The sequence below is a fragment of the Bacillus rossius genome, chromosome 6, assembly GCF_032445375.1.
Source record: "Bacillus rossius redtenbacheri isolate Brsri chromosome 6, Brsri_v3, whole genome shotgun sequence".
NCBI classification, from domain to species: Eukaryota; Metazoa; Arthropoda; class Insecta; order Phasmatodea; family Bacillidae; genus Bacillus; species Bacillus rossius.
The window spans coordinates 9,827,716-10,080,029 of record NC_086334.1 but is presented as its reverse complement, the minus strand read 5'-3'; the positions used below and the strand labels follow the sequence as shown (position 1 = coordinate 10,080,029).

Sequence of the window (252,314 nt, the reverse complement as noted above, 5' to 3'; positions counted from 1 at the left end):
TACAACTAAATAAATAAATAAATGTTTCGTGATTATACATTTATGCTAAGAAATTACGATACCAAAATAAATTTAAAACTTCAGTTCACAAACTGCTGATCAGATGTCACGAAATAGTCTTTTTGTAGTTAATATAGTTATTTACTAACACTGCCAACAAATGTCGGGTCAACCACGAAAGTTCAATGGATAAAAATCAACAACAAAATTCCAATCGTGAACCGATTTCACACGCGTGTGCACTGGCTGACGGCTTGGTTTTGCAACGCTTGGCGACACTGCGAGGCGGGCGGCTCACGAGACGGGAGTGGATGGTCTCTGAGGCGGATGTGGCCCATTCGAAGGGGGAACGCACTCTGTTTATCCTTTATATATTAAAAGGTTTATCTTTGACAACTGACTACGCGCTGGAAGCAGAGCTTAGAAACGGATACAGATCCGTATGCTCCTCTAGTTTCGTCCCTGGCTCAAGACAACTCTTGGATGTATCCTCCCCCACTGTTATGTCTCATGAAGATAGGTTGTATCACAATACATATCTATTATGTGTCTCGCGTTTATATCGCTCTTTGTGCAGAGCAGATGGCGCCCACTGTTGCCAGATTGAAATTACCCGGCTTGTTATACCATCGTTAATTAACTATAACAAGTTATTTTGGATTAACTTTTTTTTAAAACTATAAAATAGTCTCTACTGACAGAATTATTACAGCTGTTAACATTACAAAAAAACACAATTTAATCTAAAAATTAATATAGCAAAGACGAAACTAATCGTCTCAGTCGGTCACTTTTGATAACAAGGCAATCCATTAAATTATGTGTGTTGCTCAAAGAGAGCAAATATATTTTTAAATAATATAATGAATGAAAAAATTATCGACAAAAAAGTTTGAAACAAAAATTGCGCCTTTCGGATACGTTTACTTAGAAGTAAAAAATTGAGTATGATCAGACAGTTTTCTTGATTAAATAAAATATTTTTTTTTTTAAATTATATCATTCATTTTTTTTTCAAGATAAATTTTAAAGAATTTTTTTTTCCAGATAAATTTCAATAACTTTCTGTCAATAAAGACACGTGTCTAAAACTTTTGTGGTCTGTGAGGTTATTTCAGCAAGAGAGCACATCGAAATAAGAACAGCACTACGCACACTGCAGACTAATAATGGGACTCGCTGTAGAAGTATGGCTGTCGAAGAGAGTTACAACGCTAACAAACAGCAGCGTGAGTGCTGAGCTTCTGTGTATACTAGGTAGAGGGGAAGAGAAGGAAGGGCGTGGCGCCCTGGGCTATAGATAGCGCTGGTGCGCCGCACGCCGCGCGCATGTGACGTCACCGCGCGTCAAGGTCGCGCCGCTCCGTCAAGACCGACGCCCAGCGGACGTCGGCGGTAGTCGGGCAGCGAGCGGCGACGCGAGGGGCATTCTGGGACGCCTGTGTCACGTGAGTGTACAGCTGCAGAGCGAACCTCCTCCACACGAGCTGTCCCGGCGTTCACACGTCGTTTGGCAGGTCTAGCCAGGGCCTGATTAACCCTTAGGCTAATTGATTGCAGCCTAGGGCGCGAGGATCTGGGAGGGCGCGCTGAAATCGTGTCTTCGCATGCACTATTAATCTAGCATCATTGCATCTACCCAGTAGCTGATCCAGAGGGGGGGGGGGGGTAAGGGGCTCAAGCCCCCTCAAAAAGCAATTGTTTTAGTGTTTGCCTTGATAAATCCTAGCCTCAGCTGGGTCAAGCCCCTCCCAAACCAAAATTCCTGGATCCGCCACTGCGATCTACCCTACATATTTCAACTAGACCGAGACAAAACACTAAAACTAAATGCGCTGTGAACTGAAAAAAAGGCTTGGGACTCCCTGATTTTAACAATAAATTTTAAAATTTCTTAAAAGCGCGCGTAAAACAAAACACTGACTTGTCACTCGAATCGGTCGGTGGTCGAGCGGGTTTGTGAGCTCTGGCAACAGCGCAGCTCGCCGCGCGCGATGAAACCTAACTCCTTGGTGGTTTAATAGTTAGTATTTTCACACTAGTAAACAAAGTCAAAGCTAATATACTACTTTTTAGGCCGGTAGTAACACTCACACCTGGCGGGGGCCCGTCCTCATAATTAGCCCAGGGCGGTCAAAACTCTTGATCAGTCGCTGGGTCTAGCAGCTGTTTAGTACGTACCACTGCGCAGCTTGCACGCCGCGGAGTGTACGTTCAGTCAGCAGTTGCCACTGGGCAGAATTCCCTGGAAGCAGCGAGTTATAGAGTCCGCCTCGTGTTCCACTGTTGCCAGATGTATACTGTCTGACATTAATATTAAAATTAATAATTCGTTTACTATCAATAATGTTTGATCTGTATACTATAATTATAGTTGTAAAAAGTCTGAAAAAAATATATATATCTATAATATCCAAAACACCATATTTTTACACTGGAGAAACTATTTGTAGCAGTGTGCCACTATTAATAGAAATGCATTCCATTTATGTAATATGGTCAAACAGAGTCAACAATTTTAATATTAAAGGATAAATGAATTTATGACAAAAAATATTGAAACCAATATGGTGTCTTTTATGATGACTTAAGTTTTAACAGAAATGGTTATATTTTATATTTTTCGTTAAGACTTAAGGGAAGCGACCAATCACATCAAACCGGAACCTGTCAACCGGAAGTTTATGTCTTATTATTGGACCGAGCGAGGCAGTATTTCGGGTTAGAATTCGTATATTTGTAATTTGTAATCATCATCCATTTCGAAAAATAGATATCCCATTTGTCAATAACCTATTTCAAACCTGCTTCTCCATTTCGAACAGTGGCCGACCATGTGTTTTGTGCTGTGATTGGTTAGAATTAACGACTTCTATGTCAATCATAAACTGGAAAATGTAGTTTTGACTTAATCGTGTGCTCGATGTTAAGTTATAATTCTTAAGGAAATCTATCGTAAACCCAGCTTTAGAGAATGCTCGGGGCAAAATACAACAAGAAAGAGTATTTTCAAAATTTTAATTTATTATTTTCCTTATTAAAATAAGTTTTTTAATAATTAGATAAAAAAGGTTTTCATTAAATTATGAAGTTGTGTCTTAACTTTTATGCTATTGGATGAATCTGGCAACAGAGCGTATTGAAATAAGCTAATAGCAGTTTTCGTGCATTGGAAAGAGAAAGAAAATGGTCATTAAATTGCACACTGCAATCTAAGGTCGAGACAAGCTATAGAGTTAATCTACGCAAGCTGTCGGTACGATTTAAGGTGGGTTTACGATTGAAAAACTTAACTATTTTACAATTAACATGTACGCTAACGAGCTCACGTTTAAGTAACAACACGAATATCGAGTTATGATTGGTTTTAGTAGTCGTCAAGATCATCCAATGAAAACGTGCGAGAATGCAGCCATGTTATTTAAGCTCAGTTGGTGTAGTTGTTGTTATCGTCTGTATTTTGAAGTCCATTTCGGTTGGGAATCGTTGCCTTTTGAGAATTTGTTCAACGAAACAATTTTATCCATAGTGACATTGATTATGTGCTACTTGAAACGCCATACACGTGACTGCCATTGAACCTAAAAATTACATAATCTCAGCTCGTAACCTAGAATTCTTACACAAATCATAATCACAAATATAACTTTGATACATACATATTATTTCTTGTAATGTTAATATAATCTTTTCCAAGCCACAGTAAAGATGGCTGTACAGTTAAAAAAAAATATGTATTTTTTAATTGCAAATGTAAATACATTTTTATAGACTCGTGTAAAAACAAAAAAAAAAATAACAAAAAAACATTAGAATATTCAAATTCCAAAATTATAATACCAAATAAATTATCCGACCTGAGCTTTATTTTTAAAATATTTTAATTCTTTCCTAGTATCTTATCGTTTCTTGATATCATGCTAATGATTTCGTATTTCCTACTCCTTTCGCGCTACATCATAAACTGAAACATTCTTTCCCGCCAAAAACACATTCTATTGTGCTTTGTTTGGCGTTTACAATAATTCTGAAGGAAAAATGTAAAATATAACCATTTTTATTGATTCTTTAGTCAACAAATTATTCGCACAGGACTATACAGCACAATCATATACCATTTCACTAGTACACACAGTGATATCTTAAATACAAAACTAGATGTTAATTTTAATTTTCAATCGTAAACCCATCTTTAATACTATGTACTATCCTTGGTCATTAACTAAGCTGTTTTAGCTTCTCATTATTGATAGCTATTGTGTTACACTAAATGTATCGTTTTGCAAAATAAACAGACAACAGCATAGCAGTAGGTAGCCATAATTTTTAATTGGGTAACATCGACTATTCATACTGCAAAAATGTACTATGTTAAATTGGCGAGTTATTTAAAAAAAAGTAAAGCTCATTTGAGCATGGCATCAAAGTGGTACTTACAACATTGACGCCGTTTATAAAAAAATATTTTTCCATAGTAATAAAATTTTAAGAAAATTTTCCGTACTGTGATAAATAATACGAGTAGCCTACTATCCGTGGATTGAGGCTGATGCCAAACAGTTAACAATTTATCACTGTAAGTTTCACTCCCACATCGAATAGTCTCACTATCTGTACCACTTTTTAAACATTAGATAAGTTTTATCAGAGTTTCAGGATTGAATTTTTTTACGCTTAAGATGTTCAAAGAATTTTTTTTTTAAAAAAAGTGTAGAATGTTTAGCTTTGTAAGGGTTAATTAGGATTTCGCAATAAAAATTATAACAGCAGAGTATTGAGAAAATTTAGTGCCACGGTATCTAGTAATTTGGTTCGAATTTGAAGATTTTAAAAGCTTTGAAAAATAAATTCCTGTCACTTGTAAACAACAATTTTTTTTTGTTAGTTTTAGAACCGTCATAAATTGACCTATCAACTGTGCTGATGTTCAGCTGTTACTCTGCCCGAGTTAGACGGGGAGAGGAATATGCAAGGGTGCGCATGCACCACAACACAAATGATTTGGTAAGCAGCAACTACCACAAGGCACCAAAATACAATTGCAAAACAAATGACTATTCGGGCCTCACGGAACTCTGACTGCTGACAGCACAATGTTGAGTTCGTTTAGTGATAAAACTTAAAAAAAAAAAAACCCCGAGGAATTCAAGAAACAGGCCTTAATTAATTGCAAACTACTTAATTCATCGCAAAAAAAACCAAGGTAAATATGTAAATTAGTAATCCATTCCGTAGTCCATTATGAATAATTGGAGAAAAAAATATAAGTATACATTAATTTATAGATCGTGAGAAGCTACAAATAACCCAAATCTCCATTTCATCGTCAGTCCACATCATGCAATAGTTAATAGTGTACCTACTTAAAGTTATCACATTTAAAGCAATGTACAGTGCGGTATAAAATTGATGAGTGGGTACTCGTATTTAGAATGCTAAATCGGGGCAGTGGGCACTCGGTGCTTGAAACGCAATAGACTTTGTGTGGTGTATGACTCGAGAAATAATCGTGTGACCTCTGACCAGCTCTGGAGTACAGCGGTCTGGTCGCCAGACATCTGGACGACAGGGCCTGCGTGTGCACACAGCCGCGGCAGTCCCCCACATGACTCCGTGTCTGCCGAGCTGAGAGCGCTGATGTCAGCTCGTCGCCGGTCGCGGAAGCCTTCATTTCACAGACGAGAGAGCCACACCCGAAGTTCCCCGAAGTTCATGCTCGCTTTCTTGACGTGACAACGTCTAATAAATCGATGAACGCCGGCTGCACGCACGAAAAAGTGTCCCGTTACGCACATTGTCCCGTTACGCTGTGTCCCGTTATGCTCATTGTACGTTTGCGCCGCATCGATCTCTCTTCCACTCGATTGGCCTATGCGTCCGAGGAGAAGAAAGACAGCGGCAGCACACAACTTACATCTACACGTGAACTGTTTCGTCAACTGTTAATAAAGTGAAATGAAAAGTTAATGTGGTTTTCATTGCTTATTACAACAAAAATTTCGGCAATAAAGGCTAATTATTCTTGCATTTTAAAAATCTGATTAATAGTATAATTTCAAGTATTTATTCTTTTATTATTAAAATAAAAATGATTCAATTTTATTCATAAAAGTATGCAATCATTTCATCAATGTTTTGTTATGACGTTGTCACGTTAAACTATCGTCCGTAAACCGAATTTACAGACAACCAATATTTTTTCCCGTTCTATCTCATTGTATAAACCGGCGTGGCATTAAATTTTGCGGTCGATTAGGATAGGTTAGCTACATTATAAATACTTTAAAACATTGTGGATGGTTGGTTATATTAGGTAGGCCTAAGTATAGCTACATTAAAAATACTGTAAAATAATTTTATGGTTGCTTAGCAAATAACTTTTTAATATGTAGCTATCCAGGGCTAGGAAACAGTTTACATGATTTCACAGTACCTTTAATGTAGTTATCCTAACCAAATCAACCGTCCACAATGTTTTAAAGTATTTATAATGTAGCTAACCTAACCTACAAAATAAAAAAAACCCGAAGATGAACGTTCGGGCGTTTGGCTCTCTCGTCTGTGAGAAGAAGGCTTCCCGTAAACATCCCGGCGGAGAGATGCTAAGTGACTGGGCGAGACCCCAGCATCGACTCAGACCATGACTCGGCTCTATTCTCCTGCAGCGTCACACTTCCCTCCCCCAAACACGAGCTCCTCAACTGGCGTTGTCGCTCTGAGAGGAAAGCGGCCCTGATTGGCCAAGCATTGCCGAGGGAGGGGTGAGGAAGCGGATCTCACCTGCGGGCAAAGATCAAGGTCGAGCGAGTTGTGTTGCGCAAGCGATTGCAGGCGGATGTCGCAGGGTAGCAAGATTAGTACTTCTAGTGGTAAGCAGAACCACGTAAGAGCAAAACCAACAAACTTCAGAAATGTGTTTTCAGATTATGCAGACTGTAATGATGTTTACTACACACACTCAAGCCAGTGTTCTCTTATCGCTAATTTTTTTTGGAGAGAAATCACACATGTCATAAGTACCTGTTTCAAATATGGTCTGCAATGGCGAATATTTTAACCTCCTCATGGAGTCACCTGCACCATTGCAACATGGGCCGGGAAAGTTCTAGCTGTTTATCTCAATAAGACTAATTTTTCAATCTATCGAGTAGTTTATAATTTTTTTTATGGAATCTTTGTACAAGCTTTGGGGCCAGGGCAGGTATTAACTTGATGCTTTTAACTTGTAGATTATGTTAAAATAAAACACTTGAATTTCGAGTGTTGTCACAGCTATAAATAATGTTCGTTGGGTAAACATACATATTTTTCACTTAACATACCTTTATGTCACATCCATAAACCTGCAAACTATTTTCTTTTCTAAGTATTCAAATCATAATTTATTGTTTTTTCATGTCGAAGCTTTAACTCTTAAGTCGATATATATTTTTTTTTAGTTCAACCCATATACGCAAGCTTTCCTACACGTCACAAATATGAATATATCTGCTGCCCTTGTCTCCCGAGATACCAAGCTGACGTGCGCAGAAGCAGGCGCGTTTGAGAGACTGACGAATTCACCTGTTGTACTGCCATCATGGACATGTCTCTCCCTCACCGGACCATAGAATAGCCTCTACTTTGTCTACCCAGTACTCTTTTTTCAATTACAAAACTGAACTATCCCAAATGCCGAAACAGAGTTAAAGAATTATACTGACATTGTTTTAGCATCCTCCTTTCCTTTTTTTCTTTCAGATTTCCTGACATGGAGTCGGCGGAACCGCCCAGTGGCACCAAGAGACTGCCATGGTTGACAGAAGAGTTTTTAACAGACGTACTTCGCAAAGGCGAGGATGACCCTGGGATAACAGTAGAAAAATTCTTAGAATTTACTTTGCCAAAAGGCGAAAACTATTCCAGCTTCATCCTAAAACTCACCGTCACATATCGTGACGGCAAAGGTCGCCAGTTAGAGAAGCCATTAATCATCAAGTCCATCCCCGATAATCCAATGATGCAAATGTTCTTGAAAGAAGCACACTTGTTCGACAAAGAGATCTACGCCTACCGCGAGCTGATCCCTGCTATGAAGAGTATAGCCGAGGTGCCGCTGGTTTCAGCCAAGTTCTACCCCACGGACCGCAGTGATCTGGTTATCTTGGAGGACATATCGCACCTGGGTTTCAAAATAGCCGATCGCAAGACGAGGCTGGATCTTCCGCACGCCTCCATGGCCATCAAGGCCCTGGCCAGATTCCACGGTCTGGCGTACGCAGCGGTGGACAGAGACCCTTCCCTGGTAGATCACTTTCCCGAGTCGCTGTTCTCGGACAGGTAAGCGCACACACACTATCATTCATTCTTTAGTTCAGTTCCACTTGAATCAGATGTCTCCGAAGCATTTATTGATGTGTAACATCTTAGCTCTCGGTGTACGAGTGCGACCGAAATCGCATGGAACGGAAATGTGTAACCTCACTGCTGCCATCTGTGGCGGATGGTACGAACCACAGTTCACGCAAGCAAAGGGAAACGTTATAGTATTAGCTGTTTCAAGAATTTTCAACAAGATGGGTAGTATTGTAATAAAATTCCTTGTCGAAAATCAAGTCCGAAGCTGGTGTTTACACAGTAATTTTTGAAGTCTATTTTTTAGCTTTTATCGGAGCCGTTTCATCACATGGTTTAAAATTTCGCTCTCCAAATCGAAAGATTCGATATTCCACGTAGCTGCTGCGGCAGCGAATTCTAGCGGTGGGTTCAAAAACTACGGGTGTTTCGCGTCAGTAAATGTATTTAAAAACTCAATTTACATATATTTATCACGCGCGGCGTTATTTTAAAGAATTATAAGTTTAATATTGTGTCAGAGTCTCTTGTTTTAAGTGTATTTGAAAATAAGAAAACATGATTTGCTCGTTACAGAAGTTACATGTTACACATCTCTAGCGAGTACTGAAAGTCTCGCACACATTTTTTTTAATATATCTATTTATTCTAACCACCAAGATATGGTAAGCTAAGGGTATTAGCTTCCTGTTCAAAGCCTTATTTTCTGGGTCTTATTTATATGCATTTTAAATATTATAAAATTTGTGCTACACCCTGACTTTCTTCCTTGATTTAATTATCAACATCATTACACAATTTCCTTCTAGAATAAACTATCTTCCTAGAAATATATAAGTCATTTTTATAATCGTAATGATAAAAATAAATAAAAAAATTAACGTTTCTGCTGCGAGTACATATACCTTCCCTTTATATAATATATAATTGTAATCAAAAATTGGTATTTTTATAGCCTTTATTTCACCTCACATTCTATTTTAACATCTTATTGTTTTTTTGTTATTCTTTCTCCCGTAGCATAAACTAAACTCTTTATTATATTTGAAAGATTTGTGCAATGGGAGTGCATGAACTGATGTAAGCTTTTGGACATACGCCATTGCTTAGCAATGGCGTATGTCCAAAAGCTTACATCAGTTCACTAAACTCTTTGTTTAGTCCATTCTTCATCATCATAATATCATCTTCAGATCCTATTCTTTGTGATCCATCTTCAAGGCAGGCGGTTGACGCGAGCCAACCAGGTGTTGTCGCCGACAGTGTTTGAACTCCGTCCGCAGGGCGAAGGACATGAGCTCGCTCATCTTCACGCCGATGTTCAACGCCGTGGCGGCCGCCGTGGACACGTGGCCAGGCTACGAGAGGTTCTCGGGGAAGATCCGCTCCCGCCTGGACGGCTTCATGGACAGGTTAGTGGAGCTGGTGTCCCCGGCAGAGGACGGCTTCAACGTGCTGAACCACGGCGACTTCTGGGTGAACAACATGCTGTTCCGGCGCGACGGGTCGACGGGGGAACCGGCGGAGGTGTGCGTCGTGGACCTGCAGCAGGTGCGCTACGGCTCGCCGGCGCTGGACCTGCAGTACTTCCTGGCCACGAGCCTCGCGAGGGGAGTCAGGGAGGACCACGAGGACGAGCTGCTGGCGAGCTACCACGAGGCGCTGAGGGCGACCCTGCGCGCGGCGGGGCTCGGGTCCGTGCGCTACGACCTGGAGGACCTGCGGCGCGACTACGAGGCCAAGGCGGAGTTCGGGCTCAACACCGGGGTCGCCATGGTCGGCATGACGGTGGCCGAGTCGGGCGACGTCAGCGGCATGGAGGACATGACCGAGGAGGCCCTCAGGGACGGCGCCATGGTTAACCCGATGGAGAAGATCTTCCGGGGGAAGAGGTTCCAGGAAACATTACAGGGTCTTCTGCTCTACTACGAAGGGAAAAAAGTTATCTAAAAAATACAAAATCGCATGGTTTGCTTTGTCAAGGCGCGGTTTATCATTTATTTTATTATTATTATTGTTGACAGGGGCGCAACAACTAAATTTCCAACTAAATTTCCAATATACCTTTTTATAGAGAATCATCGATCCCCCCTATTGAAGCGGGGTGTCCGGGGGTCCTCCCCCGGAAAAAATTTGTATTTCAAGGTGGAAAATGGTGCTATTTAAGCAGTTTTAATATCTAAAAAATTGATTACACAGCACTTTCTTTGCCCCCGTTTGCCCCCACTTCAAGGTTTCAGAGAAAGGGGGGGGGGCCCAAATACCCTTGCCCCCCTGTTGTTGCGCCCCTGATTGTTGTACAATTTTGGAAGTTCCACTAAAGTATACTTTACACTTGTATAAATAAGATAATTACTCGACTGGTAAAATATATAGGAGTATTTATTTAACAAATTATTTAATTGTTTTTTTTATGTTTGTTTTTTTGAAGCATTTCTTTAGCCTCTGAAAATAAAAAGTTTTGCAGTTTTTAAACAACTATTAAGTTATACCTTCAGTATTCTGTTCATGCTTACCCAATGTTTTTTTTTAGAACTGACCAACTGTTAGTTTTTTTTATTGCTTCTAGTTTAAGCCAAATATAATTTATCCTAAATATGTATTTTAGCTCTTTTTTATAGATATTATATTATGTATGTATGGAATAATACTTAAAAATAATATTCAATATTGATTGTAGAATTGTACTACTAAACAGTGTAATAAAGCGATAAACAAATATTCAATATTGATTGTAGAATTGTACTACTAAACAGTGTAATAAAGCGATAAACAATTTATAAACATCTATCATTACCATTGAAAAATACGCAGGCGAATGTCCGCCACGCATATCAGAAGTGAAAATTCACAAGATAGAAGTATGAATATATATGATCATGTGAACAAGGAGGCTATGCGAATGAAAAATTATGCTAAAATGCAAGTGCAAAAATATACACATTTGCAAGTATGAATTTTCAAATGCAAAAATATGTGCGTGTGCAATAACGATCGAGTTTCCCACACCTTCGTTACTCTCTGACGATGCCATCATCTCGACTTACCGCACCGGCTATTAATAAATTCACTTATAAAACTACCAATGTCTAATTTGGGCTTGAATATTAGAAGACAGAAAATTGGGAATTTTTTCTAAATGTTGCTTAAACTAACATAACTTAGCCACACCTCTCGTTTACATAATTTTACAAAATTTATATTGAAAATTGACCTAACCAACCTTTCAAAAGTTTTAAGTGGGCCCATAACCTGATAACTTTTGTCGGGGGTAGGAGAGTAATTTTAAAATAAGTATTTACCGTACAAAACATTTACACAGCTAGAATGAACGTCAACACAGCCATACTTTATTATTCTTCCTGTCGTTGTATGTTGCTAACGGGAATCCTTTTCACAGACGAGAGAGCCAAACGCCCAATCGTGCATTTTAAGATTTTTTTTGTTCATTGCAAATAAATATGGTGTTGATAAAAGGATACTAATGGTAAATTAGGTTAGGTTGGCTACATTTTAAATACTTTAAAACATTGTGGACGGTTGATTTGGTTAGGATATCTGCATAAATGATACGGAAAAAAAGCATGAACTTCGGGGAACTCAGGGTTTTGGCTCTCTCGGCTGTGAAAAGAAGGCTTCCCGTTGCTAACAGCAACCTCCATAGAGTACATACAACTGCATGGCACACACTAAAATTAACACTACTGCCATATGCAATGATAATGTCCAAAAAAACTGCATTAAATAAAAAAATTACTTACGTTTGTATTTTATGTTCATGGTTTGAATATTGCATACATTCTACAGCATGAACAAAGAAAATGACATCAATGAACTATATACTACTGCTAGTACTAATATACCGGCCACATTGCACACAAGTCGCATAACACGAATTACTTCCCTTCAGTAAAACTACCAACCTTGTCTTGAAAAGAGTTCGAGTGAAAAGTTGGAAGTTGTTATTCTTATGAAGAGTGGCATTTCACACGAAGTCGAGAAACGCACCGCGATCCTAGGGACAGCAATCAGTCCAGTTGCTATCCAGACTCCATTTCTGAAAAAAAAAAAAAGTTACACATTTCGATAATACTGTCTCTCGTCGTGACAAACGTGTTGTTTGTTATCGTCGTGGTGGCTGAGAGGTCAGGTCACCGTCAGTCAGGGCTGGGATTCCAGCTTCGTCACAAACGCAGTTTTCGTGAATGAACACGTCACAGATGCTCCACACTTCCCCTCCACATCATTCCGCCACTGCTTCGTCTCTCCGGCTGCTCCGGTAGCGAATTCTAGCGGCGGGTGGCGGAAGTAGGTACGTGAGCGTTTAGTGATTGATATTGAATACTGGTTCACATAATTTAAAAAAAATTATTTATTGTGTTGAGAGTGCAATAAAAAAGTGCTCGTAAGTGTATTTTCAAGTTTATTTGTATAATTGAGGTTATATTCCCGCATATATTATAATTTATTTTGGGTTATAAATTATTACATTATTAATACAAATTAATAATTTACTTTCATTATATCTATTGATTTTATTATTGATTAAAAATTATCTCAATTATTTAAAAAAAAGTGTCTTAAATCAAAAATAAGTATAACAACTAATGTGTGTAAATAGGTACACAATTCTTATTTTCTTAAGTAGCCTCTTTTCACCCGGTCAATTTTTGTTGCGTGGTTCACGCGCACCACTCGCATCATAGTTTCATAACACGCCTAAAGAAGTATAACTTAAAACAAAAGTAGGTGAGCTGGCGGAGAATGTTACTCTGCTGCTTGAAGCCTACCGGGAGCTGGAGGCTGTGGCCCTCGTAGTCGAAGACGGGCAGCGATCTCCGCTGCACCAGGTGGTCCAGGGCAAGAGGCACCGCCACAGGCAGCAGTCCGGAGAGCCACATCACCACCAGCACGAACCACATGGCGCCCAGCAGACCGACCTGCCACATGCGGGTCCTGTGCCACACTATCCTCACACAGAACACAGGACCTCCGAGAATGTAGTAAGTTCCGTATCACTGGTACACCGACTTCGTGTTCATTTTTTTGAGTAATGAGGTGCTATTGGATGGATGACATGATCCTAGCCGCATGGGAGCGAGGATTTAGTGACCACGGCCGCCAAGGACCTGAGAACCGTGGACTCAGTCTTTATGTTTTACCACTCATTTATATACCTCCCTGTGCAGGGATTTTAGCCATTAATTAAATATATTTTTAAAAAAATAGTAAAACTCTTGAGTAATAACTCTTTTCTCATAAATTTGTACTTTTCAAGGGTCTGGGTTAAACCGCTACCTTCACCTCAAGAGCGATCTGCCATCAGCTATCAGGGAAAACCAAGTCGATACTGTAGTGGTTTTATTCATTAGAAGTTTAACTGTGCAGAGTTAAAATAAGTTAGTCTGTTGAGTTTATTTCCAGTTTTTAATGTTACACAATACTTAATATTGAAACTGCTATATTTGTTTGTGAGGATGAGGAATACCTGTGGCCAGGAGAAGTGGTCGACGGGAACAGAGATGTTGTCTCCCTCGATGTCGCTGAAGGTGGCCACCACCAGCTCCGTCAGCACGGCGGCGAGGGCCACCGCGGGGAACACCCGCATCTGCAACGTGAGCGGCGCGGTCATTGTTATGTCTATACTATGCAGGGACGTCGGAACGTTTTCATGAGTTTTTTTTTTGGGGGGGGGGCCGAAAAGATGTATCACAATTACCTCAGTCCTAGAGCGGGGGGTCCGGGGGCCCTCCCCCCGAAAAAATTTGGAATTATAGATGCAAAATTGTGCTATTTAAAGAGTTTCCGAACCAAAATATTAAATATACCATTCCAAGAATTCGATGACGTAGTATGGTATTAAATACTACTCTGACAGTAGATGTAGTACAATTTAAATAAAATACCATCTAGGAATTTGCAATCATTTTACAGTATATTGACAATCATAAATTTGATTTTCTTTCTAATCAATGTGATCACCAATGCAACGTTTGTAACTACTGGTTGAGAAAAATACTACTAGGACCAAACATTTACTGTGGGAAAAGGAGGGGGGCGAAATGCTACTCTCGCCCCCCCCCCCCCCATGCACAACAGCACGGGGGCGACTCGCTCCTGCTGCCCCCCCCCCCCCTGTTCCGACGTCCCTGATACTATGACGGAACATTCTGCCCTGTGGGATCCGCGGTTAGAGCTTGCGGCTGATATTCAGGGATCCTGGGTTCCTTCATTGGTTTAGAACTGGGTTTCATACTGTTTCTTCACCTCTAAACTGCAGAAGACATCTTGCTTAGAACGCCCCCCAGTTACGCCATGTTGAAACTTCGGTGGCGATAGCTGGGGATCCAAAACAGTCTTTAGGTTAATCGGCACATTATCATCTTTATCACAATCATCATCTCATCAAGATAGAACAAATTACTGTTCCAAGTATAAACGTATAGGTAGGTATGATATAATTTACTGTGCGAATACCAAAAGATGCCATCTTGGTTTTAACAGGCTTTATTAAAAAAACTTAGACACTATTCACAGAAGAATGTACCTTAAAATAACTGGAGGTCCTTGTAGTTCCACATAGATGTTTTTTTAGCAAGATCTAAGTCAAATTTAATATTTCTGTTTCTGTGCTCCACTGTAAACAGTGTAATTATGCACATAAAAGGAAGAAGAAATTAGAAGGTGTTTTTACCGTAGACTTAATAAATGTACAATATTTAGTTAACACACATACGATGATACATTGTGGGTCCATATTCAAATCGATTGAACTAAGCACCTGTACTGTTTTGGGGTTACCTGAAATTTTACTGTCACTAGATAATTTGCATTTTCCATAAAGTTAAGGTTACAATATTTAACAGTTTATGGTAATTATCAAGTAAGCTTTTGTAAGGCCAATTAAACTCAGCTTAGTTAAACTTCGGTAACTAAGACTCGCTTAATTTTACACCTTTAATTTTAAGCTTAGTTTAAGGGTTTTCATTTCGCCAGACATTTCGCGCGTTCCACTAATCTCATGAAGTAACACACAGTGAAATGCAATTCGTTATTTAACTTTATTTAAGTGTTCTTAAGCACAGCTAAAAATCTTAATCGTTCGTGTTGCAATTGGTCCTTAAGTTCACAAAGACAAAAGCCTAAGGTTAAAATAAAGAAACCAACTTTAACAGATTTTGTGACAAATATTTATCGTTGAATAATGGAAATTTGATTTCGTTTTAGGCTGATATCACTTAAATTGTACCACAGTTTCTATTTTTAAATGCAATTATTCCCAAAATTGAATTCATTACTAAAGGCCAAAGTCTTCACAGAGAAAACTATTTATATGTAGCAGCCAGTCGCTACTAACAACATTCATTAGGTACTTTAAACTATTAACTATGCTTCAACAAAGCTACGTTTCGAAACCAAGAAGGCGTGTATTGTTTACTGCCTCTCTCCCTTAATTTACAAAGGTGAAACACATCAAAACTATGTTTCTACCATAATTCCAATCCGTATTATCCCAGATGGATTGCTGAGTGCTGGAGTACCTAAATGACCTACTTACATCAATCATAGGCTTACCACCTGGCACATCAACCGATACGCAAAACAAAAGAAGATAAAACTCACCTAACCTGCATATAGATTGTTATCTGTCTTACCAATTGAAAGAACCACATTCTTTATCAAAAACTACAACCAATGTTATCTCTCAAAAGGCTTTTACAGTCTCCAGACCAACTGTGTGTGTGTGTTGGTGAGTGTGCATATGTGCATGTAAATGCACGTTTATATATTTATGTTTAAGTGAATTCATAATCATGTTATTTTATAATATATGAATAAGGATTAAAGTTTATGTTACAGCACTTTATAAAGATCAAAAGCAGACCATTTTATAGCCATTTTAACTTCACACCAAGTAAATTCCTTCCAAAGCACGGTCTTTCAGTCGATGCCAGGATTTTGTAACAGTCCTGTGTCCAGGATAAAGTGCTAAAGGAAATGTTAAAGACGTGAACTGGAGACGACTTTCAGAAAATACATAATCGTTGGATATGATACATTTTCGCCACGATCCTCCACTGAAAGACTTCTGCAGAGTGGTTTCAGTGTTCTTTGCGCACCTGTAACTGAATTCTCATAGAACCTACAACAATCTGGACAGTGTAAAATTTTCTAGAAATCAGAAATATTTTTTTGTATTATTTTTCTTCTCTTCATAACACACTTATTTCCCAAACTATTTGTCATATTATTTGTTTTTGAAGAGAAGAATAAGAAATTAATTTCTGTAAACGTGCCTCCTATTAATATTCTTTATTTTCAAATACCATCATAAAAACTAATTCCAGATAAGTAATCTTACTTCACAAGTTTCAAAACACATATTGATGTTTTTAAACAATAATATTTTCAAGATTTTTGCTTTTTTCCCCCCTTATCAAAGGAAATGTAAAACTGAATGAATGATTTGTAACAAAACTACTTAAGTATGTAGTGCGTTTATAAACTATATTTAGAAACACTAAATAGTACACACACATATTGAAATGTTAAACATTTAATCTAAATGTTTCCCTATCAAATTAATTTTTTGAAAGCAGAGGTCTTGAAATTTTCAAAATCGGTTATAGATTTTAAGTAAGAGCTTGTTAAAACTCAAATTGTGTGTTTTATGTTCAACAAATGTATAACCTTTATGAATAAATTACCTTCACCTATATCTCCAACAAATGACTATTATCGGCTCCACTAGTAGCTGGCGACGCAGGGACTGTGGTCGCAGCTTCTCAGCCTGGCAGGCGGGTCACACTCTACGGACACCGCTCCACTATGCTCGCTCTCCGCTGGTAGCTGGCGACGCAGGGACTGTGGTCGCAGCTTCTCAGCCTGGCAGGCGGGTCACACTCTACGGACACCGCTCCACTATGCTCGCTCTCCGCTGGTAGCTGGCGACGCAGGGACTGTGGTGGCAGCTTCTCAGCCTGGCAGGCGGGTCACACTCTACGGACACCGCTCCACTATGCTCGCTCTCCGCTGGTAGCTGGCGACGCAGGGACTGTGGTCGCAGCTTCTCAGCCTGGCAGGCGGGTCCCACTCTACGGACACCGCTCCACTATGCTCGCTCTCCGCTGGTAGCTGGCGACGCAGGGACTGTGGTGGCAGCTTCTCAGCCTGGCAGGCGGGTCACACTCTACGGACACCGCTCCACTATGCTCGCTCTCCGCTGGTAGCTGGCGACGCAGGGACTGTGGTGGCAGCTTCTCAGCCTGGCAGGCGGGTCACACTCTACGGACACCGCTCCACTATGCTCGCTCTCCGCTGGTAGCTGGCGACGCAGGGACTGGGGTCGCAGCTTCTCAGCCTGGCAGGCGGGTCACACTCTACGGACACCGCTCCACTATGCTCGCTCTCCGCTGGTAGCTGGCGACGCAGGGACTGTGGTCGTAGCTTCTCAGCCTGGCAGGCGGGTCACACTCTACGGACACCGCTCCACTATGCTCGCTCTCCGCTGGTAGCTGGCGACGCAGGGACTGTGGTGGCAGATTCTCAGCCTGGCAGGCGGGTCACACTCTACGGACACCGCTCCACTATGCTCGCTCTCCGCTGGTAGCTGGCGACGCAGGGACTGGGGTCGCAGCTTCTCAGCCTGGCAGGCGGGTCACACTCTACGGACACCGCTCCACTATGCTCGCTCTCCGCTGGTAGCTGGCGACGCAGGGACTGTGGTCGTAGCTTCTCAGCTTGGCAGGCGGGTCACACTCTACGGACACCGCTCCACTATGCTCGCTCTCCGCTGGTAGCTGGCGACGCAGGGACTGTGGTCGCAGCTTCTCAGCCTGGCAGGCGGGTCACACTCTACGGACACCGCTCCACTATGCTCGCTCTCCGCTGGTAGCTGGCGACGCAGGGACTGTGGTCGTAGCTTCTCAGCTTGGCAGGCGGGTCACACTCTACGGACACCGCTCCACTATGCTCGCTCTCCGCTGGTAGCTGGCGACACAGGGACTGTGGTCGTAGCTTCTCAGCCTGGCAGGCGGGTCCCACTCTACTGATACCGCTCCACTATGCTCGCTCTCCGCTGGTAGCTGGCGACGCAGGGACTGTGGTCGTAGCTTCTCAGCCTGGCAGGCGGGTCACACTCTACGGACACCGCTCCACTATGCTCGCTCTCCGCTGGTAGCTGGCGACGCAGGGACTGGGGTCGCAGCTTCTCAGCCTGGCAGGCGGGTCACACTCTACGGACACCGCTCCACTATGCTCGCTCTCCGCTGGTAGCTGGCGACGCAGGGACTGTGGTCGCAGCTTCTCAGCCTGGCAGGCGGGTCACACTCTACGGACACCGCTCCACTATGCTCGCTCTCCGCTGGTAGCTGGCGACGCAGGGACTGGGGTCGCAGCTTCTCAGCCTGGCAGGCGGGTCACACTCTACGGACACCGCTCCACTATGCTCGCTCTCCGCTGGTAGCTGGCGACGCAGGGACTGTGGTCGTAGCTTCTCAGCCTGGCAGGCGGGTCACACTCTACGGACACCGCTCCACTATGCTCGCTCTCCGCTGGTAGCTGGCGACGCAGGGACTGTGGTGGCAGATTCTCAGCCTGGCAGGCGGGTCACACTCTACGGACACCGCTCCACTATGCTCGCTCTCCGCTGGTAGCTGGCGACGCAGGGACTGGGGTCGCAGCTTCTCAGCCTGGCAGGCGGGTCACACTCTACGGACACCGCTCCACTATGCTCGCTCTCCGCTGGTAGCTGGCGACGCAGGGACTGTGGTCGTAGCTTCTCAGCCTGGCAGGCGGGTCACACTCTACGGACACCGCTCCACTATGCTCGCTCTCCGCTGGTAGCTGGCGACGCAGGGACTGTGGTGGCAGCTTCTCAGCCTGGCAGGCGGGTCACACTCTACGGACACCGCTCCACTATGCTCGCTCTCCGCTGGTAGCTGGCGACGCAGGGACTGTGGTCGTAGCTTCTCAGCTTGGCAGGCGGGTCACACTCTACGGACACCGCTCCACTATGCTCGCTCTCCGCTGGTAGCTGGCGACGCAGGGACTGTGGTCGCAGCTTCTCAGCCTGGCAGGCGGGTCACACTCTACGGACACCGCTCCACTATGCTCGCTCTCCGCTGGTAGCTGGCGACGCAGGGACTGTGGTCGTAGCTTCTCAGCTTGGCAGGCGGGTCACACTCTACGGACACCGCTCCACTATGCTCGCTCTCCGCTGGTAGCTGGCGACACAGGGACTGTGGTCGTAGCTTCTCAGCCTGGCAGGCGGGTCCCACTCTACTGATACCGCTCCACTATGCTCGCTCTCCGCTGGTAGCTGGCGACGCAGGGACTGTGGTCGTAGCTTCTCAGCCTGGCAGGCGGGTCACACTCTACGGACACCGCTCCACTATGCTCGCTCTCCGCTGGTAGCTGGCGACGCAGGGACTTGGGTCGCAGCTTCTCAGCCTGGCAGGCGGGTCACACTCTACGGACACCGCTCCACTATGCTCGCTCTCCGCTGGTAGCTGGCGACGCAGGGACTGTGGTGGCAGCTTCTCAGCCTGGCAGGCGGGTCACACTCTACGGACACCGCTCCACTATGCTCGCTCTCCGCTGGTAGCTGGCGACGCAGGGACTGTGGTCGTAGCTTCTCAGCTTGGCAGGCGGGTCACACTCTACGGACACCGCTCCACTATGCTCGCTCACCGCTGGTAGCTGGCGACGCAGGGACTGTGGTCGTAGCTTCTCAGCCTGGCAGGCGGGTCCCACTCTACTGATACCGCTCCACTATGCTCGCTCTCCGCTGGTAGCTGGCGACGCAGGGACTGTGGTCGTAGCTTCTCAGCCTGGCAGGCGGGTCCCACTCTACTGATACCGCTCCACTATGCTCGCTCTCTGCTAGTAGCTGGCGACGCAGGGACTGTGGTCGCAGCTTCTCAGCCTGGCAGGCGGGTCACACTCTACGGACACCGCTCCACTATGCTCGCTCTCCGCTGGTAGCTGGCGACGCAGGGACTGTGGTCGTAGCTTCTCAGCTTGGCAGGCGGGTCACACTCTACGGACACCGCTCCACTATGCTCGCTCTCCGCTGGTAGCTGGCGACGCAGGGACTGTGGTCGTAGCTTCTCAGCCTGGCAGGCGGGTCCCACTCTACTGATACCGCTCCACTATGCTCGCTCTCCGCTGGTAGCTGGCGACGCAGGGACTGTGGTCGTAGCTTCTCAGCCTGGCAGGCGGGTCCCACTCTACTGATACCTTTCCACTATGCTCGCTCTCCGCTGGTAGCTGGCGACGCAGGGACTGTGGTCGCAGCTTCTCAGCCTGGCAGGCGGGTCACACTCTACGGACACCGCTCCACTATGCTCGCTCTCCGCTGGTAGCTGGCGACGCAGGGACTGTGGTCGTAGCTTCTCAGCTTGGCAGGCGGGTCACACTCTACGGACACCGCTCCACTATGCTCGCTCTCCGCTGGTAGCTGGCGACGTAGGGACTGTGGTCGTAGCTTCTCAGCCTGTCAGGCGGGTCACACTCTACTGACACCGCTCCACTATGCTCGCTCTCCGCTGGTAGCTGGCGACGCAGGGACTGTGGTCGTAGCTTCTCAGCTTAGCAGGCGGGTCACACTCTACTGACACCGCTCCACTATGCTCGCTCTCCGCTGGTAGCTGGCGACGCAGGGACTGTGGTCGTAGCTTCTCAGCCTGGCAGGCGGGTCACACTCTACTGATACCGCTCCACTATGCTCGCTCTCCGCTGGTAGCTGGCGACGCAGGGACTGTGGTCGCAGCTTCTCAGCTTGGCAGGCGGGTCACACTCTACGGACACCGCTCCACTATGCTCGCTCTCCGCTGGTAGCTGGCGACGCAGGGACTGTGGTGGCAGCTTCTCAGCCTGGCAGGCGGGTCACACTCTACTGATACCGCTCCACTATGCTCGCTCTCCGCTGGTAGCTGGCGACGCAGGGACTGTGGTGGCAGCTTCTCAGCCTGGCAGGCGGGTCACACTCTACTGATACCGCTCCACTATGCTCGCTCTCCGCTGGTAGCTGGCGACGCAGGGACTGTGGTGGCAGCTTCTCAGCCTGGCAGGCGGGTCACACTCTACGGACACCGCTCCACTATGCTCGCTCTCCGCTGGTAGCTGGCGACGCAGGGACTGTGGTGGCAGCTTCTCAGCCTGGCAGGCGGGTCACACTCTACTGATACCGCTCCACTATGCTCGCTCTCCGCTGGTAGCTGGCGACGCAGGGACTGTGGTCGTAGCTTCTCAATTGGCAGGCGGGTCACACTCTACGGACACCGCTCCACTATGCTCGCTCTCCGCTGGTAGCTGGCGACGCAGGGACTGTGGTGGCAGCTTCTCAGCCTGGCAGGCGGGTCACACTCTACTGATACCGCTCCACTATGCTCGCTCTCCGCTGGTAGCTGGCGACGCAGGGACTGTGGTGGCAGCTTCTCAGCCTGGCAGGCGGGTCACACTCTACGGACACCGCTCCACTATGCTCGCTCTCCGCTGGTAGCTGGCGACGCAGGGACTGTGGTGGCAGCTTCTCAGCCTGGCAGGCGGGTCACACTCTACGGACACCGCTCCACTATGCTCGCTCTCCGCTGGTAGCTGGCGACGCAGGGACTGTGGTGGCAGCTTCTCAGCTTGGCAGGCGGGTCACACTCTACGGACACCGCTCCACTATGCTCGCTCTCCGCTGGTAGCTGGCGACGCAGGGACTGTGGTGGCAGCTTCTCAGCCTGGCAGGCGGGTCACACTCTACGGACACCGCTCCACTATGCTCGCTCTCCGCTGGTAGCTGGCGACGCAGGGACTGTGGTGGCAGCTTCTCAGCCTGGCAGGCGGGTCACACTCTACTGATACCGCTCCACTATGCTCGCTCTCCGCTGGTAGCTGGCGACGCAGGGACTGTGGTGGCAGCTTCTCAGCCTGGCAGGCGGGTCACACTCTACTGATACCGCTCCACTATGCTCGCTCTCCGCTGGTAGCTGGCGACGCAGGGACTGTGGTGGCAGCTTCTCAGCCTGGCAGGCGGGTCACACTCTACGGACACCGCTCCACTATGCTCGCTCTCCGCTGGTAGCTGGCGACGCAGGGACTGTGGTGGCAGCTTCTCAGCTTGGCAGGCGGGTCACACTCTACGGACACCGCTCCACTATGCTCGCTCTCCGCTGGTAGCTGGCGACGCAGGGACTGTGGTGGCAGCTTCTCAGCCTGGCAGGCGGGTCACACTCTACGGACACCGCTCCACTATGCTCGCTCTCCGCTGGTAGCTGGCGACGCAGGGACTGTGGTGGCAGCTTCTCAGCCTGGCAGGCGGGTCACACTCTACGGACACCGCTCCACTATGCTCGCTCTCCGCTGGTAGCTGGCGACGCAGGGACTGTGGTGGCAGCTTCTCAGCCTGGCAGGCGGGTCACACTCTACTGATACCGCTCCACTATGCTCGCTCTCCGCTGGTAGCTGGCGACGCAGGGACTGTGGTCGCAGCTTCTCAGCTTGGCAGGCGGGTCACACTCTACTGATACCGCTCCACTATGCTCGCTCTCCGCTGGTAGCTGGCGACGCAGGGACTGTGGTGGCAGCTTCTCAGCTTGGCAGGCGGGTCACACTCTACGGACACCGCTCCACTATGCTCGCTCTCCGCTGGTAGCTGGCGACGCAGGGACTGTGGTGGCAGCTTCTCAGCCTGGCAGGCGGGTCACACTCTACGGACACCGCTCCACTATGCTCGCTCTCCGCTGATAGCTGGCGACGCAGGGACTGTGGTGGCAGCTTCTCAGCCTGGCAGGCGGGTCACACTCTACGGACACCGCTCCACTATGCTCGCTCTCCGCTGGTAGCTGGCGACGCAGGGACTGTGGTGGCAGCTTCTCAGCCTGGCAGGCGGGTCACACTCTACGGACACCGCTCCACTATGCTCGCTCTCCGCTGGTAGCTGGCGACGCAGGGACTGTGGTGGCAGCTTCTCAGCCTGGCAGGCGGGTCACACTCTACTGATACCGCTCCACTATGCTCGCTCTCCGCTGGTAGCTGGCGACGCAGGGACTGTGGTCGCAGTTTTTCAGCTTGGCAGGCGGGTCACACTCTACTGATACCGCTCCACTATGCTCGCTCTCCGCTGGTAGCTGGCGACGCAGGGACTGTGGTGGCAGCTTCTCAGCCTGGCAGGCGGGTCACACTCTACTGATACCGCTCCACTATGCTCGCTCTCCGCTGGTAGCTGGCGACGCAGGGACTGTGGTGGCAGCTTCTCAGCTTGGCAGGCGGGTCACACTCTACTGATACCGCTCCACTATGCTCGCTCTCCGCTGGTAGCTGGCGACGCAGGGACTGTGGTGGCAGCTTCTCAGCCTGGCAGGCGGGTCACACTCTACTGATACCGCTCCACTATGCTCGCTCTCCGCTGGTAGCTGGCGACGCAGGGACTGTGGTCGTAGCTTCTCAGCTTGGCAGGCGGGTCACACTCTACGGACACAGCTCCACTATGCTCGCTCTCCGCTGGTAGCTGGCGACGCAGGGACTGTGGTCGCAGCTTCTCAGCTTGGCAGGCGGGTCACACTCTACGGACACAGCTCCACTATGCTCGCTCTCCGCGGGTAGCTGGCGACGCAGGGACTGTGGTCGTAGCTTCTCAGCCTGGCAGGCGGGTCACACTCTACGGACACCGCTCCACTATGCTCGCTCTTCGCGGGTAGCTGGCGACGCAGGGACTGTGGTCGTAGCTTCTCAGCTTGGCAGGCGGGTCACACTCTACAGTCACCGTTTCGCAATTTGACACGCACCCTCGCTCGCGACCGCGACTAATCATCGTGCGTGAGGCCGCAGTCGTCCGCGCCGCTCCCTGTTCCCAGTCTTCCCGTCGACATGAAGCTGTACCGACACGTCAGGAGGGTCGTACCAGCACCCTCATGCTAGTTTCGGTGTATTTTGGCACCTCATACACCTGGGAAGTCCTGCTCGTCTTTGGCTTGTATGATTCGCCTTTCTTACAAAGGCTGCATTGAGCAATTAATTTACTTGGCAGTAGCTAAAGCTGATGCAAGCATACATTTACTGAAATATGTATCTTATTAAATGCCCCGTCATTATTTCTACTTAACTTTTGTGTATATATACATATATATATAGAGAGGTATATTATTTGATTATAATAATTTTGTGATGACTTATATGATTTGAATTTATTAAAAAAAATATATTTCGACGATAAGAAGTGATACATGGGCCAACATAACAATCTCAAAAATATTTATCTATCTCTACTGTTTACTGGTTAATGACCGATGTTCGCAAACAAATATTCTAATGGCCCAGGCATCCAGCGATATGGGCAGATAATCTTCAGCCACCTCCCTACCTTTTCTAGTTCCCCCAAACATCATACAATTGTATAAATCCAAGCTTATTTATTTTCAGTTTGAAAACAGCACATTATGCTACTAAATGCTAAGGGTTTTTGAAGACAGGCTGTTTGTATTTTTTTTTCTTATTTAAATTTAATACATAGTTGTTGAAGTTTTATACGGCTGCTATAACTATCGTAATAAAACAGATTGTTTACTGTGAAACGAGTTTTAAAAATCTGTTTAAAATATTTAGTTAAAGGTATATATAAATGCCCGGAAGGCCCGTTTGTAAATCGGGTACAGACTGCCACCTATAAAGCCTTGAAGAGGGGGGGGGGGGGAGAGTTGAAGTTTGGCTAAGGAACATAGGTACTTTTACACGAAACCTACCATCTACTTCTCACTTTTTTCTATAATTTTACATGTATTGGGATATTTGGACAGTAGGCCTGCCTATATGTGTTTTTTACACCAAATTTTAATATATACATAACGCCATACGAGATGTAATTCATTAGATTTCTTAGCGTAGAACTCGAAATATAAACTACCAATGTCGGGCAGCTTGTTGAATAAATATAAGTACATAAACAAGATCAATAAGTAAGAAGCGCTTTAGTTTTGGCATCCAGTATCACAACTAATTAAAGATAAGAAAATCCAATTTGTAATTTCACTCTAAAAAGTTTTGTTATAAATAAATACATAATTACAATTTCTCGAAACGTTAGTTAGAAAAATTATCCTTATTTCGGTCTTTAACTGCATAAAACATTATTGCAGTTTTTTTTTATGTATTTCGTAACAAAAATTTTACTCTTATGATAATTTCCGGGAAAATCAAAAATGTTGATGAGTTGATTTTGTTTAGTTAGCATAAGTTAACTTCGTTAGTATATGATCTTTTTAAAACTGCAAATACAAGTTCTTGAATATTTGCTCTTGCTGTTTGTAACATTAATAATATTAATAAAGTTATTAATATAATTGAAATTAAATTAAATCTTTATTTATTTTGAAGGCTAATCATAAAGATAAAGCAGCAATAATTTTTTTATTAAATGTCTTAAACTAGTAAAAATATATATGGAAATAGTCTCTCTAGTTTAAGTAGAAGTTGTTTGAAAAGAATTTGCATGATTTTGAAATATACAGACAAACGTACAAACGTGCGAAGTCAAATAAAGGCTCGTAAAAACAGCGAGAGTAAAGCATGTAAAATGTCCGAGTGAGCGAGTTAGTCCGCGGTGTGCGATCTGTTCTCTGAGCTGGCGACGAGCGAGTGTTCCCGCCCAGAAGCAGCTGAGACCTGCCGGTGTGATTGGGGCTTTACTTCCCGAGCGACCCCCTCCGGCCCAGAGCAGGGGGCGCAACTGTGCAGGCGGAATATGGCCACTAAAAAAACAGTTGAGAAATACCAACATTAAAAAAAAAGGGGGGGGGGGTGTCTGTAAAGTCGGTTTACGGACGATAATTTTACGTGATAAAGTCATAAGAAAACAATGATGAAAAATTGACATGTTTTTTTAATTTTCAAATATTATTTACAGTTTTTGCAAATTTAATTTAAATAATTTGTTTAAATATAATCACGAACAATTAGTTAAAAAGGCCCGCCTTAACCTGTTTGATATTATAGACGATTTTCTCGTACGTTGGTTGGCCCGTTCTTGCACGCTCGGCTCAGGCGGAACGTGACAATTTTTCGTGCGTGCAGCCGGCGTTCATCGATTTATAAGACGTTATCATGTCAAAAATTAAATTTCTTATATGAGAAAAACAAAGATATTTCTTGAACATAATAACATAAACTAAATATATATACGAACATTCTTAGTTCAGAATTTATGGAATGGTGTATTTACGAAGTGATTGATAGTAGTGGTAAAATATTATGGTTTTGAAAAATGTTTGTCAATGTTAAATTATTTTGGGAGCACTGAAATAAGCATGGCTGCAAAACAATATATTTTATGAGCTTTGCTTTGTTCGTGTTTTTTTGACGTGAATACGTCTTATAAATCGATGAACGCCGGCTGCACGCACGAAAAATTGTCACGTTCCACCTGAGCTGAGCGTACAAGAACCGGCCAACCACCGTGCAAGAAAATCAAACAGGCTAAGGCGGCCTTTTTAACTAGTTGTTCGTGATTATATTTAAACAAATGATTTAAATTAAATTTACAAAAACTGTAAATAATATTTGAAAATTAAAAAGAATGCAAATTTTCATCAATGTTTTCTTATGACGTTATCACGCAAAATTGTCGTCCGTAAACCGACTTTACAGACAAACTCCCCCCCCCCCCCTTTTTTTTTGCTATAGAAACTGAGGTTATGATTTTCATCACAAAAAACTTTGCAGCTATGCAGTTTCGAATTTTTGAAACAAATTTTAAAAGCATTTTAGACACAGTGTTTTGGTTGTTCTGTATTGAAAAAAAAATCTTAAACATAATACTGTTAATATCCCCATTAACGAAAAACTATCAAAAAAAGTTTGCCAAAAATTAATTTCTAAAAGTTAACGGATTTCAGTTGTTAGGGTGGCTCTAAATACAGCAAATTTCGGGAAGCCTTCATTTCACAGACGAGAGCGCCAACGCCCGATCGTGCATCACGTTTTTTTGTTCATTGTAACTCATGATAACTAATGGTCAATTAGGTTAGGTTAAATATATTATAAATACTTTAAAACATTGTGGACGGTTGATTTGGTTAGGATAGCTACATTAAAGATACTGTGAAATCATGAAAACGGTTTCCTAGCCCTGGATAGCTACATATTAAAAAGTTATTTGATAAGCAACCATAAATTGATTTTACAGTATTTTTAATGTAGCTATACTTACCTAATATAACCAACCATCCACAATGTTTTAAAGTATTTATAATGTAGCTAACCTATCCTAATCGACCGCAAAATTTAATGCCACACCGGTTTATACAATGAGATAGAACGGGGAAAAAAAAGCGACCATGAACTTCGGGGAACTTCGGGTGTGGCTCTCTCGTCTGTGAAATGAAGTCTTCCCGCAAATTTCCTGGGTTTCCAAAGACAGCAAGAGCGTTAGTTATATTATTGTGTGGCCCAGTGTAACCGAGGCACGACTCGTCCACTAGCTGTCCAGCCGGTGGGGCAAGGGAGGGAGGGCGGGCATGCGAGTGTCTGGTTGATGGGGGAAGTGGGGTAGGGGAATTAGCAACGACCGCGACCCCAGTATTTGTCCAGGGTAATTCTTCTATAAGTAGTCGCGTATCGCTCGCGATAGCAGGAGTACGCACGACCCAGTCGAACGACGAGCGTGAAGGCGTGTGTCACGAGACGTCTCCGGAGACAGCTATGGTAGGTTGCCTGCCTATGTCCGTCGGGGTGGGCCAACTACAGACCTTGGTCACAAAACCACGAACCGAGAGCATTTTATTACCGTTTGTGTCAACTTCGTAAATGTACTTTAAAACCGGCTCCACATCTATAAACATTCGCGCAGAATACGATGCACGGCGTAAAAAAAATTTAATTTGGAAATAATATATTCAACTTGCGGCTAAAATATCTGTGCCAAACTCGTTGGGCGAAAATTATCGTAGGTGTTCTAGGCTTCAGAGCTGGTACGTTTGGGATGCCTAATTGCCAAGACCTAGTTTTTGAAGTAGTATTGGGCCCCAACGCTAGAAAGTAGCTGTCATAATATATTACTTACATAGCTACTCTGATTGTGAGAATTAATGCATTAACTATTATCAGGCAAACAAACGGGTGAAAACTAATTATTTTTTTTTGGTAGCCACATGTTTATGTGGCGTGGCATACAAGAAATACTGCATCTCTTAACTCATTTATATAGAACATGACTTTTCGTTACAAAATATATAACAAGAAAAAAGAAAGACATTTTATAATAATTTCAAATCTCTTCTAAAAAAGCAATCAGTCGTCAAGTAGAGCTAACTCTTTCATTTAAACCTCCCGTCCAAGTTTTTTTTTATTGCTAGTAGAATTAAGAGCTTACCCAACAGATAGCGTTGCGTGTCACGCATAACATGTTTCCACTATAAGGCCATTTATACAATGACATAATAAACGGAGACGGATTTCCGGAAACATTTCACTATCGCGTCTCTCTGTGTTGCTTCCACAATGCACAGAAACGTAAAAATGGCAACCAATGAGATTGCATGTCAAGGTTACGTGTATGTATATTACATACATATATATATTATATATATAATGTATATATATGTATATTACATATATATATAAAGATCATAGCTCGGGAAAAATTTACACAAAATAAAAATAAACGACAAAAAAAAACCTAGATATTCTTGTACTTGAAACAAATTTTAACGTATTCAATACATAAAAAACATGGCTAATACCGCAGCCAAGTACTCGGCTCCTATTGGTCGCTCGGAGCTACGTAAACGTAAGAACTCAACATTTCCGAGCTGATTCGTACGGGTCCGTGCCGCTGTAGGAACACTGTTCCGTGAGATCCGTCTCCGCACGTGATACGTCTGCGTTTCATTGCAGAACGGGCCTAAGAATAGCGCATCTGTGTCTCCATCCTGGTTCCATGCATGGAGGCTTAGCAGTCGTACCTGCGAACAATGAACAGCTTGCTTTAACTTGGATTCCTTCTGCGACTCGAATAAAGTCACTGTCCCCAGTGCAAATTTGTTTAGCATGCATCTCTTGGATATCTTGTCAAAGTTCAGCTATAGGTACTGGGTGACTCAAAATTCGAGTTCATTACGAAACAAATAAGTTGAACATAGCCCTAAAGTGTTTCCTAAGGCTGGTATATGTCTTTGAACTTGGAGCTGAACAATTTTTTTTTGTAAATAGTAGAAGAAAAAAAAAAGAGATGGATCACTAAACGCCTGGATAATGTATAATTAATCAAATTTCTACAGCAACCATAAGTTGATGGCTGTTGTAAAATGATTTAGTTGAAATATAAGTTTACATGCATATTTCTGACGTGTTATCACCAATTATTTCAAATAATAAATTTTACAACAGATAATTTTTGCGGTAGTTATAGAAGTTTTTTCACTTAAATATGTTTCCCCAAATAACTATCTATGTATATACTAGCTGACCCGGCGAACTTTGTTCCGCCTTAGAGGCAATAAATGAGCAGATTTTGGATTTTATTAAATTGATGCTGAAGGTTATATTTTACTTTCAAGAGAATTTTGTAATTTAGTGAAAATTATATGGAACTAATTACTCAACTTTATTGAACTTTTCAAATTGTTAGGATTAAAAATGATTTTTTTTGTAATAGTGAAACATATTTCAATAAAGCATGTTTTCAGTTTTTTTAAGCTAAATCGGATGTTAGAATTTTTAAATACTGATGATTCCAGTCACGCAATGAAAAAAAAAAACAATTACCATATTTTATTTTCTTTGAAATTATCTTTGATACTTAAGAACATAACGCGAGCGAAGCCGCGGGTGAAAGCTAGTAATACATAAGAATAAGTATAGTATATTATTATTCTACTGTATTGTATGTAAGAAAAAAAAAATACTTTGAATGTCAGATTAAATCCGCGTTCTTCGATAATGTCTGCCCCAAATGAGGTCATTTGGAAACAACTATTGTATTTTTGAGTGTTTGCTAGAAAATGTCACGATTCGGGTGTTTCGCCACGAAGCAATGAATGCAATGGCTCAGGTGGCGGAGTCAATAATGGTAATATCACTTTCCCACTAAGGCAGCACAATCCTGGCGTTTCTCCGGAAAACTTCAATGCACCACAAAACTCGCAAACTACGTCCATTGGCCCAATGCGAATGCTAGTATGCAAGCAGTAATCAGTGCTGCAATCGTATCGAAACGCTGCTCGATTCAAATCAGTACTTGATAAATTTCTTCTTGTGCGTCGAAAATTAACTATGTAGTTGTTGATCTCTGAGGTTTGCTCGACGATTTCGCATTGCCAACCGAGCCGTTTCACTGGCTGCCTCACTTTGCTCTTGTGATTGAGAAGCACGAAGTTGCCATACTAACGCGGCGCTCTCCACGTGCAATTTCTTGTTCTTCCTCAGTCCTTTCATTCGCAATGTTTCGAATCCTAGTTGCATTACGGCCTTGTCTGGAAAGATTTGATCGTCTTGGTCACGGCATTGTATCGTTAATGATAATATCGGCACGATAAACCAATAGAAAGTCAATAAAAAACACATCAACCGGTCAACTTTAAAATTTTACATTGTCAAATTTTCAACCATACTTAACCATAGGCAACATTACGTTTAGCTGTCAGTTGTGTTTTGTTATTCCATGTCAGTTGCATTTTGCTTTACCATTTTTAACAAATGAACGGCTAGACTGCTGTTTTGACTGATAAATTTTTCGTTTTGCTTTCAGTTGCGTTTTGTTATACCACTTTATTTACACGCTTTATATTAGCTTCACCTGTATGTTTGTTTGTATGTTTGTAACCGACTCCTTTGGGTACGATTTTGACCCACTTTAAACGGCCAGATTTCATTCAAATTTTGTAGATTTATCGAGGACCGATGACAATACACTAATTTGATAAGATTATTCCATTATTAAGTTTGCAAAATAAGATTGTCGTCAATTTATATAATTTCACAATATTTAGTAGGCTTTGTTTATATCGCGCCAAAGACAAACTGAAAGAAAAGAGTTCGCACATTGTAAAGAAAACCATTTCGCTCATGTGCGAACTCTTTTCTTTCGTTTGTCTTCGGCGCGATATAAACAAAGTCTATTAAATATTGTGACATTTAATTAAATTAAAAGTGACATTTAATTAAATGAACAGTGAGAGTGGGTTATGATTATTGAGCACAATATACTTTCTTGATTTTCTATTTTTTAATTTGGTTTTCTATATAAAGCGTGTTTTTTTAGTTTTTTTAAACTATTATTTTTTCCCCCCAGAAACAGGATAAAAAGTATCCTATGTCCGTCTCCTGGTTCTAAGCTACCTCCCTACCAATTTTCAGCCAAATCGGTTCAGCCGTTCTTGAGTTATAAATAGTGTAACTAACACGACTTTCTTTTATATATATATATATATATATATATATATAGATAGATATTTAAATAATAAAATTAATGTTTTTCTCAGACTTCATAGCCGCGGGAATCTTTTTTTGATTATAAGTCGAAAATATGTTCAAATTATGTTTTCGTGATTTACCTACAGCCGAAGTTTAATTCCGATTTACACTGTATTGCGGCGAGAATGAAAAAAAGTGTCTCAAAAGCCTCGATTACATTACACAGGTCATGAAACTCGCTTTGCCAGCGTACAAGAGTATTCTGTTCTTAAATCACGTTCTTTGGAAGTGAAGAAACGCGTTTATTTTACTAGTGATTAAATTTATTTTTAATTTGATGTCGAATGTTTTTCTCTTGGCGAATTTGTATTTTAGCTGTTCCATCGACCTGAACTTTATTCGCACGTAAAATGCGAGCCTTGTGATAAGTCGGCGTGATTACATCAGGCTAGTCCGAGCGCCACAATAGATTCGCGGGCGAGCAGCTAGAAAACTTGCGCAGTGTAATCGAGGCGGTAGTGAACAGGCCTACGGCGAAAAACAAAGAAAAATGGACTAAGAGAACCGCACCTGTGTTTTCGTACCATGTGCGTCTCTGCCTGAGGACGGGAGCAGATAGCAGTTCCCGAAACGTCGCTTGTTTCTGTTTTGGAAAAACTATTGTGTTTGTTTCGTCTTTTCGTTTTGTCGTGTTTTTGTCTCGTTCCAACTGTTGTGCTGAATTTTTTTTTTTTTTGGGTTCAATATTTTTGTGCTGTCATCATTTGTCGGGTTTTTTCGTTCTCTTAGTCCATTTTTCCTTGTTTTTCTTTGTTTGTTGACCATATTCCTGTTTTGGATTATTATGTGGTGTTTATATCCTGTTGACAACAGCCATTTTTTTGCTTAATTTTTGTTTATTGTCTTTTGGGTATTTTTTAGTTTTCTTCTACAGAAAAAATGCTTAGCAATGGCGTGTGTCCAAAAGCTTACATCAAGTCATGCACTCCCATCGCACAAATCTTTCAAAGATAATGACTATTTGATTTCCGTTACGGACGCATGACGCTACAGCAATTGAGAGCAGAATAGGATACGTTGGTGGGCGTGGGAACTGTTTATGGTTATATATCCTAGAGTGGCAATAAGTAGTCCAGTTATTAAATTTTGATGTATTTTTGCTTTAAAAAATAAATCATTGTGATTATTTGTGTTCCATAAATATTTATTGGTAAAGATTTTGCTTAACCTTGCATAACTTCATAAAATTGAGTCTAAAAATAGTGTTTAAAAGCTGCTAGTAAGTTTTAACGGAAGAATAAAACCTAAATTCTATTTACTAACGCTACCAACATATGTTAGATTCTTCGCGAAATTTTATTGGCTTAAGTTAACGTATAAGTATTGAATTGGGAACCAATATCACAGGCGATGTGTAGTAATGTGCACAGCCTTTTGTGTAATCGCTTATTTTTAATTGTGCGCCCATTTGAACCATACAAACACTGCCAGGAATAAATATTATTGCAGATACTCCCATGCAATTTATATATAAAAATATTTTTAAATTAAAGTGAACTGTGTAAACGGGTACTTAGAATCGAATTAGTTACCCTTAGTTTAATACCCACAAATCACTTAGTTTATGTTTCTCAGTATATTTACATGGTAGCTTTCCGAATACATTCTTTCTTGCTTCAAGGCTGTCATTAGAAACTTATACAATTGCAGAGCCTAAATATTCATTGAAGTTAATAGTTGCAAGTAAAATACCCAATAGGCCTACACTTTCAAAGTAAATTATTTAGACTAGATTAAATTTTTATTCAGTTATAAAAATGGTTATTTAAAACGCTATATTCGTAACTACATACATTAATAATTTTTAATGAAATTAGAAATGAAGTAGGTAAAACAGTATTATTAAGGTCAATTCGTTAAATATTGGTAACTGAGCAGGCAGATAAGTCTCTGTGTCAGTATAAGTTACTCAAAATAGTTTTTCCCAAAACCATAGGAACCCGAGTTTTTCAGTATGTTGGGAAAACTTAATGATTATTGATTTAATATATAATATACTCAGAATAAAGAGCTTTGAGACGAAGGGTACATACGAAGGGTAAATCCAAAACTGTATTACCACATGATTTAAGCTTTCAGTATATGCTAGGACTGACATAAACATTTTCCCTTAAGTTCGAAAAAAACATTAAGTACTTTTTTAGTATGAAAAATTCTGGGTTTATAATGAATTTATTCAAAATCCTGTGCAGAAACCTAAAATAGGGGAAATAATAATTACATTATATTTAAAATACTTTTATTAAAACAATTAATGTTCAGTATGTCAATTTAATCGGGGTTTCAATAAAATATAATATACCTATTATTTACCAAATATCCATAAAATAAATAAATGGTTGCGCATTTGAAGTTATAATTCAGGGGTGCCCACAAGGCGGGGTAACGACGCAGACTGCGTCATTAAAATTTCAGGGAGGGGGGGGGGGGGTGGTTAAAAGACGAGAAAAATGTATATATTATTTACATAATTATAGCTTCTAATGTGAAAATACGATTCTGGTGCTTTGATAATTGAAAGGGATCTTGTAAATCAAATTGGCAACCCCGCACTTTCCTTAACAAAAGCAGTTTGGCATCTGTCGGTTCAGGATGGAAATATTACCTGATATGACCAAAATTATTATTAGAAAATCAGTTTTAATTAATGCAAAATGTGATAAAATATAATACTAAAAAAGTATTATATTATAAAATAATTTAGTAAATAATTTAGAAAATCGCATAAAAAAATTCGGGGAGGGGGGGAGGCGTATCATTAGTTTAGGGGGGGGGTGAGTCATAGTGTTTGGGGGGGGGGGGGCACCTCTGTAATTACTTGGCTTAGCAAAAAAAAATCTATAATTTTGCAAGCAAATAATAAAATAATAGAAGGACTGGAGTGATATTATAAATACGGTTGGTAAAGAATAAATATTAAAACAAATCACAAAAAAATTCAATGAATACTCAGAATTTCAATATTGTGTAAAAAATTAATTTTTTAAAAGTAATCGAGATAAATTTTAATGACGAAATTCAGAAAATATAATGGATAATTATTCTAATTTTTTTAAAAAAATATTTATAATATAACGTAATTTATGATGCAAATAAATTATACATTGGAAACATAGACTCACTTATTTAAATACACTTTAAAAAGTAAATAAACGCAATTTCTATTACTAATATTCACAATAAATAAATGTTTTTAAAGATATTGGCCAATATTCAAAATCACTAAAGTATATGATTTAAAGGACATATATATTTTTTATTTGTATGTAACATTTTTGTTTTTAGATTTCTATTCATTCTGTGAAAATTTTGTTGCATGGTGCGCACGTATCGTAAAAATTCACTCTCTTAATTTTTTCATAACGCGTCCAAAGAAGTATAAATTCTAAAAATTTCAAAGAAGGTTCCAAATTTGTTCCTATTAAATATTCCCAATTATTTATTTATGTTAAAAAAAAATCAAAATGTCACATTTAAGTGGAATTTTAGTTCTTACAATTTCCACTTAAGGTGGAAAGATTCCTCGAGTCTTGTATATTGTTGCATCTTTCGTAAACATTTATGTTATAGATACAATGATACATCAAACTCATAGCTCGTTATGGGACACGCGTGTCTTCCAAAGGTGTGTGTTACCGTTAAAGATTGACAGTCTGCAGCGGGGCATTTCGGATGGGTACCATGTTTGGCCTCTACAAACTGTATTAGCCAGCCAAACCAGCTGCTTGCATTTACTGTTTTGAATTGAATAATTTTCATACCAAAATGTTTACCTGAATCCAGTAATTTTGTATACTAATTTAATTACAAAATGAATTTGCGGGAACCTAATTTAAGATTCTACCTTTGTTGTGCGAAATACGCTCAACATAAGGGGCAAACATAATTTGGAGATGGGGGAGGGGAATTTCGGCCGTTCCCTCTTCCCCACATAACACATTTTGACTATTTTAAATTTAAAAACTTTTACAATCTAAATATGCGTACTGAAACAAAAATAGCATAAAATCTCATTTAAGAAAATTTTAAAATATACCCATACTTTTATGCCAGAGAAAGTAAGGGTTGATAATTAAAATGTTATGTTAGATTATAATTAAATGAAATTAAACGTTAATAGAAATGTTGGAAATATTGATTCGCTTTGTAAAGAACAGTTTCATGGTCCATTAACCCCAAATCCATCGTAGGCTCAAAAGTTTATATATAATCACAATGCTGTGGTCACGATAACAGTCGCAATGTTTCACAAAACGCTTCCAAACTGATACATAAAATCTAGTAGTGAAAAATCTCGGTCGAGTTCATTAAAGGGCAATATCCGACAAAAAAGGTAGGAACGGGAAAGGTTTTTGAAAAACTGAAAAATCGCGGTAACTCCCGTAATATAATGAATATTACATCCTTTTAAACGTATTTATTATAACTCGTAGGCGTTACACTAAAAGCGTTTGTCTAAAAATTGTTTTGATACAACCAACTATAACTGCAAGGGATGGAAAAAAAACAAGGGTTGGAGGACAAAAAAAATTATAAATCAGTTTGTAGACACACCATTGAATTCGTTCAGTGTGTTTGTAAATCTTATAATTATCTAAAACTTTTGTCTGAAACAATTTTTGATAGATTCACCATTGCTCTAGGGGTAGAAATTTAAACAGTCATAAAATCCGTTCCTTGTACACTATGAAATCCATTCCTTTTTATTGTACAACCTAAAAATATTGTTGAAATTCGTCCGAAATTAATTTTTATATGACAAATCATTACTGCAAGGGGTGGAAATATGGTTTAAAAGTAAATAAATAAATAAATATATTAAAAAAGATATACTATCAAATCAGTTATAAATAATTGTATAAATCTAAAACTATGGCTGAAAATTTTTATGATGGAACTAATTATTACTGTAAAAACGGGTTGAAATAAAAAAAATAAATAAAAACTTTCTTTGTATGAAATTTGTTCGAATTTATTTTAAACCACCTTATTATCTTATACCTTGATGCAGGAAAATTTTTTATACAACCATTTTATTTTTGGAAGGGATGAAAAAGTGTTTGAAGGACAAAAAATATATATATCTTTGTTGGCATATAATATGAAATTCGTTCTGTGCTATTACATGCTGGATTCATAGAGTTAAAAATATGCGAAATATTTTCGCTTCATGAAAAATGAGCAAATATTAAAACGATCATTTTGTAATATTGGAGAACATAAAATAATCTATGTGCATTTTCTTAAAATGATCCAGAAGTTGATAAAATTTTCCAAAATGTTTGCAGCTTAAATACCTTCGAATTCTACTTACGCCTGTAGGCTGTGTCGGAACGGATTTTTAAAAATTAAATTTAGGTATAGGTACTTCGTAACCTCGTACTATTGCAATCTCATTGGTTGCCATAGTTACGTTTCCGGTCATTGTGGAAGCAGCAGAACGCGATTGTGAAATATTCCAGGAAATCCGTCTCCGTTTACCGTTATCCGTCTGTGTGGGATGAGGCCCCTTCTACAACGGCACGTAAACGGTTCTACCGGAAAATTTTACTCTTGCGTAAACTGCTTCCAAAAAGCACGCATACGTAACAAATGGCAATCAATGAGATTGAATTTAAATGTTACGAAATAATACTTTAATTAAAAAAATATATATGGTTTGAGATTACAGCACGGGCAGTATATAAGAAAATAGTCCTGCAAAGATAATCCGCGACGCCGCGCGCCGGCACTAGTGCTGCTATCGGGCGGCTGTAACGCGCATCTCGAGCGCCTCTAGCGCTGCGTGGCGGCAAAGCGCCACACCATGGCTTCGAACTCTCTGTTTTGCGGCGCTGTAGCTTGGCTGTGTATACATTTAATACCTATAATTATTTTAATAGCCTCTCATTAATGACTAAATAAGTTTCGTGTCGGTGTTGTTTGTCTCTCCCTCAGTCCTAGCTTTCAAATGGACGAAACCGATGAGAGCATTTTAATAATTTTTTTTTTTTTTTTAATAGCTGAGAGTTTGGCTAAACGAAAGTTATTTGTGGAATAGTAAAAAAAAAAAAACGCGTTAGGCATTGTAATTTTTCTCCTAGTGACTTAAAAAAGCTTCAAACTGCTCTTCATGTGGAGTACGTTCAAAATGTAGGTAATTTCTTGTATGCCTGAGAGCGTTAGGGCCTTTCGCCGTGCAAGAGAGGGTAATACCCGTTTTTAGGAAGCCAACCTTTGTCAGAAAACCTCACGGAAAAGAATGATTACTTAAAAAAAGTGCTAATATCTTATTCCCATCCTTTATAATTTATTTGTGGTGGACTTTGTGTAAATATCCTATAAAGAAAATAATACTTAACATAAATCTAAAAAAAAGAATTTACTAGAATTATGGGGGGGGGGGGGGGGGGGGATCATATCTCAGGCCTAGTTTATAATCTCATTGCATATAAAATCGATTATTTGGTGGTGTTTTTTAATTCTACTTTTCCCCATGTACTTTATGTCTGTTTATAGTGTGTTTTATCATGTATAATTTTGTCCTTTCATGCTTATCGATTATCACCTCTGCAAGAAGAGACTATTTCGTCTGAAATTGCTGTTCGTTTGCTTCGTAGGGTTTGAGTGTGTTGTTATTACTATTGTATATATATATTTAGCCTTCAGGCCTCTCTAATCACTACACTCATTGAATAAAAAGCATTTATGAAAAACAAACCTAGTTTTACCCAGGACATAGTGGTAGATTTACAGTAGTAACTGTCCCCAATGCATGCTTAAAACATCTGGTGTGAGTGTGTGTATATGACTTCTCCACCACACGCAGGAACGACAGCGTTGCTCTCGTGACATCGCGGGCCAGGTCGAGATGTCCCTCGCCACCGCGACCACGCCGTGGCTGACGACAGACTTCCTGGCGGGGCTGCTGCGGAGAGCCGAGGACGACCCCGCGCTGACGGTGGACGGCGTGGAGGTGAGGCCGGCCTCGGCGCAGGGCGACAACTATGCCAGCGACCTGCGCAAGGTGGAGGTGGACTACCGCGACGGCGGCGGCGGCCGGCGCAGGAGGTCGCTGGTCGTCAAGACGCCACCCGAGCTGCCCGTGATGCGGCGCTTCGTGGCAGAGCTGCGCCTCTTCCAGAAGGAGGTGTTCGCGTACAGCCGCCTGCTGCCCGCCCTGAGGACCCTCACCAGCTGCCCGCCGGTGACCCCCGCCTACCTCCCCGCGGACACGCCGGACATCGTGGTGCTGGAGGACGTCTCCTCCAGAGGCTTCAAGATGGCGGACCGCAAGACGGGACTGGACCTCGCGCACTGTCGCCTGGCGCTGAGGGCGCTCGCCGCCTTCCACGGGCTGTCGGCGGAGCTGGTGCGCCGCGACCCGGCCGTCATCGAGCACTTGCCGGAGCTGGTCCACAACACGGGGTAACAAGAATTACATTTATTTCTTTTTTCCTTATTCCCCGTCTCTTTTTTTGCTATCTTATTTTTCGCTTTCTCTTTTCCCCCACTTTATTTCCCCCCACTCTATTTCCCCCCACTCTGATTCCCCCCACTCTGATTCCCCCCACTCTGATTCCCCCCTCTCTGTTTCCCACCCTCTCTGTTTTCCACCCTCTCTGTTTCCCACCCTCTCTGTTTCCCACCCTCTCTGTTTCCCACCCTCTCTGTTTCCCACCCTCTCTGTTTCCCACCCTCTCTGTTTCCCACCCTCTCTGTTTCCCACCCTCTCTGTTTCCCACCCTCTCTGTTTCCCACCCTCTCTGTTTCCCACCCTCTCTGTTTCCCACCCTCTCTGTTTCCCACCCTCTCTGTTTCCCACCCTCTCTGTTTCCCACCCTCTCTGTTTCCCACCCTCTCTGTTTCCCACCCTCTCTGTTTCCCACCCTCTCTGTTTCCCACCCTCTCTGTTTCCCACCCTCTCTGTTTCCCACCCTCTCTGTTTCCCACCCTCTCTGTTTCCCACCCTCTCTGTTTCCCACCCTCTCTGTTTCCCACCCTCTCTGTTTCCCACCCTCTCTGTATCCCACCCTCTCTGTTTCCCACCCTCTCTGTTTCCCACCCTCTCTGTTTCCCACCCTCTCTGTTTCCCACCCTCTCTGTTTCCCACCCTCTCTGTTTCCCACCCTCTCTGTTTCCCACCCTCTCTGTTTCCCACCCTCTCTGTTTCCCACCCTCTCTGTTTCCCACCCTCTCTGTTTCCCACCCTCTCTGTTTCCCACCCTCTCTGTTTCCCACCCTCTCTGTTTCCCACCCTCTCTGTTTCCCACCCTCTCTGTTTCCCACCCTCTCTGTTTCCCACCCTCTCTGTTTCCCACCCTCTCTGTTTCCCACCCTCTCTGTTTCCCACCCTCTCTGTTTCCCACCCTCTCTGTTTAACACCCTCTCTGTTTCCCACCCTCTCTGTTTCCCACCCTCTCTGTTTCCCACCCTCTCTGTTTCCCACCCTCTCTGTTTCCCACCCTCTCTGTATCCCACCCTCTCTGTTTCCCACCCTCTCTGTATCCCAACCTCTCTGTTTCCCACCCTCTCTGTTTCCCACCCTCTCTGTTTCCCACCCTCTCTGTTTCCCACCCTCTATATTTCCCACCCTCTATATTTCCCACCCTCTCTGTTTCCCACCCTCTCTGTTTCCCACCCTCTCGTATCCCACCCTCTCGTATCCCACCCTCTCTGTTTCCCACCCTCTCTGTATCCCACCCTCTCTGTATCCCACCCTCTCTGTTTCCCACCCTCTCTGTTTCCCACCCTCTCTGTTTCCCACCCTCTCTGTTTCCCACCCTCTCTGTATCCCAACCTCTCTGTTTCCCACCCTCTCTGTTTCCCACCCTCTATATTTCCCACCCTCTATATTTCCCACCCTCTCTGTTTCCCACCCTCTCTGTTTCCCACCCTCTCGTATCCCACCCTCTCTGTTTCCCACCCTCTCTGTATCCCACCCTCTCTGTATCCCACCCTCTCTGTATCCCACCCTCTCTGTTTCCCACCCTCTCTGTATCCCACCCTCTCTGTATCCCACCCTCTATATTTCCCACCCTCTCTGTTTCCCACCCTCTCTGTATCCCACCCTCTCTGTTTCCCACCCTCTCTGTTTCCCACCCTCTATATTTCCCACCCTCTCTGTTTCCCACCCTCTCTGTTTCCCACCCTCTCTGTTTCCCACCCTCTATATTTCCCACCCTCTATATTTCCCACCCTCTCTATTTCCCACCCTCTCTGTTTCCCACCCTCTCTGTATCCCACCCTCTCTGTTTCCCACCCTCTCTGTTTCCCACCCTCTCTGTATCCCACCCTCTTTTTCCCACCCTCTCTGTATCACACCCTCTCTGTTTCCCACCCTCTCTGTATCCCACCCTCTCTGTTTCCCACCCTCTCTGTTTCCCACCCTCTCTGTATCCCACCCTCTCTGTTTCCCACCCTCTCTGTATCCCACCCTCTCTGTTTCCCACCCTCTCTGTTTCCCACCCTCTCTGTTTCCCACCCTCTCTGTTTCCCACCCTCTCTGTTTCCCACCCTCTCTGTTTCCCACCCTCTCTGTTTCCCACCCTCTCTGTTTAACACCCTCTCTGTTTCCCACCCTCTCTGTTTCCCACCCTCTCTGTTTCCCACCCTCTCTGTTTCCCACCCTCTCTGTTTCCCACCCTCTCTGTATCCCACCCTCTCTGTTTCCCACCCTCTCTGTATCCCAACCTCTCTGTTTCCCACCCTCTCTGTTTCCCACCCTCTCTGTTTCCCACCCTCTCTGTTTCCCACCCTCTATATTTCCCACCCTCTATATTTCCCACCCTCTCTGTTTCCCACCCTCTCTGTTTCCCACCCTCTCGTATCCCACCCTCTCGTATCCCACCCTCTCTGTTTCCCACCCTCTCTGTATCCCACCCTCTCTGTATCCCACCCTCTCTGTTTCCCACCCTCTCTGTTTCCCACCCTCTCTGTTTCCCACCCTCTCTGTTTCCCACCCTCTCTGTTTCCCACCCTCTCTGTATCCCAACCTCTCTGTTTCCCACCCTCTCTGTTTCCCACCCTCTATATTTCCCACCCTCTATATTTCCCACCCTCTCTGTTTCCCACCCTCTCTGTTTCCCACCCTCTCGTATCCCACCCTCTCGTATCCCACCCTCTCTGTTTCCCACCCTCTCTGTATCCCACCCTCTCTGTATCCCACCCTCTCTGTATCCCACCCTCTCTGTTTCCCACCCTCTCTGTATCCCACCCTCTCTGTATCCCACCCTCTATATTTCCCACCCTCTCTGTTTCCCACCCTCTCTGTATCCCACCCTCTCTGTTTCCCACCCTCTCTGTTTCCCACCCTCTATATTTCCCACCCTCTCTGTTTCCCACCCTCTCTGTTTCCCACCCTCTCTGTTTCCCACCCTCTATATTTCCCACCCTCTATATTTCCCACCCTCTCTATTTCCCACCCTCTCTGTTTCCCACCCTCTCTGTATCCCACCCTCTCTGTTTCCCACCCTCTCTGTTTCCCACCCTCTCTGTATCCCACCCTCTTTTTCCCACCCTCTCTGTATCACACCCTCTCTGTTTCCCACCCTCTCTGTATCCCACCCTCTCTGTTTCCCACCCTCTCTGTTTCCCACCCTCTCTGTATCCCACCCTCTCTGTTTCCCACCCTCTCTGTATCCCACCCTCTCTGTTTCCCACCCTCTCTGTTTCCCACCCTCTCTGTTTCCCACCCTCTCTGTTTCCCACCCTCTCTGTTTCCCACCCTCTCTGTTTCCCACCCTCTCTGTTTCCCACCCTCTCTGTTTCCCACCCTCTCTGTATCCCACCCTCTCTGTATCCCACCCTCTCTGTATCCCACCCTCTCTGTTTCCCACTCTCTCTGTTTCCCACCCTCTCTGTTTCCCACCCTCTCTGTTTCCCACCCTCTCTGTTTCCCACCCTCTCTGTTTCCCACCCTCTCTGTTTCCCACCCTCTCTGTTTCCCACCCTCTCTGTTTCCCACCCTCTCTGTTTCCCACCCTCTCTGTTTCCCACCCTCTCTGTTTCCCACCCTCTCTGTTTCCCACCCTCTCTGTTTCCCACCCTCTCTGTTTCCCACCCTCTCTGTTTCCCACCCTCTCTGTTTCCCACCCTCTCTGTTTCCCACCCTCTCTGTTTCCCACCCTCTCTGTTTCCCACCCTCTCTGTTTCCCACCCTCTCTGTTTCCCACCCTCTCTGTTTCCCACCCTCTATATTTCCCACCCTCTCTCTCTCTCTATGCCCCCCTTGTCTATTTGTTTCCCTCTCTCTTGTAGAGGCTAGGCTTGTGAGTTATAACTAATTTAAGGTTATTCTCCCCGAAGTTCTGGTCGATACTGCAGTCGTCATATTATATTGAGTGTCATTCCTCTGTCTTTATGCATCATTGTATGGGTAGGTTAGGCTTTTTTGCTCTTTGCCAGTCACACCCACTTCCCTCGACCACCGAGAGTTGAGTGTGGATCATAACGGCGAGGAATCTACACGGAACCTTGTCAGGCAACTGCCTTCCTTATATCGGCGACTGCGATGTCGACCAAAGAATCAGAGATCGGTTCTTCGATCTTGAGTGGCTACATGCAAGCAATAAGCCTAACAATTGATTAAACCTGCAATGTTGGCGTGCTTTTGCCCTGCGTTCCAGGAGAAGGGAGACTCAAATGAGGTTCATTCCCAACACCTACGACAGCTTGGCGGACATAGTGGAGACGTGGCCCGGGTACGAGCGGTTTGCCGGAGAGATCCGTCGGCGCAGGGACACCGTGGTGGAGGACCTGGAGCGACTCGTGGTGCCCTCGGAGGACGGCTTCAACGTGGTGAACCACGGCGACTTCTGGGTCAACAACATGCTGTTCCGCTACTCGGAGGACGCGGGCCGCCCGGAGGAGGTGTGTCTGATCGACTTCCAGATCCTGCGCTACGGCTCGCCGGCGCTGGACCTGCAGTACTTCCTGGCCACGAGCCTCGCGAGGGGAGTCAGGGAGGACCACGAGGACGAGCTGCTGGCGAGCTACCACGAGGCGCTGAGGGCGAGCACGAGCACCCTGGGCGCGGCGCGCGGCGTCTGCGGCCTGGACCGCCTGCGCAAGGACTTCCAGGACAAGACGCTGTACGGCTTCCACGCGGCCTGCACCATCCTGTGCGCCGTCGTGGCCGAGCCCGGAGACGCCATGGACCTCGGCTCGCTCTCCGAGGAGTCCTCCGAGTCGGACCACGTGGACTACCTGACTAAAGCTCTGCGGGGAGAACGGTTCAGAGAAGCTTTCCAGAGAATGTTGCTCTTCTACGGGAAGAAAGGTTTCTTCAAGAGCAAATAATTCAGTGCAATCCATGCAAATCCATCTGTGATTTTTACTGATTATTTTATTTACTGCCAAGTTCATGTATTCATATTATAGGTGTAGCGTTATTTTTTATGTACTAAATTTTAGGAACATTTAATGAATAATTATTTTAATTGAAAAATATTGAAAATTATTCAGTGAAACAAACAATTACTTTTTTCTGACAAATTATGATATTTACGTATGCGAATTACACTATTTTTAACTGGTAATTTAACATTCCAATTCTGTGATTTTCGGAGATAATGCAATTTCAAATACAAGACAAGTATTTATGACTTGATTTAAGCTTTTGGACATACGCCATTGCTAAGCACATGTATGTCTGTAGAAGAAAACTACAAAAAAAACAAAAGACAAAAACTTGCTTAATTTGTGTGTTTGTCTGTGTTTTTTGTAGTTTTCTTCTACAGACATACATGTGCTTAGCAATGGCGTATGTCCAAAAGCTTAAATCAAGTCATGCACTCCCATTGCACAAATCTTTCAAACACGTCTTTATGATGTGAATAAAATTTAAATAATCCTACATATAGATAATATTTCGAAGATTTGAAACTGGTGGTAGCAATAGGCTACCTGTGATTAATTAATTATATATCTAATGTTTATTTGGATGCGTGCTGACGTGAAGAATACTGCTACCATTTTATAATTTTCCAGAGATGACTACAACCTTGGAAATATCTTTCTGAAGCTACTGAGGTCACGAATCCATTAATGAATTAGGTTGCTATATATGAAGCAGGTTTTAAAATAAATAACAAGGTAACTTCGAAATTATTTCTTTTACTGGCTACAAAATTTTAATATGACAATTGCAAACTTTGACGAAATTAATAAATTGTTTTGAATAAATTATGTTTTTAAATATTATATAGTTATTTAAGAAAAACAATTAAGAATACTTTATTACTGTTCAAAAAATCTCATTAAGATATGAAATTAATATCGTGCAGGGTACTCAATCATGAACCAGAAGAATAAAAAAAGGGTAAAGGAAATTTACACAATCAAATCATGACACCCCTGGGTATTATGTTACAGCAAAGATAAACAAATAAAAGAAAAAAAGTGCGTGTACTTACGTATGCGCTTTAGAAGTTACATTTACGTGGCGTAACCAATAAAAAACTTAGTTTTGCATGCAAATAATTAATAGAAATAAATTAAAATGACCGTAGTGATATTATAATCATGGTTGTTAACATAAAAATGTGTATAGATATATTTTATTAAAATAATCAAGATAATTTTGAATCAATAAATATGTGGAATGTTTATTCTTATTTAAATAATTTTTATTTAAATTACAACTTAAAATTGCAAATAAATAATACATACGGGAACATAACCTCACAAACACTTGCATGAACACTGCCAGGAGACTGCTAAACCTTTCATAGACTCTCTCTGATAGCGTCAATGGAAGCTTACTACCTAACCTGACATCGTTATTCCTACTGGAAAGTGTAATACGACTTTCAAGTCGTATTAAACTTTCAACAAATTTAATTGAAAACAATTTATGCGTATATTTATCACGCTCGGCATTACTTTAAAATAATTATACGTTAAATTTCTTTCCTTTTTTGGTCTCGGAACATTCAAAGAAATGTTTTCAACGAACTGATCAGGAAGACTTACCTCATCAGATATGGACAAATTATCATTGTCATCCTTTCTGTCGTATAACGACGCACTAGATCCACTTTCCGAAGAAGACTTGTTGCCAATGCTTCATAGGTGTTCAACTCCAGACATGTTTAGTATTTTTTTCCACATTTCAGATCAAATGCTCTGTGCGAGTCATAGGAGTGGTACTATACAAGTAGTAAATGAATGGGACTCCTGTGTAAGGTTCCACGCTGAGGTGTGAGGTGGGGTCAATGACTGACCGACCAACCTCTGACGTCACGGCGGCCATCTTAAAACTCAACATTCCTCAAAAATGTTTTCCCGTTTTTATTTCTCAAAAATTTTATGCCTCAACATATTTTTGCATTTGAAAGAACCAAATGTCTTAAAAACGGCTTAAAATTCCTAAAAGCAAGTCGCAGAGGTCACGACTTTGACCGCAAACTTGATATTCTTTAATTTTTGATAAAATTTCCAATAAAATATACAAAATGTTTAGTTACTTAATTCGTGTAATGTAATAATAAAACAAGTTGAAAATGCGTACTTAATTTTTTAAAAAATAAATATTGCTTACATCACACCCGCCATTTTGGATTTTAGAAACTCCAGCAATTTTTAACAGTAAAAATTAATTTGGAAAAAAATTAAAATTCATAAAAATATTTATTTAATAAAATATTGATAAAAAAACGCACAAGATGGAAACCTCGGTTCAAACCCGGTGAACTCATTCGATTAAAAATGGCGACGAATATTGCGTCAGTCCGTACGATGTAATGGCAGCCATCTTGTGTATGCCATATTAGCTTTTTACCCGCTAGAGTACAGTAGTAGTCTTGGTTGCCATCGTGAAAATCCGTAGTTATATACATAGAAATTAGGGGAAAAATTCCATAAATAATCAAAATATCTTTTATTAAAATAATGACTTGATTCGATCGCATTCTCGCTGCAATCTGAAGATGAGATATGATGTAGACGATTATGCTACAATGGTTTTTCTTCGTCTTCAGCTCCAGGGTTGAGATCAGAGATGTGGACATGGGCACCCTTGTCTGAGTGTACTTCCCCAAGCTACGTCCTGGGCTGTGACTGGGCTGTGACTGGGCTGTGACACTCGGTTGGTTGCACGCAGCGTGCGTTTGTCTGAGCTGTCCGCCAGCCGACAAGCCTGATATCTCGGAAACTGTCCACAACTATGCCTTTCGCGGACGGAAGTCAAGTTAATATAACTGTTTATAAGGCCATTAAATTACAGAAATGATTTTTTGAAATGACTGTTGGCGCTCGCAGAAATATGGATTTTTTCTGATCGTGATGGCATGGTTGGGAAACGCGCAGCCAAGAAAACAATTTCTTACCCTCGTGAACTGTCGCGAGTGTTCGTAGCACCGCGTCCCGAACATCGCGTGCGTGCAGACAGAGCAATGCGGTCGTAAGGCCTTTCAAATGGCCTCGCTTCGCGCTGGAGACCACCCATGGCGGATGGAACGTGTACCTACATGTGCATGGATCCATAGACGAGAGTGAGTGACAGCGCGCGAGTGAGGGGTGTCGCTGTATCTTGGAGTATGACGCAGACCAAATTCCAGTCTCGCTATTGCCTTCCTAATCCTTGTTATAATGGTCTGACTAGGGGCAGTTCCTACCATCCGTCTCGATGACATTACGGTCAGACCTTGCCGCTTGGTACAGTTTATGTGGGATTCAGCGGGTCAATTAGAGTAAGCAACAGCATGACCAATATTTTAATGTGTCTAGTTTTCTGAATTCTTTTCTTTTAACGGCTATGCAAATAAATATGCTGCCCACATATTTTATATTTTGAAGCATACATGTTACATTAGAAATACTAGCTTATCTATGTGTAAAGGCCTAGTTTGCAATGCTCTCGAGCGAAAGAAGGCAGCGGACCGAACACCCGCCTCGTCCCACACTTCCAGTGAGATGGATAGGGATGTTCGCAGTGTGGTAAATGTGGCGGACGCTGCCATTTTTCGTTGATAGCCACCTTCAAAGGGCGGCATCAGGAGTCGGTATAACACCGGTATTATTGTTATCTTTAAAAGATTTGTGCAATGGGAGTGCATGACTTGATGTAAGTTTTTGGACATACGCCATTGCTAAGAACTTTTTCTGTTGAAGAAAAACTAATAAATAAAATAAATAAATAAAAATAAAAATAAAAAATACTCAAAAAAAGATACAAAAAACACACAAAATTAAGCAAACAATTGCTGTTGTCAACAAGGATATGAACACCACAAAATATTCCGAAAGTCGCACCTGTGTTTCCGTACCATGTGCGTCTCTGCCTGAGGACGGGAGCAGATAGCAGTTCCCGAAACGTCGCTTGTTTCTGTTTAGGTAAAACTATTGTATTTGTTTGTTTTTTTCGTTTTGTCATGTTTTTTGTCTCGCTTCAACTGTTGTGCTGAATTATTTTGGGTTTCAATATTTTTGTGTTGTCATCATTTGTGGGGATTTTTTCGTTCTCTTAGTACATTTTTCTTTGTTTTTTCTTTGTTTGCTGACCATATTCCTGTTTCGGAATATTTTGTGGTGTTCATATCCTTGTTGACAACAGCAATTGTTTGCTTAATTTTGTGTGTTTTTTGTATCTTTTTTTGAGTATTTTTATTTTTATTTTTATTTTTATTTATTTTATTTATTAGTTTTTCTTCAACAGAAAAAGTTCTTAGCAATGGCGTATGTCCAAAAACTTACATCAAGACCGGTATTATTATCGTTAGTAGACATTATTTAGTCAACTTTGGGCCCCACACAGTTTAATTTAAATGTTACATGCTTAGTTACCATTAGCTCGACCCGCGGAATTCCCAAGGCCGCTCAGCGATGGATAATACCCCAAGGCATGGCGATATGCGGGTGAGGAGGGAGAGGTAGGTAGCGACGACCCTTGTAATCCGGCCAGGCGCGCGTGGCATGCCTTACGTCAGCGGGCCGCACGTGGCAGTGCAGGGCCGCCAGCCAGCTGCGAACCTGGCATCGCGGTCTGGTCTCTCGCGTTCGTAATAATACTTCATCAAAACCACTCGTGCAGCTATTTGGTATAGGTTTATTTTCATATGAAGAGTTTGGAAAAAAAATTGTTTGTCTGTAAAGTCGGTTTACGGACGATAGTTTAACGTGAAAACGTCATAACAAAACAGTGATGAAATGATTGCATACTTTTATGAATAAAATTGAATCATTTTTATTGATTTATCACTATTTTGTATGGATACAAAGGAGGAGTGAAATGAAATCTACAATTTAATTGATAAATTTACTTTTATTTGCACTCATTAATTCAAATATGTTTATTACTTTAACGAAGAGATTATTCTAACTATAACTTTTATGCATGTTTGCTACTTAACTTCATCCAATCTGTGTTATTATGTTAAGGATAGAACGATGATAGGAAAAGTAGGAAATGAATGGTATTGTTTCAAGTTTAATGTGTCTCGAAAAATTCAAATCGATGGTTGTTCCAATCGAGTGGAAGAGAGATAGATGCGGCGCAAGCATACAATGAGCGTAACGGGACACATTTTCGTGCGTGCTGCCGGCATTCATCTATTTATTAGAAGTTGTCACGTCAAAAAAAATGATGCTCGCGGAGATAAATAAGGTGTAGGATTTCCCGAACTGCTGTGCGCGCACTTTAACCCCGTGTGTGACATTAGTTTACGATGATGTTGAGTAAGCTACGAGTCGCGCATTCTCCGTCATGACTACGTAATGCGTATATTTCTGCAAGAAAGTAACTCTTTATCTTACGTGTGAGCTTATCTTCGCCTAGGGTAATCGTGACTTTGTGGTTTGTCCGCGAGGCTCGTGTGATAAGGTGTCTGCGCGCACGCACTTCTTATCACCCCCACGAGAACTATCTCCTGATCGCCGCTGACAGTATCTGTCTGCGTCAAACTCTCTCTGGGGGAGGTTGCCGCGGTGGGTGTATTGTGTCGGGAGGTGACACTGACCGAAGTCATCACCGCAACCCTTAAAGAAGGCATCAACGCAACCCTTAAAGAAGGCATCACCGCGTCAGGAAGAGACATCAAGGATAAATATTGTGGTGAGACTCACTATACAGCCGACCTGAACTAACAAGCATCATGTACGGTCACATATCCTGTATAAAGAAATCATTCTACTAAGCGACTTAGGAGACCGTTACATAGTATCTATAAACGGCATTATCACACTTGTACTCATTCCCCCCTCCCCTAAAAAAAACCGGTTAAATACTATACTTCACAAGGAAAACCTTAGTAGCAGACAGTCACTGTTAACACAAGAAATTCCAATTAATGGTAAACTTTGCTTCACTGAAGCCAATGTATGAAAAGAAAAAAATTATTATGGCTTAAAAAGGTTGAAACTAAGATGGATTATTTCTATTTAAATCGTTGTATAGTACAGATTTTAATTTTATTTTTTCATCAACAAAATGAACATATTCTATAGAATTTTGTTTGTTATTTACTTGAAAATTGTCAAAATATAACTTTTAATTAGTGTCATCTCGCTAAATAATATAGTAGCAGGAGCAAAATTCTGTAATCTAAGCGAAAAAAACCTTTGGTTAACTATCTCTGCTTCGAGGTTCAGCCGAATTGCGTCTACCTCAAAGCCAAGATAATTTATCAAACAATGGACGATAAACCCTCAATCTCTTTTACCATAGTCGTTGTATTTTACAAATATATGACTCATTTTTGGCGATAAAACAAACTTAATTTCATCAATCAGCAGAGTTAATGACATAACATATAAGTTTACAAATTTAATATCAGTACTAAACTTAACACTTGTACATATTTACACATGTTATAGTCCTAAAGAGTTGTAAATAAACCACCACCCCACATGTGCTGATTTAAACACTACATGCTGTTTATGTTAATTGTTGTTTTATATTTTTAACTAGCTGATGTACTGTGCTTCGCTACAGAAGTCTACAGGCATAACTCTCTCGCACTGCTCATTGTATATGAAGGGTGCAATATCTTTTGTTAGTACTGCTCTACTGCCTACGATGAAAATATTTTCATTATTTAACTCTTTTGTGTGTAAATATACACGCCGACCTCCGTAGCGTAGTCGGATACACACTGGCTTACGGTGCGAAGGGTTCTGGGTTCTTGTCCCGGGTAAGGCATGGGTGTTGATCTACGTACGGCAATTTTATCCATGATATGATAAAAGGTTTCAAATAAAAAAATTAATGAACCTAAGGCCGTGGGTGCACAGCTGTAGGCCATATTATCATATAAAATTTTTTTGTAAATAAACACGTATTAGTGCGTGAGAAAATGGGTTTTAGACTTCATTGTTTAATTTATTTAATGTAACCTGATGCCATACTAATGATTGATCGAAAGCAAACCGAAAGTACTCACACTGCGTTGACATAACTCAGTTATTGATTTAAAAATTGGTAGAAAAATGTTCAAGATTTGCTATGATAGTTTAAGGATCTATAGGGCAAGAGGTGTTTAAAAAAAAGAAACATCACCAGAATTCGGAAAGTTAAATAAGAAAAATGGAGCAGACTAAATAAGATTCATACCATCAATATGTGTATAGTAACAATATAGTCGCAATTTAGTAATGATTAGAATCAAATATAGCTGAGAAAAAGTGGTCTGAAATAACTCAAAAAATTTATTAAAAAACTTCAATCAATTTTTGAAAAAGTCTCTTAAAAATTCAAGCGGAAGGGGTCCCCAATATTTTAGAAAAGAACAAAGCATAATAACTAAGCGAAATTAACATTAAAATTAATTTCATAATGAAATATAACGAAGTCTTGTTAATAAAGAGTCCTGGAGCGCAGACATGCTCACAAATTGCAGTTTAAATTCTACACATTAAGCTGGCCAGCAAATGAAAATTAAAAACAGTTTCTCGAAAAAAAATCGCAAGATTCTTAAAAGTCCTGCACTATGCTGACAGTTCTACGATTCACGTTGAGGAGGTTCAGGCAGGGAAGCCTAAGATGTACATCAAGCTCTGTCCCTGCCCGAACACGCCCGAATATTCACCTTCAGCCAACCTCGGGTTTCATTTTATATATTTATATTTCTCTGTTTATTTTAATGTAGCTATACTAACCTAACTAACCATCCATAGTCCTTTAAAGTTTTTTAATGTAGCTAACCTAACTGACCACTTTTAATATTTGAATTCATTTTTCCTGCGCAAAAATAAAACAAATCGCGAGGTTGGCCGAAGGTGAATATTCGGGCGTGTTCGGGCAGGGACAGAACTTGATGTACATATTAGGCTTCTCGTTCAGGCACAGGTAACGTCACTGGCGGAGCATTCAAAAATTCGAAAGGGCAAAAAAAGCGGCGACGCAAGGTTTTTAAACGGCGATCCACTTACTTGTAGTCCAGGGTTGCCAGCGTGGTGTGGAACGTACTTACCAACCGCAGCATGATCCGTCTTCTTCTTACGCCCTCACACTTCACGATCCTTGATCAGCATGCCCGCGAGCAGAGTCATGGCGAAGTCAACTTGGCCCTCTCTCTATTGCATCGCCAGTACACAGGCGGAAAATGCGCGCGCCACCCCGCGAATGGCCGATGCGCTGGCACCATAAACTCTCGTGCACTCGTACAAGTCCTGAACCATCGCGGAGCTCCAAAATCCATGCGGACTAAACAAGAGGCACGCTCAGTAAAATGTTTCTAATGGCGCCGCGCGAAGTTCCGTGTGTGGAGACCGATGTGTACAGCCCGGCCAGCGCGACACGACTCTCAGTTCCAGTCTCTCTCTCTCTCTCTCTCTCTCGCCACTGCTGCGCACGGGCGATAGTGTCGCACATCCACACGATGAAGACTCGAATCAAAGGCCTCACACGTAAAATAAATAATCAAACAGTGATCTGCGCCCCACACAGATATTTATAAAAAATAAAAACATTACCAAAACCTGTTTTAAAAATATTACCAAAACTTGTTTAAAAAGTTACAAACTTACACACTAGTTAAAATTACAAAATACAAATCTTTTAGCGCCTGCCGATGCTGTAGCGAACCTTAGGTAAACAAAAGTGCAAGGAAAGCGGTAAAATAAAATACTAAAGTTAAAATATATTAAATTAAAATCGCTAACCTAAGATTTTTTTTAAAAAACAAGGGAAATTAAAATATGTTAAAATTAACACGAAATAATTAATACAACAAAGAAAAAAAGCCACAGTGTGGTTGGATGATGAAGAGGGTGTGTGTGCTTTACATGTGATTAAAACAGTACCATTCATCGCTGTAAAATTGACATTACATCACAGGATACTGCTTTTACTTAACGAATTTCATGCTGCTGTCTCTACCACTTCGATATTTCTGTCTAATTGAAAATATTTCTTGGAAAATAAATTTTTCAACAGAGCTTCAAATAATTCATATATTAATAATTGCATTTGCATTTCAATTGTGTGAAATTTGTTTGTGTAACTGTAGCAGAAATAAATCCCCATGACGTACGAAAGCATTATTAAATTATAATATTTAACGGTTTTATTTATTTCCTTTGGTGACTTTAAAAATACAGGTGATTCTGATAAAAATGTTATAAATTTACTCTCGGAAAAGTTTTAAATTGTCGTATATGTCATTTTAAATGCTCATTGTATAAAACTTTAGTTAATCACATTTTCCGAGTTCAATCTGCAAAATGTTTTTTTAGAGAATGGTGTTTAGAAAAAAATAGGATTAGCTAACATTAGGTCTAGGCTTTTAAGTTGTATTGATTGCTTATTGTTAATGATTAACACATGGGTTTAAAACAAAGGAAGAATGAATACTCAGCTAAATTAAGTGTACAAGAAATTTGTGTTACTCAATATATCTATTAAAAAAATTGTAATAAGTAAATTCTTTGTATTAATCAACCGGTAACACTTTCACATAAATAAAATTATTTTGCAAAAAAAATATTTTACCAAATAAAACATTTTCAAATAAGAGCTATTCTAAAGCACTAATGAGTTTTGTATATAGTGACATATCCATTGTCCTAAACAAAAAAGAGCTATATGGGTATTCAAACCAAATATTTGTGGTTTTATCTCCTACATATAATCTTCATAGGCCATACAATGTTTGAGGAAAACATTTAATTAATTCATCTTCTTGATTGCACTAGTAATAACATCCCATTTACTGTGTATTTTTTCAATTAGAGAATTTTTTTTAACAACAATGTTTCTTTAATTAAATACATCTACGCAATCATACTGGTTAATATACTCACGTTGAGAGCACATAAGTTAAAAATAGGAAAATATACAAATGAGAAAGGTGAGAATGCTTTAGGAATCGTTCTGTTCATAAATAATCCATAATATATTTATAAGTATATTATAAATATTATTGTTAAAGACTAAAACTGGTTAACGTTTTATTTCAGGATACAAAAGAGTGAGCAATGACGTCAGAAACCAAACAACCAGCCTCTGGAGACGTGGATGACATCCATTTGTATGAAACCTTGCTTCAAAATGTTATTCGCAAGAACTACAGCAATAATAACTTAAAAGTAAAAGTGGTAAAGGTTCAAGATGTTGTTCCGGTAGGAGATAATTATCTCAGCTGCCTTCTCAGACTGTTTATAGAGGTTTCCAGTGACGACATGCCGCTTCAGAAGAATTCATTCATTCTCAAAATATTTCCAAAAGGAGAGATGATGAAAAAGTTTATAGAGGAAGACGGAATTTTCCGGAAGGAAATAACTATGTATAAAGAAATTTTGCCAAAGATTAACAGAATAGCTGCATCAATTCTTAATGGTGAGACATTCGTCGCTGAATTTTTTGATACAGGCGAAGACCATCTGCTAGTCATGGAAGATCTCAAAATAGGCGGGTACAAGATGGCGAACAGACAAGTCGGTCTTGACACTGATCACTGCAAAATAGCGATCAAGGCTCTTGCTCGGTTCCATTGTATATCCATGGCGATGACTGAAGATGATCCGTCACTTTTCGACATGTTGCCAGAAGCGAAGGAACTTAAAGAGAGGGTTAGGGATATGAACAAAATGTGTTTTGACCTATACGAGGAACTGTCGCAAGTCGTAGAATCTTGGCCTGGATTCGAGAGGTTTGGAAGCAAGTTGCGTGAGGTCAGATTGACGGTAGCAGAGAATGTAGAACGATGTAAAGACCGCAACAACACCGCGATTGCAGTACTAAACCACGGTGATTTTTGGCCGAACAACATGCTGTTCAAGTACTCGGAAGACACTGGAAGGGTGGAGAGTATAAAGTTTGTCGACTTTCAGATGTCACACTTCGGTTCGCCAGCGGCAGATCTCCATTACTTCTTGGTCAGCAGCCCCAGCGCACAAATCAGGGCTGACGGTACCGACGCACTTGTCGAAGAATACCACTCGGAGTTTTGTCGCGTTTCTGACCTTCTGGGTTGCAAGACAAGGTTGAGTCTTGAATGGCTGAAAGAAGAAATGAAGAACAAGTTGTTCTATGCGTTGCATGTTAGCTGCTTCCTGCTGCACTTATTCGTGGCGGAGCGTGAAGATGCTCCTGACTTTTCACAACTTACTGAAGAAGATTTAACAAAAGGACAAAAATCTGTATTCATGAAATCCTTTAATGGTGCTAAGTTCAAGGCGATATTACAGAAACTATTGCTGAAGTTCGAAAAAGAGGGGTTGCTCTAAAAGTAACGAGTGTGAAGACGAACATTAATTTTTTGTAATTTACACACTACTTCAAAATAACAAGAATAATTCAATCAAACTAAAAGAGTGCAGTTGCAGAAACCACAGGAAAATTTTAAAAATGTATGGTTCATCACAACCTATGCCCAAATGTCAAAAGCAGCACGAACCCTCGGCATGAGTGAAGCATCTTCTTGGGTTCCAGCCTGGTGCATTGCAGGGAGGCTTGGGGCAGAAGGAAAACCAGGAAGTGTCTAACAACCCCGCCGATTTCCGTTAATTGGCATGTTTTCGTTTCAAAGCAATAATTTGAAGTGATTTTTTGTGTGTTCATATTATTTATTACACGTATCTCTTAGATGCCACAGACATTACGTTTTCATGCCAATTGAATGTTCTACAGCAAATAATAAATCTGTTCTGAGGATTATCTATTGTTTATAGTTTGAATTTATGAAATGGAGTACCAGGATCACATAAGCGCTTATTATTTTAAGATAAAAATTGCGTGAATACTAGCAGGGAAAAAAACTTGTTTCACGTGACCAACGATTTATTATTTATGTCAATTTACTCTTTTATTTCAGAAATTAACTCGGTTACACCTGTTATCAAAAAACAAATGGTCTAAAACTTCTCAACTACTAAAACTATGCAAAAAATTAGGTTTTCAGAACAACAACGGCAAAAATATCATCACTATTTCTCATTTGTAAACTATTCCGTACAACCTTACTTGTCAGTAAAACCTTCATGAAGCGCTATAGACATAAAACGTCCCTGGTGAATGATTCATATGGTGACCCTCCACGATTTACTAGGCAACATCATCATGGTTAAGTGTTGACATTCCTCGTTCTTTCTGATGAATTAAAGACGTAGTAAGGAACCTAAACAAGCTTCGGGAATACTGTAGAGTTGCGAGACTCAGTTACAAAAACCCGGATATGTTCCTACTGAGAGATACTGCGCCTTACTTAAGTTCGAGGAATGATGACTTACATGTAAAGAAATAAAAATATCTCAATTGTTCCCCGGAAAGAGCACACAGATGTAAGTGCTGTACGCTCATTGTGTCACCTTATCATCACTGCCTCTCCCCTCCTCTCCTGCTGATGGTCGGGCCGTATGTATCATCACGTGTTCAGCCGGCCGAGTTTACCAGCGCGCACGCACCAGGTGAGAGCCGGCAACGTCGCATTAGGTCGGGCGCAGCTCGGTAAGGTGCATTCTACAGCCGGGGGAGTTCAATAAACGTATTTCTTCGCGTTTCACTAACAGTAACGTTTTGTCTTTTTCTTGTCTATCTACAGTATTCTCTTGATCAAGTCATGTTTAGGACTTTTAGGAGGTCTTATCGGCTTCAAAGATGGACCATTTGTTTATTTTACTTCGTTTACAAAATTATCATAGATCTAATTTTTTATTAGATAAAATTACGAATCAGCAAATTCTAGTTTGGTTTTATTACCCACACAATGAAATAACAATAATCGCCAAATAATTTTGCAACAACGTAAACACAAACATATTTACGTCCACATATATTATATAGTCATGATATAATAAAATTTGGAGTTTTTGACATATAAAACTATAATTTAGTAACTAACAACGTAAATTAATTTTTCCTTACATTAATTACAATTTGGAAATAATTGAATTATTTATTATAATAATTTTAATTCATTCTAGGAATTCATTAGGACTCCATTACTAATAACATTATTTAATTTCAATAAGGATCGCATCATTGTAATCAAAATAGTGACTTTGTTTAGCTGGAACTAAGTACTAAGCGAACACAACAATGGTGACAGACTGCCAATGTGAAGTTGGTTGATTGGCGCCTGGTCCTATGTTTGTCATAGTTGAGCGATGTTGGTAGTGGTGCCTCTAAGCATTAGTATCATTGTCATTTGCGTAATGCAAATATATTTACTTCGGTTGAATAAATATCCAACCACACTACCCACACAGCTACCATTTACACACTTAAATTTTTTTTTGCTGAAAAAAAATTACTATTAAGTAGTTGTGTATTGTATTAACATTTTCATAGAAGAGTGCCGTAACCTCAAACGCCTGTGCAATTTGCCGATTGCCACTCGGTGACAGAACGCCACAACAGAAGGTAAGATGTCAGAGCCAGAGTGCTGCAGAAGCAAAAAACCAACACCTTCAAAGAAGGGACTCTGGAGTGTTCCAGGAGTAATCATAGAATCCAGAAGGGACAGAAGGAGACTGCATGAAGCGGGCGGCGGGAGTGGGCCTGACCCTGCGGGGAAGGTGAGGTGTCGGAGCTGTTGCCGGCTCTAGTATCCGAGACATGATCCAACAGGTTCACGAAATGGGTGCATGGAATGCGAATATATAGCCTCTCCGCACCAAGTGGCAATCCTCTGCCTACACGTGGGCACTGCTGTTGGGGGCGAATCGTGGTGACTATGTTGGGATGGGTAGCCTCAAACTCTGGTCATAGCATCGCCTTAACTGAAGAGGACAATGCCGGGCGTAACCCTGCATCCTCAATTGCATGTATGGGACCAGGAATGGTGGATTGGCTGAATCTGCGGGCAACAGCAGATGCGATTGAAACCTTTCTGGGGGGTTCGACTGCCGAGCCCCGGCGTCTCGGCCCCAAAGGCCCCCATAGTGAATGGATCAGGCCTATGGTAATGGAAGGACCTTGAGAGACACCCCTGTGTTCGGATGCACCCGGACTTAAAAAAGAGCTCTGTAAACCGCTCGACTAGGTGTGATACGTTTCCCTAGTCCAGTGGACGGGGGAGGTACCGAGGCAACCCCGAGGCCCTCCTGCGCACGCACCGAAGTTGTCATTCCAGTCGAGGGCTTCCTGCGATCGCCGCCGGATGAGTTCAGGCACTTCCGGGCCTTAATCGGCTGTGAATCTGCCTGGCCGAGGTATGGCAGGTCAGAGGGTAATCCGAGGAGACGAGGACATCCTGTGATGTAACTCTGAGGAGTGGCAGTCGGTTAGCAGCTGGCGAACAGTCTGCCGAATCAACGCCAAGTTGGTAGTATTACGGGCAGAATCCATGAAAGATTGAACGGTGTCCCGCTGAGGTTTCCTACAATGCCCTGGATTCTGATTGGGTAGGACTCGTACTTGGTAGTGGTGCTCCGATCGCTTGGAGCAGGCTCCAAGTGTTCCCTAGCCTGATGTGGAGTCGACGTTGTGAGTGACGACACAGCTCCGGTACTAGCCTGGATAGCTAACAGAGGTTGGATAGGCCTCCACCGGACCACGGGTTAACTGGGTGTTTTGAGGGGTCCCAGTGTGATGTGGGAGATTGCGGAAGGCGCCAGAAGTGCTGATAAAGTTTTAGGGCACAGGACACAGCCAACTGCCTGGTTATCTGAGTGTGGTAGAGGGGCTGAGGAGGCGACTATGCTGGGTAGGTGGCCCCGGCCTCTGGTCATCTCCGAAGCTCCAATACCCGCCCAATCAACAAATAGGGAGCGATACCTTGCATTTCTACATATTTAATAAAGCTCTGGAATGTTTTAAAACAGAACAGGAAGATACTCCCACACTACCCTTCAAGGGTGCATATTGGGAGGGGAACGTTGAGAATATGCCGGCCGCAAGGTCGGAATATTTCTGTATGAAGCGGGCCAGATCCCAGCTACTCTAGAGTGAACTCTGGAACCGAAGAGAAAAGAAGGAGACTGTATGAACCGGGACTGATCCCAGCTACTCTGGTGTGATCTCTGGAACCGAGGAGAAAAGTAGGAGACTGTATGAACCGGGACTGGTCCCAGCTACTCTGGTGTGATCTCTGGAACCGAGGAGAAAAGTAGGAGACTGTATGAACCGGGACTGATCCCAGCTACTCTGGTGTGATCTCTGGAACTGAGGAGAAAAGTAGGAGACTGTATGAACCGGGACTGGTCCCAGCTACTCTGGTGTGATCTCTAAAACCGAGGAGAAAAGAATGAGACTGTATGGACCGGGACTGATCCCAGCTACTCTGGTGTGATCTCTGGAACCGAGGAGAAAAGTAGGAGACTGTATGAACCGGGACTGGTCCCAGCTACTCTGGTGTGATCTCTGGAACCGAGGAGAAAAGTAGGAGACTGTATGAACCGGGACTGATCCCAGCTACTCTGGTGTGATCTCTGGAACTGAGGAGAAAAGTAGGAGACTGTATGAACCGGGACTGGTCCCAGCTACTCTGGTGTGATCTCTAAAACCGAGGAGAAAAGAATGAGACTGTATGGACCGGGACTGATCCCAGCTGCTCTGGAGTTATCTCTGGAACCCAGGAGTTCGGAAGGAGTCTGTGTGGAGCAGGACTGATTCCGTCCGCTCTGGAAGGTGAGCAAGACGTCTCGCCGTGGCGCTGACTCGCTCTGTGACAGTGAAATGTGACATATGACAAGTGACGAGAGTCTACAAGTTCTCCAGTTCCTAATGTTTCCATGTGGTGCAATCAGTAACGATGCCGCGTCTACGGAATGATTTATTTCATGTAACACAAGAAAAATGATATCAGAAAAGGGTACCCAAAATAAATACTTATTTGAATACAGTTAGTTTTAAATGATTTTATTAAGAACTATATAATTTTATTCAAATTACATGTCATAACTATCTAACAAAATTTGCAAAGCAAAATCGAAACAATTTTGTAAATTAAAATAAAAATTTCATTCAGTAAAAATTTTTAACAACTCTTACTAGGTACAAAATTATAAATATTGGAAATGTTAAAATGTTAGATTTTATTTGGTTTGCTTAAACGTATAAAAAACCAGACAGGAAACAATTTAAACAATTCTGTTTTTGTTGAATAAATTTAATGAATTTATAATAAGATTATATGCTCACAATTTTCTTTCATTATTATGTTGCACTGCGTGTATGAATTATCATAGAAGCACATTAAAAGGTTCTTTGATAAAATGTTTAAAAGTGGAAACTGTAAAAAATACTTTATTTGATTTAGGAAGACTTATTTACAACTAACATACTTGCTAGCGTAAGTAACGTGTGCGTTTAAAATTTCCATTGCAGTATTTTTACTACATTTCACCATACTATTTCTTCTACATATGCTGCATTCCCAGCCCTAAAGAAGTTTGTGTGAACAGTTTTTATATACTATTTTGTTACAAACTCTTAACAATTACACTCAGTTACAATCATATAGTTTTTTATAGGTGGTCAGTAACAAATTTTAGTAATGAAATCACAATTATGACATTAATAAGTTGTAACTAATTTGTACTGTTTAAATAATTTTTACCTTTTTTTTTTACAAAATATTTGGTATACAATTAATTTCCTAAATTCAAATGCAGTAAATTCCCATCAACTTTTCTAAAAACGTAAACGCTTATGTATTTCCAGTTAGCAAAAATTTTATCAACATTAAAAAGCAAATAATATTTGTAACCATGTATAAGTAAACATTAAAACTGACATTTGAAACCATTGTACATAATACATTTTTGAAACGATAGTGTTCGGTACAGTTTTTAAAAGATTATTTGTATTATGAGCTTGCGAATTTAGTTGTAGTACTGACCATCGACAACACAAAGGCAGTGACATAATGTTGGCTGCTTAGCAGGTGATGCAAATATATACTATTGGACCGAAAAAGTCAACACTTGTTCTAATTGTTAGTTCTTAAGACTAGTATATTGGTCCACTTTGAGCACTGCATGATAGTTATTTAATACGTAAGCTTATGCATTACAAACACACATATAAACTCTTTACTTTAAAAAAAAATAAAGCTTGTCAACTGTCACATGCATTTAGCGTTCCAGAGTGCAATTGGCACATATTATTTGGTAACTTATGACTAGCATTTGTAGTTATACTTGTGTTCCATCTAAATAAATACAAACTTTATATAGTTTTAAATTACAATAGGAGTAATATCAATGAAAACTAAATTTGAAGTTCGTATTACAAATGTAGAAAAACACCTTTATGTTACCTTAATACCTTAATTATTAAAAATAATGTTTGTCAATGTAAATGTCAACACAGCAAAAAAGGGCAAGAATTGGAAGAAAAACATTGCTATCTTAGATAACATTAAAAAAAAAATACGATAAACGAAAAGTTCCAAGTTCCTTAGTTGCATTAAAAACTTTCGGTATGTGTTAAACATGTAGCTTGTTGCATCACAGGGTCACACTACAGCTCATAATATTATTGCTGCTAATTTTTGACCGTAATTAATCAGATTGAACTTAGCATGACACTCGACAACTGTACTTAGAAAATTGTCCGTTTGGGGAAATATGTCATAATACAAAATGTTCCTTTTGAAAGCAGTATTTTATGTTTAGCCATATATATATAAATTTGCATTCTAAACACTTGCAACTTTTATGTTTCAATAGCTCACCAACATAGTATGGAACTGTGCAATATAAAACAGAAAACTATTGAACGGTACACACATTAATTTTTCACGTTTATATAAACTACATTTGATGTCTACTACTATGAAATTATATATAATTAAAGCCCGTTAAAAAAACTTAAATTGACATATTAACTGATTTAAGAAACCACCCAGTGGTTGTGCATAATCCTATTTTACAATTTAAAAAAATAAAATGACTAGGTCAGTGGGGTTTGTCTCACAGGTGTACACAGCGCGAGTAGAAGGTAGCACGTCAGCTTACTGTCATGTGCTTAAGGGTGACACGGTGCGCGATGCGCAGGGCGGTGTGACCCCTAGTGCTTTATGGTGTCCGAGGTACTAACTGTAGGTAGGCGGACCCCTTAAGTTAGCTCCTCATTTAGAATAATTCTATACACATTTGCGAATAATTGGGCTTTATAGATTTCAGAATAAACAATCAATTCGGAATTATTTTATAAATCTGGGTAGTAAAATACAAATTTATAAGCATAAAGAAATAAATTATACATAGATTTGAATTATTAACACCACTTGGATAGTGGAATGACAATATTTCCAGGGATTATTTACACAAACAAATTACGAAGAACATATAGTAAAATATTTTCTGTAAGGCAATCCACGAAAATAAAATAAAATAAAATAATTTATATACAAAAATAATAAAGACATAAACATTAAATATTATTGCTGTGTTTAAGAAAATAATTTATGCAGAATAAATTAATTAATGACTATTAATACATAAATTAAATTAGCTTTTGAAACATTTTATAACAAAGTTATTACAATTGAAGTGTTACAGAAACGCATGGAATTTAAGAGCATACATTAAAAGAATAAACATTTTGTAAACATAATATGCTACTAACTTCTTCCCTTAGCTGGTGATATATTTTTACAATGTTAAGTTGTAACAAATTGTGTGGTAATGTAAATTAATTTTTGGCGACAATTTTTTTTCTATATATCTGATAAACTCCTGAAAAACCATTTTATTCTGACAGATTTAAAGTATTTCTAATGATTACTAACAAACATTATGGAATGTCTACTTACATATTATAAAAAAAAATATTCTTAAACATGGCATAACATCTCTAATAATATACTCATAAGATATTTTTAACAATTAAAACAAATACGTACTTAAAATGCTGTCCGAGGTGTACCATTCTTTAGAATAAAATCATTCCTGAAGTTTGGTACAAGTACCAAAATCCATAGCTCACACAAATTTTGTTCAAAATTCAAGTAGGTTTTAGCTTGAACTAACTTCAAATAAGAATCGAATTCTAGCTTCATTTAAGGACTGTTATAATATCTACATAATTTATATGTACAAAAAGTATTCAAACCATATCTTCGTAGGAAATGTTTGATTATTAATATTGACTGCACTGCAGCCTAGTTTTAAAACATTTTATGAATGTCTTTAAAAGTTCATCAAAGGTAAATTTTTAAAACCATTTCTACAAAAAAAAAACATTATTTTTGTAAGGATATTTACGACAAAAATTATTTGGTGAGTATGCACTTTTCAAGAGATAAAAAGGCTTTACACCTGTAAATACATCTAGATGAAGCACGACTTTGTCAGTACTTGACTTTAAAATTTATACATACTTTACATGTATATTAGGTAAAAACTTACAAGATTTCTAAAAAAAAAAACAAAAAAACAATGGATTTTATTATATGACTAAGTGTGATCGAGTGATGAAGTTTTTGTGTTATTTTTATCACAACACTGTCGCTGATTGCATATGATCACTGATATATAGGGCTGTAGCTGCAAGCAGCAGTGTGCTATTACCAGAGGATTGCCCCTAGTGTAAGCACAGAATCACAGTTTGGGGAGGCAGAGCATGGTCTACATAGCAGTGTGTGGTCACTAGTAAAATCGTGTTCATCAACACTGTTAGCAGGGGATGGTTTGAGATAATAAAGTATGGTCTCTGATGGCAGAATGTGGTCACTGTAACCAGAGAAATGCCACTTTTAGCAGAGTGTTGTTACAGGCAGCAGAGAATGGTCACTGGTAGTAGAGCGTGGTCACTGGTAGCAGAGCGTGGACAGTGGTAGCAGAGCATGGTCACTGGCAGCAGAGCATGGTCACCGGTAGCAGAGCGTGGTCACAGGTAGCAGATAATGGGCCACTGGTAACAGAGCAATGTTGGTAATTGCACATCGAGAGTGGTTGCTCACGCCGGTCTCACAAGTTGCTCTCCGACATGGAGGCGGCGGGCGAGCAGGATGCACAGTCGCCCAGGCGGATGGTTATGTTCTTGACGTGGCCACTGCTGCTGTCCTCGTCGCTGGCACTCTCCTCCAGGATGTGCGGGGTGGTGTCGCCGCGGTCAGCCGGGCAGACGTCCTCCAGGAGGGTGCGTGGGTCCAGCTCCAGCCAGCCGGTGGACCGCCTCGCCTGGGACTGCAGGAGCAGCAGCAGTAGGTCATGGCCTGTCTGACAGGACAGCGTCCTGCTCTCCACAGTCCTCGGCCTGGGCGCCGAGTCTGCAGAACAATAATACGAGCTTGCTTCACACACCACATCACACCAAATGTATTAGCATATATAACAAGCATAGACAAATATGTGCTAACCTCTTCAGTTATTAATCTTTATTTTAGTAGATAAATTAAAATTTTTGATGACACCCGTGGTAATCCTTTTACTCTAGTGGGCCTTTATGCCTTATCTCAGCAGGGTGTGTGCAATTTGCGGGTGACAGAATACACCTGGCACAGTGAAGCACATAGAGTGTATCGATTATCAACCTATTTTATAATCGACCATAGCATATTTGATATTTTTAATTAATCTATGCAATTTTTGGAAGAAACAAACTGTTAGTTGGATAATGTAATTGTAGTAGATACTAGGGTAGTGACAGTTCGTGTATCACGATATTGAATACATTTAATTGTAGAATTGCTATTAGTTTTGCAAACTTTAAATAAAAACCTAACATATATTAATAGTAAATAATTATAGATATTAATCCACGAAACTGTTTTAGTGTTTGGTTGTAGTGAGTTATTTCTTTGGCTGTGTAAGGTGTGAGGTGTATTGCATGTGTTTTAAATGAGAAATTAGGAAAAAAAATGTTTTTCTTTGGTTTTATGAATCATTAACTTTGGTAGGCAATATAAAATCACGTTTTCCTACAGTAATTTCGACTTGACTATTTGAGGTAATAACAACAAAGAAAAAGGTCAGATACATATATATTTTTTAAAATTTGTTTACATTGCGATATGGTAGCGACATTGACAAAGTTGTCTAACAGCTAAAAAAATTACATCTTTAAATGTTTTTATGGTAAAAGCGCGGGAATAGGGTGTTTAGGACAGGGAAGATTTACTTACTGAGTTTTTGCAATCTTATGTTTCTTGAGGAACTTACATTATGGTAAGGAAAGTAAACTATTTTCGGTATCATAATCTATACTTTAAGGTAGGGCTGCAATATAATTTCAAATTGTAGTTGAAAATAAATAACAAATAAAAGTATATAAAGTTTAAATGCAAAATATTTTAAACCAGGCAGAGTTGTATAGAATAAATACTGTAAGTAAACTATCTATGGTATTTTCTATACAAAAATAGGTAGATCTGCAGCATAAAATATGATACCCAAACTTTTATGTAAAAAAAAAAAAAAACATTTTTTGGGCACTGCAGTGGAAAAAAAATTGTTATTGATATATAAGTTATATTACAACGCATGCATTGAATAATTGTTCATGTGTACCAAGTAGACTAGAACATGTCAGAAAGCAGTAGTTATGTTGAGTAATAAAGTTAAATATAATGACTCTATTTCAGCCCTACTGACATCTTGAATGAATACCTGTGACTGAATGCCTCCACTAAAAAATTTCGCCAGTGTAAATTTAGATATGACAACTAAACTGTCTACAAGAACAAGTGATTTTCATATTTTTTGGTAATTAATTAGACCACAGTTGCATCTACATTCCTACTATTCGAGTTTAACCCCAAAACTTAACATTGTATTAAATTTTCATGGACTTAATTATTTGCTTTAGAAGAAACCCTAAAAACATTAAGCACATTATTTCATTTTCACATGCTGATATAAATTTCTCAATGATCATGTTGAAAAACTTAAAATTTTAGTTTTTGTATTGCGATGTACCCAAATGCATACAAGAATAAGCAAACATTGAGAAATCAAATAAGATGAAATAAAAAAAACTTTTATCTTTACGATATGCAAGCTGGTGATAATGTTAATGTATGAATTAGTAGCTAAATTCAAATATACTTAAACCTAATGAAAGCATACTTGGTTGGAGTAGGTACATTTCATGAAAATAGTTATCTATTTAAACCTTGTGAGTTCATTGAGATTCATTCTTTTGCTCGGTTGGAAAGGCCTTTTTTTATGTTTTTCGTTTACATCCTTTGGCTGATCCTGAGTTGGTTTTAAAAAAAATGTCTGGAATATGCTGTATTTATATCTCCATTTTGAATTAAAATTACTTTCGAGCAGATGAAGTTTGTGACTTCTTCAATCAACAGTTGTACTACAGTAACATTACACTAGAGTGTTACAAAACAACATATTTTTATTGTGTTATTTTACACTATAGTTCAGTAGTTGTCAACATCGTAAAGACAAATACATGCTAAAACTTGAAAAGCTGATAAACTGGAAATGTGCGTTAACAGGTCGTTTGTAACTTTTTACGCACTATTTGACAAATTAAAAATTAAAAACAAGTACATAGTTCGGCTTTCACTTTGAGTAATTATCTTTAACAATAAAAAGGCTTGCACACTGAGATGGTGCACATGTTTGCAGAAACACAAACATGGCGGACTAGAGGACCTGTCACCGGTCCCACTCAATTGTCTCGAAAGTTACATCGATTATACTTATGGGTATGGCCACGATTATTTGAAAATTCATTAGGTAGCAAAGAAGTTTAACGCACATCTACGAAGAAACGGAAGTCGCAAACTTATACAACATGTAACACTATTACGGGTTCTGCTTAGATTCCAACAGACTTTGTGCCTAGGCCCGATATTATAAAAACTAAATAATTTTTTACCTTAGATATTATTATCGTAATTTGTTGTGAAAAAAAATATTACATTTTCTCGTGCAGAAAATATTTTTAATAGAAATAAATTAGCAGTTTTGTGGAAAATTTTATAGTAGGCCATATCGAAACAGAGACTAAGTACTTACTGCTGAATACTGAGTAAGCCCACACGACTTCAGCTTCAACCTTGCCTTCACAAAACTGACATTCTTTAATGTGCTCCTCAATTCAACACTAAAATTATAAAAGTTTATTGAAGGGAAAATAACTCGGTGAAACTTGCCCAAATAACTGCAGAATCTTCCTTCAAGACGCGCATACTCAAAATAATATATCAAAGTGATCGACACGTGTGGGATCAATGTTTGACAGAGATTAATCCAAGAATATCTCTAACCTCCACGGAGGAAGCTTGTATGAATTGTAGAATGGTGACACGTTACATTTCCCCCCCCCCCCCGTCTTAAGCCCGATTAATTATCAGTTGTCTTTATCGTAAGGTGATTTTGTAAGACTGCTGATGACATTAAGTCATTGCCGTTATCTCGGCTAATCGCGTCACCTGCGTCAAAAGCATAGCCTGTCATCCTCGAATGTGAGTCACCTGCCGCTGCCTAAAGTCTCAGCTGCACCTCAAAGAGTTATTCAGTCTGTCCACTGAGTTAGTAGTCGCTGGAGACCTGCTGAGGTAAGCACTGTGTCTTACTTCAGTATGCTCTTACAATACATAGGACATATAATTTATGTATAATTCCCCCCCCCCCCCCCACCTTTTGTTTGCTTTTAAATATACACTAGAACACGGTTGATACCACTTTTATTTTTGACGTGACAACGTCTAATAAATCAATGAACGCCAGCTGCACGCACGAAAAAGTGTCCCGTTACGCTCATTGTACGCTTGCGCCGCATCTATCTCTCTTCCACTCGATTGGCCTATGCGTCCGAGGAGAAGAAAGACAGCGGCAGCACACAATTTACATCTAGACGTAAACTGTTTCGTCGACTGGTTATAAAGTGAAGTGAAAAGTTAATGTGGTTTTCATTGCTTATTATAACAACAATTTCGGCAATAAAGGTTAATTATTCTTGCATTTTTAAAATCTGATTTCTTGTATAATTTCAAGTATTTATTCTTTTATTGTAAAAATAAAAATGATTCAATTTTATTCATATTTCATGAATGTTTTGTTATGACGTTGTCACGTTAAACTATCGTCCGTAAACCGACTTTACAGACAACCCATTTTTTTTTTTTAGCTCATCGTAAACTGAATGAATGAGATGTGGGTCCGCTCTCAGACTTCCCGTGAGTCCATTGTGCTTTTGGTCAGGAACGAATGGCTAGATCTGATACTACAAATGGAAGTTAGGATTTCCTCCGGGCTGTATTTTCAGAAGTCTTTAGGATCTAACGAGCCGAATTTTGGGCTAATCTGTGTTAAGATTTAAGTGGAATCATTTTCAAGCTCGTACGTGATCTTTACAGTTTCCCCTAACTATTCATTATCGGATTCATTGCGCACGATACGAAGGAGTTCTCGCCGAGATATCGGCTGGCAAAAATGTTTTCGTTCAGGCTTCACAAGCCACCATTGTTGGAACACGTGAACGTTTTTATAATGTAAAGTGACTCATGGCAGGCGAAGAAAACCACTTGTCCAGATGTTAATATCCCACTTAGTGTACTTGTTTGTTATTAACAATTATAACTGACAGAGTAAACCAATTTTTGAAGTAGTACACCGAAAAATCTTTTTGAAAAACGTTCCTAACACGTAATGAAAGTTATTTAACTTTAAAACTGTAAGGAACAATTACCATGAATCTATGGTGTACCTCCTTAATTTGTTGAGGAAAATGTCAATTGGAAATGTATAACAGTTACTATATGGAAAATATCCCGTACAATTGTATAAGTTAATGACTTCCATAGCATGTTTAGGAACCTTACCACTGATGTCTTACAGTAAGTGTACCAACTTTCCTGCAGTGCCGCGCAAATGCTTGTACGGAATTTTTATTATAATTAAGACCGATTTTTATGTAAAAAGTGTGAGTGTACTTATTTATACTGTGTGTATATAGGCGAGTTTATGTAAATTTGTTTCAATGCTTTTTTATATAATGAAAATCTGCACTTTTATTCCCAGATTGATGAAATATTACACACTTTAAAGTAATGTCACTGTTAACATATCAATATTCTTTTCCGAAACCTTGTTGTGTTCATACGGTTTATTTTTATTTAAGTAAAAAAAAATGTTTTGTGCCTACCTAGAGTAAAATAAACAAACCAATGGACTCTGTGTTTTAGATTTCATCATGTTATAAACTTCAGTTCATGGTAGGTACGCGCGTATTTCATCGTATTTTACCCTCAAGATACCTTAAGAAGTACAACTTCAAAGTAAGGCAGGAAACTGCTAAATTTATCCCTAGAGGCGTTTCTATGCAGTCTCCAAGAGAGAAAGTACTAATAGAAAGTGAAAAGTTGTCATTAATACGAGGGTTATTTTTTTTCAACCTCCGGCTGTAATAAAAAAACGGGAATGAATTGGGAAATTATTTTAATGTCAAAAGAAACGTACATCTTTACTCTATTTCTCCACATAATCACCGTGCAGATTGAGGTATTTGTCGTACTGATGCACCAGCTTTCCAATACCCTCTGCATAAAATAATGCCTCCTGCCTATTCAGCCACGTTTTAACAGTGCTCTGCAGTTCATCATTGGTGTTGAAGCGTCGTCCTCCAAGCCACTTTTTCAACGTGGGGAAAAGGTGATAGTCACTCTGTGCCAAATCCAGACTGTAAGGAGGGTGATCAAACACTTCCCATCGAAATCTTGCAAGGAGTTGTTGTGTTACGGCGGCACTATGCGGTCGGGCGTTGTCATGAAGCAAGACAACACCAGATGTCAGCATTCCTCTCCGCGTGTTACGTATCGACTGTCTTAGCCGTCGTAGTGTTGCGCAGTATGCAGCAGCATTGATTGTTGTCCCTGGCTCCATGAAATCAACCAGTAGCACACCTTGGTGATCCCAGAACACTGTAGCCATCTGTTTCTTGGTGCTGAATGTCCGTTTGAACTTTTTCGGCTTGTTTGGAGAATAGGTGTGCATCCACTGTTGTGAATGAAGTTTTGTTTCTTCAGTATCGAAATGAATCCATGTTTCATCACCTGTCACAATTTGAGTCAAAAAGTGTTCACCATCGTCTGCGTAACGCAGCAATAACGACAAGGCTGATGCCATTCGCCGCTTCTTGTTGATGTCAGTCAACATCTTGGGTACCCATCGGGCAAAGATTTTCCTGTATCCGAGATTGTCTGTAACAATGGCGTATAGGGCTGACCTTGAAATGAGCGGAAATTGTTCAGACAGTTCTGAAATCGTGAATTGACGTCTCTCACGAACAACTGCATCAACTCTCTGAACTGTTTCATCTGTTGCTACCGACTTCCTTCCTTGGCCACCTTCATCATGAAAATCAATACGGCCTTTGCGGAATTTCCGACACCACTCTCGCACAACGCCATCGCTCAAAAAGTTTTCACCGTACACAACACTCATTCGGCGATGGATTTCTGCTGCAGTGTGCCCTTCTGCCTGTAATAAACGGATGACTCCACGCAGCTCGCATTTCGCCGTACAGTTTATCGTTGCAGCCATATTGACATTCCCATAACCAAGCTTCAACTGAGGTGTGAGTTGGCCGCTCCACATGGTTGGTGGAAGGGGGTAAACACTACGAGACGTGTCGATTCGTGTACGAGCGATTAGGGTATCGATTAATGGGCATGCCATAGAGAAATGAAACTGTAATCACACTGTAGGGCACTGTTAAAACGTGGCTGAATAGGCAGGAGGCATTATTTTATGCAGAGGGTATTGGAAAGCTGGTGCATCAGTACGACAAATGCCTCAATCTGCACGGTGATAATGTGGAGAAATAGAGTAAAGATGTACGTTTCTTCTGACATTAAAATAATTTCCCAATTCATTCCCGTTTTTTTATTACAGCCGGAGGTTGAAAAAAAAAACCGTATATATATATATATATATATATATATATATATATAAGAGATTTCCACCTATGTACAGAAAAATCACGATATCTCTGGAACCATAAGGCCTAGAGACTTTAAATTTGGTAGGAATATTCCTTTCGCCGAGTACAGGTCAGCTAAGAATGGATTTTACGAAAATCCATCCGCAAGGGGGGTTGCGGCGTTTATTAAAAAAATTCACATTTTCAAACTATAGCTCTTGTACGTATATAAAATTTTGCCAGAATATTTTTTTTGGCATATTAAAATTTAACAAGAACGAATTTTGAAATTCCGCTCACAAAGGGCCGTGCGGGGGCGTTAAAAAACAAAATTTAATTTTAATCTATAGCTCCCACAGGTTTGAAATTAGGCGAAATTATATTTTTTGTCATCTTGAGTTCAACTGAGAACGAATTTTACGAAATTCCACCCACAAAGGGGATTGCGGGGGCATTATAATAAAAGTAAAAAAATTATTAACTGCAGTTCGGGCTATAATTAATAATAAAAATAATATGTAGGATTCTATATGAGTTAAATTTAGATTGCTGATGTTGACAGGAATATTATTTTGTTAAAGAAATTGAATAAGCATTATACAAAAAAATTGGTTGTCTGTAAAGTCGGTTTACGGACGATAGTTTAACGTGACAACGTCATAACAAAACATTGATGAAATGATTGATCCAGAAAAAAATGAAATATATTCGGCCTGAGACTGAGCCGTAATAGGTTTTGCAACCAAACCATTTAGGCATTAAAAATATTATATTCTTAGAGGAAGAATATTTTTTAAAATTTTCATATCTTTTGTATGATAAAATCTACCTGTGCATACTTTTATGAATAAAATTGAATCATTTTTATTAAATTATCACTATTTTGTATGGATACAAAGAAGGATTGAAATGAAATCTACAATTTATTTATTAATGTACTTTTATTTGCATTCATTAATTCAAATATATTTATTACTTTTGTAGTGTTGTGCGCGCCGATTTATTTTTACAAGTACAAAAAAAGTTTAGCAGTGGCCGAGATTCGATTCGTCAATCTTTGAATCGGTAGTCAGTGATGCTAACCGCACGGCCACGAGGCCATAGTAGATGTAATTGTTTGAGATGTTATACATAGAATTATAAAAATTTTGTTTTGTGTTGTGGAAATTTTAAAAACGTATGTAGTCCTCCATGTTTATTTCTTATAGTGTTAGGCGGGAAATTAATAACCGTACCGATTGTGCTGAAAATCGGTGGACGATCGTTAAATTACATAATATTAATAATTTAAACGACGAAAATATGATTGAAAAGTCAAATCGATGGTTGTTCCAACCGAGTGGAAGAGAGATGCCACGCATGCGTACAATGAGCATAACAGGACACATACGTAGTGGGACATCCGTAGTGGGACATCCGTAGTGGGACAATGTGCGTTACGGGACACTTTTTCGTGCGTGCAGCCGGCGTTCATCGATTTATTAGACGTTGTCACGTCAAAACCAAAATTATTCGTCAATAAACTCGTCAACTTTTGATTTCAATCAGCATATTAAGTATTTGAAATAAATGAAGAAGATTTTAACTAACCAAGTATTAATTTTTATAATTATCACTACATTATAATGAAAAGTTATATCTTATCTAATATTTTTACCTTATTCATAGGTTTTCATTGCTGAGAATACAACAATTGAACTTGGATTTCAGCTTTCGGACGTAGATGACGATGACATTTATTTTCAATTCTCGATTTTCGATTTATTTCGTTTTATGGCTATTATTTAACCTCTGAATTTGCAAAGCTCCAGTTCGAAAGATTACAATCAGAAGAAGAATAATTAATACCAATTCATTATAATTAATTTAATAATTTTTAATAAGTTAGTTTATATTTGGTTATTTTATTTAACTTCAAATTTTATTTTATTTAAATTAGTTAATTTTGTAATTTATAATTGTATTAATTTTTATTTCAGTTATAAAATTGAAATAGGTTATTTATTTGTAATAAATTTAAGTAAAATTTTATTGTAATTTGTAAGTATTACAGTTGTTATTATATAACTTGATTATGTTTATAGAATTGAAGTTATCTTAAAAACAAATGACATTCATTTTGATACTTGTTCAATGTGTCAAAATAAAAATATAACCAGACCGCTGTCAGGATATATATTTTTAAAAAACTGATCAAATTGATTTAATTTAATTAAGTAGACCGGATTTAAGTGAGCTTAATTAAGTGAGATTAATTATGTTTTTATGTAATCTTTTTTTATTTTGTAACTTACCGCTATATGGCGCTGAATCACATTAACATTTAAACCGTTTAACATATTACAATGGATAAACAGAAAATCACAGGCCATAGACATACAAACCGAAATTGTGTGTCATTCATCTATGTCCACCACACTGTCGTATAGCGCTATCCATTTTGCTTTAAGTCGCGGACTATATATCACCCTGTGTTTAGCCCGGGCAACGCCGGGTACCGCAGCTAGTAATAGAATACTCCTACAGACAGATAACAAACAGTTATCATGAAAGATTTAGTAACAGAGCGATAAGATAAAAAAAATATTTCTTTACCTTGACTTACTTTTAAATTCACAATTGATTCTAGTTTATTCGTAGGAGTTAAATAAGAAAAAAGAATTACGCTAACTTGATAAATATAATATTTCTCTGTTATTTTTTCTTTCATCCAATTTACTAAACAGTGTAAACAATTTCATTGCATTGTTATGCAATGAAAAAACCTCTTACTTGACAATTAAAAAGTGCATATAACTGTAATGACAAGGTATTCTTAGTCAGATAAGTTTGCGAATCGTGGTAGCATTTGGTATTTACGTTTATTCTACGTTGTAGCCAAGTGCATACATACGTTATAATTTATTTTGTTTAATAATTTCACGTAGTAGGGGAAGCATAGGCATTCTGCCCCACACAAAGGATATGATATGTAGGTAGTTAATCACTGTCATCTCCCCTTCTCTAGCCCCTGTCATTCATCAATCATTTTTTTTTTACATCGTTCTCCCATCCCCCACCCGAGACCATGCCACTTTCACTGCCCCCTGGGGTTTAGGCCATTAGTCATTATTTATTGAATATTTCTGTTATGATTGTTTGTTATTGTATATGACAGGTGTACTACACCCTCCTTCCCACCTCCTTTTTAACCCTTCCTTCCACCTACATGTTCTCCACCTTCTCTCTGGGCTTAGTTGATAGTTTGGAAGGTAGGTGACGCTGTTTACGGCCACCTGGGATGTCATCCATCTTGTCAACCTGAGTTGAGAATTTGGAAGGTAGGTAGCACCACAGTCGATGTGTGTTATTTTTAATTTTTATAAAAAAGAAACTGAGCAAAGCGATGGTTAGGATTCGATCTATGATCACACATGTGATTTCGAGATTGGGAGGCAAGAAATTTATTCACACGATCACGGAGTCAATTGAAGAGTATTAAAGTAAATCAGGTATATAAAAATAGGAATGGAAGGGGAGTTAAAATTATAAATTGGGGAAAATAATGTGTGGGTATTCAAATTATTCTTGAGGAGAAAGGACAGATGGAAGAATAGGAGAGGGCAGACGAGAGAGGAAGCTGGGATAAATTCTGGTGGGAAGAGAGGGGGAAGATATTTAGTATTAGAAATGGCTACCAGGATCGCTAGTGTACCCTTGCTTTAGTTGCGTTACTTGCTACTAGGTCATAGTGTCAGAAATGGTGGACCGAGTTCATTAGTGTTTACTTGATTTAGTTGTGTTACTCGCCACTAGGGTGCAATTATGTGAATGGCGAGAAGAGCGCGCCACTTGTATTACCTTAAAGGGTGGTCGGAGCACACCTTAATTACATTTAAATATATATATATATATTTGTCAGCAGATAATACCACATTCGCACACCGAATTAGCCCATTTCGTGCATATGATGCGCGCATAACAACTCATAAATTTTACCTGCTCTCTTTCCCTCTCTCTTGATGTCTCTTTCTTTTCCTCTCATACACACATACCCACACTCACTCTGCTACTCTCTCTTCTCTTCCATCATCTCTCTCTTCCTTGTTTCTCTTTCACCATTTATCACCCTTCTCTCTTCCTCCCCTACCCTTTCAACCTTCTCTTTCAAAACGATATTTAACTTACTTAAAAAAAAACCTTGTACATCTTGCAATGTCTATTTATATTTCATAAATTATTATATATTTTCAGGTTCAACCATTAGCCGAGTTCTAAAAATGTCAGAAGAAAAGAAGCCAGCAAAAGGGGAGGAAGGCTCATTTACTATAAGCAACGAGTCCCTGCAAGATGTTGTTCGCAGACACACTGGGAGCGACCACATCTCGGTGACGGTGAGCGCCACCGAAGAGGTTGTGCCAGCTGGGGAGAACTATCTCAGCGATCTACGGAGGGTTCGACTGACTGTTTCCGAAAGCGGACAAAAGTCAAAAGAAACGACGCTCATCGTCAAAAGTTTTCCTCAAGGCGAAATCGCTCAGGGATTCATACAAGAACAAATGCTGTTCGAGAAGGAGAGACAGGTTTACAAGGAAGTACTGCCCGACGTGAACAGGCTGGCGGTGGAAGCGCTGGGCAGTTCGCCCTTCTCGCCAGAATTCTACGACACAATCGAGAAGGATGTGTTGATCCTGGAGGACCTGAAGGCCACAGGGTTCGAGATGGCCGATAGGCAGGCAGGCCTGGACCTCGCCCACTGCCGCCTGGTGGTGGAGGCACTGGCGAGATTCCACGCCATCTCCCTGGCCATGCTGGACAGACAAGAGCTGCAGACCGGCGCCCTGCGAGAGGTCATGTTCAAGGAGAGCAACAAGAAGCTCGAAAGCTTCTTGCGCCCCACCTACAGCGAGGTGGCGGACGCCGTCGGGACGTGGCCCGGCTACGAGAGGTTCGCGGACCGGCTGCGGCTCGCCGGGGAGACCGTGTTCCGCAAGCTGCTGGGGCTCTTCGGCGCCGGCGGTGAGCTGGTGGTTCTGTGCCACGGAGACCTCTGGTGCAACAACATGCTCTTCAAGTACTCCGCGGCGGGCGAGCCGCTGGAGGTGCGCTTCGTGGACTTCCAGGTGACACGGCTGGCTTCGGCGGCCACTGACCTGCACTACTTCCTCCTGGGAGGGCCCAGCGACGACGTGAGAAAGCAGGGCTCCGGACCGCTGCTCCGGGTGTACCACGACCAGCTGTGCCGCGCGCTCCGGCTGCTGGACTGCGACCACCTGGTCGTCAGCTTCTCCCGGGTCGAGCAGGAGATGAAGGACCACATGCTTTATGCCTTGAACGTGGCGTGTACCTTCATGCAGGCCTTCCTGGCCGAGCCGGGTCCTCCCGAGACTGACTCGACCAGAGGAATGAAGTGCAGGCTGACCAGCCAGAGGTACCAGCGGGCTCTGAAGCAGGTGCTGCTAAGTGCCGAGGAGCAAGGTGTTCTATGAGCAGTAATCATGTGCACCGGCTCTGTTTTGTGGACTTTATGCTCACCCGCATTAGAGCGCCAATTAGATATTCTTGGTTGTTTCATTTCTAAAAGTTGTTACTTTGATATTGTTGTACCTGACCATTGGATGTTTCAACAGTCAGCTATTACAGGCTTTTTCAGTCTCGTCAAATGGTAGACCAGTTTAAAACATGAGAGGTCCTTTATAGGTTTGATGTTGTTACACCTCTATCTGACAAAGAACACTTGGCACACGAGTCATAATTTATACATCCACATATTTCGTACACGTTACTTTCGCAACCACTTTGCTATACACGTGCTCTGTCATGTCATGCCTCTCCGGTCAGACCGGGCTGTGCCTCCCTCTCTCCTTCCCTGTTCCCGACCATCGTGCTTCATTCTCCTTCATCCTCTCCTCCCATCACTTGCTCTTTGGTCACATAGGTTCTTAGTTAATTCTGCCGCATGTCATTCGAGCAGCTTGGCGGTGCACACGTCAAAAACATGCTCAGCCCGCTATAGTTATTTACAGATACACAATCGCCTCGCCTACAGTGGTAGCGCTCCTGCAGCTCCGAGGCTTAGCCGACTGCGATAGGTACTTCAACTTTTTTTTAACCATATGCTATTTTCTTAAAACAAATAAAATAAAACTACATTATTGCATAAAGGTATGCCCTGTTGTTACATAGGTGAAACACTCTGACATATCTACTTTTTCATACAGTATTAAAGCTGTTCCCATTACACAGTATTTTTGTAATCTGTTTTGTACTGATTTATAGTACAGTTTATATTACCCAATAAATTAGAATTGACAATGTGTTCAAAAATAATATTTTCCATTTATAAAAAATGTATTAAAAATTTAATGATGATTGAAAGTATGTACATTAACTGTAAATTAAAATAGTAATTTTTTAGAAGTAACATGACAGGTTTTCTGGCTTTATTATGGTCGGTTTGATGAGAGTGTTTTCATTGAAGCCCCCTAATTAGTTTAAACTAACCAGATTGGTAGTGGTTTCCTAAATTTCTGTTCGTGCTGTAAGATTTAAAATAAAAGTAAGATTTAAATGTAAATATAAGTAAAATAAAAGATTTCAATAAAATGTTGTGTCTCTGTCTTTGGATATAATAGCGAGGCGCGAAGTGTGCCTTCCACTGATCCATCCCGGGGGCGCGGAAGACTACCATACTGGAAAACTACCATAATGGTAGTATTCCGCCTGGTCTCTCCGAAAAAGGCGGAAAAGTACTATAACGGAAATCTGCCATATTTTCGTATACACTCTATAGAAAGAGTACAGCGGCATTGCCCTCGAAGTAGTGTCTAGAATAATTGGTAGGTAGCGCTGTCAACCCTCTAGCTGTTTCTCAGGTTAACTTTAAAGCTTACAGATAGCGCTTCTGACGGTGATCGTTGCTATTACAAATAACTTCCAGATCGCAGACGAGAAGAAAGAAATGTTTCCAAAAATAGTTTATACAGAGCAGCACTGTATTCTTATCACGACGGTTTAAAAAAAAAATACATATGGTAGTTTTCCAAAATTTCTTATACATTCTACGGAATGAGGAAATCGACCTTACTCGTAAAATTCATAGAATTTACATTTCTACACACTGGAATACTTGAAGTAATTGTAGATCATTATTTAATGAGTGCAAATCCAACGCAAATATTCGAGGGTTTTCTTATGTAATGTTTTCATTTTTAGGGTGCCAGAACACAAAAAAACTCAGATATTAAGATTTTTAATGTTCATATTAAATTATTTAAAGATGCTGAAATGCGAGGGAAATACTTTTGTGTAGTGTAGTTTGTTGGCACAGGGCAAGCAGCACAGGCGTTCATAATAGATGCAGTAGAACAATTTTAGACAAATAAGTATACATTAAATAAAACGGAAGATATACTACACTAAGGTACAATAGTAGCATACATGAATAAGCGTAATACACACGCTATATGTCGTACGTAAAGGACGTACTGACGTAGTGTGTGTACAACACAAGGAACGTATGAACGAAACGTAAATAATTAGTGGATGTTAATTACTAATAAGCAAACGCTACACTTATCATTAGAGAATAAACATTATGCGAAATTACGTTTGCAAGGTACAAACAATATGAGAGCAAGAGATTAACTCTACACACCCTAATGTTAGGGTTCTACAAAGCAAGGCTAGTGAGTCATTTAAGTTTACGTAAGTAATATGCGATGCGTGTCATCCGGATGCCGATCATGGGTAATATATCCAGATAAACCAAAACAAAGAGACCCGTGTATCCAAACCTCAATTTAGAACGTGGCAACGAAGCAAAATTTAAACAGTATACAAGAACTAACACGAGTCAATATGCCACTGAGCCACATTACTCACGAATTTGAACTAAGACACTTACCCATGATCGACCCCTGGAGCGGTCGTGACAACAAGCTCGTCCAAGGAACTTAAGTGCAGTAATGCGAGAGGCATGTGAGCAATAGCTTATATAAATTAAGCGGGATATAAATCCGCAAGCAAAAAAAAAAAGTTCCTCAGAAGGGGAAAGAGGGAGGGGCACCTAAAACTGGATTGGGCAGGAGGGGTAAGCGGGGTGTGGAGAGGGGAACACGACACTAAGGGAACCCTTCTTTTCACAGACAAGAGAGCCAAAACCCGAAGTTCATGTTTTTTTCCGTATCTTTAATGTAGCTCTCCTAACCAAATCAACCGTCCACAATGTTTTAAAGAATTTATAATGTAGCTAACCTAACCTAATTGACCATTAGTATCCTTTTATCAACACCGCCATATTTATTTACAATGACCCCCCCCCCCCCCGCGAAAATGCACGATCGGGCGTTTGGCTCTCTCGTCTGTGAAAAGAAGGCTTCCCTGACACTAACGCCGACGAAGGCTGAAGACAGCCGAAGGCTCACGAGTTCGGCGCAATATAAATTCCGATTACAGTTGGAATATCATTTATTAAAAATTGAAGAGTAGTTGAGATAAACTACTACTTTGCGGAACACTTAATGTCATGAAATTGCTTGCATTTGCAAATTTGACTGCAAAGCGTCTATTTGTAAGATAATTAAATATATAGACACACATAATACCTACTGTGTGCGTTAAAGACGATCTTCCTGATTGAAAAATATATGGTTTTTCAGAAAAAAATCTTTTAGGAATAAAATCCATGTGCCTATAAACGTCTAAAACTACATAACAGAGGTATTGGTCAATATTTTGTGACTAAAATTTAAATGTCAATAATACTTCAAGAAAATATATACCGATAAATGGTAGAACACACAACATCGGTATACTACAACTCACTGACTGATTCACACTTAATTCAAATATTGTATGTAGAAAAGCAATTTTTTTAATGTTGGAATGATAATGCTAAAGTTACTAAAAACTAAAACGCTTAAAGCTAAAAAATTTTTTTTGCAAAACTCCGTTCCCCCGGAGAAACCCCCGGAATGACCACCGCATGGGGAGCCCAAGAAAAGAAACGGGCTCCCCATTTGGAAGCCACCTGGAAGGTTTTTTTCTGTTCCACCCACCGTTTCTTTGGTAGCCTGACTTGTTACAAGGGATTGTATTCCTACCAGAGAAAATGCCACCATTTTGTCTGGGCAATCCGCCTTGGAGGAGCCGGGGCGCGAACCCGGGTCCTTCAAGTCACAAGGCAGGCGCTCTACCCCCAGAACCAGAGTGGTAGAGCGGATACTTGCTGTCTTCTTAACACTGACATGATGTTATTCCACGACTTTACTGTAGTTTCGTGTGTCAATAACACGTGCAGTACGTGCAGTAATATCTAACCTCGGTCTTACGTTCTTCGTTCAACATGAATTGTGTAATTTCATAACAGTGAAATATAATTTGTATAACTAGTCTGGCAATTTTATAGTTTATTTCCTGCAAACAAACTTACAGTCCCGCTGTACAATAATTATATACAACTATAGACTAGTAAAAAAATACGTAAGAGCTTGCACTGATGAGGTTAAACTTATTTTGAAATAAATGTTAGATATTAAAAGAGTGTGTTTAGTTAAAATATCTGTGTGCTTACAAACATTAAGTTATTGTATAACATTTATTTATTTGGTTTTAAAGCCACAGAAAAGTTAACCTTGTTTTTTTTTTTCATTTTCGGCTTTTTTCTTTTGTTTTACCGCTAATACTGCAAAGCTATTTAAACAACTGTTTGCAAATAGGCATTTACAATATGTTAAATTAAGTACTAAATCAATGATAGTGTTGAAGATGTCAAATTAAAAGATACATTTCATTCTGACATCGCAAGAATTTCAGGTAATGATAGTACTGACCTTAAATCGATCAGTTTCTGAAGACTATGAATTTAGATGACACTAGTTTTGTGAGATTTGCTTACTTATTGAGAAAAATATTCACATTATTTGAATACATCTTTATTTTATTGGAACTTGCAGTACTCCTGAGTACAGAATTCTTGGTAATAGCTTACATCAGAGTTAAGCAGGAGAATAAATTTTTTATTTCATACAATGAAAACGTCAGAAACTTAATTAAAACATGAACTTCTTTGAGTACACAACTACAGAAAGTTTTTATTTAATATTTTTGCACATCGCAGTGACATCGCTATTTAATTATTTGTAATATTAATTGTAACAAATATTGGAATTCGGTGTTTTTATTTTGGATGTGTAATATTTCTACGTGTAATAGTATAAAATATGTATTATGTTTTAACTGTTACAGTATCAAAAGTTCATTTAATGATTGTGTATGTTTATTTTCGTCCAAAAAAATATCCTACAAGAGATTTCACTTTTCTTATAATTTTGTTGTTTTAAATTATTATGTTTGAACCTTTCCTTCAGTTCAACAACTTAAGTAGATATAATAAATTCATAATGAACTTAAATTCTCCATACATACTACACTTGATATTTTAAGATTATTTCGAAATTATATATAATTTTATTTTAAATATATTTTTTTGCAGACGTACGGGTTTCAAATACCAAATAAATACTTTAATTTTTCTTCTTTTAATGGTTCTTGCAATTGGGGAGATTGATTATATATCATTTAGGACATACACCATTGCTGATTATAATGTATGTCATAAGAAACCTCAATAACAGACAAGAAAGATAAATGTGAAAACATACAGAAAACAAGCAAAACATTTAAAATATAGAAAATTACGTAGAAATAATTATTAAAAAAAAATTATGTCAGCACAGACGGACACAGTGGCCTAACAACGATGAGACAGTAGCAACAAGAGCAGTAAATAAAGACGAAAAATACTTAGGACAACTCACACAATTGATTTTTCAGTACTTTTACAATCCATGGGGTGTATAAGAAAATATGGCAGAATTCCGCCTCGTCCTTTAAAATTATGGCAGTTTTCAGTTATGATACTTTTCGGCCTTTTTCGAAGAGGCCAGGCGGAATACTGTCATTATGGTGGTTTTCCAGTATGGTAGTGTTTCCGTCGCTCCCCCCCACCCCGAACTACCCGTGCTGCCTCCCCCCCCCCCCCTTGCACAGGGTGGCGGACAGTGCAGCCTGCACATTGACCTGCCAGGTGTCCAGCCTCGGCACCCAGGTGGCCAGTTCTCTCCCAGTCACCAGTGGGACTAAGCGGCCACCCGTGGCACTGTTGTGTCGCTCTGCATGTCTAGCGGCCAAGTAAGTATCTGTTGCAAAAAGCGAGGAGGATAAAGAGTCCAACGCAATAATTTAACCAATGCTCTTATGCTCTTATCAAGGGCGTCGCCAGGGGGGTGGTGGGGGGGGGGGAGCAGTTTCCCCCCCTAGAGCCCTAGAGATTCAAAAAATTGTAGCCAAATAAAAAAAAAAAATACATACTTTTCCCACAACTTGCCCCCCTCCCAGGCCATCGGCTGGCGAAGCCCTTGGCTCTTATTTTATTTGGAAATCAGGGAACTGTATCATATTTATAGGCTACCTAATGACCTGTAAGTAGTTAACGTTTCGAAAGTAAATGTTGGCAACCTTGACTTTTTTTGTGGTCATTTTCGTTGCTGGGAATATGAACTATAAATGTTTATGATTATCTAGTTTGTAATACGGAACAACCAAAAAAACTATATTTTGTTTCAATAATTAAAAACTGCATCGTCACAAAGTATGATTGTTGAAAAACCATAACCTCAGTTTTTATTGCTAAAAAAAAAAAAAAAACACACGTCCACATGTATCCACATGTGCACTTGGCAGCCATGTTGTTTTTTTAAATTGCTTTCAATATAATTCTATATTGTCAAAATTTATTCCAGAGTAAAATAAGTGTTTTACATTATACTCAATACGCCACTCCGTTAAAACAACATTCCACAAATTCTGAACTGAGAATGTCTGTGAAATATTTTTTTTAATTTAAGTTAATATTTTTAAGAAATTTCTGTTTTATTTATATTTAAAACTTATTTTTTGATGTTGGCATTTCTAAACCGCGCAGCAGATTTTTTAGTGGCCATATTCCGGCTGTACAGTTGCGTCCCCTGGGCTCACCTGCACTCCAGCAGTACTGTCACTGAAGCGCTAAGGACGACACTGCCACGCTCATCAAGCCCCTAGTCGCCTTTAAGCGCAAGGCAATGGTGCAGTCTCAGTCGCGACCTCAAGCGGCGACATGTGACTGTATCGTGAAAGTGTGTAACGAAGTTCAACGAAAGCTGAAAGCTTATAGAATAGAACTGTGTTTTGGCCATTTCGTTGGATTCCGAAGGAAAACTTTCCAATCGTTAAATGTCTCGAAGATAGACATCTGCAGTTCCGCGTCAAGTATTCAAAAATGTCCAAGGATCTATTGGAAAAATACGTACTAATGCTATTGGCTGTCATTATCCCCGTTTCAAACTGGCAGTAGTCGCTGCAAGTGGCAACTACGGTCCTGTGAACCACTGGCACACGTATAACAGCCGCTGTGTTCGCATTGCTGCAGTGTGGTTGTTATTGACTTGACTCTTACCACCCTGAACTATGTTGTATGAACTGGAACCTTTATTTTGTATTTTGTCACCTGAAAAATGTATATTTAATTCTTCAAAATTTCAGACATTAGTTTGGTGAAAAACAGCCTATGCCACGCAAATGGCGTTGCAACATGTCTTACTTAATGTGATTTTTGGGAATGATAAAGTTTTATCTACATGCGCGGTCTTCAAACAAGTGAACTCAACACAAACAGATAATGAATGCTTCATCTGATGATGTTTTCAACTCCACTGTCATAAGGGCAGTGCGCAGCTATTATTCGAAACTACAGGCTGGTTCCTGCACTCTTTCATATTTTTTTTTTTGTGTCTAGCATGCATTAGCCAAGAGATAATTCGCCATTACCATTCCACCCTTCGTGACTAATGGCTTCGCTGTAAACATGCTTTTGCCAGTATTACATCGACGCCGATGGAGCAGTGTGCGCCGTAACTGATGACAGCTCTAGAGTAAGAGGATTGTGAAATAAACAAATCTTATTACAAACATATCTCTAGCATACATAAACAAAACTTTACCTATATTTTAGTCGCCAAGTTACACATTTGATAAATTATGATTGTATTCTAATTAACCTTTGATATTACGTTAATATGTAAATACCACACTTTATTTTGCATATTATAATAACATGACTAGTCAATGAAATGACAGATTTACTAAACGCGTAATCTCTGCACTAGTTCAAATGTTTTAAATATGAACGTGAATACTAATAAACTAAATTTTAAATTGATTGTTGTTTAATTTTAATAGGTACTTATATTTGCAATAACTATAAAAATTAATTCAAAAATGTATTCTTAGAGTCTTACTGCCAACTTATTTTTTTAGGACGATTTTTATATTTAACTTTGTTTAAACATAAAATAATTTAAACTGTAAAGATTTATCTTAATAATTTGTAGAATATCTTTTTAATAACTGCATCATCTCATTGCTGAACGTAAACGCGAGAAAAGACTGCAGTCGAATTATCGTATTGCTATAATAGTATTAAATGCATTGGATTATTTCATATAGGGTAGGACCATATCATCATTTTTACTTAAAGTAATATTAAATTCATTACTTTTGTTAGAAAATAAAATTCTATGAATTCGCACAGAAACTAAAATATTTAATTTTATAATAGTATCTATAACAAACATTTAATACTTAATATTTTATAGTTATTAATGAGCGCGGAAACAATAAAATATTGACTTTTAATGAATTTTAACAAGCATTTGAATAAAATTCCTTGTCAATAATCAGTTCCATGCCGGGGTTTAGTATTTTTTTTCAAGCCTTTTTTCGTTTATATCAGCCGTTTAAATCTATAGTTTAACCTTTCGCACTGCTAATCGAATGATTAGATAGTCGACGTTCGACGTAGTTGCTTCGGTGACGAATTCTAGCAGCGGGTGCGGAACTAAGTGTAAGCCGAATCCAGAAATTTAGTGATTGATATAGAATACTGGTTGGTATAATTAAACGTGTAGTATGAAATAATCAATACAATAGACTGATCTATTTATTTAATAATATATCAATATGATAAACAAATAAATTGAATTCATACACATGTTTGTTTGTGTGTGTGTGTGCTTAAAGCACAATATATATAATCCAATAATCTGTAATTGAGAATAAGTAAGTAAAATTACACTACTAATTTTTGCACCATATTCTATTAGCTTACTATCCGCGCACCTTAACCACTGTGCCACGAAACATGACAAAGATTGTAAGGTGAATGAATATGTATTATAATAAGTACCTAAGCTATAATACAAGGTTTTATGAAACTCGAAATTACTCTTTACTATGACCTTTTTAGTTTACCAAATAGAATTAATGGGTGGTTTCGCTATCATAAAGTAGTATTTGGCACACCGATATATTTTTATGAAAGTGACTATATATGGGTTTATGTTCATAAAAGGTGAGTCCGCCATCTTCCTGAGAAAATTTCATTGCACGGTGCGTGCGCATCGTACAAATTCACTCTCACCGTTTTTCCTTAACGTGCCGTAAGAGTGTAAGACGTATAACTTCAAAAAATAATGCGTTCTCTTATGCTGGAAAAAGATTAACTTGTATTAGACAATTCCTTGACGTTAGTTTAGATGTATCAAGAACGTAATACAACATACACTTGAATAATAATTTTAAATTAAGTAAAGAATGAGTAACCAGTTTGTATATTATAATAGAACAATGTATCGAGAATATCGTTATTTTCAGCCCGATATTTTGTCGGTACCGATATAATTCAAGTGATATATCGAAAGACTAATATGTTGTTGTGTTGGGAAGTTTTTCCATCCCGGCACAGTCCAACCTACGTCGATCAAGAAAAAAATACTACAAAAAATTGGTTGTCTGTAAAGTCGGTTTACGGACGATAGTTTAACGTGACAACGTCATAACAAAACAGTGATGAAATGATTGCATACTTTTATGAATAAAATTGAATCATTTTTATTTTAATAATTAAAGAATAAATACTTGAAATTATACTCGTAATCAGATTTTTAAAATGCAAGAATAAATTAACTTTATTGCCGAAATTGTTGTAATAAGCAATGAAAACCACATTTTTTCACTTCACTTTATAAATAGTCGACGAAACAGTTCACGTGTAGATGACTTGTAATTAATTTTAAAAACTGGCGTTTAGCTATAAAGTTTAAATATAATTATGAATAAGTTTTCATATAAATAAATTGTAATCAAATATCTATCATCAATTATATGAATCCCCATACTTTTTTAGTCAATTGTAACATAACCTACTATTACTGCACTCGCCGACAGCGTAACGGAACAATGAGCGTAACGGGCCACAGCGTAACGTGCTTTTTCGTGCGTGCAGCCGGCGTTCATAGATTTATTAGACGTTGTAACGTCAAAAAAAATATTTATTATATAACTGCATGTCCTGCGCGCAACCTTGTTTCAACTCACTGGTCGACGTCACGGCTTCGACCTGCGTCGTAATTGTGTTTTAATAGAAAGCTGGCCTCGGAGGCGGGGATGGGACATGTCGAGCTGGTGATGACAGGAGCCAGCTCGCGCCGCGGGAATAATTTACAACGCAGCCATAACAACACACTGCCCGAGAGGGTTGATTACAAAGCACCTCGACAGTTCGAACACGCGCTGTACAAGTTGTTACGTTAATTATTCAGTTCGAAGCTGCGGCACGTGTTAGCGACGGAGTGTCGGAACGCAGCTGCAGAACTCACAAACATCGAGATCTCAAGATAATATTGAATATGTGTTATTTTAATGGATATTATTTTTTGTTCGTTCAGCCAAAATCAAAAAAAAAATTCAATTTCATTAAGTAAATAGTATTTGTCTAACAAAAGTCACTATAAATAATCATGTGCTCATACAACACAAAATAAAAAACTTTTTCTCTGTAAAACATTAATTTTAAGTCTATTTGATAAATAACCCCCTTCACTTAGTTGGAATGAAGTCATTATCACAGACTGATCTTTAGATTACATTATTTTGTCGAGTCGACTCGCTGCTCGTCGGCGAAAAATTACGCAGGCGATCACGCCCGAGATGTTATCGCAGGCAGTTGTTTTCTTTCTAACCTTGAATCGCGTTTGTTTTCCTAGATTTTTGTTTTTATTTTATTTTGAAAATATTGATGAAATTATAACGGTGACATTATTGTAGTTATTTATTTAGTTTATTCTAACAGCACTGTGCTGTGGTTGTCGCCGGAGAGGGAAGCAGGCCAGGTCAGCGAGGCGGGCCGGGGAGGGGAGGGGGGAGAGGTGTGTGTCCGGGTCTAGGTCGCGGCCAAGCGGTCAGTAGCCGGCCGACAGCCGCGCGGACAGCACGCATCTGCCACGCCGGCAAGCCGCAGGACATCACCAGCCAAGTGCAGCCTGGCGGCATCACGTCACCAGGTGAGTGCCACAGTGGTCGCCAGGCCTCTCTCCCACCACCTGACCACACACACACGGAGCGCAGAGCTCCAGAAGAAGAAGAAGGGAAAAAAACCCACGAGATTTCAAAACTGCTGTCTGAGAATAGGCCAAGGGTGGATGAATAGTTCTGTTTCCACATTATAAATTTTAAACTGCATTTTTTGAAGAGTGAAAAAAAAATATTTTTACGCATGAAAAAACTCCTGGTACAGTTCTTTTGAAACACTCAAGGGACTCGAATTTATCTTAAATTTCCCCGCCATTTAGTTTGCATTACAGAAGCACCAGCGAGCATCGCGCTTATCATCCCGACTCACTAGGCGGGCGCCTTAATAACTAATTACCTAACGAATATCTCTTGCTAATCGGGAGGGCGTAGGTTTCTTTTTCAAGAGGCAGCTGTAGGTACCTGCTCACGAGTTGGTTAGGTTCAGCAGTGCCAGCATTATGTAACGAAAATTATTAAGTTTTAGTTGGTTTTTATTTGCCATTTTGTTGAAGATCACGTCTTTCTCGTGTGCATGCCGTATCCGGCTGTAGTCGCTTGGCCTCAACAGTACCGCGAACTGTGGCAACGCCGCTAACAACATGTTCGAGTCCACCAACCGAACAACCCCGCTCCCCTCCCCGGGCCCAAACGGTGAGCAGGAAACCCCGCTAATATATTTCGGTGATGCAACACAACGCCGAAATACCGCAACGCCGAACGTACAATAATGCCGAAAACCATAACGCCGAATGCCAAATTGACTACAACGCCGACAGCTAGAAAACTGCTGTGTACCACAAAGCCGAATTACAACGCCGAAAAATGTCATTGCAGGACAGCCACAAAAGTTAGGTTAGGTAAGGTTAGCACACAAATTCATTCAGTTGTTTTTCATTTTGCTCCTGAGTCCCCCCCCCCCCCCTTAAAGCAGCAACATTTTTCGGCGTTACTGTATTTCGGCGTTGTGGTACACAGCAGTTTTCTAGCTGTCGCCGTTGCGGTCAATTTGGCATTCGGCGTTATTGTACGTTCGGGGTTGTGGTATTTCGGCGTTGTGGTAACGACCCTAATATTTCTCTTGGTCCGCTCAAAGCGAGAGCTCAGCACGGAAAGACTGCCTCGCGGGCGAGGCCACTGCACTCGGCGGCGCGCGGTGTCGTCAGCGGACGCAGCCGATAGCGCCCACAATGTCACAATGCTGTGTTGAAAGGTCGAGTGAGCGATGTTGACCGACAGTCCGTGCGCCCAGCGGTCCGTGTCGCGCCGGCCGTGACGACATTCGCCGACACGAGATAGCGTCCAGACCGTAACCACGACTGCGACTATACTTGAAGTACGAGCCGGGCAGACGCGCACACGGGAAAAGAATCGCGCCTTGTGGCACCGAACGGATCAAAAGCTTCTCAACTAGCCAGATATTTTTTTTGCAACATATCAGTGTCTACAATCAAGGTTAGTGTCCATGTGTTATAAAGTATTAGTCCTTGAAAATACTTAGCCAATAGTGTGTTACCAAGATATTACGAATTAAAAAGATATCAGCAACCAGACGCTTGTAAGTGGAAACACGTGAGCCCTAGCGGACTCAGGCGAGCTAACACGGTGTGTCCTGGCCAAACGCCGCTCCAAGGATCGGCGGCAGGGGAGACAAGCTTCCAGCGCCCGATTTGGATAAATTTATGTTTGCTTAAATACTTAAATGCATGGGTTGAACTTGTATCTCATAGAAATATTTATGAAGGTACGAAAGTTGAGTACTCGAGGCAATGAATGTGGTAAATATCCTTCGGCCCATCACAGAATTTATCCTCGTTTTTCACGACGGCCCTTCCCGAAATCTTCCCGGAGCCGCTACTGGATCACGCAGTCTCCCTCCTCCAGGAGGTGGCGGCCGCGAGACGTGACGACACTTGACGACACTTGACGACACTTGACGACACTTGACGACACTTGACGACACTTGACGACACTGAAGACCACGTGACAGTAGTCGGGAGCGAGAGTTGCAGACGGCGGTGGCTCCTCGTCCAGGCATCTGCGTATCTGCGCACCTCCGCACATCTCACACGTCCACGTGCCAGGAGCACATACAACTTCACTGCGTAGATTTATGTCAGCTTGATCGTGACTGCGCCAGGTGGATTTGCAAACACGAGAGATAACACGTTCCTAGTTAAAACTTTCCTTATGGGCTCCGCCTACCCGGGCACACACACGGTGTGCAGAGCTTCAGGGAAAAACAACGAGATTTGATAACTCTAGAGATATCCGAGTGGGGTCTGCTTACGAAAAGCACTTAAGACTTCGCTGAGGGCCAAACAGTACTTTTGATTTCGGATTAAGTTTTTAAACTGTATTTTTAGAAGAGTTAAAATGGCTAAAACGCATGTTTTCAGAGTAATTTTTAGGCGTAAAACAACCTAAAGGGACTTGCATTACACCTTTATCTTCATTTCTCGGCCGTATGATGTTACGGTCACCGCTCAGATCTCGCAGTTATCCTGTGCACGACGAGAAGACTGCGCGCCAGTCCAGAGGCGACACCGCGCTGGAAGCAACAGCGAGCGTCGCGCTCATCATCCCGCCTCGCCGACACAGATACGCCCCTGACGAGGCCTCGCGGCGCACTGCAGAGGGCAGAGGGGGAAGACGAGCTGCCGGGTTCCGCGTCTCGGCCGACCAGGGGCGCCGCGAGGCCGCTCAAGGTCATGGCTGGACGAGCCGCGACGCCGACAGTGCAGTTGTGGTCGACCTTGACTCGGGTCCCAGCGACTCCGGGCACACTCCCTCTCCCTCCGCCGCGCCAATTCCCGAGCCCGCCCACAACACGATGAAAACATAGCGTTCGTCAAGGCACACGGATAAGTCCAGTTCGTTTTCCAGAAGAAGAAAAAAAAGTCAACACTAGCGGACATGACGAAGCGACCGATTAAGTACGACAGGCTTAAAGCCATCTCACCTTTTTTTTAAAATCAACCTGTCTCGCCGAGTTCGTTTATCATTTATTTAAATCGAGCTACTCACGTTTCGGGTGTGTTCCTCCGCTGAGCTCGGCCGCCATGTCGCTTTACCGCCCTGCCGGCGGCTGTGCTTAGCTCAGAGTAATGGTTACTTAGGTTTTCATCTCACGGCAGTGTTTTCTGTTTTCTAGCGGGTAACATCTCTTATTTTACGTTTCCACAGTTGGGACATTCCCGTTGAAACTACACTGACGATCTATAATCCCTAAAAAAATATAGTGCTCTAATTGTTACACAAATGCCTTTTTCATGATAAAGTAATCATAGTTATAAAGGAATTTCGATGCTAGTATACAGATTTCAAGAAAATTCGAATAGCCTTAATGTGTGTATTGTTTTGCTAAAACAGGACAACGTTAAATTAGTTATCTTTCAGTGTCACATTTAATGTTCGTTCTCGTTGAATATTAATTACTGGAAATACAGTAACAGAAATGGCCGCATGGCCGCGTCCCCCAACATGCCGGAATTGTGTACCTTCCGCTGCAGGGAACTTCATACCACATTTGGATGCCTTTAAAGAAGGGTTTGTTTCCCGCCCGACGACACGCTACTTCTCTAAGCAATCAAACCTATAGGATACAGACGCACTGCATGGGTCGTTACCACAACGCCGAAATACCACAACGCCGAACGTACAATAACGCCGAATACCATAACGCCGAATGCCAAATTGACCGCAACGCCGACAGCTAGAAAACTGCTGTGTACCACAACGCCGAAATACAGTAACGCCGAAAAATGTTGCTGCGGGGAGGGGGGGGGGGGCACAGGAGCAAAATGACAAACAACTGAATGAATTTGTGTGTGTTTCTTAAATGTATCTTAACGCCGAAATACCACAACCTAACCTAGGCTAGCCTAACCTAGCCTAACCTAATCTAACCTAACCTAACCTTTGTGGCAGTCCTGCAATGACATATTTCGGCGTTAATGTATTTCGGCGTTGTGGTTATTCGGCGTTGTGGTACACAGAATTTTTCTAGCTGTCGGCGTTGTAGTCAATTTGGCATTCGGCGTTATGGTTTTCGGCGTTATTGTACGCTCGGCGTTGTGGTATTTCGGCGTTGTGGTGCGTCCCCGTACTGCATCAGTGCTCGCTCGTGGCTCAAGTGTGCGCTGGTGCGCGTCTCCCACGCGATGACGGTGGGATCAAAGCGCGTTTAGCGTGACGTCAGAGGCGGCAGCGATAATAGTTATGTAACTCGTGTTTATGCTGCAGTTTCGAGTTTCGGAGTACGCCGTTTCCTCGTTGCGTGTTTCGCTGCGTGCTGTAGTTCAATTTTCCTCTTTTCCCGCCTGCACTCATTCTTGTAACAACAATAACCGAAACACACATTATTCGCCTTTTTCAAGTGAAAACTTCTATGGGAAGGTTCGGATAGGGAGTAAATTCATGTAAGTTTTCATCGACATGGTCACGTGACGTGTTAACGTTAACACTATATCTGTTCCTATTAGTATAACTTATTGCGCTTTTAAATCTTATGTATACGATTATTGTGCAGTAAAAATTGAGTATAAAATGTATGAATATTCTCATATAGAAGTATAATTTGAATAACGAAGAAAAGGGAGTATTTGTAGCAATATAACCTAAAAATTAAGAACATAATTATTTATTTTTTAATACCTAAAATTACTATGCAATGCGTATTTTATAGTAATTTAGAAGTTGACTAACGTGATAAAACAAATTTCTTGTGTGATAATATGTTTTCGTAAAAATTGCGAAAATGTTTTCACTTTTCTCTGCAGTCCTAATGACTGCTTTGAAATTTTATTTTTATTTATTTTTTAAATTTGAATGAGTATATGGAGGAACTCGCCGACACAAGGGCGCGGAACGTGGTTTGTGGAACACATACGCGCGCAGCCGGGTGACACAGGCAACTCACTGCTTGCCTCTTGAGGCAACTGGCAGCCCGCCTCTTGAGGCAACTCACTGCTGGCTTGTTGGCTGGGAACTGCTTCTCACGAGCCCACCTTCCACTTTGTTGGTCGCAGTTATTGCCAAGTGTAACTCAGTCGATCACACGTGTTTTTCGTAAAACCTTGTCATAAAACTTTAAAAATCTCTAGATGATACTATGTAAAGTCCAATACATTACATTCTGTACTGCACCACGTATTAAGCGAACAATTTATACTGCACGATTATTAGATTTAACTTTATTTACTGACTCAAGAAGACACGTTTTCCGTTTCTTTAAATTACCAATGGGTGCCAGTACCATATTCTAAGTAGTGACGATAACGCAATTTACAGCTGAAGTTAAATTTGAAATAAACTAGTATCGAAGTCGATATTCTATATTTAAAGCTAATCTTCAATTTGGAAATGTTTCCTTCATTATGTAAGTACGGTCTGGTTAAACTTCAGTCGATCCCCACACACATCTATCATTGATGGTGGTCGAATATATATACTAAAACGTTCTTAAAGAACAAAATTAATTTCTCACACTCAATAAACATTTATTTCACAAATAGAATTTGGCTGGTAAAATAATATAAATATAAAATTCAAAATGCAATATAATGACTTGCAATTACAAACATAAAATTTTAATGTGGTTAAGAAGGAAAATAGTATGCATTGACTAAGACAAATTTGCTGATTAACAAGTTACTACATAATTAAATTACTTGTATAATAACAAAATCTTTGAGAATATTTATCTCCAATACCTATGAATATGTTTAATTAGCTCATATACCCGTGTTTCGCTACATAAGTCTACAGGCATAGCACTCTCGCACTGTTAAATATACATGGAGGTACATAGGTTCAGCCTTGGTCAGGGAGAAAATTGTTTTATTCCGGACTTGAATTGGAACTGCATTTTTTACGGCTGCACACGACTGGTGCAAAGAAAGGAATGAAACTTCACAATTGTTACAAACATGGCGACGAAAAAAACTGCAAAGAGAATCTCTACTTTATTCGTTAAATTATAGTGGGAATTGTAAATCACAAAAGTGTTAAATTAAGAAAAAAAAACATATATAGTTTTGAAATAAGTATCTTTGAAATACAAACAGATCCCCCTGAGGAATACACAGATCTAGGCTTTACCGTCTTTGCGCTACGCGAACTACAGACAGACAAACCAGCAAACTCTTTCTTTTATTGGTGCAGATTATGTATACATTTTAAATGGTAAACATAATGAAGAAATAAGGTTATGTATAATTAAAATCCAAACTTAAAAAATGTGTAAACTGAAAGTTCTATACGGGCGCCCAGCGCACTGAACTTAGGACTGCCTGGGCGGTGAATCTGTTCATGTGTTCAGACCAGTGGCGGATCCAGAGGTTCACCTCGGAGGGGGCACTCTAGGATTTCAGAATAGCCAGAGAAAAAATGTCTTAAAATTACTAAATTTGTATTTAATCTACTCACAATACACATAACATCCAACCACCAGATTTTATTATTCTACAAGAAATTCATTAATTATATTAAAATATTTTATTGGTTTCAGAAACAATCATTTTTGTCGGCAATATTAATGTAGCAGACAACTGGTTTTTCGGGGGGGGGGGGTAGCACTTGCCCCTGGTGCCACTCCCCCCCCCCCCTGGATCCGCCTATGGTTCAGGCTATCCGCGGTTACCCGACATCCATACCTGCCAGCATTTAACATTATGTCTTGGTCACACGCCATTGTTGGTTTATTCCGGTTGTCAAAGAAACTGCCTCAATAACGGACAACGGAAATGAATAAACAAACACCCAAAGAACAAGCATATCTCAGCGGATGTAAAATGACATAAAAAAAGAGAATTTCGTTGAAGGAATTCAGCCACAAGAGATGACAGCACTGACGAACACAATAGGCGTTCTATTGCATCATTATTCCTCATTGCAAGAACCATTCAAAGAATGTAGCTATCTTGCTAAGGTTAACTATTAGCTAATTTCCTTTTGATGGCTTGGTTAGTGTCGGAGAGGAGGCAAAAGGCCAGACAGGCAGACAAATTAATTAAGCTGTGTCGTATCAAACCTCTAATCACATGCCTCGGGTCACTGTTCAGACGTGTGACCCTGAACGTACTTCCACAGAATATACGTAATAAACTTGTTACTAAAACTACCAGCTTTATTGTAACAACTTAATTGATATAATCGAAAACTATAATCCAGAAGTAGATAACTTCACTTTAACACTTTATTAGATAATCTGTTTCATAAACTTTCAGCAATATTAAATAAATATTAATATATGACCATTCAGATTATTATTCAGCTTACATTTGATTGCATGCGTCTGTTTTTTTTACAGTATGTATTTACTTAAATGTATTTTTTGAATTTTTTTTATAATTTTATTTCGAAAAAAATAGGGTTGTCCTAAATACAGTTATCAGAGAAATGTAAAAGTTACAAAAAACTAATTCTAGATCATTTGTACCAACTGAATCAAAAAAAATGTTATGCTAGTGTTCTTTATATTTATTTACGTAAATACTTCTTGTATTTATTTTTAAACAAGACATATATAAATTTAGTTTTACAAAAAAAAGTTTTGCTTTGAAAACTGTTTGGAAGGTACATAAAAAAATTTTTTTAACATAGTAACTGAAATAAGTACTAACACTTAAACTTCTTTATTTTGGCTATTGCAGTTTATAAAATACTAACGTTTAAATGTACATGGTTAGCGCGTGTTTCTTATCTTTTCCTTTTTTCACTACAAAACGTTATCTGTAAATTCCTGATAAATTTTCTTCTTGTTGGCCAGTTAATGTACTCTTGATCATACATGTATTTTAGATTTTTTTATACACTGTAATGCGATGAAAAATAAAGTTTTTCCTATATGACACTTTATATATAATGAGAATATAATCTAGACTCATAGGGAAGCTTCATGTTATACAACATAATCTGTAAGTCTTGGGTCTACATATGTAGTATTATGTTTATTTTCAGACCAGTCGGTGGAGGATGGAGGTTCCTGGGTGGTTCACGTCAGAGTTCTTCGAGAAAGCTCTGCGGAGAGAGAAGGGAGCAGAGGACATCTCAGTGAAGCTGAAGGACGTGAGCAGAACAGTGAACGCCGGGACCAACTACTCCAGCACTCTGTACAGAGTGACTCTGGTGGTGTCTGGGTCCAGAGAGGTGTCCCTGGTGGTGAAGACACCCCCGTCGCTGCGGTTCCTGAAGGAGCACGTCGTGCGGGAGGGCGTGTTCCAAAAGGAGGCCAAGATGTACCGCGAGATCCTGCCGTCCATGCGGCAGGTGGCTCTGGAGAGGGGATCAGGCCTGCTGAGCGAGCCGCTGGCCGCAGGGGCGTACGACTCCCCCAGAAGACACGCCGTCATCATGGACGACCTGGCTGCTCAGGGCATGAGCACCGTGGACCAACGACGAGGCCTGGACCACGCGCACTGCCTGGTGTCGCTGCGGGCGCTGGCGAGGTTCCACGCGCTGTCCGCCGCCGTGCTGGAGCAGAGCCCGGGCTCCCTGGACGACTACCTGGAAGGCTACTTCGTGCCGGAGAGGAGGGACGAGGTGAAGGCATGCCTGGACGCCGGCTTCGCCGAGATGGCGTCCCTCGTGGAAACGTGGCACGGCTTCGAGGACTTCGCCCCGCGGCTGCGGGTGGTCGGCGGGGCGGTCTGCGATGTCGTGATCAGGTCGAGGGACGTGGGTGCGTTGGAGCTCCCCGTCCTGACCCACGGGGAGTTCTGGGCCGGGAACCTGATGTTCGGGTACAGGGCGGACAGCGGTAAGGTCTGCAAGGCGAGGTTCGTGGACTTCCAGTCCTGCAGGCTCGGGTCGCCCGTGCTGGACCTGCACTGCTTCCTCACCACCAGCCCGTGCGACGCCGTCAGAGCGCAGGGCACTGGCGACTTGCTGAAGGCATACCACGAGGAGATGTGCCGTGCGATGCGCACCGTCGGGTGCGGGCACAGAGTGATCACCCTGGACCAGCTCCGGCGAGACGTGGAAGACAGCGCGCTCTACTCGCTGCTGGTAGCGTGCACCTTTCTGAACATGGTGCTCGCCGAGCCGGGAGACCTTGACCACCTCACAGAGGAAAACCTCGGCCCGGCCGTCGACCGGACGAGAAGCAATCCTGCTTATCGCGAGAGGGTCCAGAAACTCCTCCTTGCCTTGTCAGATGATGGATTACTGTGATGCAGTCCTGTCAGTTCGTTATATTCTTGATGTGTTTGTTATTAAATTAAATTTGAACACTTTATTATATACCTTGTGTTTCATATTCATAAAGGATGAAAACGCACCAAAGCTATCGAATAATTTAAGAAATTATCAATGTAGGCATTGATGTTTAACTTTGTGGCATCATTACAAAATTATGAACGAAATAAGTCATAATGTTGACAAGAGAGACATGAGAAGTGGAATACAATAGAGTGAAATTCTAAGACAGGTTGAACAAATTAATCGTAAAGAATGAAGTATTTTATAAAATAAAATGATAATCTTTAGGTAAGTGAATTTACTTTGATGCATAAAATAAAAATGACAAAAATATGTATCTAAATAACTAGATGCAGTGATTGCAGACAAGCAATGACAGCCACAGTGTTGCATTAGTGACCTACTATATTATCCCTGTGTGAAGGCTCGCGAAGCACGTTGTGACGTGGCAATCTGGGGGACCTGCCAGAAAGAAGGGACTCACAAGAGAGGAGGGTCTCACCAGCGATGAGGCAGTCACCAAGAGGAACTCACTGGAAATGAGGGACTCATCAGAACAGGAGGGGCTGACCAGAGATGAGGTACTCACCAGAGAGGAGGTTCTCACCAGCGATGAGGCAGTCACCAGGAGGAACTCACCAGAAATGAGGGACTCATCAGAACAGGAGGGGCTAACCAAAGATGAGGTACTCACCAGAGAGGAGAACATCACCCCCCGGCTGAGCTCGCCACGTTACAGCACCTCGTCTGTCCGGGCCCTGGTGGTTGCTGCCCGCCGAACCAAGCGCAGGTCTCCGGAACTCCCCGCCGCGTTCCCTGCTGGCAAACGCAGTCATTCAGCACTCTATCCCTGAGTAGTACACGACAAACCTCTTGTATCATAGTAGGATACCTACTGGCGAAGCTATCTTCAGCCAGTCCACATAGAGCCAAGACTTCATTAGTGTTAACTATGATGTTACATGAAAATATGTTTGGCTTGGGAGGTAGGCCCTCGTTCAAAGTCCGTCCACTGTCAACACTCATGCAAGACTGGCCTCTATCCCTTCCTCAACTCCTGCTAAATATCATAATCATCAATTTAATTGTCGTAATTCTATGTTCAGGTGATAACATGTTAACATGAGTATATTCCCGAAAAAATAACCCTGGTAAAAATTACATGTATTCATTTTTTTTCACTGAGGGATTACTTGGTGTAATTGACACTGAAACATTTGTATGCATTGTTCATTGAAACGTTGCATCCTAGATGCTAGACTTAAATTATTTTCTGTGACCGTATATCAAAATAATATAACCTAAACTATTTTTAAGGTTTGCAATACACAAAGTTACATGTATTAAAAAGATAATAAACAACTATAATTTCTGAGGAACTTTGGTAATATTAAAAAAATAAAAAATAATTAGTAAGGTGGAGAACTCAGTGGCATTTAATTTTATACCGCACATTGCAGTAAAGTAGGTTTAGATAATTTGCATAAATGCTGTTAACAAAACTGATTTTAAAGGGTGAACAACATATTTAGGAATTTAACCAGACTGTAGGAATTTCGTATCGCAGAACTGCCAAGAATATCATCTTCTCGACAGTGATGTGGTGATGCGCAGGTGGTGGAGACAGACCTGGCGGACTCGTCGGCTGGGTAGCAGGCAGGGCCCTTGGCACAGATGGCGGATGCAACGCGACTGCCGATGTGGCAGCGGATGCTCTTGGAGGTGGTGAAGAAGGAGCGGTTGTTCCTCTCGGGCCGCAGCAGGATGATGTACAGCTTGGGCAGGAACAGGAACACGAGCGTCACCATGGCGCTCAGCGTGACGCACATGCACAGCGTGATGATCTGCGGTCACACGGTGTCACACGGTGTCACACGGTGTCACACGGTGTCACACGGCGTCACACCTGGCTGGACAAGCGAGACCTCCTCGGACAACGTTCCTTCCCGCGTGCCGGCCAGCTGAACTGGACATTTGGAGAACGGCTTCAAACATTACATGTCCGCACCTCTTCCAACTGACAATTTAATACAGGTTGTTTCATGTTTAAATGCCTTTTTGATGGAAATAAAACACTAAGCAAATAAGTCAAATGTTTTCACATTAACTGGAATGCACTATTGCTGCTTCTCACTGCTTTCCACGTGTATTTAATATCCATTTTGCGAGAACATTTCTGACGGACACTTATGGTTACTAGAAAAAGTTGGTAAGCTTTGTTTCTTGAAATTCAATGGTAGGTATCATTTTCTAAGATGATAAGAACAGTTTATGTGGCTGGAAGAAATCAGAAAGTGCACAGCATATTCCTAATGGTTGTTTAGACATTAAACAAATGCGGCAATTATTGATAACAGCAAAATACTGTATACCTATTATTGTTAGTTAACAACTTTATTGGAATGGTTCTTGCAATGGGAAAGATTGATCTAAGAAGTCTTTGTAGACATACGCCATTGCTGATTATTTCGTGTGTTGTAAAAAACCTCAATAACAGAATAAACCTACAAAACATATGAATATGCACACACACACACACGAACACACACAAAACACAAGCCAAAATCAGCCGACATCATTATGTAAGGAAAATAGACAGCACAGAAAATTCTTGGATATAAATTAAAAAAAAAAAAATACAGTACTAATGGACACATTGGACTATCAACGACGATTTAGTGGCGACAGAAACAGCGAATACAAGCAAAACAATTACTTTAGACAATTTAGTGACTAATAGAGGAGCCCAATGGTGATTCCAAACAGATAATATGGACATCACAACGCCAATACAGCGACGTACATGCTAACCCAACGATTAAATCAAACAAATATTCTTACAATGCAACGAAGACAACACAGACGAACAAAGTAGACTTCTTAAGAGACAACAGTTCTGACCTTTCGGTAACTGATATCTGTTCTCGTCCTCAACCACAAACAGACTGTAAATATTTTATTTGTTTGCCTGAGCCCCAGAATATCTACTCTATGGGAGTAGTGCCCAGAAGGTCTTTGCATTTTGTTTTGCTGTACCTGACCGTAGTCTTACCTCCTGCCTAGATGACCCTGTTCTTAATATTAAACCAATAACAAGATTTCCTGTTTTGTTGATAATTACCGGAACCAACCTAGTTCTATAGTTTACTTACTGTACTATTTAATGTATGCCTTACTGTGAACTTATATGGATTTGTAAAAAAAATTTCGAGTGCCCAACGAATATTTATCGTTTATTAAAGAATATTACAACTAGTATAAACATATAAAGCAATCATCTTGACTCGTTAGCCGAGCGGACTAAGGTCGTGTGTTCGAATCCTCCTACCTCCGAAAAATGTTTTAAAATTATATTTTAAGGAACCATCATACGGAATTATACCAAGCAATTTTTAAAATAGGAGTAACGAACACCTAAAAAAACTAAAATATGGCAGCCGGCGACGGTATGCGTTTTGCAGGCGATACTAGCACAACTAGCGAACCATCGGGTAGGATTATGGTTGAAAAAGATGAATGTTATCGAATATGGTCGACGAGGACCCGGTCATAATCAACGAGTGGCGGAAAATTCCGAACATGCCGAATATTTCCGATTGGTAAGCCACAACTGAGAAGGCTACGAAATCGTCCCATAAGAAATAAATTGCGCCCGAAGGAACTATTATTTACTATTCATGGCACATGACATTTCAAAAAAAGCTTGACCTACGAGGTTCACGATGGGGCATGATGAAAGAAGAGGATAACATTTCTACCATGACACAAGATTATATGAATTAACTATGTAATTACGGTCAAGTGAAGCCTTCACTTTGTTCAGTCCCAAACCCGAACTCTTAACGCAGAGACACGTCTGAGAGCTCTATGCTGTTCAGTGCAAGTAGGACTATGTTACTTTAGGAACAGTGCTTTATTGTTGGCACAGGGATGGAAATGCGATGTTTTCCTGAGCGTGAAAGACCAAGAGGACGTCTTACCACCTCCCGCTCACGCCGGCACTGCGTGTGAGGAGGGGTTGAACGCCCCCTGTCAGATCGGGGCATGCCGCACAGTTGTGTTCGATTGGCGCGAGGATCGACCCTGATTTCCCTGGGGAGCAACTCTCCCCCAGGGGCATCACGGCGCCCGCGACCCGACGTCTGACCAGCGGGCAGCGGACATGCAGTTAGTCGAGTCTCCGAGACTTGCCAGGGCTCGGTGACCTGAGGCAGGCTTCATTGCAAAGTGTTTGCTCGAATCTTGATAGTTTGTTCCTTGGCTTCTGATTACCTGAAAGTAATTCGTTCGTTCATTAGCTGCTGGTTGTCACAATTGTTGTGTCTTAGGAAGCCTATTGTTTTCATCTGTTCTGTCGTCCTTGTGTTGCCACAATATTTATTTTATTTCATCGCTGGGTTCGCATGTGCTTCGCTGTGTTGTCGTGGTGTTGTTCAGATCGTCTAATTTTTTTTTTCATTGGGTTCCTACTGTTTGTTGCTGTGTTGTCCTTTACCTAGTGTACGTTAGCAGCATTTAGTTGTGTTTTGCCAAGTGTAAGTTGCGCTGTTTGAACATGGTGATGATGGCTGAGTTGTGCGAGAGAGTCAGAGCAGGTCTTTTGGTGACTGAGCTGTATTGTTTGGAGAGGTCTACCCAGATTTTTAATATATAACAATATGTACATATAAAAACATAATTCTTCCTTGGGGAACACTATCCTTGGTGACTGGATATATTAAACAGTAGACCATTTTTGTATTAATGTTAATTTGTTAGTAATTTTTAATTGTTTAAACAAAAATTAATTTGTATATGTTAATTTTATTGCCGAAACTTTCCGAGGGTTTCGTCATCAAAACAGAAAAAGGTGATTACACATTTTGTTCAAAGTATTGGTAATCAACCAGAGCATTATTATTTTTTTCATTGAGATGAACTATTATTCGCGTCACGTGTCTGCCTCTGAAATGCTATTGTGTGAGCTTGAACACGGAAACACACAGAGCATGCGCACTGCACAGACGCCAGGGGCACTGCAGAGGCACCTTGGAGTCGCTGCCGAAGTAGATGGGCACGAAGGCGACCCAGATGACGCACGTGGTGTACATGGCGAAGCCGATGAACTTGGCCTCGTTGAAGTTCTCGGGCACGTTGCGCGTCTTGAGCGCGTACAGCGTGCAGAGCGCGACGAGGAGGGCGTCGAAGGCGAGCGGCGCCACGACGCCCGTCGGCGAGGTGTCGCAGTCCAGCACGGCGCGGTCCAGGGCGGGGAACAGCAGCGTCGGGGCCGGCGGCTCCAGCACCAGCATGGCGGCCGACACGCCCGCTTCCACGGCGATCAGCAGGCCCGTGATCACCACCTGTGATCGTGATCACACGGCAGCACAGTCCAGTGACCAGTGACCAGGGACCAGTGACCAGGGAGATTAGAGATCGTGGACACGGGACAGGGCAAGGAGCAAGGCACCGGCTGGAACCAGTCTGAAGGACCGTACGTGTCATCCTGGCAGGTACTCTGGAAGGCAAGGGAAATGTCTCACCACCACGCCGCGTTGCTCCATGACTAACGACGATAAGGTGAAAGTTCATCGTGTGCTGCCGAGCTAACTCTTGAGTATGCATACAAGCGGACCTGTTTTTTTAGTCCTATTTTATGTGCTGTATTTTTTTCCTAATAGCTACTTTCAGAAGATATTTAGATAAGAATGAAAGAACTGTAGATTATAAATAGTCTCTCTTTATGCTTGCCATCATGGAAGTTGAAGTAAAGTGGCTCTTTGGAATTAACAACAATGATAAGTATTACAGAGTGGGGGAGTTTGGGAAAATAGGCGTTGGTGGAGGGAAGTGGCAGAGGGAGAATTAGGGTGGATTGAAGTGAAGAGAGGAGTGAGGAAGAAGAAAGTAGTATGATTGGATGATGGAGTATAGTGTAAATGTTTAGAGGAGGGGGTGAGAAGAGGAACAGAAGAGAGCAAAAGGAAGAATGGCGTTGTAAGAGGGTGGGGCAGAGGTAAGCAAGGGAGGTGAGATGATGGGAGAGGTATTCAGGTAGAGTGAGGAGAAAGTGAACAGCGTGGTTGGGAGACCGAGGGTCGGAGGGAGGATGAATGGAGTGAAGAGCGATAGAGGACTTGCTGACCTGCGCGGTAGCGGACATGAAGCGCGGCTTCCTGGTGGGGAAGCGCTTCTTGGAGCCTGCCAGGATGCGCGCGATGCGGTTGGTCTTGGTCAGCAGGCTGGCGTAGATCATGGCGAAGCTGAGGCCAGGCAGGACTCGCGCCAGCAGGCAGGACACCCAGCTCGGCCGCGCCAGGATCGGGAACGTGGCGGCGTGGCTCAGGGTCATGCCTGCCGACAACAGCTCGCTCGCTGACATGGCGGGGAAACTACCACACGATTACAAGGATTTAAAGGAAGGAATAAGCCGCAGTCTTTATCAAGCAATCATCTCAGCATTTCTCGGATTAATTTCGGGAAGCCCTGGGAGACCGCTATCAGGATGGCCGTACGGAGAATCAACCCAGCTCCTCAGGACTGTGCTATTGTGTTTCACTCCTACTCAACCATCAGCTCCATATATGCCTGGAATGTTGACCAATTTCCAAACGTTTCTTTTAATAATAAAGTTTTTATTAATGTGGCAGAGAACGGACGCCACACTACAAAATGACCTGTGTGCAATGGTATGGATTGAATTAATGTTTCTGTGCACAGACACATTAAATGATTATAGCATGCAGACATTGGAACCATTAGGTTACTGGTACTGTGTCCATAAATGTAATTATTGTCGGAAGGCTTGCAATCGATTCGAATGATGCCTTAGTCTCTTAATCTATATACTCATACACAAATAATGTTCTTGTTGTACATAATGTTCATTTTATACTCAGTAAAAAGAGTTTTTATTGTAATTCCTTATTTTGATCAAGAGAATTGACTCTGTGATTGTAATAGTTCATGTACATTTTAATAATCAAATACCTAAATAATTGTTTTAATCGTTTTACTAGCCAAAATATTGTCCTCAATGCAGTGATTGTCAACTATTGAAACACAAATTGAACATACATATATATATATATATATATATATATGCAAGTTTCTACTTTATTATGTATATGCAAAAATAATTTCTATCACAAAAATAATTTGAAAAAGACTGGGGAGGGGAGGCAGCATTGAAGAACATCCTTAAAAATATTTTTTTTTCCTAGGCAGTACAGCAACGTGCTGTCAGACTGGCGAGAACATTCTGCAGACAAATGTAACTGCACATACCATATGGTGAGTATGTGAACATACACGTAGAGCGAGCGGAGGCTTCTGCTCATAAGTGGCAAGATACCACCAGAGCGTGTGGTGGCGCGGATTCCCAGCCCAAGCATGACGGACTGTGTTCCCCAGGTTTGTCACATGTATGTCGGACTTTGGTTGTTTTTTTTTTTTTTGGATTGGTAGATATTCTTTCCGGTGATGAAGTACGAATACAAGATACGGCAACGAGTCTTGGAGAGGCTTTAACGTTGACGTACAATAGCATATGTCGGGAAATTTGACTGCTTTTTAGGTTTTGAAAAACCGTGGTCGTGTTTGCAAGTCTTGACTCTGTATCAGCCATGATAGGGGACAGATCATTCAGCAGGAGACTGGTCCAAGAAGGACGTAGTTGCTGGACCATATTGAACATATGTGATAAATTTGACAATAACCACGTTCTGCTGAACACTCGTCAACCAACAACATGAGAATGTGCAGTGTTTGCGTTGCTGATGTTGAGAAGCTAACTGCTGCCTACGTGAAGTCCGCGGACATGCGTGACTGCCTGGCGGCCCACGCACCCGCCAGGATGAGGTAGCTGAGCTCCCGCGTCGACGACTTGACCACCGGGGTGTCGTTGTGGCGCACGAACACCGCCGCCGTCGACAGCGTCGCCGCGAAGCCCAGGCACGAGAAGAAGATGGCGACCACCGCCTGCGCGTCCGACCACTGCGTGAACTCCACCGGGATCTGGTCGCAGCCTGCCGCAAACCAGACACTCGCTGCCAGCCGACCAGTGGCGTGCACACGCCTTAATTGCCGTGTCTGCTAGCTTACATTAACTTGGCATCACCTTCCTTAAACATTATAGTATTTCTGCAGTGTCTACACAGAGAAAAGGGTTTGTTTGAATAAAACAAATATCTACTATATAAAAATAAGTCGGGGTTTCCTTCCTGACGCTATAACTCCAGAACGCACGAACCGATTTCCACGGTTTTGCAGTCGTTGGAAAGGTCTCGGGCTCCGTGAGGTTTATAGCAAAGAAAATTCAGGAAAAATTCAGGACAAACCAACATTTTAAGTAGATGGCGCCGGTGCGTGATACATTGTTTGACAGCTACTCGTTGTTCTCTGCTCAGTTAATTTCATGTGACAAACCGGTATTGTGTTCACTGTGAAATTGTGAAAAAAAAAGAAAAAAAAATAAGTTATTCGTTTCCTAACATTTCAATTGGAAACCATCAAATCAACTACTCATTGTTCTCTGCTCAGTTAATTTCATGTGACAAACCGGTATTGTGTTTACTGTGAAATTGTGAAAAAAAAGAAAAAAAATAAGTTATTCGTTTCCTAACATTTCAATTGGAAACCATCAAATCAACTACTCATTGTTCTCTGCTCAGTTAATTTCATGTGACAAACCGGTATTGTGTTTACTGTGAAATTGTGAAAAAAAAAGTAAAAAAAAAACATATAACGTATATTGTGCAAATTTTTATTCAATTTCAACAGCAGGCATTTGTCTTTAAGGTCGTAAGTTGAACTGTGTAAATTATGTGGATCGTGCATTTGAGGTTAAATTCACCACTCTGTCCATAGCCCAAAATGCCTAGAGGACAACGTGCCAACATCGGCCGCCGCACAAGACATTCAAGCCAGCAACAAGTGTATTCACAGAACTTAAGCGAAGAAAGACAAAATATAATAAGAGAAAATGCCCGATTGAGACAACGCGTGAGCACACGAAGATCATTGGCATCATACAATCGCTAGGCATTCCAATATGATCCCACTGCGAACTACAGTGATGATGAAAATTTAGATATTGGACCAATGACGACTATATGCCGATATTGCAATGCGTTAAAGTTCAAAAGAGAAACGGCTGGATTGTGCTGCGCAAGTGGAAAAGTCAAACTGGATCCATTACTTACACCACCACAGCCACTGAAACATTCATCCAAAAAAAAAATTAATCCAGATGTCGCATCAACTGGGACTTTTCCATTTCCAACATCTAACAATTGTTTGGAAAATTGTGCAGCACTTTGATCATTTTGAAGTTGAACTCTCATATTAGTGGTTAGCGATAATGTTTTTACGTTATTCCATAAAGGTGATGCCTTCAGGCAAGCATTCAATTTATCTGCAGGCGTTCCACGGGGAATTGCTGGCAACGTCTGCCTTAAATCGCCTGCCAACAATATCATCAAGCCGCCAAAGATGATGTTATTTCGCCGAAGATCCTTCAGTGTGAAGTTAAGTGCTTCAAGTGATTTCTTATGTGCCATTGTGCAATGACAATTAACAAGTCGCAAGGCCAATCGCTTAGTGTATGCGGAATAAATTTAGAAAATCATTGTTTTTCACATGGGCAGTTATACGTTGCGTGTTCACGAGTTGGGAAACCATCCGCTTTGTTTGTGTTAACGTCAGACCAAAAAACAAAAAATGTGGTTTACCAAAGAGCACTTCAATGAAACGGATAATTTGCGGACACGTATAACGCTTCGATTCAGTATTTACTTTGGATTCACTTTCATTTACTTAGAGAAGTTCAACTAAATAACACTTATTTTTTGTAATCGAAATGAATTCATTACTGTTGTGAAATGAAATAAAATTTTTCCTTTTCAAATATAAAACAAACAAAAAATTTCTTCATCTTTTAATCACCAAACGAAATGTTACATAAAACGAAGCCATTTGGTGGCGAAACGGAGTTCGCCGGGTTTGCTAGTTTGTTTATATATGGTGAAACAAATATTTACTTGGCGGAAAAAAATATTTTGTTAGTTTAACCAAACTCGGTAAGTAACAAAAATAATTTGTTACACCTAACCAAATTTACAATTGAGTTGACAAAATCATTTTTTTGGGCCAACAGAATCTTTCCTACTACAAAATTTTTGTTTGAATTAACAAAATATATTTATTTCGCCATATATAAACAAATATATTGTTGGGGCAAACAGAACATTTATGCTGTATGGGCTATTGCCAACGGAAATTAACTTGTAGTTTTCTAATTATAAAAAAAACATTAATTATATGAACGTAGTTTCAATATCTGATATTGCTGGTATGCTCGAAGACGAATCTTGAGAGAAAACTTGTCCTGAATTTGGTTCACGTTTAAATGAACACTCCTGAGAGCCGTACCCAGGTTTGCATCATATTTTTGAAAGTCCCTTTGAAATTCTGAATCTTGGACGCGTAGCATCTGGATGGTAAGCCTTCCCTCCAAGGTTGATACGGGTTCGTTTGCCGGGGTTGGTACTCCGGTTGTGAACAATATGCTAAAACCCAAGTCATTGATTTGCTACGTACAATAGCAGATGTCGGGAAATTTGACTGATTTTTAGGTTTTGGAACACCGTGGTCGTGTTTTCAAGGCTTGGCTCTGTGTCAGCCATGATAGGGGACAGATAATTCAGCAGGAGACTGGTCCAAGAAGGACGTAGTTGCTGGACCATATTGAACATGTGTGATAAACTTGACAATAACCACGATCTGCTGAACACTCGACAACCAACATCACGAGAATGTGCAGTGTTTGTATAGTTATCATGGCACGAACCATTCTCGCGAGCTAAAAGTGTCTGTTTGGACTGCAAGTTTGGCTGTCCAAATAACAATGCGGATGTCGTAACGCCCGTAATAGTTCTCTGTCAAACGTGTGTGCTCCATGCAGAGAGCCGCCATTGCTCCGTGTACGAAACTGCTCCCTACAGGCTAGACTCAACTGTCGTATACATTCTTGAACATACTGCAGCATGTTGATTAGCCAGTGCCACAGTCTGATGATTTTGATCCTTTTGACAGGTTTGCGCATGATTGGGCCACACTGCTTCTCTGTGCATTGTTGGAAATTACTTTACTTTTTAACAAGTAAGGGTTCTTCAAAAGTTCCAAGTAACTAGACATTCGTATAAACCGCGCTATATTGCGACTTCCGAGCTGCGTGTTCTCACGTGAACATGGCATACATGGTAATGTCAGGAAGAGGAGAGATTTTTGCTATAGATACCACTATTTATTGAAAATTTTATCATTATTCCAAGAAGAATCTTGTGGACTCATGTTAGATTTAGCTAAGTGAACTTAATAACCATGCATTTAAGAATATGTCAGTCAATTTACGGAGAAATCTTGATAATTTTTAATAGCGTGTTATCTAGGGTATGCCCAACAAAGTATTGTCTAATCATCAGAGAGGGTGAGATGTGTATGTACGTGCTCCACACATAGTTGCTACCTCACTCAGCTGGAGTGGCTTCACCTCACCGTGATACATGCCGCAGCCTCACATTGAAACAAGCTGCAGCATCACATGATATAAACTGCAGCCTCACAGTAGGAGAGGTTGCAGCCTCACCGCGAGTCAAGCTGCAGCTCTACAGTAAGATAGGGTGCAGCCCCACAGTAATAAGCTGCAGCCTTACAGTGAGACAAGTTACAGCCTCACAGTAGGACAGACTGCAAACTCAGAGTGAGACAGGCTGCAGATTCACATTGAGACAAGCTGCAGCCTCACAGGAGACAATCTGCAGCCTCACAGGAGACAAGCTGCAGCCTCAGAGTGAACCAAGCTGCAGCCTCACAGGAGACAAGCTGCAGCCCCACAGTGAGACAAGCTGCAGCCCTACAGTGAGACAAGCTGAAGCCTCACAGGAGACAAGCTGCAGCCCCACAGTGAGACAAGCTGAAGCCTCACAGGAGACAAGCTGCAGCCTCACAGCAGACAAGCTGCAGCCCCACAGTGAGACAAGCTGAAGCCTCACAGGAGACAAGCTCAAGCTGCAGCCTCACAGCAAACAAGCTGCAGCCCCACAGTAAGACAAGCTGAAGCCTCACAGGAGACAAGCTGAAGCTTCACAGTGAGACAAGCTGCAGCCTCACAGGAGACAAGCTGCAGCCTCACAGCAGACAAGCTGCAGCCCCACAGTGAGACAAGCTGAAGCCTCACAGGAGACAAGCTGAAGCTTCACAGTGAGACAAGCTGCAGCCTCACAGGAGACAAGCTGCAGCCTCACAGCAGACAAGCTGCAGCCCCACAGTGAGACTGGCGGCAGCTCCACAGAGAGAGCAAGCTGAGACTGGCGGCAGCTCGGCGGCGGTGTCCTCACCCGTCTTGTCCTCGTTGGGCCACCAGCCGGCAGGACACGCCTCGCACGCAGTGTCGTCCTTCAGGACCTCGTTGCTGGCGCACGGCACACACACCCAACAGCACTTCTTCTCCTGGCCGCCCGTCTGCAGGTTCTGCGCATGGCCGCCAGGTGCGCCGCTGACTCACCCGATCACAATCACAAATGGGAAGCCTTATTTTCACAGACGAGTGAGCCAAACGCCCGATCGTGCATCCTCGGTTTTTTTTTGGTACATTGTAAATAAATATGGCGGTGTTCATAAAAGGATACTAATGGTCAATTAGGCTAGGTTAGCTACGTTATAAATACATTAAAACATTGTTGACGGTTGATTTGGTTAGGCTAGCTACATTAAAGATACGGGAAAAAAACATGAACTTCGGGGAACTTCGGGATTTGGCTCTCTCGTCTGTGAAAAGAAGGCTTCCCCTCACAAATACCTAGCGGGAGCGAATACAGTGTGTGTCCCTGGTGTAGGTCTGGAGCATCGGTGACCAACCTTTGAACATAAATATTACGCGAACAAAAATGAAAAAAAAAAACGTCACAGACAGGGGAAAAAAAATGACGTGACAAGATGGTGGAAGGAAGAGGGGAAGGGAGGTAGGATGGCGCGCGCCCGACGTGAAGTTTGTAACTACTCATTACAGCATCATTACAACACAAATAGGCAAAGTTGCCCGATAAAAATGTTTGTCGCACGCAGAGAAATGTAATTGTTTTTCCTCTCCAACTTAATTTTTAATTGTTATCAATAGTATATGGTTATTCAAGATTGTGTAAAAAAAATAGAAAACTCTTATGGAAATTGGTGGTAACAGTATGTTATAATTTGGTGCACGATAGTTTTTCTTCTAGCTTATAAAATAAATTCTTTGTTTCAAAAACCATGACACGTAATAAATTATTATATTCAGAACAGCCATTCAATAGACTATCAATTGTTCTCAGCTTGACGTTGAGTTCTCGAACACGCTAAATACAGCCACAATAAAGCTCTTTCACTACATTAAAATATACGAAAAAGCTTGATTCAGAGTGATAAAAGTTTACCTCTTAGAATAACTACTACCAATGGTATACTTTTATGTATAAATTTACGAGTTCATAATGTGCTAATACGCTCAAAGCATTTCTATAAAATTTAAATCTGGCATAGAAAATACAATTTTTGCCATTATTAGGTACATTTCGAAGACATACTACCTGTTGTAGCCGTTACCACGGTACAATTCCAGGAAAAATTTTATAAAGTTTCTCGTTTCATGATCCATATACCGCAAAATCATAGTCAACTCAAAAGTTTATACATACATACACACACATAGATACATTTTTATAGACACGATAACTTCCCTAATTTTGCACGAATCACTTCTAAACTAAAACATAAAATATAGTAATGAAAAAACTCTGCGGAGTTCGTTAATGGGCTAAACCCTACCACATGAACGAATATCGCTTCCGTTTGTACGTAATAAAACTTGGATGAGTGATACCAAAACTTTTGTCTGGAACAATTTTTGATGCGACCAGCCATCATAACTTTAAGGGGTAGTAAAAACAGAGGTTGGATGAAAGAAATCATAACTTCCTTAGTAGGAACACCATCGAATCCGTTTAGATCGTTTGTTATAATATTCATCCCTAACATTTATCTGAAACAATTTTTGATAGTAAAAATCATTGATGCAAAGGGGTTGAAAAAAAGGGTTGAATTAAACAAAATTCATAATTTTCTTATATGTAGACTATTTAATTCGTTCTTATTTATTGTGAAACCTTAAATATTATCTACAACTGTCTTACGGAATGATATTTTATACGACCAATCATTGCTGCAGGGAGTGGAAAAAATTAAGGCCTGGAGGAAAACAAATTTATAACGCACATTATTAAATGAGTTCAATTTTTTTTAAACCTTATAAATATCTGAAACTTTTTTTTGATACAACTTACCATAGCTTCAAAAGGTGTAAAAAACAAATAGTAAAAAACCTAAATGTATAACTCTCTTAATAGATAAACTATAAAAGCTAAAGCAATTGCAAATATTCTAAAAAATATCTAAATTCCTGGTCTGAAACATCTTTGTTTAAACGAACCATTACTGCAAAAGGTTGTGAAACCAGGGATTGGAATAAAAAAAATTTTCAAACCGTGTACCCAATCAAATCCGTTCTTATTTATTTTAAACTTTTTTTAAAAATATTATCAAAAAAATTTGTCTGAAGTAAATTGTTATGACACCAACCACTAATGAAAGAGGTGGAAATAACAAGGGTTGAAAGATAAAACATATCATAACCTTATTAGTAGGTATACTATCAAAACCGGTAAAATTTATTGTAAAATTCCTAAACATTATCTCAAACAATTTTTGATGAGAAGAAATACTACCGTAAAATACCGTGGTTGGAAAAAAAAATAAAACTTCCTTACTATCAAATTCGTTCGAATTTATTTTAAACCATGTTAATGTTATCTTACAATTTGGTTGAAAGCACATTTTTATATAACCAATTATTTGTAGAAAATGATAAAAAAAATTGTGATTGTCAAAAATTTATAACTACCTTAGAAGGCATAGGTAGTATGAAATTCGTTGTAAACTATTCAATGCTTTATGAATTGGGTGTAAAACATTCGAAACATTTCCACTGCATGTAATTTGAGAAAATGTTTTATAAATCGATTTGGATTATTGGTAAACATATATGTATATTAAGTTCTTAAATTTTTCCTAAAGTTTCCAGAACATTTCCAAAGTATACAGGTACTTCGAAATCTACTACGCCTTTAGGCTTATAGTGTATTGGATTTATTTATTTATTTAATTTACTTAGTAGTTATTGAACCTTCCATATGGCGAAAAAAAAAGACTATAAACGCTACTTAATTCATCACGGAGAACAACAATTTGATGTTTGTTTGGATAGAAATGAGACAAAAAAAATTGGTTGTCTGTAAAGTCGGTTTACGGACGATAGTTTAACGTGACAACGTCATAACAAAACATTGATGAAATGATTGCATACTTTTATGAACAAAATTGAATCATTTTTATTTTAATAATAAAATAATAAATACTTGAAATTATACTAGTAATCAGATTTTTAAAATGCAAGAATAATTAACCTTTATTGCCGAAATTGTTGTTGTAATAAGCAATGAAAACCACATTAACTTTTCTATTCACTTTATAAACAGTCGACGAAACAGTTCACTGGCGTTTAGCTGTTGCGTAACGGAACACAGCGTAACGGAACAATGAGCGTAACGGGACACAGCGTAACGGAACAATGTGCGTAACGGGACACTTTTTCATGCTTGCAGCCGGCGTTCATCGATTTATTAGACGTTGTCACGTCAAAATACAGAACTCAGGATCTTAAATAGTTGATACGTCTCCAGCGAGCCACAAGTTCGGTAGGTCACGAGCCGCCGTCTCCTGGCCTCGATACCCGAGGAGACGGAGACACTAACATCTCCAATATCCTTTACACGGCAATCATTCGCCGTCCGAGTATCTCTCTCTCTCTCTCTCTCTCTCCTTCCCCCCACCACTCTCGCTCCTCCAGCCCGGGGAAGGCGCGGGACAATCCTTGCTCGGGATTGAAAAGGAAATCTAATTCCTGTCTCTTCGAAAGGAATGAGGCGGGCTGAAATGTAAGCGGATGAACACACTAATATCTCGTCGGCGAGCTGCTGGGGGTCTGACGTCTGCATGCAGCCGTCGCTCTGGCCTCTGCTGTTCGGGGTCGCCTCGTGATTGGCGCGTCAGGCCGGGCGAGCCAACCTCCAGCTAGCTACTGACAGTTCGTGTGCCCGACTGTCGCTGGCGTTAACGCGACGACGGAAAGGTTTACAGCCGTCAAATTTGTTCCCCTCGAAGCGATTTCTTCACAATTCGATACAGTTTATTTTCGGTTTATTTAATTTTTTTTTTGACGTGACAACGTCTAATAAATCGATGAACACCGGTTGCACGCACGAAAAAGGATGACTCATTGTCCCGTTACGCTCATTATCCCGTTACGCTCATTGTACGCTTGCCGCCGCATCTCTCTCTCTCTTCCACTCGATTGGAAAAACCATCGATTTGACTTTTTCGAGGCACATTAAACTTGAAACACTCCTATTCGTTTCCTACTTTTCCTATCATCGTCCTATCCTTAACAAAATAACACAGATTGGAAGAAGTTAAATAGCAAACATGTATAAAAGTTATAGTTAAAATAATCTCTTCGTTAAAGTAATTAACATATTTGAATTAATGAGTGCAAATAAAAGTAAATTCATCAATTAAATTGTAGATTTCATTTCACTCCTTCTTTGTATCCATACAAAATAGTGATAATTCAATAAAAATGATTTAATTGTATTTATAAAAGTATGAAATCATTTCATCAATGTTTTGTTATGACGTTTTCACGTTAAACTATCGTCCGTAAACCGACTTTACAGACAAACAATTTGTTTTGTTATGTTAATTAAAGTGTACAAAATGTATTCCAGGATAGTTTCGCTAACATAAAGTTTCGTGTGTCTCACCATCACGCTTGGTACGTCCCCCGATGATCACAAAAATGACTGTATAGGTACGTCTTAATGGTGCCAGACGCGGGTTGGTCCTCTGGATGAATCAAAAGAAAAAAAGAGCTCGGCGCATGCGCGGAATTTGGGCAGCAGACCGGCAACAAATAGGAAACCAAATTTTCCACCACTAACGTCCTTTCGTTAGGACAGGGTAATTATGAAAATGAAAAAAGAGAGCAACCCACGCTTTGTTATGTCATTAAATTAATTGTTTTGTTTATTACATGATTCTTATTTTTTGCTTATTAAAAAAATTCGTTATACAGAGTTGTAGTTAATTCTATCGCATTCAATCGCTGTTGAAAAATTTACTTAAATTTAAAGATTTTTTTATTTTTACATTTTAGTTCATTCAACAATTAAAGCATGCGTTTTAGTATTGAGAAACCGGCTTCAAACCTTTTTTTTTACGTACGCCATTGCTGGTTATACTGTATGTCATAGGAAGCTTAAATAAAGGACATAATAATTAATATGCAAACACACAGGAAGAAAGCCGAAATATGCCGACGTGGAAAGTCAAATGCATTGGCAGCACAGATAAATCCGTGGAAGCAGTTAGTGTTCCAAAAAAATCTCTGTGTCGTTAATGTATGTATCAACTGACTTTGACTTGTTTTCGGTATGTCTGCATATTCATCTTTTATGTATGTTACTACTGGCGTAGGCTATGTTCAAAAAACATTTATAGATAAATCCCCCTCATTCCAATAACCGTTCAAAAAAAAAAGGGGGTGTCTGTAAAATCGGTTTACGGACGATAATTTTACGTGATAACGTCATAAGAAAACATTGATGAAAAATTCAATACTTTTTAAATTTCAAATATTATTTACAGTTTTTTCCAATTTAATTTAAATATTTTGTTTAAATATAATCACGAACAATTACTTAAAAAGCCCGACTTAACCTGTTTGATATTATAGAAGATTTTCTCGCACGGTGGTTGGCCGGTTCTTGCACGCTCAGCTCAAGGGGAACGTGACAATTTTTCGTGCGTGCAGCCGGCGTTCATCGATTTATAAGACGTTATCACGTAAAAAAACGTAGGCGATTATCATATGGGGAATTGACAAGGTGTTTGGGGGGAAGCATGGGAAATCTGGATGACGATGGCCGGAGTGTGATTGCCACCAGGGTGCTGTGTCGTGTCGGACGCTGACCTTGTAGTAGCCGGGGGGGCAGGGTCTCGAGCACACAGACTCCACCCGGTGGCCAGGCGGCGGGGGCTGCAGCTCGTGCCACATGAGCAGCGTGCCGTTGTTCCAGTCGCCCACGTGCACGTAGTCGTGCGAGCCGTTGGGCAGCAGCTGGTAGTTCATGATGTTGTACCTGCGGGCAACACCGCAGCTGGTAGTTCATGATGTTGTACCTGCGGGCAACACCGCAGCTGGTAGTTCATGATGTTGTACCTGCGGGAAACACCGCGGCTGGTAGTTCATGATGTTGTACCTGCGGGCAACACCGCAGCTGGTAGTTCATGATGTTGTACCTGCGGGCAACACCGCAGCTGGTAGTTCATGATGTTGTACCTGCGGGCAACACCGCAGCTGGTAGTTCATGATGTACCTGCGGGCAACACCGCAGCTGGTAGTTCATGATGTTGTACCTGCGGGCAACACCGCGGCCGGTGGTTCATGATGTTGTACCTGCGGGCAACACCGCAGCTGGTAGTTCATGATGTTGTACCTGCGGGCAACACCGCAGCTGGTAGTTCATGATGTTGTACCTGCGGGCAACACCGCAGCTGGTAGTTCATGATGTTGTACCTGCGGGCAACACCGCAGCTGGTAGTTCATGATGTTGTACCTGCGGGCAACACCGCAGCTGGTAGTTCATGATGTTGTACCTGCGGGCAACACCGCAGCTGGTAGTTCATGATGTTGTACCTGCGGGCAACACCGCGGCCGGTGGTTCATGATGTTGTACCTGCGGGCAACACCGCAGCTGGTAGTTCATGATGTTGTACCTGCGGGCAACACCGCAGCTGGTAGTTCATGATGTTGTACCTGCGGGCAACACCGCAGCTGGTAGTTCATGATGTTGTACCTGCGGGCAACACCGCGGCCGGTGGTTCATGATGTTGTACCTGCGGGCAACACCGCAGCTGGTAGTTCATGATGTTGTACCTGCGGGCAACACCGCAGCTGGTAGTTCATGATGTTGTACCTGCGGGCAACACCGCGGCCGGTGGTTCATGATGTTGTACCTGCGGGCAACACCGCAGCTGGTAGTTCATGATGTTGTACCTGCGGGCAACACCGCAGCTGGTAGTTCATGATGTTGTACCTGCGGGCAACACCGAGGCTGGTCTCGCGGCGTCCTCGCGTCAGAGCACGTCGTCTCTGCTTGCGGACGCTGTGCATAGGACAGCAAAAGTTTAAAACAAAACTAGTCTTGTTTGGTTAAATGTTAAATCTATTATGAAATTTTTATTATTGTAATTTAGTATTATGCTTTGTCATAGTGATTGGCTGGCCGGCCCTAGTTTACCCTAAATTACCCTAGTTTAACCTAAATTAATGTAACGGTTATTATATGTAACTGCGCTACTTAACCCATCTATGTGAATTTTTTTTTTATTTCTCACCGCGATGCTATGCATCTAGACCTAGGCCATGTACCCTGCGCGGGTTCACTGGAGGTCGATGCTCCGAGTTGAAGTTCTCAAGAAACCACAGGGGGGAGAAGAGGAAAGGGGGTGGGTCAAAACTTGCTATGTCGCCTGGGAAAGGCGTCGTGTGGACCGTCCCGAGGCGTCGCCGAGGACTGTAATATGATCCTCGACGTGCTGCCAAACAGCTTACCGATGCTTGACTCTGAGAAATGACCGATGCTTGCCTCTGAGAAAGGGAAGATGCTAGCGGTGGGCTTGGGGTAACGTTCGCTAGCACGAAAAGTCATACTGTTACAGGGAAAAAACGTGGTGCAAACTGCGGTCGAGATTCTGCGATAACCAATCGTCAGCAAAGGTATCTAATTGGGCCTGCGAGCCAGCGCACGTGCACTGGGTTGCACAAGATTATGTCGGAGGGTACAGTAATGGAATCAAAATTAAATGAAATTAAAAATGAAACTTTATTTTTTTTTTGGATTCCTTCTTTAAAAATGAAAAATTAAACTTAAAATTCAAAACTTGTGCCCAAAAATTATGATAAACGGCACAACGCATCCAGTGTTAACTTTCGCATTGCAAGCACCGTTTTCAGTGTTAACATTCTCTTATGTTTGGTAGTATGAGCTTTCTGATCTGCTAGAGGCATCGGCCAGTCAGTGTCCTTTTTTTTAATTTCATTAATCAGCTGGGTGATCTAGCCGATCAGAAATTTTGCAGGAGAAACTTCCCTTTTGACGAATGTGGCTTGGTCACACTTGGTCGCCAGGTCGCTCTTGTGCGCGGGCTGTGGTCGCGCGCGCCATCTCGTAGCGCGTTTGTGTAGCTCTTCCCTGAGTGCTTCGGTAAGGCGCGTCAATGCTGACATTTGACAGAATAACCAATGTCTAGAGACTTGCAAAACTGGCGGTTTCGATAGACTCACATACCCCGGTACACTCGGGCAAATAACGCAAGTTCATTGGCTGCCGACTTGTAAGTCGTCTCAGCTGGTTTGTCTGTGATTCGATCCTTCTTTGGTTGAGGGTTTATAAATGGTTGAGATTCGTCCAGATGAACAGTAAGCCATTAGAAAAATTATCTAAGAGGTATATGTGTTTGAATTCTAGCCTATCACCGAATGAATCCTCGAATTTTGCAGGTCTCTACCGATGTCATTACAAGAAACTAGAATTACTTTTTTTTTTGGTACTTTAGTGATTCAAATGTCAAAATAGTTGTTAGTTTCGTTTCTAATGTTTCTTCGCCTATTTTTCGACTGTCCAGTTTTTTTTAGTACACGAGGGTAAGAAATGGAGACTGTCTGAAACATAGGGCACTCCCACCGGATCTTCGGACAGTGCGAGAGGCAAGGATAGACACCAGAAGAAGTTTGAACCTGTATCATAAGGTGCCTTTATAAACTGAAATACATGTACATTTGTAATACTTTTACACCCGAACCACTGTCAGCAAGACATTTCGTGTACAAATGTCTGGGCCGATGACACGCTCCCCTTCCCCCCCCCCCCCCCCCCCCCCACCATGTGAAACAACAAAATCAGGAGTAAACTACCCAACTATCCAAGAAACCAGACGTGTATTCTAGTCTAGTGGTATCGGCGAGGGGAAGCCTTCTTTTCACAGACGAGAGAGAGCCAAAACCCGAAGTTCCCCGAAGTTCATGCTTTTTTCCGTAACTTTTATGTAGCTATCCTAACCAAATCAACCGTCCACAATGTTTTAAAGTATTAACAATGCAGCTAACCTAACTTAATTGACCATTAGTATCCTTTTATCAACACCGCCATAATTATTTACAATGAACCAAAAAAAAAAAACCTAAGATGCACGATCGGACGTTTGGCTCTCTCGTCTGTGAAAATAAGGATTTGCATCGGTGAGGATGGTCTGTGTGTGACGCAGGGGCCGTGTCACACGAGCAGGTGAACTGAGACTCGTGTGAGAGGGTGTTGAGGCGGCGCTGAAAGGGCGTTAAGGCGCAGCAGGTACGTACCTACCTGCCCGGGGGGTCCCCGCGGCGGTCGAACTCCACCAGCTCGTCGTCGTCGTAGGTGAAGGACACGTTCAGCAGGTAGCTCTGCGGACAAGCCGGAGGAGCGAGGGCTCAGATCGGCGACTACCACGCCGGGTCGTTACCACAACGCCGAAATACCACAACGCCGAATGTCAAAATTGACCACAACGCCGACAGCTAGAAAACTGCTTTGTACCACAACGCCGAAATAACAACTTAATGAATTTGTGTGTGTTTCTTAAATGTGCCTTAACGCCGAAATACCACAATCAAACCTAACCTTACCTAACCTAACCTAACCTAGCGTAATATAACCTAACCTAATTGAACCTAGCCTAACCTAGCCTAACCTAACTTAGCCTAACCTAGCCTAGCCTAATCTAGCCTAACTTTACCTAGTCTAACCTAACCTTTGTAGCAGTCCTGCAATGACATTTTTCGGCGTTAGTGTATTTCGGCTTTGTGGTAATTCGGCGTTGTGGTACACAGCAGTTTTCTAGCTGTCGGCGTTGTGGTCAATTTGGCATTTCGGCGTTGTGGTGCGTCCCAGAGCCAGGCCTCTCTCACGTGAAGCAATAGGCAAGCAGGAAGGCGCGGTAGTGTCCCGGCCGGGAGAGGCGGCTCGGATCCGGACAGTGTGTCACGTGGCGGGGAGTCGCCGAGGAGGAGTTTACTCGCCGCCGGGTAATTCGATTGGTCGAGCCACGCCGCGGGGCTGCGAGGGCGTAACGGCTGTAACGCTCTTAGCCACGGGCCGGTCGCTCCTGGCGCGTCGTCTTGCGGGTGACGCGGGTTAACTTATAATTAGACCTGCGGACAACACTTGTTATAAAAAAATATCTGGCTAGTGAAATTAGATCTTGACTTTAAAAAAAACTTGGTTGGATCACTGTAACAGTTACTTTTATGTAATTTTTACATAATCACTACACAGGCATGTCATCAATTTGTAGAAATAACTAAACTGGCCTAGAGGTTTTAGAAACTACAATAGTTTCCTAAGTTTTTGTTATTGTTGCGTCTAAGTTTATTGAGATGAGAATTACGTTAGTAAAACTTACAACCAGAATATTACCATTAGTGTTTGTAATTTTTAGGTTAGACGTAAATCATTACATCGCATAGGCGTGTTTTGCCGGAAATTGAGATACACCGTTTCTTACCCTTAAAAACTCACCCCCCTCCACTTCCAGATCTAGGATTGCCCGTAAATTATTTTTTCTTTCATTTTTGTTATATTCTCGTCCTTTTTTAACGGGTTTCATCCTACTATATTTTTTTTTTCACTTTTTACCATTTTAAAAATTATCGACCCTGGTCTATAGACTTTAAAGCCTCTAAAAACCAAACTAAAGAAAACAAGTAAGCTCGGTGACGTCACACGTCGTGCTTCGATGTAGCCAATGATGCAGTGTCTGCCCCTGAAGTACTCCTCTTGTATCTCCAAGCTTCCGAGAACAGACACCAGGCGCCGCCAGTGGCTGTGCGGCTACTATCCGGAGATCTCCGTGCCGTTAATTAACACGCGGTCTAATTACGCCGCGAGCCCTTATCACAATCCGTCGCGGGCTTCGCTAATGAGGTAGTGGGTCTCCTTCCAGCCGGTCTGCGTGGCGGAGAAGCGAGGCTTCAAGACACCGGGAATCTGGTCCCAAGCGTCTCATAGCTCTGTCGCTGGATCCAGGAAGTTCAATAAGCACTCCTCAGTCCTACCGTAAGGGAAGCCTACGATTCACTCGTCCTTCTGGATATACCCGAATACTCACGTTGGCAAGCCTTCTTTCAACAGACGAGAGAGTCAAACGCCCAATCGTGCATTATCGTTGTTTTTTTTTTTTGTTCATTGTAAATAAATATACAACTCATGATAACTAATGGTCAATTAGGTTAGGTTAGCTACATTATAAATACTTTAAAACATTATGGACGGTTGATTTGGTTAGGATAGGTACATTAAAGATACTGTGAAATCATGTAAACGGTTTCACCCAAATAAATACACCTGTTGTGGTACGGGGGAAAAAAAGCTAGCATGAACTTCGGGGAACTGTGGGTTTGTCTCTCTCGTCTGTGAAAAGAAGGCTTGCCAACGTGAGTACTTGGGTATGTCCCGAAGGACGAGTGAATCGTAGGCTTCCCTACTTCAAAGCTTCATACTTAGATGCACAGAAGTTCATTGGGTTGTGCTACCCTGAGGCTGCCGACTGCACTGGGACAACAGTTACCAACCTCGACGCTTTAACAACCCCACAACTCTGGAACATTCAGACAATGGCCGCGAAAGCCTATATTCGTACAAACATTATTACCCTGGTAACACAACTGATATTTTGTTCATCATTCACCTCATTAAATAAATCTTTATGGTTAATTTCAAGCTATGTATAAATTGAGCCTTTTTCTCAACTGATAAAAGCTGGGAAGTAAAGCGAACGACAAAAGATGCTAGGAAACTGTTTGGGGTGCAAGCTATCCCTCCCAGCTGTATCCGAATCTATGAAACTATTCCTGGTCACGTGGTCGATTCAGTGCTCAACTGGGAGATCATATATAATGTTACGAGTGTACTAGAGACGGGCCAAGGAGGAAGGACAGCCGGTCTGTTAGCCCGCGGGTGGGGCGGGGTCCATCACCTCATCACACCTTATCATATTATCAACGCCACCTCACTACATCCTCCATTCCCCCTTCCACAGCGCTTTCTCACTGAGACCGGAGAACTCTCTCCGACGCGTTCCCAGAGCCCCGCCTGCATGAAGTTGCGTAACTAGGACGCCGTTGTTCTGGGACCTTCGGGTGTCAAGTCGACCGTGATGACGCGACACTTCGAAAGGGGAGCGAGACCATTCCAGAAGGGGGCCGAGGGGTATAAATCGGTGACTCCGGCTTCCGATGCAGTGGAGCGATGTGAGGAGGACGAGTGACCCCCGTGGTGAGCGAAGGTGGACAATGTGCGACGGGATTCGTGTGCGCATCCGGGTCTGTGCCGTGTGCGACGGTCGAGCGACGAACAGTAGAGAGAGTCACTATCGAGCCGATCTGCAGTGGGGAGAGTAAATTGTGGATCTTATTAAAAAAGCGATAAATATGTGGATAGACAATTTAAAAAAAATTAATAGTGTAAATATTAGGTACAAAACTATTAAATTGATTGTGCTAGCCTTTTCGAATCTGTTTCTCACTCGTAGCAATAACAAGTTCACTGAACAAGAGAGGGGACGCACCACAACGCCGAAATACCACAACACCGAAATACCACAACGCCGAAATGCCAAATTGACCGCAACGCCGACAGCTATAAAACTGTTGTGTACCACAACGCCAAATTACCACAACGCCGAAATACACTAACGCCCAAAAATGTCAATGCAGGACTGCCACAAAGGTTAGGTTAGACTAGGTTAGGTTAGACTAGGTTAGGTTAGGCTAGGTTAGGTTAGGCTAGGCTAGGATAGGCTAGGTTAAGTTAGGTTATATTACGCTATGTTAGGTTAGGTTAGGTAAGGTTAGGTTTGATTGTGGTATTTCGGCGTTAAGGTACATTTAAGAAACACACACAAATTCATTCAGTTGTTATTTCGACGTTGCGGTACACGGCAGTTTTCTAGCTGTCGGCTTTGTGGTAACGACCCAACAGAGATACATAAGAACAGTGTGACCCATGTGAGATTGCAGGCGGGCGCCAGACCGCTACACCGGCTCACCTTGAAGAGAGAGCCGTCGAAGGGAAAGAGCCCGGGGCACACACCCCTTGAGCCGTTGCCGCACACTGCCTGCACCATGTTGTGCAGGCCGTACGCCATGGTGTACAGCGCCTTCATGACGAAGGAGAGCTTGGGGTCGGCGCGGTAGCGCTCCTTCAGCCGCTCCTTGCCTGCAACAGTTTCCAATATGGCGACCTTAACGACAATTGCAACGGCTACGTGATAATTCTAAATTGTTGCCATGACATCCTAATGGTCTTGCTCATGACCTCGGTGACTTATTGGAGGCTTGACAACGGGGAATTGAAGTAGGAATGGGGAATTTTTTTAAAAAACCAAAAATTTTTGAGGCATTTCAAATTTTTTTTTATTTTTTACAATTTTTCTTTCAAAATGTAATTTTTTGAAATTTGAGAATTTTTTAATACAATTTGGCGGAAATTAAAAAAAAAGCTGGATTGTTGGCAAATTTGGAGAAGATTTTGAAAAATTTTGAAAGTAAAATTCAAAGATCAAAGTCATTACAGATGGCCGCCGTGACGCCACGCATACAATCAAAGATGGCGGACACCGACACCAACACCACACCCAAAACCCAGGGCCAGTAAATACTTTTATACACTACTAACACCCACTTGATAATTCATTAACTATGTGAACTTTAGTCGGCAATTTTAATTATAAAATATACAAACTGGCACAATACTAAAATACGGAACATATATTGGCCGTAGACATTGTGGCCAAAATTTTAAGCACGTCCTGGTTTCGGTAGAGCCCACGTCCAAGGGAGTTACTTATCGCCCTTGAAGATGGCTGCATCAGCGCCAGATGAAACTACCTTCCGACGAACTGTCTCGACTCAAATGCCAAGTATATAGTTACTACACACGTCAGGAGTGGATGAAGATGCACGGACTGAGAGGAGACAGAGGAAATGCTGGAGGAACGCGATGAGAAACAAAGTGGCGAGGGCTTCCCCTCTCCCCCCCCCCCTCCTCCGCTAGCCGCGCCACCACAGCGCCCTCGAGTCAGCGCGCTGTGTGTCCATGGCACATTTGTACTGTTCATTAAACGGATAATGACCCTGCAGGAAATTTTATTAAAATACTATTCAAGCCAACAATAATGTGCACTTATTTTATCCGCGAATATGATCAAAATTTAGGGATTTCAGAGACAGAAAAATATAACACGAGATACAAAATTCTGACAGTTTGAATGCGAAAACATCTGCATACATGCACAGTAAACAATTTGGGAATTTTACCAGTAAGTGTGTCGCACTTGTTCTGTATTAAACCTACTTTTATCTCACGTAATTCGTTTTTAAGATAATGTCCCAAGGGGCGCATGCAAAATGGAAATGGAGGGAAGTATCTTCCTCGAAATCGTAAAATATAAATCATTCCCACCTACAAAAGGAAAGAATTTGAAAGAAAACAGCGAGTAAAGTGCTCTATCAAAATGATACTCTGCGTAAACTCATTTCATGTTTCTTGGCTGTCAATTTGAGAATTTTGAACTGCCAGGTAAAATTAATTAATATTTTCTGAAAGAAATTCAAACCATTTCTTGAAGTAGCCAATGGCATTGCAGTTAAACCTTAAAAAAATTCAGTTCTGAAAAAATTAAATTATCCTTATTTTTACAACCCAAAAACGTTAAAAAAATAACTTTGGCAGCTAATTATGCAAAAAGTGTGCGCTGCATATATTTTTCATTTCGTGAAAATTAAACAATTGAAAAAGTCTACAAGTTTATCTGTAATTACTGTAAATATAAAATCTTGCCCTGAAATGGGAGGCACCCCCTTAATATTGCTCTAGTTGGTGCCCAAAGGGGTTCAGAGATAGCTGGTCCACGTAAGGTCAAGTACTTTCATGTGGCGCCGAACTTTCTAGCAACCCATCGATTCCTGTACTTTGTCGGTGTCTTTCATCTGAAAAAAATAGTTTTAACAAGTAAACACTACATCAATATTTAAATAAAGTACAATAACATTAAACAATAATATAATGGTTAAAAATATATATATGTATTCCTAACTAACTACGTAAATAACAGTCCTAGTTTATTTAACTAAACGCAACACCTGAAAGAGTAAATGTAATTTGAAATGCTTTTAAACGAAAACCAACAAATTTCAGGAAATCATTTTTTTTTATGAATCGGTGCCACGTGTGGAGGTGTTCTGTTGCACACAGTAATCGGAAATGCTGCAGGTGTCACGTGAAACAGAAGCAGAGTTTATACCTAATCGACCGCAGTAGCAGTTAGCAGGTTCGACGCGGATCACATAACCGCCCGGATGAACGACCGCAAGGGGGGGGGGGGGGAGGTGAGCTGTTACGCCCATCTGGGAGGTCACAGAGTACTGCGGGGTCACGTTTCCGCCGCAACTACCCCTGATGGCGGCTGCTACTGCCTGCGCCGAGCCCTGCACGGGGTCGCCGGGGCGGGTTGGAGCGACCCTAGGCCACGACAAGCAGTGTATGCAACTCACCGGCTGGAACACCGCTCATTTGTCCTCTCAGCCCAGAAGATGTAACTGCCCTGTTGCTTTACTCCAGCAACACCGCGGTCAACTATCTGTCCTCACACTCCTGGAGGGTCAAACTTCGCGCGGGTGGCACGATCCCACCTTACGCGACAGTACAAAATATAGTTCCCCTCTTTTCATTCCGCAAGTGTGAGAGGCTTTTAAAACCAAACAATGTAAGAGCAGTAGCAACCAGGCTGGACAATTCGCTTGCATGCTGTTCAAATTACAAAACTATACATAACATTTACCAATAATACTGTATGTCCATAAAAGAATGCCCCAGTTATAAATTTGAATATGTAGTGTCAACTGTAAGCGTTGTATAGTTTTGGTTCAAGACCACAATTAAGGAGCAACTCAAAACAGTTTAAACTTTATTTTATGCAGAAAAAAACACTGTATTTTTTTCTATTACCTAACTTGGAAAGGATCGACAGTGTTGCCACCAAGCAATGTCGCTCGAATGAATCTTTCAAGAGCAGTCTGTATCAAGATTATTATGTGAGATCTATTTTTGAAACTATACATGTTCGGGAGTGAACTGAATCCATAAAGTTGTAAAGTTTGGCCCTAAACCCCGGCCAAACCAAACAACTTCCGCAACCCGCGACACAGTAAACTCCTATATTGCCCCGTACCGCGAGCGCAGGTAAACCCAAAAAAATGTTAAAACCCAAACTAATGGCAGGCTCAAAAAATACTAATAAGATTGCGAACAGTGAGAGGAGGCAGCAAGTTAAAAAGACGCAAAAAGTATATGGCAAAATTATATATATATATATATATATATATATATATATATATATATATACCATAAAATCGTTTCATCACAAATCAGCGCATACATCATAAAATACATAACCTATTACTACTTATAAAAAAGCTATATAATAATACTAAAAAAAATACTTTAACAAATCCCCCAAAAAGAATAATTTGGATCATATACTTCGGAGCTCCGAAAAATTAAATGTAATTACCGAAAAGGCATATAAGAAAATATTAATACCAATACAAATATAGATACGCCCCGGGCGTAGCACTACTATACATACCAATTAACAGAGTTTACCATAAAATAGGCGAAATCTAGCAAAAATTTGACACACATTAGCATCCAAATCAATATATCAAAAATTTAGCAAATTACAAATTATGGGTTAACAGGCCCTTCTCAGTTAAGTCATTTTCTAACGTTCGACGCCTTTTTTTTCTTCCTCGTCGGGCAGGGATTGGGTGAACACGCTGAACGTAAAATCCCAGTTTTCAGTGTTATTAGTCCGTTAATTTAAATCTCCAAAATCCACAAATTATAGTTTCGCCCAGGGGTCAAAGGGGTCAACGGGGCGGTGGCACGGCGGGCACTTACTTGCTTTTTTGACGTCGTGATATCCGCTCACCAAATACACTCGTTTGCTCACGAGTGTTTTTAATGGCAAACCCTCGCCATAACACGTTACCGTAGCTGCAGGTAATTGTACGGATATGACGACTCCTTCGCCATGCCGTCTCGGAGGTTATTTTGGCGCACATAATTCATCCTTGGAAAATCCTCACGACATTCACACACGCCTCACCAACCACTCGCGTTTTCATCGTACCAACGTGTTTTAAATTATATACATATATAAACCCCGTTCATATTCAAAAGGAAAACTCATATTCAAATGTTCGACCGGCAAGTCACTTCGACGTGGAACCATCACTATGGCCAACCTGCGTTTTACTCACGTCCGCGCCCGCCCGGGCCCACCAGGCGACTGCCGCTCGCCAGTCACCCCTGACGTCACACACTCAGCTTTTCTGCTCGCGCGCCACCTAGCGCAGCGATTACCAAAATATTCGGTAGTGTCCTTGAACGTTCCAGACCAATTTAAAAACTTAAAATCTTAAAATTAAAAATAATAAGACTAAACAAGAATTACAATTTCCTTTTTAAAAACAAAATATAACAAACTTAAATCCAAAATATCTCTTATTACCAGGGCATCCGAAAATGTTAATAAAATAAGTTAACCATTTCTGCCAACATAAACATTATCAAAGGTATAGGCTGTAGCACACATGCTACAAAGTGTTACTACAACCCAATTATATTTTAATTAAGAGTTGGTTTGGTTCTAAAATTATTTTTTTATGTATTTTTTAAGCTATGGTTTAATTTCGAAACCATACTGAATTCCAACTGGTGCTATTAAAGTTTTTATATCGTTTCGAGATCATCAGAAATTTTAAGTATGGTTACTATAACGTATTCTGCATATTACTTGGTGATACGTTTTTTTTCTCTAATTAGTTGAGATATTCCATGCAGTCATTCAGAGATATGAGCTCAAGAATGACTCACAATGCTGTGTTTGCGCTGTGATTTAGTATTTCCTTTAGTCTAATGCGGGCCAATTTAAAACTCTTTGAATGGAATTCTTGCAAGGGTAATCCAACGTAAAATTAGGTTCGTATTTTTCTGAACTATATTTATACTTGTAAAGAAAAAAACCTTTCCCTAGCACAGTTTAGCATATAATATTTTTTTCATGCAATGTGTTAGATACAGCAGCATACTTTATTTGCACCGACTCCTAATTAAAAGCGATTAACACAGTGAGCAGTACAAAGCGTGAAACGCATAACCCAGATTATATAATTTTATTTTTAGAGTCTTAAATTTTCCCATAGAATGAACTCCTGGAAGTCATCAAATACTGATTTTTTTTTAAATGCTTTGAAGTAAATTAATCTGAAATAAAGCGTGTGATGGGAAGGATATTGAAGAGTAAACGGATTGCAATGTATATTATAAAAAAAATTTTGGTAATATGTTATTTTAGTAATCATATGATGTTATTAAATAAATTTTAATTTACTATCGTATGTTTCACGACAATGTCTCTATCCTAATAGGGATTGTATTTAACAAAAAACAGTCTATAACAACATATCATACCAAAAGATAACCTACACTACAATTAGCTCCTGCGTTCGACTCGACTTTGTCCTCGCTATGTCGCAAAGCCCAAAGGCGGTGTGTCGGATCGCTCGCTCACCCGTGCAGACAGGCGGACTGTCGGCCCCTGGCGGCGGAGAGCTGGCATCCCGCGGTGCACCGGAGTCGCGCCGGTCGCCGCCCTCCAGGGGCAGCACGCAGTTGAAGCGGAACTGCCAGAACTCTCGGAACCACGGGTTCCTGCGCCGCAAACCCACAGTCGGCTACCCGCGCGAGAACAACAGAGTCGCCAGAGACTGGCGTGATGGCGGGAATCAGGAGAAAACAGCTGCGCTTCCCGTTTGGAAAAACATTTCCAGATGATCGAACCCGTAACACCTAATGGGAAGAGAGTGCTTCGATCGCAGCGCTATCCTGGCCGCCAGGTTGGTGATACGCAAGTGAAGAGTTGCCGTGAAACTTTGCGTTGTGTTATTAAGACTTATATGTAGAGACCGGAAAAATTCGCGGATAGACAAATACATATACCTTTTTTAGATGATTTTGCTATTGGCTTACTGTTCATCTGGAAGAATCTCAACCAATTATAAACCTCCAACCAAAGAAGGATCGAATCACAGACAAACCAACTTAGACGACTTGCAAGTCAGCAGCCAGTGAACTGGCGTTATTTGGCCGAGTGTACAGGGAAATGTGCAGTCTATCCTGAAAGCCATTGAAACCGCGAATTTTTCCGGTCTCTACTTGTATGTGACCACATTGCAAACTCCTGTAATGTTAATAGGGAACACCAGACAGTGCAGGGCTGCACGTGTGGACAATCGGGGTCCGCGACGCTCACCTCAGGTTGGTGAAGGGATCCAGGCCCAGGTAGTAGCTGTCGAACTCGGCGACGTGCGGCGAGTTGATGCGGATGGTGATGCTGCCCGTCGCCTCGTGCTCGTAGCCATCCGTGACGTCGGCCCGGTCCGCCCAGCCGTCGCTGCGGCAGCACCCGGGAACAACCCGCCAGCGCTCAGCCCCTGATGGTGCCCTCCGTGCGAAACACTGCGCTGGTTCAACCGATAACACCTTTAAGATTTTTCAAAAGATTTATTTCTAAAATAGGTTTTATTTCAATTGCTACGTACTAAACCTCTGCACAGTTCTGCAGGATGATTCCGTTGTGGTTTGTCATTGCCTTCGGTGGGAAGGGAAAATACAAACTCCCATTTCTAAACCCAAGAGTAGATTGTAAAAATCCCCTCCCTGTCCGGGAATCGAACCCGGACACTTTTTGGTCCACAAGCCATACACGCTAGCCACTATACCAAGTGGGCAACCGTTACTTAAATTTAATGTTTTATACACCACAATTTCTTCAAGTCATTATTATGGTAAGGCTTTTTTTTTTACAGAAACTGATTGGGTTTTCAAAGAAATATTTAAAATCTACACAAATCCGGGCTTGTAACGTGAGTTGCCGCTCAAGTGAAGGATGTGGTCGGGTGCCCGCAGCTCAGGCAGACAGTCTGGAAATAACACGAGACTGGTCGTGCTCCCCGACACGCGCCACTAGCGCTCCTAGCGGCGGCGAGGCGTGGAGCTGGCAACACCGCGAGATTACATTCCGCTTGGCTCTCCGCGCGCGTGCAGCCGGCCGGGAAGCGACCAACCGCAGAGCTCCCGCACTCCATCCAGTGTTGCCAAGCCTTCCACTCTCCGTCCAGTGTTGCCAAGCCTTCCGCACTCCGTCCAGTGTTGCCAAGCCTTCCGCACTCCGTCCAGTGTTGCCAAGTCTTTCGCACCCCGTCCAGGGTTGTCAATCGTTCCGCACCCAGTCCAGTCGTTCTGCTCACCCGTCCAGTGTTGGTAAGCATCCCACACTCCACCCAGTGTTGCCAAGCCTTCAGCACTCCAGCCTGTGTTGCCAAGACTTTCGCACCCCGTCCAGGGTTGTCAATCGTTCCGCACCCAGTCCAGTCGTTCTGCTCACCCGTCCAGTGTTGGCAAGCATCCCACACTCCACCCAGTGTTGCCAAGCCTTCAGCACTCCAGCCTGTGTTGCCAAGTCTTTCGCATCCCGTCCAGGGTTGTCAATCGTTCCGCACCCAGTCCAGTAGTTTTGCTCACCCGTCCAGTGTTGGTAAGCATCCCACACTCCACCCAGTGTTGCCAAGCCTTCAGCACTCCAGCCTGTGTTGCCAAGTCTTTCGCACCCCGTCCAGTGTTGTTAATCGTTCCGCACCCAGTCCAGTATTTTTGCTCACCCGTCCAGTGTTGGTAAGCATCCCACACTCCACCCAGTATTGTCAAGCCTTCAGCACTCCAGCCTGTGTTGCCAAGCGTTCTGCACCCCATTCCACCGAAATATAAACAATTTAATGTTTTGTTAATTATTTATGCTGATATATGTCTGTTGGCAATCTGTGACGAAGCATCCGACTACGTGTGGTTAATTGTTGCGTGTTACATTTATAGATATAGTTTACAGCTTAATTGATAATATAAATAGGGTTTAATAAGTCTTCTTATACAAACTGAAGGGATTTTGAAATATATAGGATTTATTTACAATGAGGAGCTTTAAATTGCTGTTATATACCATCCTAACGTTATCTTTCATACTGACTTACACACTTTGGAATGCAAGAAGACTCATCTAATTCGTCTGTGTATCACCTAATCAGACACGGGTCCAGTAGTTGTCCCCTGGCGCTCAGCTGACGCATGCTCGTGCCACAGTTGCAGAATACAGCGAGGAGATTGTTCTCCATGACGGCGGCGCAAGGCTCGCTCGGGCCAATCAGCGGGCGACACGACCGGGAGCTGTCCAATCACAGACCCGGCTCGCGGGCCATTCAGGGAGGGCGCTCGTCTGGACCGGCAGATGACTAACACCGCGTTATCTCGCGCTGCGCGCGCGCGATAGGCCACGCGGCCGGGAGGAACAACAATGGGGCCGTTTCCTTTATTCAGCGCGGGTACAGCGTGCGCCACTGCTTTCGCTCAGGACATAAATACACATGTTCATGTTTTATTTATATACACATCATTTGGTGGATTTTTTTAAAAGGTTAACTACTTTGGGCGTGTCAGTTTAGAAGACTTGACCTCTGCAACCACGTATGAACCAATTCTGAATTAAATAATTTTTTTTTTTACTTCACCGCATTTTTGAATCTTATTCGCTGAATTTAGGTCTGTCCGGTGTGATTAAAATATTTGTATGGTTACCTAAAAACACGACCGGAAAACGCCGTAGCCAAAAGCCAGTTCCTTCATCCTTGGTACAGCTGAGAATCTCCTGTTATAATCACTGACATGCTGAGTACAGCCACAGCGCACCTGTGTCGTGGCAGCCAGGCAGATACAGGGTCACGCAGGCACGGAGGCCACTGACCTGCCCAGGAAGAGGAAGCGGCCCGTCAGCCCCAGGCGGCGCGCGGCGCGCAGCAGCCCCCGCACCGTCATGCCCTCGCAGAAGCAGACGACGACGCGGGCGTTCTGGTCCTGGGCCAGCTTGCGCAGCACCGCCTCGAACACCTCGTCGTCGGCGTTGCTCAGCACCGAGTCCTCCTTGGCGATGCACACGTCGGCGCGCTCCGCCAGCTCGCGGAACGCCTGGATGCCGCTGTGGCCGTAGTTCTCTGCAACCCCGCGGCGCAGCGCTGCAGATAGCGACACCTAGCGGCAACTAGCAGCAGCTAGCGATACCTAGCGGCAACTAGCAGCAGCTAGCGACACCTAGCGGCAACTAGCAGCAGCTAGCGACACCTAGCGGCAACTAGCAGCAGCTAGCGACACCTAGCGGCAGCTAGCGACAACTAGCTACAAGGCGAGGCACGTGCAGTGGCTTTGCTTTGCAGCTAGTTTGGTTTTTGTCGACTTTTACACGCGACGGATGGTACAAAAGCTGACAGGAAAATTTTACAAATTTAAGTTAGTGAATGTAAGTACTTCTGCAAATAATATTTAGCAACGGCGACTAATGAGATAATGTCATTGTTAAGTTGTGCAATAAAGTAGCACCTGATATGACGTAGTCAGCATTTAATAATAAAAAATTTTTTTTTTAAATCACTGACAGCGAAACCTCTAAATGCCTCATTTAATTATTAAACTTGTTCCACTTGATGTTAGTCGTATCAAGGACTTAGTGTCGTTAGGACAAACAAGGGATGCAGCATCATGGTGCCGGCAATGGAAGAGAAATCACGCTTCTTCAAGCTTCCACCCACTGCTGTATAGCGCTTCATTGCCCCTGCAACTCTCTGCAGCCTGGGGACACACAACTGTGATGAGTGTTGCCTTGAATCTTTCCCACAGGCGCAGATCTTGTCTCATGAGGGCGCTAGCAGGAATCCCAAATAATTGCATTTCATATTCCGCCTTGCGGAACCACTAAAGGCAGTAATTAAACTAATAAAAGAAAATTTTTATTATTTTGTTGCCTACTAAACAAGTTAATAGCATAGTTCCGAAGTCTAGCATGTTTAAGGGCCCAGCTATACAATTAGATAGGGTCTAACATGATAAATACTTTCAGATGCAATTAAGACACACTTCTCTATATCCACTTAAAATCCAAAACCTCACTAGGTACAAGAAAATACAAATAGTTTTGATATAAAATGTAAATAATTACTTTTAATTATATAATTGCTATTTTGAAGCATTGCAACATAAAATAATTGTCAGAAACCAATGTATTTAAGTAATATTGTAAACGATGTATGGTTGTTGTATATAATATCACACGTAGAAAATGTATTGGGCCATGACAAGCCACCAGGCGCACAGGACTGATAAACAAGAAGAGGAATGACGGTAACACCGCACACTGCAGAGCTGTTGTGAGACAGGCTTGTTCGCAGTGACATGCCACGATATAATTTTCTCCCTCCTTTCGCTCCATCTTACAATTGCAAATATAATTGCGAGATTACACGTAACTATTGTTTTAAAAATCACAACTAAATACTTTAGTAGCCACAGTGTGCTTTGAAAGTGATATTTTACAGTTAATTTGTGCGATGAAACAAAATATTCGATAATTCACTTGCACGAAAAATAAAAACCAAACAATAAAGCGCAAACGGAGGTATCATCACATTCGAAACAAGCATGGCTACTGGAAACCTGCAAAGAGGCTTACGGTTGTCCAACTCTCTACTTCAGTCTTCTTTAGTCTACTTTAGTCGTCATTCCTCCCTACCCCTCTCCTCCATCGATCGCCACATTCTCGAGCGTCGCAGTCTCAGGGCTGCGCTCTGTCGAGTGGTCGCATCGCCTTACAGCGGGATGCGGAGGAGTTACACTTACCGCCGGCTGCGGAGCAGTTACACTAGACAGACTGCTGGCTGCAGCTCCGTGTGCCACTGGGGGCAGACCGGACTCTGGGGAGACCCCCGCTCTTCCCCCGCTCCCCGCCACGCGCAGTCAGGCCCTCTTCGCGGCTGTCGCTCGTGCAGCCTCCCGGGGGCCGTGTGCCCCTCGTGGGGGGGGAGGTGTGTCACCCGCTAGCCTCGCCACGTGGGACGTTATGTAGAAAGTAGTTCGACGTGCGTTGCCTCCAGAGCTCGCGCCGGACTCCACTGGCGCCACTGTCGCAACCCCTGCTGCAGCCGGCTCGGACAGAACCTCCCAGCACGTTCTTTAAATGACTCGTGCAAAGGGGAATTTTTGATTTAATAACACTTCTTGGATATACGCCATTGAAGTTTTTCAGCCAAAAAAATAAAATTCAAGAACGCAAATTAAGAAATAAAAAAAATCAAAACTCAACCCACAGAAAAAGGCAGATGTCGAGCGGATAAACACGAAGATGTACCTAGACGGGTATTATGGACAACACAAACAACGACTGTTGAGATGTTTGGGATGGAAGTGGCAGCGCGGATCTCGGAGAAGCAGGTCCTTGAAGGGAGCTCTGCCTGAGGCGACGCGCGCTGAGGTGCGTCTGGCCCTGGTGACTCCAGGCACACCTCGGGTGTCTTTGAGGGGCAGAGTCGCGTGAGGGATGCGGCGGCTGGGTCTGTCAGCGGAGCGAGGCAGTCGCAGTCCTCCATCTCGCGGCCTTCCACCACGCTCGCTGCTCGGCTCGGCGAGCATGTCTGCTAGTGCGTGGGCTTGTGCCAGACAGAGCGTGCTCGGCTCGCTGTCGCGCTGGCCGGGCCCCTAACCGAGCACATCCGCCAGTGAGTGGCACAGTGGGTGTGCTGCCTGTTGTGATAGCAGCGGCACCGTTTCAGTCAAGCCACTGACATGATGATGTATTTTAATAACCGAGAGGTTTTTTTTAAAGGTTTTCATAATTAAATGTCTCACAATTATACCAATGTGGGACTTAAGAAGAAATGAATATGAAAATGGCGTATTTAACAAACAATAGTGCTACAAAAAACTAACCGCAAAAACCAGAATTTTTTTTTGCCGAACGCTAACGTCACGACAATTATAATACGTAGTTATTGTATTATCAATCGACCAATCTAAACATATTTCGAAAAACAATTTCTGTCGCTCTTTTCAGTATAGTTGGGTACGTGATGCGATGAAAATAAAAAATATATTTTTTTATCATTTACTTCGTTTTATCATTTACGTCGTAACAGATGTGTCGAACGCGATTGGTTGGGAAAAATATTCGGTACCAACGATCGTGTCCGCGCGCTTTTGTGGTTCCAGCGCGGATACTGGGGTACTTGGCCTGCAGCAGACTGGTTCGGCGATGTCCTGAGCGGCAGCCACGGTCTGCCTTGTTTGAGCTCCCCCTCCCCCTCAGGTACCATTGTCGCGGACAGCTGGGGCGTCTGCACGGTAGATGCTGTCACTGCGAGGCATTGTACTGCCTGCTGTGCAGAGTCCTTAACTCCGCTTGATCGGAAATAAATCTAACAAACTTTTAATTTGCCAAAGTTTTTGACGTGATAACGTCTTATAAAATCGATGAACGCCGGCTGAACGCACGGAAAAAGCATGACTCATTATTGTCACGTTCCGCCTGAGCCGAGCGCGCAAGAACCGGCCAACCACTGTGCGAGAAAATCTTCTATAATATCAAACAGGTTAAGGCGGGCTTTTTAACTAATTGTTCGTTATTATATTTAAACAAATTATTTGAATTAAATTTGCAAAAACTGTAAATGATATTTGAAAATTAAAATGTATGCAAATTTTCATCAATGTCTTCTTATGACGTTATCACGTAAAATTATCGTCCGTAAACCAACTTTACAGACAACCCCTCCTTTTTTTATTCCTAAAAGTTTGAGCAAAAAAATGGAACGCTAAACACTTTATTGTATTGTGAACATTGTTTTCTGCATGCGCAGCCCTGTGTACAGGTACCTCCAGGAATCCCATTTGAAGAAAAGAAATAAAACTAAGATTATACATTAGCGTGGAAAAATGTACACAATAATGCCTTAGGCTGGCCAACATTTATAAAATTGAATGTCGACTAACAGAAGTATACAAGCTGTTTCTAAAAACACTGACGCAAGTCACTTAACATTAACTCGGATTTCGATGTTCCTTATCAGCTCTGTCCTCGGCGGTGTGGTAAGTGGGTCCCCGGAGTTTCCCGGCATGCACCGCGAGCTGGGAGCGCCCAGATTGGTCGTTGTGCGTTATCTGTCGCCCCCTCCCCCCTCCTCGTCCTGACCGCGCCACTTAACTGGACGTGTGTAGCCGCCGGGCGACTAAAGGGGAGCTGTGCGGGCGATATGCTCTTTGCTCCTACACCAGGATATATTCTGGAAACTACAGTACGTAGCAACAAAACAAACAGCGAGACTTAACAACACTGCCACATCCGCATACTGCATATCTTCGTCGTGTTTGTTTGCATATAAATGAAAGCAAGAGCAGAACGTTTCACATGTTCTGCAGAAATGTGTTTTAAAAAAATTTACCTGCGTAAATGTTTTACGAAAGCAGAAAGTTTATGTCATCGGGACGGTTATTGCCTTCTTTTTTTCCTGGATTTGTTAACCGTGGAAAGTTCAGTTTAATGCCAAGTTCACAATTGATTGTTAATTTAGTGGTGTAATAAATTATAATTATTTAAATATTTTTAAAAAATTTACTTTCATTTTATTATCTTTCTAATTTAATAAACATAATTGTTTTCTTCAAAACAAATATTGCACCTTCCCGAAACTCACACGAATGTAGTTTAACTACGTCTTCACGTGACTAGACAAATTTCTTGAAATATGTTACAAGCGGAGAATTTAACTCTCTGACAAATATTATTCATTAAAAATTTACGTTGCAAGTTAGTTTCGGAGTAACTGTAAATAGAAAGTGATTTATCGGGCGACATTTTAATAATTTAGAATTAATTCTGATACACAAGAACATCTGGTGTCAGATCATAGGACACGTGAGTTAAATTTAATGTAGCATACTACATTCTATAGTGTACTTACAAAGTTACACAACGTCAAATAATTATGTTTTTTATTATATATTTTCTAATCACACACAAAATTTGAACAAATAAGTCATTAAATGCATCCGCTAATAACAATCAGAGACAAAATGAATGAGGCAATTAATCTGTACAATAATCTCTGGGCATAACTAAGCATAAAATTATAGTGCATGAAATTGTGACAACAAAATGTAATATTAAAAATATCATTACTATGCGTTTTCGAGTATACAGAAAATTTGATTTTTTTTTTTTTAAATTATAACACAATAAATAACTGCACAATTCCCTTCTTACAGATATTTTTGCTCGTGTGAATCCAAGTCCGTCAGCATACTACCAGATATGTAAATCCGATGTTGCAAATCTGGTATTCTTGTAGTACACTTCGCTGTTTATCGCCGCTGTTGTCTATAGTTTGAAAACCACTACTGCGGACGCCTCTTGATTAGTAATGCGTGCGCCAGTAAGTCTATGTGGCGACTGTAGACACAAATTCGGTGGTCACTGAAGAAAAGTCTATACGAAGTCTCACTTCGAATAACTTCTAATTATCTTGTTGGTAATGTTAGATTCTTGTATCTGCGATAATTATGCACGCAGCTCGACAAATACTTTAAAGTACTTCAAAACTTTCAACTCATAGAATAATATATACAATGCATTCTTCGTCAAAAACCAACTGACGAATATTGGCTGTAGACTCAATTTACTCCAGGCTACATATAAATGGTCCTATCCTTTTTTCAATAAAACTTTAGCACGAGTCTTAACCATACAACTAGCTCTCTTGGTCCTATCAAACATTCTAATTGAAAAAACTAAAGAACAAACTTAAAAACTTTTTTAAATGCAACTTTTTGCCAAATAGATAACATTTTTATTACTTACATTACAAAAACAAAGTGCAAAGCTATTGATTTACTGAATTAACTGAATTTGTATAGTATTCTCTGCTACATATCATAAAGTAATCAACAAGTTACCTGGAAGGAAAATAAAACCTGAATTATCGTCGTACCTCACTACTCTTTCAAATTGAAATTTCCTTATAGTTGTAGATGTGAACAATATATCGTTTGGTTGAAGACAAGGGAGAATATTTTATGTTATCTGCTGGTAAAATTGTTCTCAGTCTACTGATGGTCCGTGGACTTGTGTGCGTGTCTGTGAATTTGATCCCGTCGTTAGTGGCATGGGGCTACATGGAACGCGAGGAGTCCTTCAAGCAGTAACGATATCCCGTTTGTGAGGAAAGAAATCCACGAATATTATCAGAAACTCCTTCAGCCTTCCTTCACCAACCCTACGCCACCTTCACAGGACTTGCATAAGCCGACTGTTTCGTGAATGTAAAAGATAAACAAATTCAGAAGCGAGTCAAGAAGTGTTATCGAAGGCAAGTCTCGTGGGCTGGAGAGCAGATTGTCTAGGAGAGGCCACGACCCTATTGCTAATGAGTTTCACATATTCTACGTCCGCTGCAACCAAACTATTTACAGTGTCCTAGATATAATGTGATCGGCTACTTTGAATACAAGTCGGTTTCATTGTTTTATATTTTTTTACATAAGTGAGGTTATTTTTTGCATTATAAATTATTACAATAATAAATACATTTTTAATAAATTAGAATTAATATTAAGCATATTTAATGATTTTCATTATTAATTAAAATTTAGCTCGATTATTTTACGAGATAAAATAAATAATTTTGTACATGTGTTTTTATTAATATTGAATACTGAATTTTTATTTAATTCTTTTACTTGGATGGAACTTATAATATCACTTCAGTCTTAAGAAAAAATTTTATATTTATTATTTGCATGCAAAATTAAAGTCAGTTTTTTTATCAAGCCAAGTAAGTAAAACTTCTAACGCACCATTTAATTTCGAGTTGGGAAATTTCCTTAAAATTATTTATTTATACTGTTTCAAAAAAAGGCACAATAAATAATGCAACAACTTATAAAAAATATTTTTTAAATTTTGTTACAAAAAACAGAAGTGGCCAGGTTTAATTTTCAAAAAAACAGTACAGCATTTTTTTTATCCACATATATAACACAAAACCTCAATCGCTCAGTTGCATGCAAGCATATTTCGCATATAAGTGGTATTGAGGTGATATAACCTGCCAGCAAGTGTATACAGTATGCTAGACGCCCTGTGCTTTCCTTAGCAGGACAACCTGCAGTTTTTCCCGGGTCTCAGAGCACGCGACCACTACTCGACAAGGATTCGTTACCCAGGCATTTACTGTTCCACTGCCAATTACAGTTTGCGCTGTCCGGGGCTCGAACTGGACCCCAAGATACAGAAAAATAATGCGCCGAACAACAACGACAAAGCCCTGAGCTCGTTTAGGGGCGCAGAGGATAGTGAATGTTGATTACCGTTTTAATAATAAAAAAATTAATAATATTTAAATTAAAATTATTTGTAAATAATTAATATAAAGAGCACCACAGGGGAAGACATTAAACAACGGTTGACACGACTATCGTGGATATAAAGACGAAAACATGATAATGGAAATAACGAGTAATACGTTAAAGATACCTCGGGGTGGAAACGTTCTGTAACGCATGGATTATATCTTAAGCAAATTTTTTTCATGGGGACTGCCGACATAAGTGAAAACATAATCATAAAAAAATTTCAAAAAAGGAATCGAGAATTGTTATTATGATGATTATTTATGAAATCATGTTTATTATTAAATTATAAATATATAATTAAATAATTCAATGTGACTCAAATAAAATACTAATAATCGCAACACTCGGGAACCGAACCTAGTGCCTAATGCTCGCGTCTTATGCGCTATCCGCAACTCTACGCAACTGACTTACGTCCAGGCATTTTAGTAGGCTCATATAAGCTATTCGTAAACCACGCCTCTACAAATGACAATGCATTGTGTCAAATATTTAAAAGAGAAGGGATAAAAATTCATTTCTTAATAAAAGTTTGACTGAAAGTTGCGGAAGAAAGACGTCGAATTTTTAAAATTGTTTATCTTTAACATAATCCATAATTAGTTCCGGCACAGCAACGGTGGTTTAGACATTAGAATCTTGATTATAACAAGAAAATTGTCATATAGATATATTTAAAAAAATCAGGTCTCCCATTTTTAAAAATAGTATAACGTATCTTTGTTAAATAATACAAACCATTGTTTCAGCAACACTATTTTTTATGGTAAACAGTATAATATACACATTTAAGTACATCTGAGGATTCTTATACTTTTTAATATATCAGGATGCAAAAGATTTTCGAATTGTGAGAACAAAATGCCTCAAAGTAATGTATACACTATTTGTATATTTTGAACTAGATGCCATAATAATTTTTGTAATAGACAGTCATAATTTTGTTCGTTTTAAACTTATTTATAAGATTTCCACTTTTATAAATTAGAAATCTCTAGTACATATTTATCTTGTAGAATTACAACGTCAATTCTATAATTTTAAATGTTTAACGTGTGTTACAAAAACATTTGTAGAAACTTAATAAACACTTTTTTTGAAAAAAAAAAATACACTCAATTATTTTTTACTGTGTACGACCATGCAAAAGATAAACACCTCGAAATCCTTTCCAGCTCAATTTGTAAATACTCCTAAGCCAACAGTAACTTTTCTTTACAAATTTCGTACATACTTGTTAGAAATTGAATTGATAAGTGCTTCAAAAGCCAAGATTCCAACAGAAAATAAGTGTCGTCTTATATTTTTTGCTAAGGCCTTTACAAGAACGTTTTCTGAAAATTCAACATATTTTTAATTAATTTAAATATTTACTCCACAGCCAAAATCCCAAAACGAGGAAGCATCGTCACAGTCATGCAGAGACATACCAAGAACACGTCATATATATTTTTTTTCTTATGTTACAAATCTGTTCTGTTATATATTTTTATATATATATAAAAAATCATAGAATTCTAGGTATATACTATATATATTGTAAATATAGGATACTATAAATAATTCTACTTTAGATTTCGTGTCCGAGTTTCGTATTATAAGCTTGTTTGCAACATGATGTTACACATCACTGACGAGCACTAAAACACTAACGTATTTTTTTTAATACTCTACATAGGTACATGATTACTTCCAGAAGTAAGTACGTGTTAATGTCAAACCAAACTACAGTAAACTCGTGGAGTCACATCATGTCAGTGTTAAGAAAACTGCAGGTAGCCGCTCTACCACTCTGGTTCTGGGGTAGAGCGCCTGCCTTGTGACTTGTAGGACCCGGGTTCGCGCCCCGGCTCCTCCAAGGCGGATTGCCCAGACAAAATGGCGGCATTTTCTCTGGTAGGAATACAATCCCTTGTAACAAGTCAGGCTACCAAAGAAACGGTGGGTGGAACAGAAAAAAACCTTCCAGGTGGCTTCCAAATGGGGAGCCCGTTTCTTTTCTTGGGCTCCCCATGCGGCGGCCATTCCGGGGGTTTCTCCGGGGGAACGGAGTTTTGCAAAAATATATTTTTTTTAGTTTTGTGTAAATTGTAGCATTATCATCCCATCATATAAATAAAGCTCAATCAAACGAGATATATTTGCTTTTGTACATCAAATATTTAAAAACACACGTTTGAATTGGTGTGTATAGTCAGTGAGTGGGTCACCCGTGGAGATGTATAAGATATTTTTTAGGCGCTTTGAGAGAGAATTATTAGTATGCAGTAGTGTGTTGTTTTCGTGACGTACCATTAATGCTGGCGAGACAAATATCTTGTATATTTATCGTCACAAAGAAAAATAACACCAAATTTAAGATTCAATTTTAATCTTGGGATTACATGATAGATAACACGATAGCTAATTGCGAGTTATTCCAGTACAATATTCCCACAACCGAAACTGTATTAACAACACTTGACGTGAGGAATGCCATTGTCTTCATTCGATTCCAAAATGACTAAATTTTGCGCAATTGACCTTACTACCTACATTTCATCGCTGTTAATATGCGATTTCTAAAAAGTACCCATACAGCTGAAGTTTGGTATATTTTGTATCATTTCAAAATAAAACTACCTGAATAGAATAAATTGATCACGCTCCTGTCCGAGTTAGGAACATGACGAATTTCTTCAACTTCAATCTTATTCCCTCTTCTGCAAATGCCTCAGAATTCTTTTTGTCAATTCAAATAGAAAAGTAACGTCACACACAGTGCACATTCAATAACGAAATAAAAAATAGGTAATATGTTAGATCCAAAGGCATATTAAAGAAAATTTTCCGCAATATACGTATACTACATTGTATAGCTACTTTATTGAACTTGTTTATAACCTGAATTGCTTATGAGAATGGCTTCTTTATGAATTCGAACCTGCAAACCTATTACAACATGAGTGAGCTTTAGTATATATATAAAATTACATTTATTTGTTTACTCTTGCCTAAAACCTTTTTAAGCAATACACAACATGTCGCATTGAGCGAGAAATCAATCCTTACTTCGAAACAACTCAAGCATTTTATAACTGCATTTTTCATGTAAAATTTAACTCAGCTTAACCTTCTTCCTTTTCGAAAATATAACTTGCTTTCCCTTGTTTGTTTCGTTTCCCTGGACGAGAAGTCCAAAGTTTTCTCGGAAATTCACCCATGGGAAAAACATATTTAGGAACGTGACGAATGTAAAAAAAAATGAAAAAATAGATGGGGGTGGAGATGAATTTCGTTGACATGCCTCAGAAAAGGTTGTCTCCAGAAAACTCTAATATTAATACAGAAAATAAAAATTTCATTATTTTAACAAACTTCACTTTACTCCTTTTTACCTTGACAAATATTTTTTGTGACACAATTCCGCGTGGCCTAACAGAAGGTGTTGTCGGCAAGTAAAAATTGGAAAACTTTCAATGTTTTGGGTGTTGCAAATGACTACAACAATCAAGTAAAATTTTATTTTACTGATTCATTTGAAAGTTATCAACTAACGAAATCTGAAAATTTTCCATTGAGAGATTGTGGTTCTGTCGAAACTCAGGACCACATTTGGCAATTGATTTATCACTTTCATAATCACGTCAAATACAATTTATTAGGGAAAACGAATAATAATTTCAACCTTAATACTTATTTAACCACAAACAACTATAACTTTAAAATCGGTGAAATATGGCCTCAACGATCCAGTAACCTGAGCTCAGGAAGTCTCTGGTCATCGACACACACGAATGTGTGCTGTGAGGGTCCAGCAACTGCACCTCAGGAGAGATCGGTTCGCAGCCTTCGAGGCCTCCATTCAGCCGATGACGTCACTTCCTTTTATCACATCTAGATGAGCCCACCAGAGAAGAGGACTCAGTGGACAATACCGTGTGTTTTTCACTCACTCCGTGCCCTCCAAAACCGACCAGGTCGGACACACACAGAATGACGCAAGACGCGACATTTTGCCCGACAGTGGTAGACTGCCAGCCACGTATTCGTGTACAATCAATGCACACAGGATCAGTCGCAATCAGATTCGAGGAGAAGGCGGAACTCGCGGAACTCTCGCCGCACCCCATCACGCGGAGGCCGGCGTCGCTGCCCAAGTACCTCAGGGCGAGCCCTTCTCGAACCGACGAGAGCAGCTGTGACGAATCGCCCGAAACATCGAGAAAGGCGATGTTCATTCTCGCTACTCCACGCGACAGCCTGTGGAATTCCCAAGGCCGCTCAGCGATAAATAACAGCTCCGAGGTAGGATGATGCGCATGAAGCGGGGTGGAGGGGGAGTAGCGACGACCCTTGTAATCCGGCGAGGCACGCATGGAATGTCTTACGTCAGTGGATCGCACGAGACACGGCGCCAGTGGCTGTGCAGTACCGAATCTGGCATGTTCTGGTCTCTCGCGTTCATAACATTATGATTCATCCTTACGTGAATAGAGGATCTAAAATGTAAAAAAACAATACGTTTCAACTAAAGAATGAATTTTTTTTGTCTGTGAAAACTGTGATTTATAATGTCAAAATGACTTATAGTCATTATATGCTTAATTTACGTTCAGTTGAAGTGTCATTTTTTTCTTCATGTCAGAAGCACATAAGAGGTATTGTCAAAGGCAACTTGGGAATAAACCGCTAAAAAGAGCCACTGAAAGAATGCGATAGTACTTGAGGTCATACCCGCATCCTCATTCTTAATTATTATTTCTTTTCGATAAAAAATGAAAATTTAATTATATACAAAACTAATAACCAATTTTTTAGCCCTTTGGTGGTTATGGGGATAGCCCCCTCCCCCCCTCCCCCCCCCACCCACAGGACCGCCACTAGCATGCACTCCCCGACAGCACAATGAATAGTTGATGAAGATCAATCGCAACTGGACACAGTTCATGTTCGGGCGGTAGCAAGAGTAAAATGGCGCTTCGGCGGGCGGCAATCAGCTCCCAATTCCGGTAATGACAGCCAACGGGCGCACACAGTGGACTCAGCTGCGTGTCGAGTGGGTCGAGCTCATTTGCTTGTCGATACAACTGCGGGGAGACAGGCGTCGGCTGGCACGGCGTGTCACGAGGCTCGACGTGACGTGAGGCTCGGCGTGACGTGAGGCTCGAAGTGTCGCGAGGCTCGACGTGTCCTGAGGCTCGGCGTGTCGTGAGGCTCGAAGTGTCGCGAGGCTCGACGTGTCCTGAGGCTCGGCGTGTCGTGAGGCTCGACGTGTCCTGAGGCTCGGCGTGTCGTGAGGCTCGACGTGTCCTGAGGCTCGACGTGACGTGAGGCTCGGCGTGACGTGAGGCTCGAAGTGTCGCGAGGCTCGACGTGTCCTGAGGCTCGGCGTGTCGTGAGGCTCGAAGTGTCGCGAGGCTCGCGGCGGGTGGCCGCCGTCACCGTCCTCGCCGAGGTGAGTCTGTGAATGATCTGGCGTCTTCTTCCGCGACCAAGTCCTGGCCCCATGACGACCTCGTCAAGCCTGTGTCGCAGTGGTAACACGCCAGACTACCACTCCGTAGCACCCGAGTCACGATACTAGGCCCGGCGTTCCGTGGTTTACGTCCATGACCACAGCCACGGTGTCGGAGGTTTCCTTACCACGTGCCATGATCTAGGCACTTGTAAACGTCCCTGGTGTCTATCATCGCGTGTCCTCGTGTTACAACACGGTGACAATGTAATGCACAAATTTTAAAAAAAAAGTGGAGTCCATGCGCGACAGAACTGAATCTTCTTGCTTGTTAGGTATAGATAGAGATAAATTATTTGTATGTTTTTATTGAACAAGAGGGAATAATTGAGAATAGTAATGATGCGGGTATGATCTCAAATGAAAAAAAAAGCAATTAACTGAGGAGCAGCGTTTTGAGAATTCCGTAGCATCGCTGCTGCGTCATTCATATCTCTTCCCGGCCGTTACAACTAGCATGTAGCATGCTACGCTATGTACCTATTCCCCCTTCCTTGTCTTCCCATTCAACCGCTAGTGCATGCGTTAGACTGGTGTCGCCGCTGACGCACTCTTCTACTCTGTCGGTTCCGTCACACCGTACATAACTATTCCCCTCATGTTTTCGGAATTTTCGTAACGCTCGAAGATTGTAGCCCCCTCAGCAACGAAGTCTCACTTTAGAAACAGAATTACTGATTTGCAATCTTCCAGCAAATGAAATAAACTGTTTACTGGTCACATTGCTTGTTCATTTATTTTTGGTCAAACTTAAACATTAAAAACGAATATAGTTTGGTTGCTTTCATAATTTTTGTTCTTTACTCATCTAAATGACAGCACTTAAAGGATCATATACACTGCGCAAGTTATCTTGGTACTCGTCCACTAATTCAGTCCTTTCCGCCACTTTCCTTGCCACTCCCGTGGCAGTTTAGTTCCCATCTGGCTGGAAAAAAACTACTGCGCCCGTCTTGACTGTATTGGAGGTCGATCACAGTCAACATTGATCGGTCTTGTCAGCTGTGAGTGATGAGGGTTTTCACAGAAGGGAGGGACTGCCCAAGTATGCAGTTTCGAGCCGAATCTAATTCTAGTGAATAATAAAGAACCTCTTTGGCACCCATTAGTCAGTTACTCTATTTTCGTATGCACGAGGCAAGTATTTTCACATAAAAAAAAAAGTTGCACTGTTTGATTATCAAGTGGAAATTTTTGAATGATTCTGTTATTCACATGACGTTTCTCTTCAGTATTGGTTACAGGTATCCTTCTCTATAAGGTTGATCTGAAAAGAGGGAGGCCCGATTCCAAATGGCTGACTTCCAAACTGTCACGGTGATCTCTCATCCTCTAGTTAACCAGCGTGGCCAAAATAGCTGCCACTCAGGATCTGCCACACGATGGAGGCAGTTGGCTCGTCGAGTCCGCCATCTTGTTTACACGCAGCTCCATTCCCACCACGTGTACTGATACCTGGAGCGACCACATACACACTGTTAGAAATAGCAGCACATTCACGGACTTTTCAAACACACGGAAGGGTTGGATTGCCATAGAATCTTCTCTGGAGTCGCACAGCGCTACCGGGCGAGGATGCTGCTGGCAGAAACAGCAGGACTGTTGCTGGCGGGGGTTGTGTGCTGCTGCTGGGGCCTGCCACCAGGAGCGCTGGTGTCGCTCAGTCGCTGCCTGCTCAGCGGCTGTGTGCGACTCGTGCACGGTTACAACCACCTCGCCGCCGGTGAGTTGGCCGTAAGGTCGACACCGAACCCAAAATTTTGACGAATCACCACTTTACGTGATCATAATTGTTTTAACGGGGTCATCAGTTCGCTAGACATCGGGCTGACACCACGTGTAAAACTGCACAAAGGCGTAGTGTTTTCGGAAGAAGTGTAACGGAGTGTGGTCTTGCCAGGTAGCCCTCGGCTCACAGTAAACTATGCGTAGTTCACTCCACTCGGTTGTCCCGGGCGTGGCTCGCAGGAGCGGCCGACGCGCGCCACCTGGTGACCACCTGGAAGCACCTGGCCTCCCACCTGGTGCCCACGTCTCTCCTGGCGGAGCGCGCCGCGCGCAACACGACCCCGCCGTGCCAGAGGCAGATAGACGTCGTGTTCTACAGCAGCGAGCGACACCGCGTCATCACGGAGGAGGTGCGTCACGACCGAGGCCTGCGTTCTCTGCTTGAGGCCAATGCGTGCGATACTGTTAGGTGTTACGGTTTTGAAAACATTATTAAAATTAAGGCTGGTAGATTATTTTACTGGAAAAAAATCTTCACAGACTGACGGCTGTGAGCAGACGTTATTTGAAAGTGGCCGGGAAATTTAGTTCACACATCTCTTGCATCATGAAAACACAGCTTATTTGTTTTCAGGCTCAGGTAAATCAAGTATGCAGCAGGTGTATCCTTATAGATTTTTTTTTATATTTTTTTTATACTTTCCAAAAGTCTTAGAAGTTAACTTAGATTTAGTACAAGTGATGTTAATAATGCTGACGATATGATCGAGTGTTTGGTGTGGAAAATAAGGGTCAACTGCCCATAAATTAAATTTTTTTTGACTTGTGTGAGAAAATATGCTGGCCAAGGAATTGAATCTGAAACATCGTGGATCAACAGTCAAATATTGATAACTTAAACAAAGATAATAAATATTACAAGAATTAAAAACAACGAATGGTCTAACATATTTATAAATAATAATTTTCTTTCACATGTGGTATATATTTCATATGCATTCAACTTTTTTCCAAACAAATTTCGTATGAAAAATATAGATTATGGATTCGTGGCAAATATATTTACCCAATTTAGGAATGGCTTAGTAACTTACATTACTAAGAATATTGTATTGTGTATTGCCAAGGACGCTAGTTTGGCAATGCTGGACTCTGCAGATGCAGGCCTCTCGGATCCGCACCAGCAACTCTTGGACCAGGGGCCTCGAGGACGCCGGCTTCTCCACCAGGCTGCTGACGGCCAACCTGTCGGACTTGTACGGCGACTACGTGCAGGTGTACGAGCACATGCTCGGGGGCGAGGCCCGGGGAGACTGGACCCGCCACGTCGTCACCGGCCCGACCGTCAGTCTGCTAGGTGGCCACACGGACTTCCAGGGCAGGCTGCTGCTCGCCGGCCTCTTGAAGGTGAGTACACGGGCGGCGCATCATGGCGCACTCAGGGGTCCAGTAGTAGAGGGCGAGGCCCGGGGAGACTGGACTCGCCACGTCGTCACCGGCCCGACCGTCAGTCTGCTAGGTGGCCACACGGACTTCCAGGGCAGGCTGCTGCTCGCCGGCCTCTTGAAGGTGAGTACACGGGCGGCGCATCATGGCGCACTCAGGGGTCCAGTAGTAGAGGGCGATCCCCGGTGAGACACATCTCAACATGTCACTTGTCAATCATCAGTCTGTTTGGTGGCCACACAGGCCAACAGGGAAAGCTGTTGCTCACCGGCCTTTTGAGTACGTGTACCTGGGTGGCACGTAGCCCACTCATTGGTCAGGATTAGGGGTTGAGGCTTTGGTAATGTGTGGAAAAAAATTATTTTTATACTTATATAATGGAAACCAAAAAGCCCCAAAAATAGTATGCTGCAAGACATTGTAAAATTTAATATATAAAACAAAAGTGTTTACACAGTGGTATAACATTCCGAAAGATCCGGATTATAATCACAATCTGACCATCCTGATTTCTATTGTCCTAGTTTTCGATTAATAATTTAGGTTAATGTTGGGATTGATTCTTGATATAGGCCATGTTTTATTTCTTTGTATATCTCCATGGTCTGTGTCACTGAGTGTAACTCTCTCTAATGACATGGCTGTTGACGAGACGTTAAGGAAATAAAAATATATGTAATTTGGTATTTGTATTATTTATTACTAAAACTACAATTTCCTGTTTCTTGACCTATGACACTTTCAGTGCAGTTACTTTTGAATCACTTTCTTACTATAGTTATTTTTATGTATTGTTGTACTAACCTAGTAAAAAATTGTTACATCATGCTTGAGTCGCATTTATAATATAAGAATAAACATGTTGCATATGTGCCCCCACAGTTCCCGCCGGAGATCGGGCTTACAGAGAACGGCACAAGACTGTATGGCTTCTGGGCCGATCTGTGGTCGCTCATGGAAGTCAGCATGAATGTCAAGTAAGTTTTGTCCTCTATGGTTCACTTGTATGTTGCCGTCATAATTATGTGTTTCGATGTGCTTCTTGCGTGTTCGAAAGCACATTTAAAACAATGCGATTGGAATTTGCAGCACATTTTATATGCCCAAGTAGTTTTAAAATATTTACTTATTATTTTACTGCATGGGCATGGACACTTGCAATGTCTTTCATGTCATGAAACTACTTAACTCCTTTGTGCGTGGCCTAAGTGTTCCTAGCATCCTAAATGCACACGAAATGCCTCCTCCCTCCACTAGCCCCAACCACACAGGATTTGACTGCATACCACAGTGCCAGTGGTGACAAGCCCAACCTCCCCATAGCTTCCCCCAACCACGAAAACCGGAGTTGTAGCAGGGCTGCTGAACATCCTGTCCTCTTTGGTGCTGGACACAATTTTGTAACGGCTCTCTTGATTTTTTCCCTCAGCAGTCCGAAATTTGAAGACTCGCTATCCTTCCCTGGATGATGTTTTGTGACTCCAGCGAGTCTCCAAGCCAGTGGAGCAGTGTTGCCTTCCTTGTCTGTTAGTAAGGACCAAAGCTATATGTTAAGACACTGTGTTTTTTATTCGGCTTGTTTTATCTTAGTTCATCCACCCAGACCAAAAGTGTTCCATAATCTACTGCATATGCTCCTAGCATGAGAGTCGGTTCCGATGAAGGATTGACAAGTTGGGTTGACAGCGGGTGAGTCGAGTGACCTTGATTGCAGGCTGGAGTACCGCGAGATGACGACAGGGGGCGTCCGGCTGGCTGATGGCTCGTGGACGGGGATGGTGGGGCTGCTGCAGCGGCGAGAGGCGGACATAATCGTGGCCCGGCTCGCTATGACGTCGCAGAGGATGGAGGCACTGGACTACACTAGCGCAGTGTCACCGCTTAGGTACCATCAGTTCATCTGCCACCGTGGTATTACCGCCCCTTTTGGTCAACTAGTACTTTAGCCTTGCATGATTACATGTGATTCCCAATCTTACTATGAGAAGTGGCTAGTTCTTTCTCAACCATTTTCTGCACTGAACGCATGTGTTGCCAGGGTGCAGATGGTGATTAAGGCCTCGGCGACCCACAAGGACTCCTGGAAGAAGTTCTCGTCCCCTCTGCAGTGGAAACTGTGGCTGTCCGAGACTCTGGTGGCTGCCGTGTTGGCTGTCTGCCTGTACAGCCTGCCTCTCCTCGAGCACTGGGTTGCTGCGCCCTTGAGGCTCAGCTTCCTGGATGCGCTCTTCGAGATGTTCGGGGCGGCCTTCTGCCACCAAGGTTCGCTTTCATCGCGTCTCTCCTGTTCCCGTGTCATGTGTAGGTACCTTGGAGGCTTGTCAAACTATGGTGAGTTTTATCAGCCTTGTTTAAGTGATAGAAACTGATCATGCTAGTTGTGAACACTTTACAAGGAGAAATGTAACTAGATATTATTCGGGATACATTAAAAAAAAATAATGCAAATATTTAAACTATCAAGTGTGCTCGAAGAATAAAACTGAATAGGAACCAATAAAACTCACCATGTTTTTGTCTCAGCCTGATGCAAAACAGTGTACCAAACTTAGACGGAGCCACCATGATGCGCTATTAGACTGGTTCTTATGGATGGGATGAGCGTATTTCTGGAATTTTGCTTATAATGCATACTCATCATTAAAAATATATTGGCGCTCTAACACTTAAGGGTCCTCGGGTACCGTGAACACTGGTACAGCAAACACGTGTAGCGAGGGTCGTGTGTTCGATCCTGAGATCATAGCATGACTCAAATATTTGAACACTAAGTACTCAAGTGGTTCAAAGCTCACTGTAAACTTGTATGGCCCTTCACTTTTAGTCTTTATGCTTAACCGTGTGATGTACAACTTTATAAAATCAAATAAATATCTTAATTTTTATGCTCATTAAGTTACCCTTCAACACACGGTGGACCATCAGGAGACATTTGATTGTCTGAAGATGCAGAAGAGATGATTCTGATGAAATATGACTGATGTCATCACTGTCCTTTTTAATGGTGGTCTTCATCAAACTAACATGGTAAGCGCGCCTGCAACGTCGTGGTGGACTGGCTGGCAGAACTTCAGATCGCGGACTGGACCGCCGCTGACCAGAGCGCTGTGACTGCCGCAGGAATGCCGCTCCAGCTGCAGAGCTCGTCGGTGCGGACCCTGTACTTCTTCGCCCACGTGGTTGGCACCACGCTCCTCGTGGCCTACTCGGCCAACGTCATATCCTTCTTGTCCGTGCGCCGGCAGTCGCCGCCCTTCACCTCGCTGGCCGGCCTGGTGGAGGACGGCACCTACGCCGTCGGCATCAACACCCTCATATTCGCCTACCGCTACTTCCAGGTCAGCTGCTGTGCAGTGTACTGTTCACTTCAAAGATGTTTGTGCACACCCTTGTTCACCGAGAGCATTCTTATTCGAAGCACAGTCTACATTAGACTGAATTTCACAAGACATGTACGTATTATATTGGAAATAAGGGATTGACCCTGGTGCCATATACTCTTATGTTGGCTAAATAACTGTATACTTTCCAGAGGAGATAAACTTGCACATATTGAACAATTTTCTCGTTTCTCAATTTATCTACAAAACGATCAATCTAGTGCTTTCAGTGGTTTTGGAATCTTGACATTAATATTAACGGAAATAAGCACAAATAACTTTTGTTACATCTTAAGTGATCACGTTTCAGGTGAAACATTTAATGACATATGGTGATATAGTTAGTTGGGAAGGAGGAAGATATGGGGGACTTTTCGCGGAAACGGCGCGAATAAATGTTTGAATCGTTCTATGGACTACCTTGAGCTCTATTACACACAGCCCGAGTGTGGTTGCAAATCTTTTTCAGTTCAGCATGAGCACTCCTCGCAAGGGAAGCCGAAAAAAAAGGTGGATCCCTGAAGGTCACATCCATGTGGCCAAGGTCACAGGTTGGATCCTAACCTCCAAATTACGAGCTTGCAATCGGCACCAACCAGGTTGGAACCTCGGTGTCCTCAATGTCTCAAGCCTCTATGCATAACCATTTGACGTAAGACCCTGCATCTGCCTTTACCGAATATAGCTGTTAGTTCCACGGCAATTTAATAAATATCTTCTTTACTGTTTCTTCCTTCAGGATAAAAAAAATCTCATAATTTCCAAGAAGGAAACGTTTTGAGTTGTTCCCGATGAACATGAAGAGCCACCAGATTACTATATTTCGATATTTCAGCCAAGCTGAGTGTTTTGAGTATGAGGTGACGCCGTGAGTCTTCCCCCTGGCAGGAGGCCGAGGACGGCCTGGAGAGGCAGGTGTTCCTGAGACACCTGGAGCCGCTGGAGGGCGGCGGACCGCTCGCCGGGCTGTCGCTGGTGTGTCGCCGGGACCGCTTCGTGCTGCTCACATTCCCCGACTACGTGGCCACGCGCCACTCCAGCCCCGGCTGCCCGCTGCGGCTGCTGCCCGAGGTGTTCGCCTCGGTGCACGCGGCCTTCGGCACTCCGCGACGCAGCCCGCTGCTGAGGCCCCTCAACCGCTGGTGAGCGCCCGGAACCCCCCCCCCCCCTCTCTCTCTCTACACCTCACCTACTCCCTCTGTCTCCGCCTTTCCCCAACTCTACCGCTCTCATCTTGTGTTTTAGGAATTAGTATGTCTATAATACTGATATTTTTCCAGTGATAGAATGAAAGTGTGCCAACCAAGAGAAGATACATTTACTTCTACAGGGCATTTTCACTATTAGTAATTTTAAAATTATTACTTAAAGAAGAGCCACGGTGTGTTTTCTGTGCCAGTCTGCAGAAGATGAGAGAGCACGGCGTGTACCAGAGGATGGTGAACCGGTTCCTGTCCCCAGCGCGGCCCTGGGACGCGATGAGTCAGCTGGCGGCAGTCACGATGGGTGACGTGACATCTCTGTTCGCCATCCTGATAGCAGGACTGGCCGGGTCTCTCCTCATCCTGGCGGTGGAGACTGTCTGCAGCAAGCCCCTCGTCCAGGTCACACGTGGACCTGGGAGGGCGCGGTGAGGGCAGCTGGTGACGGTCAGGATGGGCGATGTGACATCTCTGTTCGTCGACTTGACATCGAGCTTGGTCGGGTATCTCCTTGTCCTAACATCGGAGACTATCTGCAGCAAGCTCTTCGGCCAGGACACAAGTGACCCTGCAAGGTTGCGGTGAGGCATTTGGTGACAGTCAGGATGGGCAATGTGACATCTCTATTCGTCATCCTGACATCGAGCTTGGTCGGGTATCTCCGTGCCCTAAAATCGTAAACTATCTGCAGAAAGCTCTTCAGCCAGGACACTAGTGACCCTGCAAGGTTGCGGTGAGGCATTTGGTTACAGTCAGGATGGGCAATGTGACATCTCTGTTCGTCATCCTGACATCGAGCTTGGTCGGGTATCTCCTTGTCCTAACATCTGAAACTATCTGCAGAAAGCTCTTCGGCCAGGACACCAGTGACCCTGCAAGGGTGTGCGGTTAGGCATTTGGTGACAGTCAGGATGGGCAATGTGACATCTCTGTTCGTCATCCTGACATCGAGCTTAGTCGGGTATCTCCTTGTCCTAACATCGGAGACTATCTGCAGCAAGCTCTTTGTCCAGGACACAAGTGACCCTGCAAGGGTGCGGTAAGGCATTTGGTGACAGTCAGGATGGGCAATGTGACATCTCTGTTCGTCAACTTGACATCGAGCTTAGTCGGGTCTCTTCTCGTCGTAGCATCGGAAACTATCTGCAGCAAGCTCTTCGTCCAGGGCACGTGTGGCCGGGGACTTTAGCTGTTTGGTTGTATTTTCTTTATCTTTTTAGTCTAGTTAAATATGAGGTCTAAATCTATAACTTGACTTGGAACATCACCAATACATCTTGAAGCTTTACAGGTCCCTCAAAATTATTTATTTGTGTTTTCCGTTAATTCCTGTACAATTATAATTGTTTCTGTTATTTGGTAACAAATCCAAGTACTACTTTTTAAAATGTATTTGGGCACATGAATCAATTGATACATTGTAAAAAAAAATAATGTTTATGCTATGTGTATTAGTATGTAATAAGCTATAATCTTGCAAGAGCTACATTGAACGTAGACTTTGTTCAATTTCTATCACTAATATTCACAATAAAATAATGTTTATTGTTATATGGAAGAGTATTCAATATCAATCACATTAAGAATAAGATTTCAAAGCATATATATATATTTTTTTTCTATGTAGCCTCTTTTTCAACCTGTGAAGATTTCGTTCCACGGTGCGCGCGCTTTGTAAAAATTCACTTTCATTATTTTTTTTCATAATGCGCCTAAAGAAGTATAACTTCAAAACCTCGCTATATTTGTCATAGTTTAAGTCTCGCTGTTTTAAGCTAGAGAAAGCGTGCACACAGGCTGAGTGCTCGTCATTCTGACTCATGCAGTGTCGACGGGAGATCTCACTGCCATCGCCTCGTGAGTTCGACGCGTAGGGGTTCACTCCTCCCGGCGGACCCTCAGGATTCTTTTGCCTTAGCAATGTCAGTTCAGGAAACTTGCCACTCGCAGCTCAGCGGAAGGTTTGAGCACAGCTCGTGATTTGTAAAATTTTTATATATAAGGGCTTTTATATAAGTGATTTTTCGAAAATTTAAACTTGATACTGCCCTCGCATTTGTTTCTCTGCTACACATTTTTCCAACAGATATTCACTGTAGTGCAATACGTGGTTATTATACAAAGGCGCGCAGGTTTACGTAACTGTCAACGCTTCCGCGAATTTTTTACACCCATTATATTACACTGAGTTATTATCTGTTTAGAAAATATTTGTTGCAGAACAACAAATTCATATTTCATAAATAGCCCTTGCCTAAAAGCAAAGATGAAAAAGTTTTAAAAATCGACAAGGTGTGTAAGTTTGAGCTTTAAAAATTGTAATGGGTCTCATTCGAGTGGTGAGGGTTGTGGTCTTAACTCCAGCCCCTTCCGTGACTCATACTATGAGCAATGAGTCGGTAGCCAAGTTATTTGGAGCCTCCTTATTAACTTGGATGTAATAAAGTCCCAAGTCGCTGTTAATGACTAAATTATGTAATACCGAACTTCTTTTTTTCTTTTTAGCACCGGGTATGTTTCTTGAACATCTGTTCTTCGGTTTGTTGCTGATAATGTACCTTAAACGTGTGTAAAAGAGCGTTGGACAGCGCCAATCTCACGCTCCGAGTGTGTCGCAGTTGCCACGGGAGCCCCGCTTCACGGCTCGCCAGACAGCCGGAGCACAATGGCCACCCTCCTCCTGCACAATGGCCACCCCGCCCACCTGCACAATGGGCACCCCGCCCACCTGCACAATGGCCACCCCACCCACCTGCACAATGGCCACCCCGCCCACCTGCACAATGGCCACCCCGCCCACCTGCACAATGGCCACCCCGCCCACCTGCACAATGGCCACCCCGCCCACCTGCACAATGGCCACCCCGCCCACCTGCCTCGCGCGGGGAGCAGCCCGCTCGAGTCCCCGCGCAATGAGCAACAAGTTTAAATTCTGTCAGATGGTGGACTCCTCGCACAAACATTATTTTTTTTTTTAAATGAAATGACTTTACCGATACAATCCAGTGAAATATTTTTCTTTCATATTAAGGAGATTGGTTTTAGCTCTCAAAAGATGTATTTCCTTTCGAATATAAATAGCTTTATTTCAGCATAAACTTCACCGACCTCGAAGCTGCTGGACACGAATATTATTTGCCTCCACGCATTGCCCTTTACGGCAGTAAATTTTTTTTTTTTTCAAAAGTACAGTTGGTAACGACTTTATACGTTGAGAATTATTTTACAGAAAAATTTAAGAAACTGTAGTCAGTGAAGGATTATCGCTAGGCTAGACAACGGGAAGTTTAGTCGGAACGACAAACTTACAATAAGCACCCGGTCTTGGTGTAATCAGCGATCGCTCTTCTCCTTCGAGTCGCTCCGAGCCTCGCCCTGGCCGCGAGTGTGGACAGATATCGAGCAGTCGGGGGGCACCCGGGGACATCTGCGGGGCTGGCGTCGCTCCAAGGGCTGCTTCCGGTGCCGCGGGCCCCGCCTCGTCAGGGGCGTATCTGTGTCGGCGAGGCGGGACTAGCTGGTGCTTCCAGCGCGGTGTCTCCTCTGGACTGGCGCGCAGTCTTCTCGTCGTCACAGGACAACTGTGAGATTTGAGCGGTGACCGTAACGTTATACGGCCGAGAAACGCAAGTCCCTTAAGTGCTTTCAAGAATCTGTACCGGTTGTTTTACGCCTAAAAGTTACTCTGGAAACACGCGTTGTAGCCATTTTGACTCTTCTAAAATTACAGTTTAAAAACTTAATCCGGAATCAAAATACTTTTCGGCCCTCAGCGAACTCTTAAATGCTTTTCGTAAGCAGACCCCTCCCCGATATCTTGAGTAGTTTTGAAATCGCGTTGTTTTTCCTGAAGCTCTGCGCACCGTGTGTGTGCCCGGGTAGGCGGAGCCCTTATGGCACCCGCGCACGACCAGTCCCAGCTGTCAGTTCGGAACTGTCGTGTGTGGGCAAGGACGGTGGACTTATCACATTTGAAGTGTCTTAAGGGATCGCTCCCCCTTTTGCTTTGTTAGCCCAGCCCTCTTAGCATCAGCCCTGCCGGCCTGGGGCCCCCATGGGCGAGGATACGGAATACGCCGTATACGCGAATAGGGAAAGGTGCAAGAGCTTCAGATATGACCAGAGGCTAGGACCACCCATCCCAGCATAGTCATAACCTCGGCCCTTCTGCCTCACTTGGTCTATTTGCTTTAAACAACTTGTACTCTCTGCGTTAGAGTGTAAACTACGTTTTGTAAAAAAAAAAAAAAAAAATACTTTAATATTTTATGCGCACTATTTTTTTTTTTTTTGCGCAAGCGGTAATGCCCCAAATTAAAAGTGAAGAAATCGAATTAAACCCATTTCTAACCGGCCACCTAGACTTTCCGATGCAGAGAGATCTCTGCTCTATCGATTACGAAAGAAAGGCCAGAAAATTGCAAGGGACTCCTCAATCGAAATCACGAAAAACCATCTACCCATCCCAATATGTTTATTCAAACTTTGACGTCACATCGCCAGAAGGGCTTTTGTAGAAGGAATCAGCTGATCTATTGTTAGGGGCGTGCATTTTTTTTAGACTGGCTGTGTGTTAAAACACTGTAGCGTAATTCTAAATCAAACGTATCCTGAATGGCCCGGTCATGAGCGGTAAATGCTTTTCTCTTGTAGATGGCTGCCAGATACAAAGAAGAAACCGCTGGCGCGCTAATATACCTAGTTTGCTTTCTAATGGGTGGTCAGATTAATTTTTTTTTCGAGAAAAAAAAAACATTTGCTCAATATCTATTGCATGTTCCCAGCCCGGCATTGGCCTGGCGATGTGTTTGCGACGTGGAGGAATGTAGATGAGACTGTCCTCTGGAAAGCCAGTCCCTGTCAGACAAGTCAGTGCGCGGTTGTTCCCGAAGAGCCGGAGTGGTTTAGGGGAGGGGGGAGGGTGGGAGGGTCTGCTGTGACATTGTCGCCTCGCAGCCAGCTCGATAACCAAGCATGCGCCGGCCGCAAGAAACCAGACAGCCTCTCTAATTAAACCCGGCGTAATGTGAAGGTGCGACCGACCCGAACACCCACACACACGCACACACACGCACCTCTCTGTGGTCGGCGCGGGTCTGGAACAACACGGCCTCCTGGGAGGGTTACTGGACTCTGGAGGACTCCGCGCGCCTCCGGGCTCTGGCCTGCGACGGGCAGTCGAGTTGCGCCTGGGACATCCATCAAGGGGGAACAACCGTCCAGCCTTTTGTCTTGTTAGCCCAGCCCTCTCAGCATCAGCGCTACCGGCCTGGGGCCCGCACGGGCCCGTGGCAACTACGATAATGTCAGGAAGAAGAGCGATTTTTAACTATAGACTTCACGATTTATTGATATTTTTGTAAATTATTCTAAGAATAATCTTGTGGATCCGTGTTCCGTTTAGCTAAGTGAACTTGTGTGCTGTCTACATGTGTGGGTCGTCTATGACTTAGGCCTCTTCGTATCGCTTCCAAGAAAGTTTATTATTCTTTTCGCTTGAATTCGATGAACGTCTTATTTTTCGTTTTGGTGGGGTCCAGCAAAATACCGTCGCAAACTTAGTTCTTGGAGTCAAGAGCGGAAAGAATGAAGCCAGCCACTGAGGAACAGTTAGCTGAAAAGTCAGACCAACTTTTTCTTCTTCTTTTTGTTTCAGGCATTAGGCCTTTAGACCTGTTACGCACTCCAAACTGGCTGTCGCCATCTCTTAGGTGGTGACTCCACAACTCGGAAAAGTCTTGGTTGTATTCCTGGGTGATATATATGCGATTAAATTTTTTAATTGTGGTTGTGACTCTTGCTCCTGTATTTTTTTTTTTACAACTTAACTGAACAAGTGCGCCGCATCTATCTCTCTTCCACTCGATTGGAACAACCATCGATTTGACTTTTTCGAGGCACATTAAACTTTAAACACTCCCATTCGTTTCCTACTTTTCCTATCATCGTCCTATCCTTAACAGAATAACACAGATTGGAAGAAGTTAAATAGCAAACATGTATGAAAGTTACAGTTAAAATAATCTCTTCGTTAAAGTAATAAACATATTTGAATTAATGAGTGCAAATGAAAGTAAATTTATCAATTGAATTGTAGATTTCATTTCACACCTTCTTTGTATCCATACAAAATAGTGATAATTCAATCAAAAATGATTCAATTTTATTCATAAAAGTATGCAATAATTTCATCAATGTTTTGTTATGACGTTGTCACGTTAAACTATCGTCCGTAAACCGACTTTACAGACAACCAATTTTTTTTTTTATGGTGACTGTTCTCTACCCAAATGTTCGCCCTGAAGCGACACTGGAGTCAGTCAGTCGCGCGGGAGTGCATGCGCGCAGTGAGTCCCAGTTGTCGTGGTTGCGTGCTCCTCCAGTTCAGGAGAGAGAGAAGCGATCATGGCCGAGAGCGGGCCGTGTCTCGGGGCGGATCACGACCCCATCTGCAGCTGTGAGTCGCTGGCAGATGCGAGAGACGGCCGGCCATGAATCCGGGGAACGGAGTAGCGAGTAGGCATCGACTCCGCTCGCCCATAAAGCTGCCCGCGAGGAAGGGATGGCGCGCCTTCTCGACCGCCCGGCGCCATCTTGGCGCTCCGGGGACTGCACCAGTGGCGTAGCCAGGATTTGTGTATGAGGGGTGTCAAGAAGCATAGCCCCCTCCCCACTCGTATTAAAGCGGGGGGTCCGGGGGGGTGTCCTCCCCATGGAAAATTTGGATTTTAAGGTGGAAAATAGTGCTTTTTTAACATTTTTCGGTACTTAACTTTAAATATTGTAATGGTAAAATTTTTATTATTTTTATATGAAATTTGTTTGAGTAATGGATAAGAAATTAATTAAAGATTTGGTGCTAGTGGGGGGGGGGGGGTTAACCCCTAACCCCCCCCCCCCCCCAGGCTCGCCCCTGGACTGCACCAGGGAGTGGAGGCCGCCCGCCGAATCAAGTTTAGTTTTTTCAAGATATACATCTTTAGGCGCGTTATGAGAAAAATGTTGAGAGTGATTTTTTACGACGCGTCCACACCATGCAATGAAATTTTAACAAGATGAACAAATGGCTAAATATAATTAAAATTTATATATGTGCTTTTACATCTTATATTTTAACGATTGATATTTAATACTGATCCATATAATTTAAAAAAAAAATCAATTTATTGTGAATATCAGTGATAGAAATTGTGTTTATAAACTTATTCAAGTGTATTTACGTGAGGTCATGTACCTGTATGTGTAATTTATTTGCATTATAAATTATTACTTTTTTATTTTAGAAATAATTAAAATTAATAAATTATAATGAAAAATGTATAATATTTATTGATCCTCATTGTTAATGAAAATTTATCTCGATTATTATACTAAATATAATTATTAGTTTTGTAAAAGTGTTTATGTATTTTTTAATTATTTTTATTTGAAAGAATTCATTCTTTAATAACCCTATTTATAATATTATTACAGTCATTTTATTATTTTATTTCAGTTGATAAATTACATTCGAAATTAAAGATAGTTTTTTACTACGCCAAACAAGTATAACAAGTCCACGCATTTGTATATTTTTAAATTAAAGTGTATATTTATTTTCACCTCATTTTAATTTACTTCATTAAACCAAACCAATCTGAAAGCAGAAAATGAAAATGTCTTCTCCCACTGGGAACAGAAATGTGCTAGCTTATTCTGAGTTCTTCCGAAAAAGCCTTCTGGTTGTCGCCCTTACTTACTGTGCATTATAAAAGTAACTCGAACACGCCTACCCATTAACCACTATTTACTCTCTATTGGACACTTTTATTGACTTTGATTTTTTTTTTTAACAAATTCAGACGATACAAGTTCTCAACTATGCGTTGGCCTACTTCCATGACCGCGACAGAGCCAGGTTAACGTCTTGCCCATGCAGTTAAATGGCATTAATTACTAACAAATAACACAAAATATAAATACTTTGTTATGGATCCCTACCGGTAAGAGTCTATTATCTTTATTTAGCTGACTTGGCAGAGCTTTCGCCCGGTGTCAAACAGGCTGTAGGTTCAAATTTTTGTAAAATAATACGTTAATAAGTCCGAACTGGTAATGATAGGATTCAGTTATAACTTATAATGCAATCTGGTCCTAGGAAATTATGCCGTATTAGCCAAAATACATTTATTTGTTTAGATGTTCTCCAATAAAATTTTCACCAACTGGATTGTAACCAATGGATACAGAAGGTCTAGACGGTCTCAAAAGCCAACTATCCTGATATAATTATGTCAATAATAAAAATAGCATGAACTCATAATAATTGAGTGAGCTGTAAATTGTCGGGTGACCCGTAGCGCCCGCTGCGATCAGCCGGAAAAGAGGGGGGGGGGGGGCATAGTGCTCTGTGCTCTGTGCCTTGTGCTCTGAGGTCTGAGCTCTGACCCGCGAATAGCTCGGCGGTCCGGCGCAGTCGTTACGCGCGCGCTGACGCAGACGGATGAAGCGTGATGGATGGTGACAGATCGTCAGCTGGCGAAGACGGCGCGAGGCCCTCAAGATGCCTTCCAGTGCCGTGTTCTGACGAGAAGCTCCGCTCAGAGGCCTCCTAGTGCCGTGGTCTAGCGAGGAGCTCCTCTCAGAGCCACCTAGTGCCGTGGTCTAGCGAGAAGCTCCGCTCAGAAGCCTCCTAGTGTCGTGGTCTAGCGAGGAGCTCCTCTCAGATGTTACCGATCGCCGTGGTACTACAAATAGAAATATTTTTAGACAAAGGAAGGTAGAGTTTGTGTTCCGTTGAGGAAGTAAGATCCCTTTTATTTGGGTTTTGTTTATATAACCTGGTAGTGTTATTTAGCAGTTCAGTGATTGGATATTTTGACAATAATTTTATTACGACAGCTTTTTTAAAATTAACTTTTATTAATAAGCTTTAATTTTTGTCTCGCCTTTACTAAAAGTTATATTTTACTTCTCTTTTCTTCAAAACACGTGGGGAATAATAGATGTCATTCAGTCCGCATCAACGAGAAAAAAAAATTGTAAAATATACCGCATGCCTTGTTGATTTTACATTTTGTATTTAAAGTGAACTACGAATGTATAAGTCCAAGACCATAACGGATCTCTGCCCTTAATAGAATGTTATCCCTACCCCTAGTAATATGCTATGATGCCACTACTGCCGTGGTGACTGTGTCATTTATCTGCCGGTCTGTCTGTCTTCAGTCCGTTCTTTACAGACTTGTAGCTTGCAAACTTAAGAAGCTAAACATTTGTTATTTACGTAGAATATGCACTGACTTGACACAACACCGGGAATGGTGTTTATGTTGGTCTATAATTTAGTAATTTAGTAAGTGTACTCAATACATGTAAAGATGAATTAAGTTTTTTTTTTAATTTACATAGGCATATACCTACAACTCAACTTTATTTGGTTTTTATGAAAAATAACTACTTCATTTTTTTATCTGCTGATTCACATACGCTTAATTTTGACACAAACGGTACAAAAACAATTTAACCCATTTCCTGCGTGACGGGACTTAAAGTTAGTAGCTTTCTAGCTGAGCTACTCACAGGCCTACACGAGTCAAGACAAGGTTTTATTTCGAATTCCGTTTCAAACCCAATCCCTTTCGGATGGTGTGCAAACGATTGGTTCCAGAATTGTTTGCGACTTGCAAAGTTGTGATTTACCATTGCAGCCAACTGCCTGGCGATGCGCCATCTTCCTGGTACGGCATGTTCCTTCTCCCGAGACCGCGCCAGAACCAGACTGACGCATATTCTGATGAGGAATAAAACAACTAGGAAGTGTATTCACGTGGCAGCGTGGAAGATTGGCTTTGCAGAGCGCAGCTGATCATTTATTTGTGTAACGAAACTGTCTGTCTTTCTCGTCGCCGGTGTGAGAACGTCTCTCTTCGTTTGACCTGAGCCGCCGCCGACGGCAGAAGCAAACACGTCGGACCGTCCACACCAACTGTTTATCACAAGCGCGCTCCAAACAGTCCGCCACAAGCGTGGCTCGCCGCTAGAGAGTTCCGAAACCGTTGGTGGATCATTGAGCGTGAGTTAACTGAGGATTCTAATTTCACTTGGAAGAATTACGACATTGAAATAGCATTTTTTTTTAAAAATTAGTTGTCTTTAAAGTCGGTTTACGGACGATAGTTTGACGTGACAACGTCATAACAAAACATTGATGAAATGATTGCATACTTTTGAGAATAAAATTGAATCATTTTTATTGAATTGTTGCTATTTTGTATGGATACAAAGAAGGAGTGAAATTAAATCTACAATTTAATTGATAAATTTACTTTTATTTGCATTCTTTAAGTCAAATATGTTTATTACTTTAACGAACAGATTATTTTAACTATAACTTTTATACATGTTTTTTATTTAACTTCTTCAAATCTGTGTTATTCTGTTAAGGATAGGACGATGATAGGAAAAGTAGGAAACGAATGGGAGTGTTTCAAGTTTAATGTGCCTCGAAAAAGTCATATCGATGGTTGTTCCAATCGAGTGGAAGAGATAGATGCGGCACAAGCGTACAATGAGCGTTACGAGACACAGTGTAACGGGACAATGTGCGTAACGGGACACTTTTTCGTGTGTGCAGCCGGCGTTCGTCGATTTAATAGACGTTGTCACGTCAAAAATATTTTAGTATTTTACCAGGTTGCACTGAAAGGATACAAAAATTTTTACTCAGAGTATAACCTCGTTGTTCAAGTTATAAATGTTCATTAAAAATTATAAATATGGTTTTATAATCCAAGTACTTTACCTTGTGTGGTAAAACCTTTCATTTTCTAACGCTGAACGTTTAATATCCTACGTAATTGAACATTCTATTCATGAGACGGGAGTCTCACTTGCTAAAGTGGTTTTATACGCCCTTCCCTCGTCAAAAACTCCACAAGAAAAATACATCACAACTGCGCTACTCAATTATTTTCAGAACTTTTTTCCGGTATGAAAGAAAGTCCGTGGAGAAATATTTCGTTAAGATAAATTACTCTACATCCCAGCGATAGTGAAGCGCTGAAAAATGCACGTTTTTATCTCAGTGTTCGCCACAGAGTAATCAGAGTGTAAATTGCGTTCCTGCCCCAGGGAAGCTAGAATATAGATGGTTCTACACGCAGTCTCGTTTCTCATTTCACACCAAGTGGGTGTGCCAACTTATGAAACACATTGCCACTAGCTGTCTGTGTGATTATCGACATTTCCGTTACGTCATCCTACCTGATTAATTTATTTTATTCGTTGGGTTCTTGCTACAGTAATCATAAATTAAAATAAATATATAAACAACTATACTTTTTAATGTTTCTGATTTTTTGTAATATTTTATCACTCTAATTTTAAATCTGATTAAAATAGTTTTTTCAACGATATTAAGTTAGCCTTCCTTGAAACTCGTGCAATTTTTGTTCAAAAAAAAAATTAAAAGCATATAATAATAATATTACCAGCAGTAGCATCAAAGGAACTATTTTCAGAAGAAAACTATGAAAATCATTATAATTAGGTGTTTTTATCCCATTTTATTAACATTTACTGATTGTTGCGTGGTTTCTCTTAGCTGATGCTGTATGTAAGTAGAGACAATTTCACTTAAAAACTAAGTTAAAATCAGGTCTATTAGGGTTTTAAAACGTTGGGCACTACGAAGTGATCCTCGAGACAGCAACGTCTCCGGTATTAAAACAAGCTTCAGACCGCCTACTTATCGCCATGTTGCTCGAGAACCAAGAGCGAGCCACCGTCATCAGGCATGACGTCCTAGTGTGAACTGCAAGCGTTCAAGAAGGAAAGTTGACGTTCTCTGACAAGAGGGGCAAAGACTAGGAGCGGTTGGTTGAAGTGGGTCCACCACAACACCGTAACTCCAGTTTCTCCCTTACTGGGGGTAGGAAAATTCTCTGTGGGCGGAAATGAGTAATTTTTATTCTTAGCAAAGAAGTGCTTGCTTTCGTCTCAGGTACAGTAAGAGGACTATTAGCAAACAAGGGCGTCGCCAGCCTATGGCCTGGGGGGGGGGGGGGCGGCAGTTGTGGGAAAAGTATGTATTTTTTTGCATTTGGCTACATTTTTTTGAATCTCTAGGGCTCTAGGGGGGCAACTACCCCCCTACCCCCCCCCCCCTCCGCCCAACGGGACGCCCTTGTTCGTAAAGTTAGATCCGTTTGGTCATTAAAATATAAACTTAAACCCGTGAGAAAAGTTTTTATTGACAGTTTTAGTTTACTACATATCTGCTTTACATTTTAACATAAACGACATTCAGTTCCAAGCACTTTTCTTAACGCTCTATCAGTTTCTTTAACCCCTCTGCATATAAGTTCGCCGCAAGGGGAATGAAACGGACACCTTGGCAATAGGCATCATGGACATCAAATACGCAATGCGTGTAACCTAAGTACAGGCGCTTAGTAAACATTTCCATATTCGAGTCGACAAATTATGGCTTTTTTTCTTTGACGGTAGTATTTCGTCTCATCAAAAATTGTTTCAGCCAAATGTTGAAGATAATGTTAAATAAATCCTAACGTTTTTGATAGTATATCTACAAAAAAAGGTTATGATAAGGGCGTCATTTTGGTTGATTTAACGAAACGTGTGTCAAAAATTACCAAATTACGATTGTCAACTGGTTTAATTTCCAATCGGCCAACTTCTATGCAGAGGGGTTACAGAAACTGGTGCAGCATTGCGAAAAGTGCGTGTAACTGAATAGCGATTATATGAAAATTGTAAAGTATATACGTATAAACTAAAACTGCCAATAAAAACCTTTTTTAAAGTGTTTTTATTTTTTAACGACCAAACAGATCTTACTATACGAATAACCCTCGTATATTGGTTTACAAGTTCAGTATTTACAATAATCAAGTGTTCTCTATTCTGGACTCTTAATGCACATTTCTGAACTATTCCGGATTTTTTAAAATGTTTTAAAATGTTTGTAAGAGGTGTTTGAAGCCAGCTTGGGTGGAGTGACAACCAGGGGGAGGCCATGTCCGCATGATGACAATCGTAAGTGTGTGAAGCTTTTTCTTTTCTTCAGTTAATTATTGCGCCATATTGGTTAGACACCCAATACATTCGAGGTGTTTGCAGTGTAGAAGCAGTTTCAAATTATTTCGTTTTTGACGTGATAACGTCTTATAAATCGATGAACGCCGGCTACACGCACGAAAAATTGTCACGTTCCGCCTGAACCGAGCGTGCAAGAACCAGCCAACCACCGTGCGAGAAAATCTTCTATAATATCAAACAGGTTACGGCGGGCTTTTTTAACTAATTGTTCGTGATTTTATTTAAACAAATTGTTCAAATTAAATTTTTCAAAAACTGTAAATAATATTTGAAAATTAAAAAAAGTATGCAATTTTACATCAATGTATTCTTACGACGTTATCGCGTAAAATTATCGTCCGTAAAACGACTTTACAGACAACCCCCCCCCCTTTTTTTTTGGAGGTGACTGTTTTTTAACGACGGAGGTTTCGATCCACACTTGCTTACGAGCATCAGACTTGGTCAAGCACCAGTTCTGCGATGTTCCGCGGCGGAACTAAACATGGCGACGTTGAGGTTAGATGGCACGCGCCGTCTCCTGGCAGCGCCTGACTCCGCGGGTAACAACCAGCCTCCTCCCTGCTGGAGGTAGGAGCTGACACAGACACCTGGAGGAGCGACCCGCCTCACGCTGTTCGCTCGTCCGCCTGGGCTTTGCGGTCTCCGGCGGCGACAGTTACCGCCGGCGACAAAGCCTCTCCTGAGCCGGCGGTGACGCCTTCAGCGGCGGTCGATACCAGGCGCTGTCTGGAGGCCGCAAGTACCGCCGGTGCCAAGCAACTCGCACCGAGTTCCTCACTTCCCTCGAGAAGCAGCACCAGACAACCCCTCCACCTCCCAGAGCATCGCGCGACGTTCCTTTAACATCTCCGGCTATCACACGTCATTGATAGAGACCTGCAAAATTCGCGGATTCATTCGGTGATAGGCTAGAATTCAAACACATATACCTCTTAGATAATTTTGCTATTGGCTTACTGTTCATCTGGAGGCATCTCAACCAGTTATAAACCCTCAACCAAAGAAGGATCGAATAACAGACAAACCAGCTGAGACGACTTACTAGTCGGCAGCCAATGAACTTGGGTTATTTGCCCGAGTGTACAGGGGTATGTGCAGTCTATCCTGAAGACCATCGAAACCGCGAATTTTGCAGGTCTATAGTCATTGATAGGGCCCGGAAAAATTCGCGGGTTCCATGACCTCTTAGGATGAACTTTATAGTTCTACGTACACTCGGTCAAATGCCACCCTCTCATTGGCTGCTGTCCTGTGAAGGTGTCACAACGTAGCGGACTGTGATTCGATACAGCTACGGTTGAGTGTTTCTCACTGGCCCGGAGTCAACCAGGTGAGTTGTGAGCCAATAGCAGAGGCAGCACTGAGGTATAACTATTTGAATTTCAGGCTGTCGTGAAATGAATCCGCGAATTTTTTCGGTTCCTAGTCATTGATAGGGGCAAGCATTTTTCGCGAGAAAAAAATCTGAACGTTTACTAGACTGCAACAAGGTTTACCCGCACCAGCGGGTTCTTCCTTGTGATTGGCGGCCGTCTGCGTGAGAAGTCGTCGCCTTGTTTTATGGAGCCACTCAGGACGCGTTTGATTCCGCACTGACTTAATGTGATTGGTGTTGTAACAATCCACATGCACCTGAAAGAAACTCACCCAATCACGTAACACAGACGATGCTACATTGTTTTGTCTTTCAGCTAGTCTCGGAATCTTTTCGCGAAATATGCATGCTCCTAGTCATTGATAATGTTCCCAAGCTCTCACTGTCATCGTCTGAAATATCTTGGATTCTGGGTTTTAGCCGCGTCCTTGGCGAATAATTCAGTATAAGTAACTGCACCCTGATGATGGTTACTGTATTGTCGACCGAAACGTCGGTGAATTATTCACCAAGGATGCGGATACAACCTAGAAGCCAAGCTACTATCATCTCTCATTGTTGACAGAACAACATCATGTGGTCAATGGGCGCTGCCTTTGGGATAAGTCACACGACAAAAGGATTTATGATGCGAAGAAAAAAGACTAACCAGGCTTTGACAATGAATGTTATTAAAATATTGCCCACGTTGTTATAATTAATTAAAAAGTTAATACTATGTATATATAGTTTTCGCACACATTAAATGATCTTAAATTATTTAGTATTAAAGGATACTTGTACTATTATAAAGTTTTATTTTTTATTCCCTATGCAAATCAACGGAGATGCGTTTCCTTACAAAGGTAATTAAATTAATGTTATTTTAGAAAAATACATTATTTAAGTCTGCCTAGCATGAAATAATCCATTCAAAGGAATGAGCTATATATTTAATAATATGATAGCAATACGATAAACAAAATAATATATATTCATATATATTTGCTTAAACGACAATTTGTATAATCCTATTCTCGGGAATTTAAAAAAAAAATTGTTTGTCTGTAAAGTCGGTTTACGGACGATAGTTTAACGTGACAACGTCATAACAAAACATTGATGAAATGATTGCATACTTTTATGAATAAAATTGAATCATTTTTATTTTAATAATAAAATAATAAATACTTGAAGTTATACTAGTAATCAGATTTTTAAAATGCAAGAATAATTAACCTTTATTGACGAAATTGTTGTTGTAATAAGCAATGAAAACCACATTAACTTTTCACTTCACTTTATAAACAGTCGACGAAACAGTTCACGTGTAGATTACTTGTAATTAATTTTAAAAACTTGCGTTTAGCTATAAAGTCTAAATATAATTATGAACAAGTTTTCATATAAATAAACTGTAATCAAATATCTATCATCAATTATATGAATCACCATAATTGTTTAGTCAATTGTAACATAACCTATTATTACTGCATCGCCGACAGCGTAACGGAACACAGCGTAACGGAACAATGAGCGTAACGGAACACAGCGTAACGGAACAATGAGTGTAACGGGACACAGCGTAACGGAACAATTAGCGAAACGGGACACTTTTTCGTACGTGCAGCCGGCGTTCATCGATTTATTAGACTTTGTCACGTCAAAAAAAAAATCGAAATAATGCGATGAAGATTGGTTTATTTGCTAGAAAGGTTTCGCTGGTTGTGTTCTCGTCGACTTCGCAGGCGGCGCGGCGGTCACCAGTGTTTCGCGGCGCAGGACAGTGTCTAGCTGCGGAGGGGGCTGGTCGGCCGCAGCTGCCTCATCAAGCAGCGAGCAACCAGGCTGTGCGGTGGTGCCCTGATGGCGCGTGGTGACGGGCGGCGCGGCACCGAGTCCCGCCACCCTCATAGCAGAGCACTCTCGCCATCATTACCCTTGTCGCCTTCCCGATCACACTAACACACGCGAACTGTACCATTCAAAAATAAAAAATTATTGAGAAAGACTTTTACGTTATTGAAGTAACAGTTTCAAATTTAAAAAAAAAATGTAGATACTTAATTTATTCGTAAAAAAAATTGAAAGTAAGTAATAAATAAATATTATTCATAATCAAAATTTTCTAAATTAGTTTTTTTTTACCATTTTGCGTGAAAATACGTGTGGACTAGTCAATCTAAATTGCCAATGTTTATCTCGCTACGACGTCTTTTAATATACTTTTTTTTATTTCAAATAACATTTTTTTGACTAATTTTTACGTAGACGTAAAATAAAAAAGGTGTACATTTATTTTATCGCAAATTTAACTGTTAAATTCCGATATTTTACGTTTTGGTGACCAACTAAAAACAACCAAAAAGACAACATATTTGAAACTTGCCAAGTTGAAGGGAAATGCTACTGGCTACTTCGTGATATTGTTACGAGGCTGCTAGAGACGAGGGTCGGGCCGGCCAGCAAGTGGAATCCTAGGGAAACAAGCGCCTTCCCCTTGGAGCGACGACACGGGCAGCGTCTCTCCCGCACCACTACAAGGACCCTGCATTAGCGGGCCACGCCCCTAGGAAGGCGAGGCAGGTCGCTGCGAGCTGCAGTGGGGTGAAGAGGGAGGGTAAGCCCCTTGGCGAGCGATAGCGGGCGACGAGAGCCGGGGTTCGTGACATCTGGGACGGTGTCGCGGCGTGGTATGGACGAGTGAGTAGTGCGAGGCAGTTGGACAGAGGTGCGCGGTAGGAGACGAACATTAATGAGAGCCACTGTCGAGCCGAGCTCCAGTGGGGAGAGTAAATGGTATATTTATTAAAGCGTGATAATTCGTGGCCAGTCATTCAAATTAATCTACTTCAGAAAGTAGTGTAAATATTAGTTCGTAATAAACTGTTGTTAAATAATTTGGGAATTTTTTTTTATCTATTTTTTTTCTAAAGTAATAATAAACATAAAATCTCTCCAAGAAAAAAATTATATAAATTTTGGGTCCTAATTCTTAACATTTTTGGTTCATTTTGGCAATAATTATTTTTTTTTACATAAAATTAAACATTATTGCATCGATCGGGTATCGAACCAAGGACTGAAACTGGTCGAATCAATATGTATATTAATGAGTGGTTTATTTAATGAATTTTGGAACTTTTCCCGAATTTCTAGCATTAAAATTACGGATTTTCAAGATGGCGTCGAAATGACAAGATGGCGGGTGTCACAGTAATAGATGATTACTGCACTCTAGCGGGTAAGAAATAAACTAACATGGTGTCAGCGCACTCTAGCGGGTGAAAACAAGATGGTGGTCTCCAGCGGACGAAACAAGATGGCGGACATGACGTCATACTAGGTGGCGATATATATGCTTTGAAGAAAAAAAAGTGGTGGGAGTCAGTATGCCAGCACCCACCGCGGGGGGAAGGATCGGTCGTCATTTTTATTTTTTTGCCCTCACCGGGTTCGAACCGAGGACTCCGAGCTCCGTGTCGTAAATGTTTGTTTTTTATTATTTTTTATTAAATTTTTATTATTTGAATTTTTTATAAATTTTAATTTTTTTCCGTTAAAATCAGATAATAAATAAAAAAGTTAAAGATGGCGGGCGTAACGGAATTTGCAACGGTGACGTCATCTTTCAAAATGGCGGTCATAATCCTAGATGACGTCAGAGGCTTATAAGCGGCTATCTCTTAGGAGTTTTAAGCCTCTTTTAGGACTTTCTAGTCGCTGGGATTTTTAAGGACTAAAAACGGGAATTTTTCCCTCGAAACGGGAAATTTTTCCCTCGAAAACGGGAATTTTCAATTTATCAAAATTTTTGAGATTTTTTGGCGGAATTTTTTTCCACAAAAATTGAAATTTTGGCGATTTTTGAGGAATTTTGGGCAATTTTTGCCCAATTTTGGCAAGTTTTGAGGATCAAATTCAAGGTCAAGGTCAATGGTCAAGGTCATCCAAGATGGCCGCCGTGACGTCACAATCCAAGATGGCGGACCGACAATCACAATCCACGCGCCAGCGCCAGTTTCAGGAAATAAAATCCTATACTACTTCGAATCATGCCTGCGAAATATTATCGTAGTAAATGTTTGGATTGAAAAATTTGAACATGAAGTTTAAAAAAAACTACTTCCAAGCTTCGTCTGATGATTGCCTAAGAGCACAAATAGACTCACATTGATGAGTAAATAATGAAGTAACTGTGTTTGGTGTCCAACCGCCTTCCGAGGTGTCTCGCCGCGTCTTCTGCCACGCTGCCTTGCATTATATGTGGAAAGTACTCTGTGAATCGACTCATTAAATAAAACATGTATGATGGATGATGTTTCAGTAAGTAAATTCGTGCCTGGTACAGCACCAGAAGTGAAAATGAGAACATATCTATAATAAAAATTTCAACTTTTTTATTTTTATTTTACACTGAGAACTGAGAGTTATGTCTGAAATGTGTTAATATGTTTAATCTTATATATTATATTAAATGCAATAAAAATTTCATGATATTTTGGCAGCAGGTTGAGGTCATCATACGCGCATAAATAAATTTGGACCATTTGTATACACTGTTTAAAGCACAAGGAGTTTGTTCAACGAAAATGAGATGGAATGAATGTCAGGTTTCCCAGTCGGAGACGCATGACGAGTAGAAGCTAAAGGTATGATTATGTTACTCTGTTGCGCACTCAAAGTCTCATTGCATTTGGACTTCCACAATTACAATTCTTTCCAAGCAGTTCAACTGTAGCGAGATATAGCTATAACCCTAAATTGCCAGTAAAACGATTTCCGCATAACAGAATACTATGCAGTAGCCATAAAACCATATTGCAGAATCATAAACTGACTTAGGTTTGAGTCAGTACAATATATTTGTTTTGGAAAATCTAAAATAATGTTCACTGTGCACTCCAAAACTGAAATCATCCCAGCGCCATAAAGCTATCTTGCACGCACGAGCTGGCGAAAACACAATTCACCGAGTATTAAAATGTAAGTTATAAATATTTACTAATTATGCCTCATATGCTTTTAAATTATTTATATAATAAATAGTATATTTATATAGTTTAATGTAATATAATTATTAAGTGATAATGTAACTTTACGCAAGTATTATCACAGGCATTTTGTAGCTGGCAGAGTGACTCCTGGAAGAGGAAAGATGTTATTAAAGCCTGTTGCAAATCCGAGATCATTTACATCCAAACAGTGCTTGGGAAAAGGGATTCACGTACCATCTTCTAATATCCCATAAATTCATAAGTGCTTAACATATCGTTTGCAATAACAGTGCTCAGCTCGTTCCTGTTATTAGCATAGGATATGAAAGCCTTTATCGAAGCAATTGGCGTAGCTTCTGTGAGCTTTGTACGAAAGTAATCTTTCTGAGCGCGATTTTGGGACCAACCCAAGAGATACAGAAGCCAAAAGCGATTAAGTTAATGCGTCGGGATAAAGGCACGGCTGTGTGGAATATAAACTCCGAGAAGAGGAGCATATTCTTTGAAGCCTAACCTCTAAACACACACACACAGAGAAAACAAACAAGCATTGGGTACTATGATTCTGTTCCTACCTTAGTTCAGAAAGCTTCTATTGTTATCAAACTATTGGCAAGATAATTTTAGCGCATCGAGTTCTTTATTAGAAAAGTTGAAAAAAATAATTAAATTTGTATGTTTATCCATAATTCTAAAAAATTCAAATAAACAAAAACCTGGTAAACAAGTCAAATAAGCAATAAATATATTTTATGGTGCTATAAAAAAGTAAATTTCATCATCAAAAATAGAGGATTTTGTTATTATCATCATTAAAAATTAAAACACATGTAGTCTGACAATACGTAAAAATCAAACCCCATTACGTTGATGAATTGCTCAAAATTTCATGGTAAGATACTTAAAATGAGTATGTAAAACATTTATACGTATATTAATGAAAGTTGAACATAAAACTGCCACTAAAACATTCAATAAGTACCTTAGTTCATGATAAAGTAATAAATATAAAAATTAAAAGTAGAGCTAAACAATACTTTTGTAAACTGCAATATTTAAAGCCAAGTTTTAATTACTATTAATATAAATAAAAATTATGCAATGTTAAAAGCCCAAATATTTTATACTTATACGTTGACTTCTGATGTTTCTCTGTAGGGCTTTAGCTACGGCTGTATAGTATCAGCTATAGACTGATTTTATTTAAATTTAAAACACCATATATATAAAATATTAATATTTTTTACTTAGTATAACAATTTTTAGGTTTTTAAATAAAAGCCTAAACTAAAGATATTTTTTTTCAAATGATTATATATTATTTTAATAGAAAATGTAATGAGGTGATTGAGGCGAGTTTTGCTTTGTTTTGTGTTTCGCGTCGCATTTCGGTGTTAATGTGGTGTATTGACAACGATCTCGGTGTTTGACGGAGTATGGGCTTCAATTTCGCTATCATGGTGCTTTTATCGCTATTCACCATTATGATCTTGCCTCTAGCAATAAAAAAATATATAGAAACCTTACATGGATCCTCTACTCAAGAGTGATCGACAACGCGCTTGTTCGCATTAAATTCGCCCCAACAGCAAGTAGGCAGTGCTCTGTCTCTCTCGTCCAGGGAGACCGAAGGCTTCGCAGCACTGTTCAGTCGCGTCGATTGCCGATCAGTAGAGACCGGAAAAATTCGCGGATTCATTTCGTGATAGGCTGAAATTCAAACATGTGTACAATTCTTCTGGTTCTGCTATTGGCTCGCGGTTTAACTGGACCTCTCTGGGCCAATTAGAGACTATCGACCAAAGAAGCGTCGAATCGAAAGCTACCCAGTGGAGACGACTCACAATTTAGTAACCAATGAACACGCGTGTTTACTTGAGAAGTGCAGAGAATAATGGAGGCTATCCTAGAGGTCATTGAATCCGCGAATTTTTCCGGTCCCTACCGATCAGGACAGGGGCCAAGGAGTAACAGTAGTGCAAGACAAGCTGACCTTTGCCCAGTATTCAGCAACTTGTTCTTTCTCAAGCCTGGGTGGGTGGGTGGGAGGGAGCGAGAGAGAGAGAGAAATGGAGATGTGTTCTTCTCAACTATATCATTTAAGTTCGACCCAGGCAGTATTCTTCTCATCCATGTGTAGAGACCGGAAAAATTCGCGAATTCATTCGTCGATAGGCTAAAATACAAATAGTTATACCTCAGTGCTGCCTCTGCTATTGGCTCACCACTCACCGGGGTGACTCTGGGCCAATGAGAAACACCCGACCAAAGCTTTATCGAATCGACGGCTGCTACGTTGGGAAGTCTCGCAAGACAGCAGCCAATGAGTGGGTGGCATTTGACCGAGTGTGCGTAGAACTATGGCGTTCAATCCTGGAGATCATTGAACCCGCGAATTTTGCAGGGCTCTAGCCATGTGGTGACACATCGGCGACCTGAGGTTCCCGGGAGAGTTCCCGTCACTCACCGTCCGTGTTGACGGCGGACACGTAGGTCCAGTTGTGGCGCCGCACCAGGTCCACCATGACCTGCGCCTGGTAGTAGTCGGAGGGCACGACGCGCAGGAAGTAGCTAAAGCGGCCCTTGTCGCTGAGGTCCTTGCTGGTGGTGGAGTAGCCCACCTGCGGGATGTGGAACAGCTGCAGCAGGTTCTGCACCTGGATGGCGACGGAGCTGGAGGCGGGCCCCACCACGCCGACCAGCGGCGGGCGTCCGTGCGCCGCCCCCGCGCCGCCGCCGCGTCTCGGCGCCTGCGGGCACCCGCCACCAGCCACCACAGTTACCATCGCACTTCCGTACCATCCAGCTGTAGTCCATGGCGGGGCAACACTTCCAGGACATAACCGACCCAAGAGGCTTTGCCATCTTCTGGCTTTTTTTACTGGTCATGAGTGAGAACCTACCTCCTTTTGGGTTCGTGTTGACCTTGGGTAATGTATTGTTGTGTTTTTTGTGCTCACCACCCAGTATGGATGAGATTTATCATCAATATTATTCGAAGCCCAAGCCATCGTGTATCATAAATTTAACTGTACATTCTCGTGCTACGGAACTCTCTCCCGCGACATCGTGCCCATGAACACTCCAGCAGGAGAGAGAGGCCTCACCTGCTGAGAGTCGCACACCTCGAGCGCGGCGGCCGGGGAGATGGCGTCTCGGATGAACTCGATGCTCTGCTGCAGCGCCACGGGCGCGTACCAGCACGAGTCCCGGATCTCGACCCCGAGCGTCACGTCTGGCAGCAGCGCCGGGTCGGCGTTGATGCGGTCCAGCGTCATGAAGGTCACCTCGACGCGCTGGATGCCGTACATCTCGCGGATGTCGCCGCACTGCAGCGCCCCGTCGCCGCGCTGCTGCTTGGGCTGGTGGTGCAGGGAGAAGAGCGCGCCGATCACGAAGTCTCCCTTGAGCAGCGCGCTCTTGCGGGTCTGCTGGTGCGGCGGCGTGCCCAGGAGGCCGGGCGAGAAGTGCAGCCACAGGGCCGCCCATGCCAGCCACATATCTCCTCTTGTGATCCCGAGCACTCGCGACCACCCCTCGGGAAACTCTTCCTGGTCAGACGCACTCCAACGGTCAACTACACCCACCCACCAGGCATCGCCACGTCAGCCACATCTCTTGCTACCACTCCTCGCACATCGCCACCAGGAAGTCCCTGACCATTCACTATCCGAAAGTCTGCTCCAGCGTCGACAACCCCTTGAGTCCACGTGTTGGTGGCCGCTGCCCGCACTAGGAGCTCTCAGGCTCCTGAGCATGTCTTCCGGGCATCTCGGTGCTCGAAGCCATCTTCTCTGAACCGCCAGGACATTCTGTGAACAGCACGAAGAACAGTTCAGCATACATCTCTTGTTTATCATGAGTTGCATCGGTACAGTACTTAAGAGTGTAGAGTTGAGATATCCCGCATTGTGGAACAGTGCGAGTACTTCTTGGGTTTCTGGTTAGACTTCAGACATTATTTTATAATAACTAATGGTGTCTAGTGTATAGTGGCTCAAGGTCTAGGCTGCTGCCAAAAGGAATGTTACAAAGAGAACTACGGCCAATTTTATGTGTTCCAATATGTGGTTTAAGAAGTGAACATTGTTGGTGCCTCAGCGAAAAAAGGGAATGTGTTTCACAAAGCATTAGGAGGGTTCGCTGGCGAGGTACACAGCTCCTACACTGAAGACCTTCAGGTGGGAGGTGTTTCAAGACAGGGAGTGGTAGCTCTGTGGCATACGTTCCTGCGCCCTGTAGATTTATACAAGTTACCAGGAGAGGATACGCATTCCATGATGTTTCAAACAAACACGCTCCAAATAGTGTCAAAACAGTTAAACCTTTAGTTTTCGTTGAATATTAGAGTTCTTGCAGCACTGAATACTTACCATGACCCTAAATAAAAGTATTTAATTCAGTAAAATGTATATAAGCTTTTGAATTTTTTTATTTTGTTTCTTTAAATTGTTTGCTCGAAAGCTTAAAATGTGTTGATATGTAAGCTCGTGCTTTTACTACTAAAAGGAACTACTTGTGCTTTTCCATTGAGATTTGTGGCAGGTAACACACTGTTTGAAGGTCCCCCGTGGGTCAGGTGTGCACCTAACCGTGAAATGTTCTCAATCAGTTTAATAAAGCAAACAATTGCTTGACACAGAGAAACTACCGCAAGACGTAGCAAAGAGTATAGGGACTGTATTTGTCGTGTAATACATTTCCCGCGCACAGGCGCGCTGAAGCGGTCCACCGGAAGGAATACAAAAATTGGATGGTAATCTCCCGTGAAAGTTTTCCCTCCCGAGTTTAAACAAGCAGGGAAATGCGGGTCTGCTGGCGCCTTTGTGCTCTCCCCGCAAGGGGAGGGGGAATGCAAACACGGTTTCGTTTGAAGCCCCTTCCTCCTCCCGGGCATGGGGGCAGCCGTGGTCGCGCCGCAGCGTGATGGATGACGAGTGACTGCCCGGCCAGTGTTTATCCCCCCCTACCTCCCTTCCCTAAAGGGCAGAGGGGAGCGAGTAAACAAGCGCCCACCGCCGGCATTCGCGAGCTTCCGTGGCTCTCGCCGCGGTCAGGCGACTCCTGATTGGTCCCTGAATCACCGTCATCATCACAGTCACCGTCCTCCACTGCCCGGTCAGCACTCTGCCACTCCACCGTTCTTCCTCCTCCACTCTGTTTCATTCTTCTCTCTCCTGCACTCCTTCAACCATCTGATCTTCCCACCTCAACTTTAGTCTTCCATCGGTCCTTCTTCTCTGTACATGGCCATACCATCTCGTTCTTGCTTTTTCCATGATCTCGTTCAAGTCCCGTATGCACAGTCTCATTCCTGATCCTGTCTCGTCTCGTAACTGCCAATCTACGCCTCATAAAATCAATTCCTATACGTACGAGTGATCTTCCCAGCAACTCTCTTGTTCCCAGCCCAAGTATCTGCTCCATGAGTGACTCGCCGTGTCAGGTGGTGGCACAGCTCTGTGGCCAGTCAGCGCTCGTTGTTTCCGTCTCCTGCGCACGAGATGGACCAGCGTGGCCCAACAAGACAGCTTAAACTACACTTTTACTTATACACTACGAGTTTTCTCAGGAAAATAAAACAATTTTCAAGGAAGTTCCTGGGAATCAACTTCCAAAGTTCTTGCTGAAGTACCTGAAAAACAGAAATTCCTTGTTTATACCGCTCTGAGAACGTTTTGATTGAATACACCCAGGGCCTTGCTATGGCTGTGCAGCAGGCGTCTTGAGATGCTTTCAACCGCACGTGAAGCAAAGCTGCTTGCGTTTCCGAGCTTCGCACGTAGGAACGACACACGCATTATATATACCTGCCATGTTCGCCCCTAGCGCCGTGCCTCTCTCACACAAACACGGCTCCCGGCAGGCGTTGTCGTCTCAGTGAAAGTGGTGAAGGCAGAAAGTTCTGTCGCACATTCGGGCAAGGGAGTTTGACGTCACTCCCGTATCTAGCACAGACCGCGTGCACTGCTGCTGCAGGTGTGAATGTACAATCTGCCCACCTATCTACGTTCATTCAGTGTGCCATACGTCGAACTATTTGACCACCCACGGCGTTCAGAACAGGGCTGATATTGTACCTAGCATTGTAATAGAAGTAAGTTTTCAATCCAAAACGGCGTTTCCCAAAGCAACAAAGCAACAGGTGCGATAAACAATCAGGCGTATATATTATTTACTTTAATTTAAACACCTTTCAGTATTTTTGATGCGTAAACATCTCGGTGTGTGGCATTTGGTAGGAGTAATTTCGGGAGTCGATAAGAACGTAAATGTGTCCCTAAGCATGGTGCTGCCATCTGTGTAAATCTCAGAAATCTCTTAAAGATGGTGGACCCACGTGATTCATCCGTATTCCGTATATATTAAATTTCGCGAAAATCGGGAGATGTAAAAGCGTATGTTTGTGCCAAACTAAACTTTATAATAGTACAACTATAATTTTATTCTTCATGTAAGATTTGTAGTCATAAAAAATTAATCAGAACTTACAAAATAAACATTACAAGTTTTACAATCCTTAGTTAACATTGAAATTTATAGGTAGCACAGCATTCGTCATATTGTAGACACACAAGAAATTGTTAGCCTACATAGGTATATTCAACGCCATGTTAAAGAAAATAATTCCGTGATTAAATTATTATTGTTAAATCTTAAATGCTGCATCCTCTCAGTTAGGTTAAGGTTTGTTTATAGGAAGTATTTACAGACTTATTTCTGACATTTAAGCAAAAACAAATGTAAACATACATATACTTAGGTGTGTTTTAAAATGTTGCAGGTTGAATTTGATTTCATGTATCTATTGGAAAGCAACCTTTATCTTGTAAAAACAAAATTTAAAGATAGTGCCGCGTTCGTAATGCTTTAGAGAACTAACACAATTTTAAATATTTTTGTCTCCATGTTTGTTCCAACACAATTTTTCTGGCTAATAAATTATAGGTATTTTTAAGGTTGCGATTATATCGTGTTATGACTATTTAAGTTTAAAACATGAATTCCAAGATAGTTTCACTAGCATAAAGTAACTTTGGCACACCAGTATGCATTTTATATCTCGCGACGTTCGCGAAACTTAATATATACGGGTGCATGTTGCCACACATGGGTCCGCCATCTTGAAGACGTCGGCTCGTGGCATCCATGCGCATTGGACGTTCCAACTGTCTAGTTTTGATTAGAAAAAATTAGTTGTCTGTAAACGGACGATAGTTTAACTTGACAACGTCATAAAAAACATTCATGAAATGATTGCATACTTTTATGAATAAAATTTAATCATTTTTATTGAATTATCACTATTTTGTATGTATTCAAAGAAGGAGTGAAATGAAATCTACAATATAATTGATAAATTTACTTTTATTTGCACTCATTAATCCAAATATGTTTATTACTTTAACGAAGAGATTATTTTAACTATAACTTTTATACATGTTTGCTATTTAACTTCTTCCAATCTGTGTTATTCTGTTAAGGATAGGACGATGATAGGAAAAGTAGGAAACGAATGGGAGTGTTTCAAGTTTAATGTGACTCGAAAAAGTCAAATCGATGGTTGATCCAATCGAGTGGAAGAGAGATAGATGCGGCGCAAGCGTACAATGAGCGTGACGGGACACAGCGTAACGGGACAATGTGCGTTACGTGACACTTTTTCGTGCGTGCAGCCGGCGTTCATCGATTTATTAGACGTTGTCACGTCAAAAATGCTGATTTTTTTTTCTTGGTAGTAGTTGAATTTTGGTGCTTTTTGGTTTTATTTACTTACATTTCAGTGTTAAATGGTGTATTGGCGTTCTTTCCGGTGTTATTTCGGTTTTATTGACATTTACCATCGAACCTTTTCCTTAGCTATAGACCTATAGTTCGTAGCCACAACCCGCCGAGCCGCCAGGTCTTCTGGAGGGGAACACGTGAGCGCCGTCGGAGTCCTGCGCGCGTCACTCCTTAGAGACATCGGTGACGTCATTTCTCAGCATACGTCACCGGAGCACTCCGAGAAAACCAACCTACAATCTGCGTGCTTGAGCACCTGCTGCGACCACGCTGTGTCCTTGAACGTTCGCGACATCCTATATTCTCGCTGTTTTGGAACTGCACAAATTTAAAAAAAAAAAAAAACTGAAGAAGGAATCTGCTGTAAGAACCTGCACTCGTGTTCCTTTGGAAAGTCTTCTCCGGTTACCGGATCCGTATGGGGTCCAGGCCCGGACTTAGTCTGGCATCAGCGCGCGGGCTGGGCAGTCGGACGTCGAACGTCTTTTTATTCTACATAGCGGTTAGAAATTCGTCATGGCCAAATATGATGGAAGAGTTCAGATGGATCATGTGCCAGCAATAGCAAAGACAAGCAAGCTGGACCGTTTTGAAACTACAACCGGAGATTTACTCTTCCCAATATGTCAGTTATAATATTATTATGAACAGTAAAGGTTGTTTTTAATATGGTTCAACAGCTGTATCACTCTATCCTGTCTTCATTTCCAATCACGTCAATAATTGTTCATGGTGGATGTAGTTGCTACATCAGTATTTAGGCTGCAATAACTCGTAGAATTTCGTATGTCTCAGTTTCAATGCAGGAAGTGTTTGATGTTTCATTAGTAGTGAGTTTTATGTACTATGTCGAAATACAAGTTAATATTTGATTGTATGTGTCTACTGGAGTACAAGCTGTCTGGCATTGCTGCATGAGCTGATAGTGACAGTTCCGCCAGCAACTCTTGAGCCAGTACTGAAGCCACACGCAGGACCTCTTGTCACCGCGGCTCTGCGGTCCAGACGTGCCCAGCAGTCACGTCAGGAGTTGTCAGACTGTCGTCACGAATCCCTCCCAGCAGATGGCGGTAACACCGCGCGCTCGTTCATAACTTTTTTTTTTACCAACGCCACTCCCCGCGTTTCCACTCATGCGCGGTCGTGAGTGGCAGGCGGTGATGGAAGACTGCCACTCCCTCCAGGAGGTGGGGTGACATCGGCGTGTCGTCAGAAGACGTCCCTGCTGTCGCCCGAGATGGCTGAAACATTCGTGGTATTTTGCATCTCCAAACTGTTAAGGCCGACGCGATCCGACAATATCATGAGACAAATACTAATCTTAGCATATGCGTACCCAGGCCATCAAACGGTGAGTGGAAATTTGGCGTGAACAAAGTTTAATACCGTGTTCCCTGATATGTGTCTAAAATTGTAGGTTAATTTCAGATAAGTTTTCTCGGAGTTTTGAGTATTCCGTCGTTACAAAGAACCACCTTCGCTCAGCAGAAATGTTGTTGGTTACTTTCTTGCAGGTAAATTATTTAAAAATGTTTTTACTACACACTACGATACAGGGATCGTAAGATTTGTATAATGTGATACGATATTATCACATGTAAACGTGTCAGGCATCCATGACTACTTAGAATTTCCATATTTTCCGGAATCTGTTAAACTTTACCTCATTAATCTTTCATCAAAAAACATTGCTAAAAAGAGATTTTTTTGAAGTGAAACATCGTTACAGTCAGTAAGAATCTTCGAAGGTGATTATGTCATCGAAGCGTAACGATAGTGCATAACGAAAATTGTAAGTAACAAAAACTGTGTCAAAATAATTGCCGCAGTTGCGCGGCCAGTCAGACACGAAAACAGGAAAGAATTGGTTTCAACTCGGTGCTTAGCAAATACAACATGAATAAATAAGAGACTTGGGAATACTGCATAGTTTTCAACGCGTAATTAAAAAAAATACTCTTACACTATTTAAAATTCGATAAACACTCGTCATAAACACATTTCAATCACCGTGGTGGACTTGATTATAGCGGCCGAGGCGACATATTGTAAAAATTTACTTCCAACAAATATTACGTTTTTCGCCTATTGAAATACAAATCGGACGGACACCGAACTAAAATATAACGTAAATTATTATTCCCGAGTTTCACATAAAGCGCCTGTGGCCATCTGGTGCACATTTTTTTTTTTTTTTAAATATTTGTTTATTGGGTAATTGTTCGCATTTCAGTTTTCAGTTTGAACTATAGAAATCTGCTTTATATTTGTAACCAAAGCTTACCCTTCTTTCTTGCAATGATAAAGAGAGCCCATGTAATAAATATACATTACTATCGTTTCGGAGATTTATTTTTTTTCCCCGTCGACGGAAAATTAACTTGCTACAAACCCTGCGGTAGTAAGCAGCGCAGAGACAGCGCGAAGCTGAGTGCCACAGCGCCATATTACCTCCTGGTGCTTCATGCTCGCCTGATACCCACTCCTGTCTTCGCGGCACTCGAGAGCGAAGTGTCACGTGATCTCTCTGAGTGACCGGGGCGCGGAGTGGCGACATGCTTGAGGGGAGTCAGGCTGCCGACAGGAGGCCGACTGAGTGATGTGTGGTGGACACCTGACACCCACTGCCGAACACATTCCCTATCCACTTCCGCATACATTTATTTCATTTAGTAGTTAGTATTTTCAAACACCCGCATAATTTGACAACAGACGTAAAAAGACAAGTTGTTTTGAGGTAGTTTTATTTCTTAAGAGTTCAAAAGTAAACGCGTGATAGCAATTGACCGGGAACAAACTACAAACCTGTTTTTTTGCATTTTTTTTTACCACATGTAAACCAGAGACTGTGAAAACTTTAAGATGATAATAATACACTTTGATGAGTTCGGCTCGTGGCTATAGCAGGTTTTCGCGCATGCCTGTCAAATTTCCGTTGTGTACTCCGTAGTGAATTTCATTGTATTTCTGGTGCATACTAAAATTTCACCCTCAACTCACCTAAAGAAGTATAACCTCAAAAACGCATGCGACCCGTTTGGTACTACTCCTAGTGTTCGGCTAGCCCTGAGAAATCAATAGTACCATCTTGTTAAACAGAATTGTAGTAGGGTTTTAAAAAGGGGGAAACACTTTTACAGTTTTCCCCTAATATTAATACGTTTCTTATATTCATTATTCTCGGCATTATTTTTAAGAATTCTGCGTTAAATTTGTTAACAGTGTTTCGTATTAGGGCCATTCCATTGTCACGTACGGGACATTTGTAAAAATTTTCATACCGATAATTCTATAAAAAATTATATTATAAGGGGTATATTCATGTGTTTTCTTGGTTTCTACAGAAGTTACACATTTAGTGTAAATTTTCAGCTTAAGACATGATAAGAAATACCTTTGTTAACAACATATTGCTGTCAAATGTAACCGTCACGTATGGGACACATATAGTCAACCATTAGTTTCAAGAGGACACGTTTTACTGAAACTTTAGCCCGAATTCTAGCATGATATTCTTGTATTATTTTTTGTGAGAACTTATAAGAATAAGAAAAACAGACATCAATAAATGCATGAAAAAACTCCAATAATGAATCAGAAACAATTTTTTTTTCTGTTTGTCACGTACGGGACAATTCTGTCACGTATGGGACATTTACATTAGTAAGATTGTGCTGAATAAATTTTTCAGTAGAATATTAAATTAAGTTGTACTTTCTAGGCTTCTGGGTTGTAGCCGCGTCAAAATCAAAGTGTTCATCGACGTTTCAGTCGACGTTACAGTCGCCATCATCAGGGAGCAGATTAATTGAATTAATCTCTCCCTGATGATTGTGACTGTGACGTCGACCGAAACGTCGGTGAAAACTTTGATTTTGACGCGGCTACAACCCAGAAGCCTAGAAAGTACGGACAACGGCCGCGAAAGCCTGCGCTGTTTATTGAAATAAGTTGTGTTGAAAAAAAAATTAAATTTACACAACCTGACTCATAGAGATATGTTAAGCGAAATTGATTAAATGTAACTAAATAAAATGATAGAGTAGTTCTACCTGCCTATATCCTAACTAAAAAAAAAATTAATAACAAAACTGTTACTCTGTATGGTCATAAAGATCACTTTAAATGTCAATAAATTTAAACAGTCCTCTGTTGTTCACCACTACTGGAGGAGAAATCTCTCTTGCTACATCTTCTTTTAAATAACAAATGCAGTCTGGTTGTCGAGGCCACTTGAAGTGATGTGGGGGACCTGTAGGGACCATCACTGACACCTGCACTTGATCTCCGCTTGCATCCACCACTTCTCCAGGGTACTCTTTTCCTTCGTAGCATACGACTACCCATTTTCCAGGGAAGTTGAATAGATTCCCTTTCGGATTGGAGAGTGCAATTTTTGTAGACAGTGCATTGTTTTTTGCATAGAACCCTGACGAAGTGCTACATGTAATAATGTGGAATTCCTTGATTCCTGGGATCGAAGGGACATTTCTCCAAGGATTTTGGGATAAAATTTCATTCCTAATGTGGTCCTCTTCTATATACCATAAATGGCTTTTGGTATCAAGTTGTGCAGCTACTTCTGCAAAATCCTTAGCTGACTGTATTGTGCATCCCTCCCCTTGCGTCATCATTTTCATTCTTACTAAGCGTTTAATATTGCCACCAACACCATCTACTACACCTTTACCATGAGATGTCGCAAAGTATTTCCAGGTAAATGTTCTGTTGTGTTTCTGGTTCAATATTTCCAATGTTTTCACCATGAATTTATTTTTAAACTCTGAAGAGGGCCCATCACTCCAAATTATTTCTTCAGAAATTGCAGAATTTTCTTTAAGTATTTCTGTGTAAAAGAAATCCAAGAACACAAAGACTGTGTCCTTATCCTTATTATTTGTGTCTGAACAAAGTATATAAGTTTTGCAATTTCCATTACAAAAAACAGCAGCAGTGAATAAAACAACACTAGCACGAGACCACAAAGCACTTTGTATTTCATTTTGATACTCACAACTGAAAGACATTGCGAAATCAACCTCCAGAACACGCTTTGTACCATTTGCTTTGTCCTTCTCAAACTCATCATGTTGTATTCTTTTGGTGTTTACATGGAGCATCATTTTTGGCATATCTGCTATCAATTTTTCATATATATATATCACCTAAACAGTCTTCTTTTATAACTAACTTAATTTTGTTTTCATCATTTTTCTTCCATTCTTTCCAAGTGGTTTTAGAATCTGGTTCTCTTGGGACTACCATTCGTTTCCCATTACTACAAACTTCACAGAGGTTCTGCCAACACAAAGAGTTCAAGCTATCATTGCACAACAGATTTTTCCAAAATTCATTGTTGTATGTATGTTTTAAGGCCTTAAGTTTTAAAATGAAGTTCTCGTGTATTCTGCATTTACACTGCTCTGCAGGAGTCTCTTTAAGTAACAAAACATTTTTTGGCCTTAGACTACAAAATTTAGAGTAACCAATTTTATAATCTGGATTTTCTTCTTTGAATATATAAAATGCTTCATGCAGAAACATAGTCATAAAGTGCTTTTGTAATTTAACTTTTTTTCTATTTTCCCACACAGTTAATACATCTTTCATCCCTGGGCATGTGTATACTATATCTGGACGATAGAAAAAATTTATAACAGAAGTCTCTTCTTTACAACTGTTTCTAGTTCCAGCAATACTTTCTTCCATTGTCGTAGTCAGTTGAAGACCAATGCGTTTAGCAAGACCTGTCACAACAGCTTTTTGTTTTCGTGGTGAGTTTGGTAAGGCCCTTGCAGTCTTCCAAACTGCTTTTGATAATGTCTGCTTGCAACTGTAAGGTGTGCCAGAGGAAGACATATCAGAACTGTTTGCTTTTGCTGCATTTTTAGCATTTTTCTTTGCTCTCTGAAGTCTTTTCCTGTTTCTTTCATAAATTTTTTGGGCAGCCTTGTCTTTCACTGTCATTTTCTTTTTCTTATTCTTTCTCAGTTCCTTAATCCGTTTCCTTTCCTTCTCAAGATAACCATCTGGATCTGCAGTCTTTTGTTTTTCCCTCATTTTTTTTCATCCGAGAAGCACTTGTTGTCTTCTTAGATTCCATATTTGTCACTGAAAACCAATTAAATTGATTACTAAAAGTAAAACATTGAAATAATAAATTTATGTAACACATAATATGTTATTTTAGATAGGTGAATATTCTACATATTTTGGGTAAAACATTATATTTTTCATATGTCCCGTAGGTGACGTCACGTACGGGACATGATTGTATCTCAAAATTTTTATTGTTTTTAATGCAATTAAAACATATAAAAATTAGGTTAGCTACCTGCATTCTAATACAGTTTGAATTTATATAAGTAAGATATAATAACAATTTGTTCCTGATGAAACATGAAACATAACCTAAATTTGTCACGTACGGGACATCTTCAACACTCACAATTGAATAATTAATTTAGTAGCAATAAAATGTTATTAAATTATTTTTTTGCAAGAAATATGTTTGTGCATAACCTATATTTTGAACTTAAATATAAATATACATTCATTTATGTGACATGTACTTACCAAAGAACCTGAAAGTAGCCTCTCTATGAGCAAAATAGAAACAGTTGAATAGCAGCCACATTAGAATCAATAAAACAGCTGTTCAATGTTAAATGAGTCAAAATTCAACATTGTCTGTCAAAGACCATAACTTTAAAATCTCTTACGTAATGTTTTCTCAACCAGAAAAAAAAACATTTAAATTAATAAAACTTCCTAATTTTCATGGAATGGCCCATTATACGTGTATTTGCAGCATGAGAACACATTAATTGGCTGGTTACCGAGGTCAGATATTGTTAACACATCACTGGCGAGAGCTGAAACACTCGCTCACATTATTTTTTTTTCCTTCTGTACAAACTTACACATCTCAACAAACAACCCATTATGAGTAACAAATACTTGACTGACTGTACCAACTGCTAATTGCAAACAATTGTGCTTCTAATTTTAAAAAATTTCTCTTTGCCAGTTTTAAAGTTGTTCTGTACGATGAAGCGCATAACAAAGAATAACAATGATCCCTGTATGTTAAATAAAACATAAGAAATTTGCTTACAAACTAAAGACGTGTTTTTGTATTTCTTTTACATCAGAGGGTTAGACGTATTGTAATAGATACGTATTTTCCAAGCCGGATTTAAGTATAGGCTATTTTCTTCGTACCCGCTCGTGTGACAAGCTTGTCGTCCGTAGACAAGTGACAGGCGAACCCTCGGGGTACAGGACGAGGCAGAGGGAGGGGAAGACAGTCCCATCCCTGGGGACTCCAACCTGGACAGATCCCGAGGGACCGTGAGGACTGGGGGACTCCAGCCTGGACGAGTTCTGTCTGGACCAGGCTGCACGAGGAGAGATGTTGGCTCACAACTGCCTTCACGAATATACAGTCCTTTACAGAGACCTTCAGGGAATGTTCGACATTTATTCAGTTTTATTTTTTTACAGCTTTAGGCTTTCTAAAAGTGCAAAAAGCTAGGGATTAACCTTTTTGACGTGACAACGTCTAATAAATCGATGAACGCCGGCTGCAAGCACGAATAAGTGTCCCTTTACGCACATTGTTCAGTTACGCTGTGTCCCGTTACGCTCATTGTTCCGTTACGCTGTCTACCGTTACGCTCATTGTACGCTTGCGCCGCACCGATAGAAGTGAAAACTTAAAACTTTGTTTATAAAAGTGTAATACGAAATAATTTCTACGTCAAATGTACGTAAGAAAATAAATCGGATTACTAGTATAATTTCAAGTATTTATTCTTTTATTATTAAAAACGTAGCATCTGTCGGCGAGTGCAGTAATAATAGGTTATGTTAGATATTTGATTACATATTTATTTATATGAAAACTTGTTCATAATTATATTTAAACTTTATAGCTGAACGACAGATTTAAAATTAATTACAAGTCATCTACACGTGAACAGTTTCGTCGACTGTTTATAAAGTGAAGTGAAAAGTTACTGTTGTTTTCATTGCTTATTACAACAATAATTTCGTCAATAAAGGTTAATTTTTCTTGCATTTTAAAAATCTGATTACTAGTATAATTTCAAGTATCTATTCTTTAATTATTAAAATAAAAATGATTCAATTTTATTCATAAAAGTATGCAATCATTTCATCAATGTTTTGTTATGACGTTGTCACGTTAAACTATCGTCCGTAAACCGACTTTACAGACAAACCAACTTTTTACGTACATTCAAAATCTCAAACTGTAAAAACATAAGTTCATCTCAACTGTTTTGTTTTTATAACGTAGGGTGATTGAAAATCTCAAATGATGTAAAGAAAACAACTAGGTCCTTGAAGAGAGTCAATTGCGTGAGCTCATCTCAGCACTTGTAACGGAACTACCAGTGGTCTTCGGCTCAAGGAAATACGTGCTAGCAAACGCTCTTCACGCAACCAACGGGGAGTAAGGCCATGTCCCTAAAAATCTCCACAGAACGGACAGCCGTCATGGCATGATCTCGAGAAAGACCAGCAATAAAGAAGTGATACGTTAAAATAAAATAAAAAAGGAAATAGATAAAAGTTTTTTACGGCAGTCAAGAGAAGCATAACGAGGGAGCTCTTGAGATGGATACTTAACGCTCACGAGACTCGTAAAATGTCCGACTTAACAGCGGGGATCGCTCCGCCAGTAGACACGAGCGCTCTTTGCGTCTAGCGTCTAGTGTCGCCATGGCTACCGTGTTACTCCGCGACGCCTGGGTGCACCTGCACTCAAGGACGAGCTGCAGCGGAGACCTCGGAGAAACTCTAACTTCTTTGCTGAGGGGACTACAATTTTCGAGCGTTTCGAATATTCCGATCGCTTGAGGGGTGCGTGGTGAGGGGAACCGGCAGAGGAGGAGAGCGCGTCAGCAGTGACGACGCATGCAATAGCGGTCGAATAGGAAAGTCGTCCAGGGAGGGGTATAGGTTAGAGACCGGAAAATTTCGCGTATTAATTTCGTGATAGGCTGAAATTCAAACATGTGTACAATTCTGCTGGTTTCTGCTATTGGCTCGCAGTTTAACTGGAGCTCTCTGGGCCAATGAGAGACTATCGACCAAAGAAGCGTCGAATCACAAGCTACCCCGTGGAGACGCCTCACAATTTAGTACCCAATGAACACGCGTGTTTACTTGAGAAATGCATAGGGTAATGGAGGCTATCCTATGATATCATTGAATCCGCGAATTTTTCCGGTCCCTAGTATAGGTACGTAGTGTTCCACGCTATACGCTAGTTGCAACGGCCGGCAGGGAAGAGGCAGAAATGACACAGTAGTGATGCTACAGAATTATCGTTACGCTGCTTGTGTTTGTTTGACTACTCCTCAGTTTTCGTAACGGTTCACGATTGACACTACCATATTTATTTTTATTTTTATTTAATGTATCTACAATTTATTTAATCGTGTGGAAAAGAGTTATTGATTTGTGAAATTAACTTTCTGAGTATCGTTCAGTTTTATGTGAATAGCGTGATTGAAAATATAAATCAATTATATCTATTTACACCTAATAAGCAAGAATTTTCACTTCTGTCGCGCGTGGACTCCACACCCATACTTTTATTTAAGTATTTTCGGGCCCATCCGCTAGATAGTAGCTTTAATAACTTATACTAGCAAAGCTACATTGATTGTGAGAAGTAAATGCATAAGCTATAATGAGGCGAACAAACCAGTGGAAAATTTGTTCACTTTATTTTGGTAGCCACATATTATGTGGTGTGGCACGCCAGAAATACTGCATCTCCTACTCATATTCATATAGAACTTGGCTTTTTATTACAAAACAGTATTCTGTTTTTTTAACAAAGTTTAAATTTCTTATTATTTCATTACTTAGTTAAATTATTATTATCATCACGCTAACTTTGAACATCCCACCCGAGTTTATTTATTTTTTGCTATTAGTTTTGGGCCCAACCAAGAGAAAGCGTCCCACGTCTTGCAAAACGTGGTTTCATCTCCCACTGTATTAGAGTCGCACTTCTATACCCCCTCCTTGTTCTATGTTGGGAAGATCGTTTGCAGTGCGTGCGGGGCAGGGGAAGCCTTCATTTCACAGACGAGAGAGCCACACCCGAAGTTCCCCGAAGTTCATGCTCGCTTTTTTTTTTTCGTTCTATCTCATTGTATAAACCGGTTTGGCATTAAATTTTGCGGACGATTAGGATAGGTTAGCTACATTATAAATACTTTAAAACATTGTGGCTGGTTGGTTATATTAGGTAAGTATAGCTACATTAAAAATACTGTAAAATCATTTTATGGTTGCTTAGCAAATAACTTTTTAATACGTAGCTATCCAGGGCTAGGATTCCGTTTACACGATTTCACAGTATCTTTAATGTAGCTATCCTAACCAAATCAACCGTCCACAATGTTTTAAAGTATTTACAATGTAGCTAACCTAACCTAATTGACCATTAGTTATCATGAGTTACAATGAACAAAAAAAATCCCGAAGATGCACGATCGGGCGTTTGGCTCTCTCGTCTGTGAAAAGAAGGCTTCCCGCGGGGCAGAGGCGGGTATCACACGACTTGCAGCCGTCAACTCGACCTCTTCACTCACGGCACGAGCACGGCTATTCCGTCCGGACGAAGACAGAGAGTTGCATTCACGATGGAATAGTTAACTCGAGGTTGGTCAGGTTGTATCCGTGCGACGACCAAGTAAAGAAGTGCGCCTTTACGACAGAGAGTGTTCCCGTTTACGATTCCGAAGAAGTGAAGCAGTCTGTCAAACACAGCGTCGTCAAACTCTGTCGGAAAGAAAAATAGGTACTATGTGGGGAAAGAATCTGACTGGTCTCTGTCTTCCGTAAACTGATTGGAGCTGATAATTAGTCTGTTCAACCCATGCATAATATAATTCTGATTACATTGCTAACTATTGCAAGCTTTTATGCAATAGAGTAAAAATTACATAATAAATCATATTTGTAAAAGAAATATATATATTTTATTTCTTGCTCCTAGAACATTTACTTTTATGGTTTTAGCATTAAATTTAGGTGTTTTTATTTAAATAAATTATTAATAATCATTTTAAAGCATAAATTACTTTTTAATGATAATCAACGATAGCACCGAGGATGTTATTTGATTGAATCAATTAATTTTTCAGTATTTAATTTTTTTAATGATTTTTGGAATTTATTTTTGAATTTTTGGGTTGATAATTACATATTTCCCATATAACGGGCAGGATCAATATTGTGGCAGCAAACTCTAGCAGTTGAAATCAAGATGGTTTATCTAATATGGCCGCTATAACATCATACTGATTGGCGTAATATATATACTTTGCTATTTATACATGGGGGAGGTCAGTCTGCTGCAGTCCTCCGTGGAGGAAGTACCCGTCGTCATTTTTAATCGAATGACCTCGCCTGGAACGGAACCGAAGACGCCGAGGTCCATGTCATAAGTGCGTATCATTAATAACATTTTATTTAAATTGTAATTAAATATTTTTCTATGAAATTTGTTCTTTTTTTCCTTTTTGATTCACTTGCCTTGCGGTGCTGTGTGAGCTGGAGAAGTTTCTAGCAACTCGCTGTACAGTACTGTGCGGGCTGGAGGAGGTCCCATAAACTCCCTGTGATGGAGGAGGTCCTAGCAACTCCATGTGCTGGAGGAAGACATAGCAACTCGCCGTGCTGAAGGAGGTCCCAGCAACTCGCCTCGGGCACAGTCCTCGTCGCCAACTCGCTCGCCGCTGCATAATGCAGACCGCCCGACCGCCTGGCCAAACACCGCCGACTATACGCGCCTCAATAATGCACGCGCCAGCCCGGCGACGCCCGGTCTACGGGGCGCTTCCCGACGCACAATAGGAGCCGCCTGCTCCCTGGCACGGGAGGGCCGCGACATCGGAGAAAAAGGCTTAGTTCATTAAACTGCAAATGGAACATGTCACTAAATCATGTTCCCTTCGTATCACCGCGTGTTGAAAAAGTCGTAAACCTGATGCGAAGCTTTCTGCAATCACGGGCTGAAGTGTTGCCAAAAAATGAGGAGAGAGGATGTTGCGGTCACAAGTCGCTTCATTGTCTCGCGCGGTTGGGGGGAGGAGGGGATAGTGTGTTGAGATCCATCGCTTGATCAAAGCCGTCAAGCCGGGGGTAGTTTGGACTCCCCCTCGTGATGTAGGGAGACCGCTATCTGCGACCGCGGCTTAATGAGTTTCACTGTCGTCTATCACTACGTACTTATTAAAGTTTTCATTTGCACGTCAATGCTTTCAGCAAAATATGACACTACATACCTATAAGGCCAGGTATTATTACCTACACGAGTGTTAATACGTGAAAATAATCATGTTACTTTCTAAGGGTGTGTTCACGTAGGGTCGAAGAGATCAGCTAACAGCTGTCGTTTCATATCACACACATATACAGTGCACTTCATCGTGTTCTTCTCAAATCTTCGCGCGTCACTTTGAAAGCGTGTTGGCAAATTGCGTGTGTACTGATGTACGCTAGTGCTTGTAACGTGAGTCTCCGACGATCCATGACCTGACCAAGCTAGCAGCCGGCACTTCCTGCCGCGTCTCTCGTCACTGTCGTCACTTCTAGACAAGTCCATCTCTCGCCACGTCCGCCGTGTGGTCCGTGTCGCTTCTACTTAGCCAGTCACTACTCAGTGATGATGCCACTACGGAGCCAGTCACTACTCAGCGCCGATCCTTCGAGGGGCTCATAACCCGTGAGCTCTTTTCGAAGTGAAACTTCTTTACAGCTCGTGGGGTGAGTCGAGGTTATGACTCATCAGAGAGAATCGAAAAGAGCAACGCTCATAAGTGTTGGGCTTGATCATGGAGACGGTGGAAAGAGTCTAAGGAGTCTAAAGAATAAAGTTGCGCCAGAGAACTGCACGACTTTTTGTGAACCTCCAGTGTGTAGTTTATTATCTAGTTCCATCGTTCAGATGAATTATTGTTATTTTTAGATCAAATCGAATATAAAAATGCGAAGTTTCACTGCTAACGAAAGTGACGGCCAAGCACAGGATTTTTTTTTTCTGGTGAGGAAGGGGGGTGTTTTCCCTTACACTTCCACAAATACATTTCGTCGCATCTCCGTTGAACCGCTTCCTCTCCCGTCCGTCTTGGTTGACCTCGGTGATCACAAGGTGCTGAACACAAATCCAACCATCCATTGATCTGTTAGCTATCTCGTAGGGACCGGAAAAATTCGCGGATTCAATGACCTCTAGGATAGCCTCCATTATCCTCTGCACTTCTCATTTAAACACGCGTGTTCATTGGTTACTAAATTGTGAGTCGTCTCCACTGGGTAGCTTGTGATTCGACGCTTCTTTGGTCGATAGTCTCTCATTGGCCCAGAGAGCTCCAGTTAAACCGCGAGCCAATAGCAGAACCAGAAGAATTATACACATGTTTGAATTTCAGCCTATCACGAAATGAATCCGCGAATTTTTCCGGTCTCTAGCTATCTGCATGCGTGCCTCCTTTGTGCTCCGGCCAAGTTCGCGGGTGCGTGGCCCTTGGTGAAGGGGGGGGGGGGGGGTAGGGAGTCCCCGGAGGAACACGGCGAGTGCAGCGTCTAATGACGTCGAGGTGAAGCCTAAGATGTACATCAAGTTCTGTCCCTGCCCGAACACGCCCGAATATTCACCTTCGGCCAACCTCGGGATTCGTTTTATTTATGCGCAGGAAAAATGAATTCAAATATTAAACAGTGGTCGGTTAGGTTAGCTACGTTAAAACACTTTAAAACACTATGGACGGTTAGTTAGGTTAGTACATTGTCTTTGATAGATTTGTGCAATGGGAGTGCATGACTTGATGTAAGCTTTTGGACATACGCCATTGCTTAGCACATGTATGGCTGTAGAAGAAAACTACAAAAAACAAAAAATTACAAAAAAACACACAAAATAAGCAAAAAATTGCTGTTGTCAGGATTTAACGCCACACAATACTCCACAACAGGAATATGGTCAACAAACAAAGAAAAACAAAGAAAAATGAACTAACAGAACGAAAGAAAAAAACCACAAATGCTGACAGCACAAAAATACCGATCCCAAAAAATTCAGCACAACAGTTGAAACGAGACAAAAACACAGGTTAGTACAGCTACATTTAAATAAACAGAGAAATATAAATATGTATAAATTAACACGAGGTTGGCCGAAGGTGAATATTCGGGCGTGTTCGGGCAGGGACAGAGCTTGATGGACATCTTAGACTTCCCGACGTCGAGACCTCGTTGTTCGCAGGCTGGCCACGTCACGCGGACAGTGCTGCCAACCCTGCGCTGACTGCCGCTCAACCAGGGCTGCCTCGTCGTCGCCGACCACGCATCACGTGCCTCCAGACTGACACCGAGGAAATTAGCTCAGCTGCGACGCCGTCACACGGACACGGACTGCTTCCGGCGGACGTGGCGAGGGACGGACTCGTCTGGACATGACAGCGACTGGAGCCGTGGCAGGAAGTGCCGACTGCTAGCTTGGTTAGGGGCCACTTCCACTGGGGTAATTTTACATTAAAGCACGTCCATGCAGTAATGCACTTAAATCAACATTTACCCTCTCTTAACAATGCAAGATTTTTACCGTTTGCGTTATCCATGTTACCGTACTGTTTACTTTGTTGTCAGATATACTTCACGGTATTATTTAATTCCCCCTTTTGTAATTGAGTATCTGAAACATTGTATTTGTAAAGTAAAAAAAAAAAAGAATGATAATATTGGCAATACATTTTCCTGTTATATTTTATGATTCGATAATATTCAAGTTTTAATTATGTGGAGTCTTAATTGAAATAAGCAATTTTATTTACAACTATTTGATGTTTAAACATTTTAGCTAATGGCGGACCTGCGTAATTCATCCACGCATATATATATATATATATATATATATATATATATATATATATATATATATATATATATATGTATATGTATATATATATATGAGTTAAAGCAATTCAACACGCAATAATTAAATAATTATAAATAATTAAATGCAATCGTATTACATGAAAACAACAAACACGCTCTTTGTATATATACACAAACACACACAAGAATATTGGGAAAGAGCGTGTTTGTTGTAATACGATTGCGTTTAATTATTTATAATTATTTAATTATTGCGTGTTGAATTGCTTTAACTCATGTGTTGTTACCAACAGTTTTATGTACATTACCAAGATTTACATGTTAACCTGCATTTAAACATATTCTTTATTTATTCTATTTTTGTTCCGAACCATTTTTTTTCTTTTTACTCTGGTGTCAATATGCAATCTATTTTTTTTACTTATTTCTTACTTTCATGTCAATTTTTTGCATGAAAAATTGTGTGCTCTCAATTTTTTCGCTATTTATATGGATTTTTTTCGACCATGGTGGTGTGTTAGAGTAGATTGTCGCACGGAATAGAATACCATAATGAAACCAACATCGCCTACACATTTGTTTACACCTTGCAAACGAACTGCATCGTAGTTGTTCCTAAATAAGCTGAAACGCATTTAATACGCCATCTATTTTTTTTTTCCTTATAACCTACAATGCCCATTAATGCACCGACTTTGAGAAAAATTGTAGAAATTTAAAAATTAAAATAGTCTAAACTAACCAGGATTGGATTCGGTTCGGTTCCGTTAGGAAGCTAGGTTGTTACCATCTTGGTAAGCAGAATTATAATTAGGTTTTTAAAAGGGAGACAATTTTTACCGTTTTAATCATAAAATAAATTCTTTAGTTATATTTATCTCACTCAGCATTATTTTAAATAATTCTACGTTCTATTTCGTGTCCGAGTTACTATTATACGTTTATTTGCAGCATAAGGACACACGCATTTGCTCGTTACTGAGGTCTGATGTTTACACATCACTGGCGATTACTGAAGACTTGATCACATTTTGTTTGTCAGCATATTTTTAGATCATTTTATATAAAAACTATTTTCTCTTTCAGCATGCATTTAATTATATTGACTGTCTGCTACAAATAGTTTCTCCTGTGAATAAATAATTGGTATTTATAATTATATTACTTTGTCAGAATAACTACAACTGTAATAATATCGACTTGATGTAAGCTTTTGGACATACGCCATTGCTTAGCACATGTATGGCTGTAGAAGAAAACTACAAAAAACACAAATGACAAAAAAAAACACACAAATTAAGCAAAAAATTGCTGTTGTCAGGATTTAACGCCACACAATACTCCACAACAGGAATATGGTCAACAAACAAAGAAAAACAAAGAAAAATGGACTAACAGAACAAAAAAAACCACTAATGATGAGAGCACAAAAATTCCGAACCCAAAAAAATTCAACACAACAGTTGAAACGAGACAAAAAACACAGCAAAACGAAAAGACGAAACAAACACAATAATTTTCCAAAACAAAAAACAAAAAAACAAAAAGAGAAACGAAAAAAAAACCCACAAATGATGACAGCACAAAAAATATTGAACCCAAAAAATTCAGCACAACAGTCAAAACGAGACAAAAACACGACCAAACGAAAAGACGAAACAAACACAACAGTTTTCTAAAACAGAAACAAGCGACGTTTCGGGAACTGCTATCTGCTCCCGTCCTCAGGCAGAGACGCACATGGTACGGAAACACAGGTGCGACTCATTTGTGTTTTTTTGTAGTTTTCTTCTGCAGACATACATGTGCTAAGCAATGGCGTATGTCCAAATGCCTACATCAAGTCATGCACTCCCATTGCACAAATCTTTCAAAGATAATGTAATAATATCATCAATAAACACTAATTTATCTTCTTAAAAATCAACGAATAGTAAAAAATATAAAATATATAAACTTGTTATAGTTCAAGATGGTATACAAAATAAGGTTTTAAATGTTAACAAGCCGGGTTTTATCAATCTGGCCACAGTGGTCGTCATTTACCCTGCACTGCAATTCAATCTTGAGACAGACTATAGCTATTGTAAATGTTATTTCGCCTCTCACAATTGTCATGTGATCTAGACGCTGCGATGTACATCACTCCCAGGGAACCATCTTTCTATCTCTGGAAATAGTTGACTTATTAACGACCATACAGTAGCTTCACAACTTTTATGATGTCTTTTTGGTGTACACCAAGATCTCGTGACCCTTCATCACATTGTTATGGAGCGGGAACCACGATAAGATGATTATGCAGAGGGTTACTATTGCCGTCTGCTGTACTAACGCAACATTTCTAAGTCACGCCATACCCTGACACCCTGGGAATGAGATTCGCATGAAAAAAATTATATACCTATATATCGGAGTTTTTGGTCTCATATTTCATACTACAAAAAATATTTATGAAAAACGGGGGTTGTCTGTAAAGTCTGTTTACGCACGATAATTTTACGTGATAATGTCATAAGAAAACATTGTTGAAAAATTGCATACTTTTTAATTTTCAAAATATTATTTACACTTTTTGCAAATTAAATTTAAATAATTTGTTTAAATATAATCACAAACAATTAGTTAAAAAGCCCACCTTAACCTGTTTGATATTATAGAAGATTTTCTCGCACGGTGGTTGGCCAGGTTCTTGCTCGCTCAGCTCAGGCGGAACGTGACACTTTTTCGTGCGTTCAGCCGGCGTTCATCGATTTATAAGACGTTATCACGTCAAAAAAAAGTTTAACTTAAGATGTCCCTAAAATTATGATTTTTTTTTTCAAGTGTAAATTCTGTATTCATCGGAAGTTGTCTCTGGTTAAAAGCAATAATTGGATTGGCTGTGCTCGTGAAAGGTTGAAAAGAGTGCGCCCACGCTGCGCTCGCGCTCTGTGATTGGCGGGCGTCTGTGCCAGACTCCAGCAGAGCGACCACTCAGCCGCCAGCGCGCCTCGAGCTGCTTAATTCAAGTGGCCGGGCCGCCGGCTCGCTCTGGTGACGTGAAGAGTCTCCGACTGTCTCCTTTCCTTCTCCGCCGTTCCTTCTGTCGCTGCACCGTGTTGCCCGGCGCCGGGTACCTGCTGTGCGCGGGCGGATACCACAGATTAGAGAAAGTTACAAGTGGAGCATAAGCTCTGAGCACTGTGGCCAGTTTGTTCACGTAAGAAGATGGCGGCCATTTGTTTATATTGTATATATAGAAATGTAGTTTACTACACACTCTTGTACACAATCACTTTTTCCCGAGTCAACAGTCTTCATTTGTTTAATATTCATGCACTTTTCGACCACCATACATACATCACTTATGATAAAATGCGATTTTCTTCATGGAACAATATGGCGATGACCTGCTTCCCCCTTACGTCCCCTGGCTTCAGCAGAGATACCTACAAACTGTGTTTATGCTCCATCTGTAACTTTCTCTAATCTCTGGGTGGATACGTGTTAGCACGTCCGGTGGTTCGGAAGCACAGTTTCGCAGGTGATACACACCAAATTAAAATTATAAAAAATAACTTACGGCCACACAGACCACGACATCTATAGAAATAGGAAGTAGGCTGCTGCCTGAGTTCATAGTTGCAAAAAAATAAAACCACTTCATTTGCATTATTGTGCAGATTAAGTTTTATAACCAAGTATTATCTATAACGACGTATCGGTCGACATCGCAGTCGCCATCATCAGGGAGCAGTTACTGATGATGGAGACTGCAATGTCGACCGGAACGTCGGTTAATTATTCGCCAAGGACGCGGCTACAACCCAGAAGACAAGGTAATTCAAACAATGGCCGTGAAAGCTTGAGGACATTATTAGCTATAACGTTTGGCTCAGCGTAAGCTTTTAGAGAGTATTCAGTGGGGTCGTTTTATATTTGGTTCCAGCTTGCTAATATTATGTGAAGGAACATTTTTTTTTAAACTAAATAAAGTGAAACATATTCTATACCCATATGGGATAATGTAGATTTGTAACAGTTAAAGATTATTTTTAATTGGTCTAGTAGTTTTTGAATTTACTTTTTACAAACAAACTCTCACATACTCTCCCTCTCTTTATAATATGATATAGGTATGTAATAACGAAAAGAATATTATATTTCAAAATAGTTTTTTTTTGTCAAAAGTTAAGTCCATTGGAAAACGTGTAATATTTTATTTTCAGTTAATACAATTTCTTTGACATACGACATTGCAATTTTGCACTTTTTTGTCATTGGAAAAATTCAAGAACGCAAATTAAGAAAATAAAAATAAAACATAAATCTACGGATAACAAGCCAAAGTCAGCTACGTAAAACAGATAAACCCAGCGCTGTACCTAAACAGGTATGAAAAAACACAACGAACCCATTCAAACTGTAATACCGGACAGGATAAGAATTCGTGGAAGGAATTTAGTTACGAAAAAAAAAACAATAGCGGCACGGACGAACACGGTGGGCCAACGACGACGAGAGACGGGTTCTAGCAATAGCAGTTAGTGCAGCAGACGACTGACTGACTGACTGACTGACTGTCGGTGCCCGATGACGTGAACAGATGCAGGAAAATATTTCGTAACGAAATGCCTAGTTTGTAAGTCATTTATCTTTTTTCTGTTTTAGTTTCTTAGTTTTTTAGGTGCTGACTGGCGGCGGAGTGAGTGGTCAGTGCAACCACTCACCACCAGGGGCTCTTGCGTCCCTGGTCACTAAATCCAGCACTGGACAACTAGAAAAAGCGGACCACGAGTCCAAGTGCCCAACCCCCGCATGGTAGACTCTTTTCTACTCTGTCCAACACTTCATCCAGACCATCCTCTGTCTCCTGTAAATTCCTACACTTAATGCATGCAAATTTGCACCCCGCATGACATTGCCCAGGGTTTTCCCTGTGTCTATGCAGGTTTTACCTGGGCCCAACCTATCTCTAGTTACAGTCTAGATTTATGAGTGAGGGGAGCTAGTCATGGCGTCAATCTTTGCCATCGCTGGCCAATCCCCTCCAAGCACATGATGCATGCGACCCTCTCCCTGCATGGCTAATTCCCAGCATGACTAGGAGTATAGGCTTCGGTCTGAGACGCACCTAGGTCCCTCCCTAACCCGTACCCCTCCCAAATACACTTAGTTTTAGTTAGGTTAGGAAAAAAAATCGACGCAGGAGGCTGCTCGTCCCGAAGACTTGCCTATCGACCCGCGGCCCGACGAACAGCGACCACAGAGCCTCGGGTTTGACTCCGCAGGTCGAAGTCGAGGTCAGCGGCCTTGCAGCCTCGAGCGCCACACACACGTGACTTCAGACGCGCAACTCTGTAGTATTCTTCACCCGGAGATACGGGGATGCCGCTTGACCCGAGTGTTTCGCACGACCCCGCTGAGTACTCTCTAAAATCATACGCTGAGCCACACGTTGGTTATAAAATCTAATCCACACAATAATGCAACCGAAGTTTTTTTTTTTTTGCAACCATGAACACAGGCAGCAGCCGACTTCCTTATTTCTATAAATGTCGTGGTCTGTGTGGCCGTACGCTATTTTTTTATAATTGTAATTTGGTGTGTATCAGCTGAGAAACTGTGCTTCCAAACCGGTCGGGAGGTACCCCGTACTAACAGTATCCGCCCAGAGATTATAGAAAGTTACAGATGGAGCATAAACATAGTTTGTAGGTATCTCTGCTGAAGCCAGGGGACGTAAGGGGAAAGCAGGTCGCCGCCATATTGTGCAATGAAGAAAATCGCATTTTCTCATAAGTGGTGGTGGAAAAGTGCATGAATATTAAACAAATGAAGACTGTTGGCTCGAGAAAAATGATTGTGTACAAGAGTATGTAGTAAACTACATTTCTATATACTATATGAACAAATGGCCACCATCTTCTTACGTGAACAAACTGGCCACAGTGCTTAGAGCTTATGCTCCATCTGTAACTTTCTCTAATCTCTGGTATCCGCCCGCGCACAGCCGGTACCCGGCGCCGGGCAACACGGTGCAGCGACAGAACGAACCGCGCAGAAGGAAAGGAGACTGTCGCAGACTCTTCGCGTCGCCCCAGCACCGCCGCCGATACGTCATCTCTGGACACGGTGCTTGCACACTGCCCGTATTTTCACCCGCGTGCATGCAATAAGTAGGGACTGGAAAAATTCGCTGTTTCAACGACCACTAGGATGGACTCCACGATTCTCTATGTACTCGGGCAACTATCACCTGGTCATTGGCTACCGACTCGGGACACCCCTGTTTACTGCGAGTCTTATGATTCGATACTTCTTTTGTTGAGTGTTTGCCATTGGCTCAGAGTCCTTCAGGTAAATTGCGGTCCAATCACTGACGCAGCATTAAGCTAAACGAGTTTGGATTACAGCCTGTCTCGAAAGGAATACGCGAATTTTTCCGGTCTCTAGCAATAAGCAGAAAACTTAAAAATATACAGAAAGGTTTTTTTTCCATGACACATAGTTTTGACATCAAACCCGTTTCACAGTTACGCTTTTGTAATTGCAGGCAGTTCCCCCTCTCCAGTGAAAGGCTGCCCTTCCCCCCCCCCCCCACCAAAATCCCCACAGGGAATCTACTCCCGTGATTGACATCATAACCTAGTGCTTGAACTGCCAAAACATACTAGTTATAATTCAAACGATATGTGAAGGGAAAAAAAAACGCATTTTTATTACTCTTTAAAACGTATTGCAATAATTATTTTTGTAACTAAATCTAACATAAAACAATACTAATTTTACTTCAAAAGCAACTTATAGTGAAAGTAATGTATGTTATTTCGATGTTAAAGAATATTTATGTTGAATTTAGAATTTGTTGGTTGCATGTATTGTATTAATCTCCAAATAACTTGCTAAGCTGGCCTGGCAGCTCATCAGGATCACAAATTGGCACCCCGGGGATCACTCGCCATTCTTTTCAGATTTATTCAGAAAGTTTCCCGTTTGATGAAAAAAAATAATAATGAAAAATCATCAAAGGGGGCGGCAAAAGGTTGCATCGTTCTACCTACTAAATATTTTCTTTTAAAAGTACTTTTAAAAATAATTTTTATATCACAAAAGTTTTAACCAGTAAAGTCAACAAAATCTTCTTTATTCTTTCAAAAGTTGCACTTCCATGGCTGATGCGTGATTATATTCAAGTAACCTTTTTTTCATTACAAACCCTCGCGCACGATTTTTTTTCATTTGTGTGAGCTATTAAAAGTTTAAAATCAAAACATATAATGTCTTTCGTTATAACGAGTTTTACAAGTAATTATCGTCTTGCGAAAAAAATGAGTTCGCGGGAATACGAAAAGTCTTGTTGTAAATACGGCTTATGTTTACTTATATATTTATTAATATATAAACAAATTTTTATGATCGTGAACTACGTAAAATAAATAAGAGTTAGAGCAGAAATTAGAAGATAATTTTAATCAGGCCAATAAAATATTTCACAAATCACTGAAATGATCTTTGTATCCACTGTTAAGTACGCTACCACATTATTTTTAAGTTATGACTTTAAATAATATAGTAAATTAACTCTCTATTTATTTACAAGAAATATAAATTTTGTTTTTAAAATAATGGTTTATAAATTATGAGATTCTTGTCTGTGAAATATGCTTTTAAATTTTCACATGCTGCTAGTTTTTAATAGATGCTGCCGGACATTAGTCAATGTAAGTAAATGTTACCACTACAAATTATTAAATAGCAAACTGCATTCAAACAAATATTAAGGAAAAGGTTATGTTCATATATGGAGTAATCATTAATGAAAGCCATTTAAATAAAAGAAGCCCATACAATTTGATAAATATTTTTCTACTGCTGAAATTATCATGACTTGCAGAAAACACAAAAACATAACTTTCATGCTAGTTTGGGTTTGAAATTTTATTGAAACATTATTTAATAATAAACAATAAGTGCTGTCAGCGCAATATTGGCATGATTACAGTACTTACTAACACTCAACAAATATTAATTCAATCCGCTAAAAATATAATACAATAGAATAACAATTTATTAAAATGAGATTTTTGATCAATGTTATTATATTAGTGTATCTAAATTGACATTCCCAATTTTCTTTAATGGCCAGAAATTTTTATAAGTTTGATATGTTTTCTGTAGTACACGGTTTCTTGTAAAGTTTGCTAATGTTTTCTGACACTTTTTTCCTTGGTATTTAGTGTGTGATGCGCCTGGTAAAGTAAAATATATTTTTTTTGTGTGCTCATAATACTCTGCACTTGTTTTGCACTTTCTGCACCTTCTGTGATATTATCTTGGTGGCCATATTTGTTTCAGAGTAGTAAACGTAAATTAACTCTCAAAAGCCTTGAAATAATTTTTAATTTTATATTGTGTTAATTTTCAGAGATTTAAGAACTTATCGCTCAAAAACATTTGTTATAACAATGCAGGACTTGTAAGGCATGCCAGCGCTGGTAAGGCATGGTTAACAGTTGAGAATATTTTTGAGATAATTTCGTGTGATTGAAAACAAAAATATATAATATCTTCATTGTACCTGAAAAAAGTAAATAAATCAGATTGATTATTTTTATTGTTTATATTTAGGCCTACTTGTTTTGTCTTGTTAATGTTCTGCCATCTTCTAAAGTTTACAGCATTTAGGTTATTTCCTCTGTTTTTTTTATTTAATACGCAGGTTAGGCCCCATCTGGGCAGGCAAGTGTTTACCTTGTGATGGGAACGGCCTCAGTTTGAATTATAGAAGTGAACCCCAACATCTCCTTTCTCTCTCTCTCTCTCTCTCTCTCTCTCTCTCCTTGCAAGTTCGTTTGCGGGGAAATGAACCAGCTTGCTGAAACTTGGGCGCAGGTTAAGTGCTGTGGTTATTTCATGCCATTCAAACTCAAAGAAGGATTTGTTCCGCTCCCTGCGTAACAGAGACTTAGTTCTGCCTGGGTGCAACTGAAACGGCAGCCAACTCCACTACGATAAAATAACACGCTCGGAAGTACTTCCGAAAGTTTATTTTTTTTTAATTTTTTTTTTTTTTTTACATTTACTCGTAATGATGGAGTTAATGCTTCGTTTAAAGTTGGGGCAAGTTGGCTCGCGAGCGGTGTTGTTATTGTGACACTGCCCTCGCAGAGTTGTTCTCGACAATAAGAGAGAGAGCGCTGGAACAGCCTGACGGGCAGATTGTTTCGACCTACGGCCGGCATCCTCACGTTCCCCGGGAACACACGAGAGACATACAGACGAGAGAGCCACACCCAAAGTTCCCCGAAGGTTGCTCAGCACATAACGTTTTTAATATGTAGCTATCCAGGGCTAGGAAACCGTTTACATGATTTCACAGTATCATTAATGTAGCTATCCTAACCAAATCAACCGTCCACAATGTTTTAAAGTATTTATAATGTAGCTAACCTAACCCAATTGATCATTAGTTATCATCAGTTGTCCAAAATAACAAAACCCCAAAGATGCACGATCGGGCGTTTGGCTCGCTCGCCTGTGAAAAGAAGGCTCCCCCACAAGCGTTGGGGGGGTGAGGGGGGGGGGGGGAGAGGTGACGTCACGCGCGGCGAGACGCTGTCCGGCCATTTGAGCTCGTGGACGCAGGAAGAGGGCAATCTGCCGGCTGGTGTCGCGGCTTCCTGTCGGCCAATGAGGAGGCCGGGGGCGACCTCTCCCGTCGAGCGGGGCCTCTGCCACAGTTGCACTCCGGCCACGGGGCGAGGAAGACAAGCAGCGGCAACTTATTTACTTTGGGGACCCGGGAACTGCGCGGGATTCAGGGGCGGCCTAGCAACCTGAACTTGTACCAACTTGTCATTGATTTCTGGGATTACTAACCGTGTTACGTTTAAGATTATTTATTTACCAATAAGGAACAACCAAAAACACTACCTATGTTAAAATGATTTATATTTTGTTTCAAATCTTAAAAACCATGCATAGCCGCAAAGTTTGAGTGCTGAAAATCATAACCTCTGTTTCTAACGGAAAAAATAAATACACAAGATCAAAAGCAAATCACGCGCAAGATATTAGTTTTTTTTTTTTTTTTGCAGCCATGATTATTTCATTGCCACCAAAAATAATTTAACATCGACAAAAATTATTCCAAAGTATAATATTTTTTCAGACATAATCATAAATTCTTAACTAAGGATGTTCGTAAAAATACTTTTTTTTAAATTTATGTTTATATGTTTAAGTAATTACTATGTTCTTCTCATACTTAAAACGTAATTATTAATGTTGGCATTTCTCAACCGCGCAGTTTTTGTAGAAGCCACATCCCGCCTGAACAGTTGCGCGCCACTGACTGAGGTCACGCGCAGATATATCAGCGAGACACTGCAGAGCGTTCTCACACTTCGAGCTGGCGGAACACGTACATTTGTTTGAGCTCTTGGTCAATTTCAGGAGAACAGCGGACGTGCTGCGGCACAGAGGCATACAACCTGACAAACAAACGAAGGTTTTTTTTTGACGTGGCAACGTCTAATAAATCGATGAACGCCGGCTGCACGCACGAAAAAGTGTCCCGTTACTCACATTGTCCCGTTACGCTCATTGTACGCTTGCGCCAAATCTATCTCTCTTACACTCGTTTGGAACAACCATCGATTTGACTTTTTCGAGGCACATTAAACTTGAAACACTTCCATTCGTTTCCTACTTTTCCTATCATCGTGTTCTATCCTTAACAGAATAACACAGATTGGAAGAAGTTAAATAGCAAACATGTATAAAAGTTATAGTTAAAATAATCTAATTAATGAGTGCAAATAAAAGTAAATTTATCAATTAAATTGTAGATTTCATTTCACTCCTTCTTTGTATCCATACAAAATAGTAATAATTCAGTAAAAATGATTCAATTTTATTCATAAAAGTATGCAATCATTTCATCAATGTTTTGCAATGGCGTTGTCACGTTAAACTATCGTCCGTAAACCGACTTTACAGACGACCAATTTTTTTTTCATATATAGCGCAAAACCATCCGCAAATTCTCTGACCGCAACTAGTCCAATGTTACACCCCCGCAACACTCTCTGTCGAGTCGCGGGGTTTCTTCGAACGACCAGACGTCGTCGTTCCTACGGAAGCAGTTCACCCCGAGCCAGGGTCGCTTCTGTTCACTTATTATTTAGTACTCTATCCCCCGAAGTATACTCCCTGAAGTGCACGACAGTCCATTAGCTGCAGTGTTTACGCTGCTTTTACAGGCCGAACAAAAATATTGGCTGTTTGGCGTAATTACAGAGCGGTTAATGAAAAAAAAGTCATCTTCTAGGAAACCGTTTTGACATTGTGCTTTGATTATAAGAGTTCACTACAAAAAAACGTTTTTTCTCGAAATATATTTTTATGAGTGAATGGTAATCTTTTTCGCTTGTCCTGAAAACTGTTTTACAACTAAATGAAGGTTTTTTTTGACTAGTGTACTTAATCATTCCAATAACGAAACAACCAATAAGTGTAATTTTGTTCATATTAAACTATTTAAAATTATTCATAGAGTGTGTGTTTTATGGTTAACAGCCTCAAACACGCTATTAAACGCATACAATGCAAACATCGTTAAGAGGTTGGAATCAGCGAGAGAGTTCGCTATCAAAGAGAGTCTCGGTTTGCTCGGCTTGACAATGTGTAACTGTGATAGCGTGCGGTGGGAGAGAGGGTGGGGGGAGGTCAGTTCCCGCACTGCACTTCCTTGTAATTGCCATCACTGCAGCAGTTCCTGTCACTGGCGGGAGTGTGGCACTGGGTCGGCGATAAGGCAGCGGAGGCTGCCTACAATGCCAGGGTCGTCTCTGCGGAGTGGCTGGACATGCGCCGTGCAAACACCGGGCTGAGCGCAGATCTATAACACTGTAGAGTGGTTCCGAACCACGTGGGTTGAGGGCATTCCAGGGTTGGTAAGGCATGCCAGGGCTGGTAAGGCATGCCAGGGCTGGTAAGGCAAGCCAGGACTTGTAAGACATACCAGAGCTGGTAAGTATGCCAGGGCAGTTAAGGCATGTCAGGGCTGGTAAGACAAGCTAGGAATTGTAAGACATGCCAGGGCTGGTAAGACATGCCAGGGTTGGTAAAGCATGCCAGGGTTGGTAAGACAAGATAGGAATTGTAAGGCATGCCAGGGCTGGTAAGGCATGCCAGGGCTGGTAAGGCATACCAGGGCTGGGAACCAACACCTGTCAGTTAAGAACTCATCTCAGAACCAGGCAGGTGCACATATTGTCAAAAATATGGACGTTACAAAACAACGTAGTAAAATCTGCAGAAGTAGTAAGACTCAGAAATCGAAACGAAAGACAATAGAAAACATGTAACCACTAATTAAATGGACAAAGTTGGTTTATATATTTTGAAATTTACTAACCACTCTGTGCTATGGTAATTTGACAACAGTTCAGCATGTTATAATTATCTCCGTGCAAAAGTAAATGAATGTTAGTGAAATCCTGGATTAATTGTGTTATAGAAATCATATATTCACATATTTTCATTTTGTTTTATAATTTTAATTTTATTAACTAAATAATGTGATTTTAAGTTGTACAACGTATATATTTAATAATTAAGTAATTTCTTCTCATTTATATTTCCTCCATTATTTTAAGATATTTGATACAATGACATATTTAATTTAATTATAGAGTATATACATCGAATTTATTATGGAAAATATTAATTATTTCTTAGTTATGCTAAGTGTTACTTAAAAAATTCCTATATTTATTATCACTCTCCTCTTTCCCACAAGGATGCATATAAGACAGTTATGAAATAAGTATACATGGGAACATCCATCAACCAATAAATACCATTTGCAATTGTTTACCTCTACTGTAAATCAACGTGTTATCAAATTTTAAAACTATTACTGCATCGTTTTTTTCTGAATAAGTAGTGAATCTTTGGAAAAATTCCGTTCTTAAAGCTAGTTCAGTCCGCTGAGACAGTTTTGAGGCGTGGTTGGACCGGACACGTGTTTGAGTCGTATCTCTCGGCAGATGGCGTGCAGATGGCGGGCCTGGCGTGGCCGAAGACCTGTCAGGTCTTGTGCGTGTGCAACAGCTTCAGTTAAATACCCGCGCCGTTCAGCAAACTGCTCAAACGTATATCCGAGTGTCGTCTTATTACTAAAAAGCGTCTGAGAATGCGCTGAGGGAGGACGACCAGTTTCTGTTTTTTCCGTGTTTCGTTTTCGAACTGTTCGTTCAGGAGGGTGAAACTGGCCCAAAACGCGTGATTTCGGGATAAACATTAAGGGCGTGAAACTCCCGGTGCATATTCTCGAAAGCACTCGAGAGACCTGCATTGAACCTTTATCTTCATGTCACCGCTCTTGTCTCGCAGTCGCCCCACGCACGAACAGAGAATCGCTGCGCGCCAGGTCAGAACCGCGCTCCTAGAGGCGACGCAGCGCTATAAGGGGTCGTTACCACAACGCCGAATCACCACAACGGCGAAATACCACAACGCCGAAACACCACAACGCCGAAACACCACAACGCCGAAATACCACAACGCCGAAATACCACAACGCCGAAATACCACAACGCCGAAATACCACAACGCCGAAATACCACAACGCCGAAATACCACAACGCCGAAATACCACAACGCCGAAATACCACAACGCCGAAATACCACAACGCCGAAATACCACAACGCCGAAATACCACAACGCCGAAATACCACAACGCCGAAATACCACAACGCCGAAATACCACAACGCCGAAATACCACAACGCCGAAATACCACAACGCCGAAATACCACAACGCCGAAATACCACAACGCCGAAATACCACAACGCCGAACGTACAATAACGCCGAATACCATAACGCCGAATGCCAAATTGACCGCAACGCCGAAAGCTAGAAAACTGCTGTGTACCACAACGCCGAAATACAGTAACGCCGAAAAATGATGATGCGGGTAGGGGGGGGGGGGCACAGGAGCAAAATGAAAAACAACTGAATGAATTTGTGTGCTAACCTTACCTAACCTAACCTTTGTGGCAGTCCTGCAATTACATTTTTCGGGGTTAATGTATTTCGGCGTTGTGGTAATTCGGCGTTGCGGTACACAGCAGTTTTCTAGCTGTCAGCGTTGTGGTCAATTTGGCATTTCGGCGTTGTGGTTTTCGGCGTTATTGTACGTTCGGCGTTGAGGTATTTCGGCGTTGTGGTGCGTCCCCTGCTAGAAGCACCGGCTAGTCCCGCCTCGCCGACACAGACACGCCCCTGTCTGCGCGGGGCCCTTGAGGGGCGGGCTCCCTCGCCAGCACAGCCCGCGGCGGGGCAGTCCTGTGCCTCGACGGGGGCAATCTCGTCGAGGGGCGCGAAGCCTCCAGCCGCGGGCTGTGTGTGGTCGCTCCCGAGAGCTCCGGCGCTGTGAATCACTCCCGCGAGAACATGATTTACTGCGACAGTGTTCAGCCTCCAGATAGCTTCCCGCAGCCTGGACCCTCCAACGACGGTCAACGTTATTTTTAACCTGCAAGAGGAGATTCGGGCCAGTCGTTACCGTTTATAATAGATACAAGGCCCTTTCGAGTGCGTAGACATCGGCCAAATGTGTTTGGGGGCTGGCAACAGTCGATTTTGCCCCATTGAAAATCATTCCTTCGTAAATTGCTGGGCAAAAATTATAATTGACAATAGAGAATGCATAAACAATAAATTATTGTTAAATAACGCAAGTCCGTAAACATAACCCTGTGAAGTTACATGCGTGAACAATAAATAGCACTCAAATTTTAATTTCGCACCCACCTAAGCCTCACCCCACTGGCTGTGTGGACACGCTATATTAGTGGTATATTTTAGCATGTACCAACATTTCAAACATTTCTAACAAACACGCAATATAAGAATACTGCGAGTGGTTTTAAAAAGACACTTATAATTTCATTGTTTTAAAATAAATGGCAACTTAAGTTGAATTTTCACAGAATTAATATATATTGGCCGGTCCGAGCCCTGGCTTCTGGCTGTGGTGCCTGGAGCCGGTCCGCCATCTTGGATTGTGACGTCGCGGAAGCCATCTTGGATAACCTTGACCTTGATCCTGGTGGCCATCTTGGATCCACCTCAGCCATCTTGTTTTAGTTTATTGGAAGCCACCATCTTGTTTTCGTCTGCTGGAGGCCGCGAATGATTAATTGGTTTATTCCATCGATTACAGTGCTTGGTTAGATCCTTGATCGAACGAAAAAAGATAATATTAGGTTTAAAAACTCTAAAATATAGTGGGACAGTCTTAAAAGAGGCATAAATTCCTCTACTACCAGCCTCCAGTAAGACGATGTTAATGACATATTGGACGCAACCTTGGAAATCCATAATATTTGACATATAAATTTGGAAAACATCCAAAAACATAAAATAAAAATGTCTATTAATGTAAGATTGACTCGATAGATTTTCGCCCTTGGTTTGATTCTCGGCCAGTGATAAGAGTAACTAAAGCTAAAAAAAATGTTTTATATTCTGTTTCCCATTACCTTTTGTAAAGTTTATTAATCATTCACTCTACGAAAAACGACTCTATACAATATGCCTGTCTGACGAAATAAATACTTTGTCACGTGCCTGCCGTTGAAGTCTGATATTTCGATACTTGGAATACGTTCCAACCAGGTATTGTTCGATGTTAAACGTATAGATCAAGCGTTTTCGAACCATGAGGTATTTTTCGATGATACTCGAAAAATATTTTTAACAGGTAATGTCAAATTTCAGGCGTTTAGACCAGGGCTCTCCGGACCACGAAACCAATCGTACAGACTTAACGATCCACGATCAATGAAAAGAAAGCAGTTTTGCAAGCACAAAAAAAATTTGTTTTGCATAATTTTTTAAAGTAAATTACTGGAAAATTTTTACAAAAATTCTTTTCCAGAAATCCTACGTCTCTACATATAAATATATATATAAGTATTCGCAAGTAACGTAATATTTGACTAATAACTGTTTGTATTAACAATTAGTGACAAAAACACTTCCCCAGAGACAGTACTGAAATTAAAAGTATCAGTGGTGCTGGCAACCCGCGCTACACGCGCGCGCTGGGGTCGCGACTCTCTCAGGAGCGCGACAGAGGCGAGTTCAGGTGCCAGTTGGGACTTGCATCGCCCGCGCACAGGAAGGGCTGCCGCTCTCTCAGTTCACCAGACCGTCATTCTGTACGTTCGAGCTGCACTGGTTCAAGCAATGGATTTGTGATATGCAATCAATAAGTTAAAAAAAATGGGGGGGGGGGGGGTGGTCTGTACTGTCTGTTTACGGACGATAATTTTACGTGATAACGTCATACGAAAACATTGATGAAAAATTGCATATTTTTTAATTTTCAAATATTATTAACATTTTTGTGCAAATATGGTTAAAATAATTTGTTTAAATATAATCACGAACAATTAGTTAAAAAGACCGCCTTAACTTGTTTGATATTATAGAAGATTTTCTCGCACGGTGGTTGGCCGGTTCTTGCACGCTCGGCTCAGGCGGAACGTGACAATTTTTCGGCTTCCATTGATTTATAAGACGTTATCACGTCAATGACGATCTTAATACATAGTTGTTAAAGTTAATACAAAGATGTTAATCCAAAACGTGAGTCAAAAAGAAATAATTTTAGAGAATCAATAATAATGACAGGCAGGGGAATTCTAAAATATTCTCACCTGCAATTAGTGATTATTATGAAACAACTATTGTGTATATTGGGAAAACAAAACGTCAAATGGTAGTTTAAACCACTAATTTTAAGTTTACACTTATTTTTCAACGTAAACTAAAAGATTTTATGAACACAGCTTTATATAACTACGGATTCCTTTCAGTGAGTTTCGATATTATGTTCAATATTACAGTAATGTTATTGCATTTGAAATATATCTTGTAAGAAATGGGTGTCTCGCTTTGCCGAACTTCAATTAACAATAAAAATTATACTGTAACCATCCTTACACAAACAACCTTTAACACTACGTCACGCTGAGAACTCAGGGCACTAAGGACGACCCACGCGCGCTCTGAGAGCCACGCCCTTGTTAGCATGCAGGAGTACGTCACTTCCCAGTGCTGCGTGACCCCGGGCCTAATTGCAACTCCATTAACAATCCGCGAAACACATTAGCATTCATAAGTCCGTGCGATGGCGTGCGGAGTGATATTACCCAATTACTAGCAAACAAAGTATAGCGTAGCCCACCAGCAATAATGTTCACTGTTTGTTGGCCACGACAGTATCTAAGAGATAAGTAGCGTGAAATTAAATAGTTGAAATTTTTTTTCAGCTAACAAAAGTTGATAAAGTAATAATTAATAGGATCAACCCGACGGTGATTGTGATTTCATTTATGTATTTCGTATTAACTTTTCTCATTTCATGAGTTTATTTTTTTTAAGTATTAGTTTTCAGTTACTTTCATGCAAAATATTATGACAGGAAAAAAAAGGTAAAAGCCTTTAAGAGAGTAAAATACAAAATTACATTGTATCTTGTTGACAATTAATCTAAAGAGAGGTGGTGAAGGAAGTCAAAGTTTAAGAAGCTATGCAAACGGTTACACAATAAAACCCTTCAGGGAACACAGCCATCGATGCAGTGTGTAAGGGGTGAACCCACGACATCGTGAATGCTGGTCAGCAGGCTGAAGACAAATGAGCTCGACAAAATGTTAACTACAATTAAATTGCATGTGAATAAGATGTTTGTCAGTTTTACCAGCTTGGGACTGTCTTGAGAAGTAACAGATAAAAATTACAAATAACTTAATATTTCTCTTCCAAGTGTACATACTGAGCAGAGGTCATCATCTGTGACCCAAATGGCGTGATTGGTGAAAATTGCGTATGGAAAACATGTAGAGACTAACTAGACTAGTTTCCACCCAGAGCAAGGACTCATATTGGAAAAACCATCTCCCCCATCCCCCCCCCCCCTTTTTTTTTAAAACAAACCAAATTAAAACCTTTTCAGACATCTCATTTCGCCACCACATATTGATTCCAGTATACGAAAAATTCTTTATTCAACTTAGATTGTAAATATATAGATTTTTTTACAGTCATTTCATTTTTAATACATTGCAAGTTGGATAGTACGTGAAAAATACCAGTTAATTAACATCTAACGATATACGTGTTTGTGTATTTCAATACAAATAATTCAATTTATCTTCCCTACAAAATATTTTTTTTTGTGTTCTAACGGTATAAAAAGTTCAAGGAGATTTCTTAAATAGTAATAATTCCTCCGCCAGTTTGGCGCCTACCAAATGAAGCGCCCGGGACGCGAGACACGTCTGCCCGCTCTGTAGTTACGTCCCTGAAATCATAAAGACAATATTACGCTCGTTTCATTTGCCAGATTCCGAAGACGCGACGACGGTAAACCGAACCCAGCAACAAGAGCTAAACACTGCTGAGGAATGAAGTCCGAGCAGTGAGCGAGCCTGCCTGTTCCCCTGCGAGAGACGTCCGCGCAGCAAGTCGCCGGAGGGTGACCGCTACGGCGGCTGAGGACCTCTTGTATCGCCCGGGACCCCTCGCCCGTCAGCTCGGCTCTCGGTGCTACTGGTCCAGACTTGAGCGTTCAGCGCTTCATTTCAGTTTAGGAGCGTACCGCGGTTCTCTCCAACGTTGTGTCGCACTCGTGTCGCTATCAGTCTGCGGGCAAGCACGTGTAGTGTGGCTTCAGTGAAAAAAAGAGCGCCGTTTAAGGAAATCGGTAGTTTTTAAACTGATAACAAAGCGTTTATAAGTAGTTCTTACCAAAAGTGCGTACCTTTAGTTCTAATATATGCATAATATATATTTCAGCGGGTGATCATGCAAATAGTTATTGTCGCTAATGTATTGATGATCGATTAAAAAGTTGTAAAAATACGTTAATGATGTTCGCAGGCTTTCACGGCCATTGTCTGAAGTAGCTTGGCTTCTGGGTTGCAGCCGTGTCCTCTGGAAAATAATTCAGCCGACGTTTCGGCCGACATTGCAGGTCGCCATCATCAGGGAGCAGTTTTCCTAACTGTAGGTGCCTCAGTAGGTTCGATGCTCCCTGGTGATGGCGACTGCAATGTTGTAAATACGTGCCGCAAATTACTTTCGGAGACGTTGCGACACCAAGAAGTGCGTGTATTACATCAGGTTTGAGATGGAACCCATTGGGAGAGAGAGTTGTAATCGGGAGCAGGGCAGAGAGAGCAGGTAGGGCCGGGTGTCTACCTGGAGGCGGCAGGCAGTGGCGGCGGCGCGACGCTCCAAGCCTGGTGCGGGCTGCTTCTCGCGGCGGCGGGACGCCACTGGGCGCCGGGACGCCTCGCGCGCCGCACGCCGCTGCGCGCGCATCGCCGGCCAATGGGCGCGCGCGCCGGCCCCCCTCCTAGCGGCGTTGCCAAGACTCGACCAGCGCGACGCGCTCCCAGGTTGTCTTTCACGTGTGGCGTCGATGCTTGTGATACCGTGTTCATTTAAATTATTATTACGGAACTTGCTTTTATTCCATTAAAATTAATGGTTTTGTGTATTACTGAATTCTTATTTTAAGCTTATTAAAAATTACGTTATATACAGAGTTGTAATTAAATCATTTTGTCGCTGTTGAACAATTTACATACCATATAGAAACAGTGTTTATTTTTTAGTTTCTAAAAAATAATTTTATTATTCTTTTACTTTTTAGTCATACTGAATTTAAAAAAATTAAATTCCTCGAGATTTACCACAACATCAATTTTAAAAGTCTCGAAAATTTTGGGGGGAAATTGACCCCCCCCCCACCTGCCCCTCCCCCCCCCCCCCCCCCCCCATCACCGTCAAAATCAACGAACTTCAATTTCCCCTGAGAACCCAGCTATGAAGCTAAAGAGATGTTCTGTAAACAACACGATGACGACAGCACAGAAGAACACAGTAGCTAGGTTTCCCAAGGCAAAACAGACGCGGCGTTTCGGGAACAGATACATGTTCCCGTCAGCAGGCACAGGCTTATTTAAGATAATAACTTGTTAAGTTTGCGTAGTAATATTTTTTATTGTATGAATCGAGAAGGTTTTCCTGGACTAAAATTTTTTCCGGCATAATTCATACAAATATTTTTTTTTTTCCTTTAAGCATAAAAGGTCAGATTTTTTTTAATTGTTATAATAAAATAGGGTTATTCATTATTACGTTACAAAAAATTGTAGTCAGGGTATCCAATAATTTGGCGCATGATGAAACTTTAAACATGTTTTAGCTAATGTCTATAACTAAAAAAATACGCAATTTATTTTTAATTAGGTATATTTTGAATAAATGCTAGGTACTATGTTGCGACATCTGGAAAAAAATTTATAGGACCACGTTATTAATACAAGGGATGAAAAATAGTATTTTAAGTGAAAAAAATTAAATATTACCTTAGTTGGCATGTAATATGATATTCGTTCTAAGTTATTCAATTAGATACTTTGAGTTGCAAATAGTCGTAATATTTTTGCTGCATGGAAAATGAGAAAATATTTAATCGATTATTTTGTGATGTTATGTAGCTACATTAAGTTCTTAAAATGTTCCAGTAGTTTATAGAAGTTTAAAAAATATTTCCATGATAAATAAGTTATTCGAAAACTACCTACGACTGTGGGCTGGGACGTAATTTTTTTATAACCGTAGTTAAAGGTCCAAACAACTGTTCTCGGCTTGAAGTCGAATAATGGGGCATCCTAATGTTTAAATGAATGAAATTATGGACGCCGTTCCTGTGAATTTCCTGTTCCTTTCACTAATCTACGGACATTCCGCTGTTGAGAGAATCCGAGTGGAAATGTTTCCCTGTGTTGTTAAGCAGGCAGAAACCTGCGTCTCGCGCGCCAGAAACAACCGTCTCAGGTTCGCAGGCGCCTCGGCTACAACTCCGCCCGTTCCACGGCCAATTCATTAATATTCCCGCTGCGAGCTCTCCTGAAGGCGCGCCGGCTGGCAAAAACCAACGACTTCGCTTTTGCGACTCCTTCTGCCGCTTCGGAACTCAAGACAGCCAATTCCGTGCTCGTTGGATACACGCTCTGAGTGCTTTCTGGCAAAAAAATATAGCTCAAGTTCGAATAGAATACATCTAAGCCCGGTGTGTTACATTTACTATGCATTTCTTATTTTATTCATAGGTTGACTTACAGGCAGACCAAGTTACTTACGAATGCATCTCTTTCTTACCTAGAATGGCCTGTTTATATTGTTTCAAAGGAACTTTGAGTTCATCAAGCTATCTGAATAGCTTTTCACATCAAACGCGCGAATCAAGACTGAGAAAGTAATTCAACACCTGTCACTCGCTAATAATTTAAGTGATTTCCTTGATGTTTGCTCGTCAGCTTGGACTGTTTATTTATGTTCCCCCAATATTGCTTCTACTGCTTTTTGTTTAGAGCGATTGCACGATCTTTATTTTTCCAAAGATGTGTTAAAATTCCGGTTCTTTGATTCATGCATGCTCTGGAAGCTTTCAGCTGACGAAGGGTTCGCACAAATCAACTCGGTGTTATCGGAGTATGCACGTGAACAGGAGTGTGAAACCTGTGAGGATAAGCAACCATTAGTGCATCTGTTGGCGTGGGGACATCGACCACAGCCACTCGAACTCCCGGCTCTTCGTCGCCAGGAAGGATGGAGAGATACGAGGCGGGCCGATAGTTCAATACACAGTCGACGCGGGGCGCATCGTTGTTTATGGTCTCGAGCCGCCGTTGCAGACTTTTACTGCCCTCCGCAGCCCGCGCGGCCACCCTGGGAGTACTGCGTCAGCCAGGCCCGCCAACCCCGCGCGGCCGGATGGATGGCGGCCCTGGGACCCGCGCTTCCACTGTTTTACAGCAGCTCGTAGCGAGGGAAGCCTTCATTTCACAGACCAGAGAGCCACACCCGAAGTTCCCCGAAGTTCATGCTCGCTTTTTCCCCCCGTTCTATCTCATTGTATAAACCGGTGTGGCATTAAATTTTGCGGTCGATTAGGATAGGTTAGCTACATTATAAATACTTTAAAACATTGTGGATGGTTGGTTATATTAGGTAAGTATAGCTACATTAAAAATACTGTAAATTCATTTTATGGTTGCTTAGCAAATAACTTTTAAATATGTAGCTATCCAGCGCTAGGAAACCGTTTACATGATTTCACAGTATCTTTAATGTAGCTATCCCAACAAAATCAACCGTCCACAATGTTTTAAAGTATTTATAATGTAGCTAACCTAACCTAATTGACCATTAGTACAGAGCCTTCGTAATTTTTATAAACATGTTAGATACAAAACGATTCAGTATTCTAAAAATCAACAAGAAATAGCATAATTCCTTACCTGAAAATTAAAAGTTGCTTAAAATTGCAAGGGAATATGGGGCGTCCCGAGAATATTTGTGGAAGACAAAGACTTCCTAGATTTTTTACGGTATGAAAAATATACAAATCCACGAAGTACGTTTCTTCAATTAGGTATTTTCCTCTAAAAACAATTACAAATAAATGCCGTTGCCTTGTTTGTGGTCTTTCCTTTTATCAACACCCACCATATTTATTTACAATGAACCCAAAAAAAAACCGAAGATGCACGATCGGGCGTTTGGCTCTCTCGTCTGTGAAATGAAGGCTTCCCGCTGCTCGGGGCGAGTGGGCAACATGGCGGCCGCCAGTTCACCAGCGTCCGGCATCCGTCCACGCACGGCGAGCCACTCGCCTGGACTCAGGCTCTCTCAGGGTGTCCCATGGCACATTGCAGTGTATAAAGTTATACTTCAGTGGGCGCGTTGTGAAGAATATATATATATATATACACGAGAGTGAATTATTACGATGCACGCGCAGTATGCAACAAAAATTGACAGGATTAAAAAAAAAAGAATACGTACAAATAAAAATTATTTGTGTGCGTTTAAACCATATAATTTCGTGATTGATTTTGAATACCGATCAATAAAAATAAAAAATATTTATTTACTTTGAATATTAGTTACACAAATTGTGTTTATAAACTTGTTTCAAGTGTATTTATACAGCTAAAGGTTTGTTTCCTTACGTATAACGATGTCAGTTTGCTTGTAAGCTTCCATTGACCCTGGCAGGGAGTGTCTGTGGAAGGTTTAGTAGTCTCCGGCCGTTTACATGGGAGTGTTTTGTAGGTTACGTTCCCGTATGTATAACGTAATTGTAATTTAAATTATGTCAATAAATCATTAAAATTAATTAATTAGAGTAAACATTCAGCATTTTTATTGATTATCATTATTAATATAATTTATCTCCTCTATCACACTAAATTTAATATTAAATTTTATACAGGTACATGTATGTATATTAATATTTAATTCTGCGTATTTTTTTTGAATTGGATTTGCTATTATAATTTTCCAACAGTATTTATAATATCAAACCAGTCCTTTTATTATTTTATTTTTATTAATTTATTATTTGCCTGTAAAATTAAAGTTAGATTTTTTATTACCACCCGGTAGCTAAGTTAAACTTCTAACGCGCGTACGTGAGTACACGCACCAATTGTTTTCATATAGTTTTCTCTTACGAATTATTTATTTTAATTGGGACTTTTAATAAGTATTTTTTTAAAAAATTCCATTTTAGTTCCTTCAAGAATTTCGGTCTGAAAATGTTAGCCAAGTTCTTCATCAGCATAATCAGTCGGTCATCCTAAACGTTCGGCGTCGAAATATTGTGTTAACGTCTCACCAGAGCCGTGGCCACTTGTGCCACAATACCTCCCACCAGTCTGCGGTGTCCTGTCAGTTCACTTGGTGTGCCCACACCGACTATCTACTCTTCCTTTGTGACGCCTTTTCCCTTCCGTCCGCTTCTGGCCCCGAAGCTACCAAAGGTCACGCCTCGTGCGCATTCCAGCGGCGACTTCGCTAATTATTAATGAAGCATCCTCCGGCGGTCTTGCAAAGCCGGCGCCTCTGTCCGCGGCGCCATTACTTGCTGTACTTCATCGTCGATCTATACTGTTTTCGGTGCAGAATCATCGTCCGCGATATGAAGTCGCATAGTGTGAGTATAGTTCCCCATTCACTCTCTCTTTAATTATCATAATTAAACAATAATTTCGTAAATCATTATTACTGTATATTATTTCGTGAGAGCATAATCGATAGTCTTTACATGGACAGATATGATGAGGTACCATCTAAACATAAATGAATTAAATAACAGGTAATACAAAAATCTCTTTACTTTTTTGTTTATGACTGGTGCATCGATAGGATTATTTATGGATTTGAATTTAAGGAGAGGGGTATTTAGACACAATTAGGAGAACACATTGCTAGATCAGAGAAATTCAGTTTCATAAAATATAATTTAGGAATTCACATAATCGCGCGGGGATGATACAGAATTGTAAAGAAGTTTCATTGTCTCTAATAAATTGTCACAATTTCGCGCGCACAGAAAATGAACGAATGGCAGTGGTTCTTCCAGCATCTGGTAGCGACAGCCACTAGACACACTGGACAACCACCGAACAGCCATCGGACGGCCGACAGGCAGCCACCAGCCATAGAACAGCCACCGGACAGCGGGCTCTCAGCACCTGCTGGCGGCCCTCTGCGCACCCAGGCGGCGCAGGTCGGCGCGGATGGCCGCTGTGAAGGCCACGCCCACGGCCACGGTGGCGCAGGCTGCCGTGTTGGCCCACAGCCACCGGACAGCCACCGGACAGCAGGCTCTCAGCACCTGCTGGCGGCCTTCTGCGCACCCAGGCGGCGCAGGTCGGCGCGGATGGCCGCTGTGAAGGCCACGACCACAGCCACGGTGGCGCAGGTTGCCGTGTTGGCCCACAGCCACCGGACAGCCACCGGACAGCCACCGGACAGCGGGCTCTCAGCACCTGCTGGCGGCCCTCTGCGCACCCAGGCGGCGCAGGTCGGCGCGGATGGCCGCCGTGAAGGCCACGCCCACGGCCACGGTGGCGCAGGCTGCCGTGTTGGTCCACAGCCACCGGACAGCCACTGGACAGCCACCGGACAGCGAGCACTCAGCACCTGCTGGCGGCCCTCTGGGCACCCAGGCGGCGCAGGTCGGCGCGGATGGCCGCCGTGAAGGCCACGCCCACGGCCACAGTGGCGCAGGCTGCCGTGTTGGTCCACAGCCACCGGACAGCCACCGGACAGCCACCGGACAGCGGGCTCTAAGCACCTGCTGGCGGCCCTCTGCGCACCCAGGCGGCGCAGGTCGGCGCGGATGGCCGCCGTGAAGGCCACGCCCACAGCCACGGTGGCGCAGGCTGCCGTGTTGGTCCACAGTCACCGGACAGCCACCGGACAGCCACTGGACAGCCACCGGACAGCGAGCACTCAGCACCTGCTGGCGGCCCTCTGCGCACCCAGGCGGCGCAGGTCGGCGCGGATGGCCGCCGTGAAGGCCACGCCCACGGCCAGGTGGCGCAGGCTGCCGTGTTGGTCCACAGCCACCGGACAGCCACCGGACAGCCACCGGACAGCGGGCTCTCAGCACCTGCTGGCGGCCCTCTGCGCACCCAGGCGGCGCAGGTCGGCGCGGATGGCCGCCGTGAAGGCCACGCCCACGGCCACGGTGGCGCAGGCTGCCGTGTTGGTCCACAGCCACCGGACAGCCACCGGACAGCCACCGGACAGCGGGCTTTCAGCACCTGCTGGCGGCCCTCTGCGCACCCAGGCGGCGCAGGTCAGCGCGGATGGCCGCTGTGAAGGCCACGCCCACGGCCACGGTGGTGCAGGCTGCCGTGTTGGCCCACAGCCACCGGACAGCCACCGAACAGCGATCGGGCGGCCAACAGGCAGCCACCAGCCATAGAACAGCCACGGTGGTGCAGGTGGTCGTGTTGGTCCGCAGCCACCGGACAGCCACCGGACAGCCACCGGACAGCCACCGGACAGCGGGCACTCAGCACCTGCTAGCGGACCTCTGCGCACCCAGGCGGCGCAGGTCGGCGCGGATGGCCGCCGTGACGGCCACGCCCACAGCCACGGTGGCGCAGGCTGCCGTGTTGGCCCACAGCCACCGGACAGCCACCGGACAGCCACCGGACAGCCACCGGACAGCCACCGGACAGCGGGCACTCAGCACCTGCTGGCGGCCCTCTGCGCACCCAGGCGGCGCAGGTCGGCGCGGATGGCCGCCGTGAAGGCCACGCCCACGGCCACGGTGGCGCAGGCTGCCGTGTTGGTCCACAGCCACCGGACAGCCACCGGACAGCCACCGGACAGCGGGCTCTCAGCACCTGCTGGCGGCCCTCTGCGCACCCAGGCGGCGCAGGTCGGCGCGGATGGCCGCCGTGAAGGCCACGCCCACAGCCACGGTGGCGCAGGCTGCCGTGTTGGTCCACAGCCACCGGACAGCCACCGGACAGCCACTGGACAGCCACCGGACAGCGAGCACTCAGCACCTGCTGGCGGCCCTCTGCGCACCCAGGCGGCGCAGGTCGGCGCGGATGGCCGCCGTGAAGGCCACGCCCACGGCCACGGTGGCGCAGGCTGCCGTGTTGGTCCACAGCCACCGGACAGCCACCGGACAGCCACCGGACAGCGGGCTCTCAGCACCTGCTGGCAGCCCTCTGCGCACCCAGGCGGCGCAGGTCGGCGCGGATGGCCGCCGTGAAGGCCACGCCCACGGCCACGGTGGCGCAGGCTGCCGTGTTGGTCCACAGCCACCGGACAGCCACCGTACAGCCACCGGACAGCGGGCTCTCAGCACGTGCTGGCGGCCCTCTGCGCACCCAGGCGGCGCAGGTCGGCGCAGATGGCCGCCGTGAAGGCCACGCCCACGGCCACGGTGGCGCAGGCTGCCGTGTTGGTCCACAGCCACCGGACAGCCACCGGACAGCCACCGGACAGCGGGCTTTCAGCACCTGCTGGCGGCCCTCTGCGCACCCAGGCGGCGCAGGTCGGCGCGGATGGCCGCTGTGAAGGCCACGCCCACGGCCACGGTGGCGCAGGCTGCCGTGTTGGCCCACAGCCACCGGACAGCCACCGAACAGCGATCGGGCGGCCAACAGGCAGCCACCAGCCATAGAACAGCCACGGTGGTGCAGGTGGTCGTGTTGGTCCGCAGCCACCGGACAGCCACCGGACAGCCACCGGACAGCCACCGGACAGCGGGCACTCAGCACCTGCTAGCGGCCCTCTGCGCACCCAGGCGGCGCAGGTCGGCGCGGATGGCCGCCGTGATGGCCACGCCCACAGCCACGGTGGCGCAGGCTGCCGTGTTGGCCCACAGCCACCGGACAGCCACCGGACAGCCACCGGACAGCCACCGGACAGCCACCGGACAGCGGGCACTCAGCACCTGCTGGCGGCCCTCTGCGCACCCAGGCGGCGCAGGTCGGCGCGGATGGCCGCCGTGAAGGCCACGCCCACAGACACGGTGGCGCAGGCTGCCGTGTTGGCCCACAGCCACCGGACAGCCACCGGACAGCGGGCACTCAGCACCTGCTGGCAGCCCTCTGCGCACCCAGGCGGCGCAGGTCGGCGCGGATGGCCGCCGTGAAGGCCACGCCCACGGCCACGGTGGCGCAGGCTGCCGTGTTGGTCCACAGCCACCGGACAGCCACCGGACAGCCACCGGACAGCGGGCACTCAGCACCTGCTGGCGGCCCTCTGCGCACCCAGGCGGCGCAGGTCGGCGCGGATGGCCGCCGTGAAGGCCACGCCCACGGCCACGGTGGCGCAGGCTGCCGTGTTGGTCCACAGCCACCGGACAGCCACCGGACAGCCACCGGACAGCGGGCTTTCAGCACCTGCTGGCGGCCCTCTGCGCACCCAGGCGGCGCAGGTCGGCGCGGATGGCCGCTGTGAAGGCCACGCCCACGGCCACGGTGGCGCAGGCTGCCGTGTTGGCCCACAGCCACCGGACAGCCACCGGACAGCGGGCACTCAGCACCTGCTGGCAGCCCTCTGCGCACCCAGACGGCGCAGGTCGGCGCGGATGGCCGCCGTGAAGGCCACGCCCACGGCCACGGTGGCGCAGGCTGCCGTGTTGGCCCACAGCACGCCGGCGCGCGCCGCCAGCCAGCTGTGCACCGAGGTGAAGCCCGTGCCGAACAGCATCGTCGCCATGATCAGCAGCCCCGCCGACGTCGTCTCCGGCTCCGGGTACGTCAGCTCGGCCGCGAACTCGAAGCCCACCGGCAGGTAGCCCGTCATGAAGAACCTGCGGGACCGAGACCTTCGGGCTTCCACCCAGGGGCGCAACAACAGGGGGGGGGGGCAAGGGTATTTTGCCCCCCCCCCCCCCCTTTCTCAAACTTGAATTGGGGGCAAACGGGGGCAAAGAAAGTGCTGTGTAATCAATTTTTAGATAATAAAACTGCTTAAATAGCACCATTTTCCACCTAGAAATACAAATTTTCCCGCGGGAGGACCCCCGGACCCCCCGCTTCAATAGGGGGGATCGATGATTCTTTATAAAAAGGTATATTGCCCCCCACCCTTCTTTGGAAATTTCGTTGTTGCGCCCCTGTGTTCCACCTGCTCAGAGACTTCGGGTAGAGTGCGCGCATAATTCTCATTGGCTTAGCAACCAGTAACCAGCAAACACCAACCAGCTCTGTGATTGACCAATCGGGCGGAATACCTTACCCTGGAAAGGATATGTCAATGCAGAGAAAATTCACATCACACAAAGCAACTGCTTCCTCTGAGGTCGGCGACCACGAAGTCCAAAACATGTACCAGAAATATGGAAGTTTATTCCTTCAAACTAATCAGGAGAATAAATGTTGACGAAATGATGTGGTTTCCTGTCACAAGGTTGAAAAGGCACTGACTGATCTTGGCATCGGCTTGAGCCTACATTGACTCTTCAACTCCGCTTTCAGTGCCATTCCCTTCCAAGCTCGGTCTTCCTCATCTTCTCCTTCCCTTCTCTTGTTTCCGTCCTTCCCATAAACTCCCCTCCTTTTCTATCTCTAGGCATCTGGTTCTTTCCGGTCGGTCCTCCCCTCCTCCAGATTCCTCTTCTCCACCAAGTCCCCTACAGAAGGTTCTGGTCGGTTCGGGTGATGTTTGCCCTCTGGCCTATCTGTATAAGCAGGCGGTCTGCACTGCAGTAGTTTCCGCGACTGTATATACAGGAGATCATGTCTAGAACTTTGTTGTTAATTGAGCAAATAAAAGAAAGCCCATGTGAACGCTCACCCAATGAGGCCGGAGGTGAGGTAGACCACAGTCTTGGACCGCCAACTCAGGATGTACGTGAACACAGCCATGCCCACCAGTGACATGACACACAGTCCCAGAGTCGTTTCTCTGTGAACACACATCCATAACACGCGCATCAGCAATGAAACAACTGGGAACAATGCATTCTGAATACGTTCCAATACATGACAAAAATAAAAATAACATTCGCATTTTTTCGAATCAAAAGCATAATGCGTATTTAATTAGTTTTTTTTAATAAATCCCAAGGCAATAATATTTTGTTTAAAATATACAGGTATGTTTTCTTAATATTTAATTATTTATAAGATTTGTTTTAATGGATTAAAATCATTTTCAAATTCCATCCTTAACAGTATTGATGAAATAGACATGCTTCCAGTTTTGTCATTAATGATTACGGTAATTATAATTTGACAAAAAAAGAAAGAAATATATTCGTAACACTTAAATGCCTCGAAGGTTCATTTAGTACAATGCATGTATGTAAACACACTTTAAAAGTAGTTCGTGTTTTCGTTTGGAGGGTAAGGATCTCAAAAAGACTCGCGTGTAGGGTGTGCACAAGCAGTTGTAAGTAAGCCGGACGACGGCTCCCTCACTTGAACTTGTGGGTCTTGTCGAGCATGACCCCGCTGAGGAAGGATCCCAGCATGCCGGTCACCACCATCACCAGGCCCACCTCGCCGGCAAACTTCTCTCCTCCCTGGAAGACAGACACGTCTTCGGGTAGTCTCGCAGCCCCGCGGCAGTTACATTCAACAAGCAAGCTGGTGATGTCGCGGGGGAAGTCCACAACTTTTGGAGCAGCCAAACATCTTATGTTGTCACCAGTGGGTTGTTTATTAAAGCTTCACCTACGTGCTGCGGTAACCTGATGACTAGGGACCGGAAAAATTCGCGGGTTCAATGACCTCTAGGATGAACTTTATAGTTGTACGTAAACTCGGTTAAATGTCACCCTCTTATTGGCTGCTGTCTTGAGAAGGTGTCCCAATATAGCAGCCTGTGATTCGACACAGCTTCGGTTGAGTGTTGCTCACTGGCCCGGAGTCATCCAGGTGAGTTGCGAGCCAATAGCAGAGGCAGAACTGAGGTATAACTGTATGAATTTTAGGCTGTCGTGAAATGAATCCGCGAATTTTTCCGGTCTCTACTCATGACACAGTAGGTGAAATTTGTAACTTAAAGGAGCATTTTTCTACACGCAAACAGCTCGTTTTGACTTGATGATCAAGTTCACTCAGTTGTTCCTTGTTTCTTGCAACAACAAAAAAAGCAGTGGACTATTAATCCACGTTTCGCTGCCATAAAGAAAAGGTTTATTATTATTTTTTTGGTTTCTAGAAGGTGTGGAAACAGCCATTGGCGGTTGCTGGAGTGTTGCAAGTCGTGCTGTGCTTGCTCGCGACTGTACACTCTCACAGCAGCCACCAGATACCAGTTGCCACCTCACAGAGGGAGACACTGGACTCTGAGTGACCAATCACGGGTCACTCACGAGGCAACAGTTACACACGTGGCGTGCGGTCAAGTGTAGAACTGCACTCCACGTCATAAGTAGAATAAACTGCTCTAAAACTGTGGAATGTTACTGCAAATATATATATTTAAAAAAAAAAGCTGGAAGTTAACCGTAGAATGTGTCAAATAGTGGATTCTCCTCCTTGAGCACGTATGGCTAGAGACCGGAAAAATTCGTGGATACATTTCGTGATAGGCTGAAATTCAAACATGCTGTACAATTCTGCTGGTTCTGCTATTGGCTCGCAGTTTAACTGGAGCTCTCTGGGCCAATGAGAGACTACCGACCAAAGAAGCGTCGAATCACAAGCTGCCCAGTGGAGACGCCTCACAATTTAGTACCCAATGAACACGCGTGTTTACTTGAGAAATGTAGAGGATAATGAAGGCTATCCTAGAGATCATTGAATACGCGAATTTTTCCGGTCCCTGCGTATGGCAATATAAATGTGACTGGTAGCTTGTGTGCCGAACTCTCGCGGACCATGCAGCCCAGGGCGAGCTCCGGCTGAAGACGTACCGGGAAGTAGTGCAGGATGATCTGGTTGAGCACGGTGGACACGGAGTAGAACATGCCGACGACGATGCCGTAGGACGCGAACAGGCACACGTAGCCCTGGTTGCAGAAGAGCGCGCGCACGGACGCGCCGAAGCCCAGGGGCTCCGCCGCCGCGTCCTTGTCGGCCTGGGTCGCGCTGGGCGGCGTCGGCGGCTGCTCCTTGAACACTGGCGGCATCGGCGCTGAGCGTCCCGGCGTCGGCGCTACCGTCCGCCGCGTCTCCCGCCGGGAATCGAACCCGGACCGCTTGGCGAGCGCGAGACCCCGAGAGAAGCCGTGCGGGGAGGCGACTGTGGTGATAACAACACCAGTGGGTTTAAGAGCGTTCAGCCTTTTACTTCTTCCTTTGATTATGCGGGATGCATGAAGACCCAGAGATCAGGGGAAGAAGGTGGTCATCATGGGTCGGAACAGGTACGTACGGCGAAGTTCCTGGTACTTCCTTAAACATTCTGACGTCAGCTCTGTGGGTACACAATGTTTTGGCATGTTCTCGCTCGGGAACTGTGCTTACAAGCGACTTGGTCTTCCGGGCATAGCCTCCTCCTCGTGCAGGTTGAAGGAGGGCGAGTGTGCGAGTGTGCTAGAGCAGCGGTTCTCAAACGGTGGGTTACGACTTGATCCTAACTAAAACTATCATAAACCATCGAATAAGAAAAGATAAGAAAAATCTAAACAAATCGAATTGTGTGCAAACACATAAGTATCTATTGTGCTTATATTTTGTCAACCATTTTCCAATCAGAACACAAATTGTTCATCAATAATCAATCGGTATCTAAAAACCAAAATTATTTGATGGTAAATTATATATACATTAGGAAGGGATACGATACAAATAAGGTTTTTCACTCCACCATGGACGATTATACCGTGGAGGTATTCCTATGAGGAAAGGTGGGTCGTCAGCTGAAAAAGCTTGGGAACCACTGTGCTAGAGTGTGCTAGAGTGTGCTAGAGTGGGCCAGAGTGGGCCAGAGTGTGCTCACGGGCGAGTACGAGGAGGGCGCAGGTCGTGCTGAGGATGGCCGAGCCGTAGAACAGCACGGAGAAGTCTCGCCCCATGTCGGCGATGTCGTCGTGTCGCTCCACGATGAGTGACGGCAGCAGGAAGCCGAGTGCGATCCCCACCTGCGACACACCCGCCTCAGGACACAACCACGAGGTAGCCACGTACCTCTTGTTCCCACACCAGCAGAACTATTGTAGTTCCCTCTCTCCTCACATCTCCCACTGGAAGCACGGTAAATCCACTCACAGTTCTGGACGTACACGTCTGCAAGATGGGATTCAAATAACTTCACGGACATAAGACATTGCTGAATTATACTTGACGTCATAGGAAAAACTCAAAAATGGAAAACAAAAATTAATACCTAAATCTAAGAATACTATGTCGTTGTGTTGTCCATATTGTATGGTTTGTATCATCGCTGGGTTCAAATCTCGTTTCTTTGATGTCCAAAGTTGTTGTTTGACTGTATTTACTGTTCTCACCGCAACTGTCTCGTCGTTGAGAGCCTATTATGTTCGTCTATGATGTAGTTAATTTATTTTTATTCTTTTATTCAATGCATTCTGCGAAATTCTCTGTGCTATCCAGTATTTCAACATTTGACACCAGCTGAATTTGGCTTTGTTTTCCCTTGCGTTTAGTTTCTAATTCAAGCGGTTCATCCTTGATGTTTTCCTATGGCATCCCGTGCCTAACCCAGTGATGGTAATGGTGTATGTCCATGGAATTGTTTGAAATCAGTCTTTCCCGTTGCCAGAATAACTCAAAGAACGATCCAAGGCGGTACTGCCGCCCGCGCATCCGAGCAAGGGCAGGCTTCCCTCCAGCAAGGGCAGGCTTCCCTCCAGCAAGAGGCGTCCCGAGCTGGTAGATGAAGGCTCCGAACAGGCAAGACTCGCAGAGAAGAAGACAACACAGCACAGGGTCTGACAGAGATCTGGTGGTTGGCAGCGCGCTTCAAGCATTGGGCGGTGGCAACTGCGAAGTACCTGTATGTGGCACCTGCAGGTTCATAACTGCTGACAGAAATGCGTTCTCTAAATGATTCGTGTAATGGGGGATTATGATTTAATACAATTTATTGCACTACACCATTGCATATTTGCACTGTTTGCCAAGGAAAAAATTCATAAATTTAAAATAATAAATTAAAAAAATTGGTTGTCTGTAAAGTCAGTGTGGAAGAGTGGAAGAGAGATAGATGCGGCGCAAGCGTACAATGAGCGCAACGGTACACAGCGTAACGGAATAATGTGCGTAACGGGACACCGCGTAACTGAACAATGTGCGTAACGGGACACTTTTTGACGTGATAACGTCTAATAAATCGATGAACGCCGGCTGCACGCACGAAAAAGTGTCCCGTTACGCTCATTGATCCGTTACGCTGTCGGCGAGTGCAGTAATAATAGGTTATGCTACAATTGACTAAAAAATTATGGTGATTCATATACTTGATGATAGATATTTGATTACAATTGATTTATATGAAAACTTATTCATAATTATATTTAAACTTTATAGCTAAACGCCAGTTTTAAAAATTGATTACAAGTCATCTACACGTGAACTGTTTCGTCGACTGTTTATAAAGTGAAGTGAAAAGTTAATTGGGTTTTCATTGCTAATTACAACAATTTTGGCAATAAAGGTTAATTATTCTTGCATTTTAAAAATCTGATTACTAGTATAATTTCAAGTATTTATTCTTTTATTAATAAAATTAAAATGATTCAATTTTATTCATAAAGTATGCAATCATTTCATCAATGTTTTGTTATGACGTTGTCACGTTAAACTATCGTCCGTAAACCGACTTTACAGACAACCAATATTTTTCGTGCGTGCAGCCGGCGTTCATCGATTTATTAGACGTTGTCACGTCAAAATGAAAACATAAACCCACAGAAAACAAGCCTAAATCAGCTGATGTCAAACAGATAAACTCAAAGACGAACCTAAACAGGTATTGTGTACAACACAACGACGACACTGATGAACACATTCAAACTTAAATATCAGACAGAACATGAAATTCCGTGGAAGGAATTTAGTCATGAAAAAAACATAATAACAGCACAGGCGAACACAGTAGGCTAACAACGACGAGACAGTTTCAACAACAGTAAATGCAGACGCACAACAACACCTGGAAAACGCAGCAAATATACGGACACAAATATGAAGATAAACAGATACCTTAAAAAGTAAAGATTTATATTTTACAAACTCGCTTCACTCGTCATGAGGTTCACCCTCGAACTTTCCCCTTGGAGCAGCTACGCCTCAGCCTACGTGGGGAGGGGGAGGGACATCTCTCTCAAACTTCCAGAAAGTTGGGTCTTTAACCCTGTAAGGGACTTCTCCTCCTGCTTCGCCCGAAAACTTCACCTCCGTTGGTTCGGAAAGCCAGACGGAGACACAAGCAACACAGCCCCACGGGGAGAGCGGGCAGGCACCTGGTTGCCGAAGACGCCGGTGGAGCAGGCTGAGGACACCTGGTGCGCGGGGAACCAGACGGCGGCGAGGCGCGGCGGGATGCTGGCGATGAAGGGCTGCGCCGAGGCGACCATGGCGTGGCCGCTGAAGGCCAGCCAGAACTGGTGTCGGCCCGTGGCGCAGGCCTTCAGCCACGCCCCCGCCGACATGAGGCCCGCGCCGAACAGCAGCGACCGCCGCAGCCCCTGAGCACACACCACCCGCCACCCGCGTTACCGCGCTGCGCAGCGGGTTGCCTGCACGCACTCCTGACTCACAACATGGCTTGGCACGGAGGTGGCTTGAACAGTCTCTTCTCAGTCTCGTCGGGAATAATAATTCCTTATGTAGCTAAATTTCAATTTATGGTTACTTTAACACAAATTATTATCGATGGATGATATTCGTTACTGTTAACAATATAAAACATTAGTACTTTACTTGAAAGCTCTTGAGTCTGCGACTGCTCAAACTTGCAGGACATACATAAAGAATGTTTACAAGGGCACGTAGCGTTGAAATTTGTGAGTGATAACGACTACAAACTTTAGTCTTAATAAACCGTGAGTTAATTTCAACCAAAAAAAATTTAAAATTAGAATTCAAATTCTAAAATCACACATTTTGCCAAACAATTTCTTGATATTTCATACCATCAGTTTCGTGGAGCAGCAGCTATTTAAAAACAGCAGACATTTTCCGGGTAGAGGTATGGCGTCCAATGATAGAAACTCCGTGGAGGATGAGATAATGTATCGCAACGTTTCATCGTGTCGGGAGGGCATCCACAGCAGAGTAAAAACATGATACATATCAGGTTATAGAGAATTGTGTCGTTTCTAGTTTTTTTTTAACTCTTTAGAAAAGAGGTTAGTGTAAGTATGTAACTACATTACTACTAGCTGAAAAATATGATATATTTTTCGAAGGAAAATTCCTTATAAGATAATGTTTTTGTCTTGCTTTGTATTTGTGTTTACCTGTTAAATTTTCTTCCACTCTACTTAATTCGATTGAAAATCATATTTAGAGGTTTTTAAACTTTATAATATTACTTTTGTGTATTAAACAAATTTGTTATTTTACACTAGCACTTCATTTAGGCCCTTAATAACAAATTTCACAATAACTCGTAAATTATGCAACGCATTAAAAAGGTTTTATCACTAAAAGGGTTTTGTTTTAGTGATTTGATGTGAGACATCGTACTCATACAACGTGATATTAAGAATTGAACCATTTTGCTCACTTTGATTAGATGATGTTATATAAAAAATTTAATATTTCAAATTAAATATCTAGGTTTTTTAAGCTTCTACAATTTACGATTTTTATAATTGATCGCGGCTTGTTTTTGAAAACAACAGTATTTTACTCAGGCTTTAAATGACAAATCTTGCAATAACTCACAATCTATGCATTCCGTCAGCATATAATGCAAGGTTTGAAAGTTAATAATTTTGAATAGAAATCAGAAAAATACTCATTTAAATTCTCCAACCAAACAATTTCAGTAAAAATATTGTATAAAATAATTCTGAAACATGTTATCAATAAAAAAGATTTTGCTCACCTTTGCTAAAGTCCAAATGACCTACATTTTAAATAACGTAAAAATGATAAATTTTGAAAACTATATACTAATTAAAAACATAATATTTACTGTTCTCTGTGGAAAACAACTAATCATTATCATTTTTAACAAGCTTTCATTAGCTTCATACGTATGTATGTTAGTATGTAACGGAAACTTTGAACATGATTTTGACCCCAAAAAAACGTCGGATTAACTCGAAATTTGGCATACTTATCAAGGACCGATGACAATTCAATATTTTAAACAGTTAGACCTGTTATTTTTATTAGGATAATCAAGATTAGTGATTTTTTGTTTTCCTAAAACTGGTACTTAGTGTCTTTTTGCCAAGACCAAGAAGGACAACTACCAGGTGCGCCGATCACCTATTTCTCGGATAAGTTACCGACTTTGAATAAGATGAAATTTTTGGAGAGGGAACCCTTAGAACCAGCTATCTCATCCAAGGGAGGCAGCAGGCGCCCAAATTTGCACATTCCTCAGATAAGTTACTGAATTAGAATAAACATCAATGACTTTCCATTTTTATTGAAAATCATTGATTTTCATAGCAGGATATGGAAAATATTGTGTACTATAGTTTTTCAACACTCTATATCGAATATATAATTTAAAAGCAGCCAACATCTGCTCAAACTCACTTTAATAGTAAATTTATGTAATAAATAAAACTCAACTAAAAAATTAAAAATAAATAATAGTTTTAAAAAACTAAAAAACATGCTGTTATAGAAAACTCTGACTAAAAATGAAAAATAAATAATAGTTTAAAAAACTAAAAAACACGCTTTTATTGAAAATCCAACTAAAAACTAAAAATAAATAATGGTCTAAAAGACTAAAAAAAACACGCTTTTATAGAAAATCCAACTAAAAAACGAAACAGAAAAAATAGTTTAAAAACTAAAAAACATGCTTTTATAGAAAATTCAACTAAAAAATAGAAAATAAATTTTAATGAAGAAAAAATGTATTTTTCTTAAAAAAAAGCGTGGGGTGCATGGTGTCATAGTTATAAATATTTTATTTACAGATATGAGTAGAAGGATTATCATTTTGATAATATCTTAAAAAGCACCCCACGCTTTTTGATAATAAAATACATTTTTTTCTTATTTACAATATTCTTAATTCAAATTTATTAAAATGTATTCTTACTTCAATTAAATATTGCACTACCAGGAAATGTTTGATTAATATGTGTTCATAATTTATTTTCATATATTCTCAATAAAACTAGATTCATTGAATCAAAATGTTACAATTACTAGGACAGTGACAGAGGACGACGGCTATGAGGAGAGCAGTGAGGTGTAAGGCAGTGAGCTACATGCAGCAGGGAGGTGCCACCCAGGTCAGTACCAGAGGAAGGCAGCTAGGAGGAGGAGAGCAGTGAGCTACATGCAGCAGGGAGGTGCCACCCAGGTCAGTACCAGCTTGTCCATGGCCACGGCCGCAGGCACCGCCAGCGCGATGTACGTCACCATGTACAGCATGGACGTCCACTCCACCTGCGTGTAGCCCACGCCGTAGTACTCGGCGGTGAGGTTGCCGATGATGGCGAACTGCAGCCACTGCAGCGCGTTCGTCATGGACGTGACGGAGAAGATGGCGAGCGTGAGCCAGCGCTGGGGGTAGGCGACGTACTCCCTCCCCGCTGTAGGGGCCTCCTTGGGCGGGGCCTCCTTGGGCACGGGGGCGTAGTCCGCGGACATGTCGGCCCGCAAGGAGCTCCCCCGGGGACAGCTGGAGACTCGCGGGTGGATCGCGAGGGGGGGTCTTATACCCCCGCGGCGACATCCATCACGGCTGTCCAAACAGCCGGGTCCCGGGTCCTCCGCGCGACGCGGGCAAACAGGCAATCTCTTATTCACGTCCGCGTTTATGGCTCCTTATCGCGTGCCTGACCAGGCGCGTCGCGCGGGCCGGTGAGGTAGCGCCGCCTGTGCCATGTGCCAAGTCGTCTACACGAGTTTAAAAAATTTAACTTTTTTTGTTTTAATTATGCTTAACAGATGTATTTAATAACAGCCAATTTAAAAAAAATGGGGAGCGTGCATGTTAGAAGTTATATGTTCTTACTTGGCATAATAAAAATTTTAATTGATTTGATTTATTATAATAATCGAGATAGATTTTATATATTAGTTAAAATCATGAAATATGCTGAATATTTATTCTAATTTATTAATTTTAATTATTTATTAAAAAAATGTAATACTTTTTTTAATGCAAATAATACTCTTGAAAAAGTTATAACACAATTTCTATAACTAATATTCATAAACAAGTGATGTTTTATAGTTATATGTACCATTATTAAATATCAATAATTGAATTTCTGAACTCAACTCAAACATGGTTAAAATACTAAATCCCGGTTGAATTTTGATTTATTACAATTCATTTAAAAACTAATACTGTATAGTTTCCGCACACTTTAAATACTACAAAATACTAAGTAATAAAGGATAGTTGTACTATTTCAAAGTTTTATTTTTATTGCCTAGGCGAATTCATGGAAAAATTTACTAAATAACGTAATTAATTTCATATTATTTTAAGTAAAAATGATAATATAGACTTACCTAGAATGAAATAATCAATCCAATGAACTGAACTATGTATTAAATAAACTATAAAAATTAAACGTATTTATGTGCATTTGCATAAAGCACAATTTATACAAACCAGTGATCTGTAATTTAAAAAAATTTTAAAAAATTTTACTCCCGAGTTTTAACCACATTCCGTTAACTTATTAACCGCGAACTATAACCACTGCACTATGAAGCCTCTGATAATAATACGAGGTGAATATATATTATAAATGTGTAATATTAAAATCCTTAGGATTTTTAAAACTTTAAATTACTTTTTACTATGACTATCTTAGTTTACCAAATATATTCCACGGTAGTTTCACTATCATTAAGTTTCATTCGGCACACCAATACGTTTGATAGGTCCCCTATTTTTATGAAAGTAAGTTTTTATGGGTTTATGTTCATACACGTGGGTCCGCCATATCTTTCTGTGCAAATTTCGTTGTTTCATGCACGCGCATAAAGAAGTAAAACTTCAAAAATAAAAAAAAAATTGTGTGCGTGGAGTTTACGCGAGACAGTAGTGAAACTTCTTGCTTATTAGGTATATATAGAGATAAATTATTAAGGTTTGTTAATATTGAAATAGAGATAGTAACTCATAATATTAAAGATGCTGATATGATTTCAAATTTTAAAAAAATTACATTTTAAAGCTAACCTCTTAAGTCTATGGTCTTTTTCTGAGTACATATACCCCCATTCAGCGAGCATGTTAGAAAGACCCCGACAAGACAAACCTGCAACGCCGTGATCAACGAAGAAGACGTCACGCTGTTCGTCTACACCGTCAAGAGCTCGCCAGCTGTCGTCGCCATAAGAGCCCGCACGAGGACTTTATTCCTAGCAAGCGCTCTGAGTACCAGCAGACACCCTAACACCGTTGGAGTAGTATTACGTTGCGGTACTGGGACTTATAATAATTTCGCTGTTGTGGACCTAAAATAATTTCGGCGTCACGAGTGAAATGAACTTTGGCTACGGGGCGACTGCTTGGTTCTGAGCGGACGAGTGTTTAGCGAGCAACGGACTTTGTTTCATGACTTGTGGGAAAAAAAAAGGCATGAATGGCGTTGCCAACAATACTTATAAACATTTGCAGTTGGCGATAGCGGTGACTCAACGTAATTATACGTAACGTAAACGATAGTTGGATTCTGGGTGTGTGTGTAGAATAAGAGAGCGGCGGTCCACTGAAGTGCTGGGATCGTAGAACATCTGTTATCACCTGCTCGTGTGTTTAACTCGGCTGCCAGTGGTGTGGTGGTCGAGGAAGTGACACCGTGGATTCCTGTTGCCTTCCGCCCGCTGAGTTGCTGTCCATCGAGAGCTAGTCCAGGTCGACCCGGCGAGTTGCTGTGTCGCTCGGGAAGCCTTCTTTTCACAGACGAGAGAGCCAAAACCCGAAGTTCCCCGAAGTTCATGTTTTTTTTCTCCGTATCTTTAATGTAACTATCCTAACCAAATCAACCGTCCACAGTGTTTTAAAGCATTTATAATGTAGGTAACCTAACCTAATTGACCATTAGTATCCTTTTATCAACACCGCCATATTTATTTACAATGAACAAAAAAAACCGAAGATGCACGATCGGGCGTTTGGTTCTCTCGTCTGTGAAAAGAAGGCTTCCCCTCAGGAACAGACCCGTCGGCAGATCTGCTGCTTCACGGCTTGCAGTGGACACCGGCGAGCACAAAATCAAGGCGAGTGACGTTTGAGTAGGGAACCGCAGTTACGGCGGTGGTTGACTTGGCTGGACTATCTTCTTCACATGAACGGACACTTACGAAATAAGTACTTTTCTTGCAGTCCGCTGCACGAGTGGAGTTGTAAATTGTATTTAAAACATTTTATAGAGTATTATTATTATTAGCTCAAATATTTTGGAAATATTGAACTATAGTTTGTTCATGGCTTACCTGAATTTTAGTATTTGTATGCTTGAGTATTTGATGTTCATATAATTTGCTCATACGATAATATGATATTCGTATTTTAAAATTTTTATCTGGTATACAGTATAACGTAATTCATTTTGTAATTTATTGGTTTAATGAAGTTTTCTTGGCTTCTGGGTTGTAGCCGCGTCAAAAGCGAATATATCACAGATGTTTCGGTACGACTTTGCAGTCGCCATCATCAGGGTAGAGTTACCTGCTGTAGGTGCATGTGTGTGTGTGCATACACGTATGAGTTACCTACTTATTTTAAAAAGAAAGTGAAGTCACAAATGGTCGCAGCTTATTTGGTTAGGCAACTCTTCTGTTTCGTAGTTGTAACACAGCGTAGTCCCACGCATGTACTGTCTAAGTTCTGGCGTAGTTCTCAAATTACCAAAACTGTCGTAGTAGTACTCGGCCTTTTTTGACGTGACGTCTAATAAATCGATGAACGCCGGCTGCACGCACGAAAAAGGATGAATCATTGTCCCGTTACGCTCGTTGTCCCGTTACGCTCATTGTACGCTTGCGCCGCATCTATCTCTCTTCCACTCGATTGTAACAACCATCGATTTTACTTTTTCGAGGCACATTAAACTTGAAACACTCCCATTCGTTTCCTACTTTTCCTATCATCGTCCTATCCTTAACAGAATAACACAGATTGGAAGAAGTTAAATAGCAAACATGTATAAAAGTTATAGTTAAAATAATCTGTTCGTTAAAGTGATAAACATATTTGAATTAATGAGTGCAAATAAAAGAAAATGTATCAATTAAATTGTAGATTTTATTTCACTCCGTCTTTGTATCGATACAAAATAGTGATAATTCAATAAAAATGATTAAATTTTATTCATAAACGTATGCAATAATTTCATCAATGTATTGTTATGACGTTGTCACGTTAAACTATCATCCGTATACCGACTTTACAGACAACCAATTTTTTTTTAGTTTTTTTAAAACTATTATTTATTTACATATTATTTCGTCGAAATCTTCTAAAATAATACATAACAAAACAATATTTTGTGACTAAAATTAAACTGTCAATAATACTTCAAGAAAATATCTACCGATAAATGGTTTAACACACAACATCGGTATACAACCACTCACTGACTGATACACACTTAATTCAAATATAATATGTACAAAAGCAAAATAAAATATATGTTGGTTTGAGCTTTAGTTATAATATGGTGGAATGATAATGCTACAGTTACTAAAAACTAAAAAAATATTTTTGCAAAACTCCGTTCCCCCGGAGAAACCCCCGGAATGGCCACCGCATGGGGAGCCCAAGAAAAGAAACGGGCTCCCCATTTGGAAGCCACCTGGAAGGTTTTTTTCTGTTCCACCCACCGTTTCTTTGGTAGCCTGACTTGTTACAAGGGATTGTATTCCTACCAGAGAAAATGCCACCATTTTGTCTGGGCAATCCGCCTTGGAGGAGCCGGGGCGCGAACCCGAGTCCTACAAGTCACATGGCAGGCGCTCTACCCCAGAACCAGAGTGGTAGAGCGGATACTTGCAGTCTTCTTAACACTGACATGATGTTATTCCACGAGTTTCTGTAGTTTCGTGTGTCATCAACACGTGCAGTAACATCTAACCTTGTTAACGAATAAATTTATATGTTCTTATGTTGTTCGTTCAGCATGAATTATGTAATTTCATAATAGTGAAATATAATTTGTATAACTAGTCTGGCAATTTTTTAGTTGATTTCCTGCAAACTAACTTACAGTCCCGCTGTACTATAATATTATAGAAATACATACTAGTAAAAAATACGTAAGAGCTTGCACTGTCGATGGTAAAGTTATTTTGAAATAAATGTTAGATGTTAAACGAATGTGTTTTTAATTTAAAATATATGTGTGCTTACAAGCATGAAGTTATTGTATAAACATTTTATTTATTTGGTTTTAAAGCCACAGAAAAGTTAACTTTTTATATCACTTTTGGCTTTCTTTTGATTTACCGCGTTTAATATGCGCAGTTAATACTGGAAAGCTATTCAAACAACTGTTTGCAAATAGGCGTTTTCAAAATCTTAAATTAAGTACTAAATATATGATAGTATTGGAGATGTCAAATAAAAGAAACATTTTCATTCTGACATCGCCGGAATTTCAGTTTGTGAAGACTAAAAATTCAGATGAAACTAGTTTTGTGAGATTTGCTTACTTATTAAGAAATATTCACATTATTTAAATACAACTTCGTGCCATGGGCGGTCTAAATTAATAATTTCACACTCACGAGTATTTAGTTTGCTAGGTAAATTTGTCTGGCATAAACACTGCTCGGAAAAGAGGTAGGTATTTTCAGTTTTCGAGCCATCATAATTCTGTCTATATATCGGTGAGCGGACGTTTCGGCAGAGAACTTGGGATTTTTTTTCCACTCGTTTCTTTCTCATGCTTCGACCTGCTTTGTGAGGTCATAAGTAGAGAATAGCTAGGTAAATATTCTATTTTCTTTGGTATTTGGAGGCGCATTATTTATATGCTCCCCGTCTCTTGTTTCGCTCGAACCGACTGCAACGAACTCCGTTACCTGGCTTCAAAAGCCCTGCGCTGGCCTGACTGTGTGTTCTCTTCATATGTGTTACTGTCGATAACCTCCTCGATCCCGCTTAAGGTAAATGCTGTTTCAAGTGCCTTAAACAGGGGAAGCCTTCATTTCACAGACGAGAGAGCCACACCCGAAGTTCCCCGAAGTTCACGCTCGCTTTTTTTTCCCGTACCACAACAGGTGTATTTATTTGGGCGAAACCGTTTACAGTATCTATCATGTAGCTATCCTAACCAAATAAACCGTCCACAATATTTTAATTTATTTATAATGTAGCTAACCTAACCTATTTTGACCATTTGTTATCATTAGTTGTATATTTATTTACAATGAACAAAAAAAAAATCCCGAAGATGCACGATCGGTGGTTTGGCTCTCTCGTCTGTGAAATGCCTTCCCCTTAACCAGAGTCATCACAGTCCCCAACACACTAAAATGTTAGTCACCCTCTGGTCATTATTTTGCAAACCCTCAACGGAAAAGATAACAAAAATTAAAACTGCCATATGTTTTATACTATTTTATATGATTTTTAATGTTGAAAAACCATATTTTATTATTTCATACATTCTCTAATTTCTGGGTTCAGTGATTCGTTGTATTTGCAAAAATTAAACACAGAAACATTATCACATTATATTTTATTCGTTAGGTTTAAAATTTCACAGATACATACATTTCACATCACTTGTGGTTGGTCACACAAGCTAGAATAAGTACAGTGACAATATTCCAATGTCACAAAACCAAGTAGTTTAAATTCATATCAAATAACAGATCTAGATGGCTGGAAATGTAAGATAGTAATACAAAGAACGTTTTTGCATTCTTAACAATAAAGTACACATGCGAAAAATTAAATGTCACAGACGTTTTAAATATTAATATAACAATAAGTAATTCTTTACACATAAATCGTTAAAGAATAGCTAAGAAAATTGCATCATTTTATACAGTATTTTTGTAATTCTCTCAATATTTAAAAAATTATGAAAAAAAATTTATTCCGAGAATAATGTTAAGAATAGACAAAACAAAAGTGATATACAAAACAAAATATTACTACAAAATAACAAAATGTTATTTTGGCATAGTAATGTAAGTTACATAATGTTAGCACAAGATAGTTTATCTGCTGATTTTTTTTTAAGTTTCATACCTGGATTAAGACTTAATAGAAATTACTGTAGTGAGGTTTACAAAATTTATCTGGCAAAATAAGAAACATAAATAATTTTGAATGTGCAGTGAGTCACTTTGTTGGCAATATTTTGTTTGAGCGAGTAGGGTGCAGTAGAGGCAACAAGAGGCAAAAGAAGCACAACTTGCTGCGGCTCGAGTGTGAACTGACTAATCACAGCGACTGAGGATCAGTGGGATGGGATATCGAGTGTGCACGCGGAGAGCTCTCTTAGTTCACGCCAGGGCCAAGGTTACCGCGAACAAGCCACAGTGCTGTAGGAGAATAGAGAGGAGGAGCTCTAACTCGCTCCTCCTCCCACGCAGTCTGGCCAGTCACATCAGCCGCAGACCAGAGGGAGGAGGAGACAGGACGGCGGCGGGCGGCGCTAGGCGGACAGCAGCTTGTCGCCCGGGGGCCTGGCGGCGGCCAGGCGGCGCAGGTCCGGCCTGATGGCCCACGTGAGGGCCAGCCCGAGCAGCAGCGCGCAGCACAGCCCGATGTTGGCCCACAGCACGCCCGCGCCGCCCACGGCCCAGCTGTACGCCGAGGTGAGCGCCACGCCGAACACCTGCGTGGAGGCGCTCAGCAGCGCGCCCGACGTCGTCTCCGGCTCCGGGTACGTCAGCTCGGCCGCGAACTCGAAGCCCAGCGGCAGGTAGCCCGTCATGAAGAACCTGCGTGTGGCAGTCGTGCGCGACATGAGGTTCTGCCTTTCTGGACTCTCCAGCACTGTCATTTCACGTGCCAGCCCTTTTTCAAGTACAAGATTTCAGTGAAACACTTAAATATTCAGGGTTTAATTTCCTTCACCACTGAGGAGTATGTTTGAAAATAAATTAACAATAATAATACATATGCGTAGATATATTTCGGTCACTACTTAAAACCTACACTTGACCAGGAAATTTCAACATGTTTAATCATGTGACAAATCACCCTGGTCGGAGAAGCCTGAGACCTCTCGGCTGGTTGACTCACCCCAGCAGGCCGGAGGTGGCGAACACGGCAAGCCTGGAGTCCCAGTCCAGGGTGAGGGTGAAGGCGCACATCCCGACCAGCGACATGAAGTACACGCACAAGGCTGTCTCCCTGAAAGAGGACGTGCCGTTAGCCAGGCGTTAAACACAACGACAACGTCGGATTGAATGGCAAAATGTCGAACGAAGAACTTGTTTCTAGTGCGCACTAAAAGCAGCGAATTGAGAGATTTTCAAGATCATTCAAAATTTATTTTCCAACATCAGAATTTATAAATACTTTCTGACGAAACAGTCTCGGTTAATTCTGACCTTATGTCATTAACCATCGCGTATATCATTTCAGCAGAATTTATCATGGTGTATAAAACATCAAACAACGCGGTAATATGGAAAAACAAATTCGTGTGACTTAATAGTATTAACAATATGACTCCTGAGTTTACGGGGGGGGGGGGGGGGAATGTTTACAATACATTGGGAACAACTAACAAGATTTTTACAGGTCAAATAATGTTTTCTGATTTATGGTGTCACCGGATCGGTGTGAGAAAATAAAACCGAAAGAAGCTTCTAAATGAGGATGGTATGAATATCTTGCAATGGTACTAATGATCTGCAGTTCTAGAAACTTGGGCTCCAGACGAGAAACAAAGAGGGGATGGATGAAATGCCTTTAAGATATGCACTTAATCATTGATCGTTGTGGAAGTTAGTCAATATGCCATTTAAAATCTAGCACTTACAGGCACGAATCAGGAGATTACTTCAAGAGGTTACTGCCTTACAAATATGTTAGATTGGTATGTCTCGTGAGGTTCTTTGTTGAATTTTAATAATTTTCTTTCAGCTACACTTATCTTCAAATATAATATTTTCTGGCTCCTTAACTTGAAATACATAAAAGAGTGTGTAATGAGCTGATGGTGGTAAAAGGTTGTGTTGGATATAACTGGCGAAGTTAGAGAAAGCAATATCAAATGCTTCTCTCTCTCTCCCGCAGACACTCACTTGAACCTGTGCGTCTTGTCGAGCACGAGCCCGCTGACCACAGAGCCCAGCATCCCGGCGAGGATCATCAGGAGCCCCACCTGTCCGGCCAGCTCTTCCCCGTCCTGGAACACGGTCTGGAGGTGAGGTACAGTACCAGACGTGGACGGCACCAGGTCCTCAATGTGACTCCTAGACCCCGAGCTCATGGCGCAACATGGTTGCCACAACCACTAGGGCACATTCATCATTCAGTCATGCAGCAGAATGTTCCTTATTGTCACTTGAGACAGCTTGTATCCAGCGGGTATCACAAGCACGAGTGAGAGGAGTACCTCGCCTATTTTTTTTTAATGGGGACCATTTATTCAGCAGACATGGTCGTATATGGCTGAGGGTGCAATATTTTCACTAGTAGACATCCCAATGTTGTTCTCAAACCAAACATCAAAATTAATTTTAAAATTTTGTTATATTCAATAAACCCTTGAGTTCGTTAGTATAAATATTTTTACTTAAAGTTACTGTGTTTATTACTAAAAGCCATGATATTGGCGTGTTAGTGATCCCGGCCATCAAAGCACCATTCCAAAAAAAAATGAATCGTTTGAGTAGTGCATTTTGAGGGTGTAAATATAGCTCACCCCAAAGAAATAGCTTCTAAGACAGCTGTACATCATCGATGTACACTGTGTGGAATAAGGCCTTAAATGCGAGTAATTAATTTCTGTCAGCGTGGAATTTCCTAATGCTAAGTCATAGTTCAATGTAAAGCATAGTAATTATCTTTTGTGTCTCCACACAACTTCACAATAGGCTCTTTCAGACTATCCAAGACGTTGTAAGAATCAATTTTATTTCCTGTGATTGCAGATTTAAAACGTTTTGCTTCACAAAGGTTGAGAATATATTTTCAAGTAACTTAATGCCATAAACTGTAGCACGAACACGATGGAGATGCAATGCAAGGGGCGAGAAGAATGGAATCCCAGAATAGTAACTCGCAGCCACGTCCTCCATGTCCCAGGTGCTAACTGGCCACTCACCTCGAAGTAGAAGAGGATGACCTGGTTGAGCAGCGTGGACAGCGCGAAAAACACCCCCACCAAGAGGCCGTAGGAGAGCGTGAGGTGGACGTAGCCCGGGTTGCCGAGCAGGCGCCTCAGCGACCCCCAGAAGCCCGGCGTCTCCGCCGCAGACAGCTTGAGGAGCTGCGTGGGGCTGGGCGGCGTGGCCGGCCGCTCGCTGAAAACTGCGCAGAGCCTCGTCAGAGGTCTTGGAGACAAGCACATGGGCTCGTCAGAGGTCTTGGAGACAATCACATGGCCTCGTCAGAGGTCAGGAAGGCGAGAATAGGGGTATACACATCAGGCCAGAGGTCGTGACAAGCACATGGTCTAGTCAGAGGTCGTGGAGACCGCCACAGGGCCTCGTCAGAGATCGTGGAGGCACAGAGCTACACATGTCAGGTCAGTGATTATGGAGACAAGCACAGGGCCTCTTCAGAGGCCATGGAGACAAGCACATGGCCTCGTCAGAGGTCGTGGAGACAACCACGTGATTTCACACGACAGGTCAGAGGTCGTGGAGGCAAGCACAAGACCTCGTCAGAGGTAGTGAAGACGACCATATTGCTATGCACGACAGGTCAAAGGTCGTGTAGACAATAAAAAGGCATCTTCAGAGGTCTTGGAGAAGAGCACAGGGCTATGCATGACAGTTCAGACGTCGTGGAGATAAGCACAAGGATATACACGTCATGAGTGTTGAGTCATTTCTGAAAGATCTTAAACCCAATATCAGTTTGTGTGGGTCTTACAGAAGTCTAGTCGAGTGTGTCAACTGGGTCTTAGGGGCACTCGGAGTTTCATCAAAAGAAAGACATTGATAAAACATTCCTCGCAGCTAGAGGATGAAGAAGGAGCTCTCCGTCCACAACTCCGTGATGTAGGTTGCAAGCTAGATAATGCCAAACCAGCTATATTCCGCCAGACAGGCCTATACTACTGATATACAGGAGAAAGGACAGTCCCTACAAGTTAGAGTCGAGCTGGTGGATCTAACTCACGCAGCTCTGGCCATGAGGAGTGTTTCCTGTCGTCACACGAAGGGGTGCCACTCTTTATAGTTTCGTGTTGTGAGTAATTTATTTATAAGTTGTAGATATAATCATTGCACATATATATATATATATATATATATATATATATATATATATATATATATATATATATATTCATGCCAAGACAATTAAATTTAACATCATGATTATGCAACTTTGTATACATTATTCCTCAGTTATACCATTCGGCCTGTACAAACCTAACGAAGCATCTCCAAATATTTACTTAATCTTGACAATCTAAAACAAAACCCTGCCGCTGATATTCTGTACATTATCAAAATAAAATGCCACAATAATATCATGAACATTAATATTAAATTCAAATTTATATGGCAAATGAGCGCATGTCACTGTGGGTTTGCGACGTTATTGATTCGAAACGTTCGCTATGGAATCTACCAATATGCAATTTTTTCAATTACCCTTGTATTAATCAAAACTTAACACCTATTGCGTTGTCAAAAATGGCCGTTGTGACCTCATCATCCAAAATGGAAGCAGTGACATCACAATCCAATATGGCTGTCGACAATCAACCACCCGGATCCTGGACCCTGCCGCAGGAGGAACCAAAGTATACCCCTCACCGTCGGCCGTTGTTTGGCGCGAGCAAATTCTCGCAGGTGTTATCAATTCAAAGGTCGACTGCCACCTTAACCACCAGTCAAACCTTCGCGCATTAACCACTTAGCAAACCAAGTGTTTACTATACTCTACCCCCTGGAGGTGGCAAGAGAGACTGTATATTCGCATGATGCCCCCTTCCCATGGGAATTCATGCTCTTGCACAGGATCTATCCTTCCGTCGGGACATGAGTGGCCCCACTGGGTCGTTCTCGCTGTAGATGCCACACACTACACCTTGATCGTCACACGCAGGTGCTCATCCCAGGGGACAGTGGAGCGCAGGAGGGGGTGGAGGCAGACTCACACAGCAGCACGAGGACGAGGCACAAGGAGCTGAGGCCCGCCATGCCGTAGTAGAGGAGCGCCAGGTCCCAGCCCGTGGCCTCCGCGTCGTCGTGCCGCTTCACGACCAGGGGGGGCAGCAGGAAGCCCGCGGCGATGCCCAGCTGCAACACCGTCGGCGGCCATTAGTGCTTTACTGCATTTACTCAGAATACTTCTTGGAAAGATTTGATGGTCGAAATCAAGAAGAAATATCATATTTCGTTTCAGTTTAACAATCGCTGTAAAATTTTAGTGTTATTACATTTCCAAATATATTGAATTTAGTTTAATTATATCATTATTTTTATCGCTAGATCAAATACTACAAAAAAAATAATTAAAAGCAGCGCACAACATTAACCAAAAACTTAATTTTGTTACCTTCCAGGTTTTTAAGTAATTTCAATTTCCTGCCTTGAAAACAAAAGGCAAAAATTGGGAGACACAGATAATCATATCATATGAAATTATCTTGCATAGTTTAAAGCATTTTAAATACTTTTAACTAAACCTACTTGTCCATGTTAAAATAAAATATTTCTCAATTCCAGAACTTCTAAGACTTTGAATATTATTTATAGAAATATCATCATGCAGTTACTAAATGTTTTTGGAAAACATTTAACTAAAAAAAAAAATACTGTAGTGGGTCGGCAGGCTCGCGCAATCAAGTCCAATCGCTCGTCGAGGGTAGTGGAGACGGACTGACCTGGTTGCCGAAGACGCCGACGGAGCAGGCGGAGGACACCTGGTGCGCGGGGAACCAGACGGCGGCGAGGCGCGGGGGCACGCTGAGGATGAACACCTGCGAGCTGGCCACGACGGTCTGTCCAGCGAGGACGACCCAGAAGTGGTCCCTGGCCGTCCCCAGCACCTTGAGCCAGGCGCCCAGCGCCGTGCCCGCCGCTCCCAGCAGCAGGGACCTCCTCAGACCCTGGAGCACACCCAGCCACCTCATGGGCCACTGAACAGTCCACTGTCAGCTGGAACACCATCTTAGACATCTTCAGACAACGAAAAAACACCTTTCTATAGTGGCAATCTTAGACCCTAGAGCACACCAAGCCAGCTCATGGGTAACTGAACAGTCCACTTTCAGCTGGAACACCATCTCAGACATCTTCAGAGAACGAAAAAATCCTTTATGTAGTGGCAATCTTAGACCCTAGAGCACACCAAGCCAGCTCGGAAGGACAATCCATTGCATACCGTACATTGGAGTGACCATCGCATGGTTGCAGTAGTTCCTCCCAAGCCAGATGTCGCCGGGTACAAAGTATCCCGTGCGGACGTGTGACCAGGACAGAGACCACCTCGGGCAGGTCGGTGAACCACCCAGGCTCGAGAATCCACCTTGGCTCACACACCAGTTTGGTAAGACGAGTATCCTGACTATGGAATGGTTCAAAATTGGGCATTTCCAATGCCAAACACTTGGAGCCTGTGGCAGCATGTGACGACCTCAGCTCCAATGTCACCACATGGCAGCTAAGAGCCACAGGTTGCCTCTTGCAGGTGTACAGCTGTGTCCGGACTGTTGGAGACCGTCAGAGATCACTCTTGCAGGAGCAAGATGCGACCTGCGGTGTTCAAACCTAGCGAAACTGTCAGGATACGCAGCACTCCCCGCAGTTGACTTGGGTCCAGCCCTGACCTAGCTATCGCCTTGCCGGTAAGGACATTGGTCTCTAATTTGGTAGGGACTTACAAATTTCAAGTTTAGAACTAAATGTAGTGATGATCCAATTTTTTTGTTTTGAAAATTGTTAAAGTTCGGATTCATAAACTTCATCGCAATGTCTGGATGAGGGTTATTATAAAATCAACATTATCCAGCAATTGGAATCTGGTGGTTGCAATTGAGATGTCCCGAGTTTTTGTAACATAATTAGCAAGTAACTTCGATCGATTTATTGATACCCATTTTTCGTACAGTGATTTCTTATGAAAAGTTATTAAAAAGTAAAAAAAAATAATAATGTTAGCCTTTGCATTACTACTAAACGGAATCAATCACAAACCCGACCTACTAAGTAGGTTCTGTCCGTGGAGCGCTCAGACAGTGTTCAGCGCAGTGCCTCACCCACTTGTCGAGGATGCCGGCGGCCGGCAGCACCAGCGGCACGTACGTCACCATGAACACCATGGAAGTCCACTCGACGGCGGCGGGCGTCACGCCGTAGTGCTCGCCCACCACGTTGCCCACGATGGCCAGCGAGATCCAGTGCGAGGCGTTGGCCGCGGACGCGCCAGCGAAGACCGCCAGCACGAGCCAGCGGCGCGGGTAGGCCCGGCACTCAGTCCCCGCGGCCGGGGCGTCGCCCGGCTTGCCCACCGGCCTGTAGTCGCCCGACATCCCCCGGGTGACCGCGATTCACGGGCAGACGGCGAACCTCCGGCTGTCAGCGGCGAGCGCGCGGGCAAACAGCCGTCGGACCGAGTGCGCCGGGTGCTTCTCGTCGCACACCCTTTTATCCCGACCGTCGAGATGCACTGCCTTTCGATGCGGCGGCTGGCGTCTTGTCTTCAGCACAGACGCGCCGTGGCTCCGCAGGGGTCGTGTTATTTACGGCGCTGTAATTACCCGCTAGTCAAAACGCAGGACGCTTGGGTGATAAAGAGTTCCAGGCAAACAAGACTGATCAAACAGACACCCACGGTGCAGCGGTTACCACGAGGTTTGTGGTGAGGCACGTCCCGGGGGCATGCTGATGCCTTGCGCCTCTGATATGCCTCTGACTATCCCAGTCAGGGCTGGATTTTGTGCTCGAACTGGACAATCTTCTTGTGATTCGATATCGGTTTACCGGAGGTTCTTCTAATCATTACTTGCAGTTTTAATTCAGAAAAACCAAACTATTTTTGTTATGATGCCGTGTTGAAGCACTTATTTCTATGGGCAAAGTTCTTGTTTACGGTTTCACAATTGTAACCTTTTACCGAGTTATCAGTTGAACAACATGATAAGAGTACACACTCATGTATATACCACTTTAATGAATGAATGACTAAGAAATAAAAATAGTGTATTTACAGAGATTGCTTTTGTTAAGATTTCATTGATAAAAGCAATATTAATCTAAAAATATATAAAATATTTTATAATAGCATTCTTAATCGCAAGAAAATTATATCATTCCCGAATGCTTAAAACTGTAATAGTGTTTAATGAGAGATAATTCAACATGCTTCTTAATTGTTATCTATTATTTCTGTGTATATGTTATAAGAAATTTGAAAAAATAATATATCTAAACTGTAAATAGCTTATAAATATTACACTCATCGTATTATTAAGGCTAGAGGATATCAGTTGTGAAAATTCTCCATTATAACCACGAGATAACCTGCCTGGAATCTACACACACGAACCGTATAACTAATATTTTACAAAATTCTTCTGATCTCACAGACTGGGAAATACTGAAGCACACAATCAAATTAAATGTGGTGGCAGCATAATTTCAATTTGCACTTTTCCCTGTTTGCGGGATATTGTAGAACTGTTGATGTTTCACTTGTAACAACTGTTGTATGGAAAACATAGTATGCAGTGCTGCCAGATGCTTGAACGCAGCACGCATGCGCGAGGCCCGACAGTATCGAAGCGATAGTTTTCACGAAGCTAGCCTGGCAAGGGTTATAACTCGCCTCGGCATAGTCCCTGAACTGGTAAAACCTCGCCAAACTTTGTATTGCTTCAAGCAACCAGGAGCTTCCCCAACCCTGTCACATCTGGCTTAATTAGGTAGCTCATGTTGCCCATAGTATCTCCTATTACCCAAGCTGCTATTATATGCTCGTGGTTTTTTTGCTGGATTTGAAACAGATTCGTTTCCTAACATTTGCATTACAGGAACTTCCAATTGGTTGTGGGGTAAACAAAGCTAATTCGTCCCCTCTCATACGTAGTGCCATTCTTTCCATGTCAATGAAAAATTCATACTTATTATTACTTAAAAGGTGATATCAGCAACAAACAAAGGTCTGTGATAATGTTTAATTTCCAATCCTTACCTCCAAATCCACCTTTCCATGCACAGGTGAAGTGTCTCCTGTGGCTATTTTGAGTCTGTATGGAATGAGTATTCACTTCAGCTTTTCCCTACTTACAATGTCTGTGCGAAATATAGATGCCGATATCCCTGTATCAACAGTGAGTAAACACTGTCTGCCATTGATCCATCCACTAAGCAACAAACTGCCATGGCCTCTACAAAGTAGGAATACAGAAAAATCCCTATGGGGCAACCATTTCCTGTAGAGCCTGCATGCGTTCCCTCACACCAGCTTCTGCTCGTTTCCCTGTTGATCTTCCTGTTTCTCTTCCTGTTGTGTTGTCTTCCCGCGTGTCGGACAGTCCCACTGGATGTGTCCTGGTTCATTGCAGACGAAGCACCGCGGGCGTCCTCCGACTCTTCTGACCTGGGTACCTGGAGTGTCATTCGATAACTTCTTCAATTCCCTGATAATATATTCTTCATTTGTGGTGTTTCTGGCATTTGCTCCACTACAAGTCTCCAGTACAACTCTTCTTGTCTTGATGCTTGTGGTTCTTGAGGCACTGCGTACTGCCTCTAGTTCCAAGGCATTGACCAAGGCATCTCAGCTCTTCTTGTGCCGGACCAAACGAAGAGCTTGTTGAATCTCCGCACCTCTGAGTCCGTCTATAAACGCACTGGAGGCTAGCTGCTGGCGGAACTCTGCAGGTTCATCTGGGTAGGCGAGGTGCACGAGGCGTTCAATGTCGGCTTCGAATTCCTGGAATGTTCCCGAGGATCGCTGTTGACGTGCCTTGAGGGACGTCCTATACTTCTAGCCCATGTGTCGGTCGCCATACCTCAGCTCAAGAGTTTCTACTGGTACAGCAAAGTCCTTCTGCTCCGGAACTGGTGTGGTATGAAGCAGCTTGAGTGGAGATCCTCGCAGGGCCAGGACAAGTGCTGTAGCCTTCTCTTCCTCCCCCACCCCCAGCTGCCTCGGACTGTCACCTGTAGACAGTCCACGACGATTGGCCATCAAAGATGGGTAGCTTGAATTTTGGGAGGCTGTTAGCAGCGCCTTCCACCTTCACTTCCCCGAAAGGACTCCTCCGTTTCGTAGCAACTGTAGATTCATTGATGATTCGTTGACATTATTCAGTTACAGCTGCCACTACTTGTTCGGTGGCCTGCTTGAGTTGAGATAGCTGTTGCGCCATCAGTTCTTCATATTCTGCTAGATGTTGCGCCTGTTGGGCCAGATGCTGTTCCAAACACTGCACTTTCTCTTGGAAATGAATATTGGTTTCATTCATTTTTGTTCTTTAATTCCTCTTGAGCAGCTACCGATTCGCCTCGCATATCTTCCTGACCCCTCTTCGTGTCACTGATTTCGGTATTCGTGGCATTCTTCATCTCTTCTTCATTTCACTCTTCATTTCATTCTTCAACTCTTATTAGCTATATCAATTTTATTCATATTTTTTGGTTACTCTCCATTTTATTATTCATTTCTTCTTGACTACTCTTCAGTTCGGCCAAGAAAGCCATTATGTTCTTAAATTCGTCGGCAGCCATTTTCCTTGTCCACCTACACTATTGTCTGTCACTATCACTACTCTCCTTACACTGTAGTTTGACCTAGAGCTAACCTCAACTTTTGCTCAAAACTTACACTAAATTTACTACAACTACACTAAAAACTAACTACAGTTCGTAACATTAATTTTAATCTCGAAAATCTGAATTCTAAAATTTTTACGATATTATGATTAAATTTCAACGGGTTTGTAAGGATAGCTGAATTACTTTTGTTCAGTTTTATTTGCTACTAATATAATTAAATCACCACACTTAATGTCTGTTCACAAATTACTAAGTATATGTCCAGTCCACAGTTAGCACTCCTCACTGGAGCTGGGCTCGCCCCTCACCTCGCACCTGTCCACACACACAGTCTCGCGCCACTCGGTCACACTCGCGCGGTCCCGTCGCTCCGCATCAGAGCTGCTGGCCAAACTCGCAAGTTCACTCAACTCGCCTGTTGGAACTCTCGTGGAGACCAGCGTCGCCGCCTTTTATACCCGTCTGCCATCTTTCTGGAACGGTCTGGAGTGGTTGTGACGTGTCGCGTCATCCCGGGCCGACCCGACGTTCGAAGCATCCAGAACAGCAGCGCATTGTTCACGCCACTCCACGCGGCGACCTCAGTAAGCCCGCGGTATGGATGACAGCGCCGAGAAAGGAGTGCGCGGAGGGGCAGTGAGGTGGCGAGGTATGCACGTGTGACGTCAGTGGCCGTGCGGTGTGCCGGGGTCACTCAGGTACCTGGCGAACCATCGCAGCCGTTCGTGTGTGTGTGTGTCGTTCATTTTAAATATAGAATAGTTTTCTCTCGCCCGAGAGCGCAGCTCCGCCCCCAGCGCGCGAGGCGGACACGCACCGAGCCCTGCGTCGCCGACTGCGCTCCGGCTGTCCCGGTGACCTTGTGGAAGTCGCGCGTGCCTGGGACTTTCCGTGACGCGACAATCTCCCCCCCCCTCCCCCTCCTTCAGCATACCTCCTGCATCAGCTGACTCGTCGTGTCTGTTCGCACGCAGTTGTCACGACAGCGCTCCGGAAAAACTGATGCTGGGTGCGTCACAACTCGTGACAAGGAGCGCGTCGTAGTGAAGAATTAGGCAAAACAAGTTTTCATGATTCTCCTCTGTTTTGAACAGCGAGAGCTTATAATAGGCCTGGGGTGTGAATCTCGTAGAGAGACGGTAAGTGCGCCGAGCTGTCAGGCAACCTGTGAAACACGAATGTCGACAAGGCTGCTTACCGACAGCGTCGGACATCAACATCACACCTGTGGTTCATGAAACACTTGCTGTAGGGGAGAGGCAGCAGTGACTGAACTCGCCAAGGGACAGCGCCCCTGCACGGCTTCTGGACATATCTCTAGTGTTTAACTTCCCGTCGACACTAAGGTATTTTGGAAACGAATGAGAGGAAGCGATGACTTGGAAAGGTGGTAGAATGTGTTGGCGGCGGAAACTCAGCACTCCGGGAAAATCCCACCCACCAAGTTTCTCACTGGCAAAATTCATTGTTTGTCCCCGCTGAGAATCAAACCTGGACCTCCTAGGCCGTCGTGGTCCCTGTGTGTGGGTTTGGAAAGGCGATGGCCGTCAGTTGGGAAAGCACCAAAATTATTGCATTAGTTCTTACGTGTTGCGATGCGCAGTGCTGTCTGGATGTCTGACTCGGGCGAAGTTCATGGCTAGATGGAGACGATACTGTCTCACAGCAGGGATTCCGCTGTAGTTCAATCACCGAAGCAGTAAAACTGTAAACGAGTAGGGATCCACCCTATCAAGAAATGAATCAGTGAATTTTTCAGATATCTATGAATGGGTTATAATAATCAACAAGTTAATTAATCGGTGGGTGATTAAACACAACAAACGTAAAGAATTTGAAAACAAACAGCCAGACACACAATATTAAAGGCGCTTGAACAGTATTGTTTCATGATATAATTTTATTTTGCAAAGGTATATTTATATATAAATATTAAATTAATTTTTAAAGATATCCTTCTTAAGGCGTGTCATGAAAAAAGTTATGAGAGTGAATTTTTACGATGCTCGCGCACCATGAAACGTAATTTAAACAGTATAAAAAAAGCTACATACAAATAAAAAAACTTATAATTGCTTTTAAATCTTATAGTTAAGTGATTGATGTTGAATAGTTATCCATATCTTTAAAAACATTTATTTATTATCAATATTATTGATATAAATTGTGTTCATAAAAATTTTTTAGATGTATTTTCAAATGTATTTATTTAAGTGAGGTTATGTTTCCGTTCGTATATCTGTGTCATGTTGTTTGTAAGCTTCCATTGTCCCTGGCAGGTAGTGTCTGTGGAAGGTTTAGTAGTCTCCGGCCGTTTACATGGGAGTGTTTGAGAGGTTATGTTTCCGTACGTATAATTTATTTGTTTTATAAATTATAAATTATTGCAATATTATTTAATAAATAAAATAAGCAATCAACATATTTATTGATTTTCATTGCTAATTAAAATTAATCTCGATTATTCTACCAAATTAAATAATTAATATTGTACACGTGTTTATATAAATATTAAATTTGAGTATTTATTTAAATGTTATTGAATTTATACTTTACCAACCGTATATATAATATCATTCCAGTCCTTTTATAATGTTATGTGTATTAATTATTTGCATGCAATTTAAATTTATTTTTATTTTATTACGCCATGTAAGAATAACTTCTAACGCGCGTACATAAGTACGCGCACTCATTTATTACCTACCTATCGTCCTAGTTTATATGTTAGAAAAATATTAAAAATGTACTCGCATAATGTTGCGGCGACATAACTGCTTCGAAATAAACTTTATCATCCCAAACCATGCTATGAAAATGAACAACGAATGCTTGGCCAGAGTTAAGTAAATAAGGCCTGCCCCTCCCCTCCCTCCTCCTCACACCACCTCTCACCTTTACTCTGGCGCTGATAACAGGCACAGGAACACGTGCAGGTAGTCACATATTCTTCGAACACGGCAAATAGTTTATTTGCAGTGGGTGGTAATTCAACTTGGCAAGGAGACACACACGTGACGTACACTCGTGCATATTTCAGTCAAGCAGAGACGTCAAGTGCAATGCCACCGAGCAGAGGAGCGACCCTGGGAAAGGTCTGCTGATGCCTGGACGAGCTCGACTTGACTGCCATTTGAACAGACTCTTATTTATTCCCGTCCATGACGCGTTCAAGCCGAAACCCAACAGCCTCATAGTTTTCATAGACG

At 41.9% G+C, this 252,314-nt stretch overlaps 7 protein-coding genes across 14 annotated transcripts; 5 read left to right on the top strand and 2 right to left on the bottom strand.

Annotated features, from left to right (window-relative positions):
- Positions 1-1,346: 1,346 nt before the first annotated feature.
- Positions 1,347-11,118, top strand: LOC134532594 (uncharacterized). Its single transcript, XM_063369159.1, has 3 exons — positions 1,347-1,448; positions 7,741-8,319; positions 9,618-11,118. The coding sequence occupies exons 2-3, from the start codon at positions 7,751-7,753 to the stop codon at positions 10,282-10,284; spliced, it is 1,236 nt and encodes a 411-aa protein (XP_063225229.1). The 5' UTR covers positions 1,347-1,448; positions 7,741-7,750; the 3' UTR covers positions 10,285-11,118.
- A 16,796-nt stretch (positions 11,119-27,914) lies between these two features.
- On the top strand, positions 27,915-46,696 carry LOC134532593 (uncharacterized). Its single transcript, XM_063369158.1, has 3 exons — positions 27,915-28,020; positions 38,597-39,195; positions 43,395-46,696. The coding sequence occupies exons 1-3, from the start codon at positions 28,018-28,020 to the stop codon at positions 44,065-44,067; spliced, it is 1,275 nt and encodes a 424-aa protein (XP_063225228.1). The 5' UTR covers positions 27,915-28,017; the 3' UTR covers positions 44,068-46,696.
- Positions 46,697-49,551: 2,855 nt separating this feature from the next.
- On the top strand, positions 49,552-55,861 carry LOC134532601 (uncharacterized). Its single transcript, XM_063369173.1, has 2 exons — positions 49,552-49,819; positions 54,163-55,861. The coding sequence occupies exon 2, from the start codon at positions 54,181-54,183 to the stop codon at positions 55,429-55,431; it is 1,251 nt and encodes a 416-aa protein (XP_063225243.1). The 5' UTR covers positions 49,552-49,819; positions 54,163-54,180; the 3' UTR covers positions 55,432-55,861.
- Positions 55,862-56,413: 552 nt separating this feature from the next.
- On the top strand, positions 56,414-77,595 carry LOC134532600 (uncharacterized). Of its 3 annotated transcripts, none has more exons than XM_063369170.1 (2): positions 56,414-56,610; positions 75,215-77,595. In XM_063369170.1, exons 1-2 carry the CDS (start codon positions 56,547-56,549, stop codon positions 76,447-76,449), a joined length of 1,299 nt encoding a protein of 432 aa, XP_063225240.1. In that variant the 5' UTR covers positions 56,414-56,546; the 3' UTR covers positions 76,450-77,595. The 3 variants fall into 3 exon arrangements, with proteins under 3 accessions (XP_063225240.1, XP_063225242.1, XP_063225241.1); XM_063369172.1 differs by lacking the exon at positions 56,414-56,610 and adding an exon at positions 64,231-64,413 and having other exon boundaries at positions 75,215-77,593; XM_063369171.1 differs by lacking the exon at positions 56,414-56,610 and adding an exon at positions 67,582-67,616 and having other exon boundaries at positions 75,215-77,593.
- On the bottom strand, positions 59,989-213,079 carry LOC134532599 (metabotropic glutamate receptor 1-like). Of its 5 annotated transcripts, none has more exons than XM_063369165.1 (16): positions 213,008-213,079; positions 174,113-174,817; positions 173,473-173,755; positions 130,814-131,060; positions 128,273-128,413; positions 127,532-127,671; positions 121,943-122,112; positions 118,222-118,301; positions 114,771-114,939; positions 108,988-109,120; positions 104,437-104,616; positions 102,735-102,943; positions 101,638-101,952; positions 98,240-98,454; positions 97,305-97,429; positions 59,989-64,364 (listed from the first exon to the last, which is right to left on the bottom strand). In XM_063369165.1, the coding sequence occupies exons 2-16, from the start codon at positions 174,503-174,505 to the stop codon at positions 64,063-64,065; spliced, it is 3,102 nt and encodes a 1,033-aa protein (XP_063225235.1). In that variant the 5' UTR covers positions 174,506-174,817; positions 213,008-213,079; the 3' UTR covers positions 59,989-64,062. The 5 variants fall into 5 exon arrangements, with proteins under 5 accessions (XP_063225235.1, XP_063225236.1, XP_063225238.1 ...); XM_063369166.1 differs by having other exon boundaries at positions 97,305-97,426; XM_063369168.1 differs by lacking the exon at positions 118,222-118,301 and having other exon boundaries at positions 64,251-64,364.
- Positions 87,193-98,697, top strand: LOC134532602 (uncharacterized). Of its 2 annotated transcripts, none has more exons than XM_063369176.1 (2): positions 87,193-87,402; positions 95,372-98,697. In XM_063369176.1, the coding sequence occupies exon 2, from the start codon at positions 95,387-95,389 to the stop codon at positions 96,581-96,583; it is 1,197 nt and encodes a 398-aa protein (XP_063225246.1). In that variant the 5' UTR covers positions 87,193-87,402; positions 95,372-95,386; the 3' UTR covers positions 96,584-98,697. The 2 variants fall into 2 exon arrangements, with proteins under 2 accessions (XP_063225246.1, XP_063225245.1); XM_063369175.1 differs by lacking the exon at positions 87,193-87,402 and adding an exon at positions 88,680-88,864.
- Positions 213,080-237,898: 24,819 nt separating the features above from the next.
- On the bottom strand, positions 237,899-246,106 carry LOC134533496 (uncharacterized MFS-type transporter C09D4.1-like). The gene is made up of 7 exons (XM_063371019.1): positions 245,583-246,106; positions 244,209-244,433; positions 243,480-243,621; positions 241,470-241,675; positions 240,445-240,548; positions 239,435-239,545; positions 237,899-239,130 (listed from the first exon to the last, which is right to left on the bottom strand). Exons 1-7 carry the CDS (start codon positions 245,853-245,855, stop codon positions 238,842-238,844), a joined length of 1,350 nt encoding a protein of 449 aa, XP_063227089.1. The 5' UTR covers positions 245,856-246,106; the 3' UTR covers positions 237,899-238,841.
- Between the last annotated feature and the right edge of the window lie 6,208 nt (positions 246,107-252,314).

Excerpts from the sequence above, each read along its gene's own strand:
- LOC134532594 (XM_063369159.1), top strand. The coding sequence starts at position 7,751 with ATGGAGTCGGCGGAACCGCCCAGTGGCACCAAGAGACTGCCATGGTTG. Across the intron at positions 8,320-9,617 it reads GAGTCGCTGTTCTCGGACAG|GGCGAAGGACATGAGCTCGC; the intron begins GTAAGCGCACAC and ends CTCCGTCCGCAG.
- LOC134532593 (XM_063369158.1), top strand. Across the intron at positions 39,196-43,394 it reads GAGCTGGTCCACAACACGGG|GAGAAGGGAGACTCAAATGA; the intron begins GTAACAAGAATT and ends CCTGCGTTCCAG.
- LOC134532601 (XM_063369173.1), top strand. The coding sequence starts at position 54,181 with ATGACGTCAGAAACCAAACAACCAGCCTCTGGAGACGTGGATGACATC.
- LOC134532600 (XM_063369170.1), top strand. The coding sequence starts at position 56,547 with ATGGTCGGGCCGTATGTATCATCACGTGTTCAGCCGGCCGAGTTTACC. Across the intron at positions 56,611-75,214 it reads TACCAGCGCGCACGCACCAG|GTTCAACCATTAGCCGAGTT; the intron begins GTGAGAGCCGGC and ends ATATATTTTCAG.
- LOC134532602 (XM_063369176.1), top strand. The coding sequence starts at position 95,387 with ATGGAGGTTCCTGGGTGGTTCACGTCAGAGTTCTTCGAGAAAGCTCTG.
- LOC134532599 (XM_063369165.1), bottom strand. The coding sequence starts at position 174,505 with ATGTGGCTGGCATGGGCGGCCCTGTGGCTGCACTTCTCGCCCGGCCTC. Across the intron at positions 109,121-114,770 it reads GCCCCCCCGGCTACTACAAG|AACCTGCAGACGGGCGGCCA; the intron begins GTCAGCGTCCGA and ends GGCCATGCGCAG. Across the intron at positions 98,455-101,637 it reads ACTTCGGCAGCGACTCCAAG|ATCATCACGCTGTGCATGTG; the intron begins GTGCCTCTGCAG and ends GTGTGACCGCAG.
- LOC134533496 (XM_063371019.1), bottom strand. The coding sequence starts at position 245,855 with ATGTCGGGCGACTACAGGCCGGTGGGCAAGCCGGGCGACGCCCCGGCC. Across the intron at positions 241,676-243,479 it reads CCTCGTCCTCGTGCTGCTGT|TTTTCAGCGAGCGGCCGGCC; the intron begins GTGAGTCTGCCT and ends GGCTCTGCGCAG. Across the intron at positions 239,546-240,444 it reads GACAAGACGCACAGGTTCAA|GGAGACAGCCTTGTGCGTGT; the intron begins GTGAGTGTCTGC and ends GTCCTCTTTCAG.